This window comes from Scyliorhinus canicula, chromosome 2 (assembly GCF_902713615.1).
Source record: "Scyliorhinus canicula chromosome 2, sScyCan1.1, whole genome shotgun sequence".
Classification (NCBI taxonomy): Eukaryota; Metazoa; Chordata; class Chondrichthyes; order Carcharhiniformes; family Scyliorhinidae; genus Scyliorhinus; species Scyliorhinus canicula.
The window spans coordinates 42,365,611-42,653,968 of record NC_052147.1 but is presented as its reverse complement, the minus strand read 5'-3'; the positions used below and the strand labels follow the sequence as shown (position 1 = coordinate 42,653,968).

At 44.0% G+C, this 288,358-nt stretch overlaps 3 protein-coding genes across 9 annotated transcripts in view; 2 read left to right on the top strand and 1 right to left on the bottom strand.

Annotated features, from left to right (window-relative positions):
- ppp2r5ca (protein phosphatase 2, regulatory subunit B', gamma a) overlaps nucleotides 1-78,859 on the top strand; it is a 263,516-nt gene extending 184,657 nt beyond the window's left edge. For 2 of the 5 annotated variants that reach the window (XM_038776753.1, XM_038776769.1), the window contains 9 exons: nucleotides 23,931-24,039; nucleotides 40,170-40,223; nucleotides 41,662-41,832; nucleotides 42,069-42,196; nucleotides 43,786-43,887; nucleotides 53,233-53,305; nucleotides 55,790-55,855; nucleotides 72,475-72,591; nucleotides 75,907-78,859. In XM_038776753.1, the coding sequence (XP_038632681.1) occupies nucleotides 23,931-24,039; nucleotides 40,170-40,223; nucleotides 41,662-41,832; nucleotides 42,069-42,196; nucleotides 43,786-43,887; nucleotides 53,233-53,305; nucleotides 55,790-55,855; nucleotides 72,475-72,591; nucleotides 75,907-76,041 (955 nt within the window). In that variant the 3' untranslated portion in view covers nucleotides 76,042-78,859. Of the gene's footprint in view, nucleotides 1-23,930; nucleotides 24,040-40,169; nucleotides 40,224-41,661; nucleotides 41,833-42,068; nucleotides 42,197-43,785; nucleotides 43,892-53,232; nucleotides 53,306-55,789; nucleotides 55,856-72,474; nucleotides 72,592-75,906 lie in introns of those variants that run through there. The other 3 variants (XM_038776761.1, XM_038776778.1, XM_038776788.1) reach the window with 2 other exon arrangements.
- Nucleotides 78,860-109,746: 30,887 nt separating this feature from the next.
- dync1h1 (dynein, cytoplasmic 1, heavy chain 1) lies at nucleotides 109,747-250,166 on the top strand. Of its 3 annotated transcripts, none has more exons than XM_038776735.1 (79): nucleotides 109,747-110,085; nucleotides 113,989-114,076; nucleotides 114,441-114,614; nucleotides 115,781-116,036; nucleotides 121,642-121,828; nucleotides 122,591-122,862; nucleotides 123,184-123,411; nucleotides 123,829-124,905; nucleotides 125,215-125,394; nucleotides 125,506-125,655; nucleotides 127,200-127,346; nucleotides 128,258-128,398; nucleotides 128,486-128,662; nucleotides 128,883-128,993; nucleotides 129,088-129,207; nucleotides 131,099-131,338; nucleotides 132,265-132,420; nucleotides 132,982-133,095; nucleotides 134,449-134,559; nucleotides 134,649-134,858; nucleotides 136,434-136,580; nucleotides 136,789-136,806; nucleotides 137,026-137,192; nucleotides 137,281-137,454; nucleotides 142,542-142,707; nucleotides 142,840-143,028; nucleotides 143,277-143,468; nucleotides 143,883-144,165; nucleotides 145,157-145,257; nucleotides 145,584-145,743; nucleotides 152,454-152,697; nucleotides 152,844-153,027; nucleotides 153,491-153,703; nucleotides 153,820-154,058; nucleotides 154,799-154,955; nucleotides 155,056-155,283; nucleotides 157,754-157,984; nucleotides 158,088-158,228; nucleotides 162,229-162,462; nucleotides 162,620-162,826; nucleotides 162,916-163,037; nucleotides 163,505-163,670; nucleotides 170,340-170,503; nucleotides 170,606-170,735; nucleotides 176,723-176,856; nucleotides 182,585-182,699; nucleotides 182,799-182,960; nucleotides 183,437-183,651; nucleotides 184,452-184,656; nucleotides 185,323-185,496; nucleotides 186,552-186,671; nucleotides 186,774-186,894; nucleotides 187,165-187,360; nucleotides 188,021-188,138; nucleotides 203,991-204,206; nucleotides 204,369-204,581; nucleotides 205,800-205,927; nucleotides 209,862-210,015; nucleotides 210,100-210,246; nucleotides 210,930-211,080; nucleotides 211,689-211,942; nucleotides 212,445-212,579; nucleotides 212,684-212,778; nucleotides 213,045-213,216; nucleotides 214,622-214,697; nucleotides 214,809-214,969; nucleotides 216,448-216,559; nucleotides 216,677-216,737; nucleotides 217,427-217,550; nucleotides 220,301-220,414; nucleotides 228,880-229,050; nucleotides 231,333-231,550; nucleotides 231,785-231,888; nucleotides 234,142-234,353; nucleotides 240,998-241,151; nucleotides 241,720-241,862; nucleotides 247,432-247,600; nucleotides 248,519-248,646; nucleotides 249,830-250,166. In XM_038776735.1, the coding sequence occupies exons 1-79, from the start codon at nucleotides 109,839-109,841 to the stop codon at nucleotides 249,956-249,958; spliced, it is 13,944 nt and encodes a 4,647-aa protein (XP_038632663.1). In that variant the 5' UTR covers nucleotides 109,747-109,838; the 3' UTR covers nucleotides 249,959-250,166. The 3 variants fall into 3 exon arrangements, with proteins under 3 accessions (XP_038632663.1, XP_038632654.1, XP_038632670.1); XM_038776726.1 differs by lacking the exon at nucleotides 187,165-187,360 and adding an exon at nucleotides 187,637-187,832 and having other exon boundaries at nucleotides 109,839-110,085; XM_038776742.1 differs by lacking the exons at nucleotides 136,789-136,806; nucleotides 187,165-187,360 and adding an exon at nucleotides 187,637-187,832 and having other exon boundaries at nucleotides 109,839-110,085.
- Nucleotides 250,167-251,968: 1,802 nt separating this feature from the next.
- On the bottom strand, nucleotides 251,969-288,096 carry LOC119952984. Its single transcript, XM_038776710.1, has 5 exons — nucleotides 285,992-288,096; nucleotides 270,036-270,094; nucleotides 269,864-269,920; nucleotides 269,730-269,786; nucleotides 251,969-254,899 (listed from the first exon to the last, which is right to left on the bottom strand). The coding sequence occupies exons 1-5, from the start codon at nucleotides 286,035-286,037 to the stop codon at nucleotides 254,288-254,290; spliced, it is 831 nt and encodes a 276-aa protein (XP_038632638.1). The 5' UTR covers nucleotides 286,038-288,096; the 3' UTR covers nucleotides 251,969-254,287.
- Nucleotides 288,097-288,358: the final 262 nt, after the last annotated feature.

Below are 288,358 nucleotides of genomic sequence, written 5' to 3'. Positions count from 1 at the left end.
AGGTGGCCAATTGGATACAAAATTGGCTTGACGACAGAAGAAGGTTGGAGAGGGTTGTTTTTCAAACCGGAAGCCTGTAACCAGCGGTGTACCTCGGGTATCCGTGCTGGGTTCACTGTTATTTGTTATTTATATTAATGATTTGGATGAGAATTTAGGAGGGATGGTTACTAAGTTTGCAGATGACATCAAGATTAGTGGCATAGTGGACAGTGAAGAAGGTCATCTAAGATTGCAACGGGATCTTGATCAATTGGGCCAGTGGGCCGATGAATGGCAGATGGAGTTTAATTTAGATAAATGTGAGGTGATACATTTTTGGTAGACAGACTCCATTAATGGTAGGATGTTGGTGAGAATTATAGAACAAAACAATCTGGCATACAGGCTCATAGTTCCTTGACATTAGAGTCACAGGTGGACAGGGTGGTAAAGAAGATATTTGGTATGCTTGATTTCATTGGTCAGAACATTGAATACAGGAGATGGGCTGTCTTGTTGCAGTTGTACAAGACATTAGTAAGGCCACACTTGGAATTCTGTGTACAGTTCTGGTCACCCTGTTATAGAAAGGATGATATTATAAAACAAGAAAGAGTACAAAGAACAATACAGCACAGGAACAGGCCCTTCGGCCCCCAAGCTTGTACTGGTCATGATACCATCCTTGACCAAAACCCTCAGCACTTCCTAGTGCCTTATCCCTCTTTATACCCATCCTATCCATGAATTTGTCGAGATGCCTTTTGAACGTTGTTAATGTATCTGCTTCCACAACTTGCCCTGGCAACGCGTTCCAGGCACACTCTGTATAAAAATCCTGCCTCGCACAGCTCCTCTAAATTTTGCCCCATGGACCTTAAACCCTAGTGACTGACCCTCCACCCTGAGAAAGAATGCCTGCCCATCCACTCTATCCCTGCCCCTCATAATCTTGTAGACCTCTATCAGGTTGCCCCTCAACCTCTGTCGTTCCACTGAAAACAGTCCGAATCTATTCAGCCTCTCCGCGTAGCTAACACCCTTCAGAACAGGCAACATTCTGGTAAACCTCCTCTGCACCCTCTCCAAAGCCTCTATATCCTTCTGGTAGTGTGCCAACCAGAATTGTGTGCAATATTCCAAGTGCGGCCTTACTAAGGTTCTATACTCTGTGCCCCGTCCAATGAAGGCAGGCATTCCATATGCTTTCTTGACTACCTTGCTCACTTAATATTTAAGAGGGGCTGTTTAGCACACTAGGCTAAATCGCTGACTTTGAAAGCAGACCAAGGCAGGCCAGCAGCACGGTTCGATTCCCATAGCAGCCTCCCCGAACAGGCGCCGGAATGTGGCGACTAGGGGCTTTTCACAGTAATTTCATTGAAGCCTACTCGTGACAATAAGCGATTTTCATTTCATTTTTATTTCACTTGTGTTGCCACTCTCAAAGATCTGTGGACCTGTATGCCCAGATCTCTCTGACTTTCTATATTTCCTAAGAATTTTGCCATTTACTGTATATTCCCCCTCTATGTTAGACCTACCAAAATGCATTGCCTCACGTTTGTCTGGATTAAACTCCATTTGCCATTTCTCTGCCCAAGTCTCCAACCTATCTATGTTCTGCTGTATCCTCTGACAATCCTCAACGTTATCTGCCAATCCACCAACCTTGGTGTCATCTGCGAACGTACGAATTAGACCAGCTACTTTTCCCTCCAAATCATTTATGTATACTACAAATAAGAGGACCCAGCACCGATCCCTGTGGAACACCACTAGTTACCACCTTCCAATCAGAAAAATGCCCTTCTACTGCTGCCATCTGTGAACAAGCCTGTTCTAAATCCACCTCGCCACCTTACCTCTGATCCCGTGTGACTTCACCCTTTTGTACGAGTCTGCCATGAGGCACTTTGTCAAAGGCTTTATTGAAGTCCATGTAAACAACATCCACTGCCCTCCCCTCCTCAATCACCTTTGTCACCTCCTCAAAAAAGCAACCAGGTTAGGCACAACCATCCCTTCATAAAACCATCGCTAAGAGTCCATTTGTTTCCAAATGGATATAAATCCTGTCCCTGAGAATTCTCTTCAATAATTGATCTACTACCGCCGTGAGGCTCACCAGCCTATAATTTCCTGGATTATCCCTGCTACCTAAACAGCGGTACCACATTAGCTATTGTCCAGTCCTCTGGAATCTCACCTGTAGCCAATGAGGATACAAAGATGTCAATCAAGGCCCCAGCAATTTCCTCCCTTGCTTCCCTCTGTATTCTGGGGTAAATCCCATCCAGCCCGGGAGACTTGTCTACTTTAATGTCTTTTAAAACCCCAACGCCACCTCCTTTTTGATGTCAACAGGACCCAGACTATCCACACACCTTAGCCAAGAATCATCTTCCACAAAGTTCTTTTCTTTGGTGAACACTGATGCAAAGTACTAATTTAGTACCTCGCCCATTTCCTCTGGCTGAACACACAGATTCCCCCACTGCCCTTAAGTACTCCAACCCTTTCCCTGGCCACCCTCTAGCTTTTTACATATGAATAAAATGCTTTAGGTTCACCTTAATCCTACTTGGAAAGTACTTTTCATGACCCCTCCTAGCCCTCCTAATTTCCTGTAAGTACCTTCCTACTTTCATTATACTACTCGAGGGTTTTGAATGTCCCCACCCTTCTCGATCTTTTTCTTTTTGACGAGGTTCACAATATCCCTTGTTATCCAAGGCTCCCTAAACATCCCATATTTATCCTTCATTCTCTCAGGAATGTGACTTTCCTGAATCCTAATCAATTGTCGCTTGAAAGACTCCCACATGTCCAATTTTGATTTACCCTTCAACAGCCGCACCTAATCAAATTCCTGTCTGATGTTATCGGAATTTGCCTTTCCCTGTTTAGCACCTTAACCTGAGGGTTACCCTCATCCCTAACGAAAAGTACTCTAATACTTACGGAATTGTGGTCACTACTCCCAAAATGTTCCCCTACTGAAACCTCAATCACCTGTCCAGGCTCATTTCCCAATACCAGGTTCAGTACTGCTCCTTTCCTAGTTGGACTATCTACATAATGCATCAAGACGTCTTCCTGGATACACCTTACAAACTCTGCCCCATCCAAGCCCCTAGCACAAAGTGAATCTCAGTAAATATAGGGGAGGTTAAAATCCCCTACCAGAACAACCCTGTTACTTTTGCACCTATCCAAAATCTCTCTACCTATCTGCTCCTCTATCTTTCGCTGGCAGTTAGTGGGTCTATAATAAACCCCCAACATTGTGATTTCCCCCTTGTTCCTGAGCTCTACCAGATTGCCTCATTGTATGAGCCCTCCGAAGTGTCCTCCCGCAGTACAACTACAATATTTTCCTTAACCAGTAATAGAACATAGAACAGTACAGCATAGAACAGGCCCTTTGACCCTCCATGTAGTGCCGAGCATTGTCCGAAACCAAGATCAAGCTATCCAACTCCCCGTCATTCTGGTGTGTTCCATATGCTTATCCAATAACCGCTTGAAAGTTCCTAAAGTGCCCGACTCCACTATCACAGCAGGCAGTCCATTCCACACCCTAACCACTCTCTGAGTAAAGAACCTACCTCGGACATCTCTCCTATATCTCCCACCCTGAATCTTGTAGTTATGCCCCCTTGTTAACAGCTATATCCATGCGAGGAAATAGTCTCTGATCGTCCACTCTATCTATCCCCCTCATCATCTTATAAACCTCCATTAAGTCGCCTCTCATCCTCCTCCGCTCCAAAGAGAAAAGCCCTAGCCCCCTCAACCTTTCCTCATATGACCTATCCTGCAAACCAGGCAGCATCCTGGTAAATCTCCTTTGCACCCTTTCCAATGCTTCCACATCCTTCCTATAATGAGGTGACCAGAACTGCACACAATACTCCAAATGTGGGCTCACCATGGTCATGTTTAGTTGCAGCATAACCCCGCGGCTCTTAAACTCAAGTCCCCTGTTAATAAACGCTAACACACTATAAGCATTCTTCACGGCTCTATCCACTTGAGTGGCAACCTTCAGAGATCTATGGACATGAACCCCAAGATCTCTCTGTTCCTCCACATTCCTCAGAACCCTGCCGTTGACCCTGTAATCGGCATTCATATTTTTTCTATCAAAATGAATCACCTCGCACTTATCAGGGTTAAACTCCATCTGCCATTTTTCAGCCCAGCTCTGCATCCTATTAATGTCTCTTTGCAGCCTACAACAGCCCTCCACCTCACCCACTACTTCACCCATCTTGGTGTCATCAGCAAATTTACTGACCCACCCTTCAGCCCCCCCTCCATGTCATTGATAAAAATCACAAATAGCAGAGGACTCAGCACTGATCCCTGTGGTACACCGCTGGTAACTGGTGTCCAGTCTGAAAATTTTCCATCCACCACCACCCTCTGTCTTCTATGTGATAGCCAGTTACTTATCCAATTGGCCAAATTTCCCTCTATCCCACACCTCCTTACTTTCTTCGTGAGCCGACAATGGGGAACCTTATCAAACGCCTTACTAAAATCCATGTATACGACATCAACTGCTCTACCTTCATCTACACACTTAGTTACCTCCTCAAAGAATTCAATCAAATTTGTGAGGCAAGACTTAGCCTTCACGAATCCGTGTTGACTATCCCGGATTAAGCTGCATCTTTCCAAATGGTCATAAAACCTATCCTTCAGGACCTTTTCCATTAACTTACCGACCACCGAAGTAAGACTAACTGGCCTATAATTACCAGGGTCATTCCTATTCCATTTCTTGAACAGAGGAACAACATTCGCCACTCTACAGTCCTCTGGCATTATCCCCGTGGACAGTCAGAACCCATGATCAAAGCCAAACGTTCTGCAGTCTCATCCCTTGCCTCCAAAAGAATCCTTGGATATATCCCATCTGGGCCAGGGGACTTGTCGACCCTCGGGTTCTTCAAAATTGCTAATACATCTTTCTTCAGAACATCTACCTCCTCCAGCCTACCCCCCTGTATTACACACTCATCCTCCAAAACATGGCCCCTCTCCTTGGTGAACACTGAAGAAAAATATTAATTCAATGCCTCTCCTATTTCTTCTGACTCCATGCACAAGTTCCCACTACTGTCCTTGACCGGCCCTACTCTCACCCTGGTCATTCTTTTATTTTTCAAATAAGAGTAAAAAGCCTTGGGGTTTTCCTTGATCCGACCCGTCAAGGACTTCTCGTGCTCCCTCCTAGCTCTCCTAAGCCCTTTTTTTAGCTCATTCCTTGCTACCTTGTAACCCTCAAGCGACCCAACTGAACCTTGTTTTCTCACCCTTACATACTCTTCCTTTTGACAAGTCATTCAACCTCTTTTGTGAACCATGGTTCTCTCACACGCCTATTTCCTCCCTGCGTGACAGGGACATACCTATCAAGGACACGCAGTATTTGTTCCTTGAACAAGCTCCACTTTTCATTTGTGCCTTTCCCTGACAGTTTCTGTTCCCATCTCATGCTCCCTAATTCTTGCCTAATCGCATCATAATCACCCGACCCCCAATTATAAACCTTGCCCTGCCGTATGGCCCTATACCTCTCCATTGCAACAGTGAAAGGCACCAAATTGTGGTCACTATCTCCAAAGTGCTCTCCCACAAACAAATCTAACACTTGCCAGTGAGGCTAGAAATAGGAGGATAGCAGTAATGCTACTCCCCATCCCTTTTACATCCCCCTCTATCTCTCCTGAAGCATCGATATCCTCCAACATTCAGCTGCCAATCCTGCCCTTTAACCACTTTTCTGTGACAGCCACAACATCATAGTTCCCAGTACCTAATCAGTGCTCCAAGTTCATCTGCCTTACCTGCTATACTTCTGGCGTTGAAATAAATACACTTCAAACCACTGCGTTTGAGCAGACAGAGTGATGTTGCTGTTCTTATTTTTGTTCTCTATTTCCCTTTAAGTAATTACATCTTCTAAGCTGACACTCTGGTTCCCATCCCCCTGCCATACTAGTTTAAATCTTCCCGAGTGACTTTAGCAAACTTCCCAGCCAGGATATTGGTGCCCCTCCAGTTTAGATGCAACCTGTTCTTCCTGTACAGGTCCCACCTATCCCGGAAGAGATCCCAATGGTCCAGAAATCTGAAACTCTCCCTCCTACGTCACCAGTTTAGCCATGTATTTAGCTGCATTATCCTCCTATTTCTAGCCTCACTGGCACGTGTCACATGGAGTAATCCTGAGATTACAACCCTCAAGGTCCTGCTTTTTATCTTACTGTCGAACTCCCTGAACTCCTTCTGCAGGACTTCATCGCTCTTCCTGCCTATGTCATTACTACCTATGTTTACTACGACCCCTGGCTGTTCACCCTCCCCCTTCAGGATGTTCTGTGTTCGCTCAGAGACATCCTTGACCCTGGCACCAGGGAGGCAACATACCATCCTGGAGTCTCTTTCACATCTACAGAATCACCTATCTGTGCCCCTTACTATAGAGTCCCCTATAACTATCGCTCTCCTGCACTTTGCCCCCCCCCCCCCCCCCGCTGAGCAACAAAGCCAGTTGTGGTGCCACTGTTCTGGCTGCTGTTGTTCGCTCCTGATAGGCTATCCCCCTCAACCATATCCAAAACAGTATACTTGTTCGAGAGGGGGCAGCCACAGGAGTGCAGAAAAGGTTTACTCGGATGCTACCGGGACTTGATGGTTTGAGTTATAAGGAGGCTAGATAGATACACTGGGACTTTGCTCATAGGAGGCTTGGGGGTGATCTTACAGAGGTCTATAAAATGAGTGGCATAGATAAGGTAGATAGCCAACATCTTTTGCCAAAGGTAGGGGGAGGGCATAGAGGGCACAGGTTTACGGTGAGAGGAGAAAGGTTCAAAAGGGTCAAGAGGGGCAATTGTTTCACATACAGGGTGGTGAATGTCTGGAATGAGCTGCCAAAGGCAGTAGTAGAGTGGGTACAATTTTGTCTTTTAAAAAGCATTTAGACAGTTATATGGGTATAGAGGGATCTGGGCCAAATGCAGGCAGTTGGGACTAGCTTAGTGGTTAAAAACTGGGCGGCATGGACAAGTTGGGCTGACGGGCCTGTTTCCATGCTGTAAACCTTTATGACTAAGAGCACTTGTGCTTACTTGAGAGAGAGGGGGGGGGGGGGCGCAAGAAGGCAAAAAGTTGAGATTTGCTATAATAACTCAAAAGAAAACAAACTCGGGGAAAATAATCCTGTAATTCTTAAAAATAGAATCTTGTGAAATAAATTTTGGTGTTGTATTTTGTGTAATTTTATATTTGGGTATAGAATTAAATACACTAGACAAATATTCTCAAAACATTTTATTCTGCGCATTCTTCAAAATTCTTCCTGCATTAAGGAAGCATAAAAATCTTGCTTTTTTTCTCCTTATTTTCGTTAATTCCTTGCAAGAAATCTGTTTCCTTGTTCTAGATTCTTTGGCTAAATTGAATGTGAATCAACATTCCTTCTAATATTTTCAAATTAGCTACCTAATCTAATTTCAGAGGAGGTGATCAGAAAAAGAAGTCATAATTTTAAATAGGAACAGAAAATGGGAAATGCTCGGGCCAGGTAGCATCTGTGAAGAGAGAATACAGTTAACTTTCAGGAGATTAATTGTCACACCCCTTGGATGGAATCTCTAACCACGAAAATCTGAACATGTGCAACTTTTGGACAGTTGCTATAATGAATAAAATAAATAAACAATGTCAAGTGAACAAATTGAGGTTATTAACAGAAGGCCAGAAGGGTTACAGTAACCTTTCATCAGAACTGGATTAACGGAACTGGAAGAAATTGTAACCGGTATTAAGCAAGTTCAGAAAGAGAAAGAAGGGAGGGAGGAAAAAAAGAACAAATGGCAATTTCCAATCAGGTGACAAGCAGGTGAGATTAAATGACAAAAGGGATGAGCCTGCAAGACCAAGGAGGGTGGTAAAAGGACAAGCAAAAGATTAATTTTGTTCCTTCCTCCCTCTCCCTGTCTCCATACTTGTTTAAAAAATACTTTCTCCGTAGCATTTTCCTGTTCTCATGAAAGTTTTATGATGCATTCATGCTCAGTACTTTATTTTCCAAAACTTTCTAGCCCAGTAGTGGTAAGATAACATTGTAAAGAAATAAGCGGTGTGTATTCTCACATACTGCTACTACATATCTGAAATCACCCGGTGGATCTAAAGTGAGCTCAAGGTCATTTCATGTAATTATTTCAAGCAATTGCTATGAATGGCAAGGGAAGTCATTCAGCTTTCACCTATGTAAAACATTTGCCTATCTGCCTTACTGGAAACCAAACAAATTGATAGTTGAGAAAATATGAATGAAATAATCAACATTTTCTGTTGTTCTTGCCACTGAGCATCAGCGATGGTTGGAGTGAATATGGATGGGGTGCCAATCAAGTACTCTCCTTCATTCTGGGTGATGTCAAGTTTCTTGCGTTGTTGGAACTGCATTCATGCAGACAAGTGGCGAGTATTCCATCGCACTCCTGCCTTGTAGATTGTGGACAGGCTTCAGGGAGTCAGGAAGTTAGTTATTTACCGCAGGATTCCTTGGCTTTGACCTGCTCTTGTAGCCACAGTATTTATATAGCTCGTCCAGTTCAGTTTCTGGTCAATAGTAACCTCTCAGGATATTGGTAGTGGGGAATTCAGCAATAGTAATTGTAATTGCACATCATGGGGAAATGGTTAGGTTCTCTTGTCATTGCTGGCACTTGTGTGGCATGAATGTGAGTTGCCACCTGTCAGCACAAGGAAGGCTCCCAAGGCAACTCCCTCCCGACAGTATACCATTGTGCTGCCCCCTCTGCTGGTTCTGTCCTGCCGATGGGACAGGACATATCGAGGAATGATGATGGTGCTTCTGGGACTTTATTTGTAAGGTATGATTTAGTGAGTATGACTGTTGTCAGGCTGTTGCTTGACTAGTCTGTGAGACAGCTCTCCCAATTTTCGCACATGCCCCAGATGTTAGGAGGACTTTACAGGGTTGACGTCGTTGAGTTTGCTGTTATCATTTCTGGTTCTTGGTCAATGCCCGATGGTCCATCCAGTAGTATTCCATATTGACTTATTTTTAATGGTTTTGTGTTTAATGGATTGATGTGACTAGGCCATTTCAGAGGGCAGTTAAGAGTCGACCACATCAATATAAAGACAATTAGTTAAAACATTAAATGTTAATTCATGCAGGAGACTTTAAAAATATATATAAATAAAAATGTAAACCTGCAGTTGGCTCATTATCAGCTTCTCGCTTAACTCTTAAGATTTATTAAAATTGAAGAACCCAGGTGTATTATTGTGGTTACTATTGTTATGGGCCAGGGTTTAGAGAACCCCAAAGTGTATCATGGAGTTCACCTGACCCACAACTTTTACTAGATTGTGGTATGGGGACCACACAGCACACTCTACAGGTGTGGTACAGCAGAAATCAAAGTATTTGCAAAACAATGTTTATTCTGTGAACTCAAAATTAACCTTTTTAAAACATACAGTGAACATCTTAGCAACATCAATTCAAATACAACCCCCAAAGAATACAACACTAAGTAATCCTTAAGCTTTCCTTTTAACATCCATAAGACATTAAAAAAACAACCTTTTAACAGAAGCACAACAGGTTTAAATTCACTACCGAGAACAGTTATCACTCTGAATTCACCAAATGACCAAGAGATGGTCTTCACATGACAGAGTGAATAACATTACACATTCTCTGGCTGGCTGCAGCTCCAACACTGAAACAAAACCAAAAAACACAGACACACCCAAACTTTTCTCAAAGTGAAACTAAAAGCTGACAGACAGCCCAGCTACACCAAGGAAAAAATAAATAAACCATCAACTTCAAGATGGTTTCATTTTTCACCTTTTCCTATCCTTTAAGAAATGCACACAGTAAATATACATTTCCGTTCAAAAAACAAACATACACAAACCCGTATAATAATATAGTCCATTTTGTTTTTGTTCTTCTTCCTCCAACTGGAATCCTTCTCGATTGGCAGTCTCTTTGGACAAGAAGGTCTCTGCACGATCCATCTATTTCTCTATGCCTCAGCATGTCTCTTTAAAGTCAGATACTTTTAGTTCAATCTGATCACAGAGTCCCTTGTAATTCTCCAACACAGGGGCATTGGTTATCACAGCTTTCAGGCCTTCAAATGCCTGTTGAAACTCCGCTATCCACTGACGCTTTCGACGTTTCTTCACCAAGTCCATCAGTGGAGCAACTATGCTACAAAAGTTTTCACAAATGTTCGATCAAATCCACTCATGCCAAGAAAGCGCGTTATTTCCCTTCGTCTTGAGGGTTTTGGAAACTCCTCAATAAGTGTTGGTTTCACATCCTGTGTGATCATTCGACCCTGTCCAATTGTATGGCCAAGGAAAGTGACTTGGGCTTATCCAAATTCACTTTTGGCTAGATTTATCATCAAACTCGCCTCCTGAAGTCAATTGAATAACTCCATCAGATGTCTTAAATATTCTTTCCATGTCTGGCTGAAAATTACCAGATCGTCTGTGTATACCGCACAATTGGGTAATCCTGAAACGACTTTGTTAGTTAACCGTTGAAATGTGGCTGGGGCGTTTTTCATGCCAAATGGCATAACTTCATAGCTTTGAATTGGTATTGACCATCTGGAGTCACAAAAGCTGATATCTCCTTCGCCCTTTCGGATAAAGGTACCTACCAGTAACCTTTAAGTAAATCCAGTTTGGAAATAAAAGCTGATTGCCCCACTTTCTCAATGCAATACTCCAAACGTGGGATAGGATAAGAGTTCCTTCTTGTAACTGCATTAACCTTTCTATAGTCCACACATAACCATTGAGTACCCTCTGGTTTTGGTACCATCACTATGGGTGAGCTCCATTGGCTGCAACCCACTTCAATAATGCCATTTTTAAGCATACTCTCAAACTCTTTGTTAACCTGTGCCAATTTTAAAGGGTGAAATCTATATGGATGTTGTTTGATTGGAAAAGCATTTCCCACATCTACATCATATATAGCCATTTTAGTATTTACCAATTTATCTCTACAAACTTGCCCATGTGATATCGGGTCAGTCCGTTTTTCCTCTGGAAGGTAACTCAACAATTTACCCCAATTTGTAAGAACATCCTCGTTTTCCAATTTAATTTGAGGTGAGTCAAATTCAAAGTCATCTGGATTTGGCCTGTCATTTTGAGTTAGAATCAATAAAACCTCCTCCTTTTTCTCTCCTTCCCTTTCAAAGTACCTTTTAAGCATATTCACATGACACACTTGGTGAGTGTTCATACGACATAATTCACCTCACTTAATTTCCTTTCAATCTGATAAGGTCCACAAAACCTTGCTTTTAAAGGTTCACCTACCACTGGTAACAATTCTCCACTGGCAAAACTACGAACTTTGGATTTCTTGTCCGCTACCCGTTTCATCACATGTTGTGCAATTTTTAAATGCTGTCTAGCCAATTCATCTGCTCTATTTAATCGTTCCATAAAATTTGACGCATAATCCAATAATGTAATTTCCGACTGCTCAGTCACCAATTTTTCCTTTTTCAGTTTAAGTGGTCCTCTTACCTCATGACCAAAAATTAGTTCAAAAGGACTGAATTTGGTTGACTCATTAGGTGCATCCCTAATTGCAAACAGTACGAATGGAATTCCTTTATCCTAATCTTCTGGATAATCGTGACTATAAACCCTTAATGTCTGATGCCACCTTTCTAATGCTCCCTACGATTCTGGATGGTACACAGTTGATTTAAATTGTTTTATTCCTAATCTATCCATAACTTCTTTGAATAACCTTGAGGTAAAATTCGATCCTTAATCCGATTGTATTTTTGTGGGTAGTCCATATCTAGTAAAGAATTTAAGTAACTTCCACAATCTTTTTAGCTGTAATATTACGTACTTGAATGGCCTCTGGAAACCTAGTAGACACCTCCATTATAATCAAAAGATATTGATTCCCATTTTTCATTTTAGGAAGCAGTCCTACGCAATCAATTAGGACCCTTGTAAAAGGTTCCTCAAATGCTGGAAATGGTATTAAGGGCGCTGGTTTTATCACTGCTTGAGGTTTCCCTATCACTTGACATGTGTGACATGATTGACAAAATTTAACTACATCTTTATGTAGTCCAGGCCAATAAAAATGTTTTTGTATTTTAGCTTCAGTTTTTCTTACTCCCAAATGACCTCCCACTGGTACCTCATGTGCAACTCGCAATGCCTCCTTTCTATACCCTACCGGCAATACTACTTGATGAATTTCTGCCCACTTTTCATCCGCCTGCATATGTAAAGGTCTCCATTTTCTCTTCAAGACATCACTTTTACAGTAATAACACTCTGGTATACACTCAAGATTCCTCTTCCGCATATGCTTTCTGATGCATCGGTTTTATTTCTACATCTTTCTGTTGTAACTCTGCCAATTTTCCTGAACTAAAAATATCTCACCTCCACCTGTTCTTGTTCTTTTTCAACCATCTGATCAAAACTCGTTTCTGATAATTGCACTTCAACTACATCTTCACTCTTTGATTTCTCCTCTTGTCTTAACCTGTGACTTTGCGAACTTGTTACTACACAATCCGGAAAAATCCCAGGATATTCGTCCTTCAACAACTTGGCTGTTTGATTTTCCACTGGCCTCTCAACCACAGTAGGCATCACTCCACCTGTGATCCAGCTATATCATCACCCAAGATAAACTGTATTCCTGGACAAGATAGTTTCTCTATTACTCCTACTACCACTTCACCGCTCTTCATTGGACTTTCCAATCTTACTTTATATAGTGGAACACTACTCTTCCCGCCCTGAATTCTACATATTACCACCTTTTCTGGCAGAATTCTTCCCAAACTACATAAGTTCTCATCTCTTACCATTAAAGATTGACTAGCTCCCATAATCTCAAAATTGTGACTTCATTACCTGTTCCTCCTGATACACATGAGTAAACTTTACCCACACAAGTAAATTCTTTAAAGACATCTGGCAACTTCTTATCAATCACCTCTTGATCAGGCTGTACAATCTTTTGCACCTCCTTCGCTTCACTTGGGCTTTCCTTTAACAAACAACACTGTCGTATCCTGTTTTACATATCAGCCTTCCCAGTGCTTTTCTTCGACCACCAACACTGTGACCACATGGCCTAGTTTATTTCAGTGAAAACATTTGAAACTTTTCATTTGTTTTCCACCCTCCTGGATTTCTTTTTTAATCTGAGGTACACTCTCCTTATTATCTCCCATTAGATCACCTTCACTTTTGCAACTTGAGTATTTCTCATGTCCTCAGTTTCTATCCCTCACAGGCTGAAACTGATGTCTGAAACCAAGCTTTGATTTATGAACTAATTCATAATCAGCTGCCATTTCTGCTGCTAATCTCGCAGTTTCAACCCTCTTCTTCCACATGAGTTCTCACTACATCAGGAATTGAATTTTTAAACTCCTCCAAAAGGATAATTTTTCTGAGAGCTTCATACGTTTGGTCTATTTTCAAAGTCCTTATCCACCTATCAAAATTACTGTTTACTCCTTTCAAACTCCATGTATGTTTGACCAAATTATTTCCTTAAATTTCTAAACTTTTGTCTGTAGGCTTCAGACACTAGTTCATATGCACTGAAGGTGGATTTTTTCATCTTGTACGCCTGATACCTTCTCTGATAGTGATGCAAACACTTCTCTCGCCCTACCTACCAACTTTGTTTGAATCAATAATACCCATATGTCCTGTGGCCATTTCATTTGTTTAGCCACCTTCTCAAATGAAAAAGGCTTAGAACATACGGTGCAGAAGGAGGCCATTTGGCCCATCGAGTCTGCACCGCCCTCACTCCCACCCTATCCCCGTGACCCCAATAACCTCTCCTAACCTTTTTGGTCACTAAGGGCAGTTCATCATGGCCAATCCACCTAAACTGCACGTCTTTGGACTGTGAAGGGAAACCGAAGCACCCAGAGAAAACCCACGCAGACACTGGGAGAACGTGCAGACTCTGTAGAGATAGTGACCCAGTGGGGAATTGAACCTGGGACCCTGGAGCTGTGAAGCCATAGTGCTATCCACTTGTGCTACCGTGCTGCCCTCCTTCTACCTCCTTCTCGTCAAACCTTGGCAACGCTTGGACATATTTAAATAGATCCCTACCAAGCTTTCAACTATGACGCTGTTTCTCACTATCCTCATCACTATCCTCAAACTGTATGTTTCCCTTTAAATCTGCCAATCTTAACTGACTGTCCACCTACACTCTGACACTACTGCAGTAACATGAGCAGACAAACATTTCTTAGTGACATTCTCACGACACTATTGCTATGATTACAGAATATTTATTCATTTGCTTTGTAAACCATGCATTGAAGACGGTAGAAATGTTTCAAAGAATTCTTACTTTTATCTGAAGATATCAGCCATGCGTCAGTCTGGCACATACATGCTTCAGACCTCACTCGAAAGAAGAGTGTTGTGTTTTAGTACTGTCGAGTAAAGCCTTTACAATACATAAATGATCCAGATTGCTGTTTGAATAAAAATCTAAATAGTCCAGCCTTCATTGCTTGTCAAATCAGATATCGAGATGCAGAGGGAAGAATGTATTTTATGGCCATCTAAATAATTAGAAGGGGGATGCACCTTAATATTGAGTCTGTATTTTCATTTAATTATAAGGAGAGAATGTAGTATTATCACCAGTCACTGAAATAAAGCACGCAGGTACGGCAAACAGTTTGGAAGGCCAATGATATGTTGACCGTCGTTTCAAGAGGACAATATCATCGAATTATAGAATTCCTACAGTGCAGAAGGCCATTTGGACCATTGAGTTCGCACCAGCCCTCTGAAAGAGCACCTTCCCTATGCCCGTTTCCCCCACCCTATTCCCATAACCCCACCTAACCTGCATATCCTTCTACACTTGAGGGGCAATTTACGACTTGAGAATAGGAGAAAGGATGCCCTACAGGGCTGCACAGGCCTTGGTGTTCTGGAGTACTGTTTACCGATTTAGTCTCCTTACCTAAGAAAGGATATACTTTCCATAGAAGTAGTGAAGTGAATGTTCACCAGACTGATTTCTAGGATGGCAGAATTGTCATATGAGGAGAGATTGAGTCAACTGGCCCTTATTCACTGGAATTTAAAAGATTGAGAGAGATATAATTGAAATGCATAAAAATTCTGACAGGGCTGGACAGAGTAGATACAGAGATAATGTTCTCCTGGCTGAGGGTTCTGGAATAAGTGGTCAAAGTTTCATGATATGCTGTAGGCCATTTAAGACTAAGATGAGAAGAGGTTTCTTCACTGAGGATAATGAATCTGTGGAATTCTAACACAGAAAATTGTGGAGACCAAGTTACTGAATATATTTAAGCAAGTAGTAAGTAAGTGGGCAGCACGGTAGCATAATGGTTAGCACAGTTGCTTCACAGCTCCAGGGTCCCACGTTCGACTCCTGGCTTAGGTCGCTGTCTGTGCGGAGTCTGCCCGTTCTCCCCGTGTGTCTGCGTGGGTTTCCTCCGGGTGCTCCGGTTTCCTCCCACAGTCCAAAGATGTGCAGGTTAGGTGGATTGGCCAAGTTAAATTGCCCTTGGTGTCCAAAAATGTTAGGTTGGGTTAGGGGACGGCTCTGGGTCACTGTCCGTGTGGAGTTTGCACATTCTCCCCGTGTCTGCGTGGGTTTCGCCCCCACAACCCAAAAATGTGCAGAGTAGGTGGATTGGCCACGCTAAATTGCCCCTTAATTAGAAAAAATAATTGGCTAATCTAAATTTATAAAAAAAAAAAAAAAAAGGTTGGGTTAGGGGATAGGGTGGAGACATGTGCTTAAGTAGGGTGCTCTTTCCAAGGGCCGGTGCAGACTCGATGAGCCGAATGGCCACCTTCTGCACTGTAACTTCTATGATAGACTCTAAAGATGTCCGTAGGGATGGGGAGAGCACATGAGTATGGTGATTTTGATATTGTAACATATTTAGTAAATTTGCTATTTGCATGGACTGATGAACTCAATCGAAATACGTTGTGGCAATATGTTTTTACTTTACACCACACTTATGGCAGATGTTTAGCAATGTAGATAAGTCTCCAGGCACTCCCAGCTTTGATCAGGCTTAATTCTGCCTGACGCATCAGGCCGAGTCTTCTGAGTATCCACAAACCAATTTTCAGCAACAAAGCCCATTCACCGAATCCTTGCTCCTTAAGTCTCAAAGTCTGGATTCTTCAAACTGAGAACTAGTTCTCATCAGCATCCTATTTAGCTGCCCATGTGAAAGCAGTCTCTTTCCTCTGCTCTTCACCACAGTCTCTGTCTCTTCATCTTTCCCTCTCTGTTTCGGATATGAAATCTGTCACTTCATTTTCAATCAGTTTAGGTTATAGTTCACATGGGCCTGATCACCATTCCCCCTCTCCAGGGCATCCTGTTTTCACCTTCGAGGAGACATTTTAAAACAATCGTCTTGTGAAGTCTTCATAACACCTGACATTTGCCTCCACTTCTTTGAAATAATGCTAATCTCTGCCAGCACTAACTGAACTAGCAATTTATGTTGTGTCTCCAGCCACCTACTCCTATTTGAATTGAAAGAATAAAATGAGAAAAATAGAAGCACAAAACCAAATAAATGACACAGAAGAGAGCAGAAAACAAATAATCAGTGGTGCAGGCAAAACAAAACACAGATAAATGGCAACAAAGATAACATGGATAAGTGAGATTTGTCTGGCCTGGCATGAGAAATCTGTTAGGTTCTGTGTCTAGCTGCATATTCTATTCATTATATACTTTTGTCATGTTTGTATCACTTATTTTACTTCCTGTTTTATTGGTTCGGCTCAAAGTAAAACAGCAACATTTCAGAATTGAAAGGGTAATAAAAGTTCCAATCAAAAATGAGGTAGATAAGTAGAAAACCGCCGATAACATGAAAATTACAAATCTGAAAATGTGTCAATAAATGAGCCAATTGAATTACTCAACTTACTGGAACTGCCATTTCTCTCTGAATATTTTGTGACAGATACTTCGCCACAAGAGTGATAACACTGACCATGTTATGTTAAAATAAACTTTAAACACAGAATCAATCACATTAGCAGCAAAATATAGCTTTACAGTTAACAGTAAGAACAGTTCTTAACTGTTATGGGCCAGGGTTTTAAAAACTCCAAAGTATATCATGGAGTTCACCTGACCTACAAATGTTTATTAATTTTGGTTGCGGGGAGCACAAGAGCCTACATTTCAGGTGTTATTCAACAGAGGCCGTAAGCACTTTTAATCAAAAACAAAGTTTATTTTACAAATTTAGTTAACATTTTTATAAACACACACAGTAAGCATTTTTATCAGCTACAAACATAAATACCCCACACAGCTACAGTACTCTATGTACCCTTAATAAATTCCCCCTTTAAGCTGTTCCAATTTAGTAACAAGATCCCATAAACCAGAAACCCCTTTTTAAAGGTGTGGCCCAGCCCACAGCACTAAGACCTGGTTTAGATGCTCTTGTGTCCTTTCGACTTTCCAAAACAGCAGGTTTGAATTTCTTCCAGAAAACAATTATTTATTTTCAAGTTATCAAGTAATCTGGAAACATCTTTTAAAATGCAGAGAGAGACGGGACAAGACGTCTCTGTCTGAATTCAGCAGCCAAATGTGAAAATGAAAGTAAAACTCAAGATCCACAAAGCAAGCCCAAATCAAAACGAAAGTAAAACTGAGAGCCAAAGCCCAGCTCCACCCACACAATGACATCACTGAAGCCATGTGATAAGACAAAACATTTCTTAAAAGGACACTCCCATGACATAACTAAAAGAAAAAACTTTAACTTACTCCCTACACCTGCAACTATATACATATACATGTTCCAATTAAGCAAACCAATATAGTTCAAAAGCCAGAAGTTAATAATCAGGTTTTCTTGCTTTTCTCTGCAAAGACCGTGAGAAAACTGTTCAGGACTCCGATGAAGACCTGTTTTGTCAGACTAACATCCTTTGGCAATCTACAGACAGACCTGGCTCTCCACCTCCCCCCCCCCCCCTCCTCCCACCGCCTCAATCCCATAAGGCATTCTTTGATCTTCCACTATGATGTCCCATGACCTATTCATCCAGGGCTAACCACCATCCCTCAAATTACCTACCCCCCCCCCCCCCCCCCCCCCCCCAGGAATCCTCCAAAATCAAAACAAAACAATCTATCTGTAAACAAATAAATGGTTAAAACAATGATTGATTACCTCACTTTCATGATTCCTTAATCACAATGTCCACAGGCATACTGCCTGTATGTATCTTAAACCAGGGTTTTTAATAACATTACTGCAACAAATGTTAAAATATATAACAATTTCCTACATTCATCACTAGTGCAAACATTTCTGCTCACCTCCCCTTAAATGATTTTAAATCTGACCTCTAATTATTGGCCTGCCTGCCAGAGGAAATAATGTTGCCTGCCAGAGAAAATAATCTTGTCTATCAAAAATTGTGTCAACTCCAAGTCACTACTGAACCCTCCGTGTTTCAAGGAGCACAGTCCTAACTTTTTCAACTTCTCATAATTTGTGTCTCATCCCTGCTAACATACTGATAAACCTATGTACTCTTTCTAAGATCCTTTAGATCTTTCCTGAAATGTGATGCCAAGAATTACCCACAGTACTCCAGTTTGAAGCCTAATCAGTGATTTTATAAAGCTGCAGTAGTATCTCTTTGCGCTTTTTGTATTTTATTTATAAACACAGATTCATTTGTAACCACATTATTGACTTATCGAGCCACCTTTTAAATATTTTTGTGTATTGACACCAAAGTCTCTCTGCTCAGTGACACTTTTCAGAATTGTTCCCTGTGTGGTATACTGTCTTCCCATATTAATCCTCAAACTTCTCCATATTAAGCTGCATCTACCATTTCACTATCCTTTGTCATCTTGAAGCTTATAACTATCCTCATCACTGTATTAGACTTAGACTTGAACAGTACAGCACAGAACAGGCCCTTCGGCCCTCGATGTTGTGCCGAGCAATGATCACCCTACTTAAACCCACGTAACCCGTAACCCAACAATCCCCCCATTAACCTTACACTACGGGCAATTTAGCATGGCCAATCCACCTAACCCGCACATCTTTGGACTGTGGGAGGAAACCGGAGCACCCGGAGGAAACCCACGCACACACCGGGAGGACGTGCAGACTCCACACAGACAGTGACCCAGCCGGGAATCAAACCTGGGACCCTGGAGCTGTGAAGCATTGATGCTAACCACCATGCTACCGTGAGGCCCTAAACCACTATTAACCACTGCGTTTTGTGGATTGAAGATTTATCTTCAATTGGCATGTTTGCTACGTACCATTAGCTTTAAAATGGTACAGATTATTTAAAAAAGGTAAATTGAGATGTTAAATTCACTCATTTCACAAATGTCATGGATTTTGATCGCCAAAGCTTTGATATAAAATCAAGATTATCATGTGACAAAAGCTGAATTTGGTTTCTGTATTGTGCTTTGACACAAATCACCAAAATTGCACATAAATAATTTTTATTGAAATTTTTACAAAATATAAACATCATAACTCTATTACCGTACACCCGCGGTAACACCCCGTAAACAATGCCCCCCAGCTGCAAGAGCAACTTCAAACAAAAGGAGAGAAAAAAAACGAGAAACCAAAAGACAGAGAAAAGAGGAAAAAAAAAAAAAAAAAGAAGGGAGAGAGATAGCACCCTCCACAAACCCATGTGTACAGTTACACCCCTCCCCCCCCGGGTTGCTGCTGCTGTCGGCCTATTTCCCTACCGTTCCGCCAGGAAGTCCAGAAAGGGCTGCCACCGCCTGAAAAACCCTTGTACTGATCCCCTCAGGGCAAATTTCACCCTCTCCAATTTAATGAACCCTGCCATATCCGAGATCCAGGCCTCCACGCTTGGGGGCCTCTCTTCCTTCCACTGGAGCAAGATCCTCCGCCGGGCTACTAGGGACGCAAAGGCCAGGACCCCGGCCTCTATCGCCTCCTGCACTCCCGGCTCCACTGCCACCCCAAAAATTGCGAGTCCCCAGCCTGGCTTGACCCTGGATCCTACCACCCTCGACACCGTGCTTGCTACCCCCTTCCAAAATTCCCCCAGCGCTGGGCATGCCCAGAACATATGGGCATGGTTCGCTGGGCTCCCCGAGCACCTAGCACACCTGTCCTCGCCCCCGAAAAACCTACTCATCCTTGTCCCAGTCATGTGGGCCCTATGCAGCACCTTGAACTGTATGAGGCTAAGCCTCGCACAGGAAGAGGAGGAATTCACTCTCTCCAGGACATCCGCCCATGTCCCCTCCTCAATCTCCTCACCCAGCTCCTCTTCCCATTTACCCTTCAGTTCCTCCACCGAGGCCTCTTCTACCTCCTGTATCACCCGGTATATGTCCGAGATCCTCCCTCCTCCGACCCACCCCCCCCGAGAGCACCCTATCCCGCACCCCCCGTGGAGGCAGCAAGGGGAACCCCTCCACCTGCTGCCTGGCAAACGCCCTCACCTGGATGTACCTAAACATGTTCCCCGGGGGAGCCCAAACTTCCCCTCTAACTCCCCCAAGCTCGCGGACCTCCCCTCCACAAACAGGTCCCTCAACCTCCTAACCCCTGCCCTGTGCCAGCCCCGGAATCCGCCATCAATGCTCCCTGGGACGAACCGATGGTTCCCCCGTATCGGGGCCTCCATCGAGCCCCCCATTTCTCCTCTGTGCCGTCTCCATTGCCCCCAAATTTTGAGGGTAGCCGCCACCACCGGGCTCGTGGTATACCTCGTTGGAGGGAGCGGCAACGGCGCCGTTACTAGCGCTTCCAGGCTCGTGCCCACACAAGACGCCGCCTCCATCCTCTTCCACGCTGCCCCCTCCTCGCCCACTACCCACTTACGCACCATCGCTGCGTTGGCCGCCCAGTAGTACCCACAGAGGTTGGGCAACGCCAGCCCCCCCCCCATCCCTGCCTCGTTCCAGGAACACTCTTCTCACCCTCGGCGTCCCATGCACCCACACAAATCCCGTGATACTGCTGTTGACCCTCCTGAAAAAGGCCTTTGGGATAAAGATGGGGAGGCACTGGAACAAGAACAAAAACCTCGGGAGCACCGTCATCTTGACGGACTGCACCCTCCCCGCCAGTGACAGCGGTAACATATCCCACCTCTTAAACTCCTCCTCCATCTGCTCCACCAACCTTGTGAGGTTGAGCTTGTGCAGGGGCCCCCAACTCCCAGCCACCTGGACTCCTAGGTACCTGAAGCTCTTCCCTGCCTGCTTCAGTGGGAGCCTACCAATCCCCTCCTCTTGATCCCCCGGATGCACCACAAACACCTCGCTCTTGCCCAGGTTCAGCTTATACCCCGAGAAACCCCCGAATTCCCCAAGGATCCTCATCACCTCCGGCATCCCTCCCACCGGGTCCGCCACATACAGCAGCAGGTCGTCCGCGTACAGTGACACTCGATGCTCCTCCCCCCCCCCATCCCCCCGCACCATGCCCCTCCAGTTCCCTGACTCCCTCAATGCCATGGCCAGGGGCTCAATTGCCAATGCGAAGAGCAAGGGGGACAGGGGGCACCCCTGTCTCGTCCCCCGATGCAGCCGAAAGTACTCCGACCTCCTCCTATTCGTGGCTACACTTGCCATCGGGGCCTCGTAGAGCAGCCTCACCCACCGAATAAACCCCTCCCCAAACCTCTCCAACACCTCCCACAAGTACTCCCACTCCACCCTATCGAAGGCCTTCTCTGCATCCAACGCCACCACTATCTCCGCCTCCCCTTCCACCGCCAGCATCATAATGACATTGAGGAGTCTTCGCACATTTGTGTTCAGCTGCCTTCCCTTCACAAACCCCGTCTGGTCCTCATGTATGACCCCCGGCACACACTCCTCTATTCTAGTGGCCAGGATCTTTGCCAGCAGCTTAGCATCGGCGTTCAGCAACGAAATCGGCCTATATGATCCACACTGCAGAGGGTCCTTGTCCCGCTTCAGGATCAAGGAAATCAGTGCCCGCGACATAGTTGGGGGCAAAGCCCCCCCTCCCATGCCTCGTTAAAGGTCCGGACCAACAGGGGGCCCAACAGGTCCAAATACTTTTTATAGAATTCCGCCGGAAACCCATCCGGCCCCGGCGCCTTCCCCGACTGCATGCTCCCTATCCCTTTGACAACCTCCTCCAACTCGATCGGCGCCCCTAGTCCCTCCACCCGCTCCTCTTCCACCCTCGGGAAACGCAACCTGTCCAGGAAGCGCCCCATTCCACCCTCCTCCACCGGGGGCTCAGACCGGTACAGTTCCCCATAAAAGTCCCTGAAGACCCCATTGACCTCTACCCCCCTCCGCACCACCTTCCCGGCGCTATCCCTCACTCCCCCACCTTCCCGGCGCTATCCCTCACTCCCCCACAAAATTGCACATAAGAACAAATTATAACCAAAGAGGATAATTGAAAGATTCTAACTGTCCATTGGTAATGAATAGTAGATGGCATGAGCCTAAGAGCGATGGTGGGGGATGTTTACAGTTCCGGGCACTGCTGCATGAGATTTTATGAAATTGAGTCTTTGCTTCTTGGGCTTGGCTCTCTCTTGCTCACAGGATGGTTACTAGTTGCCCATTTTCCCAGCAAATGAGTCAAAAGGAGGGAGGCTAAAAACATACCAAGAAGCAATGTTTAAGAGTATTAAAATGGTTGAACTGAAGCAGTTTGCAAATTGTATCAATAAGCCAGTAAAATTATTTCAAAACCGTAAACCTTCTGTTCACTACTAAGCTTAAGACTTGCTGCGAATCAGGTTTGTAGTATTTGTGACAATTGACAAAAATAATTAAACTTGTCAAGAACAGAGTTTTGTGTGCAAAATCTGGCTCCCATCAAAGATGTGACCTGATAAGTCAGAGTTTGCAGTTCATCATGACTCCCATCAGTTTTAGCTGAAGTTCTCCCCCAGCATGTGTTTTTACTTGATAGACGGGTCAATCACAAAACATTGTCAAGACTTGCTGTGTGACCCCTGCCCTTTTTCCTGTTCTGCCAATTTATAAAGGAAGTCTCAGAACTAAAATCCTAGGAAATTAATTTGGAACACTGAAAGTAAATCAAATTTTTGTATTATATCTAAACTTCAAATATGTATTTAAAAAAAGTGAAGTAATATTCACAAGAATCAATGTTACTATTTTAAAGTAGTTTTTTAAAAAAGTGTTTTTTATTTATTCACGTTGCGGTGGCAAATAAAATTTTGTGGTTGGTAATATTGACTTATTGTGTATTGGAAACACTTAGACTACCTGTACTTTTGTGTTTGAGAGATTTGCTAAAAGAATGACAACTTCCAGAAATACTATCCCTACTTCAGTTTGAAGAGGACTACTTCAATTACACAGTCTCAGGAATAACAAATGTTGCTAGTTAGTCATGTCCAACTTTTGTGATTAATTATACAGCACTATAGGAAGCTGCAGTAAAAGAACAGGAGATTTGTGAGTTTTTTATTTCGAGTAGTTGGAGTAAATCAGTTCCCATTTAAGATGGAGGTGAAGAGAATTTCTTTTGCGTGTTGATGGTCTGTGGAATTTGCTTTCTCGGGGAGCAGTGGAAACGAGATCAGTGACTTTTTAAGGCTGTTCTTGATTCTTGATTGACAAGGGAATCAAAAGGGTCTGGGGGGAATGCAGGAAGGTAGAGTTGAGGCCACAGTCAGATCAGCTATAATTTGGAGCAGGCTCGAGGGGCCCAAATAGCCTACTTCTGATCTGAATATTTCTGTTCGTTGTTTGAATACTTCATTGGCTAACATTTGTTTTCTTGCTGCAGCATAATTAATGGTTTTGCCTTGCCATTAAAAGAAGAGCACAAGGTTTTCCTTTTGAAAGTGTTGCTACCCCTCCACAAAGTAAAATCCCTCAGTGTCTACCATCCACAGGTAATATAAGATTGATATTTTGTCGAAACACCAATGTTTTAATACATGATGTAGGAATTTGCACTGAATCGTTACGGATTTACTTGGCCATGTGTGTGCGCCCTCCCTCCCACCCAGATTAGGTCACAATATGGTCATTAATAAACAGTTTGTCTATATCACTTTTATCAACATATTCTTCATTTTGCATTTCGAGAGTTATCACCAAGCACTGATATTTAAGCTTTACATAAATATTTTCACTAGTCTTCAAATGTTGTACCTTGTCATTAAACACTGTTAAGCTTTGTTTTGGCAAACATGTTCCTAGACACTAAGCTTTGTAGTAGAAGTAATTGCATAGGGTAGAATTCTCAAAAACTTGAAAATTTTAAATTGGATTGAGTAAACCGTGGGCGCAATCTAAACCTTGTGCGCAATCTAATGGCCGCCTGATGAGAATCCGTGCAAGCCGGTTAGATCATGGGAGAGGCTGAAATCGGGAAAGTGCTGGGTGCCGATCAGTTTCTGACCTAACTGGCCCACTCCCGCTGGCGAGATCCGGATCCTGTCACAGCGTGGCCAGAAACCAATAATCGCCATGAAGACCAATCTCCATCCTATTGGCAGGAAGTACCCCCTATCTAACAGCCTCCCATTAACTGGCTCCCCAGTGAAAGATCATGCTGCCGCCGTTTTGTACACCTATTTTTTTTAAAAGGTGAAGCAAACGCAATGGCTGCTGTGGGGATCAAAGGAGGTGAGTAGCCATCTTCCGATTATGGCGCAAGTGGTCCCGTGCCCGTGGGTCAAACATGCCACACAAACCTTATCGTGTACACCCATAACAGGACAGCTCCTCACTAATAGGGAATTGGCAAATCTAGTCATGTGAGCACTTTGCAGCTTCCAAGTGGATTCCCGTGGGTGGGCGTGCCATTTCTCAGGCCAGCGTTACTTCCTAGCACCCCAATCAGACTGAGAAGTCTGGACACGTTGCCTGATAACTGGAGGCTTCAACACCACACAGGCAGCAACCACCCAAGAGTTGGGCCGGAGCAACTGCGACCAAAGAGTTGTTGTCTGGAACTGGAAAGGAACCAGAGCCTGGTCCGGGTAACGTTACCAACAAGTGTCTGGGGTACAGGGTCTGGGGACTGATGCCCAGGGGCCTCTGCTGCTGCCAGGAGTGCATGTGCAGGGTGTGTTGAATGGTACCCTGGGGATGGCAGTGGATGTGAGGATGGGGGACATGGTGGACCTGCGAGTCACTGGTGGGAACCACAGCTAATTGTCTCACGCCCTCTCCAATTCCTTACGGACATCATATTATGGATAACCTCATGGACCCCTCAGAAGCTGCACTCACGTTGGCAGTGGCAGTCCAGGCGGCCGGACGCTGAAGAAGGCAGCAGTGTCGATAGAGGCTTGAGAGGCAGGCCATATGCAGTGGCCTGCCCCACACTAAGGACCCAGCCGACCATTAGGCCAGGGAGGGACTCAGAGGGGGAGGAAAGCAACACCCCATGGTTTACAGGCGTCACTGGTCTTCTGAAGAAATATCAGTCAGCATGTGCAACAGGAGGCTCTGTCTCAACCAGATGGTGCTGCACCTATGCCATGGATTGCAGTCTTGGCACCACGCCGCTTGCCTCCCCCTCTGGGTCCCTCTCTGGCCTAATGATTGGCTGGGTCCTTACAGTGTGGGGCAGGCCCCTGCACATGGCTTGCCACCCGAGCCCCTGTCGACCCTGCTGCCTTCTCTGGCCGCCTGGACTGCCAACGTGAGTGCAGCTTCTGAGGGGTCCATGAGATTATCCATAACATGTCCGTAAGGAATTGGAGAGGGTGTGAGACAATCAGCTCTGGTAGCTATCAAGGTCACTGCACCCCTGAACATTTACGCTTCAGGATCATTCCAGGGATCAAGCGGAGACTTGTGCTGCATATCACAATCTACAGTCCACAAGAGCATCCGTGAAGTCACGGATGACCTGTTTGCCTGGGCAGTTGACTATATAACCTTTGACCTGGACCAGGCTCATTGCGATGCCCAGGCAGCAGAATTCTCCGCCATTGCTGGGATGCCCCTAGTTCAGAGTTTATAGATGGCACGTATATTGCCTTGCGTGCACTGGGCAATCCGGGGGTGCCCTTTGTCCAATTTGAATGTGACCACCACCTGAAGATCATGCATGTATGCATGCTTCCCAGTGAGTGTGCACGACAGCTACATCCTGGGGCAGTCGGAGATCCCCAGTGTCTTCGAGAGTGGGGCGGACCCACAGGGGCAGCCAGAGGATGGAGGACTGGCAGCAAGTGTCTGACATACCCAGAGAACCAGGGAGACCCTCATCCTCATCCACTTCTCATTTGACATGGCTTTGTCTGTTTTACATTAGTCCAGGGTGATGGGTTTGTCTCTGCACTATCAGCAGGTCAACATAATAATAATAATCGCTTATTGTCACAAGCATTCAATGAAGTTTCTGTGAAACCCCCTAGTCGCCACATTCCGGCGCATGTTCGGGGAGGCCGGTACGGGAATTGAACCCGCGCTGCTGGCATTGTTCTGCATTACAAGCCAGGTGTTTAGCCGATTGTGCTAAACCAGCCCCGTACCAATCTCGGGACCAAGGTGGGGGAAGGAGGGGGTGTGGGTGCGGAATAACGTGGTGAAGGCTTCACATGTCACCAGTATAAGGTGCTTTAATGGTGTACATCGTGACACCAACTGTCCCTAGCCCCTGATGGCCCTTGGGGCACCTCTGGACAGAGGGAAGCCAGATTGAGCTCCAGAGGGTCCTGCATGGCCCTGCAGCCCCCCATTTTCTGCACTATGGTGTCGACGCTCTCAGCGATGACCCTTTGTGACCAGGCCATGCTCTGCAATGCTTTGCCAATGTTTACCTGCTTCTGGGACAGGCTCCTCACCGACTGTGACGTGCTCAGGAGCACCTTGGCAATGCCCACCTGAGATTGGGACATGCTCCGCAGCGCCCCGGCAAGGTTCACCTGAGACTGGCATGCTGCGCAGTGCCTCGGCAAGGTCCCCCAGAGAGTTCGGCCATGCTGTCGAGGCACTCAGCCTTGGCCCTCATTGACTGTGCAACACCACTACGTCGTGCTCCAGGCTTTCCACTGTAGCTGCCACCCTAGCAATGTTGGCCTTGGTGCCAGGCATTGCCGGCACCATCTCCTGCGCCCGTAGCCTTTGGGACTGCTCCAATGTCGCTGACATCACCCTCTGAATTTCACGGTTGCACTAGAGACTATATCAGTTCCCGGATAGCCTGGTCCAGAGGCTCGATGTGTGCTCTGAGATTTGCTCTGTGGGATCAGCGCATCAGCTGGAGGGACAGCCTTTTCCGGCGTAAGTGCCCTAAATAATGTTAGATGCCAGTGACTGCCTCACTGAGTCAGCTGTTGGGAAACCTCCAACTGCTCCCACTTGCTACAACACGTAGAAATGTTTCCGGGATTGTGCCCTTGTCTACGTATAACCAGTCTGCAGGTGTTCTGTATTTGATAATCATTTTAGCTGAGGATTGAAGATGTAATGCGCTATATTGTAAAATATCATTATGGAGTTTCAAGTTACACGTACCTTACAAATAAACTAGCCATTCTTGGTTTGTGATGTGTCTTCAAGAAAAATGTTGTATTTCTTTTGTGATAAGTATTTGGAAAAGAATTTCAACAGAAATTTATTTTTGCTTTTGAAATTGGTCAAAAATAGACCTTAGATGTCACAGCATTTCAAATTTAAATAGAGATAAGTTTAATCATTCATCAGCCTGTAATTCATTTTTCAAGACCCAAAAAATGACTGAAATTACATAATGGGACCACTATTTTCAAATTGCTTGATGTAGGGTAGCACAGTGGTTAGCACTGTTGCTTCACAGCACCAGGGATCCGGGTTTGATTTTCCCAGCTTGGGTCACTGTCTGTGCGGAGTCTGCACATTCTCCCTGTGTCTGCGTGGGTTTCCTCCGGGTGCTCTGGTTTCCTCCCACAAGACCCGAAAGACGTGGGCGCCGGAGTGTGGCGACTAGGGGTTTTCACGGTAACTTCATTGCAGTGTTAATGAAAGCTTTCTTGTGACACTTAATAAAGATTATTATTATGAACAAGAATTGCAATCCCCCTCTGTAGCCTTACAAGTGTACAGATAAAGAACGATGTGTGCTCTTTGTTTTAAGTTAGAGCCATTATGGCCAGGGTTTAGAGAACACCAAAGTATATCATGGAGTTCACCTGACCCACAACTTTTAGTAGATTTTGGTTATGGGGAGCATAAGGGTCCACTTTCCAGGTGTTATGCAACAAAGACCTTAAGTATATTTAAACAAAATAATTCTTCTTCTACGAATCCAGTTAACATTTTATAAACTCACAGTAAACAGTTTATCAACTACCAACACAAATAATCCCCACAGATACAATACTCTATGGATAACCCTTAATAACTTTCCTAACAATATCCATAAGTCAAATACCCTTTTTAACAAAGGCAGTAGGTTTGAATTCTCTGCAGAACGCAGTTATCACTTTTAAATCATCAAGTGATCTGAAGACATTCTTTGGCATGCAGAGAGAGAGAGATCAAAATGCACCTTCTAGTTTGAATGCAGCTCCCAACTGAAAATGAAACCAAAAACTCTGCGACAAAACAGCTTCCAGCTCAAAACGAAAGTTAAAACCAGAAACACAGCTCAGCTCCACCCACACAATGACATCACTGCAGCTATTTGATAAACACTTTCTTAAAGGGACCCTCACTTGACAGCAAAAAATATAATGTTGTAATCCCAGTGGTTCTCGGTTGCAGTGGAGCAAAAGAAAGGTATTTGTGCTCTAACTTGAGAATCCACTATTTTTTATCCAACCTACAGGATTCCCGCATAATGAGACATTTTGCTCTGGGTCAAGAAAGACATGTTGGATTCTTATGTATTTCTTGTCTTCATCGTGATATTGTACCACCTTTATTAAGCTAATTTGTACATAGAATGTACTGGGTTCTACCATGCTTCGTTGCCAGTATTTTCACATAAAATGCACAACCAAGGCTCTTGAGGGGGGATAAAGCAGCAATTGTTTGACTTGTGTATAATAATTGGATGGGTAAAGTTAAGTCGTTCATAATTCTTAAAGGTAGATAAATCATGAGGCTCAAATGAACCTAGGCTAAGAACAGCAAGAGAAGAAATAATGTAAGGAGGCTCCTGACCATCATTTTCCAACCCTCTCTGATGACAGACAGAGACATGTTAATGTTGCACCGTTCTGTCAAAGAAAGTCAGACTTTGATTATTTAGAGGCTAGTCAACCTAGCTACAGTGGTGGCAAAATCATTAGAAAAAATTTGAAGGTCTGTATAAATCAATATTTGGAAAATAATTGATTAATTCAAGATGGACAGCATGGAGTAATTAATGGAAGTAATTTCTGATCAATTTGATTGAATTTGTTTTAAGGAAGTGACGAGATGGTCCAAGAGGGTATTATTTTTGAAATAGTCTACATGGATTTTAGCAAGGTTTTTGACAAGGTAACATAAAGAAGACTGACTAGAAAAATCAAAAGCTTGTGAGATCCAGGATAAATTGGCAAGTTGGATCCAAAATTGATTTAGTTACAGGAAACAATGGGTAAAGACTGACGGGTGTTTTTGTGACCGGAAGGCTTTTTCCATTAGTATTCTATGGGGCTTTGTACTAGATCCTTCGTTCTCGACGCATATCAGTGATTTAAACATACATGTAGGGGCATAATTAAGAAGTTTGCCGTTGATCCAAAACTGATTGTGGTGAAACTGAGGAAGAAAGCTGAACACTGCAGGAATATATCAATGAACATGGCCAGTTGGACAGAAAACTGGGAAATGGAATTCAATCCAGAAAAGTGTGGTATAGGCAAGAGAGGATATAATAAATTTAGTGTATTTGAGAAGTGTGGAAGGACTTTGGAATGCTTGTCTATGCCTTCCTGAAGGTAGCAGGACAGGTAAATATGGTGGTTAAGGAGACATGTGGAAAACCTTTATTGGCCAAGGCACATTGTAAGAACAGGGAGGTTATTCTGGAGCTGTGCAGAATCCTAGTTAAACCGTAACTACGTTAAGGGGGCCCAGAGGGCAGAAGTGTCCACCTCTACAATTGTCTAACAGGTTTGAGGTTCTCGCAGCTTGTTTGGATGAGAGTGGGGCTGTAGCGTGGATGAGCTGACTGGCCACGGCACCGTGGGACAGGAAGCCATTCAAGTTGGGGAGCACATAAGAGTGTAGTGGTATGAAGAGACAGTAGAGTAAAGGGGATTGACACTGTTCTCTGCAGCAAAGAGCCACAGTCCAGGTGGCTGTGTTGCCTGCCTGGTGCCAGGGTTCGGGACATCTGCTCCCAGAGCAGAACTTACTGGGGAAAGTGGGAGTTGTACCGTTGGGATGGCTTGCATCTGAACCATGCTGGGACAAGTGCTCTTGCAAACCACATAACTAGGGAGGTAGAGAGCACTTTAAACAAATAGGGGTGGAGGTGGTTCTGTGAGGGGTGGAGGTGGTTCTGTGAGGGGATACAAGGCTTACAAAGCAAAAATAATATGACAGCATTGCAAGGCAGCTGCTGGTAGGTGATGATACAGAATGTGACAGAGACGGTGTACACGCATAAACAAACCGCAGCAAACCAGGTAAAAGGGGGACATAATTATTAAAAAGCAAACTAAATATTCAGGGATATGTTACTTTTCACAAAGGGAGACAGGAAGGAAAGGGTGGTGGGATAACTTTTAGTTCAAGATAGAATAATTGCAATACCAAGATATAATCTTGAATCAAAAGATGTTGAATGATTATGGATGGAGGTATGAAATAACAAGGGGAGGAAGACAGTGATGGGTGTTATCTATAGGCCCTAGTCTATAGGCTATAGACTACAATCTATTTATAGGATAGAAATAAATCAGGAGATAATGAGGGCATGTAAAAACGACAGTACATTAATCATGGGTGACTTTAATGTGGATTGGGTAAATCAAATTGGCAGAGATAGCCATCAGAAAGAACTCTGTGTATTTCGGACAGTTTCCTAGAACAATATGTTGTGGATCCAACAAGGGATCAGACTATTTTTTTTTTAATAAACAATTTTATTGAGGTCGTTTTTGGCTTTGTAAACAGTTACAGACATCAACGGAAAGAAAGCAAAAAAGGCAAAAATGTGCAAACATCCACGTACTTTCAATACTTCAATCGTAACATACTGCACAAGCCCGCTCCTCTCCCACCGATACTACCCGCCATTTTATCCCTCCTACTCTACTCTACTCTTACCCCCCCCCCCCCCCCCCCCTGCTGACGCTCACTCTCCCGCAAAGAAGTCAATAAATGGTTGCCACCTCCGGGCAAACCCCTGTACAGATCCCCTAAAGGGGAACTTAATTTTTTCCATACCCAGGAAACGCGACATGTCCGCAAGCCACAACTCAGTCTTCGGGGGCTTTGAGTCCCTCCACGCCAATAGTATTCGTCGCCGGGCTATCAGGGAAGCAAAGGCCAAAACATCGGCCTCTTTCTCACCCTGGACTCCCGGGTCTTCCGAAACCCCAAAAATTGCCACCCCTGGACCCATCGCCACCCTTGTTTTTAGCACCCGGGTAATGATGCCCGCAAATCCCTCCCAGTACCCCCTAAGCTTAGGGCATGCCCAAAGCATGTGAACGTGGTTCGCTGGTCCTCCCGCGCACCCAGCGCATTTGTCCTCTATCCCAAAGAATTTGCTCATCCGAGCCACCGTCATGTGGGCCCGGTGAACAACCTTAAATTGAATCAGCCCGAGCCTGGCACGTGTCGCGGTCGAATTTACCCTACTCAGGGCCTCTGCCCACAGCCCGTCCTCCATTTCCCCGCCTAGCTCCTCCTCCCATTTAAGTTTCAGTTCCTCCGTCTGGGACCCTTCCTCCCACATGAGCACCTTATAAATATCAGAGACTCTACCCTCCCCTTCTTCCCCCCTAGAGACTATTCTGTCTTGGATCCCCATTGGCGGGAGGCGTGGGAAAGATGGGACCTGTCTACGAACAAAGTCCCGCAACTGTAGGTACCTAAAATCATTTCCCCGTAGCAGCCCAAATTTCTCCTCCAAGCTCCTCAAACTCGCAAAGCTCCCTTCCAGGAACATATCGCCCACCCTTCCCACCCCCGCCCGCCGCCATACTCTAAACCCCCCCATCCATACTCCCGGGGGCAAACCGATGGTTGTTGCAGATTGGCACCCAAACCGACGTCCCCGTCTCCCCTACATGCCTCCTCCACTGGCCCCATATCTGCAGGGTCGCCACCACTACCGGGCTGGTGGAGTACCTGGCCGGCGGCAGCGGTAGAGGAGCCGTGACCAAGGCTGCCAAGCTGGAGCCCCTGCACGAAGCCGCCTCCACCCGCTCCCAGATAGACCCCGTACCCACCATCCACTTCCTTATCATAGCGATGTTGGCCGCCCAGTAATAATTAATCATACTCGGCAAAGCCAGCCCTCCCTCGCTGCGGTTCCTCTCCAGCATCGCCTTCTTCACCCGCGGGAATTTTCCCGCCCAGACAAAGCTCATGATCATCCTGCTAACTCTTTTGAAGAAGGACTGTGGGACAAAGATCGGGAGGCACTGAAAAACAAACAGAAATCTAGGGAGGATTGTCATCTTTACAGTCTGCACCCTCCCTGCAGTGACAGCGGGAGTGCATCCCATCTCCGAAACTCTCCCTTCATTTGCTCCACCACCCTGGCCAAATTTAACTTGTGCAGCCTGCCCCAGTCTCGTGCCACCTGGATTCCCAAATACCGGAAATTTTCCTCAACCAGCCTAAACGGTAGCCCTCTCAATCTGTTCTCCTGGCCCCTTGCCTGTACCACAAACATTTCACTCTTGTATCCTGAAAACTGGCAGAACTTCCTCAACATTCCCAGTATACTTCCCATCCCGGCCACTGAGTCCGACACGTACAGGAGCAGGTCATCTGCGGAAAGAGAGACCCTATGTTCTACCCCGCCCCTCACCATCCCCTTCCATCCCTCTGCGGCTCTCAGCGCAATCGCCAGCGGCTCTATGACCAGCGCAAACAGCAGCGGGGAGAGCGGGCAGCCCTGTCTGGTCCCTCGGTACAGCCTAAAGTACTCCGACACTTCTCTGTTAGTCCTGACGCTGGCCCTCTGGGCCTGATATAATAATTTGATCCAATCCACTAGTCCCTCCCCAAACCCAAACTGTCCGAGCACCTTCCATAGATAGTCCCACTCCACCCGGTCAAAGGCCTTCTCGGCGTCCATCGCCACCACTACCTCCACCTCCCTGCCCGCCAGGGGCATCATTATCACATTAAGTAATCTTCTCAGGTTGGCCGCCAGCTGCCTACCTTTCACGAACCCAGTTTGTTCCTCCCCAATCACCTCCGGTACGCAGTCCTCCATTCTAACAGCCAGTACCTTTGCCAGGAGCTTGGCGTCTACCTTAATCAGGGAGATTGGCCTGTAGGACCCGCACGCCTCCGGGTCTTTACCCCGCTTCAATATCAGTGATATAGTGGCTTGCGACATTGTCGGCGGCAGGGTCCCTCTGTCCCTTGCCTCATTGAAAACCCTCGCCAAGACCGGGCCCACCAGAAAACTTCCTATAGAACTCTACTGGGTATCCATCCGGCCCCGGGGCTTTCCCCGACTGCATGGCCTTTAGACCACCCAATACCTCCTCCACTCTAATCGGGGCCCCCAGCTCATCCACTTGCTCCCCACCTACTGTTGGGAATGTTAACCCGTCCAGAAACCTTTTCATCTCCTCCGGTTCTTCCGGCGGCTCCGAAGTATACAGCTTGTGATAGAAGTCCCGGAATACCTTATTCAATCCTGCCGGGTCCTCCACTTTGCGCCCCTCCCTATCCATCACTCTACCTATTTCCCTGGCCACCTCTCCCCTCCTGAATTGCTGCGCTAACAGTCTGCTAGCCTTTTCCCCATGCTTGTACACCACGCCCCTCGCCTTCCTAAGCTGTTCCACGGCCCTACTCGTGGATAGTGGCCCCAGTTCCGCCTGTAGTCTCTGCCTCTTCCTGAGTAAAACCTCCCCCGGGGACTCCTCGTGCTCTTCATCTATCCGACCCATTTCCCTGACCAATCTATCCATCTCTGCCCGGTCTGCCTTGGCTTTGTGGGCCCCAATTGAAATCAGCTCCCCCCGCACTACTGCCTTTAGCGTCTCCCACAGGGTCGCCGCTGAGACCTCCCCCGTGTCATTCACCTGCAGGTAATTTTGCATACACCTCCGAAGCCTCTCACAGATCCCCTCCTCCGACAGCAGTCCCACGTCTAGCCTCCATTGCGGGCGTTGATAGCTCGCCCCCCCTGATCTGCAGGTCTACCCAGTGCGGGGCATGGTCTGAGATAGTAATTGCCGAATATTCCGTGTTCTTTACCTCCCCTATACAATCCCTGCTTGGTACGAAGAAATCTATCCTAGAATATACTTTATGGACGTGCGAGTAAAACGAGTAGCCCCTTCCTATCGGCTGTCTGGCTCTCCAGGGGTCCACTGCTCCCATTTGCTCCATAAACCCTTTCAGCTCCCTTACCATTGCTGGGAGTCTACCCGTTCTGGGACACGACCGATCCAAAGCTGGGTCAAGAACCATGTTAAAGTCCCCCCCCCCAATTATTAGCCTGCGAGAGTCCAGGTCCGGGATCTTCCCCAGCACTCTTTTTAAATGAGGTCCACGTCATCCCAGTTCGGGGCATATATATTCACCAGCACCACTCTTCTCCCCTCCAGTCTGCCCCGTACCATCAGGTATCTGCCCCCCCTGTCTGCGGCTATGCCCTCCGCCTCAAATTGCACCCGCTTGTTGATCATGATTGCCACTCCCCTGGACGTTGAGTCCAAGTCCGAGTGGAAGACCTGGCTAATCCAGCCCTTCCTTAGCCTGGTCTGGTCAGACACTTTCAGATGTGTCTCCTGCAACATAATTACGTCCACCCTCTGAGCCCGCAAGTGCGCGAACACCCGCGCCCTCTTAACCGGCCCATTCAGTCCCCTGACGTTCCAAGTGATCAGCCTGGTCGGGGGGCACAACCCACCACCCCCACCTCGCTGATCAGCCATAGCCTTTCTCGGGCCGGCCCCCGGCACGTGCGTCGCACCATTCCTGGCCCGCCTGTTGGCTGCCTCCACCCTCGACCTCCTTTCCAGTGCCTATTTCAAGTCCCTCCCATATCAGCAGAACAACATCCCCCGATACCCCCACCCCTGCCATCCACTGGCTGTGATCTCCTTCCCCCCCCCCCCCCACCTGACTCCCTTGACTAGCCAATCTGCTAGCCCGGTGACTCAACACTCCGGCGTCTTCCTGTCTCATTCCCATTGTTTCCCCGTCCTCCTCCACACTCCCCGGCGCCCCATCCCCCTCTCCAACCCACTGGAGCAAACTCACTGGCACAGGAAGGCATGGACATCAACAAAACAAAAACAAAACCCCCCCAACCCACGTCCTTGGACCCCCTTGCTGACCGGCCTCCCTTCGTTACCGTGCCGGCTCCAGTGTCCTCCGCGAGCTGCACAAAAAGTACAAATCCGCCCAAAAAGGAAAAAACAAAAAATAGGAAAAAACAAAAACATAAGAGAAAAAACGAACAATAAAAAAAAACCCAAACCAATGTCCATGAACAAAGGAAAATATCCCAAATGTTCCACTTGGCCCCTTTGACCCAGCAAACCGTTGAACAGCAGTCCAGGCCCATTCGGCGTACTTTCGTACGGTAGTCCTCGGGCCCTAATTCGCGTCAGTGGGGCCTCTTTTCGGGACCAGCCCCTGATCCCTCGCAAAGTCCATCGCTTCTTCAGGCTCGGAGAAGTAGTGGTGTTGACCCTGGTACGTGACCGATAGGCGAGCCGGGAACAGCAGACCAAACTTCACATGCTTCTTGAACAGCACCTCCTTGACGTTCTTAAAGGCTGCTCGCCGCCGAACCACCTCCTGGCTTAGGTCCTGGTAAATGCGGAGGACACTGTTGTTCCACGTGCTGCTCCTGGCGCTCTTTGCCCACCGCAGCACCCGCTCCTTGTCCACGAACCTGTGGAACCTAATCACCATCGGGCGGGGGGGGTCAGCCCGGCCGCCCCTGCCTCGCCTGCACTCTGTATGCCGCCTCCAGCTCCGGCGGTCGCGGAAAGGCTTTGGCCCCCATCAGCTGCATCAATAGGTCTGCTACAAAAGCTGCGGCATCAGCTCCATCAGCCCCCTCCGGGAGGCCGACCATCCTCGGGTTATTCCTGCAGGCTCTATTCTCCAGCTCCTCCACTCTGTCCAGCAGTCTTCTCTGCCGCTCCTTCAGCCCGTCAACTTCTAGCGCCGCAACCGTCTATGCATCCGCCTGCTCCTCCACCGCCTCTCCCAGCTCCTTAACTTTAACATCTTGAGCATTCAACCTCTGGTTCAGCTGATCCACCGCTTTCTGGATTGGGTCCAAGCTGTCCCGCTTCAGCGCTTCAAAACTGGACTTCATTACCTGGAGCATGTTATCCAGCGCCTGCTGGATTGCTGAGTCCGGGGTCCGTGTCTCCGCCATCTTAGGTTCCAGGTAAGTTTCTTAGGTCCTTGTCTCTGTCCGTTTTTCTGTCTTTTCTTCTGCCTCCTGGACTCCCACTGTTCCATGTGCCGCAGCCCGCTCCTCAGCACTTTCGCTGCCGCCTTCCTTCAGCTCCGTGGTCCCGCTATCGCGGGGAATCAGCCCCTAAACGCCCGCCGGAGTAAGAGCCCGCCGAATGTGCGGCTCACTCGGACATCGCCGCCACCGGAAGTCTCGGATCAGACTATTTTTGACCTGCTAATATGTAATGAGACAGATTAATGAGGAAAAGATTCTGTATGAAACCGTGGTCATAACATGGTAGAATTTAACATTCAGTTTGAGAGTGAGATACTTGGAACAGAAACAACTGTGCTAAACTTAAATAAGCGTAATTACAAAAAAATGAGGGCAGTTACAAAGAAATTAGGGAGGAGTTAGCTGGAGAGGACTGGGAAAGGGAGTTTAGCAGAAAGATTGTTGATCAGCAATGGCAGATGTTTATGAAAATATTTCATGACTCACAACAAAAATATATCCCAGTGAGGAAGAAGGATTCTTGGAAGGCAATAAATCAACCACAGTTAACCAAGGAAGTTGAGGATAGCATTAAACTGAAATAAAAAAACATACAATGTGGCAAAGATTAGTGGTAAGCCAGAGGTTTGGAAAACTTTGAAAAACCAACAAAAGATGACCAAAAAAATAGAGGGAGATGAACAATAAGTGTAAAACAGACAGTAAGAGCTTCTTTAAATATACAAAAAAAGAGAGAGGCCAAAGTGAATGTAGGCAGTTTAGAGAATGGGACTGGAGAAATAATAATGGAGAACCAAGAAATGGCTGGGGAGTTAAATAAATACTTTGCACAGCTTTCATGGTGGAAAACACAAATAACATTCCAGAAATACTAAATAATCAAGGGGCAAAAGGGGGAGGCAGAAAATACAATAACTACCATCAGAGAAAATATACTAGGGAAACTAATGGGGCTAAAGGCTGATATGTCGCCAGGACCTGATGGGTTTCATCCTAGGATATTTAAGAAAGTAGTTACAGCAATGGTGGACCCACTGGTAGTAATCTTCCAAGAAGCCTTAAATTATGGAAAAGCCAAGAGGATTGGAAAACTACCAATTACTTATTCAAAAAGGGAGGGAGACAAAACAGGCAACTTTAGGCTATTTAGCTTAACATCTGTAATTGGGGAAAATGTTAGAGTCCATCATAAAGGATGAAATAGCAGAACATTCAGAAATCAAATAGCATGGCTTCATGAAGGCAAAATCATGCTGACAAATGTATTAGAATTCTCTGAGGTGGTCACATGCGGGAGAGCTAATGGGGAATCAGTAGATGTAATATACTTGGATTTCCAAAACGTATTCAATAAGGTACCACACAAAAGGCTACTTGATAAAGATGAGAGCTATTGTGTTGGGGGTAGGATATTTGCATGGATAGAGGATTGGCTAACTAATGGAAGACAGATTTGGGATAAGAAGGACATTTTCATTATGGCAACCTGTAACTAATGGAGCGCCACAGGGATTGGCGCTAGGGCACAAATATTTAAAGTATTAATAACTTGGACAAGGGAAGTGAATGTACTTGCCAAGTTTGTGGATGACAAATATAGGTGGGACAGTAAGTGGTGAGCATGACCATCTACAGAGGGATGTAGACAAACAAAGTGAATGTAAAAACTTGGCAGATAGAATATAACGTAGGAAAATGTGAAGTTATGTACTTTGATAGGAAGAATAAAATAAAAGAGCTGAATGTTAATTAATTGAAGAAAGACTGCAGAAAGCTGCAACACAGAAGAATTTGCAGGTCCTCATGCATAAATCACAAAAAAGCTAGCATGCAAGTTCAGCAGATAATTGAGAAGGCAAATGAATGTCAGCCTTTATTTCAAAGGGAATGGGGTATGAAAATAGGAAAGTCTTGCTAAAACTGCAAGGCACTAGTTAGACCACACTTGGGATATTGCGAACAGTTTTGGTCTTATCTGATTTTGGAGGCAATGCAAAGATTCACTAGGTTGATCCCAGGTATGGAGAGATTTTCCTGTTGAGAGATTGAGTAGATTGGACCTGTACTTATTGGAGTTTAGAAGAATGATAAGAGACTTTACTGAGACTCATAAGATTCTCTGGGTTAATGACTGGGTAGATGCTGAGAGATTGGTTTAGCTCACTGGGCTAAATCGCTGGCTTTTAAAGCAGGCCAGCAGCGCGGTTCGATTCCCGTACCAGCCTCCCCGGACAGGCGCCGGAATGTGGCGACTAGGGGCTTTTCACAGTAACTTCATTGAAGCCTACTCATGACGATAAAGCGATTTTCATTTTTGAGGGAGAGTCTAATCTCTGGGCATAATCTCTGAATAAGGGGCCGCCCATTTAAAACCGAGATTAGGAGAAATTTCTTCTGAGGGTAGTGTATCTGTGAAATACCACTGAGGGCTGCCTAGGCTGTGCCATTAAGGTTGAGATAGACAGACATTTAATCAAGGGTTATGGGAATAAGGTGAGAATTATTCTATCAGATAAATCATGATCTCCTTGAATGAGCAAATTCAATGAGCCGAATGGTCCACTTCTGCTCCTACATCTTATGATCATCTGACTGCACCTAGGGTACACCTAGTCACTGTATTACATGAAGGCTGTCGGTACAGAAATTTACAAGGATGCTCCAGGGATGGAGAATTTTAACCCTGAGAAAAGATTTGGGTCAGCTGGGGTGCTTATCTCGGGAACAGAAGAAGATGGAGAGATTTAATTGAGGTGTTAAATTCAATTGAGGTGCCTAGACAGAGTGGTTTGGAAGGACCTGTTTTCCTTGAGAGGTTAAAGGATTATATGGGAGTTCAGGAGTAATATATTAGCCATGAGTGATATATTAGCCATGTTGAGCAGTGTGATTCAGCTATGCCACATATAATGCTGTGATCGGATGGAACCTAATATTGGAGTGGTGGCAGATTCCGGTGTAACGGGTCATTTACTGAGTTGAAAATTACTCTGCACAAAGAGGGCCTGCTCTACGATATACCCTGATCCAAGTGAGCTCCATTTGCGCACTAATATAGTATAAAATGCTACTAAAGAAATTGAAGTAGAATCGATAACTATTACTGGATCTACCTGATTCCGATAGGTAGCCCAGAATATGCTGGGGTTTCTGTGGAGCTTCTATTGCCTAGACAAATTCTTTAAGTTGGCATTCTAACTTCAGAAATGTTGAATTCCATCGAGGGCATTTCCTTTCCACCATTTTTAACACTGAATCTGCATGCATTTATGCATCTATTAAAATTTATATCCTCCCATGTGATTTGTCACTTGCATCAAAATTATGAAAATTAGCATTGAGAACGATATTTGGCATTTGATCTACGCCATGCAGGATAGGTCTGCAATAGTGTTAAATACATTTTACTTGTTTGAAAGATATGCTGGAAATAACCTCACAGGTCAAGTATTTCAAAGATATCATATGCAATACTTTAACCTGTTGATTCTTTCCTTCATTTAGCTGGCCTACTGTGTGGTGCAGTTCCTAGAAAAAGACAGCACTCTTACCGAACCTGTGAGTTTGCCGTAATATTTAATAATATATGCTTGTATTTCTTTCTGAATGGGACATGATTTGTTGAAAATTTTGACGGCTGTATTTTTAGAGATGTATAATTTGTGTTTATAATGCATTCTAAATTTATTTATGAAATATTTAGCATCCTGAACTTTCACTTCTATTTATGTAAATATCAAAATTAAATGTTGGCTGTTCTGTTCTACTTCGGTTAACCTGTTTTAAAAATCCATTATGATGAATATCTGCAAAGTTTTCTGGCTCACTGCATTCACCACAAGGGAACCTGCCGTAGTGGGGCCAGAAAATCCCGCCCAGTGTATTTTTGGTTGCAGTTTTATTATCGTAAGCTGGTCATGATTTCTGCCTTGGGAATCTTTAGTTTCAGTTGCATTAAATACATTTTTCCCCATATTACCAATAAAAATGTGTTCTAGTTAATGGTGTATATTGGCTTAATTGAGTATATTGCCAAATGTTTTTTAAAATAAATTTAGAGTACCCAATTCTTTTTTTCAATTGAGGGGCAATTTGACATGGCCAATCCACCTACCCTTTGGGTTGTGAGGGTGAGACCCACGCAGAAACTGGGAGAGTGTGCAAACTCAACACTGATAGTGACCTGGGACCAGGATCGAACCCGGGTCCTCGGCGCCATGAGACAGCAGTGCTAACCACTGCAACACCTTTCTGCCTTCGATTGCCAAATATTTATTTGTTGGATTTTTTGTGAAATATCTCTTGTAGTGAAGTATTTCTTATTTAATGAACAACGGTTTCTAATTAATTGTGAAAAATATAAGGAGGATGAGAGGAGATCTGATTGAAACGTATGAAATTCTAACAGGCTGGACAGATTAAATGCAGGGAGGATATTTTCCCTGGTTGGGAAATCTAGAACCATGGAGCACAGTCTCATGATACAGGGTAGACCATTTGGAACTGAGATAAGGAAAACTTTCTTCACCCAAAATGGTAGTGAACCTGTGGAATTCTCTACCACAGAAGACTGTGGAGGCTGTCACTGAATGTGTTCAAGGAAGAGAATGTTTTAGATTTTAATGGCATTAAAAGGTATGGGGCAACGGTTGGAATATGGCATTGGGGTCAAGTATCAGCCACGATCATATTGAATAGCAGAGCAGGTTTGAAGGCCTACTCCTCATATTTTCTATGTTATTTGGCGTCAATGGACTATTGCATGATGCTGTTTGTACCAGCTGATAATCATTAAATAGTCTCAAAATGCTCGAAGGTTCCACAGTCTGGCTGTCAGCCGAAAACAATCAATGTTATTTAAAACAAGTAGTTTCACAGGTTATTTTAATAATTATGTTTTCATTCAAAATCTGGACTTTTTTCTTACATTAGCTGCTCTAAGTGTGCTTCAGAATTTTCAGATTATTCCGCTCCAACGCAGTTTTGACTTTTCTAGGTGGTTATGGCATTGCTCAAGTACTGGCCAAAAACCCACAGTCCAAAGGAAGTGATGTTTCTAAATGAATTGGAAGAGATATTGGATGTAATTGAGCCATCTGAATTTGTAAAAGTCATGGAGCCCCTATTTCGACAGTTGGCGAAATGTGTTTCCAGTCCACATTTTCAGGTGAGCAGTAAGTTGTATTTGAAGTAATTTGGATAATTATTATGCTTTCACATTAATGCAAATTATTTTAAAGCAAGAAGCATGACACCAACTAAACTATTAAAATCATCCATCAACTGTATCAAGTAATAACGGTTATGTTTGCAGTTTCTGTAGAAAATTTTTAAACTCTTTTTGGTTGCAAGCAATGTCAAATATGATTTTGTTCTAGTTTTGGTTTGTATTCTTTGATTCAGGTGGCAGAACGAGCCTTGTATTATTGGAATAATGAGTACATTATGAGTCTAATCAGTGACAATGCTGCCAAGATCTTGCCCATTATGTTCCCGTCCCTATACCGTAATTCAAAGACTCACTGGAACAAGTAAGTTCACCACTGTATTATGTTATATTTGGCCTTTCATAATTTAATTTTGCAAAATGTTGAGATTGCACAAATAAACCAAAAGCCCTTGTCTATGAATGTAGGACAGAATTAGACCATTCAGCCACTCGCCTGGGGCATATTCCTCCATTCAGTTAGATGATGTCTTATCTGTACCTCAACTCCATTCACCCGTCTTGCTCCGTATTGCTTGATACCCTGACCCAACAAAAATCTATTGACCTCGGTTTTGAAAGTTTCAATTGATCTAGCAGCTACAACCTTTTGAAAAGAAAATTCCAGATTTCTGTTCTGTGTGAAGTGCTTCCTGATTTCACTCCTGGTTGATCTGACCCATTTTCAAATTATGCTTACTGTTCTTGATTTACCCTTTCAGTGAAAAATTCCACAGCAAATCCTTTTAGCATTTTAAACACATCAAGTGGGTTGCCCTGGGATCATGCTGAGCCCTCTAAACTCAAACAGGTGCAATTTTTTTGTAACCTTCCTTCGTAACTGAACCCTTTAAACCCTGGTATAATTCTGTCGATTTAGTGCTAGCCTTCCTTCCAGTTTGTATTTGTCAATTTAAATAGATGAGAGTTCAGTATTCAACAGCACTGACTTAAATGCCACTTTAAAGTGTGGCTAATTCTATAATAGAAGGCAGCAGATCTGTCTGAACATTGCTATATAAATCTTCCAGACATTTTTTGCTGCTTGCAGGTGTTTTTTTAGGAGCTAGGAGCATACAGCATAAACCTTCTCTCCATATAGTTTAATTTTATGCTTGTAATTTTGGTTCTATTGCTGATTACCAATGAAATTTGCTTCGAAGTAGTAATACTCTGACGCTGATTAGATGCAATTTTCGTGGAGCAGTGCAAGTTGCTGGATTTTCTAGCCTTGCAATTATAAAACTCATTTGTAATTTTTTTTTTAGTTCCTGTGGGCTAAATGTTTCTGATGCATTAATTTTAAAAGTTTAAAATTGATATTTTAAAGTATAATTGTCCTTTACCAGTGTATAATCAAATTTGATAGACCAGTTTGAATGTATTTGTTAACAGTAAAGTGAGATTTTGGCATTAGATAACCTACAAAATGAACTTGCACATTATGAATGGGCTTTCTAAAATGTTGTTGGTTTAGAAGTATGAGCTTTTACATTTAATGTTACTAAAAATAGTATTTTAGATTATCAACTGAGAACTTTCGGGGTAATTTCCATTTAACCTGCCTATTTTACTTTACATTGACTTCAAGAGAAAGTAAAATTGGGCAGGATGTAAAACAACTGGCCGATCAGATTTTATCCGTTTCATACCCAGGAGGATTAGGTGAAAATTAGCCTCTAGGTTCTTACTAAAAGTATGTAATTTTGGCAATATTTCAGTACAGGTGTAGGCATTTCCTTTGGGCAGCAGAAAATTGATGTTTATTGTACATTTAGATTCCAGATAAGATATATGGATAATTTTCAGTTCCACAATATAGTTGGTTTTGTGATCATCTAATATAGACTTATGACAAGAATGAATGCACTGTAAAGCATACTTGAGATTTAATTAAATGTTTAATGTATATAGGACTATCCATGGATTAATTTACAATGCTCTGAAACTCTTTATGGAAATGAATCAGAAACTATTTGATGACTGCACCCAACAGTTCAAAGCAGAAAGGCAAAAGTAAGTTGAACTGTGTCTGGCCATCTATCTATGTGTACAGATCTTACTCTTGCATGAGATTGTCTACCATGCATTTGATGTCATACAGTTCTTGCGCAATTAGCCATATTTACATTCTTTAAACAACAATTGACAAAAGTAAGTGGAGAATGCACCATCGACAAACAGAACGTTGCATAGTTCCCTAAAGTTGATATTTATTTTACAAGAATGAACAATTACAGTAGATATCTTTGTATCAATTTAAATAAAATGGGCTAAACTATAGGGAAATAGGTACTGTGGAAATTGAGTAAATCTTAGCAAGTAAAATGCTAAGTAATTTCAGTTGTATTCTGATCCCCGCGATAATACACATTGTAAAATATAACCATATGGCTTGAAGGAGAGCTTCAAAGGGAGCGCAGCTGGACTGCAAAATAAATGATATGCTCAACTGTAAAAGTCTGGCCGAGGTATCTGGGATGTTGATTGCTCCTGCAGTCATCTGTCTCCCTCTATACTTGAAAGGAATATAACTTGTCACATGGGGCTGAGTTCCCATCACTGCTGGCGGAGTTCCCAATTCAGTGGAGAACCTAGCGTTACCCAAAAAACGGGATCAGCATCCAATGCTCTGGGGTCCCCCGCTGTGGTAGCAGCAGAGAGGTTCACACCCCGCGTCAGGGGGAGGATGCAAATAGTTCAAATTGATCAATTTACATCCTATTAACGAGCTGGATACTGGATTTTCCAAATCTACGTGAATCTCTGGTCTTCTGGGCTAGGATTTATGTGGCTGAGAATTGGTGAAGCTATTTTGCAGCATGGCACTGGCGTGGTGGAGCTCCGGTAGGCCAATAGGGTAACTCTCTTTTAGGGAGTTTCCCCCAAACGCCATCAGAGGGCCCCCCTCTTCCCCCACAATGCAAATCCTGCCCCCTCTCCTCCCCCCCCCCCCCCCCCCCCCAAGCAGGAGAGAGATCCCTTCCCCTGCAAGGGGGGGGGGGGGGAGGAAGGAGATCCCTTCCCCTGCAAAGAGGGGGGGGGGGGTGGAGAGATCCCTAGTCTTCTTTCCCCACCCTTTGCAGAAGAGTGATCCTTCCTACCATGAGAGAGACAGTGAAAACATCACTGCTTCAAAACTCTCCCATGGGCTCAGTAAAAGAAAGCAACACCTATAAATTCCTAAAAAGAGAAAAATCCCCTCAGAACTTTGATTTGCAAAGCTTTCATTCACATCAATGTGAAATTGAAATTAATAATACTAGGTTGCGATTGACGGCTTGCACACAGCCAGCTGCCTGGATTGTTTAATCTCATTTCCCTTCATGCCTGAGTGGATCCCGAGTAGCCTGCTGTGAAACTAACCATAATGTTTATAAACATGATTGACAGTTCTTGGACCACATCAAAAGGCTGTTAAGTGATTGGTGGGGATCTCTGGTGAGGGGGGAGTCGGTCATTCCTGTACTGTGGGGTGGGGGGGTGACCCAGAAATCCTATGGTCGGAGGTACAGGATTGCGTTGCAGGCGCAGCCACTGGACCTTGCTATTGTGCTGCCTGTTCAACATTGCGACGTGATAGTGTCGCAATCTCCACCAGGCATAGATTTGTATGGCAATGCATAGTGAAGTGCCACTGGATTCGCACTCCCAGCGTGAGCACAATTCAGAGGTGAATCATCTCCAACGAACATAGTCTCCCAAACGGAGAATTCAGCCCATGGTCTTTAGTTCCACTTAAGCTGCTGAGCCTTTGTGTGACCATCTATTATTTCAGGAAGCTCGGTTGGGACATACTTTTGGCACCATTTCAAAATCATGGCGTCCCCAATCCTTGACTTGCTTGTAAATTTGTCTAACGTGGTCTTGAATAAATTCAATGATCCAATCTCCACTGGGAAGATAATTCCAGACATTAACAACCTCTGGGGGAAATAAAAAATTCATCCGATTTCTTAAAAAGGGATATGAAGAACAGGTATAGAGGTGGATTTGAGACCAGGAAGAGATCAGCCATTATCTGATTGAATGGCAGAGCAGACTCAAAAGGCTAAATTGTCGACTTCTGCTCCTAATTCCTATGTTTTGAACTTCAATAAGCATAGGCCCAACCTGCTCAACCTTTCCTCATGAGACTAAGGGGGTTTGTTTTTGCAACGGTGGGCTTGTTATTTTCTTCTTTCTTGTATTGTTGTTTGTTATTATTTATTATTCTGTTTTTGGGGGGGGGGAAAGAGTTATTTTCTTGTTTTGGTGTAGAACCACACCTTGTCTACTTTAACTGTGGGGAGAAAATTTGTTGTTGAAAAACTTGAATAAAAAATTTTTTTTTTTAAACTTTTCCCCATGAGACAAACCCAGGAGTCAACATAGCAAATCTTCTCTGAACTGCACATATCTCCAGTGCAGGTATGTCCCTCAAGTAAGGTGACCAAAACTGTACACCGTACTTACACTCGGTGTGGTGTCACCAGTGCCCTGTACATTTGTAGCAAGACTTCCCTACTCCATCTTCCTTGCAATGGAGGCCAACATGCTGTTTTCTAATTACCTGCTGAACCTGCATGCTAACATTTTGTACAAGGACTCCTAGCACTACAGTCTCTCCAATTTAAAATATTATCAGATTTTCTGTTCTTCCTGCCAAATGAACATCCTCACATTTTCCCAATTTATATCACATCTGCCAATTTTTTATCCATCCAACCTGTCTATAATCACTCTTGGTCTTTGTATGCTGCTGACAACTTTCTTTCCTATCTATCTTTGTAACATTAGCAAATATGGATACGCGACAGTATGTCCCTTCATCAAACTAATTAATATCAATCAACATAGTTGAGGCCGCAGCATTGCTCCACTAGTTAGTTTGCCATCCTATAAATGACCTATTTATGTCGCCTATGTTTCCTTTGTCAAGAAAATGGACTACAGATTCACCAACTATCTGCAGGAATATTGAACATTTTAAGGAAAATTGTGGGGTTTTTTTAAATACACTAATGGTTGATTAAAAGTGACCACTTTCAGACTTCCGGTGGCAGCTATGAAGGAGTAAGTCGCACATTTGGTGGCTCCCGCTCGGGTCGGACTTTTGGACCTTTTCCCCCGATTTTTTTTTTTTACCGGACTTGATTTGAAAAATTGATGAGAGAGGTAATTGTTGACTGGATTCCCACATCGGTGCATGGAGAAGAGGACTAGAAGTGCTTGGAAAGGCAGAAACTGAAGGACCAAGAAGACTTGGGCTGAAGCAGCACCGGGAGGAAGCATGGCGGAGGACCGGAGCTCTGGCTTGTCGACCCAGCAGTCAACGGTTCAGTTGATGCAAGTTATCCAGGAGGGCTTCGCCAAGCAGAAGCAAGACTGCTTGGACCTGATTAAAGAGGCAATTTTGTGGCTGGAACTTCGATTGAATACCCAAGATCAGGCGATCGAGAAAGTAGAGAAGGTGCTGACTGACCAGGAGGAACATCAAACAGCGGTTGAGTTGGAGGTGGGGATGCTAAGAGACCAGCAGAAAAGGCTCCTGGAGAAGGTGGAGGACCTAGAGAACAGGTCCTGTCGGCAGAGCTTGAGGATCGTTGGGCTCCCAGACGGATCTGAAGGAGCGGACGCTGGAGCATACATCGTGGCAGACACACACACACACACACACACACACACACACACACACACACACACACACACCCTGAGGGCAATGGTGCTGAGATTCCATAGCTATCTGGATAAGGAGCGCGTTTTACAGTGGGCCAAGCAGACACTGAGCTGCAAATGGGACAACAGTATCCTGTGGATCTATCAAGACCTGAGTGCGGAGGTGACCAGGAGAGGAGCTGGGTTTAACCAGATCAGGTCGACCCTTTTCAAGAAAAAGGTGAAGTTTAGGCTGTTGTATCTGGCCCGCCTCTGGGTCACACACTAGAGCAGCATTTTAACTTCGAGCCGCCTGAGGAAGCGCTGGATTTCGCTAAAAGGAACGGATTGGTGTCAGACTGAGAACTTTGAATTTTGTTGTAGTGTTTATGTTTTCCAAAAAAGAGTTTCTTGTTCCTTGCTTTTTTGGACGTTATTTGTAATGCCTGCTGTATGGATCTGGGGCTAGCTGCAGAGCTGAGGTAAAATTTGCATTTGCACTGTTGTGGGATGGAGGTGTATTTGTTCAGATGCTGGATCTTTTGCTTGATTTTTTTTTTGTGTTCAACTTGGGGTTTTTTTCTCTGTTGGACAATTGTGTTGGGATTGTTTTTCATTTGAATATGTATGTATGAGCAGGAGGGGAGAGTGGGGAGGGAACAATAGGTGGGAGATTGCCTGGAGCCAGGGGCGAGGGCTACCAAGATTGCTGGGAGGGCTAGGAAGCGTAGTGGGGGGGGTGAGCAGATGTTAGGCTTATCAAAGGGGTTGATTTATTTTGTGCTGTTACTAGGGAGAGCAGGGGGGAAAATGTTCTGCTGACGAGGAAGGGACTTTTGCTGAGGGACAGTGAGGAGGTCGGGGGAAGAGGCTGCCTGGGGGAGGACCGGGGGAGGTGTGGGGCGCAGGTTGGCGACTGGCCCAAGAGAGGGGATGGCTGATCGGGGGGGGGAGAAGGGAGATGAGCCCCCCCCCCCCCCCCCCCCCCCCCCCCCCCCCCAACTAGACTGATCACCTGGAATGTAAGAGGGCTCAATGGGCCGGTGAAGAGGGCACGTGTGTGTGCATTTGAGAGGACTGAAGGCGGACATGGTAATGCTGCTGGAGGCGCACCTTAGAGTAGCTGACCAGATTAGGTTAGAAAAGGTTGGGTCGGACAGGTTTTTCACAGGGGTCCAGACGGGTCACGATCCTGATCAACAAGCGAGTGGTGTTTGAGGTGGGAAGAGTAGTTTTGGATGGGGGAGGCCGGTACATTATGGTCAGTGGGAAATTGGAGCGGGTGCAGGTGGTACTAGTAAATGTATATGCGCTAAACTGGAAAGATGTGGAGTTTATAAAGAGGATGTTGGGGAAGATACCAGACCTGGATTCGCATAAACTGGTCATGGGCGGCGACTTCAATACAGTTATAGACCTTGGTTTAGACCGGTCAAGCTCAAAAACGGGCAGGGTACCAGCAATGACTAAGGAGCTAAAAGGGTTCATGGAGCAGATGGGGGGGTGGACCCATGGTGATTTGGGCAGCCAAGAGTAAAGGAGTTCTCCTTCTACTCGCACGTGCATAAAGTGTACTCCCGGCTCGATTTCTTTATTCTGAGCAGGGCTCTACTGACGTGGGTGGTGGACACTGGGTACTCAGCAATCACAATCTCAGACCATGCCAAGCACTGGGTTGACCTACAGATTAGTAAAGACAGTAATCCGTGCCCGCACTGGAGATTAGACGTGGGGCTTTTAGCGGACGAGGTATGCGGGCGGTTGAGGAAATGTATTCAGAATTACCTGGAGGTCAATGACACGGGGGAGCGGTGGTATGGGAGGCATTGAAGGCAGTGGTTAGAAGGAAGCTGATCTCGATATGGGCCCACAAGGAGAAGGTAGACAGGACAGAGGCTAAGCGACTGGTAAAGGAGATACTACAGATCGACAGGAGGTATGCGGAGACCCCAGGGGCAGGGCTTAACGGAACGGCAGAGGCTACAGGCGGAGATCAGCTTGTTAACCACAGCAGAGGGGCTGAAGGCCCTGGGTAAAGCCCAGGGCCGGATGGGTACCCAACGGAGTTCTATAAACAATTCGCTGGGATATTGGGGCGCTGTTGATGAGAACATTCAATGAGGCAAGGGAGGGAGGGGTGCTTCCCCCGAAGATGTCACGGGCCAATCCACCCATCCTGCACACCTTTGTGTTGTGGGGACTTGCAACTCCCCTCCCAGCTCTTCCTCCCACTTTCTCTTCACCTCCCCAATTGGAACTGCTTCCCACTCCATCAGTTCCTTGTATATTTCCGAGACCTTCCCCTCCCTAACCCCTGTTTTAGACATCACCTTATCCTGCAGCCCCTTTAGTGGGAGGCGAGGGAAGCCCGGGACCTGCCTCTGTAGCTGCAGATACCGGAACCCATTCCCACATAGCAACTCAAACTCCTCCTCTAACTCCTCCAGGCTTGGAGAACCCTCCTCAATGAAGAGATCCCCAAATCTATAAAAGTCCTGAAACACATCATTCACCCCTGCCGGATCCAGAATTCTCTCACTTTCACAATCTCTCTCGTCGCCTCCTGTTTCCTCAGCATCCTGATGGCTTTTTCCCTGTATTCATACACCGCCCCCTTTATCCTCCTCCGCTGTCCCTCCACCTTACCTGTGGACAGGAGCATAAATTCCAGTCTCTGACGCTCCTTCAAAAGCCCGTTATCCTGAGACTCTGTGCACCTCCTGTCCACCTGTAAGATTTCGCATACCAATCTGTCCAACTCCGTCTGCTCAGCCTTCTTATGGGCCCAAATTGAGATGAATTCACCCCTAATAACTGCTTTCAATGCCTCCCAAACCACCCGCCGAAACCTCACCCGCTCACACGCCTCCTCCGCTAACAGTCCCACATCGAACCTCCACTGTGGCCGCTTTCCTTTGTTGACTTGTAAGTCCACCCAGTGCGGGGTGTGGTCTGACACCATTTCTGGATATTCAGCATCTCGGCCAGCAGCGGTTTATCCATAGCAAAAAAAGTCTATCCGTGAATACACCTTCTGCACATGGGAGTAGAACAAAAAAATCTTACTCCTCGGTCTCCCAAATCTCAATCAACACACCCCCCTCCCAATGCGCTCCATGAACCCCGAAGTTCCTTTGCCATAGCCGATACCATTCCAGACCTAGAACTCGACCAGTCCAGCCTTGGATCCAGGACCGTATTGAAATCTCCCCCCATAATCAGTCGATGTGAATCTAGGTCCGGGATCTGCCCCAGTACCCGTCTAACAAACTCGACGTCATCCCAGTTCGATGCATATATATTTATCAATACCACGGCCATTCCCTCCAGCTTCCCACTAATCATAACATATCTACCCACCTGGGTCCACTTCTATATTCCCCACTTTGGATGCCACCCGCTTATTAACCAAGATCCCTCCCCTCTTGTTTTAAAGTCTAACCCCGAATGGAACACTTGTCCAACCCATCCCTTCATTAACCTAATCTGATCCCCCACCTTCAGATGTGTATCCTGCAATGTAGCCACGTCCACCTTCAGTTGCCTCAAGTGCCCCTTTGACTGGCCCATTCAGTCCCCGAACATTCCAATTGACCAGCCTGGTCGGGGGGCACCCTGCTCCTCCCCTGCCGATCAACCATAACCTCTCCTCGGCCAGTCTGTGGCCCCTGGCCCGTCTTCGGGCAACTACCCTCATCAATCTTCTTCCACTTTAAAAGTTCCCTCCCCGTCAACAGTATAATCTCTTCTCTTTCCCCCCCCCCCCCCAAAATCGATCTTCAGCTCGCTTATTAACCAAGATCCCACTTTGCTTCCATGTACTAGCCCGCCCAGCTAGCCCCCATTACCCCCCACTGATTCCCCTCCCCCGCACTTAGTGCAAACAGTCAAAATAAAGGCAAGGAGTAAAAACAAACAAACAATCCCTCTCAAGGTCCAAACACAGAGACCTATCCCTCATCCCTTAACAAAGCACTGTAAACCGGCCTAACCCCAAACAGAACCGAAAAACAAAAGAATCCCAAACAACAAAACCCAAATTTTTTCACAGCATAGTTCAGTTCTCCTCAATCAATTCATGGTCCTCCTTTCCCTGCCAGTACATTCTCCTTCATGAAGTCCGCTGCCTCCTCTGCCGAGCCAAAGTACAGCTCCTGGCCCCCATAGGTCACCCATAGGCAAGCCGGATACAATGAACCAAACTTAACACCCTTCTTGTCCAGGGCTAACTTGACCTTATTAAAGCTCGCCCTCCTCTTCGCGAGCTCCGCTCCCAGGTCTTGGTACACCAGAATCTCAATGCCTTCTCGGGTGTATCACCTCGTCTGCCTGGCCCACCTCATGATGCGTTCCTTGTCCAGGAATCGATGCAATCGTACCACCATCGCCCTCGGCAGCTCACCCCCCTGGGGTATGCGCATCAGTGCCCTGTGGGCCCGATCCACCTCCAATGGCCAGTCAAACGCACCTTCTTCAACCAGCTTCTCCATCATCTTCCCAACATACGCACCCGCATCCGATCCTTCCGATTCCCTCCGGCAGACCCACAGTCCAGACGTTTGCCACCGAGAACGGTTCTCCAGGTCCTCTTTCTCCAGCAGTCGCTTTTGCTTGTCACGCATCAGCCAATCTCTGCTGCCATCGAGGTGGACTGTTCCTCAAGCTTCCCAGTCAGCTCCTCCAACCTCTGGATTACCTGTCCCTGGACTGCCAGTCTCGTCTCCACGCAGTCAACCACCGCCCTGATCGAGTCCACTGCCCGGGCCAGGAACTCCGAACTTTCCTTCCGCTGTTGGGTGAACTTCTCATTCTGGAAGCTCACCAACTGATCCATTGACCACTGAGCTGGCAGGGCCATACCCTCCCCGTCCGTGTGCATTGACCACTCCTCACTCCCCTCAACCAACTGATTCACTTTTTCTGGGCACTTCTGGACCACAGCTCCATAAACTAAGGGTTTCCGCTCTCACTTCTGCACATTTTTGCTACAATATTCCAGCGACAAACCGACCTGAAGGCCACAAAAAGACCATCTTGAGTGGTAGCTGCCAAATATGCGATCACTCACTCCATGGCCGCCACCAGAAGTCCTCATTGTAAGGATTTTATGATGATGTACAAGAGTAAAGAGATAATAAATGTGTGTAAAACAATGGTTAGTCAATATTATGTGCAGGTTTGGGTGCCACAGTATTTAAAGGACATTAAAACCATTAGGGTGCTTGCAGTGTACATTCATCACAGCAATGTCTAGAAACTATAGTTACGTAGAGAATCTTAAGATATGTGATTTTTTTTTAAAAGATTGAGCAGAGGAGGCAAAAGGGAGACTTAATAAAAGCTTTTGTAATTGTAAAAGATCTCAACAGTGATTAGAAAAAGACCGTTTCTTCTGGTTGGGGAGGCAGTCATGAATAGGTCATTGTTTAAAATTGAATAACTAGCACAGAAAGGTAAGAGCCAGTTTTGGGTTGCTCTAACAAAGAGCCAGCATAAACAGTGAACCACATGATGCCCACCTGTGCTGTAAACTTCTTTGATTCGATTGTTTTCACATCCACTAGTACCAGTTGGGTTCACTTCACAGCGAGGAAGCAATACCTCTAAAATTGCCAGTGCTATTTTAACACTCTCCAATCTTGCTTTATCTGAGATTTTTATTTCAAACTATTGAACTGGTTTCTTTAGCTTTAAAACTTTCATTTTTGTGTTTGTAATGGTTAGGGAGAAAGCAAAGTTGAAAGAACGTGAAGAGGCATGGCTCAAAATAGAGAATCTAGCCAAAGCAAATCCACAGGTATGTTTATATTATCAGTAAACAACCTACATAGATATTTCTTTTCAGCACAGGTGGGATTTGGATTATGTTCAGCTGATTATTTACTCCTTTTATCTATACGAACTAAATAGTGTATGTTTCCAATCAAATTCAGAAATAGAATTAACATTGGATTGATCTGCTTTGTAAATGTTAGAAATTGAAGTCTGCTTTGTAAACTTGTACTGATATCTGATTATAGATTTTGATCTTGTTTTAACAGAAGTATTTGAAACCATTTTTAAAATAATAATCATATAATCCATTTTGCCACAAGTAGGCTTACGTTAAGATTGCAATGAAGTTACTGTGAAAAGCCTCTGGTACATTGTAATATCTACTGTTTTCAATTCCAACTGTCTATCCTGATATTTCCGAATTGGACAAGTTGTTTTAAGTCCAGTGTTCAACTATGAAACCTATGTACCAAAAATATGAGTATGAACTTGAGATGTTTTTTTTTAATGTATTTTATTACAAACCTGTATCAAAACAGGTTACAGTGAACAAACACCCCGGCAACATGCTTCCCTACAATCAACTATACAGTCTGTACAGGTTTTTCCTCTTTTTCACCTCCCCTTCTCCCGCAACAAATAGCCCCTCAAACACAGTCACAAACATCCCCCCTGAAGAGCCCCTTAACTCATACTTTTATCTTCGCTAATCACAGGAAGTCGTAAAGTCCAACCAAGCCGCTATCCCCAGTAGCGATGCCGACCGCCACTCCAGCAAAATTCACCGCCGAGCAATCAGGCGAAGGCCAAGACATCGGTCTTCCTCCTCTCCATGAGCTCCGGCTTCTCTGAGACTCCAAATATCACCACTAAAGGGTCCAGATCTACCTCCTCCTCCGCTTTCCTGGCTAAGATTGCGAGCACTACCGCCCAGAATCTTCCCAATTTTTCGCAACCCCAAAACATGTGCGTGTGATTCGCTAGCCCCTACCCGCACCTCTCTCACTCATCTGTTACCCTCTGAAGGAACACTTGTTCTCGCCCTAGTCATATGCACCCTGTGCACCACCTTAAACTGTATCAGACTAATCCTTGCACATGGAGGGAGATCCTGTTTACCCTATGCAGTGCCTCACTCCATGCTCCCCAATAGATCTCCCCTCCCAACTCCACTTCCCATTCTCTTTGATCTTCACGAACTTGAGAAGTTTTATCCCATTCTTAATCTGCCCCTCCACCGTCCGACCAGCATTGTCGCTATGGCCGGGATTAATGTTGTCAGCTTTCCCTATTCATTTTACTTTAAATTGTTGGTAGATCACAGCATTTCATTTAGAAATGCATTGAAAACTCCCATATCACCTAATTTCTATGGGAATATATATTTAAAAATATGTAGTTGTGTGCCTTTTGTACTGTAAATGGTATTGTGGACATCATTACCCTGTTGCAACTCATGAATTGTTCAAGTTGCTCTGTGTGTATGCACTAGGTGGCTCTGCAACATATTTACTAAAATTACCAAAGTGACAAAGCATCCGAACTGTTTAAAACATTTCATCTAAGAGCCCACAAATAGACAATTTAAGTTAATTTAATGTACTTTTTATTTTTCCCCACACACCTGTGTTCCCTGAATGTTAACTTTAATGATGCGCTGAGGCTTGCAGTTCTTTCTGCTGGCGCCTTTGCATGTTCAGTATCAATCTCTTTCTAATCCTAAAATGGAAATTATGGGAAATATGCAGCAAGCCTCCGGGATTACAATTTTCCACAACCGTGAAATAAACAGTGACCCACAAGCTGTGAATTTCAATGAATGCACGCCCATCTTTCTTCTACACCACATCCATCCCTGTCCCTCACGTCACCTCATTGTTAGATTATTTAACAAGGGTGCCACTCATAAATTGCTAACAATATTTCCTTTCTGCAAGTTTTCAGCCTTTCCTTCCCCATAATCTGGCAGGTTTCTGGCTTCCTAAATCCTTCTCCACCTGACTTCCCTTCCTTGTCCCCTTCCGTGCCATAGTCCACTTATTCCGCCGCCCCCCCCCCCCCCCCCCCCCCCCCCCCCCCCCCAACTTGCTTTGAATGGTGGAATTGATTTTGCATATTACTTGAGGTCGATTTAAGTAATTAAGTGGCACAGTAGTTTCTTTCTTGTCTTTGAGTAATACAGTCAAGACTAATTGAGTGACTGACTTGTTACAATTTCCACCTAGCAGGCATAGGTCCACAGAAGTAAACCAATAATTTGATGCAAAGTTTCAGTTTACCCTCTGGACGATAGAATACTGTCATTAGTTTAGGAGGGTCATTTGAAGGGGAGGTTTAATTCCATTCAATCAAATGAATATCATTGTTGGGAAATGTCGAAGATTTATTGTGCTTTTTTTCCTGCACTTTGCCTGACCTGAGGTTATTTGTCCATAAATACTGACATATCTCCAAATCAAAAATGCTTTATTTTAACCAAACTTCATAAGTGACTTCCTTTCATCAGACACTGGGTTCCTTTCAAAACTGGCCATCCTGGGAACTGTCCATGTGCCCTGTCTCCAAAAAACAGGTAGGCACTTGTATGAAAATGCACCAAAGCTTCAACTTTTTTTAAAAAATGTTTTGTGATGATCAATAGTAGCCCACTGAGCAAATAAAATGTTGAATGATCTGGAACAAAAATCTGCTTAGATGCAGATTTTAACTCTCTTGCTAATGGCACATACAGTGCTAGAAGTAAGGTCCAAAAAGTTGAATGGAAAGAATCAGTACAATTTTTTGCATTATTTTTATATTTATTTTTGTTGCAGTATAATAAACCTTTCCATTTAGAATATGTAGTAATTGCCAGATTTCATGATCCTTCATGAAATGGAAGATTTTTAATTTAGTGATAATTGCATGTCCTTGTATACTTAATTTTTGAACAGCTTCCTAACTATTTATCACTTGCTATGCATTACTGAATTAAAGATTGAAAGTACATCTTGCAGTTTCATCCCCTGATGTGCAATTCTCTGTGACTGGAGTGTGTAAGTGGCAAACCTATCCTTTGAAATAATGTTTGCACCCGTTGGTTCAAAGTTGCCTAATTTAGTTACCTGATAAATATATTTAAATGCATTTTTAGCACATATGATTTCAAAACAGGAATGGGCTGTACACCATTTATTAGTAAATGGGAGTAATCTTGGCCTAATGACAAGTTGCCTACTCCCCAGTTCCAGTTTGAGGGTATTTGCAGGCAATTATTGTATTAAATGTGTAAAAGAATTCACTGGGACAAGCAAGTTTAAACATTAATGCTTTGCAGGGGAGGATTATTGAACATTAAACAAGAATTTGGCATTTTTGTGGGTGGATCTATTTAAATATGCCTATAATGGAACATTTGCAAAAGGGAAAGTTTGTATTTTAATGTAAAAGTACAGATGAATTAGTGAGTTCTATTAGATCAGAACCACACATTTTACTTGAACTACTTTATGACATGGTTATCATTTAAAGTAGAGTTAAACAATTGTGCAATCTATTTAGCTACAATTCTGTTAAAAGGAAAAACAAATCTAGGTTAGATTTAGATTATAACTGATTAATGTCTTGGCATGCTTTTGCTGGCTGTGTAAAACTACCCCATTGGTTTTTAGCCTAATGTAGTCATTGTGTAGGAATGCTAAAGATCCATCCTGGAGTTAAAGTAAAAGGCTTGATTATTGCAAAAATTGGAATTTGATCAACAATACCCAATTTTAGGATGCAGTTCTACAATTTTTTACCATAGCAATTAGAAACTAATGTACATGCATATTCTTCAAGGTGCATGTGGTAAAACTTTGGTATTTAGATTGGCTTTTAAGAGTTCAAGAACTCTTAATTAGCCAGTTAGGGTGTTAATGCATTCTTGCAACTTTATCACCTAAAGATTGTAGAATTAGTCTTGGTTCGTTTTCTCATGCATGTGAGGCTGCAGTGCAAAATCACTAATTTAAGGCATTAAGTGGAAATCCCATATAGACCTGGGCAGCACACTTGTCCACAGGCGTGCTTTTTGTTTTGCACTGGAACTTTCGATGATTAGAAAGCTACATCTGCTACAGCACACCTGGAACCTGTGTGAAGTAGGCAAATGTGTATCTCCTTACTAATCAGATTCAAGATTTCTTAATGAGCTGTGAAAAGTCTGAACCAGAAAGTACGTTTTGACCAGTTCATTTAATAGTAAATCATGTACAAAAAGTGAAATGAGGAAACTAAAGGTCTTATTGAGCACAGAAAAGAGAGAGAGAGACAATGAAAAAGCTAACAAAAGTTCTTGAAATTAATTTTATTTTAAATCTCCAATACAAATGAAAAGTTGGAGGCATGTGACCCCTCCCATCTAAAAGTTAATTTTCATTGGCAGAGATGTTTAGTGTTCATTTAGACTTGTACTTACACTGGAATAGACAAATCCTGACTATTGAGTTTACTGCGTATTTATCACCAGTGTCAACTTCATACAGTTTCATGTGTTTCAAAAGCGAGTCTTGTGATGAATATCACGTTCGCCGCAGAATTCAGTTTAAAATAAGGCATTAATACAAACAGCATTTTAAATCAATGTGGAATAAAACCACTTCAGCTAAAGGTCAGGTAGAGGTTACTGCCTGATGGGAGAAACCCAAAGCTGGTTTCAAAGGTTTATTAATACAAACAAATTCAAAGGCAGTTCTATGACAGACCATAAATTCTTTGGGATTACTCCCTGCACCTATAAGCATTCAAAACATAAGGACAGGAAATTCTCCAGTTAAATAGATACACAACTCTTTCCCTAACTATACCTCTTGACACTTAGAATAACACCCTCATAAAAAGTGTCTATTTTGGTATCTGAAGAACATGACAACACTGATAGAAAGCAGGTCTCTATACGAGTTCCCTTGCCTATATATCTTAGGATACCTGACATTTACACAGACCCTACAACCATTAAAAGATGTATTAATGATGATACATCCAATTAGCCATTTGGCAATAGGTAATTATCCAACGATAAGTGACAAGATAACAGATGCTGTCCTTGACCGATAAGGGAATTTTCATGTATATAAAAAGGAGGCATTTTAGCAGAGAGTTATCCCCTTCTGACTCCCCTTCGGGAGTATGAGTCAGTTCTGTTCTTAAAAGCTTGCCTCGTCAGACAAAACCTCAGGTTTTGTAAGTGTGTTTTTGTTTAACTTCTTAGAAATGTATTAAGAAATTGATAGGAGATACTTTAGGATTTTCCATGTTTCAGATATCTCATTCTTTTGAGAGAACTTAGTGTGTTAGCAGAGAAAAAGGACTGTTAACTATTTTATATTATTAACAGATAATTAAAGACTGTTAATCAATTTATATTTTTAACTCTGCAATTCTCTATGTATCTATTGGGAGTATATTTACAATAAAAATACTTTGATTAAAATTATACTGTGTAGACTTATTCTCAAAGTTTAAAAACCTAGACACTCATTTAGGAAGTCTTAAATGACTTGGACCCATGACGATAGCGGTAACGATTTAGTTATGAGTGACGTATCTGAACTTTTCCTATAAAAAGTAACTGAGATCCTGTTTAACTGTCTGAGACCTGGAAAAGCATTCTCCCTTCATGAGATCTATTCTGAGTCTCCGCAGGGAAACAGATTTCCCTCTTTTGGTGGGTTAACCTAGAGCATAGGTTATTAATAAAGTATTATCAGGTCCGGAGTAACCTAAATCCTTCACAGTCTCTCGGTGAGATTGCTGCAGAGTGCTGCTTCTCAAGGAGCATTCAGACAGCAACTTTCTGCATTTAACTACATGCGTGTAGTCGTTAGATTTTCATATTAATTACAATCAAGGATTGCCTCGCCATTATTTTTTAATGCTACGTAGAATTGCTCATTTGAAAAAGGGAGAGAACAAACTACTGCAGTTGGAGTTGGTTTACTGTGATTGAGGCTCAGAAACATGATTGAGCAGAGTAGAAGTAGAAGCCTTCAGTGCTACTCCTTGTCTGATCTGTCTGCCCTGGGAATGTTAGATTGTCACACTGGATGACCAAGGAGAAACCGGTTCTGTTCACTTAATTTCCTCGCCATAAACCAAGGGCACACATTAATTTGTAAAGATTTTACTTTACGAATATGTGAAAATAGATTTCTGATGCAGTGGGAAGGAAAGGAAAGAGAAGTTGAAGTGGAAAAATTCCAGTTCTGGGTACATTGTTAATAAAAACATAAAGGATGAGGTCCCAGGTTCGATCCCGGCTCTGGGTCACTGTCTGTGTGGAGTTTGCACATTCTCCCCGTGTCTGCGTGGGTTTCGCCCCCACAACCCAAAAATGTGCAGAGTAGGTGGATTGGCTACGCTAAATTGCCCCTTAATAGAAAAAATAATTGGGTAATCTAAAATTTAAAAAAAAAAAAAAAAAACATAAAGGAGGGCGGCACGGTGGCACAGTGGTTAGCACGCCGCTGAGGACCTGGGTTCGATCCCAGCCTTGGGTCACTGTCTATGTGGAGTTTGCACATTCTCCCCATGTCTGCATGGGACTCACCCCCACAACTCAAACATACAGGGTACGTGAATTGGCCATGCTAAATCGCCCCTTAATTGGGAAAAAAATAATTGGGTACTCTGAATTTAAATAAATAAAAACATAAAGGTACTCTGGTTGCGAGTGAGTGCAAAGCATCGAACCATAACCCAAATCTAAAATAGACTGAAGATGCTCTGGGCATTGAATCATCAATGTTCAGTGCATGTGCATGCATACAACAGAAAAAAACATGAGAATCAGTTTTATTCAGTGAAAGAATTAACCAGAGTTGATAACTTGCTGTACACCAAAAAGGAACCATAATTAATCCTCAGTGCAAAATTATTTTATTTGAATATTAATTTGTAATCTGGTAACACATGTCTCTTCAGTTTTCCCTCCTGAAAGGCAGCACATGTTGCACTATTGGTGTACGTATGTTGCAGAAAACAAAGTTGTTCAGGCATCTAAAGTACTTGGTTCATATGCTGCAAGATGAATAACTTAGAATTTGTTTTATAGAGGATGACAAAAGTTTGTTTGAGATAGTATGGCAGCTTTTGGAGCTTTCTCTGTTGCATTCCTTGCCACCCAATTCACAAAGCCTTTTTCCTCCCCTCCAAATTTCTCCTGCTGCTCCTCCCCCGGGTATGGTTACTGACATTGTTATAAAGTTCTTTGGGCACTTGCAAGCTTCAAATACCTTGCTTAAGTGGTCATTCCTTGCTAATGTGGCCAGTGTTATTTTTTTCAAAGGCAACCAATATGCCCCTACCTGCACCCAATATCAACATAAACACGTTTTTCGGTAAGGGTCACTGTTAGCAATCAGGGCGGACCATAGTCATTTTCCTGAACTCAATATTCCAGTGATGCTGAGATCATTTTGCTACAATCCCAACTGAAATTGGTTAATTCAGCACCCATCAAGTTACTGGTCCAGATGAGGCAATCACTTCCCTTGAGTTAAACAGAACTAGAGTTTGTCAGGGACAGGAAAATGTAACCGGGTCAGGCAGATAAGAGGAACCAGCATGTAGTGATGGAGGAACTTCAGCCCCTGACTTTGCCTAAAGAGGTGCAAGGTGATTGCTACTTGTCTGGTTGAGACAAAGAACTGCAAAGTGGGTGAACGGACTGACCATGACAACATGGTGAAGGATGCCATTCAAGTGGGGAAGGGGGAGCAAAGAAGAATGTCATAGTGATTCAGACCCATATTGTCAGGGGGATAGATATTGTTCTCTGCAGTCTAGAGTACGAGTCAAGATGGTTGTGTTGCTTGCTGTCTGGGATATCTGCTCAGGACGGGAGACAAAATTCCTCTGGGGGAGGGAGGATCCAGTGGTCGTTGTCCATGTCGTTACCAACGACATGGGTAAGACTAGGAAAGAGGTTTGCATAGAATCATAGAATTTGCAGTGCTGAAGCTCATCGGCTCATCGAGTCTGCACCGACCCTCTGAAAAGAGCTGCCTACCTATGCCAACTCCCCAACCCTGTGCCTGTAACCTCCCCTAACCTGCACATATTTGGACACAGAAGGGGCAATTTTAGCATGGCCAATCCACCCAACCGGCACATAGATGTCATAGAATTTACAGTGCAGAAGGAGGCCATTTGGCCCATCAAGTCTGCACCGGCCCTTGGAAAGAGCACCCTACCTAAGCCTTCACCTCCACCCTATCCCGATAACCCCACCTAACTCTTTTTTGGACACTAAGGCAATTTAGCATAGCCAATCCACCTAACCTGCACATCTTTGGACTGTGGGAGGAAACCGGAGCACCCGGAGGAAACCCACACAGACACGGGAAGAACGTGCAGACTCTGCACAGACAGTGACCCAAGCCAGGAATCAAACCTGGGACCCAGAGCTGTAAAGCAACAATGCAAACCACTGCGCTACCGTGCCAGCTAATGTCCAGGGATGTGCAGGTTATGGGGATAGGGCAGTGTGAATACTCTTAAATGGACAGAGTGCTCATTTGAAGGGTCAGTGCGGACTTGATGGGCTGAATGGGCTCCTGCATTGTAGGGATTCTACGAACCCTGCTGAATGCCATCTATTCTATAAGAGTGAGAGAAAGCTAGCTAGAAATATACAACTCTAAGTTGAATAACTAACCACAATAAATTAATAATTTCATTTGAGAACATGTGTAATAAGGTGTTACATTCTTAAACTGTTTGTTAATTCTGCTCCACCAATATGATATTGGGAAACGTTGCATTGCAACAGTACTAAAGACTTGCGCTCCATAACCAGCTGCATCCTTAGCCACGCTGTTCCACTACAGCTACCTCCGCTCGTTGGAGTTATAGGAAGATGATTGTGGTTGTTGGAGGTCATCTCAGTTCCAGGATATCACTTCAGGTGTTCCTCAGGGTAGTGTCCTAGGCTCGATCACCTTCAGCTGCTTCATCAATGATCATTTTTACATCATAAGGTCAGAAGTGGCAATGTGCAATCATCAACAAATAATGTTCAGCCCCATTCTTGACTCCTCCGATATTGAAGGAGTCCATGCCAAAATATAGCAAGACCTGGACAATATCCAGGCTGTGCTGACAAATGGCAGTTACATCCATACCACAATGTGCCAGGCAAATGATTTCCGATGATCATGAGACTCCACAAGTTTGTGAAGAAAGAGAAGATCTTGCAGTGGGCAAGGGAGAAGCAGAATTGTGAATAGGAGGGGATCACGGTCCAACTATCCAGGACATCGGAGCTGAACTGGCAAAATGGTGTGCAGGGTTCAACAGCGGTGCTGTATCAATGGCAGATCAGATTTGGGGTGCTCTAACCGGCGAAGCTATGGATGACATATGAAGGCTGGGAATAGTATTTTGAGACCCCAGAAATAGCCAAAGACTTTATCAAGGAGCATAAATTTGGGGAGAAGTGAATAATTTTGGGTGACAGAGGTGCTGGCACTTTGGAGTAATGGGGAATACGGGTAGAGTGGGGGTTGGAGGGCGGGAGGTTATTTTCCTCTGAAGTGATGGGGTATTCTTTTTTCTGTTGGGTCGACAAAGGGTAGCACGGATGCAAAGTTTCTACGGGGACGGCTGGTCCCCGTAGGGCGGTCATGGTGTGAGTGGTCGCACACTGAGCAGCTCCTGCTTGAAGGCATGGAAAAGATCTCTTTTTACCCGAAATTGGGTGCAACTTTGACAGAAAAGTGCAGCTGAAGGTCGGAGAGGAAGTTCCCCCTGGGAGTGTTATGTCTGCTGGTTACCAAATCCGGCAGAAGAAGGTGAAAGACCTGGCCAAGGAGTTGGCAGCAACAGCTAGTGGGTCGCAGAGGGGGAAGGGCTAATGCAAGCTGGAAAGCCCCAAATGGAATAATTGATGGCCTTCATCAAGGGAGAGTTCTGCCAGCAGAGAAAGGAGATGCAGGAGGATCGCTCGAAGGCCATCAAAGGGGCTGTGGCACCCCTGAAGGGCTTGATGGAGAGGGTGGAGAAATGTTTGGAGGTGCAGGGGTTGCTGATCCGAGATATTGCGAGGGTGATGTCGGACCACATCGATCGGGTGGTGGAGGTGGGGCTCTTTGGAGACCTTTGTAAGACATAAGAACATAAGAACTAGGAGCAGGAGTAGGCCACCTGGCCCCTTGAGCCTGCTCTTCCATTCAATGAGATCATGGCTGATCTTTTGTGGACTCAGCTCCACTTTCCAGCCCGAACACCATAACCCTTAATCCCTTTTTACTTCAAAAAACTATCTATCTTTACCTTAAAAACATTTAATGAAGGAGCCTCAACTGCTTCACAGGGCAAGGAATTCCATAGATTCACAACCCTTTGGGTGAAGAAGTTCCTCCTAAACTCAGTCCTAAATCTACTTCCCCTTATTTTGAGGCTATGCCCCCTAGTTCTGCTTTCACCCGCCAGTGGAAACAACCTGCCCGGATCTATCCTATCTATTCCCTTCATAATTTTAAATGTTTCGATAAGATCCCCCCTCATCCTTCTAAATTCCAACGAGTACAGTCCCAGTCTACTCAAACCTCTCCTCGTAATCCAACCCCTTCAGCTCTGGGATTAACCTTGTGAATCTCCTCTGCACACCCTCCAGTGCCAGTACGTCCTTTCTCAAGTAAGGAGACCAAAACTGAACACACTACTCCAGGTGTGGCCTCACTAACACCTTATACAATTGCAGCATAACCTCCCTAGTCTTAAACTCCATCCCTCTAGCAATGAAGGACAAAATTCCATTTGCCTTCTTAATCACCTGTTGCACCTGTAAACAATTAAGGGAGGGGGGTTCTTTTCCTCTGAAGTGGAGGGGTTTTCTTTTTTTCTGTTTGGTCGACAAAAGGTTTAGCAGGGCTGCAAAGTTTCTACGGAGACGGCTTGTCCCCATAGGGCGGAGAGATGAGCTAGGTACAGAGTGTAACGGGGGTAGAGCCAAAAGGGGGAGGATAGGGGAATGGAGGCAGAAGCCCCCGCTAAGGCTGATAACATGGATCATGCGTGGGCTCAATGGACCGGTGAAAAGATCTCTGGTGTTTGCACACCTCAGGAGTTTAAAAGTGGAGGTGGTCTTTCTGCAGGAGATGCACCTCTGCCACGTTGGGCTAAGAAAGGAATGGATGGTCAGGTTTTCCGCTCGGGGTTTAATTCAAAGTCGCGGGGGGTAGCTATTTGGATGAGCAAGAAAACTGGATTTGTGAGCGCGAAGGAAGTAAGGGATCCAGGTGGGAGATGTGTGATGGTGAGTGGGATATTAGAGGAGATGCTAATGGTACTGGTGAATGTGTATGCACCGAATTGGGATGATGTCAGTTTTATGAGGAGGTTGCTGACATGTAGCATGTTCGGCAACAATGTCCAGACATGGAACTGCACTAGTTGATTATGGGAGGAAACTTCAATTGTGTCCAAGAACCGAAGGTAGATAGCTCAAGCGCCAGCTCAATGGGTACAATACGAGTGGCAAAGGTAGCTGGGTGGGTTTGTGGAAAAGATCCGTATGGTGGACCCGTGGCGCTTGAAGAACCATGGGGAAGGGAATATTCCTTTTTCTCACATGCGTATAGGGTGTATTCAAGAATCAACTTTTTTGTGGTGTGCCAGGAGGTTTTGGTTTGGGTGGAGGGGGCAGAGTACACGGGGATAGTAATCTCGGACCATGTGCCCCACTGACTGAAGATTCGGCTTCGATCGGGACGGGATCAGAGGGGTGGGGGCTCGGTTCGGGGTTGTTGGAGGATAGACGGTTTTGCGATAAAGTGCAGGCTATGATTAAAGATTATGTAGAATTGAACCAAAACGGCAGCCAGTGAATGAGTTGGATCAGGGAGCAATCTAGGGGGATGCCATTCAAGGTGGCCAGAGACCGATTTGGATACCTGGGGATTCAAATAGCGATGCGGAATTTAACAAAACTGGCGGAGGAGGCTAGGGAAGATCTCGAGAGGAGGGACATGCTGCACTTGACTTTGGCAGGGAGGGTCCAAGTAGTGAAGATGAACATTCTGCCGAGGTTCCTGCTCATATTCCAGACACTCACGACCTTTTATACTGAAAGCCTTCTTTCGGAAACTGGACACAATTATTTCAGACTTTGTATGGGCAGAGAAGGAGGACCCCGTTACAGAGGCAGCTGGGATGGGTTGGCATTGCCGAACATGCTACATTACTATTGGGTGGAGAAGGTGAGGTGATGGTGGGAAGGAGAGGGGGTAGGATGGAGGAGGAATCCTGTAGGGGGTCCAGCTTAAGGGCTATGGTGACGGCAGTGTTGCCAATGGTGCTGAGCAGATACTCTAAGTCCGATGGTGCTGTGTACGGTGAAGATCTGAAACCAGCTGAGGAGGCACTTTAGGAGGGGATGTTTGTGTTAACGCCGTTGTGCGAAAACCACGGTTTCGTGCCGGGGCGGGGGAGGCTAGATGGCGCAGAGGCTGCTTTAGCACAGGGCTAAAGAGCTGGCTTTGAAAGCAGACCAAGGCAGGCCAGCAACACGGTTCAATTCCCGTACCAGCCTCCCCGAACAGGCGCCAGAATGTGGTGACTCGGGGCTTTTCACAGTAACTTCATTGAAACCTACTTGTGACAATAGCAATTTTCATTTTCATTTTTTCACGTATAGGAAGTGAATTTGGGCTGGTGAAGGTGACGGATTTGTATCTGGAAGAAGGGTTTGCCAGTATAGATGAATTGAAGGAGAGGGTAGAGCTCCCGAGAGGAAGTGAGTTTAGGTACTGGCAGGTAAGGGACTTCGCGCGGAAGGTTTGGAAAGTGTTCCCCAGGTTGCCGAGATACATTCTGCTGGAGCGACTGTTGCTTCTGGATGTGGAAGGGGAGGGCATCATTGGAGACATAAACAGGTGGCCAGGAGAACAGGGAGGTGAGTGGGTGGTGAAGTTGAAGAAGTGGGAAGGGAAGCTGGGAGGGGAGATAACTGGGGAGTATGGAGTGAGGCGCTACGAAGGGTAAATGCAAGGACGTACACAGGGTATATGTGACTCGGGCAAGAATGAGTGGGTTCTTTCAAGGGGTAGCTGACGAGTGAGAAGTGTGGGCGGGGACCAGCGAATCACGTACATATGTTCTGGGGCTGCAAGAATTTGGAGAGATTCTGGAAAGGAGTGTCCACGGCGCTACGAAGGATAATGGGGGAAGCGGTTGAGCCAGACCCTTTGGTGGCGATGTTTAGGACATTGGCGAAGTCGGAGCTGATGGAGAGGAGGGACGCTGGCGTTGTGGCCTTCGCCTCTCTGATTGCCCAGAGTCAAATTTTATTGGAGTGGCAGCCAGCAATGCCACCCGGGATAGCGGCCTGGCTGGGTGATTTATGACTTTCTTCAGCTAGAAAGATCAAATACGAGTTATTACCTTGCGGTGGGTTTCGGGGCGGGGGGGGGGGGGGTTCTGCGGAGGGTTTCGAGGCGGGGGGGGGGGGCAGGGGGTCGAAAAAGGTTTTTAAAAATCTGTACAAGCTGTATAGTTGTGTTGGGAAGTTTGTTTCCAGAATTGTTTATATGTTGTAGCTTTTCATATATGTTTGGAATAAAATAAATTTTTTACGTGCCAGGGAGTACCCCAGAAAGAGATTTTAACCATCAACCCTCCCATCACAATCAATGGCATTACCATCACTAAATCCCACACTATCAACATCCTGGGAGATACCATTGACCAGAAACTGAAATAGACTAGCCATATAAATATTATGGCTACAATTCTGCAGCATGTAACTCACCACCTGACTCCACAAAGCCTGTCCACCATTTACAAGGGACAATTCAGGAGTGTGATGGCATACTTCACTTGCCAGGATTGACTGCAGCTCCAACAACACTCGAAAACCTCAACACCATCCAGGACAAAGCATCCTGCTTCATTTGTACCCTTACACATACATTCACTCGCTCCATCACCGACGCACAGTAGCAACAATGTGTACAATCTACAAGATGCACTGAAAAACTCACCAAGACTCCTTGGGCAGCATCGTCCGAATCCATTACCGCTACCATCTGGAAGGACAAGAGCAGCAGTTACATGGGAAGAACACCACCTGGAGGTTCCTCTCCCAAGCCACTCGTCATCCTGACTTGTAAATAGAACATAGAACATAGAACAGTACAGCACAGAACAGGCCCTTCGGCCCTCGATGTTGTGCCGAGCAATGATCACCCCACTTAAACCCACGTAACCCGTAACCCAACAATCCCCCCCATTAACCTTACACTACGGGCAATTTAGCATGGCCAATCCACCTAACCCGCACATCTTTGGACTGTGGGAGGAAACCGGAGCACCCGGAGGAAACCCACGCACACACGGGGAGGACGTGCAGACTCCACACAGACAGTGACCCAGCCGGGAATCGAACCTGGGACCCTGGAGCTGTGAAGCATTGATGCTAACCACCATGCTACCGTGAGGCCCCTAATATATTACCGTTCTTTCATGTTCGCTGGGAGATTCCTCCCTTGTAGCACTGTGGGTGTACCTACATCTCAGGGACTGTTAACGGTTCAAGAAGGCAGTTCACTGCCACCATCTCAAGGGCAACTCGCGATGGGCAGTAAGTGCTGGCATAGCCATTGATGCCCACATCCTGCAAATCAATTTTTTAAAAGTATGCAGTGCCAGAGAACGCCCTATTGGATACTGATGCCTACTTCCAACAACTGAGGAACAGCCATTAGCTCCTCTTTTTCTCGAATCACTTCTAATTATTCTTCTAATTCTGTAACAAGTTAAGAGCATTGAAAACTCCTGGAGAAGAGTACGGGATAAAGATTTACTGTCCACCCTTTTGTCAACCAAACAAAATAATATCTAGGGCTTCCTCTGGTATCCCATCACTTTTTTCCATCTATTTGTCAGATCTTGGTATTTTGTCCTTCAGTAGTTAACTTTTATCTATCATAAAAATCCAATTAATTATTTTAATCAGCTCATGATTTATCTAATCCCCCCCCCCTTCTTGAGGTGCCATTTTGAACATTTTACACGGCCACTGACCGCCCTTTGCACCCAGCTTGTTTGTATTAAATTTGGATGGGGAGACTTCTGCAGATGCAAGTGGAAAATTTGGGATAGCAAACTGATCAGATACTCAGCCCAAGACTGCCCTCTGCTGTTAATAAGGGACAATGTCACCATGGGGGTGAGCATGGATTAGCCCTGATTTTCTCAAAACAGCTTTAATTCATTCAAAAATACAGACACTTATGCCATGAATCTTGTCCTGCATGTGAGTCATTGATGTGTATAATATTTATGTGGCCAGATAATGCTTGAGGAAGAATTGGATCAAAACCCTTTTATTTGCATATCTGTCATTATATTGCTACAAGGATCTCCAATACTCCAGGGGCATTGGGTGTCATTTTGCTATTTAGAGAAGCCTACTACCTGAAAGCTCTGAATACTGACCAGTTTCTTTTCAATAGAGTGGCGAAGATGCTACCTATGCAAACACTTGCTTCATGCAGGTTTGAACTGAAGAGTGCCTTAAATAGCACTGGTCTTCTCACTGAGAATCCAGTGGTATAAAAAATGTAACTGCTCTTCTGTAGGAAAAGCCATGATTGTTCCAGTTGTTTGCAGATCATCCAACAGCAAACAGTACTAATGTGTGACAGGCAGCCTTGTAAAACAGAAGACCGATCTGTTCTGACTTGTGCAGGTAATAATAATCCAACACTGCAATGAACGTTACTGTGAAAATCCCCTCGTCCCCACACTTCGGCGCCTGTTCGGGTACATGAGGGACAATTCAGAATTTGCAACTCGCCTATCAAGCATGTCTTTCGGGACTTGTGGGAGGAAACCATAGCACCCGGAAGAAACCCACGCAGACACTGGGAGAACGTGCAGACAGTGGCCCAAACCGGGTATCAAACCCGGGTTCCTGGTGCTTTTAAAGTAACAGTGCTAACCACTGTGCTATTGTTCCGCTCCTACATATAGCGGGGTGTCCAAATAGTGGCTTGTTCAGCCAGAGTTAGATCAGTGGTCCATTGTGAACTTTACTTCATCTAAAGCATCGAGCATGTTCAGACCCCTGAAGGGAGGTCTATGCATGATTGACACATCATACAGCCAGTTCAACACTCTTAAATCAAAAACCACTAAAGGAAAGCAGTGGCAGCAAAAACAAGTCATTGAGCAAAATGCAGCAACATTTAACAGAAACCTCAAACAAAAAGAAAAATCTCCAATGAACATGGCGTTGATATTAGTTTTGACTGCAACTTTTGGAAATTATGATTGGACTAAATTTGCATAAATGGTCCATTTTAAATTAGACTCCAGAATGGTAGTAGCATTGTCTCTCTTTGTACTGAAAACCACCAGTCAGAAATCCAGGCATACACAACTTCTGGCAATAATTGCTGCCTTCATGCTTCAACAACACTAATCCATCTTTGGAAATTCAGGGCTGCAGGCTCAAAGGATGAAAGATGATTTGCCTTTTGATGTGGTCTTTGAGCATTATATATATTTATATATAATATATAGTGTATCCTTAACACCTTGCTATTAGATGTTGCATGGTAGGCTTATCCAGATGAGTTTGAATGAATGTAATTTATATAGGACTAAATTCAAAATAAGGTGCACTGATCTTGTAGAATTTCATTGTTAATTTCATCACCCTAAATGGAAAGAGGACAAAGCTTGTTACCAAATATGTTACATTAACTAATCAGAATTATAAAACATACGAACGTCTGAATTAGGTGCAGGAGTAGATCACTCAGTACCTTGAGCCTACTCTTCCATCCAAGAAGATAATGGCTGATCGGCTTGTAACCTCAACCCCACATTTCTGCCTACCCCTGATACCCCAATCTGTTAATCAAGAATCTATCCAACGAAGCCTTAAAAACATTCAAAGACTCTGCTTCCACCACCATTTTGAGAAAGTGAATTCCAAAGAAACTCAACTCTCAGAGAGAAAAAAATCTTCTCATCTGTCTTAAATGAGTGACCCCTTATTTACAAACAGTGATCGATAGTTCTATATTCTCTGACAAACTGAAACATCCTCTTCACATCCACCCTGTCAATACCCTTCAGGATTTTTAAGGTTTTGATTAAGTCATCTCTTACCCTTCTAAACTCTAGTAGATACAAACCTAACCTTTACAATCTTTCCTAAAACCAAACACAACAGAGAGTAAATGTAATTTTGATCCATATTTTTATCAGATTTCCAACATTTACTTTTTTGTATTTTTAAAGATGATTGTTTCTTGTAGAGATATGCAAGTTACTTTGTACGAGATTTTAATTGCTCATTGCAATATATATGACCCAAAGGTCTGTGAATGTAAAATTAAAGTGAGCATAATAAAGGAAAATATCTCTTGGAACTTGTATATATTGTTTCATGCAATTTTACGCAGTAGGCATATGAACCCTACTTAATGTAATTCATTTGTTAGAGAAGTTTGAAATGTAGTATATGTATTGTGCAGCAAAAGCAATGGAACATTATCTTGATTGTCACGGAATTGAGTTTATGCTTGGCCTGTCAGTGCATTAAAGGAAAAGTAATAGCTGGATAGGTGCTATTAGTGCCTTCCAGTGCTACGGGACAGAATAATGAAAATTTAATTGACATACTAAAAGGGATATTTTATTCCTTTTTGGTCACCTAGTGGGCAACATTATATATACCATTAGGAGTTCTGAATTATAACATTTTACACACCTAGTGTATTGTTATTTAAGGAGATAAGCACCTTTTCGTCACTTTAGGAAAGACTTTAAACTACGTGTTTAAGCTTCATTTCTATTTTGAGCTGAAATACTTTCTTCATTGACTTGTATTTGTACTAAATTTTTGATGTATGAATCATTTGTGTTATGAACATCTGTGTCTGAGGGTAAGTCGTCTACTTCCAAATCTCCCCTCCCCCAGTCCCCCTGAGTTTTACGTTTCCTTTCTGTACTGGGTACTTGTTGGGGTGTGACTACAATAATTAAATCCCTGCCCTCCAAAATACGATCTAAATGGCAAATATTCAGAAATGAGCATCAACAATGAATGGTGGAGGATATTTGACAGGACATCACAGTTGAGCTTGGTCCGATCCTTACCATATAGCAATATAAATAAAGTCAATGAAGAATACTGCTCAGAGATTACAAGTGGGAATCCTGATAAATTGTGTCACTATTTCTGCTGTGGCTGAGATTGGCAAACCCAGGATGACCAGGTTTCTGAACAGCTAACCCGTTTCACTGCTGCTCTCAAACCAGCCATCTGTCGACCCAGGTTCAGCTCGCTTTGGTTTGTTTAGCACTCTCCTTCCACCACATCAGCAGTGCTACAGCAATGTTCCTTGGTGCCATGAGCAACCAGAGCAGACCCATCAGGCACGATCTTCTCAAAGTTCCCAAGCGAGCGCATTTAGCCGTGTTTCCTGGCACTCGCAGTGTCGAGAAACACATGGCTATTCAACGCTACTCGCTTTGAATAAGGGGCCTAAACGGGAAATGCATGGCCTAGTCCGCACATAGCCCCTTATTTTTTTACACTCTCCAGAACTCCTCATTGTAGCAAAACCCACAAAAAAATCCCTGACCTGGCAGCGTAGCCTGGCACCCTGGTAGTGCCCCCAGGCACCTTGGCAGTGCCAGCATACCCAGGTGGCACCAGCAATGCTATGGCATCAACCTGCCCAAAGGGCATGCAGCTGGGGCCACTGACCCCCTTGGAGACACCCATGAGTGCCTTTCTGTCTGGTCTCTGTTTGTGGGGACCAGTACCAAACAGCGCTCACCTGAGGTCTCTGAAGCGAAGGGATTGAAACCAAAAGCCTCCGGTACCTTGGGAATCTGCACATCAGAGTGAGGCTTACTGCCTTATTCTAATATGCAGATTTGCCAAAACCTGATGGGCAGGGTTCCCCTTGCATCGTCTCACGAGATTGTGTTGAAGTTCGCGAGGCGTTGCTAGCCAGGTAGATCCCGGGACCAATATCTCCCGACTTTCACTTGCCACGACACGTCGAGGTGTGCTGCTTTCCCAGTGCAGCGTGACCAGAAGATCACGCCAGTCATCTTTTTAGTTTTTAATTTTATAAGAGCCAATTTTATTTTTAAATTTTACTTCAGATTATTTGTACATCAAGCGTAAATTCTGTCTTTCAGTATCAATTTATCATTGATCCCAGTGGCATGAATAGTCCAGTTGCTATGGAAACTGATGGTCCTTTATTAGAAGATATCCAGATGATCAGAAAGACCGTAGAAGATCAAGCAACTCAGGTATAAAATGGCATTATTTCATTGTTTTTTGAAATAAAGTCATGAAAGAACTTAATAACATTGTACAATTCATACATACGAGTGTAAATTAGTACCTGTCTGATTAGCTTTAAATGTAATTTCCGATACAATTTAATCTTGTGGCTCCGTTGGTGTTCATTTAATAATTGCTCTTCCTACGCTGGTATAATTGAACTTGAGAAGGTGTATGCATTCATTATAATTTCAGAGATTGGAAGAGCCCAGGATTGCTTTTTCTTGAATCCATTGGGCCCCACAAAAGATCTTGTCCCAAGTGGATACAAATATAATTGGCTTTGTGTGAACAATTCCACAGTTTAAATTGAAATAGAGTTCATGCAAGAGGCAATGGGAGACTACAGCAGGAAATGGATGTATGTAACAGTACAACTCCTTGGAATTACTGTGTTTTAAGCTGGTGTAAGAGACTCACTGATATGACTTCAAAATAATCTTAATATGATTGCTTCCAAATTTATTTATTTATCTGTTCAAGCTATTCATTCAGCTGTAACAGACATTCGCTGTTTATTTTACAAAACTTGATCAAAAATACTGTCACAGCTGCAGTCTTACACATTTCCCTTTGAAATGATTTCACTGTAGATGCAAATTCATTGCTCTGCTTGCATAATTCGACAAACCTCTCTTGCATTAGCATAAATTGAATCACTGTGATCAGTCTGCTAGAATATATTAAAAACGATAAACCTACCTGAACTTCCTTTTTCACACTTCCAGTATTGTTTAATTATATGCACATTTTTTTATTGATATAAACAGTTTAAGTAATGTTTGTAGTGTTAAAGGAACACCTTTAAATATGACCACTAGGATAGCACATTTTGGGCTACATATTGACACCTTCCAATCCTTGTAAAATGTTTAGCCTGAACTTTCCATGGGTAATGCCATAGGAGATTAACAAGTATATAAAAATATGCATCAGTGCATTTTTTATCTGTTCGATTCACATCACTCCTCATTTTTGTTTGTTTATTTAAAACTTATTTTGGAATTACATGGTCCCTCTCTAGTTGAAAGTGATTTAGTTGCCACCCAAACCCTGTATATACTTGAGAACTGCACTTCCACAAAAGTGACAGTAAGGCTTCTGTCCTCAACAGCCGGAAAAGAGCAATTAAGTTCTACCTTCGCTTACTGTATATTTTAACATAAGAACTAGGAGCAGGAGTAGGCCATCTGGCCCCTCGAGCCTGCTCCGCCATTCAATGAGATCACGGCTCATCTTTTGTGGACTCAGCTCCACTTTCCGGCCCGAACACCATAACCCTTAATCCCTTTATTCTTCAAGAAACTATCTTTATCTTAAAAACATTTAATGAAGGAGTCTCTATGCTTCACTGGACAAGGAACCCCATAGATTTGCAACTATTTGGGTGAAGGAGTTCCTCCTAAACTCAGTCCTAAATCTACTTCCCCATTATTTTGAGGTTATGCCCCCTAGTTCTGCTTTCACCCACCAGTGGAAACAACCTGCCCGCATCTATCCTATCTATTCCCTTCATAATCTTATATGTTTCTATAAGATCCCCCCTCATCCTTCTAAATTCCAATGAGTACAGTCCCAGCCTACTCAACCCCTCCTCGTAATCCAAACCCTTCAGCTCTGGGATTAACCTAGTGAATCTCCTCTGCACACCCTCCAGTGCCAGTACGTCCTTTCTCGAGTAAGGAGACCAAAACTGAACACAATACTCCAGGTGTGGCCTCACTAACACCTTATACAATTGCAGCATAACCTCTCTAGTCTTAAACTCCATCCCTCTAGCAATGAAGGACAAAATCCATTTGCCTTCTTAATCACCTGTAAACCAACCTTTTGCGACTCTTGCGCTAGCACACCCAGGTCTCTCTGCACAGCAGCCTGTTTTAATATTTTATCATTTAAATAATAATCCCGTTTGCTGTTATTCCTACCAAAATGGATAACCTCACATTTGTCAACATTGTATTCCATCTGCCAGACCCTAGCCCATTCACTTAACCTATCCAAATCCCTCTGCAGACTTCCAGTATCCTCTGCACTTTTCGCTTTACCACTCATCTTAGTGTCATCTGCAAACTTGGACACATTGCCCTTGGTCCCCAACTCCAAATCATCTATGTAAATTGTGAACAATTGTGGGCCCAACACTGATCCCTGAGGGACACCACTAGCTACTGATTGCCAACCAGAGAAACACCCATTAATCCCCACTCTTTGTTTTCTATTAATTAACCAATCCTCTATCCATGCTACTACTTTACCCTTCATGCCATGCATCTTTATCTTATGCAGCAACCTATTGTGTGGCACCTTGTCAAAGGCTTTCTGGAAATCTAGATATACCACATCCATTGGCTCCCCGTTATCTGCTGCACTGGTAATGTCCTCAAAAAATTCCACTAAATTAATTGGGCACGACCTGCCCTTTATGAACCCATGCTGTGTCTGCCCAATGGGACAATTTCTATCCAGGTGCCTCGCTATTTCTTCCTTGATGATATATAAATGATTTTAAAACAATTCTGCTTCCTTCTCTGAAAGAAACACAGGTTTGCCTCAGCAGCCGATTCATTTAATATGCATTATATGGCATCATGTTGCTGTCTTTATAAAACCATTCATCTTCCAACTTAACGACAAACAACAAGAGAAATTAATAACATACATTATGGTATTATTTTTGGCAAGCTTATTTTCCAGTAACCAATTTCAGACACCACATATAAATGAACTGTTTGGTGATTAATAGTACATGCATGATGTATGCACCTTTTACCAAAAAAAAACCCCTTGTTTTCAGCGTAATGGGTATTAATGTAATGGGTATTAAATCATTTCAGATCTCGGGTTGCATTCACTACATAATTTTCAATATTCAATATCGTGCAGTGGCATTTTATTAATTATTGCTGTAACAGGGCCTTTCCTTATCCTGTGGGAAGTCTTTATTAAGAAGACATGTCTTTGATTACTGATCCCTTGAAGGAAAGGCAGAGCTTTATATATTAATACTTACTGCCTTGGTAAAAGTGATTTCAAATGAAATTATTAACTGAACAAAAAAAAAACTTTGAAGAAAATTCTGGAAATGCGCAGCAGGCTGAACAGCATCCGTGAAGACTGAGCCAAAGTTGACGTTTCAGGTCAATGGCCTATCACCTTAGATGTTTCTTGATGCAATTTATTTTCTGTGGCCAAATCTTATTGTAGTAAAAACCAGTAATGTAGTTATTTTAGTTACAAGTATTATTTGCATTGCTTGACATTGACTTACTTTTCTGTAGGCACAGAAAGATCTTCGAAAAGATCGTCCACTTGTGCGCCGCAAATCTGAGCTGCCTCAGGATATCTACACCGTGAAGGCCTTGGAATCCCATCGCCGGGCTGAAGAGATAATATCTGCTCACGATGGGCATTAGGCTATTTCAACAGAAGAATATTGTAAAAAGCTGTTCTCTGAACTTGGTCTATTGTAGAAGCTACTATGCTTTGTGCCATACCAATCAGCTATACATTGAGTCAACGCTTTCTTGAATCCAGTTTGTAGGCAATAACTTACCATATATGAAGTCGATCTTTGGTAGTTCAAACAATGGTAAATAGAGTATTGTGCTTTCTACAATCTATTTCAAAAGATGGAGTTAAATGTGTGAGTTGTCATATCCACAGAACTATAGAGTTATAAAATCTGTTTAGCATTTATATTTATCCTTTTATTTACACTTGTGTTTGAAAATAAATGGGATTTTGAGTCTAAAATTATTCCTGAGAAGTCGCAGACTGAGTTTTTAGTACTAAAACCACCATTTTGCATTATGACTATATTCAATCCAGTATACTTATCACTGCATCCCAAAATTTATTGATATAAATGTAAATGTCTGAATTTCTGAACTCATTAAACATCTTGCACTAATTCTGATTCTTTTAAATAAGGAACCATCCTATTTTTAAAGTCAATTTTATTAATGCACTGCATGAAAAGTATCTTTGGGGGATTTTAAAAGCATTGGTCATTTTTTTCCCGTATGATAGTACCGCATCTTTTCGAGCACATAGGATTTCATATTTTAAGTAAATTGTTCACTTGAAATTTTAAATCTGATTTTAGTTCCCTATTAATGTATAAAAGAACTACAATTAATTCCTGCTGGATTGGTTTAGATCTAATCTTTTTATTCAGGTGCTTTGACATCTCATTTTATAGTTTATAAAGTTAGTCAAAGTTCTTTACATGTTGTCTGTCTTCATGTATGTTATGCAAGACTAGTTAGGAGTTCTGATGGAACTCTGATTGTACTAAATCGGCTGTGGCAAAAATTCTCAGGGTTCGCTATTACCTTAATCCATTCCTTCAACCTATTAACGTTCTCAATCCTGGTGTTTTTATAATCTGTCTTGTCAGTTTGCTCGTCTACTTTATGAAATTGTTGTGTCTCGAAGCAAAGGGGAAATTTTGAGATCTCTTGTGGAGAATGGATTTGGAAAAATGTCACTTCTAATTTGATGTGCACTAGATTTTGGATATGAAAAATGTCACATGCTGTTTTAACTTCAATGTGCACTACATTTTGCAACTGTTAGAAGGAGGATATGATGGCCTCGGCATGTGAAACACCAAGGTATGTATTATCTGTTGTAAGTTATATGAAATTACTGATTATGATTAATAATCAGAAGCTGATCAGAGGAAAACCAAAAATAAATGTGCATATTCTCGAAGTTCATGTTCGGTCAGTTTGATGTAACTTTGGCACCAAATTTGAGTGATTACAATCCCCAGCTGATTATCAGGTTTGTGATGCAAATAGTGCATGGTAAGAATATCTGCAAACACCATTAAGTTAAAATATCTTTGTGTTCCCATCTCTGTTTACATTACTTTAAGATTTTTTCTGTGTCTACATGCTAAAGAAAGTTTAAAAGTTGTTGGGGTATTCAGGGCTGTAAAGAAAATTAACAAAATTAGAAGTTTTCCCAGCTTTATTGCACAAGAAAAATCTTCAAATTTCTAGAAAGCACTTCCTGTTTAACTTGAAAAGTGAATGCTTAAAAAAAAGTAATGTCCTACACAAGCATGTTGCAAAATCTATTTTGACTTTCATGTACTTAAGTTCTTCTCAGCAGTTGTCATAGAAATTTGTCTTTAACACCTTTTCTTTTAGGACAGTCGGATACTTTTACCATGTGGTACCTTAACAAGCTTTGGCTGTGCTGTTTTTTTTATTTGCATACCATTGTTTGAACTTCCGTCTGACATTGACTAGTAGTTTATCTCACATTATTTGGTTTTGGGTGTTCAACAATACGTTTGTGTGAGGTCTTCAAGAAAGATTGTAATTTTATTTTGGCCACTAGAAAGTGTATATTGTTTGTATACAGTTCAGAATATGATCCTGTCTTCAGCAGTTTTCCTTTATTTTAACTTGCCTATTACTAAAGATTGACACTCACCAAATTACAAGTCAACTTTGAATTACCTTTTTTCTGCTAGTATGATTGGGGTATTTTCACATTATTGGCAAATAAAGTTATGTTAAAAAGAGTGTCCTTGTTTTCTGGTTTGCAATGGATGACACACAAGTAGTTGTGGTAGGTTTCACCTGCTTGAGCTGTTCGTAAAGTAGTGCTAGCAATTACTGTGCAAAACACAATTTGTTTCTATTCATAAAATGCAGAATATATTTTTACACGATTCAAAACTAAATGACAATTTGGTAAAAGGATGTAGACTCTGGAAGACTGGGGTAATTTAAAGTCATCTGCAAAGTGACTTTTTATCATTCTTCAGCTTAACCAGCACAAAACTAATGCCCCATAGCCAGCACACAAGCAGTTTATGATTGGTTATAGAAATTCTTAAATTCTGAATAAATGTAATTCCAAAGCTTGTTCTGGTGACTGTTTTTCTTTCCAAGCAGCTTCATGATTGACACTTTTTAGTTTATTCGTATTTGTTTTTTTTAAAAAGCCCTGTACAAGAGGAATGTCCAGTAACATGACAAGTGACCTTTAGTGTGATACCTATATAAACGGCTTCATTTTAATATTGTACATATGTTGTACTTTGTTTTAAGTAGTGTAATATCTAATAAAGTAGATTTCATATTTTGTACAAAATGGTCCTATGTACAGAATAAAAACTTCCTAGCAACTAAGTTGATGAATGGCAAAGATGTTATTATTTTAGAAAATATTTGCCATAAGCTGGCATTAAAGATTTTGAAACATCAAAAATGTAAGTTTATTCAAGCTCTTATTTTTTTTGTTTTTATGCACTGTTAAGTTTGGAATTACTGACTATCTCTACAACTTTGTACCGTTTTAATCACAACAGTTTTAGCCTGTGATACCTGTGTCACAAGTAGGCTTACATTAACACTGCAATGAAGTTACTGTGAAAATCCCTAGTCGCCGCACTACAGCGCCTGTTCACGTACACTGCGGGAGAATTCAGAATGTCGAATTCCCCTAACATGCATGTCTTTTGGGACTTGTGGGAGGAAACCGGAGCACCCGGATGAAGCCCATGCAGACACGGGGAGAACATGCAGACTCCACACAGACAAGCCAGGAATTGAACCCTAGCGCTGTGAAGCAGCAATGCTAGTTTATGTCCACTGTTTCATTTAAACAATACCATGATGCATTCAACATTCCAGAAACATTTTGTAATACGGTTTCTTCAATCTTTTGAAAACATGCTGTGCTTCTCTTGATGTCACAGTCTTTTGTCTTTGATTTACTTTATACATTGTGTTCCTTTTTTATTATTTTGGACAAAGAATTTTTAAAATTTAATTTTTAGTTGAAAGAACTGTTATGGGCCAGGGTTTAGAGAACCCTAAACCGTATCATGGAATTCACCTGACCCACAACTTTTAATAGATTGTGGTATGTGGAGCACACGGCCCACTCTACAGGTGTGGTACAGCAGAAATGGAAAAGTATTTTTTAAAGCAAAATAATGTTTATTCTATGAACTCAAGTTAACATTTTTAAAACATACAGTGAACATCTTAGCAACCATTAATTCAAATACAACTCTCAAAGAATACAACACTAATCCTTAATAACTTCCCAAACAACATCCAGAAGACAAAAGAAACGCCTTTTAACAGAAGCACATCGGGTTTACATTCACTACTGAAAACATTTATAATTCTGAATTCACGAAATGATCAGGAGATAGTCTTTTCATAGCAGAGAGAACAGCAGTGCACCTGCTTTGTCTGGCTTCAGCTCCAACACTGAAAAAACAAAAAAACAGACACACCCAAGCTTTTCTCAAAGTGAAACTGAAAAGCAGAGCCAGAGCTCAGCTCCACCCACATTCTGACATCACTGCAGCCAGAGCTCAGCTCCACCCACACTCTGACATCACTGCAGCCAGAGCTCAGCTCCACCCACACTCTGACATCACCGCAGCCAGAGCTCAGCTCCACCCACACTCTGACATCACCGCAGCCAGAGCTCAGCTCCATCCACACTCTGGCATCACCGCAGCCAGAGCTCAGCTCCACCCACACTCTGGCATCACCGCAGCCAGAGCTCAGTTCCACCCACACTCTGACATCTCTGCAGTAACATCAGCAGACAGACATTGCTTAAAGTGACATTCTCATGACAAAACAAAACATAGTTGGACGAGCCTTTCCTATCATTCAGCTTCCTCATCCCAAATATCATCCTGGTAAATCTGCCCTATATATTCTATTAATGTGAAGCCCAAAATTGCACTTGGTATTCTCACATTTGCTAACCATGACCTCCACTTTTCTATTTAATCTCTTGAATTTTCATGTTACAAATACAAACTTTGTAAGTTTATGGTTTGGGACTGTTGGTTTAGTTTAATGTAAAATGATAATATTAATCGCTTATTGTCACAAGTAGGCTTCAATGAAATTACTGGGGAAAGCCCCTAGTCGCCACATTCCGGCGCCTGTTCGGGGAGGCCGGCACAGGAATTTAACCTGCGCTGCTGGTCTTGTTCTGCATTTCAAGCCAGCTGTTTAGCCCACTGTGCTAAATCAGCCCCAGGTTGGTTTAAAGTGAGAAAAATGGAGAATAGTGAAGGGAGGGAGGGTCATGTAACCTGCTCTGAATCTTGTGGCTTGACTGCTTTGGAGACGGTGAGACCCAGATTAATTTATTAGGAAGGGACAATGGCAAAGGGCAATTTGTGATGATTTTGGTAGACAGTTAATCTCCCAAGCCTCTCAGAGAGGTGTTGGAAGGTCAGGTTTTAATTACAAGATAGATTGAGTTAGGGGATCTAAAGGACAACTAATTAGCATTCTACTTGGATATGAGCATGCGACTTGGATGCAAGGCCCATGTGATTCACATTGCTATAGAGGTGGGCTTTGAGAACGGAAGCATCCATAAAAAGCCATTCTAGCTTTGGGTTATTGGGTTTTTCGTAAGCTATTCTTGAACAACACATACTGATGGTCTGCAAGAATCGGAGGGGGGAGGAAGAGGCAACCAGTCTCTGTTATTCACCACATAAAACATGGATGGAAGCTCTCACTTGGGCTGAAATGGCCATGTTCATAAGAATTTAATGAGGCTGCAATATTTTTCTAGCTTTGGTTAGAAAGTGGGATCTCCTGTGTAACCCTCACCTTGAACGTCAGTTCAGGGATATACGTCACCGAGCTAGTAAAGGATAAGGGAAGCAAACCCTTGGAAGCTGAAAATAGCTTTGAACTGGTTCCTGGAAAATGAAGTGTCCATTTAAGGGACAGATTAAAATATGTGGAGGTGGGTGATTGTTTGTATTCCATCTGTGATGAAAGAAAGAGAAAAGAAACGCATAGGGATGATGAAACTGAAAATAAAATAAAGAAATGATGTTAGCAGGTAAACGGCAATGGTTTAATGTGATGAGGTGAATAATGTCTCAAAACGAGAACTACCAGAAGATGAAATCTTTGTTAGCCCAGTGTTGAGCTGGCTCTCACGTGGAGGTCCCCCCCTTAATTATAGCTCATATCTAACACACAGACTCGGAGACAGCAACTCTGGTAAAGACGTTCTTTATTTGCCAAAGTACAATGGGTGAGCAATCTGGGGCAGATTGACTCTACCTTGCATTGCTTTAGATTCAACAATTATGCAATTTCCAAAAATCAGCAGCCCTGCCTCAGCTGGACTTGATCCAATCATTGTGACTGCAGATTACACCAATTGACCAATAAAATTGTTTTTTGGCAACCTGGGACTGCTCATTCATCTGCAGGGCCTTACCATTGGTGTTCTGATGCTTCCCAGTCTCTTTTCCACTGTCCTTGATGCTTTCTATAAACAGTCCTCTTTATCTGTCTCTAAATGGAACTAGAAGTGTGTTTGTTTACTACTGATATTATTGGTCTTGTTTATTGAGCAATCCAAGTATAAAGGTGTATGCTGGGTTATGTACCACTTGTGTCTTACTTTTCTACCCCCTTTTGACATCGGAAGAAAAGGATAACAACAAATAGTGGATGCATAAGAGACAGGTAAAATATAGAACAAAGAACAGTACAGCATAGGAACAGGCCCTTCAGCCTGCCAAGCCTGCACCGATCACGTGTCCTATCTAGACCAAACTCCTTTATCCTTCTATACCCCATCTATTCATGTGTCTATCCAGATAAGTCTTAACAGTCGCTAACGTATCTACCTCAACCACCACACTTGGCAGTGTATTCCAGGCCACCACCACCACCCTCTGTATAAAACAACTTCCCCCATACATCTCCACTGAACCTATCCCCCCTCACTTTGAACTAGTGCCCCCTTGTAATTGTCATTTGCGCCCTGGGTAAAAGCTTCCAACTGTTCACCCTATTTATACACCTCATATCAGGTTGCCCTCAGCCTCCGTCTCTCGAGGGAGAACAGTCCCAGTTTATTCAATCTCTCCTCGTAGCTAATGCCCTCCATAGCAGGCAACATCCTGGTAAACCTTTTCTGTATTCTCCAAAGCCTCCACGTCATGGTAATGTGGTGACCAAAATTGGACACAGTATTCCAAATGTGGCCTATCCAACATTCTGTCTAACTAACATAATTTGCTATCTTTTATAATAGATACACCGTCTGATGAAGGCAAGCATGCCAAATGCTTTCTTTACCACCATTTCCACCTGTGCTGCCACTTTTAAGGATCTGTGGAGCTGCTCGCCCAGATCTGTGTGTCTATGCTCCTGATGGTTCAGCCATTTATTTTATAGCTCCCATCTGAATTGGAGGATCTACCAAAATGCATCACCTTGCATTTGTCCAGGTTAAATTTCATTAGCCATTTTTCTGCCAATTTTGCAGCCTATCTATATCCTGCTGTATTTGTTGACAATCTTCATCATTGTCCGCAACTCCTGCAACCTTAGTATCATCCGCAAACTTGCTAATCAGACCAGCTACATTACAAACCACCATTCGGAAAAAACACCCTTCTACTGCTACCCTCTGACTTCTATGGCCAAACCAGTTCTGAATCACCCGTGACCCCGTGTGATTTGATATTTTGCACCAGCCTGCCATGAGGGACCTTGTCAAATGCTTTACTAAAGTATATGTAGACAACATCCACAGCCCTTCCCTTGTCAATCATTTTTGTCACCTCGTCAAAAAACTTGTTCAAAACCATGCTGTCTGTTGCTAAAACCATGCTGTCTGTCGCTAATAAGATCTTCACTTCCAAATATGCATAGATCTTTGAGAATCTTTTCCAACAATTTCACTATCACTGATGTCACGCTCACTAGTCTATAAACACCTGTGTCATCCTTGCTCCTCTTCTTAAATAATGGGACAACATTGGCTATCCTCCAATCCTCTGGGATCTCACCTGTGGCCATCAAGGAAACAAAAAATTCTGTTAGAGGCCCAGCGATTTCATCTCCCGTCTCCCTCAATAATCTGGGATAGATGTAATCTGGCCCTGGGGATTTGTCTACCTTAATGGTTTTTAACATACCTAACACTTCCTCCCTTGTAATAACAACCTGTTCTAAAGTGTTTGCATGGCAAAATCTGGTTCCAACTCCATCTACAAGTTTGCTGGCGATATGACCATAGTGGGCTGGATCTCACAACAAGTCAGAATACAGGAGGGAGATAGAGAACCTGGTGGAGTGGTGCAGCGACAACAATCTCCCTCAATGCCAGCAAAACTAGAGTTGGTCATTGACTTCAGGAAGCAAAGTACTGTGCAGAACCCTGTCTGCATAAATGGGGCCAAGGTGGAGATGGTTAGCAGTTTCAAATTCCTAGGGGTGCACATCTCCAAAAATCTGTCTTGGTGCACCCACGTCGATGCTACCACCAAGAAAGTACAACAACGCCTATATTTCCTCAGTTGGAAATTTGGCATGTCCACATTAACCCTTCCCAACTTTTACAGATGCACCAGAGAAAGCATCCTATCTGGCTGTATCACAGCCTGGTATGGCAACTGCTCGGCCCAGGACCGCAAGAAACCTCAGAGAGTTGTGAACCGCCCTCTCCATCACACACATCTGCCTCCCATCCATTGACTCCATCTACAACTCCAGCTGCCTGGGGAAAATGGGCAGTATAATCAAAGACCCCTCCCACCCGGCTTACTCACTCTTCCAACTTCTTCCATCGGGCAGGAGATACACGCACGAACAGACTCAAAAACAGCTTCTTCTCCGCTATTACCAGACTTCTAAATGACCCTCTTATGGACTGACCTCATTTACACTACACCCTGTATGCTTCATCCGATGCCGATGCTTATTTAGTTACATTGTATACCTTGTGTTGCCCTATTCTGTATTTTCTTTTATTCCCTTTTCTTCCCATGTACTTAATGATCTGTTGAGCTGCCCGCAGAAAAATACTTTTCACTGTACCTCTGTACACGTGACCATAAATAAATCCAATCCAAGTGTTTACATATCCCACTGAGACATCACCAATAAACGTGTTCCTTTCCTTTGTGAGTACCGGTGCAAAATGCTCGTAAGGATCTCACCTATGTTGCTCGTTCTGGGTGAGTGTGCTTTGTAGCCACCTGGGGTGGCCACTGCCCAACACAAAATGGAAGATTGCAAGGAATGCAGGGAAAATAGACATGTTGTAAAGCAAGCAGCTTGCAAAGCGCTTGTATATTTGGACTGCTGGAGAAACCAGTTTTGACTGCTGCAGAAACCAGACAGCACTGTGAAAAGAAACCAGTTAACATACTAATGAGGCGATCCCCAGATACAATGGAAACAAGTTAAACACAGGTCAATACATTGAATGGAAGGCCAGACCTTTCGGCGCCAGAAAAGCCCAAAACAATAAGTCCCAAGAACCGCCCCAGTGACTGAGGAACTGCCCATTATTGGGGGATTCAAACATAATCGATTGGGAAGAGACGCAATCGATTCCAAGCAGGTAAGGGAGTCCGCCCAAAGGGGTGCGGATCCCCTGGGACCTATAAAAGACAGGTCCCACACATGGTTCAGTCTTCTGATCCAGCCCTTCTCTCTCTTTGACCAACACTCCTCCGTGGACCAGCTTTTGCCAAGAAGATCTTGAACAAGAGAGAGGAGAGGGTTCGGACAGCAGCCGCCAACAAGTAAGTGCCTCACAATGATCGCTACCAGGGATAGGCACTCCTGAACCCTTTTAACTTATACCAACCTGAAGTCTGCAGAGCAGAGCAAGAGGCCTTGTTCCCTGACCCAGCAGTTCCTTCGAGATAAGAATTAGTTTATTTAGCGGTAGGAATAAGTTTAATCCTTTTAGCGTGTGCATGGGTAGTTATTATAATTGTATTATAATAAACTCAGTTGTTTGGACTTACTAATTGGTGTATGGTTTTATTGTTTTGAACTTCACCTTGAAGCTTGTGGCAGTATCTTAATGACACCTGGCGACTCCAGAGCTAAGTACAGAAACAGAGCCAAATTGAGTGTTAAGCACCCTCACCCAAGAACGACCAACAGCTTAACACTCAATTTGCTGGCGGCTGCTGTCCCCAACCCTCTCTCTCCTTCAAGGTCTTCTTGGCAAAAGCTGGTCGAGGTGCTGGTCCACAGGGGAGGGCTGGCCAAGGAGAGAGGAAGGCCGGACAAGAAGAATGAACCATGTGTGGGATCTGTCTTTTATAGGTCCCAGGGATCCGCGCCCCTTTGGGCGGACTCCCTTACCTGCTCGGAATCGATTGGGTCTCTTCCCAATCGATATGTTTGAATCCCCCCAAATCTGAAGCTGTTCCTTAGCTACTGGGCGGGCTTTCAGGTTCTTTGTTTCCGAACCCTGCTGGTGCCTGGGTGTCTGGTATCCTCTACAATGTTGCAGTTACTTCCCCATTTGTGTCCATTGTCTCTGGAATCATTCCATTAACATGCTAACTATCTCGGAGATTGCCTTATTAGTATGCGGAATGTTCGTTTCTGTGCTGTCTGCTTTCTTAGCAGACAGAATCCACACCTGCCTAGTGCAGCCTGCTGGTGCTGCAAACATTGTCCATTTTATCCTGTATGCTTTGCATTCCTCCATTTTGTATTCAGGGAATGGCCAACTTCGGTGGCTACACTCCCTCCTTGTGATCCTCATGAGAAATCATGAAGGATCACCTAACTACGTTGTCTTTGGGTCCCCTGACCTCAGCGAGTTCCATGGCTTCTATTCTTTCCTCAACTATGGCAAAAAAAAAATTTAACTAACAATTTCTGATTGGCGCTATGTCAAAGGGGACATGCATTATCAATTCGAATCGGGAACCTCTAACTATCTCTTTTTTTTATTTTTTTTTTATTTAGATTACCCAATTATTTTTTCCAATTAAGGGGCAATTTAGCATGGCCAATCCACCTACTCTGAACATCTTTGGGTTGTGGGGGCGAAACCCACGCAGACACGGGAAGAATGTGCAAACTCCACACGGACAGTGACCCAGAGCCGGAATCGAACCTGGGACCTCAGCGCCGTGAGGCGGTTGTGCTAACCACTAGGCCACCGTGCTGCCCTACCTCTAACTATCTCAATAAACTACTCTCATCTCACATTTAAAACATTCTATAACATTCTAAACCCTTACTCATTCATACAACAGCATCTTTACATTTCGTTTTCTGACTCGGCAGTCGAGCGCAGAACATTATAATACATCCGCAATAATCTTTATTTACAGATCGTATCAAAATTAAATCCTTTATTATACATCAAGGGGTTGGGGGGATTGGTGGAATCCGAAAATGGGGGATTGTATTCTGTACACTGTTGAGGCCCGCGAGCGGTGGGCTCTCCTTCTCCATTTCCTCATCCTGAGGGTCTGGACTATGATACATAGGACTGCAATCACCAAAAGTGACTCTATTACATATGACAAGGAGTACCATGTCTGAAATTTGGTACACCAGGTCGGGGTACTGTTACCATTGACTGGGCTGGGAGTGGTCTGGGTTTGGGAGAAGTTAGCAAACGTTGTACTGTGGGAAAGGGGGTCCGCATCCGCACGCAACCACACAGATGCACAATAGCTAAAAACATAGCAATTCGAGTGCTCTTCCTCTTCTCTTTTTTCTCTTCTCTTCTGGGATCTTGCTGTGTTGTTGCTTCGGTTCCTTTCCTGAACGTCCGAAAGCTAAGGGGATCAAGCATATTATCTGTTAGTGTTCAGCTTAATATCTTGACCTTAAGTATATCTGTCCTCTTGTTCCAATTTTCCCTTTATGATGGTCGCCTCCATGTGACTCCCTTATTTCTTTTTTCAAAAAGCGGATTTAGGACCAGACATATACTTATCTATTAAACTAGTGCGAGCCGCCTCGCAGAGTGTCGCAATTTACCATCCCAAAATGTACCTGGATGTAAATAGCATATGGAGTGGCGGCCGAAGGGCTACCTTAAACAAAATGAAACCAAGCTTTAGAAATAAGAAAGGTCGAATGAGTTACGTATGGGCCGCGACGGGTGAGAGTTGTATGGGATCCCCGGGTAGGGCGTGCTGTGCTGTACCCGAGCTTAGCTGACCAGAGGGGTGGTCCTCAGACAGGGCGGGTTCTCAGTGCCGTTTCTCCACTGCCTGAGCAACCTGAAACGAATGGGCAAGAAGGTAGTCATAGTGGAATTGCAGCCTCTATTCCCAGAATAGAGGGGCACCTAAAAAAAAAAAAAGAGGAGGAGCCAAGATGCTCCTAGTGAAACGTTAAGATGGGCTCCAGACATTTCAGATGAGTCAAGTTCTCAGAAATATCTGTGGACAAACTAACGTGCATGTAAGGTGGTCACAAGCTTTTCAGCTGAAAAGTAAGTGGCCAATCTCCAAATCAAACATTTAACGTACAAACAAATAAACATACATGCAGGTTCCATCAGAAAGGACAGCGCTTCTCTCAAGCAGTTCCTCTTTTTACATCATCTGGACACCTCACTTCTCCTCATTCTCTGCGAACAGGGTCACAAAGGGGTTGCCGTGTCGGGAGTCAGACATCAAGTCATCCTCTTCTCCCGGATCCCATACCCTTGTATGGATCAGGCATGCAATCTGTGCATTGTGTGACCGGGGGTCACTCTCGTCCTTGCGGACAAGTCTCCATGAATTGTCCCTGTGCCAAATCATGGGGTCTAGAATTGAAGGAGCATTGTCGGGGTCGTCAGTGTTGGGTGGTGGGTGTGGGTCCGGATTTTTAATGTAGGTGATCTCCATGGGGTCACTGGAGTCGGGGTCGAAGTCGCTGAAGTGGGGGCTGTAGGATGGAGTGCCGTGGCTGTCCTCAGTCTCACAATCACTGTCACTGTCTGCTGTGGCAGCTTGTGGGCGTTCCGGGGCGTGTCCTAAAGTCAGTGGGCGGAGTCGAGGTCGAGTGCAATGAGGAACTGGTCTGTGAGGGGGAGGGTGGAAATGTGTCTCTTGTGGGTGGAGCGAGTTGTTCTGCATCTAGCAGGACATGGTGCGAGTGCTTTGACTGTGTTCCATAAGCCTTTAGCTGGTAATATGAAACCACGCAGTCTTACCGTTTGGGTATTTTATTCTGTCTACTGAGGGGCTGATTTTGTCCGAAATTGAGCACAGGCCGGAAAATTTTGGAGCCAAAAACGTGCTGGGGTTATAAGCAGATAGCATAACCTGTTGCCCAACCTGAAATTCTGTGGGGTGTACATTCTTGTTGAAACGGGCCCTGCTCTGTTTCCGTCTTTTTCCCAATGTTACTGCGGCTGCTAACTGTGCAGACCTTACAGTCTCAACTAATTGTTTAACTGCTTTCTCGTGTGTGAGGGCCGTCACTTCTGGGCTGGTCATGTCGAGTCCTAAAAGGAATTCTGATCCTTTAATAGGGTGTCCGGTCATGAGTGTGTGTGGGGTGAAACCTGTAGATGATGAAACCGTATTCCTTATGAACAGTAGAGCGAATGGGAGCACTGAATGCCAAGTCGAATTGTTCTCCTGTACCATCTTTCTAAAGGTCGATTTTAGAGTCCGATTCATGCGTTCTACTATCCCGCTTGACTGGGGGTGATACGCAATGTGAAAATTCTGTTTTATTCCGAATATGGTCAGGACGTTCTTCATGACCCGTCCTGTAAAATGAGATCCCTGATCTGACTCTATACTTCTGGGGAGACCCCATCTCGTAAAGATATGGTGGGTCAGGATCTTTGCAGCTGTCTTTGCTGTGTTGGTGCGTGAAGGGAATGCCTCTACCCATTTGGTAAAGGTATCTATGACCACCAGAACATATTTATAGCCATTCCTGCAAGGGGGCAATGGACCTATAAAATCGATCTGGAGGTTTGTCCAGGGGCCATTAACGGGGTGAGTGTGGCTGAGTTGTGCCTTCTTTGAATACCTCTCCGGGTTATTCTGTGCACAAATTAAACAATTCTCGATATAGTGGGTAACATTTTGTCTTAAGTTGGGCCACCGACAGAATTGTCTAAGGTGTGTTGTGGTAGGGTCGATCCCTTGGTGTCCATGACGATCATGGAATAAGGCAATCATTTGATTCCTGTCCTGATCAGGAACCACGTACAGTTTATCTTTTATGATCACACCCTCATGTGTGGTCAAAGCGTGTTTGAATCTATCGTACTGGGCCACAAAGTTTCCTTTAAAAATTTCCCGGAGATTTTCGTCCTGCTTTTGTGCCTGTACCAAATCTTCTATCTCTGTCTGTGAGACCTGAACTGCACTCACAGGGGCGCTAGCTGGGGGTGTCCAAAAGTGACCTCGCCTGGAACCTGCTTTTGCCAATGCGTCGGCTTTTACATTTCCAGGGGGGGATGACCTATGGTGACTTCTAACTTTAATGATGCCATATGTCCTATCCTTTGCCTTCTCTAGGATATGGCGGAGTAATGGGGCTGATGGAAGGGGCTTCCTGTCTGCGGAGACAAAACCTCTTGTCCTCCACAGGGGTAGAAAGTCTGTTAAACTGTTACAGACACACAAACTGTCCGAATATATGTCTGCTGGGCTGGGGAACGAATCTGGGTGGTCCACTATATATGCAATGGCGGCGAGCTCTGCTGCCTGCGCGCCTAAGTGACCTGGCAATTTTAATGCAATCTTTTCTAGTGCGCGACCCTGCGCATCTTCAACATAAATCCCGCATCCAGTGATGCGTTCTCCATCTAAAACCGTCCACATATATTTTCAATGGGGCACACGTGTCTGTGTGCTGGGGGCTCTGGCTTGAATTCCCTATCTTCCTGGGGGGCGTTTTGGCAATGAAGGGTCCTGTGTTGTGTAGGGGTGCTACAATCTCGCATTCATGGGGTTGTTCTGGATACTGTAGGTTGTCCGCTAAAAATGTGTGTGTTTTGGTCCGTTTAACTGTTATGTCCCGTCCTTGTAACAGTAGTGTCTACCTAGCTGCTCTTATCTGGCTCACTGAACCGTCCTTCAGTCGACCGTCTAAAAGTAACTGTGTGGAGGTGTGCTCGGTCAAAATGGTGATGGGATTGAGTCCGGTAATGTACGAGAAGTACTGAGCTGCCCAAAAAACTGCTAGTAGATGCCTCTCGCAGGCTGAAAAACCCTCTTCTACGGGGTCTAAAAGTCTGGAGGCATAAGCCACTGGTCGTAGCTGCTCGTGCCGTTCCTGAAGGAGCACAGCCAAGAGGGTCAGGTGCTAGCTACCTCTATTGCATAGGGGGAGAGCTGGTCTGGAACTTGTAGCGCGGGTGCTGCGCTAAGGGCTTTCTTTAACTCTTCCACAGCCTCTGTATGCTGCGGAAGCCATTCCCAAGGGGCTCTTTTCTTAAGGAGGTCTGAGAGTGGGGCTGCCTTTGTCGCAAAACCATCGATATGGTTCCGACAGTACCCAACCAGTCCTAAAAATGACCGGAGGGCTGAAACTGAAAATTCTGGGGAAAGGGCAATTTGACGATTGAGTCAATTCTTTTGAACTCAATCTCGCGTTTGCCGTGCGTGATGACTGTACCCAAATACATCACTTGATTTTCCAATATCTGGGCCTTTCTGGGATTAACTTTACATCCAATCTCTTGTAAAATTTCCACGAGTTCGGCCAGAAGCGTGATGTGCTCTGCCTTGGTGTCTGTCTGCAGTAATAGGTCGTCCACATACTGTACCAGACATTCGGGTCGGGAAAATTTGGCTAATCCATTTGCCAGCTGTCGGTGGAAAATGGAGGGTGAATTGTGGAATCCTTGTGGGAGGCATGTCCATGTATACTGCTGTCCTTTAAATGTGAAGGCAAATTTGTACTGGCACGCTTTTGCCAATGGGATTGACCAGAAGCCGTTGCTAATGTCCAATACCGTGAAATATTTGGAGTGGAGTCCCTGCTTGAGCATGGTCTCGGGACTTCTTGCTACCGTGAGGTCTACTGCTGGGGTTACTTTGTTGAGTTCCTGATAATCAATGGTCAGACACCATGATCCGTCGGGCTTCCTCACTGGCCAAATAGGTGCATTATTAGTTGAGGCTGTCCTAAGTACACCCTGCTCTAATAAGCTCTCTATAACTTTTCCAATTTCTCCCTCTGCTTCTAGGGGAAATCGGTACTGTCGCTGTGGTCTCGGGTCAGGTTCAGTAACTTGAACTTGTCCAGTCATTCTGCCGCAGTCGTGCCGGTGACTGGCAAATGATGTCCTGTGTCTGTTCAAAACTGTCCTAACCTGTTTGTCCGTGCTAAGCGTGGTCGGGTCGAAACAATAGTCGCCTACTGCACTAATCCTGTTTGCATACTCTCCTACTGTGAGAGTTGCGGGTGCTCTGTCCGATTTTGCCATTCTCCAGACACACTGATTGACTGGATCGAACGACAGGCTGTGGGCATTCATCAAGTCAATGCCCAGTATGTGTTCTGCTGTGTGGGGCAGATTAACTAAAACAACGGGGTTTCTGGTGGAGATGTTCACTAGCTGAATTGATACAGGGGCTGTAATGTGTCCCTGCTGTGAGTGACCTGTAAATCCGCTGAGTGTAATTGTGGATGTGGTGGGCCACATGTCTGCCTGTGCTGTAGTGGAGGAATCAATGGTAGTGCGGGACCCTCCTGTGTCCCAAAGTAATTCTATGGGCTTCCCTCTAATCTTTGCTGTGACCACCGGCCTTCCGGATCGGTCCCAGAGGGTGTCACAGACCCAAGTGGGGGAGCCCGAACACCATCAGTCCGTTCCGTCCACATTGGTCTGTCCTGACTGCGTCTCTATACTGTGGATTGGCTTTGCTTTGTTCCTGGTCAGAGTGCCTGTCTTCTGGCCTCTCTGAGATCTCTGTGGGCCTTTGCATTCCCTAGCAAAATGCCCTAACTGTCCGCAGTTGTAATATTCCTGCGACTTCTGTGGGGGGCTGTTCTTTCCTTCGTTTACCCATGCGGGGTTTTGGTGCGCTCTTACTGCCTGTATATCTGCTGCAGCCTGAGCTTCTTCTGGGGTCTTTACTTTAATCTTGCCTTGGATGGATTGTTCCCAAGCGCGGGACAATCTTTTCAAAACCCATTTTTCATTATGGGCCTCTTCGGAGGGGTCATAACTGCTGCAGACATTCTGTCCTGCATCTGTGGCGTGGGAGATTATGGTGCGGGTCCATTTAACCATGTTATCGCAGGTTAAATGTGCTCGGTCTAAATCGCCAAAAACGGCAGTGAAATGGATCCACAGCCTTCCTGCGAATGCTGTGGGATGCTCTGTCCTCTTCTGCCCACACTTATTTAGGCCTTCGACTGGGTCTCCTCTATTGTACCCTATCGCATCTAAAATGGATGTATGCATCTCCTCTAGTGTGCGTCCTCCAACGTTCTGTGGGTCGGGGAGGGCTGCTACTACTGATGAGTCTAAACTCAACACTGTGAGCTTCACTTGCTCTCGCTCATCCAGGCCGTACATGGTAGCCTGTTGTTTAACTCTTGCAAAAAATTGGTGGGGGTTTGCAGCGGGGAGGAACGGGGTGATTTTCTCACATGCGTCCCTGAGTTGTGTTACGGTTAAGGGGGTGGTGTAGGTGATGTCGGGCGCGCCTTCTGTGGTTGCCTTTCTTTGGGTAGTGACTGGGTTCATAGGTGCGGGTGCTATCTGATCTGTGGGGAGTTGGGGCGCTTTCCTTTTCTGTTGCGCTGCTGGCGCACATGTTCCCTGAACATAGCGCTGCGCGGTTTAGCTTAATTCCTGCCAATCTGGGGCAGTTTCCTCATCTAACTGGGTTCCAAATGTCTCTTGGAACCCATTCTGCACAGAAAGCAGAGATTGCAGCTGCGCAATCTGCTTCCTACATTTAGCGTGATCCACTGTGCTTTGCCTTTGCTCAGTGGTGGCAGCATGGAGTGCTCTTAAAGCTGCCTTTAGGTCAGAGCATTGCCTTTGCAGTGCCTCGACCTGCTTCTCTGAATTTTCCCTTATCAGAACTGCTCGCTGCACATCCTGATAGGCTTTCTCATACTGGGTTTGGGAACTGCTCAGATGGGCTAAACAACACTGATGTGCCCTCTTGGCATCATCCACCTCTCTATCCTTCTCTGCCAGTCGTTGTCTCAAACCTAGGTTTTCCTTTTCGATGTCCCTGACATCCACTTTACTCATCCTATTCCTCTCTTCTAATTCTGCTCGGAGCGTCCGAATGACCTCCTCTGTGCCTCGCAATTGTGCCAAGCAGGACACAATTGTCATCAGCTTGTGTGCTTTTCCTAAACTCTTCTTGTGAATTTGAGAAAGGTTCTGCCACCAAGTATGTCCTATACTCCCGGGACCTGTCTCCTCATTCACACAAAACACATTCCAAAAGGGCCACCCTTTCCCTTTGAGGTACTTCCTGAGTTCCAGCTCCCATACGGGACACTGGTCTACTCTGCTACTGTTGGTCGCTGCGACCACGAACTGCTCTGGGTTCATGAGGCATTCCATTGCCTGCATGGCCATTTTCTCTTTCTCTATGCTCTCTTAATTTAGAACAAGGGATGATAAGGTATTGCTTTTAAATACGGGTACGGCTTTCGCTATGTTCCGATTATAAAACTCCCGACAGTTTGACGCAACAAAAATCTCTCGGTTTAACCTTACAACCCTGTTATTTACGCATGCAAAACACACTTCCGAATTATGACTATTGATTTGAACTCCTTGAACACTTGTGGTTTTTCCTTTTCCCAATTGGATTTCCAATTCAAATTTCTGGGTTCTCTCGGAGTGGGGGGGACCATTCTAATCGAGTCCCGTCTGGATGTCGCCACTAAATGTTGCTCGTTCTGGGTGAGTGTGCTTAACACTCAATTTGGCTCTGTTTCTTTACTTAGCTCTGGAGTCGCCATGTATCGTTAAGATACCGCCACAAGTTCAAGGTGAAGTTCAAGGCAATAAAACCATACACCAATTAGTAAGTTCAAACAACTGAGTTTATTATAATACAATTATAATAACTACCCATGCACACGCTAAAAGGATTAAACTATTCCTACCGCTAGTTAAACGAATACTTATCTCGAAGGAACTGCCGGGTCAGGGAACAAGGCCTCTTGCTCTGCTCTGGTCTGCAGACTTCAGGTTGGTATAAGTTAAAAGGGGTCAGGAGTGTCTATCTCTGGTAGCGATCGTTGTGAGACACTTACTTGCTGGTGGTTGCTGTCCCCAAACCTCACTCTCTCTCTCTCTCCTTCAAGGTCTTCTTGGCAAAAGCTGGTCGAGGTGCTGATCCACAGGGGAGGGCTGGCCAAGGAGAGAGGAGGGCTGGGCAAGAAGAATGAACCATGTGTGGGACCTGTCTTTTATAGGTCCCAGGGATCCGCGCCCCTTTGGGCGGACTCCCTTACCTGCTCGGAATCGATTGGGTCTCTTCCCAATCGATATGTTTGAATCCCCCCAATACTGAGGCTGTTCCTTAGCTACGGGGCGGACTTTCAGGCTCTTTGTTTTCGAACCCTGCTGGTGCCTGGGTGTCTGGTATCCTCTACAATGTTGCAGTTACTTCCCCATTTGTGTCCATTGTCTCTGGAATCGTTCGGAATGTTCATTTCGGTGCTGTCTGCTTTCTTAGCAGACAGAATCCACATCTGCTAGGTGCAGCCTGCTGGTGCTGCAGACATTGTCCATTTTATCCTGTATGCTTTGCGTTCCTCCATTTTGTATTCGGGGAATGGCCAACTTCAGTGGCTACACCTACTTCCTTTGGTTCTGCACATAATTTCCCTCCTTTGCCCATGAGTGGACAACTCTTTCTCTAGCTACTCTCTTGTTCCTCATATACTTATAGAATGTCTTGGGATTCTCCTTAATCCTGTCTGCTAAGTAAGAAGTCTTACATCACCAGGTTAAAGTCCAACAGGTTTGTTTCAAACACTAGCTTTCGGAGCACTGCTCCTTCCTCGGGTGAATGCTTCCTTGAGGAAGGAGCAGTGCTCCGAAAGCTAGTGTTTGAAACAAACCTGTTGGACTTTAACCTGGTGTTGTAAGACTTCTTACTGTGCTCAGCCCAGTCCAACGCCGGCATCTCCACATCCTGTCTGCCAAGGTCATTTTGTGACCCCTTTTGGTCCTCCTAACTCCCTGCTTGAGCTCTTTTCTACTTTCCTTGTATTCTTCAAGCGCTTCGTCTGTTTTTAGTTGCCTAGACCTCACGTATGCATTGTTTTTCTTTTTGACTGGACTCACAATTTCTCTGGTCATCCATGGTTCCTGAATCCTGTCTTTCCTTTTCATTGGCATATGCCTGTCCTGCACTCCCATCAACTGCTCCTTAAAGACTCCCATGCCATATGTGGATTTGCCCTCAAACAGCCTCTCCAAACAACAGTCTCCAAATCCTTCCTAATCAGGTTGTAGTTGGCCTTCCCCCAATTTAGCACCTTAACCCTAGGACAACACTCGTCCTATAGTTTGAAAGGGATGGAGTAGCAAAAAGATGGCAGAATATATGTGAATCGTATGATGACCCAATTCATCCAAGAGGCAAACAATGCACCACACATGATATCAGCAGTAAAGAATGTTTCAAATTGAAAAGCTCCAGGTTCCAAGTAAAGCAGAATATCTAAAAGCACTTTGAGAAACATAATTAAAAATGATAACAGAAATTTGATCAAAAATTTACCAATGGATACATCCAAGTTGAGACATTCATTATCTGTTGTTATCTGAGAAGCAAAAAGTTATCTGAGAAGCAAAAAGTAACAACGTGCAATTATTTTCAAACTATAAGTTTCATGGGTCTTCTCATTAAAATAATCTTGAAAACCTTAATAGAGAAATAATGATGTGAAACACGTTCTGGATTTACACTTGGCTTTAGGAACAAAAGGGACAATATTTAACCTACAATCTTCAGTAAATATCCATAAATAAATGGGAACATTATGTGCTTCATAGACTATGAAGAAATGTTTGATCATGTTTAATCATCAACGGTTAAATACTATGCTGAAATGTGACAGACCGTAAGATGTGAGATTGAGCCAAAGCCTATATTGAGACTAAATCGTAAGCATCAGGCTAGAAGAGGAACAACCAGATGGCATGGAGTATGACAATGTTGTGTACTGTTACCAACATTAGAGGCAAGAAAATAATAAATCTGAGTTACACTGTCGGCACAGTGCTACTCACAGTACCAGAAGAGGCCCAACTACATGTAGATCAAGAAAGATCTAGAAGTTTAGAATATGGAGATCTCGAAGTTTAGAATATGGATTGAGTATGAGCCCAAGTTGCAGTGATTTGTATATCTGCAGGTATGTAAGGGGTTAACATCTGTAAGTAAGTAAGACAACCACTGAGTGTAGTTTATAAAAAAAAATCTGGTGCTGCCATCTAGAGGAGGTTCCCGCCTCTTCGTATCAGGAGTGACCAGTGAACAGTGTTAGAAATATAGCTTAGTGAGCAGGTGTAGTTAAACAATATATATACTTAATCTATAAATACTTAATCTTATTTATCTAATCTTCAGTTATAGTTGTAGAAGACTGAACAAACTCATTATTTATAATCGTTACTCAATAAAACAGTATTTGCTTAATTTAAGACTTCGAGTGTTACTGAACATCAATCTTCTGAACGTTCTGTAAGTAAGCAAATGAGTAACAAGATATTACTATATGTAATATAACACGGTACCAGGTCTTGGCTTTGAAAAAACTAACTAGATAAATTAGTAAGAGCTATTCAACTGTAGAAGCTTCGCAGCATTGGATCCTTTGCAGAAAACCACCTCGATGGACCACGCACAAGCTCCACGTCAACTCAAGACGACTGGTAATCTCAATTCTAATTGGAAATTGTTCAAGCAACAATTTCAAATTTACCTAGAAGTTACTGATTCAACCACCGCTGCTGATGATAGGAAGATTGCATTGCTTTTATCAATGGCAGGACAGCAGGCAATTGAAATATGTAATTCATTTCTATACTCTGAAGGTCAGGGCAAAAGCAAATTCGACGTGATACTAAGTAAATTTTAATTTAATGACCACTGCAAAATTCAAACAAATGACATTTTTGAAAGATTCAGATTCAACAAAAGATTACAGAAAACTGAGGAATCGTTTACAAGCTTTGTCACTGATTTAAAGTTACTAGCACAATCTTGTAACTATGCAGCATTGCATGACTCGCTAATCCGTGATCACATTGTGTATGGCATAAATTATGAAAATTTAAGAGGGAGATTATTAAAGCATCAAGATCTTAACGTTACAGCTAGCCATAGAAAAATGCTTAGCACATGAACAAAATAAAAACCAGTACAATGAATGAATACTATAACTGTGGGAAAAGGTGCGAAAATCCACCACGAGGTTGAGTGTGTAAAAATGATGTCGACATCGAAGAAACACATTTGACGGTAGTCATCTTGCACCTGTACACACTCGAACCCTGCACATGTGCACTTCATCAGAAAATGCAAGATGGACGAAAACTGGTCTGCACATGTGCGGAAGTGTCTCGTATCAAAAAGACGACATCATGATGTATCACCCATGTGGAACCGGCCATTTAAAAAGGAAATTTCCAGCTCAAGGCAAACAATGTAGAAAACTGAATCATTATGTATCACAATGTAGATCCTAATTCAAATTTCAAACTCCTAAACAAAAATACAGGAACATCAATGTTCGGAGTGTGGATTCAGCAGAGAAAAAAAAGAGAATTATTTGTCAGAAAAAGACAATTTCTCACTCAAATACATTTCTCGTGGGAATTATAGAAAGATGTGAGGAACCTAAAGCAACGACCAGCAATCCTCATCAAATCAACACTAGCAATGAATGGAACTCTAGTTCAAGTTGACAATTATCCCATAATGTTTAAACTTGACACAGGAGCTTCTGCAAATCTACTGACTACAAATCTACTGTCTACAAATCTACTGTCAAGATTGGATCTCAGTAAGATTCCAGGAGAACCTGAGATGCTTCCAGCTACATGTAGACTGAAGGACTACAATGGTAATCAGATCGCTTCAATAGGATCATGGTGTCTGAAAGTCACCAACAAACAAATTAAGACACTACGATTTGAGATTGTTCCGAATGAAAAATCCTCATTATTAGGCACACAAGCATTGAAAAAAGACTTGCAGCTTGTACAAAGAATATACACAACAACTCAGGATACACCAAGTATGAATGAAGAAATCCAGCAAATCTTACAACAGTACCGTGATGTATTCCGAGGCAGAGGCACATAAATGAATAATAAATAACCTTTTATTGTCACAAGTAGGCTTACATTAACACTGCAATGAAGTTACTGTGAAGAGCCCCTAGTTGCCACATTCTGGCGCCAGTTTGGGTACACAGAGGGTGAATTCAGAATTCTCAGCTGGTACGGGAATTGAACCCGTGCTGCTGACCTTCCTCTGCATCACAAACCAGCTGTCTAGCCCACTGTGTTACTGTTCCAGTATAAAATTTTACTCGGGAAGGATGCCAAGCCAGTTATTCATCAGCCTAGAAGAAATCCTGCTCCTTTGCGAGAGAGGTTAAAACTAGAACTTGACCGACTTCAATAACATATATCTCGAGTCACACAACCGACTGACCAGGTCAGCTCATTGGTTTGCATAAAGAAAACTTCTGGAGACCGTCACATCTGCATTGATCATAAAGACCTCAATAAGAATATACAAAGGGAACACTATCCTATACCAAAGCGCGAAGAAATCACAAGTGAGATGGCGAATGCTCGCATCTTCACAAAGCTCGACGCTTCACAGGGATTTTGGCAAATGCAACTTGAGGACTCGAGCAGATTATTATGTACTTTCAACACTCCCTTTGGATGATTTTGCATCAACCATATGCCGTTTGGAATAATATCAGCATCTGAGATATTCCATAGGATCATGGAACAAATAACAAGGAATTGAAGGTGTGAGGGTGCACATTGACAACATCATGTTGCTATCTTTATTTACAAACCACAAGCAGCGAGTATGTTTCTTGTATTGACCAAATGACCACACAACCAGTATGTTAGTTCAAAAGACAGATTATTAAACACAAGACTTATCTCTATGTGCAATGATATATGCGGCTTTCCATTAAACTACACCGATCAACTAAGATGACCTTTACTTAACTTCTGGGTGACCGCCTCTGTACAGGTAGATAAGACCTTTATCTGAGTCCCCACATGTGTCGGCTGGAAATCGTCAGCTTCATCTCGGCTGTGGCTCGTCTCTCTCCGGTAGCGATTGCAGGTCTTGAACTTGGCTGGTCGTTTTGCTGCAATTATGTGGGCACAGGCCAGTCCCAAAGGAGACAGAAATCATGGGGGCTGTATTGTCTTTTAACTGGCTTGAGTTTTCCCCACCCCTTTTGTGGGCAGTTTCTGGGTCACTGTCAATCAATTCCTCAGGACTCCACCCTCTGATTGGTCACATCCAATCAGGGGCTGCCACATCACTTTTGGGGTGGCCAATCCTGGGAGGGCTCCGAGCAGGAGATCGGTGTCGCCTCATCTGGAAGATGATGCGATGGACCTGATGGTCCCATTGTTACTTTAATCGCCTTGAATGGCCCATTTGCAGGTGTGAATTCCTGCGTAGTTCTGGGCTGCCGTTTGCAAAGATACAAGCTGCAGCTTGTCAGTGACCCAAACCTGACCACAATTCCCATCATTCTTTGCGGGCGGCCATTTTAGATGGCCACAATCCTCATTTGGTCCACAACCAAGGAAGAACACATCAAACACTAAAGAAAAGTATTTGAATGAATCAACGATCCAGCAAAGCGCACATTTGCGCAATCCTCATTGAAATTCTTGGGAGATACCATTTCTTGTCGAGGTTTCAAACCTGATGATACAAAGATAGCAGCAATTCAAAACATGAAAACTCCAGAAGACAAGAAAGCTGTTCTGAGGTTTCTGGGTTTTGTCAATTTTCTGGACAAGTTTATATCAAACCTGTCATCAAGAGCAACTGCATTGATTGAATTGATTTATTGTCACGTACCAAAGTACAGTGAAAGGTATTTTTCTGCGGCCGAGGGAACATTCACATTACGTTCATAGTAGACAAAAGAATAATCAACAGAGAACATTGACAAATGATACATCGACAAACAGTGATTGGTTACAGTGAAGAACAAGGGGCCAAACAAAGCAAATACATGAGCAAGAGCAGCATAGGGCATCGTAAATAGTGTTCTTACAGGGAACAGATCAGTCCAAGAGGGAGTCACTGAGGAGTCTTGTAGTTGTCGGGAAGAAGCTGTTCCTATGTCAGGATGTGCGGGTCTTCAGACTTCTCTACCTTCTGCCTGATGGAAGGGTCTGGAAGAAAGCAATACCTGGGTGGGAGGGGTCTCTGAGAATGCTGCCTGCCTTCCTGAGGCAGTGGGAGGTATATACAGAATCAATGTGGGGGTGGCAAGCTTGTGTGATGCGTTGGACTGAGTTCACCACACTGCAGTTTCTTGCGATCTTGAGAAATTTAGAATTTTAATCAGAAAATCAACTACTTTTGAATGGACGCAGAGTCATCCGAAGGAGTGGGCAGATCTAAAACAACTGAAAAGAGCAACTAAAATATCCACTGATGCAAGTCAGGATGGAATAGGCGCGGTTCTTTTACAACAAGATGAACATTCTGATTGGATTCCTATAGCATATGCTTCAAGAGCTATGACAGCAACTGAATGCAGATACGCACAAATTGAGAAGGAATGTCTAGGATTATTGACAGGAATACTCAAATTCCATGACTATGTCTATGGACTTCCAACCTTCATTGTGGAGAAGGATCACAGGCCGAAAGGTCCACATCATACCACAAAGTTTTTGATCCAAAATTTTACAGAAAATTCACGACGGACACCTCTGTATCGAAGAAGAGCAAGACGGGCAGTCTTCTGGCCAGGAATAAACAGGGATATCACTTTTTGAGAAACTGTATGGAAATTTAATCTTTGAAATCTTTGCATCGCTTTAGAAAGTGAACTTTTTTGTTTTGCTTGGGCACATAAATCGATATCTCTGGAAAGGGAATTAATAAGACCTTTAATATTTTTATTTTCAGCTAGCTCACAAATGGGAGATGGATGCACAAGAGCCCAGATTTGTAGAAATGCAGAGTTCTTGGGAGGGCTGGGTGAGAGTACAGGGATAGAATTAATTTCAACACTGGATGGGAATTTTTAAAATTGAGATATTGAATTGGGAACCAATGTAGGTCAGCAAATACAAAGATGACCAGTGATAGGGATTGGGTGTGGGTTAGGATACATACAGAGTATTGGGTGAGCTCAGGTTTATGGGGGTAGAAGATAGAGAACAGGCCTGGAGAACATTGATATCGTCCTAGAAGTGAAATAATCAGCTCAGTCCTGTGGCTCTCGTATAAGTTATAACAATGCTCCATCGTTGGATATTTTTAGGCTGTTTTGTTGGTCCCTCTAGGAATCCAGAGCTAAGGGGAGTAGGCAGGAAATGGAGTTGAAGCCACACACCAGCGATGATCATATAGAATGGCAAAGCAAACACATCAGGCCGTATAGTCTACTCTTGCTCCTATGTTCTTCAGTCATTATCATTTGTGATATTGTTTTAATTCCATGAAGTTGCTGCCAATATCCTCCTGAATGGTGGATATACTAGGAAAGCAGCATTGATGAGTTGCTACAGTACAAGTTAGAGTTAGGACATAATGAAACCACGGTAGGCAAGAAGTGGAGGATGGATATTCAGGGTAGTAGGCGATGATCAAAAACATCTTGTATTTGCATACTGCCTTTCATGACCGCAAGTTCCAAATTACTTGACAGCCAATGAAACAATTTTGAAGTGCGGTCTCACTAACAATGTGATAATGACCAGATCATCTGTTTTTGAGATGTGAAGTGACTGATAAATACTGAAGTGAGGGATAAACATTGGTCCAGAAATTGGGAGTAACTCTTCTGACCTTCCTCTAAATAGCACATGGGATTTCTTTCTGTCTACCTGAGAGGATGGGGTAGGCAGAACTTTTGTTTAATACCTCATCTAAAAGATGACACCTCTGACAATGCATCAGGTTCTCTTCCTAACTGCAGACAAGCGCCACCAACTGAGCCACGGCTGGCATATCCAGACAAACCTCTTTGTGTTGGTATTGAGTTTCATTTCCAAATATCAGAGTCACCGAGGATGATACTCGAGAGCAGAGAAAGTTACGACTCCAGTCTAAAGCAAGGGAACACATCTAAAGTAGGGAATTCATCAGCATCATCGTTTTGGTTCACTGATATCATAAGTCACCAGCACTTGAGAGGAGAGGAGGCTGGTATTTGCTTAAGTGACCAATTCAGGCACATCAACAAATATGGCCCTGAGAATAGAGTGGGCCGCCTCCTTGGACTGCAGTGATGACGAGTGGCTTACCAGGCCATTACAGAGGGCATGCAAGAACCAATCTTAAGAACTTCCTGCAATAGTTTCTCTAATCAATTGTTCTCCATTACAACTGGAAATCCCCAGTTGACCTACCCCTCCTAATTCTCATTAAATATTGCCCTTTAAACACAGTGCCATGTTTTACATGTATGGTCACCACTTCCAGCTCAACCTCACCACCACTTTCAGGAAAATTGATTGGGACTCTCAGCAGCATTATTGAGCGAGTAGAATGGACATCTACCCAGTACTCATGTTGTCAAACTGCTTATCTAGATCATAGAATTTACAGTGCAGAATAGGCTATTTAGCCCATTGAGTCTGTACTGGCCCTTGAAAAGAGCACCCCACCCAGACCCACACCTCCACCCTATCCCCACCTATCCTTTTATGGACACTAAGGGTAATTTAGCACAGTCAATCCACCTAACCTGCACAACTTAGGACTGTGGGAGGAAACCGAAGCACTGAGAGGAAACCAAAGCACCCGGAGGAACCCACGCTGACACGAAGAGAACGTACAAACTCTGCACAGACAGTGGTCCAAGCAGGGAATCAAACCTGGGACCCTGGAGCAGTGAAGCAACTGCACTAGCCACTGTGTCACCGTGCAGTTTCCTCCAATTAAATATCGGGAAGACCTAAGCTCTTGGCTTTGACCCCTGCTATAAATGTAGCTCAATTGACACCAATTCCATTCACTGCTACTTAGCCACCAACTGAAACTGAACTAGACTGTACCCTACTTTGATATTTTAATTGACCGTGGCCCTACAGCCTCTCCATTATAAGGGCTACCTACTTCCATTATTAAACATCGTCTTTGATTCAGCTTCTCTATGCTTTTTCACATCTCATGACTATTTCTGCGGTATCCATAACACGGAATCCCAATGGAAATTGCTCGCTGAGCCCCAAATGGACCTCAAAAAGGGCCATAGAGGTAGCTCATGGGAATGTGCGGAACAGGGCATGCAAGTGTTGCAGGGAATGAAGGTCCTCAGTCTGACCATGCACCCTCTCGGAGAGTTTCACCCTCCAACCAGGTGATCCCAGGCCCAGAACGGCTACCCGCTGAGATTTGGACCATCCACCCCAGGCCCAGGGGCTGAATGGGACCCTGCCCCCAATCCAGATGAGACAGACCCCAAACTCACAGGGTGAAATTCTCCCATCGGGAGACTAAGTGCCGACGCTGGAGTGAAAACCGGAGTGTTTCACTCCGGCATTGGAGGCCGCTCCTCTCCCCCTATTCTTCCACCCCCAGGGGGCTAGGAGCGGCGCCGCGTCTATTACGTGTGCCGGGCCTTGGCGCCGCATGAAAGCGGCACCGTGTAAATTATGCGGCTGGCGTCGCGTAACCGACATCACCCGCGCATGCGCAGGTTGGCCGGCCTTCCCGCGGGCGCCCTGCAAGACATGGAGGATTGATCTTGTGGGGCGGCGGAAGAAAAGAGTGCGTCCTTTAGAGACGCCGGCCCGCCGATCGGTGAGCACCGATCACGGGCCAGACCCCTACTGAGCTCGATCTGGTGCTCGATCCTCCCTCCCCCCCGCACCCAACAGGCCGCACACGCAGCGTTCGCGTGCTGTTCACGCCGGCAGCGACCAGGTGTGGTTGGCGCCAGCGTGAACCCGTCGGATTGGGCAGGCCACTCGGCCCATCCGGGCCGGAGAATTGCCGCTCGTCTGCTACAAACGGCGAGCCGCGATTCTCCGAGCGGCCTGCCGTGAAACGCGGCACGCCATTTTGGGGGGGGTGGGAGAATCGCATGCGGGTGCCAGGGCGGCGTTCCAGGAATCGCCCGGCGCTCCCGCGATTCTCCCACCCGGCGTGGGGGTCGGAGAATTGCGTCCACAATGTAAATACATGTGCATAGATATTGGGTGAAGCATACGGAGTATACTGCGACATCAGTAGACAATATGGATAGAGAGATCAGTTCAGTACATAAGGCGGTCATTCAGGAGTCATGTACAGCGGGGATGAAGCTGTTTTTGAACCTGTTAGTGCATGTTCTCAGACTTCTGTATCTCCTGTCCGATGGAAGAGAGAATAACCCGGGTGCGGGAGGTCTTTGATTATGCTGCCCACTTTACCAAGGAAGCGGGAGCTGGAGACAGAGCCAATGAATGGGAGGCGGGTTTGCGTGATGGACTGTGCTGTGTTCACGGCTCTTGTAGTTTCTTCTGGTCTTTTTGCGCAACTGTGATGCAGCCACATAGAATGCTTTCTATGGTGCATCTGTAAAAATTGGTAAGAGTCAATGTGGATATGCTGCATTTCCTTAGTTTCCTGAGGTAAAGGAGCTGTTGTGCTTTCTTGGTCGCAGCATCGACTTGGGTAGACCAGGACAGATTGTTACTGATGTGTACACCTAGGAATTTGAAACTGTCAACCATCTCTATCTCGGTCCCACTGATGCAGACAGGGGGTGCATACGACACTTCACTTTCTGAAGTCGTAAACCAGCTCCTTCATTTGCTGACATTGAGGGAGAGATTGTTGTTGTTACCCATGCCACTAGTTCTTCCTCTCCCTCCTGTGCTGTGTCTCCTCATTGTTTGAGATCCGACCCACTACGGTCATGTTCAGCAAACCTTATGTCCCCTTTATCCTATTCATGTCTGTTAATCAATCCTATGCTAATATATTACCCTTAAATCCAAGAACCTGTCTTTTGTGTTTATCTTTTCTGTAGCACCTTACTGAATGCCTTTTGGAATCCAAGAAGACTACATCAACTGGTTACCCTTTATCTATTATTTACTTCCTGAAAAAAATCATGACAATTTCATTAAACACCATTTCCCTTATGTAATATAATGCTGACTTTGTCTGATCATACTCTGGTTTTTCTTTTTTTGTTAAATAAAATTTGAGTACCCAATTTTCTTTTTCAATTAAGGGGCAATTTAGAGTCCCAATTCACTTACCCTGCACAGCTTTGGGTTGTGGGGGTGAGACCCACGCAGACACGGGGAGAAAGTGCAAACTCCACACGGACAGTGACTTGGGGCCGAGATCGAATCCGGGTCCTCAGCGCCATGATGCAGTAGTGCTAGCCACCGTGTCACCCCTGGTTTTCCAAGTGCATTGATACGACTCCTTTAATATGTGCCAGAACTTTGCTGACAACTGATGTCATGCAAATTAACTAGCAGTTTCCTGTTTTCTCTCTCCTTCCTTTCTTGAATAAAAGTCTCACGTTCTCACTAATACATAATCTGCTGGAACTGTTCTAGAATTTAAGAAATTTTAGAAAATCCAAGCCAGCGTATCCATTATCTCTGCAGCTCCCTCTTTTAGAATCCTGGACTATAGGCCACCGGTTCCTGGTGATTTGTTGGATTTCAGTCCCTTAAGTTTCTCCAGTACTTTATTTCTCTAGTACTTTAATTTCCTCAATCTTTCGCCAAGACATATTACCCTTTATTTCTAGTATATAACATGTGCCTTCTACTGTGAAGACAGACTCAAAATATTTGATCACTGTCTCTGCCATTTCCTCATTCTCCATTATACTTTTCCTGACTCTGCTCCTTGGGAAGCAATGTTTGTTTTTTCATTTTCATAATGGAATTCATTAAATAGGAATCACTGAGAAACCCCTCCACTGTTTGGAAACATACCTAGCACAAGGGATGGTGGTTATGGTAAAAACTCTTGCAATATTTTTCTATTCCTGGCTATTTTTCTCTCAATCTATTCTTTTCCCAATCAACTTTTAATGAGCCATTGGTTTCTAAAACGTCCTGATAGAGTTTTGATTTATTGATTTATTCCTAGTTTTAAGTGCTAATTGAATGATTGTAACAGAGAGGTAAAAATTATTAGCACTGTCTTGACTGTGAAAATCCAGTCATTGTTTCACATAATGAATTAGACTGTGGGAATCCAAACATTGTTTCAGTCAATGTTTCACATGATGGAATTCCAGTGTATTCAGCAATAAGAATGTATCAACTAATCAGTTACAGCAAGGTCTCTGGGCCAGACTGTGATGTGAGAAACATATCCGGTAATTTTCCTAAGACTGTGCATGCAGATGCTGAGCTAGTTTTGATAGGCACCAGTCAATCTTAAGTAATGTCCAATATTTGATTAATAAATCATCCTGTAAATAACTGACATCCATTTGAGCAAACCAGGAGGTCTCAGCTGGAATTAGAAACTAGTGAGAGTTAATGAGTTCCCTTAAAAGTGGTACCTCGTGGTCAAGGTCTTCTCCCGGAATTCTTGAATAATCTATCTGTTTGTTTGTGTTTAAAGTGATTTCTTTATGTGTTAATGTTTTAGACTTTTTTGCCATGAATTTGACCCTTTTATGTAACGTTTTATATTTCATTTCTAAAGTTTTGATTCAGTTCTTACTTAACCAAGTGTATTCAAGTGAGAGATGGGATACACTGCACTTGACGTTGGCGGGGAGGATCCAAGTGGTGAAAATGAATATTCTGCCGAGGCTCTTGTTTATTTTTCAGGCTCTCCCAATGTTTACAGCAAAGGCCTTTCTTTGGAAATTGGACACTATCATTTTGAGGGTCAGGAGGACCTGCCACAGAGGCAGCAGGAGTTTTTCCCTTGATCAACCACCCCCCCCCCCCCCCCCCCCCCCCCCCAACCACCCCCGGTTACAAACAGGTCTTATGTGTGACCATTATCTTTATGGAGGCAAAGTGTATATCTTTATAGAGGCAAAGTGTAGCAGGGTATATGTGCAACCAACATTAGCCAGAAATAAGGGGAACTTGACTGAAATCTACATAAGTACATGGAATATTTTTTTACAAAGTAGATTAAACAGAGATTCTCATTTATGTAGATTATGGGGCTGGTTTAGCACAGGGCTAAATCGCTGGCTTTGAAAGCAGACCAAGGCAGGCCAGCAGCACGGTTCAATTCCTGTATCAGCCTCCCCGAACAGGCACTGGAATGTGGCGACTAGGGGCTTTTCACAGTAACTTCATTTGAAGCCTACTTGTGACAATACGCGATTTTCATTTCATTTTCATGATTAAATAGGAATCACTGAGAAAACCCTCTGCTGTTTGGAAACATGCCTAGCACAATCGATGGTGGTTATGGTTGTTAGAGGTCAACCATCTCAGTCCTAGGACATCACTACAGGAGTTCCTCAGGGTAATGTCCTAGACCCAATCATCTTCAGCTGCTTCATTAATGACTTTCCCTCCATCATAAAGTCAGAAGTGGATGTTCGCTGCTGATTGCAGTGTTCAGCACCATTCACAACTCCTCGGATACTAAAACAGTTTGTGGCCATATGCAGCAAGAACTAGACAACATTCAGACTTGGCCTGATAAGTGGCAAGTAACATTCATGACACAAGTGTCAGGCGATGATCATCTCAATAAGAGAAAATCCAAACATCCCACCTTGACATTCAATAACATTACCATCACTGAATTCCCCGCTATCCTAGGGGTTACCATTGACCAGAAACTAAATTGGATCAGCCATGTAAATACTGTGGCTATAGGAGCATGTCAGAGGCTGAAGATTCTGCAAAGAATAACTCACCTCCTGAATACCCAAAACCTATCCCCACCCATCTACAAGGCACAAGTCAGGAGTGCAATGGAATACTCTCTGTCTGCCTAGATGAGTGCAACTCCAACAATATTCGAGAAGCTCAACACGATCCAGGACAAAGCAGCCCAATTGATTGCACCCTATCCACCATCTTCAACATCTACTCTCTCCACCACTCATGCACAGTGGCAGCAGTGTCTGCCATCTACAAGATGCATTGCAGCAATTCACTGAGGCTCCTTCATAAGCACCTTCCAAATCCATTTGCAAGGTCCCCTCCAAGCTACACATCATTCTGACTTGGATCCATATCACCATTCCTTCATTGCGACTGGGTCAAAATCCTGGAACTCACTCCCTAACAGCAGTGTGTGTGTACCTACATGGACCATAGTGGCTCACGAAGGTGGCTCAAGAAGGTGACTCACTATCACCTTCTCAAGGGCAAGTAGGATTGGGCAAGAAATGTTACCCTAGCCAGCAATGCGCACATCCTATGAAATAATTTTTTTCTTTTTTTTCACGCCCAGGGTCATGTTAATTTCTAAATGTCAAAATTGGATCACATTGTAATATAGTTGGGGAAGTGCTGTGCTAGACTGTGCCAATTTCTCATAACAAAGAATCTAAGAGAGGATTTGCAATCTATATAGTTAGACATTCTGAATTCCCCCTCTGGGTACCCGAACAGGCGCCGTAATGGGGCGACTAGGGAATTTTCACAGTAACTTTGTTGCAATGTAAACCTACTTGTGACAATAAAGATTATAATAAAATAAAATCTTTGGGTAATCGTGCATAATACTGCATTTGTGCAAAGCAAGCAGTACTCATTGCACAACTGTTCAAGCAAGAAGATTCCCACTTTCGAATTCAATCAGATGCAGGCTTTCGAAATTCTCTTAATTTCCAGCAGCTTTTGTACCACCAATGTATAGTGAAAATAATGTAAGTGAGAGGAGCAAACTGGAAAGTGGGAGAATTCTCCTTGGCTAGCTGGATCGCAGAGACCGGCAGCCGTAATATCCCGGAAACCATTCTATTCAATTTCTAGTTAATGCGGGGCGGGGAGGGAGCCGGTGGGAATACAAGACTGAGCAAAACCGCCCAGCTTGGTGAGAGACTGCGGATTGGGCGGTGCACTCTGGAAGATGTAGTTCATTCCGCGGCGGGGGCGGCGGCAAGGCATTGTTGTGGGCGGGAGGCGGGGACTACCACTCCCAGCGGGCACCGCGCCTCCCGCATTACCTCACCCGCCGCAGTGTCACGTGACGCGGCAGGCTGGCCAGCTTCAGTCGGGTGGTGGCGGTGCTGTGCTCGGTCGGCGCGGAGAAGCAGCTGCACCCGGGTGGGCTGTGGCGCATTGGCAATCGCTCACCATGTCCGAAGGAGGCGGTGGGGAGGACAGCACGACCGGCCTGGAGGTGACCGTTCAAAATGTGGCCGATGTGTCGCTCCTGCAGAAGCACATCCGCAAGCTGGTGCCGCTGCTGCTGGAAGATGGCGGCGAGGCGCCGGCCGCCCTGGAGACGGCCTTCGAGGAGAAGAGCGCGGTGGAGCAGATGAAGAAATTCCTCTCCGACCCTCAGATGCACACGGTGCTGGTGGAGAGGACCACCCTGAAAGGTTAGTCGGCGTCGCGCCCCGCTGTGCATCGCTGTGTGTGTGTGCGCTTTGTCTCCGGGAAAGCCGGCCACACCCAGTCGGCTGCTGAAGAAAAAGCCCCTCCGCCAAGGGAAGGGGGAACCTGGTTGGGTCCATCGAAGACTCAGTGAGAAATGACAGGGAGAATCTAAAAGAAGAAGGGGCGTGGGTGGGGATGTGCTTCTGCAGGAGGGACTAAAGTTTGTCGATACAAGGGGCCCTGGACAGCTCCCGAGCGCAGCTGCAAGATTTCTCCTTGGGGCGGATCCCTCATTCCTGAATCCTGCAACACAACACATACAAAATAGATCGGATACTGGACACCTGAAATTAAACACAGAATAAACTAGAAGCACTCAGCAGGTCTGGCAGCCACCGTGGGACAATAAAACTCCAGAAATTTGACGTTTCAGGCCCCTCATTCCCCAAATTGCAAGTCATGTATTTTAATTTGGACAACGTCTGATCCTCCACGTCCCCATATTTTTGAATGATAATTTTAGGGACATTAGGTTGAATTTGCGTTTAGAAGTAGTAATTAATGCTGTTATGATATTGCGGATGAGTAACGTTATTGCGATTTGATGAATGTGATTCCCCTAATGAATTACATCTGCTAATTTAGTATATCGATGGATATTTGTTTTTCCACCACAACTACTCAGGTGGATCAGCGCATACCATTTTCTGCATTTCCAGCAGGCGCATTGATGTTAGCTTTATATTAATCAGAGTTAACTTTTAAAACAGGAATTGTAACCTCTCCTCCATTGTGTACAGGTCTGTTAAGTATATACATGACCCTAATTAATCATAAATATATTTGCAAATTTTAAAATATCAGAGCAAGAACACTGGACTGAAGTGGAAGGTAGATGTGAAGTTGGGGCAGTGCATTTGGTCAAAATGATAAATTGTTAGCATCGTTCAGAAGGAACTGTTGAATTAGTTTTGTGTAAATGTGTTATCGTTGTGTAAATGTGTTATGGTGTGTATCAGAATTAAATTATATCTTTATTAAGGATTTATGTATTAAATGCTCCCTTGTAATTTGTCAAATTATCAGCAACGTTTGGGTCATGATTCATCTGTGTTGCAGTGTTCATGAACTGGATCTATGCTTAGTCCTCAACTGTCATTTAAAATATGAAGCCCCAATCATAAATGGGCAGTATAATATTTTCAGTGATTTCACTGAAAATTATTGCCTTAATTTCTTTTTCTACATATATTTTATCTAGACTTGCATGGGAAGGGACTTAAACTTATGTAGATTTTAGTTTTTTTGAGGGGGACGAGTAGCAACACCATTTCTTTAAATTTTTTGGATGTCTGTGGAAAGCAACACTGTTAGTCAAATGTTTTTTTTATATTTATTTATTCTCCTTTTTCGCATTTTCTCAAATTTACACTCAAACAATAATCAGTAATAAACAATCAGTTGTACTCACTCTTGTCTAGATTCAGATTGTACCCCGAGAAAAACCAAAACATTGGAAACAGCTCCAGTATTCCCCCTATCGACACACTCTGTTCCGACACATATAACAGCAAGTCATCGGCATATAAGGGCGCTCTATCTCTTCTCTCTCTCTCTCTCTCTCTCTCTCCCCCCCCCCCCCCCCCCGCCCCGCACTATTCCTTTCCATACCCCCGAACTTCTTAATGTGATGGCCAACAGCTCAATCGCGAGTGCAAACAGCAGGGGGGGACATAGGACATCTCTGCCTAGTCCCACGGTGGAGAGAAAAGTATCTCGAGCTGATGTTGTTTTTGCGGACACTCACCCTCAGCTCCTTGTACAGTAGCTTTACCCAATTCACAAATCTTGGTCCAATTCCAAACCGCTCCAGCACTGCCGTCAAGTACCCCATTCCACCCGGCCGAACGCCTTCTCAGCGTCCAATGCCACAACCACCTCAGTTTCCTTCCCCTCTGCCGATGCCAAAACGACGTCCGATACCCTTCCAATGTTTGAAAAGAGTTGCCTCCCTTTCACAAACCCTGTCTGATATTGACCTATCACCTTCGGGAGGCACTCCTCCCCGCCAGTACCTTCGCCAATATGGCCTGTACGACCCACACTCCGACGGATCCTTATCTTTTTTTTAGCAACAGGGAAATCGATGCCTGCCCCAAGGTTTCTGGCAATGCCCCCTTCTCTCTATAGCCTCTTCAAACATCCCCATCATAGGGGTGCCAGCTTATCCTTGAATTTTTTATAATATTCCACTGGAAACCCATCTGGCCCTGCCACCTTCCCCGACTGCATCCTCCCAATCGCATCCTTTATCTCCTGCTCCACTATCGCTCCTTCTAATGTAGCCCTGTCCCCCTACCCTAACCTCGGGTACTCCAAACCATCTAGAAATTCCTGCATCTCATGGTCTCCCCCAGGTGGCTCCGACCTGTACAACCTCTCATAAAATGCCTCAAAAACCTTGTTAATCAGATCCGGCGCCACCACCAACTTCCCTGCCCTATCCCTCACCTGCACAATTTCCCTTGCCGCTGCTTCCCTCCGGTGCTGACCTGCCCCCCTTGCTCGTCTCAGTTGGCGCACCGCCTTCCTGGTTGATAGTCGGTCAAAGCTCGCCTGTAATTCCTTCCTCTTTTCCAACATTGCTGAGTCCCCATCATCTGCATAACTCCTATCTACCCCCAACATCTCATCTATTACCCTCTGCCACTCTAACCTCTCCTCTTTGTCCACCCTGGCCTTAAACAAGATTACTCCCCCCCCCCCCCCCCCCCCCCCCAACCCCCACCACTGCCTTTAGAGCCTCCCAGATGACCACCTTCGACACCACACCCGTACAGTTGAAACCTACATATTCCTTAATTACCTTTTCAATTTTGTCACAGAAGTTAATCAAATGTTGATCAAACTTCTTATTGTGCAGATACAATATAGGCGGTTTTAAAATATTCTCCAGGATCCTAAATGTCTTGGAATTTTATTTTGTCTGTCTTTTTCCATTTGTTAGTTCTCTTTCTGGTCGAAGAGGCAGCCTTTCTATTGGGGCGTTGTCAGTGCAGATCTTTAACTGGCTATCGGATAAGATATGAAAGCTGCTGTGGGCAGCCTTTTGTCTACAAAAGCATTAATTCTGTCCTTCAAATTGTATATGACGTGGCTCAGTATGAAATATGTGCTTTTGTACCATTTGGAAAAAACATCTGAGACAATTAACGAACTCTGAAATTTTACCATAGAAATTTTTTCACAAAATCATAGAATCCCGAGAGTGCAAAGGGAGGCCATTCAGCCCATCAAGTCTGCACTGACTTTCCGAAAGAGCACCCCACCCACGTCCACTTCCCTACCCAGGTCCACTTCCCTGCTCTATCACCGTAACTGCCAAACCTGCACATCTTGGACTGGGAGGAACTGGAGAACCTGGAGGAAGCCCCCACAGGCATGGGAGAACAGTCACCCGGGACCAGAATAAAACCTGGGATCCTGGTGCTGTGAGGCAGCAGTACTGTGTTCATAGATGCATAGAATTTACAGTGCAGAAGGTGGCCATTTGGCCCATCGAGTCTGCATCGGCCCTTGGAAAGAGCACCCTACCTAAGCCCATTCCTCCCCACCCTATCTCTGAAACCCCACCTAACCATTTGTGGACACTTGGGGACAATTTAGCATGGCCAATCCACCTGATCTGCACATCTTTGGACTGTGGGAGGATACCCACGCAAACACGGGAAGGATGTGCAGACACCGCACAGACATTGACCGAAACCGGGAATCAAACCTGGGACTCTGGGGCTGTGAAGCAACTGTGCTGCCCGTGTTGCCGATTAGTGTTTTTAAGCAAATTACCTGATTGTTTAATCTTTAGATGCCATCAGATTTTATTTTAACAATTGTTTACTTTACAGAGGATGTTGGAGATGAAGGGGAAGAAGAGAAAGAGCACATTGCTTACAACATTAACACTGATATTCATTATGGACTTAAATCTAACAGGTACTGAGTTTTGGAATTATAATCATTAGCACAGATTAGTCTTGGCCAAATTTACAGTGCCTTTTGGATCTATTCATTTGCATAAGTATTTAATGCATTCACTGTCACAAACCTATTTGCTTTGAATAACATGTAATACATTTATGTGTATTTGAAAAGATTTACTGTTTTGATATGGAATATACTGTTCTGGTGTGTTGCAATTAATTATGAAGTTGTGTTTGTGCCCTACTTGCATACTAATTTGACAATAAGATTAATCTGTTTTTTTGAAAACTAATCTCTTGCGTATGTTTCTTTGAGCTTGAATTTTTTTGTGCATAATTTAGTTATGTTTCAATTTCAAAAATATTTCTGTTTCTAGTTTGGCGTTCATAAAACGTACTCCAGTTATTGATGCAGATAAACCAATTTCATCTCAGCTGCGTGTTATCACACTAAGTGAAGACTCTCCATATGAAACATTGCATTCAATCATTAGCAATGCTGTGGCTCCATTCTTCAAGTCGTACATTAGAGAGTCTGGCAAGGCGGACAGGTACTTTTTTTTAACGTGCCAATATATTCTACGTTTATATGCCACATCTCGGGTCTCTCAAATATATTTTATTCCCTAACTTTTAGAATGTCATGGGTATATGTTAACTCTAAACTACAAATTAACTGCAGACTATCACTAACTAATCTTCCAGCTTGAAAGTTATTGTGTGATGACTATAAAGAGCATCAAAATGTACGCTATCAAATGCTGCTAGCAAAACTGCCACCACCATCACAACAATAAAATGTCTTGATCAACCAAGAGTAATCAAATAGGGGGTAATGATGACCTTTGAGTCTAGCTCTTGATTTAATTTCTTCTATTTCCCTTTACCTGCCAGAGTACCTTCTCCTTAATTTAAATTGGGCCTTGCTTATCCTATCATCTTGCCCATCACCCCTACTCTGAGGTATCTGCAGGATTGCTCTCAGTGAAAGGTTTTAAGAGAGTCCTTAGCAGATTTTGGGGTGGTTGCAATGGGTTCCATAAGTGAATTCTTGAGATCAGTGATGCCATTTGCCCCTGTAAGTGATTTAAATTCCTTTTTTAGCAGGAATTGACTGCCAATGCCCTATATCTAACTAGCTGATAATGAAACCTAGGGCTGTAAGTCATTTGTTGACTCTTGCACAAAACCTCAGTCTCAATATTTGGTGCAGTGAAGCTTAATATGAAGCAAAAAGCTGTTTTATTTCACAATAATCTGTGCATATAAACCCACAATTATGAGCAAACCTGATTAGATCAATACAGCCAATCGTTGTATGCTAATATGGCCCTTTGAGTAATACAAGTTGAGCAAAGTCTGTCCAATTTTAGTTTCTTAAAGTCTGACAAGCTGTCAAGGGGCATCTTCAGGTAGTCTGTATCCTCTGTTTTGTTGCAACTGGATCTCGAAAGGAGCATGGGGCTGGTTTAGCACATTGGGCTAAACAGCTGCCTTGTAATGCAGAACCAGGCCAGCAGCACTGGTTCAATTCCTGTACTGGCCTCCCCGAACAGGCGCCGGAATGTGGCGACTAGGGGCTCTTCACAGTAACTTCATTGAACCCTACTTGTGACAATAGGCGATTATTATTATCATGTATTCTTACATGAAGTATATATTTTCTGTTTTCAATGCTTTTGTTTCCATCAAATGATTATTTACTCTGCTTTATCAGGGATGGTGACAAAATGGCACCATCTGTTGAAAAGAAGATTGCAGAGCTAGAAATGGGGCTTCTACATCTGCAGCAGAATATTGAGATCCCAGAGATCAGCCTCCCAATCCATCCCGTCATAACCAACTTAGCCAAGCAGTGCTATGAACGTGGAGAGAAACCTAAAGTCACAGACTTTGGTGATAAAGTAGAGGATCCAACCTTCCTCAACCAACTGCAGTCTGGTGTAAACCGTTGGATTAGAGAAATCCAGAAGGTGAGAGTTGATTAACATTTGCTATGCACGATGCTTTACAGATACGAGACCATTAAAACTATACATTAAATGTGTGAATATTTGTCAGTATTTGCTTAAGGTAATGATGGATATGGAAGTTAAGGGTGCAGACTTCATGGGCTGAATGGCCTCCTTCTGCACGGTAGGAATTCTAAGTTCAAAGCAAAATTTGAATAATTGTCCAGAATTTAATAATCTTCAGTTTGAAGTAACTTTTACTGCAGCCATTTTGGAGTTTAATATGTAGACTAGGCTGCTTAAGCAAAACGCCATAGGTGGTGATCCAGATTTAGTACCAATTTAACATGTTAAAGGAATATTTGGTGAAGCCCTATAAAGTAATAGAAATCTGTTCATAATCGTATTTATATTTATAATACTGAGGAAATTTACATTTTGGTTTATTTAGCAGTGGGAAAATGGTGACGCAGTGATTAGCACTGCTGCCTTGCGATGCCAAGGACCTGGGTTTGATCCCAGCCGTGACACTGTCCGTGTGGAGATTGTACAGTCTGTGTGGGTCTCACCCCCACAACCCAAAGATGTGCAGTGTAGTGGATTGGCCATGCTAAATTGACCCTAATTGGGGAAAAAAGAATTGGGTACTCAACACTCAGCCTGGTATTTTTTAAAAAACCTATCCGTGGTCCCTTTATATTTTGAAATTAAAATTACACGTTGGCTTGGAAATTGTTAGTGCTGGGGTTTGGAGCGCTATATTTTCCCCACTTGGTGCACGGATTGACTGATCCCATGTTGAGATTCCATGCAATTAGATGGAAATAAAACTTTCTTTACCTATCTCTTAAAAAGGGCACTTATATTAGACTGTTGTAAATTTTCTCCAGTTTCCAATAGCAGCATGTTTGTGCCCCCACACATATGCAAGATTGTATGTTTTATGGATAGTAACGTGGATCTGCACCTATCAACCATTTAATTAAAACTCCCCAAATTAATTTTGCAGCAAACTCCATAGTTAGCAGAGAAGACTTTGATTTAGGCAGCTTAAGTTTGATTTGATTCTAGGCCAAGGTAGTAACAAGGCAGTGCATGATGAATTTACTGCCATCTAGTGCTCTAATTTCAATAACGGCCATTTTCTCTAACCTCTTGTGCTAAACCATTGAGATACAAGCCATTGCTTTCTTGCCTCAAATCCTTTCTTTTTTGGAAAATATATTTTATTCCAAACGTAAACAATAACTACAAACCCACATTCCAACAAAATAGAGTTAACAGTTTGTACATTTTCCCCCTTTTAATTGCTACCCACCCCCCTCCAAGACACAAATAGCTCCTCAAATATCCACCGCACCTTGAAACCCTCTTCTGATCCCCTTAAGGAAAACTGAATATTTTCCAAGCGGTGAAACATGGACAGGTCTCCCAGCCAGGCCGCAACCCTCGGTGCCATATCTAACTTCCAACTCAAAAGAATCCGTCACTGGATAATCAGAGCGGCGAAACCCCAAAGATCGCCTTCGTGGGGTCCGTCTTCACTTTGGCCCCCACTATCCTTGATAAGGTCCCAAACCCCGCCTCCCAGAAGCTCTCCAACCTCTCTCAACTTTAAACTGAATCTAGCTCATTCTAGGACAGGAGGAGGTTGAGTTCACTTGCCCCTCACACCAGAGACCCTATTCTATCTCCCTACAACTCCCACAATCCCTACCCCCCTTCTCCACATTCTCTGCCCAACAGTAATACATCAGTTCTGGAAGCACCAACTCTCCTCTCTGCCTTTGTAACAGAGCAGTTCTCTCTCTCTCTCTCTCTCGCTCTCTCCCCACCACCCCCCCCCCCCCCACACACACACACACACACACACACACACACACAACTGCTCCTTTGTCAACTTCAATGGTACCGCCACCAGGTCTCTCTTCCCCTGGCCCCGCTGCATTCACTGGGAACACCTCACTCATTTCCTACGTTCAACGTATAACTCTAAAAAGCCCAAAATCGCTCCCAAAAAGCCCATAATTCTGCCCATACTTTCCAACGGATCAAACACAAACAACAACAGATCGTCAGCGCAGTGTAATACCCGGTGCTCCCGATTCCCCTCGCCACTCATCCGACACCCAAAGGGCCATCATCAAGGGCTCGACTGCCAACGCAAATAACAACTGCGATAATGGGCACCTCTGCCTTGTCCCCCTATGCAACTCAAAATACCCCAAACTCCTCTTGTTCGTTCGAACACAAGCCATGGAGGATGCATACAACAATCAAACCCATGGCACAAATTTTGGTCCAAATCTTCCCCGAATTTTTTTTTTAATTTAGAGGAACCAATTATTTTTTTCCAACTGGAGCAATTTAGCGTGGCCAATCCACCGAACCTGCACGTCTTTGGATTGCGGGTGTGAAACCCACGCAGACACGAGCAGAATGTGCAAGCTCCACACAGACTGTGACTCGAAGCTGGGATCGAATCCATATCCTCAGCACCATAAGACCTTCCCAGAACTTCAAACAGGTACCTCCACACCACCCGGTCAAATGCCTTCTCCGCGTCCATGGATCACCTGTGATCCTGTGGCTCCCGGCCCCCTGAGGGAGTGATAATTACATTCAGCAACCTTCTAATATTACTCGAGAGCTACCTCCCCTTCATGATTGGTCCTCAGAAACCACCTCCAGGATGCACCCCTCCAACCTACAAGCCAACACCTTCGCCAGGACTTTCATTTTCGTGCTTAGCAATGAAATGGGCCTGTAGGACCCACACTCCAGTGTGTCCTTCCCCTTTTTCCGGATCAACAAAATAGATGCCTGTGCTAATGTAGCTGGCAACTCCCCCTTTTCCACCTCTTCAACATACCCATCTGGGGAGGGCACACAACTCTGTCTCAAACCTCTTATAAACCACACCGGAAAGCCATCTGGCCCCGGGCCCTTAACCGACTGCATCCAACTAACACACTTCATCCCCTCCATTAGCCCCAACAATTGACAAATACATGTCCCTCCCCTCCAATTCTGGGAACTCCAACCCATCCAGAAACCACCCCATATCCTCCGCCTCCTCCACCAGCTCAGCCTATTCAACCCCTCATAGAATGTCTGAAACAGCTCATTCATCCTTTCAGCTCTGACACCTCCTCCCCCTTATCCACCCTCACCTGCAACCTACCTTCTCCCCATACTCGTACTGCAACCCCTCGCTCTCCGCAGCTGCCCCACTGCCTTTTTCTTCTCTGCCAACAGCTTCTTTGTGGGGGTCACTGAGTATCCCCTGTCCACCTCAACTATCTCGGCAAATAACTGCCAGTTTTCCTCCTTCCTCATCATATCTCTAATGGGCCTTGAACAAAATAAATTCCCCTCAGACCGCTGCCTTCAAGACCTCCCAAAATGTAGCTGCTGACAACTCGCCATTCTGGTTGAGCTCCACATAGTTCTTAATCGCCACTCTTACCTTCCCACAAAACTCATGAGCCAAATGTCCTGAGTCCAACCTCCACCCTGGCCTCTACACCTGTCCTGAACAAAGCCTCACATCTAACCAGTGTGGCACATGGTCTGAGATCGCATTTCCTGGATTTTTCTGCCCCTACCATCCCCATCAGCACTGGCTGGCTCACCACAAAAAAAAATCAATCCTGGAATACACCCTATACACATGGGAGAAGAAGGAATACACTCATCCTCACGGATCCACCATCCCCATCCTTTCCATGAACCCGCCCAACTTTTTTGCCATTCTTGACCTTCCCATTGACTTAGAGCAGTCCAGGTCTGGAATAGCTCCCTGTAACCTCTTTGGAAAAACACCATGTTCCCAATTATGCGCATACTCGTTTACCAACATCACTGGCGTCCCCTCCAGCACCCCACTCACATATCCGTGGGTCCCGCACCTCCCTGGCCCCCGTAAATTATGTTTTCTTGCTCAACAAAATGACCAGCCCCCCTCGACTATGAATCAAACCCCGAGTGAAACACTTGCCAAACTTACCCCTTCCTCAGGCTCATCTGATCTTTCACCCGGAGATGCGTCTCCTGCAAGAACATCACTTCCGCTGTCGAGCTCTTCAGGTGTGCTAACACCCTGAACTTCTTGACTGGCTCATTCAGCCTGCGGAAATTCCATGTCACAATTTTCTCACTGGAAATGTCCTGATAAATCCGGATTTAGTTTCCCTCCCATTCACAGACCCGTTTCGCCCTGGCCCACCTCAGGATCTTTTCTTTGACCAGAAACGTGTTCAGCCGCACAATCATTGCCCGCGGTGGCTCCCCCGCTGTCGGCTTCTGCCTCAACTGCCCGTGGGCCCAGTCCGCCTCTGGAGCCTTGTCCAACACCACCACCCACACCAACCTGGCCAGCATCCTTCTGACGTAGGTCTTGGCACTTGTTAGAACATAGAACAGTACAGCATAGAACAGGCCCTTCGCCCCTCGATGTTGTGCCGAGCAATGATCACCCTACTTAAACCCACGTAACCTGTATACCCGTAACCCAACAATCCCCCCCATTAACCTTACACTACGGGCAATTTAGCATGGCCAATCCACCTAACCTGCACATCCTGGGACTGTGGGAGGAAACCGGAGCACCCGGAGGAAACCCAAGCACACACAGGGAGGACGTGCAGACTCCACACAGACAGTGACCCAGCCGGGAATCGAACCTGGGACCCTGGAGCTGTGAAGCATTGATGCTAACCACCATGCTACCGTGAGGCCCCAAAGTTGTTCTCTCTCCAACAGACCAATATCTTACGTTTTTGTCACCTGGACCTATTCTCCTTGTCCTCTACCTTTGATTGCACGGATCCCCAGGATCGCCACCTCTGCCTCCCAAGAAACAATACGGTCACTCTGGTCAGGCACCAGCTTCTCCACCTCCTGTGTTTTGAGGCACTTTTCCAGGAACTCACAATGAGGTGCCACTGCTCCCTCAATTGCCTTCGACCAGTCGCTCTGCATTTCCTTCCTTCGCTGCCGAAACTCCGCTTTAATGAAGCCCATCAATTACTCCTCTGCAGCTTTCCTGTCGATGATGACCCTTCCTCTCTGTCATTTTTGTAATTGGTGCTGCGACACGAGTCTCCTCCAACTCTTTGCACCAGGTATTTGCCTGTCTTCAAATGGGTATAACGTTCTAACAAGATGATAAACTCTTGCGGTTGGAGGAAGGCGCCGTTAAAAAAAAAAAGTTGAACAATTATGTGCACTTTTTTTTTCCTTCATTCTTTTGAGACTCAGTCACGTTCCTGTCAACCAGCCTTTAATGCAATGAGCATTTTTGTAATCGATTCAGTTTTTAGCTGTTGGTCATGTATGTCTGAATTTTCAACCAGGTTGAGCCAAGAAGAGCAGTATTGCAGGTGTAGAAATACAGATCGTTGGCATATTAGAAAATTGTATGCATAAGCATCCATTCTAGTATCTTGGGTAAAGACAGTATATACATGTGTCCGGTTTTTGGTCCGATCCCGTTTGGGGTCAATAATGAGGCCTTCCTGATTTTCAATTGTTCAATTCCACACACATTAAAGGAATTTTGCTCATATCTAAAAATAAAGTGAACTCGGTATGATATATTGTTCTGTCAAAATTTTATATGTAGGTAACCAAGCTTGACCGTGATCCTGCGTCAGGGACTGCCCTGCAAGAAATCAGTTTCTGGCTGAATCTGGAGCGAGCCCTATATCGCATTCAAGAGAAACGAGAAAGTGGAGAAGTGCTCCTGACTTTAGAAATTCTCAAACATGGCAAGCGTTTTCATGCCACTGTGAGCTTCGATACAGATACTGGTATGTAATTGTATGCACTTCTATGTAATTATATACATGTGTGTAATTATATGCATCTTAATGGGCTAGTGGTGTATGAGCATTTATCAAATAACAATCAATACCGGTTTTGATGTGTTTGAAAAGAAGAAAAATTAAGCAACTAAGATTTTAGATTTAGACAAATTTGACTTCAATGGGATGAGACAGATGATCTGCAATAAATTGGGAAAATTCATTAATTGATAAAACCACAGTGGATCAGTGAGAGGTGTTTGAAAAATAATTTAATATAAACCAGTTTATTCCCACAAAGGGGAAAGGATTTTATTTACCAAAAAACAGCACTCTGGCAACAAAAGCAGTAAGATACAACACTAAATTTAAAAATGGCGAATGGAAAATATGCAAATCATTTTCAGCATATAAAGGGATAGAACAGTGTACTTGCTAATTGGAGAGCTAGAAACAACGGAGGTCCAAAGTGACTTGAGGTTCCACGTACATAGATTGTTAAAATGTCTTGAACAGGCATAGAAAATAATCTCTGCGGTTAATAGAAGGCTGGCCTCTATAGTTAGATGAATAGAATGCTTCAGCTGTACCGACGCCTGGTTGGATCACATCAAGAGTACGGAGAGCTTGTCAATAACAAATCATTGAGAAGGTTGGGTCACAAGTCATAAAAGTGTCATACTTTGTCTTGGAGAATGTTTGCGTATCAATTTAATTTAAGGCATTTGCTTTTTTTTTAACTACAAGATATTTTTTCTAAAATAATAGGACTTAAACAGGCATTGGAAACAGTAAATGACTATAATCCCCTGATGAAGGATTTTCCGCTTAATGATTTACTGTCTGCAACTGAATTGGATAAAATAAGACAGGCACTAGTTGCAATCTTCACTCACTTGCGAAAAATCAGAAACACAAAATATCCTATTCAGAGAGCCTTAAGACTGGTGGAAGCAATTTCAAGAGACCTGAGCTCCCAGTTGCTTAAAGTCTTGGGGACACGAAAATTGATGCATGTTGCATATGAAGAATTTGAAAAGGTGAGTTGAGATTTATAGTTTTTATCTTTTTTTCTGTATTTGACCTACTTTTATGGCAGATTCTCCAAGCTCCATGTACATAACCTTAGTGAAAATGATTTATTATATTGATATTGAACTTTATATGGAAACATATTGCGGAGCTGGTTTAGCACAGTGGGCTAAACAGCTGGCTTTTAATACAGAACAAGTCCAACAGCGCGGGTTCAATTCCTGTACCGGCCTCCCCGAACAGACGCCAGAATGTGGTGACTAGGGGCTTTTCACAGTAACTTCATTGAAGCTGACTTGTGACAATAAGTGATTATTATTATTTTTCAGGTGATGGTGGCATGTTTTGAAGTGTTCCAGACATGGGATGATGAGTACGAGAAGCTTCAAGTTTTGCTCAGAGATATTGTTAAACGAAAGCGGGAAGAAAATCTAAAGATGGTATGGCGTATCAATCCTGCTCATCGTAGGCTACAGGCTCGTCTTGACCAAATGAGAAAATTTAGGCGACAGCATGAACAACTGAGAGCTGTTATTGTGCGAGTTCTTCGACCCCAGGTAATTTTCGATGTACAGGAGGTTTATCCAGATGAAGCTCATAGTTGTATTATACAGTGTATTAACTAGAATAACTTCTCAATGCAGTGAGCATAAAGTGTAATTCACATTTTAATAATTATAAGTAACTTCAGGTCACGGCCAGAGAAAATGGTACTCCAGTTTAACATGCAAATCCGAAGAAGTTTATCTTGGGTTTCCTACCTGTATTGGGAGTTAATGATATTAGTACTGTCATGCATAATTTTAAAGCACCAAAGGAAATGTTTTGCTTTAGTCGGTTTTTGAAGCACATTTATCCTATATATGTAACGCAGGTCTTCAACTTCTTGATATTTGAGACAACAAAAAAATTGCTTTTAACATTACTTTACCTCACTTTAGGAGTTGTTTATGTTTCTTTTTCAAATTTTATAGGTGACTGCAGTTGCCCAGCAATCTCAGGGGGAAGGCCCTGAACCCCAGGACATGAAAGTAGCAGAAGTTCTCTTTGATGCAGCTGATGCCAATGCCATTGAAGAAGTGAACCTTGCTTATGAAAACGTCAAGGAGGTTGATGGATTGGATGTTTCCAAAGAAGGAACTGAAGCTTGGGAAGCAGCACTGAAGCGTTACGATGAGCGAATTGATAGAGTTGAAACACGTATTACAGCCCGTCTTAGAGATCAGCTTGGCACTGCAAAAAATGCCAATGAAATGTTTAGAATATTTTCCAGATTTAATGCACTTTTTGTTCGTCCTCACATTCGAGGTGCTATTCGCGAATACCAAACACAGCTAATCCAACGTGTGAAGGATGATATTGAAGCCTTGCATGATAAGTTCAAAGTACAGTATCCACAAAGCCAGGCTTGCAAAATGAGCCATGTCCGTGACTTGCCTCCTGTTTCTGGGTCTATAATTTGGGCAAAACAGATTGACCGACAGCTCACAGCCTACATGAAACGTGTAGAAGATGTTCTCGGTAAGGGTTGGGAGAATCATGTAGAAGGACAGAAACTCAAACAAGATGGTGACAGTTTTCGTATGAAGCTTAACACACAAGAGATTTTTGATGACTGGGCAAGAAAGGTCCAACAGCGTAACCTTGGAGTGTCTGGTCGTATCTTCACTATAGAAAGCACACGTGCTCGTGGTCGGAGCGGAAATGTTCTGAAGTTGAAAGTGAATTTTCTGCCTGAGATTATTACACTTTCCAAAGAAGTTCGCAATCTTAAATGGCTTGGGTTCCGTGTTCCACTTGCAATTGTCAATAAAGCTCACCAAGCCAATCAACTCTATCCATTTGCTATCTCACTGATTGAAAGTGTTCGCACCTATGAAAGAACATGTGAGAAGGTAGAGGAGCGAATTTCAATTTCTCTGTTAGTCGCTGGCCTGAAGAGAGAAGTTCAGGGATTGATAGCTGAAGGAATTGCCTTGGTCTGGGAATCCTACAAATTAGACCCTTATGTACAACGTTTGGCAGAGAGCGTTTTCAGCTTCCAAGAAAAGGTTTGTATTTTTAAATTTTGGTTGCGCTTTGTACATGACTGGAATTGAGTTGTTTGTGAACAAGGAAGGATAGTTCTAAGTATTGTTGAGTACAGTTAATCGTTTTTGAAAAAAATATTTCCTATTTTAAATGTTTATTTCTGCAAATATCTGTGTGGAATTTGTAACTTGAGGACCTGATGAGGTCTGTTCAAAACTTGGAATCAATGGATATATAATATTATCTAAAACGTGAGAAAGCTACTTCAGAAAAGCAATTACATTAAATCAATGAAGTAACATAGGTTGTTAACTGCTTAAATCTTTCAGGTGGATGATCTTCTAATTATTGAAGAAAAAATAGACCTTGAAGTTCGTTCATTGGAAACCTGCATATATGACCAGAAAATATTTTCTGAAATCCTAAACCGTGTTCAGAAAGCAGTTGACGATTTGAACCTCCATTCATATTCCAATTTGCCAATCTGGGTCAATAAGCTGGATATTGAGGTAAGATGCGCCATAATCAGAAATGGTATTAGAAGATATACAGAAACCTTTTGTAAAGGGAGAAATAGATTATTTAGATTGAAGAATTCACTAACTGAACTGTTCTTGTAGATTGAAAGGATCTTGGGAGTCCGTTTACAGGCTGGGTTGAAAGCATGGACCCAGGTTTTGTTTGGACAGGCTGATGACAAGGCTGATGTTGATATGGATACAGATACTCCACAAACCAGCCATAAACCAGGAGGCGATCCGAAGATCAGAGTAAGATTTTCTACTTTTGTCAAGGCATGCATTTGCGCTGGTTTAAATGAGAATAAAAATACTTTCACTTCTGTCACCTTCCTGCTGGCAATTTGGACTAAATTACCAGTAGCATTAGTTTCAAAGTTTATTTTTTAAAAATAGTAGTCAGATCAGGATTGGACATTATAGGAAATGGAAGTATTCTGGCAATCTCTACTCCTATCACAACCTCAATAAGCGGGGTGAAGTGCAAATAGATGAGCAAGTGACATAAATAGAACCCAAAAGATATGTTTACACATACAAATAGTAATAGGATAATCGTAGAAAGGATGGACTGATTGCAGAAGATGTTATGGAAGTAGTGGCCTTGACTGAGGTACTAAATGAGTACTTTGCATCTTTTACTGAAGGTGATGATTCTGCCACATTCTGAGTAAAGGTAGGTGGATTTGGAGAAATTGGATAGGGTAAAATAGTGGGGGTGCAAGAGTGATTGACAGCTTAAAAATATAAAACTCAAGTACAGTAGTTTGAATGGGATGCATCCTAGGTTGTTGAGGGAAGTAAGAAAATTGTGGAAACTGGCCACAAACTTACCATCCTCAAATATGGGGTTGGTGTCAGGATTTCGGATGGTATGTTGCTGTGCACAAAAAGGGAAAAGGATAAACTCAGCAGTTGTAGGCCAGCAAGTCTGACATAAGTAGTAGGGCAACCTTTGGTGACATTAATCTGGGAAAATATTAATTGCCACACCAATATGGATTTTTAAAGGCCACTTGTGGTTGATTATCTTTAACTTCTTTAAGTAATTGAGGGGTTAGTTGAGGGTTGTGCAGTTTGACTGAGCTTTCAAAAGGTGTTTGATCAAGTACCACATTGAATTGTGAGCAAAATTGAAATCTAAGAGATCAAATGGAAAGTGTGGGTTTGAAATAGGCTAAGGGACAGAAAGCAAAGAGTAATGGTGAGCTGTTATCTCTGACTGGAGAAAAGCATGTAATGGTATCCCCATGGTTGCCGCTGGGACCCAGAGCTCTTATTGATATATACTAATAACCTCGGGCATAATTGTGACATTTGCAGATAACAAACTTGGAAATGTGTAACAGTGCAGAGGCAATTAAGGACAATGTGGACAGACTGCTGAAATGGCAGGCAGATGGTAAGTGAGGTTTAATACAGAGAAGTGTGAACTGGTTTACTTTGGTAGGAAGACCGAAGGAAGGTAGCATCAACAAAATGTTAGTTTCAAAGGGGTTGCTGGAATGCAGAGACCTGGGCATGAACAAGCAGCAGGACCACTCAAGAAGACTGTTTAAAAAGGCATATGGGGTCTTTAGCTTTAAAAGTAGAGAGAGAGAGTGCAAACAAGCAAGTTATGTGAAACTTTTATAACTCTTCAGGCCTCTTTCCTTTTTTGGTATACTAAATGGGTTTCCTGACATTTCTTCTTCTCTGCTGTCCAACCTGTTTCTATGGAATTGGATAGATTGTATAAAAATATAAATTTTCTCCAAGACTATTTGAAAACTCCTTTCTCTCCCCTTCACTTATAGAATATCATACATGAGCTTCACATCACAAATCAGGTTATTTACTTACACCCACCAATTGAAGACTGCAGATACAAGTTATACCAAGAGCTGTTTAGCTGGAAGATGATAATCCTAACACTTCCTAGAATACAGAGTCAACGATATCAGGTGAGCAAAAACAGCAACGGCAATAGTTTCTTACTATTTTGTGGTTTATGTAAGTAAGTGATCATACAATATTCCGCACTGTAAAATCTACGAAATTAATTGGATAACGTGAGACCATGGTTGGCATAATTTATGCTGCTGCTCAACTTGATCAGGAAAGTGTTTATTAGTTTCAGTGGAATGGTTTTTCATACAATGTTTATTTCATATACAACTTTAGATTTAGATTTTTTTTTTAAGGTCATGACTAAAGCTGTGTTCGTTTCTGCATGGGGAATCTTGAAGTAAGTGGGCAGCATGGTAGCACAGTGACTAGCACAGTTGCTTCACAGCTCCAGGGTCTCGGGTTTGATTCTCTGCTTGGGTCACTGTCTGTGCGGAGTCTGCACGTTCTCCCTGTGTCTGCATGGGTTTCCACCGGGTACTCTGGTTTCCTCCCACAGTCCAAAGATGTCCAGGTTAGGTGGATTAGCCATGATAAATTGCCCTTAATGTACAAAAAAGGTTAGTTGGGAATAGGGTGGAGGCGTGGGCTTAAGTCCTCTTTCCAAGGGCCGGTGCAGACTCGATGGGCCAATTGGCCTCCTTCTGCACTGTAAATTCTATGAAAATGATTGAAGAAATTGAGCTGAACAAAATCGTGTACAGCATTTAGATAAAATTTGAAAATACCAGTTAATGACCTCTTGTAAAAGAAGCAAGAAAATTAGACGGTTATATTACAATTGGAGGAATTACAATGTTATAAAGTTTTCCTGTTCACTATTACTGGATTTGGAATATGGAAAACGTTTAATTTTGGCTCCATTTAACTTATTGGAAACAGTTGTAGCTATTAACAACTATGACTTTAAATTCTACGAGCTACTTTGATCTAGAGTATTTTGATTTTCTTCCCATGCCCCTTTTAGGTTGGTTTTCAGTATGAACTGTCTGAAGAGGAGAAATTTTACCGAAATGCACTAACAAGAATGCCAGATGGGCCAACTGCTTTGGAAGAAGCTCATGAAGCTGTTATGGGAATTGTCAGAGAAGTTGAAAAATATGTCAAGGTAAGCATTTTGAGGATTGCTTTTATTGAGCTTTGAGTCTTGTTCTGTTCAACAAATCTTTCTATGCATGCTATATTTTTCTTGCAGGTTTGGCTTCAGTACCAGTGTTTGTGGGATATGCAACCTGAAAATATCTATAACCGTTTAGAAGATGATCTTAACAAATGGCAAGCCCTGCTTGTCCAAATCAGAAAAGCTAGAGGCACTTTTGACAACGCGGAAACTAGAAAAGAATTTGGGCCTGTTGTCATTGATTATGGAAAGGTAAAAGAGCACTGAATGGTTTGGAAATTATTCTCTTTTTAGGTTTAAACATAGCTTTAATTTGCCTGTTTATTGGACTGACTTCTCAGTAGGGTGTAAGTAATCAGACCTGAAATGCTTTTATGAAACTACTGCCTGTTTCCGTGCTGCGTCAGTACTTAAGACCTTTGACTTCTAGTATATCTAGAACTGTATTGTCAACTTGTTTGTTTTCTTCAAGGTACAATCAAAGGTGAATCTAAAGTATGATTCTTGGCACAAGGAGGTTCTCAGCAAATTTGGGCAGATGCTTGGTCAGAATATGCAGGAATTCCATTCGCAGATTTCCAAGGTAAAGTGTAGGCTTTGGAATAATGTGCACAGCAGTTATATGACTGGATTCTGTGATCTCTTGTCTCTAAATGTTGTTTTATTTTTAAATCCAGTCTCGTCAAGAGTTGGAGCAACACTCAGTGGATACAGCAAGTACTTCAGATGCGGTGACCTTCATAACATACGTGCAGTCATTGAAACGCAAGATCAAGCAGTTTGAGAAACAAGTAGATGTAAGTGTTGAGTTGGCATTCTTTTCCTCAAACATTTTTCGTCATTGCAAATGATGCCCTATAGATTTAAATGCATGTCTCTTTGCTAGTTATATTTTGTCCCCTTTCTTTTTGATTAATTTATTTCCTTCCAGCATTGTTTTCTTTCATTTGGGCAATTGATGTGGCCGATTCACAATATAGTGCTAGAAAATGGTGGTTTCGGAGAGCATTGTGAATTTGGATTGAGGCAAACAGGACAGTTGCTGGGGTGTTTTAGGTACCCTTCACATTCCATTGCCACCAATTCCATCCCCATCTTGCAACCATCTTGAGACTAAACTAGACTGTTTGCAACTGTACTATTGCATTTGCTGCCGAGATGGGCTTCTGCAAATATATCCGCTCCATCACCAAGTCTACTTTTACCTCCTAACATCATCACTTGATTCTTTTCTTATGCCGTCTCATCTGCAGCTGAAACCCTCATCCTGCCTCCACTGCTCTCATAACCAGCCTCCTGTCCTGCACCCTTCATAAAATTGAACTGGACCAAAACGTTGCCTGTTCCCCAACTTAAACCAAGTCCCATTAACTCATCATTCATATGCTCAATGACCCTATATGCTCACTGGCCAACATTGGCTCACAGTCCAGGTAAATCTCAAGTCTAAAAATTGCATTCTTGTGTTCCCTCCAATCTCTCTAACTTCCTCCAAACCTTTGATCTCTGTGTCATTCCATTTCCAGCCTCTTGTGCACCTCCTTGATTTTAACTGTTCTGCCATAAATTGTGCCATCAATTACTAAAGTCCTAAACTGTGACAATCCTTGTCTGCCTGTCTGTCTCTCTCTTTCTCTCCATGAAGCTCCTTAAGACCGATCTCTTTGTCCAAGTTTGCTCATTTGCCTTAATGTCTCCTTAAGTGACTCGGGATCCAATTTTTCTAATTTGCCTGTGAAGAGCCTTGCAGAATTTTACCCACGTCAAAGGCATTACATAATGAAAATTGTGGCAAGTGGTATCGATTGAACATAGAGCTGGGACTTTAAGTGGGAGCAGGCAGATTACATTGAAGGTTGATGTTAAAGGGTGTGAGCGTGATGGGGGAGCAAATCTCGTTAACAAGGAGGATTAGCTGATAAATTGAGAGCAGCAGAGATAATGAAGCATTTTAAAATTCACCGGGTCTTTTTATTTTAAAAAAAATTACCGTTCATCTTTAAGGATCTGGAAATAATGAGGAAGTGTTGTTTCTTTATACAGGGTCTTGGTCAGAGCCTGTCTGGAGTGGTGTGTTCAGTTCTGGGCATTAAACCTCAGGAAAGATAGATTGGCCTTGGAAGGGGGGGAACGGTGCATATTTGACAACAGGGTTTGGAAGTGGGGGGGGGGGGGGAACAGAAGAAACGGTGCATATTCGACAACATTCAGTCGCGGCGTGTTTTTAATTAATGGAAACAATAAAATGAAAATAAAAATCGCTTATTGTCACAAGTGGGCTTCAAACAAAGTTACTGTGAAAAGCCCCTGGTCGCCACATTCCGCCGCCTGTTCAGGGAGGCTGATAGGGGAATTGAACCCGTGTTGCTGGCCTTGTTCTGCTTTACAAGCCAGCTGTTTAGCCCGCTGTGCTAAACCAGCCCCTATGGGATAGATGCAGAATAACTATTTCCTCTAGTTGGTTGAATCTAGAAGAAGAACCTTTAAATTAGAGCATTTGAGACATTCAGCCGTGTCATTTTACTTTTGAACCCTAACCTTGTTTTAATAAGGTAGCAATTAGAAGGAAAAACCCCAATTTGGTTTTCCTCCTCACTACTAACCTTTCCAGATTTCACTTCAGAGACTATTCAATGTAACTTTAAAATAAGTTTGTTCAAAGTTCATTGACCATTCCTCCACCTGTAGCTTTATCGCAATGGCCAGCGTTTATTGGAAAAACAGCGATTCCAATTTCCTCCGTCTTGGCTTTACATCGATAACATTGAGGGAGAGTGGGGTGCTTTCAATGACATCATGCGCAGAAAGGACAGTGCTATCCAGCAACAGGTGGCTAACCTACAAATGAAGATTGTCCAGGAGGATCGTGCTGTGGAAAGCCGTACTACTGATCTCCTGGGTGAATGGGAGAAAACAAAACCTGTGGCCGTAAGTAATTGTTCTTATTTCAAACCTTTCAGAAACTTGTTGTTTCCTACCATATGTTACATGTTTAACGTTTGCACTAAATGTCTATTACAGTTTATTTCTGGCTCTCGCACTGTTCTTTTGGGTACCTGGGCTCCGGTCGGCGGGCTCCCCGCGTTGATTCTCCGGCCCGCAATGGACCGAAGTCCCGCCGCTGACAGGCCTCTCCCGCCGGCGTGGATTAAACCACCTACCTGACCGATGGGATTGGCGGGCGGGCGCCGGGGTCCTGTGGGGGGGGGGGGGGGGGGGGGGGGGGGGGGGGGGGGGGGGGGGGGGGCACCGATCGGCGGGCAGGCCTGTGCCGTGGGGGGCATTCTTTTTCTTCCCCCTTCGCCATGGTTTTCACCATGGTGGAGGCGGAAGAGACCCCTGCGCATGCGCCGGTATGACGTCAGCAGCCGCTGACGCTCCGGCGCATGCGCAGACTTACGCCGGCCGGCGAAGTCCTTTCAGCCCCGGCTGGCGTGGCGCCAAAGGCCGTTCACGGCAGCTGGTGGAGTGGGCCTAGCCCCTCAATGTGAGGGCTTGGCCCCTAAAGGTGCTCCGCACCTTTGGGGCGGCCCAATGCCGGAGTGGTTCACGCCACTCCCAACACGCCGGGACCCCCCGCCCCGCCGGGTAGGGGAGAATCCCGGCCCTGATTCCCATAAACTTTAACTGGAGTAAAGATTTTGTCCATTGTAGTTTATAAAATCATGAATTGATGCAAGTTTAATTGGTCAGTAAACAAAATTATTTGTATCTAAAATGCTTTGAGCTCGAGAAAATAGTGTCATTGCACAAGTCTGTTTAAAATGTAATTTTTCATGTGAAGTACTTGGTGCTGTTACAAAGTGGGAGGTACTTTAAATATGTATATTATAAAAGTGAAACTTTTTTTTTAGGGGAACCTTCGACCTGAGGACGCTCTGCAAGCTCTCACTATCTATGAAGGAAAATTTGGTCGTCTAAAAGATGATCGTGAAAAATGTGCAAAAGCCAAAGAGGCTTTGGAGCTGACAGATACAGGATTGCTCAGTGGAAGTGAAGAACGAGTACAGGTATGTATTCTAACAACGTTGAAGACTAGGTTTGATGCTGCTGTGCAACTATTTCTAGCAGTTAGTAGCTGAAAATGTTAATGATTTTATCCTACTGGAACTCGCTGCTGTCTAGATCTGGATGAGGTGGAGGGAAGGGAATCTGAACTAGAAAGAGCTTAGCTCTAATTAGTGTTTCAATTTCCTAGGTTTGGATGTCATTCTCAAAATGTACCTGATATGAATGAGATGGGCAGAGAGTCACCTGTGTCAACATTGACTAATTTAAAGGACTAACCTTGAAGGCTTGGTTAAACAGCGCCCTTCTGTTTTAGTCTCCGGAATCTGCCAGTGGCCACTTAAACATAAGCTATTACCTTACTGGAATATCTGCTCTATTTTGTGTAAAGTCAAATAGAACGTACGTGTACATTCTGGAAATGTGCTAAGCAAGCTAGTCTGTCGATAGAAAATATTATTGCCCACTTCTGCTTCTGTACACTTGTGGTATGTATCCTGAATATCATTCTTTGCTGATGATTCCTCTTAACTACAGCTCTCATTTATGTCCCTTTTCATCAGATTGCATTGGAAGAACTGCAGGACCTCAAAGGAGTCTGGTCTGAGCTATCCAAGGTCTGGGAGCAAATTGACCAATTGAAAGAACAACCATGGGTTTCAGTTCAGCCACGCAAAGTATGAAAATACATTTGCTAATGTTTGTTTGAGGTTAATTTTTTTTTCCGACTGCCTAAATTTGAGAAGTTATTTGTGCAGACAGCTTCCGGTTTTCATCACCTGTCTTTTGTTGCTTGATTGGGAAAACGTGAATATTCTGCTTGGCATTCAGTAAGAGACAGGGACATGAGCGGAGCTGGAGGGGAAGAAAGAGGAGGAGTTAGATATGCGTGCACTTGTTTTGTAGAGATTTTCTAAACATACAGGTGTGTATGGAAAATGCAAACTTGCTATAGATTGCTCAGCCTCTCATCTCTGACAGAGTTTTGGATCCAAATACAAACCCTTCTTACAAATATTGTGAAGAGAGAGAAGGGGAAGAAATAATATTTACCCATGGAAGAAATTACCATTGTTCCTATAAAGAGAGATTTAGACTCGTTGGTACTGTAGCACTGCACCTAAAGGCTGTTGGAGTAGTGTACAGGGTTCCCAGCAACAGTAAGAAAGTACCATATGACAGATAAACAGACAAAAATGCCACCAAATTCAAAGTGCTTTGACCTGAAGATACAGTCTTGGACTTTAGAAACCCATTCTTACTCTAATTGCTGCCTGTCTGATGCTCTTTCTCGGTTCACTGGTTGACCACAGGAACCTACTGGTGAGTTGTAGTTTAGTTATGCCAGGCCACAGGGCCCGCACCCACTTTTACCATCTGCAGCAGTATCAGTAAAGCCCAGATTAATTCCTAGTACAGGCACTTAGCACACTTCATGAATATCTATAATTAGCAGTTAAGCCTCTAACAATAGATATGTTGGTTTGGCTTTCACTTAAAAAATGGATAAAAGCCAGACAGATGTTAAAAATAAACCTTCTTTCCACAGAATGATGTATAATTGCAGAACTCTCCTTGTAAAACTAGTAAAAAATCCCAAAAATGGCATTTAATAAAAAGATTGGATAGGTCAGACACCAGAAATCAGTAATCCTTCTATCCTGTGGTCTGATCACTGTCTTTGATATAAAATAGCATATTTCTGATTATCACTAGATGCATGGAAAGTAAGTTATCAATCGCATTGGGAATTCAATATCCTTGTTATTTACAGGTGCTGATTTGGAAATTGTTCCTCTTTCACCCTGACTTGGTACCAGGTGTTCCGCATATTCCCTCTAAGGCATTCTAGATAATTTCTCTTTGTACCAACATAATGTTAAAATACAGATTGAGCTCCGAATGTTATCTTCTGTTTCTGTGAAACTCTTCTGTTGGTGGTTAAAATCCCTAGACTAGATATTACTAATAATGTGTTTTATAGATAATTGCCACCTCACCGTAAACTTATTTTGCTTCACAAAAAACAGCTTCGTCAAAACTTGGATGGATTACTTAACCAACTAAAAAATTTCCCAGCTCGCCTGCGCCAGTACGCTTCATACGAGTTTGTACAGAGACTTCTGAAGGGTTACATGAAGGTATGTCCTAGAAATTTTATATAATGGGAAACATTTTGTTCATTTGTATGACCAAATGATAAATGTTAATTTAAAACTTTTTCTTGTAGATTAACATGTTGGTGATTGAGCTAAAGTCTGAGGCTTTGAAGGACCGTCACTGGAAGCAGCTGATGAAACGACTCCATGTTAACTGGGTGGTGTCTGAATTAACCCTGGGTCAGATATGGGATGTTGACTTGCAAAAAAATGAAGCTGTTGTTAAGGATGTGCTACTTGTGGCCCAGGGAGAAATGGCTTTGGAAGAATTCTTGAAACAGGTTTGTTCCAGACAGGATTGGGCGAGAACTTTAAAACTCTTGTACCCTTTCTCTTACTTCCCATAATCAGTATGCTTTCTTTGGAAAGGTAGATGTGTGTGGTCAGTTTAAATAACAGCGGCAAGCATTCATGGGTTTAAATAAAATCATTTATGAATTCCCCCCTAAATTCTACATCACTTATGCCGACACATACAAAGATGCAGCTAAAGAGAATACTGTACTTCACATTGTAACTAAAAGAATAATTTCATGGTCCGGCTCATTATAGGAGAGCGGTCATTGAGGGCCCAGTAAAGAAAGGACTTTTCCACCCTTGAATTGTAGTTTTGATGAGTTCAAATAGTTGATATTGAATATCTGGATAATTGCAGGGTTCCCTCGAAGAAATGAATGTTCAGCATGTCATGAAGTTACACATTTGTGATTTTTGTACCGGTGGCCCAATTTCTTAACAGGTGGACTTGGATTTAGGAATTGGGCTATGAGACATTTTAGATTTTGCAGCCTCCTGTTGTTAAAGGTAAAAAATGAATGACACTGCCTATCTACACTGCTGTGGCTTGCAGTGTTCTTTGCCCAGGTCTTTCTGGGTGTTCAGATGATTAAACTGGTCTCAAGCTAATTTTGGTCGCATGACCAACTGTCCACCTTGATGGGCTTAAAGCTGACAGCCAATGCTACACAATGGGGTTAACAGATGAGCTCTTCACACTTGCATTGAATTGGATTCTGCCCAGCTCTCATAATTAAGGTTCCAACACTGAGGCAAATATAAATCCTGCAGATGGTATTCATGTTGATTTGTTCAGTCCAGAGGGGGAAATCACCAAGCATGCTTAAATGAGGGACTCTCTGAAAACTTCAGGTAGCCTGTGTTGAAGTTGCAAAATCCAGCTGATCTGTGGCAACCATCTTAGCCACTGAGTGTCCGTTTTTTAAAATAAAGATGCTTCTATATGAACGAGCTCAGTATTTGAATTTATGAATAGGACTGAGGGAGATGGTGGTTTTGTGGTCACGTTACTGGACTGGTAACCCAGAGATCCGGGGTCATGCGCTCGAGACATGGGTTCCACCATGGTAGCTGATGGAATTTAAATTTAATTAATAAACCTGAAATATTAGAGTACAGAAGCAGGGATGTACAGGGCCTTGGTAAGGCCACACCTGGAATATTGTGTGCAGCTTTGTTCTCCTTATCTAGGGAAGCTTGCTCTAGAGGGAGTGCAGCGAAGGTTGACCAGACTGATTCCTGGGATGGCAGGACTGACTTATGAGGAGAGATTGAGTCGCTTAGGATTGTATTCGGTGGAGTTCAGAAGAATGAGGGGGTGTCTCCAAGAAAAAGTCTAGCAGAACTAGACAGTGTAGATGCAGGAAAGATGCTCCCGATGATGGGTGTTTCCAGAATCGGGGGGGGGTGCGGGCGGCACAGTCTGAGGATATGGGGTAGGCCATTTAGGACAGATGAAGAATTATCTCCTAACCGTATTCTGTTCTGCAACCTGAATTAATCATTGGGCTAAATTCTATAATTCTGCTTAACTGATCTTAGTCTAAAATTTGTTACAGATTCGAGAAATGTGGAACTCCTATGAGTTGGACTTAGTGAATTATCAAAACAAGTGTAGGTTGATTCGTGGCTGGGATGATCTATTCAACAGGGTGAAAGAGCACATCAACAGTGTGTCTGCAATGAAATTGTCCCCGTACTACAAAGTAAGTATTTATGGGAGTGTTTTTTTTAACCCTCTGTTGCTTTATGCTTTGCCCTTTTTCCTACTGAGATGAAATCCTTTCTGAATTGTAGTTAATCATCCTTCCACCATATATTTTACAATTGTTACATTTCCAGCTTTGTGTTCATACTTTTATAATTTTGCATTTTAATTTCTATTCCTTCATGCTTTCGCTCACCTTGCATTAGGCATTACCAAATTACAAGGTATCTGCTGCGTGTCTTTGTAGTCATTTTTAATGCAGTGAAATTTCAGTTATTTTTTGTTTTTAAGACATTTAAGAATTTCTGCTCTGTCAAAATATTTGTAGAGTTCAGAAATTATGGTTTTCCCAAGTGAAATTGTTCAACTGATTAAGCAGATTATCTGTTTTGGTAAAAGCTTAATCGGTATAATTTTCTGTGCTAATTGTGGCATTTCTGTAGGTCTTTGAAGAGGATGCCTTGAGCTGGGAAGATAAGCTAAATCGTATAATGGCACTCTTTGATGTATGGATTGATGTCCAGCGTCGCTGGGTCTATCTTGAAGGCATCTTTACAGGAAGTGCTGACATTAAGCATTTGCTACCTGTGGAAACTCAAAGATTCCAGAGGTACTTGAGTGCATTAACATTTAAATTTAAACAGTTATTCAGAAGTTCTTAAATTGAAGTGTGGTCTGATTGTATTGTCATTAAACAGCATCAGCACAGAGTTCCTAGCACTAATGAAGAAAGTGACCAAGTCTCCCCTCGTCATGGATGTTTTGAATATCCCAGGAGTGCAGCGGTCATTGGAACGGTTGGCAGATCTATTGGGCAAGATACAGAAGGCTTTAGGAGAATATCTGGAGCGAGAACGATCATCCTTCCCTCGGTAGAGAATTGATTATTTTTATTATTAAAAAATGACTCCATTGGGTGCTGGAAAGCAGAGAAAGAAATTATACAAGGGAGAAAGCTAACTTCCTGGAGGAGGAAGTCATATATTAGAAATGAACAGACTAAGAAGGACTACATGCAGTACAAAGAGAATTTTATAATGCATATATGTAAATGAACAAAGTGGGATGAATGAGGTTAATGGGCTACAAGCAAAAGTAGTTGTGTGGGAATATGATGTAGTGGCAGTAATGGAAATTTGGAGTAACAATGCTGAAGAACAAGAACTTTGTATCCTTGAATATTAAGTATTCAGAAAATATGGGGAAGGATAAAAGGTTGGGGTAGCAATACTCATTAAGGGAGAATTGTAGTGTTGGAAAGAGGATGTCTTTGATGGAGAAATATAGCCAGTTTGGTTGGAGTTGAGACATACGGGGAATGGTCTCTATTGTTGGCCTCCACATAGTGAAAGACGTAATTCGGAGTTAATAGGGTGGAATTTGGAACAATGAACATCAATAGGAAAACAATACTCAGCTAACTATTGGGATTGAAGGCAGACAAGTCTCTAGAAGGAATTGGTAGTGGATCCATTCATTACAATATTCCAAAATTCCCTGGACACAGGAAAGGTTCCAGTGGATTGGAAAAATGCTAATGTAACGCCCTTATTCAAAAAGGGAGGGAGGCAGAATGGGAAATTACAGATCAGTTAGTTTAACATCTTGTTGGGAAATTGTTAGAATCCATTATTAATATCAGGACATTTGGAAAGTCAAAACGCAATCCATCTGAATGAGCATGGTTTTATGGGGGGTAAATCATGTTTGACAAATTAGCTACAGTTCTTGGAAGATGTAACAAGTCAAGTGGATAGTGGGAATCCTAGATGTAGTATATCTGAGCTTCTGTAAGGCAGTCGATAAGGTGCCAGACAGATGGTTAATACACAGTTTAGATCACATGGGTCAGGGGTAATTTATTCACTGGATAGAAGACTGGCTGACAGACCAGACAGAGTTGGGTCTTTTTCTTGATGTCAGGATGTAACTAGTGGGGTGCACAGTGTTCAGTCTTTGCGCCTCAACTATTTACAATCTACATTAATGACTTGGATACAGGAATAAAAGGTTCCATAGATAAATTTGTGGATGACACAAAAATAGGTGGGACGGTAAGTTGCAATGGGGAAATTATCTTACAAATCAATATAGATAGGTTAGATGAGTAGGGCAAAATGTGGCAGATGGATTTTGACTTGGATAAGTAAGGTCATCCATTTTGGTCAGAAACATGGAAATTATCTAAATGGGAAAGAGACTTTGGGGCACTCCGGTGCAAAGGGATCTGAGTATCCTCATGCATGAGCCTCAGAAAACTAGCTAGCAGGTAATAAAGAAAGTAAATGGAATGTCAGCATTTATAGCTAGAGGAATAGGTAAGAAAGTGTTGTTGCAACTGTTCAAGGCATTGGTGAGACTTGACATGGAGTATTGTGCACAGTTTGGTCCCCTTATTTGAGGAAAGATGTAGTGGCATTGGAGGTAGTTCAGGGGAGGTTCACTAGATTGATTCCAGAGGTGGAGAGATTGAGCACTTTAGGCCTACACTCGAGTTTAGAAGAATGAGGGGAGATCAATTGAGGTATATAAGATGAGAAAGGGTATGGATAAAGTAGATGTGGAGCGGATGCTTCTTGTGGGGCATACTAGAATGAGAGGTCATAGTTTCAGGATAACAGGTAGCATATTTAAAACCGAGATGAGGAGAGGCTTCTCCCAAAGGGTTGTGAATCTGGAATTCACTACCCCAGAGTGCGGTAGATGCTGGGACAGTGAATAAATTTAAGGGGTAATTAGACCGATTTTTAGTTAGTGATGGGTTGAAGGGTTATGCAGGACTGTTGAGTTGAGGCCATGATGAGATCGGCCATGATCGCATTGAACGATGGATCAGGTTTGAAAGGCTAAATTGCCTACTCCTGCTCCCAGTTCTTATATTTTCAGAAATAACTATTCTGTTTAATTCCACCTTCCAGCTCTTGCTCTGTAGCCCTGCAGGTAACAGCACTTCAAGCACAAGTCTGGTGTTCTTGATTAATATTGGGATTTCTTGATTAATTTAGGGTTATGGGGAGAAGGCAGGAGAATGGGGATGAGGACCACATCAGCCATTTTCTAAAATATAAATTTAGAATACCCAATTAATTCTTTTTCCAATTAAGGGGCAATTTAGTGCGGCCAATTCACCCACCCTGTACATTTTTGGGTTGTGGGGGTGAAACCCACGCAAATACGGGGAGAATGTGCAAACCACACTGACAGTGATCCAAAGCAGGGATCGAACCTGGGCCCTCGGTGCTGTGATGCAGCAATTCTAACCACTACGCCATCATGCTGCCCTGGACCATATCAGCCATGATCGAATGGCAGAGCAGACACGATGGTCCAAATGGCCTGATTTTGCTCCTTTGTCTTACGGAGAGGCCGAAAAGCAAATCTTCTGAGAAATCAGACTGCAAGAACTATAAAGTATTGATAGTGATTAACCTTAATGACCCAAATATTGAGATGATCTAAAGGCAAAGGAGTGGGAGATATTTTGTTGTGTTCAGGAGCACTTCCCTGACCCATATGTTCTTAGTCCAACTTGGAAGGAGGCAATGTTGGATTTGGTGCTGATGAATGTAATAATACAATAAACTTTATTATTGTCACAAGTAAGCTTCCATTCGCACTGCAATGCATTTACTGTGAAAATCCCCTAGTCGCCACACTCCAGCGCCTGTTTGGGTGCACAAAGGAAGAATTCAGAATGTCCAATTCACCTAACAGCACGTCTTTTGGGACTTGTGGGAGGAAACCGGAGCGCGCGGAGGAAACCCACGTAGACATGGCACAGGCAGTGACCCAAGTGAGAATCGAACCCAGGATCCTGGTACTGTGAAGCAACAGTGCTAACCACTGTGCTACCATGCTGCCCGTAGACTAAGTGGACCAAATATCTGTGGGAGACCAGCATGATATCAAGGTTTGGATTAGTAATGGAGAGGAGCAAGGAACAACTGAAAGAACTACTTCAATGGGATGAAAAGAGATTAATCTTGGTAAAATGAGATGGACAGGAAAAACTAACAAAGCTATGGGTGATCTTTGAGGAAGAGATGTTTCAGAAACAATTTCAACGAGGATTACTGATAAGTGAACCAAAACCAGGGTTCCTTGGATGATAAAGGAGATAGAGAATATGATTAAACAAAAGACACTGAGACATACCGAGTGAATTATTTGTGCAAGAAGCCAGCCAAATGCAATAAGTTGAAAGGGAAGATGAAGAAAATCTGACTGACAGAGAGAGGATATAAGAATAGAATGGTAGTTGAAATGAAAGGAAACCCGGAAATCCTCTACTAACGTGTAAATAGTAAGAGGACAGTTGGGCCCTATTGGGCCAAAGTGGGTGATGTATACTTAAGAGGTACAAAGCAAGGCTTGTAATGTGTAGGAAGTGGATCTAAAGGACATTGGATGGGTGGGAAGTAAAATTTCAGGGCTAGTAGGGTGGAATAGAACTGACTAGATTGCTATATAGAGTGAGCATGGGCATGTTGAACTAGATGGCTACCCCTCTGCCTTATCACACTGATTTAGAGATCAGTCTCGTTTATAAAAATGCAGAAAGTTTGAGGCTGTACTTTGTCTAGTATATAAATTTAGATTATGTAAATCAGCCGTGTGCAATTTATTTCCAATTCATTGTGACAGTGTTATATTACAAAATGATAGCACATCATCTGTGTCCTTTTTGGTTTGACAAATCCACTTTGATGTAACTAGCGGGGCAGATGAGGGAGAGCCAGCGGATGGTAATAGATTTGGATTTAAAGATGTCATCTGATGGTACAAAAGATTGGATAATATATTAACATGGATTAAGGATTGGTTAAAGGACAGAGAAAAGAGTTATATTTGGATTGGTGTGTAACTTGTGTGGAGCGCTGCAAGGTTCCATGTTTGTGTTTCAGAAATTTACATTCTAGTGGTTTACATGAGGGGATAAAATGTAATATATCTAGGTTTGCTGACAATACAAAGCCAGGTCAGAAAATAAGCTGCAAGGAAGGTGCAAAGAGCCTGGAAAGAGATGTAGACAGGTTAACTGGGTAAACAGCTGGCAGGTGGAATATGCAGTAGGGAAATGTGAAATAATCCACTTGGAGAAAAAAATAGCATGTTTTTAAAAGGTGAGACACCAGTAAACGTTGGTATTAAGAATTTGAGTGTTCTTCACACCTTGGGATTTGGGTATGGCTGGCAAGACTAGCATTTATTGCCCGTCCCTAATTGCTTTAAAGCAGTGGTGAAACACCACCTTGAATAAGTGCAGTCTACACAGAACTGTCAGAGTTCAGGATTTTGCCTAGCGACAGTAGAAGATGGGCGATATAGTTGAAAGTCAGGATGGTGAGGGACCTGAAAGAGAGCTTGCAAATGGTGATGGATCCTCTGTTTTTCTCCTTCTAGCTGGTGGAGGTACAGCAAGCCATTGGGAGGGCAAATGTTATGTTAACCTTTATTACAAGAGAGTGGGGTGATAAGACTAAGGAAATCCTGCCTGGTGTAAGGCTTTGGTTTGACCATGCCCTGCATACTGTATAGAGTCACACCCCTCTCTTTTTCTAAGGAAGTATCTTAGAGTTAAGAAGAACGGCAGATAATCTCTCCAAGGCATCAAATTCTGATGACCTGACATGCTGAGACCCTTTCTCCTTTGCCAGGTGTCTAGACTAGGGGTCATAGTCTCAGGCCAGAGATTGGCCATTTAGTTCAGATCAGAGATTTCTTCACTCAGGGTTGTGAACTTCAGAATTGTCGGTCACTGAGTATATTAAGACTGAGTTAATAGATGATTGGGCAGGAAAGGAATAAAGGGATTTGGAGACTGCAGGAAAGTGATGTTGAACGGTATACAACCATGATCTTACAGAATGGCAGAGTACTCTCATGCTGAATGGTATACTGTTTCTTATGGCCTTATTCTCTTCACTAATGAACACTATATACTTGTACTGATTTTCAGGTTCTATTTTGTTGGTGATGAGGACTTGTTGGAGATTATTGGCAACAGTAAGAATGTGGCTAAGTTGCAGAAGCACTTTAAGAAGATGTTTGCAGGTGTTTCTGGTATCATTCTTAACGAAGATGCTACAGTTGTCTTGGGAATTGCATCGCGTGAGGGAGAAGAGGTTTGTTTGTGCATTTCTTTCCTTTAGCAACTGAAGTTCATGAGTACATTGGTTTAAATATGGTATAAGCAATACTAATCAATTTAAAATGCATCTAATTATCTTTCAAATTAACATTTTTCTGACTGACAGGTGCTTTTCAAGACTCCTGTTTCAATCACTGAGCACCCAAAGATTAATGAGTGGTTAACCTTGGTGGAGAAAGAAATGAGGGTCACCTTGGCTAAATTGTTGGCCGAGTCAGTCACTGAAGTTGGGATCTTTGGCCAAGGCACTTCAATCGATTCTGCAGACTACATTTGCTGGATTGATAAATACCAGGTATGTATGCAGAAGTAAAGAATGGCTAATATGTAGTGAAGTAGCAGTATATAATTTCTAATAACTTTTTCAATAGTATGATGCTCAATTTATTTTCTTCATGATGCACTTTCACTGTCCAAACATGAAAATCTTGGTAAACACTTCTAAAACTAGAACATTGAAGACTTTGCTTTATCCTTGCTGTAATCCGCTGAAAAGATTACACTAACGTCTAACTAATTTGCTTAATTTATCTTTAAATGTAGGCCCAGCTTGTTGTCCTTTCAGCTCAGATATCATGGTCTGAAAATGTGGAAAACGCCCTAAATAATGGTACTAGTGGTGGTCAGTCCCCACTTGCCCCAGTCCTGGTTAATGTGGAAGCTACTTTGACTGTGTTAGCGGATTCTGTATTGATGGAGCAACCAGCACTTCGCAGGAGGAAACTTGAGCACCTGGTGAGTGAACATCCTGTATCCCTGTAGGGAAAATTTAGTAGTGATGTGAACAGTTCTATTAAATTGGAGATGTACATGAAGCATACATTCTCAATATGTCCTTAATATTTTTCTCAATTTGGTGTGGTTTTTCAAAATCAAATGAACATTTGGATATTTAATGTTTAATTTGCAAATAGTTGACTCAAATATCCTGTAGAAGATGATATGTGCATATGTTGAATGGATTTTCGAAGTAGACCTTTGGTTTTAATATGTCGAGAGATTAATGAAAGACTTTCTCTGGAATGAATTCCTCCTAAAAAGCATTTAGAGAGATATGTGTGTATATAATTGACTACACAAAATGTACTGGATAAAATTTTAGCTTTCTAGCACTTTTAGCTTTTAATCACTTCATATCTTTTGTTACAGATCACTGAATTAGTGCATCAGAGAGATGTAACCAGAATGCTGATCAAGAATAAAGTAGATCAGCCTAAATCGTTTGACTGGCTCAGTCAAATGCGATTCTACTTTGATCCCAAGCAAACTGATGTGTTACAGCAGCTATCAATACAAATGGCTAATGCAAAGTTCAATTATGGCTTTGAGTACCTTGGTGTTCAAGATAAACTCGTACAGACACCTCTCACAGACCGTTGTTATTTGACTATGACACAAGCTCTGGAAGCTCGTCTTGGCGGGTCTCCATTTGGTAGGTGGTGGAAACGTAGTCAACAGCTTCGCTACACTAAAGAAAATTAAATTACCTTTCCATTGATTTCCAAAAGCTGTCTAAAGGTCATTATGTAAGATATGATGCACGTATCTTGAAACATAATACTGAGGGAATTAGCAGGGTAAATACCAGGAGGATATTTCTACTTATGGGAGAGATTAGAATTAGGGGACAGAGCTTAAGAATTAGGTCTTCCTTTTAAGCCTTGATGAGGAATTGTTTTCTAAGGTACATTAGTATGTGGAATTCTCTTCCTCAATAGTGGACGCTGGGTCTTTTGAGTTTATTCAAAGCAGAGTTAGACAAATTTTTGATAGACATTGGAGGTTATGGGGCACAGATAAGAAAGTGGATTTGAGACCATAGCAGTGTTTTTATTGAATGGCGGCGCATGTTTGTTGGGCCAAATGGCCTGCCCCTAAGTCGTCTGTCCCTATCATGAAACAGACTGAAGATTCCTAGTTTGCCTCCTGGAGCATGAGTTTGCTTAAATGTGGTGGAGGGAAGTGACAGGGTGGGGAGAAGAAAATAATACTTCGCATAACTGTCTGATAACCCATCCTGCCAAACTGCACCCATGTTCGCCTGATGGAGCCTGAATCATGTTTAATTTTATTGCTCTCCACTGTTAAATAGGCTGACACATGAAAGACCACTTCTGCTCGCTGCTTCTGTTTTTTCATAAAAATCTATCTTAGCAAGGATCAATATCAGGAGAGAAGGAAGGTGTAGAATTGACTAAGAAAAACACTTGGCAGCATCAACATTTTGGTTTGTTCCAACTGAATTGCTCTCGCATGGATGGTTCAAATGATAAGAAAAAGCACATTCCAAAGCATTTAGCTTTTAACCAGTTATTTGAAAAGCAGCATCTGTTTGTGGTGACATTTCATTTTCTTGCAAAAGTTACTTTTGTGGTATGTGTATCACGTTTAATTATTTTGTTCCAATCTTTGTTCTGCATTAGGTCCCGCTGGTACTGGAAAAACAGAATCTGTCAAAGCACTTGGACACCAGCTTGGACGCTTTGTTCTGGTCTTTAACTGTGATGAGACCTTTGATTTCCAGGTGCTGATTTTAGTACTGTGGTGCCAAATTATCGAATGGAATTTATTAAACTTTCAGAAAACTATTTTCAAGAATACTTTTGTAGTTTAAAACAAAGTTCATGAAAGAAGGATGTGAGGTGGGGAAGTTTATATCAATGTAACCCCTCAAATTACTGAGCGAAATGGTAAAATCCGTTAAAACCTGGTGCCTTATTACTAATCTTGCTTGCCTTTAAATTTGTTGAAACTTTATATAAGGCCCCCCCCCCCCCCCCCCCCCCCCCCCCCCCCCCCACCCCCAACAAGAAGATGTTTTCTTGCCTAATTAACTTTTCCTTAATTTAGGCCATGGGTCGTATTTTTGTGGGTCTCTGTCAAGTGGGAGCCTGGGGTTGTTTTGACGAATTCAATCGCCTTGAAGAACGTATGCTGTCGGCTGTATCCCAGCAAATACAGTGCATCCAGGAAGCACTCCGTGAGCACTCTAATCCCAGCCGTGATAGAAGTGAGTAACATTGTTCAGTATTGATTTGTGCTGATCTGCTATTCTTTCTCTATATTGGTAGTTTATAACTTTTCTACAGTCCAATAACCTTTTACTGTTACTTTTACATTTTGCAGCAGGCATGCTTTGCTCATAGCCGAAATATTCCGCATTGAAGTACATTATCTTCAATTGAATCTGCATCTATTGACTTTTATTTTAAAAAAACACGAATAGTGCAAACCTACAGCAGCTACTTGAGTTTATGTATAAAAAGCATCCTAGGATTTACAGAGAATGAGGGGATAAAACAAAATCAAGACTTGTGCCAAGCCCTGGTGATAGAGTTGAGTAAGATAACTGAAAGTTGGATTGAATAGATGATTTTAGTGGCAACCAAGGTACGGCTGAGTAAGGGGAGGGAATTCTAAAGAATGAGACTGGGGCAAATGCAGGCTCTGCTATCAATAATTGCAGAAGAGATAAAAATGTTTGAGTCCATTGTTATGGTGTTGTGGGGTAAAGGAGAAAATCTATGGTGGTAGGCGCTTGAAGGAACAACCTGATGTGTTGCAGTCACAGTTCATACCTTTTTACCATTTTATCCAAGACTGCCATGAGCTGCACAAAGCTATATTATAGAGATTTGGACAGGTTAGAGTTGGGGATGGTACATTGTGGACTTTGGGCGAGGAACAGTGATTAAAGTTGAGGGGATATTTGGTTGAATGGAGGGCTAATGTATCGATAGATAATGTAATTTTGTAATTGATGGCTTTTTTCTTAATAAACGCCTGGTAGTTTGTGTAAATTGTGTACATGGGAGCTGCTGGCAGCTACATTGTAAGACGGTTTGTCATGTGATGGTCAGTTCTGTCGAGCATTGCTTGTGGCTCAAGCCCCACGAGAAGGTGCACAATTCACTGACCTCTCTTCAGCCTACTGAGCCTTTGTCGGTGTCAATGTCCACGATCTTTATATTGCGCTTGCAGATACCCTTATAACAGAGGGTTGGATGCTCAAGAGGCCATGACCTCATGGCCAGTTCACCATACAGAAGGTCTTTGGCATACAGCTACCATCCATCCGATGAATGTGGCTGAGCCAGCCGTGGTGCAAGTAACTTGCATTTCTTACAGGTACTATCGTATAGAAACCACCATTCCCACTTCTAGACAGTTAATATCATGGTTCCCTCAAAAATAAAACTTTGATAGTGGAATCAAAGCTTGAACCAACCTTGCAGAAACTCTCACATTGACCTCTACAGCTGCTCTCCTGGTTCTCATTGTGTCTAACCTAAACCCCTTCAATTTACTGCTATCCATGTGCCTCGCCAAGAGTTGCTTAAATGTCCCTAATGATTCTGACTCCACCATCTCTGCTGGCCGTGCATTCCACGCACCCACCACTCTGTGTAAAGAACCTACCTCTGACATCTCCCCTATACCTTCCTCCAATCACCTTAAAATTATGTCCACTCGTGACAGCCATTTCCGCCCTGGGGAAAAGTCTCCAGCTATACGCTCTATCCATACCTCTCATCACCTTGTACACCTCTATCATGTCACCTCTCTTCCTTCTTCACTCCAGTGAGAAAAGGCCTAGCTCCCTCAATCTTTCTTCATAAGACAGTCCAAGCAGCATCCTGGTAAATCTCTGCACCCTCTCCAATGCATCCACATCCTTCCTATAATGAGGTGACCAGAACTGGACACAATATTCCAAGTGTGGTTTATAAAGCTGCAGCAAAACCTCACGGCCCTTAAACTCAATCCCCCTGTTAATAAAAGCCAACACACCATACGCCTTCTTAACAACCCTATCAACCTGGGTGGCAACTTTGAGGGATCTATGTACGTGGACCCCAAGATCTCTCTGTTCGTTCACACTTCCAAGAATCCTACTTTTAATCCTGTATTCAGCAATCAAATTTGACCTTCCAAAATGAATCACTTCACATTTATCTAGGTTGAACTCCATCTGCCACTTCTCAGCCCAGCTCTGCATCTGTCAATGTCCTGTTGTAACCTGCAACAGTCCTCCACACTATCTACAACTCCACCAACCTTCATGTCATTGGCAAACTTACTAACCCACCCTTCCACTTCCTCACCCAAGTCATTTATAAAAACCACAAAGAGCAGAGGTCCCAGAACAGATCCCTATGGGACACAACTGGTCACCGACCTCCAGGCGGGATTCTTTCCATCCACTCCCACTCACTATCTTCTTTCGGCCAGCCAATTCTGTATCCAGACAGGCAAATTTCCCTGTATGCCATACCCCCTAACTTTCTGAATGAGCCTACCATGAGGAACCTTATCAAATGCTATAGAGATTCTATTAACCAAAGAGGCATTGCCAGGCGTCCAGAAACCAGATTACAGGAAGGGAGGCAGGTGTCAGTAAAGCTGGTGGAGACAAGCGGAAGATGACCTCTCGAGCTGCCAGTTGTCATTCTCCCTCCCTGCATCAATACATTTCCTCTCCATCTTAGCCACTTTCTTACCAATACGGCATACCGGCTTACTTTCACTTCTTTTGGAGCCAGCGCAGATATCTTTGACTTAGTTTATGCTGATGGAACTAGCACACTCCAGGACCTCTTGTGTTAGTAACCTTGCCGTACCAAGAGAGGATACATTTAAGCAGTAAAGGTGGACACTGTTTAGCCTTTTCTCCTGTCTATCTTTTGTTGTCTCGGTTAAGTCGCATGACTAGAGGAATGTGTTGAGATCCGAGGCTTTTGTTACTCTCAGTTTGGAGTTCTCAGTCAGATTATTGCCATTCCACACTCCCCTTACTCAACTTTGACACAATCACTGCAACTTTTAGGCTGCATGTGTTGATTTTAGCATTAAGTGACGGATTGCTGCTGTTTGTGGAGTCTAGATATGCAAAACTATCAACTACCTCCAGCATCACATTGTCAATCCTGATAATGGCAGCATCCTGGACTATGTAATTTATCTTCCTGCTGCTCATGTTCAAACCGAATTTGTTTGAGGCAAGAGAGAGTCTGCCTAATGGACAAGTGCTCGTCAGTATGGATAATGTGGCATCATCAACCACCTAGGTGATCACTTGCCCCACCTTCATCTTAGATGTCAGGCGAGCACTTCTCAGCTCTGCATCTGTCAATGTCCTGTTGTAACCTGCAACAGCCCTGGACACTATCTTCAACTCCACCAATCTTCATGTCATCGACAAACTTACTAACCCACCCTTCCACTTCCTCATCCAAGTCATTTATAAAAACCATAAAGAGCAGAGGTCCCAGAACAGATCCCTATGGGACAGGAGGCTGCACAGCTTTTCATCAGTTCTGGCGTGTAAGTAAACAGTTATTGTTGATGACCTGAAGGCATATGACTACAGCAAAGAGATGAATATGTCAATGGGTGTTGATGTCAATGCAATCCTATTGGATAGCTGGTTCTGATGTTGCACACTGTGAAGAGGAAATCATATTGAGCAGCTCAGGCTGGCAGTTAATTTTCTCCAGTTTAAATGGTAGTCACGTGGTCTAATGTATTGGCAAGATTGATGGAGGCAATATATAGTTGTCGTCTTGGTTCATGAGGCTTCTCTTGTGGCTGTCAGACTGAAAATTTTCAATTGTAGATCTTCCAGTCATAAAACCACACTAGGATGCGAGGGGTTGATGCGTTCAGCCAAGATGTGCAGCCTGACCAGTGCAATATGGATAAATAACGCCCCACAATGTTCAATGCCTTGATATTGCAGTCACTGCGGTTTCCCTTGTTCTTGTACAGGGTCACGGTCTTTCTATCATGTATATCATGGGGCAGCATGGTAGCATGGTGGTTAGCATAAATGCTTCACAGCGCCAGGGTCCCAGGTTCGGTTCCCGGCTGGGTCACTGTCTGTGCGGCGTCTGCACGTCTTCCCCGTGTATGCATGGGTTTCCTCCGGGTGCTCCGGTTTCCTTACACAGTCCAAAGATGTGCGGGTTAGGTGGATTGGCTATGCTAAATTGCCCGTAGTGTCCTAAAAAGTAAGGTTAAGGGGGGGGGTTGTTGGGTTACGGGTATAGGGTGGATACGTGGGTTTGAGTAGGGTAATCATTGCTCGGCACAACATCGAGGGCCGAAGGGCCTGTTCTGTGCTGTACTGTTCTATGTTCTGTCTCATCGCACTGCCCCCTTCCTCCAAGGATATCTGAATATAACCAATAGTCATTGATGCACCACTGAGCAGCCCATTGGCTTTTATTTCACATTTCTCGGTGCAATCACAGTTTTCTCACGCTGATTTGTCTTGTAATTAAAGTAGACCACATGGCTTCAATGACCGATTGCATAACAATGATGTTGGCCTTGAACCAATCACCATTTGAGATGGAGTTAGGATCATATTCTCTGGAGTTCAGAAGTATGAGGGGGGACTCTAAGAGGACCTTTAAAATTGTATCGGGACTAGACAGGATAGATGCAGGAATGATGTTCCTGAAGTTGAGGGAGTCCAAAAACGGGATCACAGTCCACGAATACAGGTTATACCATTTAGTGCTTAAATTTTTTAAATATATAAATTTAGAATACCCAATTATTATTTTTTTTTCCGATTGAAGGGGCAATTTAGCATGGCCAATCCACCTAACCTGCACATCTTTTGGGCTGTGGGGGTGAAGCCCACGTGACACGGAGAGAATGTGCAAACTCCTCATGGACAGTGACTCAGGGCCGGGATTCGAACTCGGCGCTGCAGTCCCAGGGCTAACCACTGTGCCACGTGCTGCCCCCTTAGGACTAAGATAAGGAGGAATTTCTTCACCCAGTGAGTGGTGAGCCTGTGGAATTCTCTACCACAGGAAGCTGTTAAGGCCAAAACAGTTTGTTTTCAAGCTTTTGGGGCTAAAGGGATCAAATAATATATGGGGGTGGAGGGAGTGAGGACAGGTTACTGAGTTGGATAATCAGCCATGATAATGGAGCGGGGTCCAAGGACCAAATGGCCTACTCCTAAATTCTACATTTTGTTCAGAATGGTGCTCATATCCAGGGCTAACCCCGTGCCCTAATCTGGATGTTTCCAGGGCACTTTGTGGCATGGTATGTTTTGAAAGGAGGTATTAGTAACACTAAGCTCATGGCAGCAGCAAAACTCAAGTTGTCTCTTTGTTCTCATTTATCTTTCCCAGGAAGTGAAATCTGAACAGGAAGACCAGGTCTCATGGGCTGTGTTCACCCCTGTTCAAATCCCCCAGTAGACAGTTCTGACTTAGAAACTCTGCTGATGCTGGTGTCAAGCACGTCAAAACTGATCTTTCACCTCTAGTGAACACAGCATTGGAACATGACTACTGATGAGGTTAACTGGCCTTGTCGGAGTTGAGGTTGATGGAAAGAACACGTTCTAAGAAATTGTTAGAAGGATCTGTCATAGAGAATAGAGAGTTCCTCACGGCGAAGCCCACACCTTATTCGGACATTGCTTCTACATGTTTCCCCTGCCAGATGACCATGTAATGTTTATCTTAGTGATATGCTCAGTGAGCCAGGTGTTGAGTGCTATGTTGATGTTCAGCCTATGAAGTTCCACGTCGATCACAATGGTCTTGCGTACTTTATTGACCAGCTGCAAGTTCTAGAATCATAGAATCCCTCCAGTGCACAAGGAGGCCATTCATCCCACCGAGTCTGCACTGACCCTTCAAAAGACCACCCCACCTAGGTCCAATTCCCCCCATCCTATTCCCACAACCCCACCCAAAGGGGCAATTTAGCATGACCAAAGCACCTAACCGGCATATCTTCGGCCTGTGAGAGGAAACCCACGAAGACATGGGGAGAATATGCAAGCTCCACACAGTCACCCGATGTCGTAATTGAACCCAGGTCCCTGGTGCTGTGAGTCAGCAGTGCTAACCACCGTGCCACCTCAAAGTCATGTTATTCTTTATGGGTGGTCCTGATGTTGCAGCCTGCCATCTCTTTTTTATTTGTTTACCTGGTGGATTCCAACCACTAATTGAGCAAAACTAAGCTCCAAACATTTATGAAAGCAGATGGACCATGGTGAATCAACACTTCACTATCTGGGGTTGCTTGAGTTGAAATTATCACTTATAACTTCTGTGCCCTCTGGTGTGTTTACGTTCCGCAGTGAAACTGGGGTTTCGTCTCCAGGATGCAAGCCTGGGCAAAAGTTATGGAGACCCTTGACTTCCCTTCTCAACCGCAGTGGTTAAGTCCAAAGGAATGCAAAGCATTTTATTTGGCACCAGCTTTGTTGCATCAGTTATCAGAAAGATGATATATTTGGACATTGGGATGTTTATGGATGACTGCATTGAAGGATGTATATGAAATGAAAATGAAATGAAAATCGCTTATTGTCACGAGTAGGCTTCAATGAAGTTACTGTGAAAAGCCCCCAGTTGCCACATTCCGGCGCCTGTCCGGGGAGGCTGGTGCGGGAATCGAACCGTGCTGCTGGCCTGCTTCATCTGCTTTAAAAGCCAGCGATTTAGCTCTGTGAGCTAAACCAGCCATTGACTGCACGCTAGTTGTGTAATTGTGTAATGACTGCATTGAGGGATGTATGTATATATATATATATGAAAGATGAGTAAGGGAATTGTGGAACAGTTCAGACATGATCTAATGGGATGACAAAACAGGTTTGAGATGCTGACCAACATATTCCTAATTTTAGATGATCCACTTGAATTTACTATTTCAGATCTGCTCATTTTCTTTCAGGTTCTCCTACTATCACATGTGAGCTGCTGAACAAACAAGTAAAAGTCAGAGCAGATATGGCTATTTTCATTACTATGAATCCAGGATATGCTGGTCGCTCCAACCTACCAGATAACTTGAAGAAGCTCTTCCGTAGTCTGGCAATGACAAAACCAGATCGCCAACTCATTGCGCAGGTTATGTTGTATTCACAAGGGTTCCGCACAGCTGAAACCCTTGCAAACAAGATTGTTCCATTCTTCAAGTAAGCATCTTAACTTAAACTTGACTGTGCTTCACTTTAAAAAAAAAAAAAAAAGTTTTTTGATGCATTGAGAAATTGTAAACTTTTTGTGATTTGTTAAATGTTCGAATTACACAACTAGCATACATTGAAATTGTTCTTTAAAGGCTTTGTGATGAGCAGCTGTCATCTCAGAGCCACTACGATTTTGGTCTGCGAGCCCTGAAGAGTGTGTTAATAAGTGCTGGTAATGTGAAGAGGGAGAGGATTCAGAGGATAAAGAAAGAAAAAGGAGAACGTGGTGAAGTTGTCGATGAGGCAGAAATTGCAGAGAACTTGCCTGAGCAAGAGGTTAGTTCAACACAACGTGCCTGGAAAGGTTGCAATTCCATTTCACTTCCTTTTACATACGCAGTTCAATGCCAAGTTGAAAAGAAAAATGCATGTAGCGTAAGACTAAAATGTATTTCATTGTTATTCTATCCTGATCATTGCTGTTGTAGTATTTTTCAATCTTGCCATTTGTTTTTTTTATTTTTAAGCCCATGTCACTAACAAAATATTGAGAAATAAGTATACAATGTTTAAGAGGCTAAAATAGGTTAAATTAGCTTGATATGTATCTTGAGTACCTTTTTGGTTATTGTACTCATGTACTCATTCATTCTCCATTTAGAAGGTGTAGCTCGAGCGCATCTTAAAATAAACATATCTGACCTGTGCATCAACTAAACCGTCATTTTATATTTTGTTAATACTCGTAGAACCAATTTTATGTTGAATAATTCTAGTCATTAATTGACATTCTCTACAGATTCTAATCCAAAGTGTCTGCGAGACGATGGTTCCCAAACTTGTTGCAGAAGATATCCCACTGCTCTTTAGTCTTTTGTCTGATGTATTTCCTGGAGTACAGTATCATCGAGGGGCAATGACTAATTTGCGTGAGGAATTAAAGAAAGTTTGTCAAGAAATGTACCTTACCTATGGTGATGGTGAAGATGTTGGTGGAATGTGGGTTGAAAAGGTGAGTTCTGAATTTCCATTGCTTTGTAGATTTTATGCCTTCTCCAGCATTTAGGTTTTTGTATATTCTTTGGCTGTGTAACTGTGAAGTAACGTTCATTGAATGTTCCACATTAGGTGCTTCAGCTATATCAGATCTCTCAGATAAACCATGGTTTAATGATGGTGGGACCATCAGGCAGTGGAAAAAGTATGGCCTGGCGTGTTTTATTAAAGGCTCTTGAGCGGCTTGAGGGAATAGAAGGAGTTGCTCACATTATTGATCCAAAAGCTATCAGCAAGGACCATTTATATGGAACATTAGACCCAAACACTAGAGAATGGACTGATGGATTGTTCACACATGTTCTTCGAAAGTAAGTTGAATGGAAATTTTGTTTTCTCATCAGTTTTTCTCCTTTTCTTCCTGAAGATGTTGAATCCCCAGTATAATTCCACGGTGCTGGCTGCCCTCTGCTTTACCCAAGTAGCCATTTTATACATCTGAGATATAACATTGAATGCCAGTCGGCTATTCAATAGCAGTAACATCATCATAATCTTTATTGTCACAAGTAGGCTTACATTGAAATGAAGTTATTGTGAAAAGTCCCTAGTCGCCACATTCCAGCGTCTGTTCGGGAACACGGGGAGAATTCAGAATGTCCAAATTACCTAACAGCACATCTTTGGACTGTGGGAGGAAACCGATGCAGACACTGGGAGAATGCGCAGACTCGACACACAGTGATCCAAGCTGGGAATCGAACCTGGAACCCTGGAGATGTGAAGCAACAGTGCTACCCACTGTGCTACAATGTTCTGTGCTGCCCATAGTAACATAGTAGCCAAACTCAATCGTAGCCAAATGTTCACACTTCCAGCAAGGATTAGCCCAGGTTTTCTGTTGGTTTCCTTCCTGACTTGTGGTTAATGAGCTGCAAGTGTCTGACTGGTGGGAAGCAGACCTGGTCAACATGACTCTGCTACAGTCTGGGTAAACATTCACCTATCTGGAATTTTTAATTTTTAAAAAAAATCAGTATTAAATGTGCTTATAGTGTAAAATATATAGAATGTCAAGCATTGTTAACTATGTAAATGCAATGATTTTTAGGATTATTGACAACGTACGCGGTGAGCTGCAGAAACGGCAGTGGATTATCTTTGATGGTGATGTGGATCCTGAATGGGTAGAAAATTTGAATTCTGTTCTAGATGATAACAAGCTGCTTACTCTGCCCAATGGAGAACGACTCAGCCTTCCACCAAATGTAAGAATTTTTGCAAAAGTATGGATACAGAATTTATGCTCCTCCAAAATAAAAGTGACAAGTCCTAAAAATATATACCTTAAAATTTTATTTTCAATAGGTACGAATTATGTTTGAGGTCCAAGACTTGAAATATGCTACACTAGCCACTGTATCCAGATGTGGAATGGTATGGTTCAGTGAAGATGTTCTCAGTACTGATATGATATTCAATAACTTCTTGGCTAGACTACGTAGCATTCCTCTGGATGAGGGAGAGGATGAGGCCCAGCGTAGACGCAAGGGCAAAGAAGATGAGGAACAAGAAGCTGCTTCCCCAATGCTTCAGGTACCCAACCTAGTTTATTGGTGAATTTTCAGTGTAAAAATTATGTAACTTTGCTCCCAGAGCAGACTGGACACTTTTATATTTGCACCTGAATTGGTTTAGCAGAAGCTGAATCTTACAAATATGAGCCAGACAGTTTGGATGACTAGAGAAGCTACATTGCTGTTGTAAGCGGAGATGTATTGAAATAAAAGGTAAACGGTGCTGTAACTTCCCAATTGAATAATACAAAATTCGAACTGTATTTTCCCACCAGTAGATTTCTTGCAAACATGTTTTGCACTTTTTATACATGAATTACTTAGAATGTTCTTCGAAGAGATATTCAATGTCAGGGTGTCCAACCTATTTGTGAGGGGCAACGTCAGTTTTCCTCATGGGTCTGGATTTTGGCCAACGAACCATTTGTTGAACAACCCTGCTTTAATTGCTTGATTTAAATGACTTTTCAAGCTGTCTCAAGCTTAATGGTCATGAATTTTAATTTTGAAGGAATATTAACTGTTACATGGCAGTTAATATTAATGTCCTCAAATAGCACCATAGTGACTTTTTTTGTACTTGTAAATGGCTCAAATAGTCTTTTAAGTCTCCCAAGTAACCGAGATCAGAGGTGCTTTGTTCACTTCTGGAAGTGTTGGAATCTTTTTCACTAGGGTAGCTGACAAGAAGGAAATGACAGTGTAGAAATGAGGGAACAGCCTAGGTGTGAGCTGCAGTACTACTGATGTAACTCATTTCCTGTCGGTGACTAACGATCAATTGTTGTTGCTAATGTGCCCTCAATCACTTCACGCACAGATAGACTTGGAATACCAGTACTGCTGTGTACTGTGGGGGGCGGTTTAGTTCAGTTGGCTAGGCAGCTGGTTTGTGATGTAGAACAAGGCCAGCAGCGTGGGTTCAATTTCCGTTCCAGCTGAGGTTATTCATGAAGGTCCCACCTTCTAAACCTTGCTCCTCATGGTAATACAGTAGGTATTCACAGCTTCACAATGCCAGGGCCCCAGGTCCGATTCCCGGCTTGGGTCACTGTCTCTGTGGAGTCTGCACATTCTCCCTGTGACTATGTGGCTTTCCTCCGGCTTCCTCAAACAAGTCCCAAAGACAAACTGTTAGGTGATTTGGACATTTCTGAATTCTTCCTCTATGTACCCGAACAGGCCAGAATGTGGCAACTGAGGGCTTTTCATAGTAATTTAATTGCAGTGTGACAATGATTATTATTATTACCTGAGGTGTGGTCATTAAAGAACAAAGAAAAGTACAGGAACAGGCCCTTCGGACCTCCAAGCCTGCGCAGACCAGGTTACCTGTCGAACCTAAAACCTGGGGTCCGTATCCCTCTATTCCCATCTTATTCATGTATTTGTCAAGATGCCCCCTAAACGTAACTATCATACCTGCTTCCACCACCTCCGGTGGTGAGGACAACTATGTTTAAGTCAACTTTTGTTGCCCACTCCTCAACAATAAGGGGTAAACAGATTGATCCAAAAGAGCATGCCTATTGTGGCTTTACAGGCACCTCAACCTCGTCCGAGAGCCCCAGATCATGACGATAAGTTGATCCTCAGGTTAAATCACCACCAGTCAGCTTCTTCTCTCTTCTCCCCCCCCCGCCCTCTCTCTCTCTCCCCCCCCCCCCCCCTCCCTCTCTCTCTCTCTCTCTCTCTCTCTCTCTCTCTCTCTCTCTCTCTCTCTCTCTCTCTCTTTTCCCCCCACCCCGCCCCGCCCAAGCAGCCTATGGTCATCTGGGACTAAGGCGACTTTACCTTGCTTTACTGTAATACACGCTCTCATATAAGAAATAAGAGGAGTAAACCATTAAGTCCATCGAGCCTGTTCGCCATTCAACAAGATCATGGCTATTCTGATTGGTGGGCCTTAATTCCACTTTGCTGCCTGCCTCCCATAACCCTTAGACTACTTTGTCAATCAACAATCTGTATAACTCAGCCTTGAATATATTCAAAACCTATCATCCACTGCTTTCTGGACTAGAGAATTCCAAAGACTAACCATTTTACATCCCAAAAACCCTGTTTTTGTACACACTTGGTGAAGCTGTTGAATTTGTTTCAACTATGGCATGCTTTGTTCACTTAGTGATTGACCTCAAATTTTCTCCCCACAAATGCATGTTTTACTAACTAGTACCTCTATAAAAGAGCGTAAAGGATCAAGCAGGCCATACGGGCTGTGTTGCAAAGTTGTTTGGGAGTTTAAGCCACGCCCAATTTTTGCATCAGAAGCAGATGACATGAAAATGTTGACCGTCCACCTCCACACCAGTGTTTTACTTAAGTCTGCGTGCAGATCAACTGCTGATTTTTGAAGGGATTATTTGAGGTCTCAAAGATCAACTTGTGCACTGACATCTACAGTAATTGCTTTAAAATGTTGTAATAAACTTACTTGCAAAAGTTACTCTATAAAGTTACGTTACACTGTAAACATTTTATTACAGATACAGAGAGATGCAGCAACTGTTTTGCAGCCATACTTCACTTCAACTGGCCTGATTATCAAAGCAGTAGAACACGCAGCTAAAATGGAACATATTATGGATTTTACCCGATTGCGATGTCTTGGTTCTCTCTTCTCCATGATGCACCAAGGTTGCCGAAATATTGCATTATATAATGCTAACCATCCTGACTTCCCAATGCAGAGTGACCAATTGGAAAGCTATATCCAGGTATGGTTTTCTGCAAATCTTGAGATTCATTTCCATGATCGAAATTAACTAATGTAACAAGTCATCTAACCTCTTAAAATGTTTGTGTTTTTTTTTTGGTTAGAAATACCTAATTTATGCCATTCTGTGGTCACTTTCGGGTGATGCAAGATTGAAGATGAGAGCAGAACTTGGTGAATACATCAGAAGAATTACCACCATTCCACTGCCAAGCACACCTAACATGCCTATCATTGACTTTGAGGTAGGAAGTGTATAATTTGAAGATCTAATCCCTTTTGTCGTCCATTTGGAACATTTTATATTCTCTTCTGAACTTCTAGTGCTCCTTGATCTTAGTGATACTTCTAAGCAAGGGACGTATACTTAAATATCACCTAGAAATGCTTGATTCAGTAGATTTTCATTTATGGAATTAATTTATGATTGGTGGTAAGAGCAGCATTTATTGCCAATCCCTAATTACACTCGAAGATGGTGGTGAGCTGCTGTCTTGAAATTCTGCAGTTATCTGGTACGTGTGCACCCATTATGCGGTTGGGATGGACAGAATATTTAATGTACATGATACTGAGTAAATAGCACTGATCAGCAGGGAACACCATTTAATTAAGTTGCCATGGATCAAATTATTGAATAATAGGTCATTCAGTTCATCATGTCTGCCAATTTGTTGGCACAGCCGCCACCTCCTCCCATTACCATGTAATTTTATTCTTTTTAAGTATTTATCTAGTTCCCTTTTGAGCATTATTGAGCCTGCTTCCATTAATCCAGATCACAACTATTTACTGCATTTAAAATAAATTACTCCTTTACTCTATCAGAACCCTTCACAATTACTCTTTATAATTTTGAACGCCTCTATCAAAACTCCTCCAGACCTTCCCAGCTTTAGGGAGAACACCCAGTTTCTCCATAAAACTGAAGTTTCTTATCCTCAGTATCAATTCTAGTAAATCTCTCGCATCGACTAAGGTCTTGACATCTTTCCTAAAGTACATTGTCCAGAATTTAACAGACTAGTCTAATTGAGGCCCAGCCAGCGTTTTATAATAGCTTTGTATAACTTTCCTGCTTGTGTATTTATGCTTCTGTAAAAAAGCCAAAGACCCCACATACTAAGGGCAGCATGTGGCGCAGTGGGTAACACTGGGACTATGGCGCTGAGGACCCGGGTTCGAATCCCGGCCCTGGATCACTTCCCGTGTGGAGTTTGCACATTCTCCCCATGTCTGCATGGGTTTCACCCCCACAACCCAAAGATGTGCAAGTTAGGTGGGTTGGCCTCGCTAAATTGTCCCTTAATTGGAAAAAAAAGGTACCGTATACTTTAACCTGAAGAGCCTATTCAACTTGTCTACCGACCTTAAAATCTTGAGTACATGTACTCCCAGCTGTTCCTTTAAAATTGTACCATTTGCTTTGTATTGCCATTCATTATTCCTACCAAAATGAATCACTTCCTGTGCTGAACATCATCTACCCATTTCACCCATTCTTTGTGTCCTAAGATTCTCCTTTGTTTACTACAGTTCGAGATTTGAAACAACTGCAAACTTTGAAATTTTGCCATCCTGTGCCGAAGTCCAGATCTTTACTGACTTCAGAGAAAATCATTTTATACTTTCCTCTGGTCCAGCAAAACAACTGTCCTCCACTACTTTATGCTTTTTGTCCCTTTGCTTATTGTGTTTATGCTGTCACTGTCACTTTGATCCCATGGGCTTTAATTTTGCAACAAGTTCTATGGCACTTTGTCATGTCCCTTTTGAAAGTCATATAATTTATATATATATGTCAACAGTGCTTTCCTTATAATAATAATCTTTATTGTCACAAGTAGGCTTATGCACTGTAGCACTGCAATGAAGTTACTGTGAAAAGCCCCTAGTCGCCACATTCCGAAGCCTCTTCAGGTACACGGAGAATTCAGAATGTCCAATTCACCTATCGGCACGTTTTTCAGGACTTGTGGGAAACCGGATGAAACCCACGGAGACACGGAGAATGTGCAGACTCTGCTTAGACAGTGACCCAAGCCGGGTATCGAACCTGGGACCCTGGCACTGTGAAGCAACAGTGTTAACCACTGTGCTGCCCTCTCTGTATTCCCTCTTCCCTACATCTCATTCCATGGTTATGTGGTCCACTTAATTCCTTTACTTTTAAATAAATTTAGAGTACCCAATTATTTTTTTTCCAAATTAAGGGGAAATTTAGTGTGACCAATCCACCTACCTGCACATCTTTTTTGGGTTGTGGGGGTGAGACCCACGCAGACACAGGGAGAATGTGCAAATTCTAGTGGTCCACTGAATTTCAGTTGTTTTCTTGCTATAAACAGTGACTAAGCAAATATCTCCCCACATGCTCAGGACATAGATGAATAACCTTCCTTCAACAAGAACTTTGCACAAATCACCATTCACAACGACTCTGGCACGTGCAAATGCAGCAAGACCTGGACAATTTCCAGGCTTGGCCTGACAAGTGGCAAGTAACATTTACGCCACTCAAGTGCCAGGCAATGACCATCTCCAATGTGAGAGAATCCAACCACCAATGGCATTCAATGGCACTACCATCACTGAGGCCCCCTCTATCAACATCCTTGGGGGTTACCATTGACCAGAAACTGAACTGGACTAGCCATATTAATACAGTGTCAGCAGGTCAGAGGCTAGGAATCCTGCAGTGAGTAACCCACCACCTGATTCCCAAAGCCTTTCCACCACCTATAAAACATAAGTTAGGAGTGTGATGGAATACTCCCTACTTGCCTGGATGAGTGCAACGCCAACAACACTCAAGAAGCTCCACACCGGGGCAGTGCGGTGGCGCAGTGGGTTAGCCCTGCTGCCTCACGGCGCTGAGGTCCCAGGTTCAATCCCGGCTCTGGGTCACTGTGGAGTTTGCACATTCTCCCCGTGTTTGCGTGAGTTTCGCCCCCACAGCCCAAAGATGTGCAGGCTAGGTGGATTGGCCACGCTAAATTGGCCCTCAATTGGAAAAAATGAATTTCTACTCTAAATTTAGCAGCCTGCTTGATTGGTACCCCTTCCACAAACATTCACACCCTCTGCCACAAATGGACAGTAGCAGCTGCGTGTACCATCTACAAGATGCACTGCAGGAACTCACCTAGGCTCCTTAAGACAGCACCTTCCAAACCCATGGCCACTGCCATCTAGAAGGACAAGGGCAGTAGATAAATGGGGACACCACCACCGCGAAGTTCCCCTCCAAGTCACCATCCTGACATGGAAATAGATTGCTGCTCCTTCACTGTCACTGGGTCAAAATCCTGGAAGAGTGGGTGTACCTACACCACAAGGACTGCATTTACCACCACCTTCTCAAGTGCAATTAGGGCTGGCCTGCCCAGCAAAGCAACCATCCCATAAAATGAAAAAAAAGTCTGCTTCATAGAGCAGAACTGAAAGGTGTTTTCACTTGTATGCTAATCCTAGAAACAGAGGTCCATGGCTCGTATGAACCAACATTCCAACAATCTCTCCCCATTGGACAAGAAGACCAACAACCTATTTCCAGGCACGTTCTAATGCTTTTCTGAAACTGGACTGGGAATTGTGATTCTTCCCCTCCTTTGCTCTCCCTCTTATGGAAAGAAAAGTGTTCTCTAGTTACATCTACTTGTGATAACATAGCTAAGATTTAATTACTTGGAAAATCAAGTGGAAACCATGTCCTGTCCAAGCAGTTCACTCTGCAGTATGTTTGATATAATCTTTATTAGTGTCACAAGTAGGCTTACATTAACACTGCAATGAAGTACTGTGAAAATCCCCTAGTCGCCACACGACAGCACCTGTTTGGGTATACTGAGGGAGAATTCAGAATGTTCAATTCACCTAACAAGCTTATCTTTTCGGACTTGTGGGAGGAAACCATAGCATGCGGAGGAAACCCACGCAGACACATGGAGAACACGCAGACTCCGCACAGACAGTGACCCAAGCCGAAAATTGACCTGGGACCCTGGCACTGTAAAGCAACAGTGCTAACCACTGTGCTACTATGATTACTGTTACAAATGTAACGTTATATGTTTGTATACTACTAGCAAATCGTCAGGATTATCTTGTTTTGATAGAGAAAACTGTAGATTTTACTCCACTAAAATGATCTCTTTGCAAAAAGTTATTTGATCACAAACTAAACTGAGCAGATTCAAATTGAAAATAATTAACTTGGTTTTGTGACATCCCCCCAATGTTTAGGTATCCATTACTGGAGAGTGGGTTCCTTGGCAGTCAAAGGTACCGCAGATTGAAGTTGAGACTCACAAAGTTGCCGCCCCAGATATTGTTGTACCAACTTTGGATACAGTCCGTCATGAAGCCCTTCTGTACACGTGGTTGGCTGAGCATAAACCATTGGTTTTATGTGGCCCGCCTGGTTCTGGGAAGACTATGACCCTATTCAGTGCCCTAAGAGCTCTACCAGACATGGAAGTAAGAATTATCATCTTTTACTTGAATTTGTACTTTGCCATTGAAACAGCATGTGTAACAGTTGCTCCTGGAATATCCATTCTCTTTTCTAGATTTCGTTAATATAATTAATGCAAGTTTAAAGCTTTTCTAGCAATGTTTGTTTCCATTTCATTAGGTCGTGGGTCTGAACTTCTCCAGTGCAACTACACCCGAGTTAGTTCTGAAAACATTTGATCACTACTGCGAATACCGTCGGACACCAAATGGAGTTGTCTTAGCACCTGTGCAGCTTGGCAAATGGCTTGTTCTCTTTTGTGATGAAATCAATCTTCCAGACATGGACAAATATGGCACTCAACGAGTTATATCCTTTATTAGACAGGTTAGTGAAAGGAGACATGGCAGACAGTTTGAGTTAAAGCAAAGATGCATTCATTGAAGCGTAATCATTCCTGGCCAACTTTGTTTCAGATGGTAGAACATGGAGGTTTCTTCCGTACTTCAGACCAGACATGGGTTAAATTGGAAAGAATTCAATTTGTAGGAGCTTGTAACCCATCAACCGATCCAGGAAGAAAGCCACTTTCCCACAGGTAATAATTCTGCTGTTTCACATTTTAACTACCAATCTTTAATGCGTACAGAAGGTTAAGGTTTTGAAATCATTCCGCTTGTAGAGTGGCGTGTATAAAGTTGGGGAAAAATTTAAGAATAAATATTAAAAAGGACAAAAAGAATTTTAATTGCTAGTTTTCAGTCGCAGAATATATTTAAAGTAATTCACAGAAGATAAATATGTTGGCTGAAATTTTACATAAAGTACTCCGTTTTTGTCAATTTCTTTTTTACTAATATCAGAAATTTGGACCTTTTCCTAATGCATAGTAAAAATGCTTTAGCCATAAATTTTCTAAGTTTCTTTTTTCTCATTGGGATCTAGCAGGATAACTTTGGTTTGGTCAGCCTTGGATCAACTGTATTCAAAGCTCCTAAATTTGTGCTGTTTAGCCTGTAAGTTATAGTTGGGAACCTATAAAGTCCTTTTCACCTGTCTTCATAGGTTCCTGCGCCATGTGCCTGTTGTGTATGTGGACTATCCGGGACCAGCTTCTCTCACTCAGATCTATGGAACTTTCAACCGTGCTATGCTTAGACTCATTCCATCTTTACGGACGTATGCAGATCCCCTTACTGCAGCTATGGTGGAATTCTACATTATGTCACAGGTAGACCTGGAGCATTGAAGCCTGAGATAAAGATGTTTCCAGTGTTCAAATTAATAGAAAATGTAGATGCATGAGAAATGTCATCATCTTGGTTATGATGATGTGGTTAAAGTGCAGAAGAACCAAAACAATTGAGAATGGTGAGGAGAAGCGGAGATTGTGTTTTGTGCTGTAGAATAGTGAAACAAACTCCCAGAGATAGTTGGTTCAGTTGGCTCCATTTTCTTTTAGCAAACAAAAGGCTGGATCAGCATCTGTTGAGTGGGATAGACTAACACTGATATTTTTCAGAGGAGTTTGGGAACTGAAGTTGCACGTTTCTTAAATTGGGGAATCAAAGATGCCATGAGAAGGATATTTTTGATAGAATAATATTACCCAGATTTTGCATGGCATTGACTTGATGGGTTAATAGCCCTTTACACTCTAGAGTTTTTTAAAGTCTTGAATTTGATGCAGCATCATGTATTTTTAATTGTTAAATACCCTTAATTTTGAATATAAAAATTATTCTCTTTTTAAAAAAAATACTTTTATTCATGAATTTTCATTTATTTTTTTAAAAATAATTTTTATTGAAAAATTTTGAATTTATACAACATCAAACCATACTCAATTACCAACAATAACAATAATGACAACAGTCATGAACTTTCGCCCCTCCTCAATGAACAACCCAACATATTAACAACACCGTAAATTAACATAACCGTAGCGGGGAAAAAAAAAATAGAAACTATAATAAGGAACACCTCCTTATTATCTCAGAGCAAATTTGACCCTTTCCAACTTTATAAATCCCGCCATGTCATTGACCCAGGTCTCCACACTTGGGGGCCTCGCATCCTTCCACTGCAGCAAGATCCTCCGCCGGGCTACTAGGGACGCAAAGGCCAGGACACCGGCCTCTTTCGCCTCCTGCACTCTCGGCTCCACCGCAACTCCGAAAATCGCGAGTCCCCACCCTGGTTTGACCCTGGATCCAACCACCCTCGACACCGTCCCCGCCACCCCCTTCCAGAATTCTTCCAGTGCTGGGCATGCCCAGAACATATGGGCATGATTCGCTGGACTCCCCGAACATCTGGTGCACCTGTCCTCACCCCCAAAGAACCTGCTCATCCTAGTCCCGGACATGTGGGCCCGGTGCAGCACCTTAAATTGGATGAGACTAAGCCTCGCGCATTAAGAGGAAGAGTTGACTCTCTCCAAGGCATCCGCCCAAGTCCCGTCCTCTATCTGCTCCCCAAGTTCCCCCTCCCATTTAGCCTTCAGCTCCTCCACTGACGACTCCTCCACCCCCTGCATTTCCTTATAGATGTCAGACACCTTCCCCTCTCCGACCCACACCCCCGAAAGCACTCTGTCCATTGTCCCCCGCGAGGACAGCAAAGGGAATCCCTCTACCTGTCGCCTAGCAAACGCCTTTACCTGCAAGTATCTGAACATGTTCCCTTGGGGAAGCCCAAATTTATCTTCCAGTTCCCCCAGGCCCGCAAGCCTCCCGCCAATAAACAGGTCCCTCAATTTACTGATGCCCACCCTTTGCCACCCCCTAAATCCCCCATCCTTGTTCCCCGGGATGAATCGATGATTGCCACCCAATGGAGCCTCCATCGAGCCCCCTGTTTCCCCCCTATGCCGTCTCCACTGTCCCCAGATTCTTAGGGTCGCCGCCACCACCGGGCTCGTGGTATATCTCTTAGGGGAGAGCGGGAACGGTGCCGTTACCATGGCACCCAGGCTCGTACCTCTACATGACGCCATCTCTATTCTTTTCCACGCCGCCCCTCCCCCCTCCATCACCCATTTACGCACCATTGACACATTGGCCGCCCAATAGTACCCCAAAAGGTTGGGCAGCGCCAGCCCGCCTCTATCCCTCCCTCGCTCCAGGAAAACCCTCTTCACTCTCGGAGTCCCATGTGCCCACACAAAGCTCAAGATACTGCTAGTTACTCTCCTAAAGAAGGCCCTGGGGATGAAGATGGGCAGGCACTGAAAGAGGAACAAGAACCTCGGAAGCACCGTCATTTTGACGGACTGCACCCTCCCCGCCAACGACAATGGCAGCATGTCCCACCTCTTGAGCTCCTCCTCCATCTGATCCACAAGCCTGGTGAAATTATGCTTGTGAAGAGTCCCCCAGTCCCTGGCCACCTGCACCCTCAGGTACCTAAAACTCTCCCCTGCCCGCCTAAGCGGGAGCCTACCAATTCCTTCCTCCTGGTCTCCAGGGTGCACCACAAACACCTCACTCTTGCCTAAATTTAGTTTATAACCTGAAAAGGTCCCAAACTCAGCTAGCAGCTCCATCACCCCCGGCATCCCTCCCACCGGGTCCGCCACATACAGTAACAGGTCATCGGCATACAACGACACCCTATGTTCCTTCCCACCTCGTACCAAACCCCTCCACCTCTCTGAATCCCTCAACGTCATCGCCAGCGGCTCGATTGCCAATGCAAACAACAAGGGGGACAGGGGGCAACCCTGCTTGGTCCCTCGGTAAAGCTGGAAGTACTCCGACCTCCTCCCATTCGTGGCCATGCACCTCATCGGGGCCTCACCCATCTAATAAACCCTTCACCAAATCCAAACCTCCCCAACACCTCCCATAAGTACCCCCACTCCACTCTATCGAAGGCCTTCTCCGCATCCAGCGCCACCACTATCTCTGCCTCCCTCTCAATCGCCGGCATCATGATGACATTCAACAATCTCCGCACATTCGTGTTCAGCTGCCTTCCCTTCACAAACCCTGTCTGGTCCTCGTGTACAACCCCTGGCACACAGTCCTCTATCCTGGTGGCCAGGATTTTTGCCAGCACCTTGGCATCTACGTTGAGGAGAGATATGGGCCTGTATGAATCACACTGTTGGGGGTCCTTGTCCCTCTTTAAGATTAACGAGATCAGCGCCCGCGACATCGTCGGGGGCAAAGTCCCCCCTTCCCACGCTTCATTAAGTGTCCGCACCAGCAAGGGGCCCACTAGGTCCACAAACGTTTTATAAAATTCCACCGGGAACTCATCCGGCCCCGGTGCCTTCCCTGACTGCATCTGCCCGATCCTCTTAACTAGCTCCTCCAGCTCAATCGGCGCACCCAACCCCTCCATCTGCTCCTCCTGCACCTTCGGGAAAGAAAGCCCGTCGAGGAACATCTCCATTCCCCTCCTCTCCCCCGTTGGCTCCGACCGGTACAGTTCCCCGTAAAAGTCCTTGAAGACCTCATTCACCTCTACCCCCTTCCGCACCACATTCCCACTCTTGTCTCTCACTCCAGCAATTTCCTTAGCTGCATCCCACTTGCGGAGCTGATGAGCCAGCATCCTACTCGCCTTTTCACCATGTTCGTACACTGCCCCTTGTGCCTTCCTCCACTGTGCCCCCGCCTTTCTAGTGGTCAGCAAATTTAAATTTAGCCTGCAGGCTGCGCCTCTCCCCCAACAGTCCCCCCTCTGGTGCCTCTGCGTACCTCCAGTCTACCTCCAGCATCTTTCCCACCAGTCTATCCCTCTCGCTCCTCTCCCTGTGTGCCCGGATGGATATCAGCGCCCCACGAATCACTGCCTTCAGGGCTTCCCAGACCACCCCCACCTGAACCTCCCCCGTATCATTCACCTCGAGGTATCCCTCAATACTTGCCCGGACCCTCCTACACACCTCCTCCTCCGCCAACAACCCCACATCCAACCGCCACAACGGGCGCTGGTCCCGCACCTCCCCCATCTCCAACTCTATCCAATGCGGAGCGTGGTTGGAGATTGCAGTGGCCGAATACTCGGCCTCCTCCACTCTCGGAATCAGTCCCCTACTCACCACGCAGAAGTCTATCCGAGAGTAGACCCTATGTACATGGGAGAAGAAAGAGTACTCCCGTGCCCTCAGCCTCACAAACCTCCATGGATCCACCCCACCCATCTGGTCCATAAACCCTCTCAGTACCTTGGCCGCCGCCGGCCTCCTACCCGTCCTAGAGCTGGACCGATCCAGTGAAGGATCCAACACCTCCTCCCACCGGGAGACGTCAAAGATTTCCCGTTTTGGGCTCTAAAAAGAGCCAAAAAGTCCGTTTGAAACGGGAGCTCCCAAATGTGCGGTTTCCTACGTCATCGCCGCCACCAGAAGTCATGAATTTTCATTTATAACAGACAAATGATTTGAACTATTCAAACAAACTCTTTATTATTACAAAAAAAATAACCCTGATCTCCTCTCCCCCCCCCCCCCCAAACCACCACTGCCCCACACACATAAAACCCTACTTGACTGGTCAACCCTTGCTCCCGAACAGCTGACGGTAACCAGCTCCTAGAAAAGGGTAATGAACGGCTGCAACCTTGAGTAAAACCCATCCACCAGCCCTCTCATGACATATTTGATCTTGTCCAGGTGCAGAAATTTCTCCAGGTTCTCTAACAAAGCCAGGGACCTTTACCTGAGCATGACTTGCCTCTGGGCTATTAGAGTTGCAAAGGCTAAAACATGCCGCCTTACCCTCCTGCAGCACCGGCAAGTCCAACACTCTTAAAAATGGCCACCATCAGGCACAACTCCACCATAACATCCTTTCAAAAAGGAGACCAAAAATCAACACGCTTGGGGGAGGACCAAAACATGTGGTTCGCCGGTCCCCTAGTACCTCACATCTATCCTCCACCCCTGAGAAGAACCCACTCATACGTGCCCTGGTCAAGTGTGCCCTATGCACCATCTTGAACTGTGTCAAATTCAACCTTGTGCAAGAGGAGGTGAAGTTGACCCTATGCAGAGCCTCCCCCCCCCCCCCCCCCCCCCCCCCCCCCAAAGACCCCAACTTGTCCTCCCACTCCTTCGTTACTTGTCCAATGAAGCTCGCTCTGTCGCCAATATCTGCCCATAAATGTCTGAGGTCCTTCCTTCCCCATGCTCAGCCAAGGACAGAACCCTATTCATAAGCGAAGGCGTTGACACCAGGGGAAATTAAGGAAGCTCCTTCTGCACAAAATTATACCTGCGAGTATATAAATATGTTCCCTCTTGGGTGCTGGAACTTCTCTAAAATCTCTTCTAGCTCAGCAAACCCAAAACTACCATCCAAAAACATACTCCCCAACCTCTTTCCCCCTCCCATGCCCTAAAGGTTGAATCTAGGTCAGACAGCACAAACCAATGTTTCCTGCAAATTGGTTGCCTAAGTTGGTTCCAAGTTCACCCGAGGATCTTGCCTGACCTAACAAATGTGAAAATAAATGTATTGACCCTCCCAAAAAAAGCCTTGGAAAGAAAGACTGGGAGACACTGGAATAGAACAGAAACCTTGGGAGAATTTTCATCTTTGCCATCTGGACTCTACCTGTCTAAGGAAGGGCATCGCACCTCTTCAAATCAGTCTTCATCCCATCAGCCAGACTGACCAAGTTAAGTGAGCTCCAGTCATGAGCCACCCGAATTCCTAGATACTGGGAATTATTTCTGGCCAGATGAAAAAGTAGCCTCCACCGATCAGTTTCTCTCCCTGGAAAAAAAATCCTTCTTGCCCAGGTTTAGCTTAAACCCTGAAAAGGAACAAACTTCCTGAGTACCTCCATTATCTCACCCACTTGGGTCACTGTCTGTGCGGAGTCTGCACATTTTCCCTGTGTCTGTGTTTCTCCTCCGGTTGCTTCAGTTTCCTCCCACAAGTCCTGAAAAGCGTGCTGTTGGGTAAATTCTGAATTCTCCCTTAGTGTACCCAAACAGGCACTGGGGTGTGGCGATTAGGGGATTTTCACAGTAACTTCATTGTAGTGTTAATGTAAAGATTATTATTACATTGGAGAGAGGGTCTGAAATGTATAACGACAAACATCTGCATTTAGGGACACCCAATGCTCCCTCCCTCCCCGCTCTATCCCCTCCACTTAGAAGACGATCTCAGCGCAATAACCAGCAGCTCAATTGCTCAGACAAACAACATTAGGGATAGTGAACACCCCTGCCTGGTACCCCTGTTCAGTTGAAAGTACCTTGAGCTCAGGGTATTAGTACAGACACTCGCGGTGGGGCCCTATACAAAAATCGAACCCAAGATATGAATTTTGCCCCCAAACCAAATCGCCCCATAATCTCAAAGGTACCTCCACTCAACCCAATCAAACGTCTCTTCTGTGTCCATCGAGAAAATTACCTTTGGCTCTGCCACTGAGAAGGGCGACAGCATCACATTCAATTGTCTCCTAATGTTGGCCGACAACTGCCATTCCTTAACAAACCCAGTCGGCTGCTCTGAAATCGCCCCCGGCAGGCAGGCCTCCAAACGAGTTGCCAACACTTTAGCCGACAGCTTAACGTCAGCTTTTAACAGAGAAATAGGTTGGTACGACCCACACTCTGTTGGATCCTTGATCTTTTTCAAGATCAAGGCAATCGATGCCTGTGCCAGTGTGGCTGGCAGCAACCTCGGGACAGAGAATCATTGAACATATCCGACAGAAGTGGGACTCGCAAACCTGACAGAGAATCCATCCGGACCAGGTGCTTTACCTGTCTGCATTAATTGCACAAGTTATTTGTGCATTTCTTGCACAAGTTAAAGGTCTTCAGGCAGTTTATGATAACCTTCTCAATTAAATGCAGTTTTAAATTTTATTGAAATTATTTAAAAGCTAAGCATTGTTCAATAGCACATCCTGAATTATTTCACAGGAGCGTTTCACCCAAGACATCCAGCCACACTACATTTACTCCCCCCGTGAAATGACACGTTGGGTGAGAGGAATCTTTGAAGCTTTGAGACCATTGGAAACACTAGCTGTCGAAGGTTTGATTAGAATCTGGGCTCATGAGGCTCTGCGTTTGTTCCAAGACAGGTTTGTATTCTAGATGTTATCAAAACTGCGATTTCCATTTACATTGAACTAAGTTGAAATGCATGGCTGCAAAATCCATGTTCTACTGTTTCCATTTTTAAGACTTGTAGACGATGAGGAAAGACAGTGGACAGATGAGAACATTGATGTGGTGGCTCTCAAGCATTTCCCTAATATTGACAAAGAAAAAGCTTTGACCAGACCCATTTTGTATAGCAACTGGCTATCCAAGGTAAGATATTGGCTGGTGAGACACCTTCCTAAAATGCAATTGTCCAAACTTGGTAGCCTTGTGTTCAATTTATTAATTTTCTGTTCAATCTTTTACACTGTGTACTAAAGATTATTTGTGAATGGTTTATAATCCATGCCTCTTAAAACTTAAACCGTTGTAAACTGCTTATGCTTTGATAAATGTGTAATTAGTATACGGTTTTTTTGATGAGTATATTAGAAATGTTTTTATCCTTCTGGCCCACCCTTCCAACACATCAATCTGATTCCTTCCTCTGATTCTGGAATGAGGGGTCCTGTATCTATTTAAATTTCTTCAATAAGACCTCCTGGTTTTGAAGCTCACTGCAGTTTGATTTTGTTCACTGCCCCTACTGACAATCTATTTCACGTTTCTACACCCTGTTACTGAAAACCTGTTGCAAAAATTCCTTATTTCATTCGGCTCTTCCCTTTCCCCTCCACCACCTTAATTTGCTTTCTAGGTATGGAATCCAATGCTTGCCAGAAGAACTTTCCTGGATTCTAATTTCTTAATAGTCCTGTCAACCCCATGTTCTCCCTTGTTTCCTCCCACAAGTCCTCAAAAACGTGCTGTCAGGTAATTTGGACATTCTGAATTTGCCCTCCGTGTACCCAAACAGACACCGCAGTGTGGGGACTAGGTTTTTTTTTACAGTAACTTCATTGTAGTGTTAATGTAAGCCAACTTATGACAATTTTAAAAAAAAATGGAGCTCTATCAATTTCACACTGCCTTCTCCCTTGTGGGAAAAGTGGTCAGGGTTTTGAAAAGGTTTAGTGGTAAATTTCAGTAAATTCCCGCACAAGTGCAAATTATCCCAACTGTAAATCATTTTAGTCTTTCAGCTCCTTTACAACAGAGGCTTTAACCCCCTAAAACAGTGCATCCGCCTATATTTTCATTTGCAGAGGCCTGTCAGTGACTTTAACTTATTGCTAATTTCCAAAACAATCTATAAAGACTTGTCAAATCGCAATTATTTGAAGAACATGTAAATTTTCCGTAACCTTAAGATACCACTTCCTTTGCAAGTATAGTATACTTGACTTCATTTTTCACTCCTTGTCCTCATTTAGTTGGGTAAAAATAGATTGTGTGATATCTACTTGTTTCCAAGACAAAAATTCTATTTCACTGCTTTGGGTTTTCTATTTTTGCATATTTGATTACTTGTGGTCTTCCTCCTGTATCATCTCAGTAGTGGATCCATAGTGTTCTCCCCTTTTCATTTATGGGTTTAAGTTTTTCTGATTATTAATCAGCCAATATGAATTTGCCTCCCCATTTAAATAAAAAGACTATGCTGACATTGACTTCCGGCGCAACACATAAGACGGAGGCCACTCTTCTGGGAGCTCCGATCGTAACCCTTTTTTCCCTGAATTTTCGCCCATTTTATTTCTGGTGATACTCACCAGAAAATGTCTGAGACCGACAGAATAGGCATCCTCCGGGTGGCACGGTGGTGCAGTGGTTAGCACTGTTACTTCACGGCGCTGAGGACCCGGGTTCAATTCTCCTCATGTCTGCATGGGTCTCACCTCCACAATCCAAAGATGTGTGTGGTAGGTGAATTGCCACGCCAAATTGTCCCTTGATTTTGGGGGGGGGGGGGTGTTTTTTTAAAAAAAAAAGCTCCTCCCTGTGCCATGCCCAAATGAAAAGGAAAATAAACCAGGAAGCCCAAATTTGATAGGCTCTCAATGGACTTGGGATCCTTGCGGAACGCCTCGACACCTAAGATGGCGACGGCACAACTGCAAGCTGAAGCCATGGATCTGGTTCCAGTTTGGAAATGTAGGGTGGGGGGTAATAAAGGATGAGGGGTTTGATGGCTATTCTCGAACATTCTTTGTGTTTTTCTGGAGGTGGGATTGACTGTCATCTTGGGAGGTCCTTTGGTCGATAACTCCTAAAGGTTTATTTGCATATCAATGGTGGAAATGGCCGAATCCGGAACAAGGTGGGGCTAGGAAACCCCCAATATGACTTTTTTTTTAAATAAAATTTTAAAGTATCCAATTCTTTTTCCAATTAATGGGCAATTTAGAGTGGCCAGTCAACCTACCCTGCATATCTTTGGGTTGATGGGGGTGAGACCCGTGCAGATACGCGGAGAATATGTACGTGGACAGTGGACCGGGATCGAACCCGGGTCCCCGGCGGTGCAAAGCAGCAGTGCTAACCACTGCAGCATCGTGCTGGCCAACCCCCAATTTGACTGGTCACTGTAATGAAAGAGGACTGGGTGGCCCAGTGAAGAGGCTTTTTCCATCTAAAGAACCTAAATGCTGATGTGGTGTTTTTGCAGGAGATACATTTTGTGGGTGAGGGATCAGACCAAACTCAGAAAGAGGGTGGATAGGGCACGTGCACCACTTGGGCTTTGATGTAGAGCCCGAGGCGCAGCAATTTTGATTAATAAGCGAATGCCTTTTTCGACCATCTTGTTGTGACTGACCCTAATGCAATAGATATGCAATAGTGAATGGGTCCTTGGGAAGATACTCTGTTAGTTATGGTAAATGTATATGCTCTTGACTGGGACGATTAGCATTTATCAAAGGTTTGCTCGCCTCCATCCCTGTTTGGAAGACCTTGAACTGGGGACAGATCCCATCCAGTGGGCTCCATGGAGATTAGATTTGGCTGAGAGGGGGTCTGCGATCATGTGGCTGTTGAGCGCGTTAGGTTTAATAGCAATGGCTTGGTCTCTCTCTCCACACAATGGGAGGCATTTCAGGTCATTGTTCGTGTGGAGTTTGCACATTCTCCCGGTGTCTCTGTGGGTCTTACCCCCAGAACCCAAAAATGTGCAGGGTAGGTGGATTGACCTTAATTGGAAAAAAAAAATGATTAGGTACTCTAAATTTTTTTTTTTTTTAAAAACAATTGGAGGCATTTAAGCGAGTGATAAGACAAGAGGTGATCTCATATGAAGCACACTTAGGGCAGTGAGGGAGGGACATCAGCGTTTGGTAGGAGAGATCCTGGAAAGAGACAGACACTACTCGGAGGTTCCTACCCCACAGCAGTTTGCAACCAGGAAGCAGCTCCAGCTGCGGTTTGACTGGGTATCCACTGGAAAGACGGTGAAAAAACTATGACGCTTGAGGGACATAGTATATATGCATGGGGAAAAGGCAGATCGTCTGCTGACACACCAACTGAGGCGGCCTCTGAGGTTATGTAGGGTAGGAACTTGAGGGGTGGTTTAATGACAAAGCAAAGGAACATCAATGCGGCTTTTGAAGCTTTCTACAAGGATCTCTAGGTTGGAGCTGCCGCAGGGGGTGTCAGATATAGTGGAGTTTCTAGACCGGTTGTCCCGAGAATAGAAGAGAGTAGGGAGGAGTTGGAGGCCCCGCTCCGCTTAGATGAGGCGCTGAGGGTGATTGGGTTGATGAAGGAGAACGAAGCTTCAGGCTGTGATGGGTATGCTGTTGAATTTTACAAAACATTTTCAGACCAGCTAGTACCATTAATGGTAGGTATGTTCAACGATGCTTTAGCTCAAGATTACCTGCTTGATACACTTGCACAGGCCTCCATCTCCCTTACTTTAAAGAAAGATAAGCACCCCATGGGGTGTTTTTCTTGCAGGCCATTTTGCTGCTAAATGTGGACGCCAATGTACTGGCTAAGGTGTTGGCTTTGTGGTTAGACCATGTGTCCCAGATATAGTGGCAGGAGACCAGACAAGATTTGTGACGTGTAGGCAGTTGTCCTCTAATATGCATAAGAGGTCTGAACTTTGCCCTCTCGCTGCCTTCGGCCCCGGAGCCAGAGGTGATTATATTTATGTATTGCAGAGAAAGCATTGAACAGAGTGGAGTGGAAATACCTCTGAGGTACTTGGGAGGTTTGGGTTCGGGCTGAAATTTATTTCATGGGGACGGCTGCTGTACAAGAACCCCATGGCTGGCGTTCACACCAATGTAAAAAGCTTGGACTGCTTCCCTCTGGACAGGGGTGCCCATTGTTTATGCTCCTTATCGATCCGGCAATAGAACCTCTGGCGATAGCACTGAGGGGTTCTGGGGATGATGGGGAAGGTGGGGGGAGGAACATGGGATGCCGCTTTATGCTGATGGCCTCTATATGTCACGTCCAGTCTCCTTTAGAGACCAAATAACGAGACTGTTGAGGGGCTTTGGCTCCTTCCCTGGCTATAAATTAAACCTGTGGGAATTTAGTACTTTCTGGTTAATCCCCCAGGGAGAGGTGCCAATTTGGGGGTATTACCCTTCCACCGCAGTGGCCAGAGATAGCTTCCGGTATCTGGGTATCCAAGTGACCTATGATTGGCATAGGTTTCATAACTTAAACTTTATAAGTTTGTTGGATAAGGTGAGACTTGATTTGCAGAGACCATTATCCCTGGTGGGCAGAATTCAAACCATCAAGATGAATATTCTGCCGAGGTTTCTATTCCTATGCCAATGACTTCCTATTTTTCTGGCAAAATCGTTCTTTGCTAGGGTGAACAAGGTAATGAGAGAGATTACCCTAAAACCTCCTTCCAGTAATCCTCCAGCTTTGGACAGGACCAAAACATGAACTTGGTTTGCGGGAGCCCTCCGCAACGTTCACGCACATCTTCTACCCCCTCAGAGAGCCCGCTCATCCTCGCCCTTGTACGGTGTGCTCTATTTACCACCTTAGTGTATCAGCCTCAACCTCGCACACAAGGTGGAGGCGTTCATCCTCCGGAGCACCTCACACCAGAACCCCCCCCTCTATCCCTCTCCCAACTCTTCCTCCCTTCTAGTGAAGCCTTTTCCTCCTCCAAAATAGCCCTGTAAACCGCCGATTTTAGCCCCTTCTCCAATCCCCTTGTCGTCAGCACCTCCTCCAGCAATGTGGAAGCCGGTTCTACTGGAACGCTCTGTATCTCCTTTCTGGCCAGGGAAGGAGCCAAAGCCCCTCAACAGTCTCGTTATCTGGTCTCTAAAGGAGACTGGACGTGACATATAGAGGCCATCAGCATAAAGCGGCATCCCATGTTCCTCCCCCCACCTCCCCCATCATCCCCAGAACCCCTCAGTGCTATCGCCAGAGGTTCTATTGCCGGATCGATAAGGAGCATGAACCTGCATGTATCTAAATATTTCCCACTGCACCAGCCATACCTTGCTCCCAGCTCCTTCAATCCCGCAAACTGACCCCCAAGAAACAAATCTTTTGGTGTCCTAATTTCTTTCTCCTCCCATCTCCAAAAATTTCCATCCCATTTCCCTGGCTCAAATCTATGGTTCCCCCGAATCGGCAGGGTGGAGGGTGGTCTTGTGGGACCGCTAGCCATAAGCACATGTTCTGGTTTTGTCTAATGATCTGCTTTTGGGTCTCCTCCTTTAACACCATGTCAGTGGTTCTTAACATTGATCTGGAGCCTTGTTCATTGGTGGCCATTTTCAGGGTGTTGGACCCACCAGGGCTGCGGATGGGGTGAAGGCTAATGCTCTTGCTGAAGGCGAGTTCTGCTGGGATGGAGACTGTACGCTCTGCCTAGTGCCTTGTCCTAGTTGGGGGACTTTTTATACCTGGAAAATGTCAAGTTAGGGAATCGGTTATGGGATTCTACCATTTATCGCCTACTTCAAAGAGTTAATTACCATCAGCTGTTTGGGGGGAGGTAGGATTTATTTGTGGGTTAAGGGAGCAGGAGATACCTTTGTTGTGTTTTTTGTATATCTCTGATTCCTTGTGTTAAAGCGATAATTGCACCATGTTTGAAAAATTTTCATGGTTGTATTATAGTTTAGATCATGTTTGTTAATTATGAAATCTTTAATAAAATTTTTTTTTTTTAAAAGGCTATGCTGACATTATAGCTTTTCCATTCCCCCACAAGTAATTTGTGAGCAACAATTGGAACCACTCTTTTCCACATTCTGCGCACTGAATTATATATTGAACAGTCTGGTCTACCTTTAAAGTCTTGTGTATATTTTTTTTAGGATTATATACCAGTAGATCAAGAAGAACTAAGAGACTATGTCAAAGCCAGACTCAAAGTATTCTATGAGGAGGAGCTGGATGTCCCCTTGGTGCTATTTAATGAAGTATTGGATCATGTGCTGAGAATTGACAGGTAACAATTATGCACAAAAGTCCATGTAATCTTTAACTTTCAGGGAACCCATGGATTAATTAAAGCTGATATGACACTGATTTGTACCTATATTTGAATTTATTGGAAGCTTCATTGTACTCCCTAGTACTTAGTGGGTTTCCTCCGGGAGCTCAAATTTCATCCCATAAGTCCCCAAAGACGTGCTGTTAGGTGAATTGGACATTCTGAATTCTCCCTCGGTGCACCTGAGCAGGCATCATTGGTCTCTGCCCTGCTAGAGCTCATTTTCTATCTCTCAACAGTTGGATGATAGTTTGACTCCAGGCTCAGTGACTGCAATTTCTCCAGGCCGGTGCCTCCATTCTACATCCTCCATTAACTTGAGCTCATGCACAACTCTGCACATAATCTATCTGGCATCAACAATGGCTCCCACTCTACCAACTGCTCAGTTTTAAAATTCTCATCCTTGTCTTTGAATCCCTTCATAGCCTTGCCTCTCCTCCTCTCTGTGACCTCATTCAATCCTACAATTGTTCCACAAATTCTACGTTTCATCCAATTCCGATCTCTTGTGCTTCTCCGATTTCCTTCGCCCTGCTTATAGCTGCCTAAGCCCGAAACTGAAATGTTTTCCTTAGACAGCTAACCTCATTTTGAGCTACTCCATGAAACATATCTCTTTGACCATGCTTTTTGGTTACCTGTATTAAAATCTCCATGCATGGTTTGGAGCCAATTTAAATAAAAAAATTTAGGGTATCCAATTGTTTTTCCAATTGAGGGGCAATTTAGCATGGCCAATCCACCTAGCCTTCACATCTTTGGGTTGTGGGGGTGAAACCCACGCAAACACGGGGAGAATGTGCAAACTCCACACAGAGTAGGAGAAGAGGTTTTGGATTGGGACTGAAATCCATGTTTGAAATTGGTCAAGGAGTTACGGACTGATAGGAGCAGCAACTGAATTGGTAGTCTGAAAGCTTATAATTGTGACATTGGTGTACCAGAGTTTTCTGCTAGGAAAACAGAATGACCAAATTTGGTGGCTGGTTGGATGAAAAGGTGAGATTAATTTACAAGACTAATGCTAGAACATTGATGCTTAAAACCTCTGAAAGGAATGTGACCCTTATTGTTTGGGATTTTGTGGCCTGTTGCATAGAACATAGAACATTACAGAGCAGTACAGGCCCTTCGGCCCTTGATGTTGCGCCGACCTGTGAAACCACTCTAAAGCCCATCTACACTATTCCCTTATCATCCATATGTTTATCCAATGACCATTTAAATGCCCTTAATGTCGGCGAGTCCACTACTGTTGCAGGCAGGGCATTCCACGCCCCTTACTATTCTGAGTAAAGAACCTACCTCTGACATCAGTTCTATATCTATTTCCCCTCAATTTAAAGCTATGCCCCCTCGTGCTAGCCATCACCATCCGAGGAAAAAGGCTCTCACTGTCCACCCTATCTAATCCTCTGATCATTTTGTACGCCTCAATTAAGTCACCTCTTAACCTTCTTCTCACTAACGAAAACAGCCTCAAGTCCCTCAGCCTTTCCTCATAAGATCTTTCCTACATACCAGGCAACATCCTGGTAAATCTCCTCTGCATCCATTCCAATGCTTCCACATCCTTCCTATAATGTGGCGACCAGAACTGCACGCAATACTCCAAATGCGGCCACACCAGAGTTTTGTACAGCTGCAACATGACCTCATGGCTCTGAAACTGAATCCCTCTACCAATAAAAGCTAACACACCGTATGCCTTCTTAACAACCCTATCAACCTGGGTGGCAACTTTCAGGGATCTATGTACGTGAACACCGAGATCTCTCTGCTCATCAACACTACCAAGAATCTTACCATTAGCCCAATATTCTGTCTTCCTGTTACTCCTTCCAAAATGAATCACCTCTCGCTTTTCTGAATTAAACTCCATTTGCCACTTCTCAGCCCAGCTTTGCAGCTTATCTATGTCCCTCTAACCTGCAACATCCTTCCGCACTGTCCACAACTCCACCGACTTTAGTGTCATCTGCAAATTTACTCACCCATCCTTCTACGCCCTCCTCCAGGTCATTTATAAAAATGGCAAACAGCAGTGGCCCCAAAACAGATCCTTGTGGTACACCACTAGTAACTGAACTCCAGGCTGAACATTTCCCATCAACCACCACCCTCTGTCTTTTTACAGCGAGCCAATTTCTGATCCAAACTGCTAAATTATCCTGAATCCCATGCCTCCGTATTTTCTGCAATAGCCTACCATGGGGAACCTTATCAAACGCTTTACTGAAATCCATATACACCACATCAATTGCTTTACCCTCGTCCACCTGTTTGGTCACCTTCTCAAAGAACTCAATAAGGTTTGTGAGGCACGACCTACCCTTCACAAAACCGTGTTGACTATCCCTAATCAAATTATTCCTTTCCAGATTATTATAAATCCTATCTCTTATAAACCTTTCCAAGACTTTGCCCACAACAGAAGTAAGACTCACTGGTCTATAGTTACCGGGGTTGTCTCTACTCCCATTCTTGAACAAGGGGACAACATTTGCTATCCTCCAGTCTTCTGGCACTATTCCTGTAGACAAAGATGATTTAAAGATCAAAGCTAAAGGCTCAGCAATCTCCTCCCTAGCTTCCCAGAGAATCCTAGGATAAATCCCATCCGGCCCAGGGGACTTATCTATTTTCACACTTTCCAGAATTGCTAACACCACCTCCTTATGAACCTCAAGCCCTTCTAGTCTAGTAGCCTGTAACTCCGTATTCTCCACGACCACATTGTCTTTTTACTGCGTGAATACTGACGAAAAATATTGATTTAGCACCTCTCCTTTCTCCTCCGACTCCACGCACAACTTCCCACTACTGTCCTTGACTGGCCCTACTCTTACCCTAGTCATTCTTTTATTCCTGACATACCTATAGAAAGCTTTAGGGTTATCCTTGATCCTACCTGCCAAAGACTTCTCATGTTCCCTCCTGGCTCTTACCTCTCTCATTAGGTCCTTCCTCGCTAAATTGTAACTCTCGAGCGCCCTAACTGAACCTTCACGTCTCATCTTTACATGAGCCTCCTTCCTCTTGACAAGTGATTCAACTACTTTAGTAAACCACGGTTCCCTCGCTCGACCACTTCCTCCCTGCCTGACAGGTACATACTTATCAAGGACACGCAGTAGCTGTTCCTTGAACAAGCTCCACGTTTCAATTGTGCCCATCCCCTGCAATTTCCTTCCCCAACCTGTGCATTCTACGTCTTGCCTCATCGCATCATAATTGCCTTTCACCCAGCTATAACTCTTCCCCTGCGGTATATACCTATCCCTTTCCATCGCTAAAGCAAACATAACTGAATTGTGGTCACTATCACCAAAGTGCTCACCTACCTCCAAATCTAGCACCTGTCCTGGTTCATTACCCAGTACCAAACCCAATGTGGCCTCGCCTCTTGCTGGCCTATCAACATACTGTGTCAGGAAACCCTCCTGCACACATTGGACAAAAAGGGACCCATCTAAAGTACTCGATCTATAGCGTTTCCAGTCAATATTTGGAAAGTTAAAGTCCCCCATAACAACTACCCTGTTACTTTCGCTCCTATCCAGAATCATCTTTGCAATCCTTTCCTCTACATCTCTGGAACTTTTCGGAGGCCTATAGAAAACTCCCAATAGGATGACCTCTCCTTTCCTGTTTCTAACCTCAGCCCATACTATCTCAGTAGACGAGTCCTCATCAAACGTCCTTTCTGCCACCGTAATACTGCCCTTGACTAACTGCCACCCCTCCCCCTCTTTTACCACCTTCCCTGAGCTTACTGAAATATCTAAACCCCGGAACCTGCAACAACCATTCCTGTCCCTACTCTAGCCATGTCTCCGAAATGGCCACAACATCGAAGTCCCAGGTACCAACCCATGCTGCAAGTTCACCCACCTTATTCCAGATGCTCCTGGAGTTGAAGTAGACACACTTTAAATCACCTTCCTGCCTGCCGGTACACTCCTGCAACCTTGAACCCTTCCTCATGACCTCACTACTGTCAACTGCCTGTATATTGGAGCTACAATTCAGGTTCCCAACCCCCTGCTGAATTAGTTTAAACCCTCCTGAAGAGCATTAGCAAATAACCCCCCCCCCCCCCCCAAGGATATTGGTACCCCTCTGGTCCAGGTGTAGACCATCCCGTAGAGGTTCCACCTACCCCAGAATGAGCCCCAATTATCCAGGTATCTGAAACCCTCCTGCACCATCCCTGTAGCCACGTGTTCAACTGCTCTCTCTCCCTATTCCTCATCTCGCTAGCACGTGGCAGGGGTAACAACCCAGAGATAATAACTGTTTGTTCTCGCTCTATGTTTCCACCCTAGCTCCCTGAATTCCTGCCTGACATCCCTATCCCTTTTTCTACCTATGTCGTTGATGCCTATGTGGACCACGACTTGGGGGCTGCTCCCCCACCCCCTTAAGGATCCCGAAAACACGATCCGAGACATCACGGACCCTGGCACCTGGGAGGCAACACACCAACCGCGAGTCTCTCGTGTTCCAACAGAATCTCCTATCTCTCCCCTAACTATGGAGTCTCCAATGACTAATGCTCTACTCCTCTCCCCCCTTCCCTTCTGAACAACAGGGACAGACTCTGTGCCAGAGACCTGTATCCCATGGCTTACCCCTGGTAAGTCGTCTCCTCCCCCCCCCACCACCAGTATCCAAAGCGGTATACTTGTTACTAAGGGGAACGACCTCGGGGGATCCCTGTACTGACTGCTTCCTCCCAGCCCCTTGCACCGTCACCCATCTATTTTCATTCTTCGGAGTACCTACATCCCTGAAGTTTCTATCTATGACCACCTCTGCCTCCCGAATGATCCGAAGTTCATCCAACTCCAGCTACAGTTTCCTAACACGGTTTCTGAGGAGCTGGAGGTGGGTGCACTTCCCACAGGTGAAATCAGTAGGGACACTGACGGCGTCCCTCACCTCAAACATTCTGCAGGAGGAACATTGCACTGCCTTCCCTGCCATCCCCTCTAGATGAAACAAGAAAAAGAAAGGAAGAGTTTACCTGATATTCACTCAACCCCTTAGGTTAGAGGAGGTGGAAGGGTGGGGGACACTACAAGTGTAGTGTGTCGGGTTTAGCAACCGCCCAACTTATATACAGGTACTATACACCTTCCCAGAAATCCCCACGGCCATCTTCCGGTTTCCTGCTGCTCTAAAACAAAACAAAAAAAAACCAACTCCTAAAAAAAAAGTTAGTTAAAAAACAAAGGCCGCTTCTCCTATAAGGTAAGTTTTTAAAGCGGGAGACTTACCTTCCCGACACCCCCCTGGTTACTGCTCTCACTGCTACCGCTGAACAACTGAAGTTGTGTTGTGTTCAAAAGTGAATTGTAACTTTTTAAAAATAAATTTAGAGTACCCAATTCTTTTTTTAATTCAAATTAAGGGGCAATTTAGCGTGGCCAATCCACCTGATCTGCACATTTTTGGGTTGTGAGGTTGAGACCGACACGGAGAGTGTGCAAACTCCACACAGACAGTGACCCGGGCCGGGATCGAACTCGGGACCTCAGCACTGTGAGGCAGCAGTGTTAACCACTGCGCCCAGCAAATTGTAACTTGAGTGGTTTTGTTTACACTTGAGTAGTACTTAAACATTCTAATGTCAATTATAATTATTTAATTTTAATCTCTCGTAACTTTTTTAAAGGATATTCCGACAACCACAAGGCCATTTGCTGCTTATTGGAGTTAGTGGAGCAGGAAAAACTACACTCTCTCGTTTTGTTGCCTGGATGAATGGCCTTAGTGTTTATCAGATAAAGGTTAGTCCTAATTTTGCATGTTCTAGCAAATTAAAAACTGAGGTAGCTTTTTTTTTAAAAACAGTTCAGTTTCTACAAGTGAAATGTTGGTGTCTGCAGGTTCATAGGAAGTACACTGGTGAGGATTTTGATGAAGATCTGAGGACAGTATTGAGGCGCTCTGGATGCAAAAATGAAAAGATTGCTTTCATTATGGATGAGTCCAATGTATTGGATTCCAGTTTCTTGGAACGCATGAATACATTGTTGGCCAATGGAGAGGTAAATGTTTAAAATGATTAATTCCAAATATGAACTATTCTTTCAAACAAATGAACTATCATAGTTTTAAAAATATATAAACATTTTCCATTTAAAAGCAATTTTAACACCGAAATTTGCAAAATGTTGATTTTCTTGCCATTGGAAGAAGAATTTTAAGTGATGATTCAAATGATTCTTGTACATTGGGTAGCTCTTAAATTTCGTCCACCTGAGTTTGGACTTGACTAGGCAGAAATGTCGATACCGACACACCAAAGAGTAAAACAAAAAAATGTCTTGGATGTCATATGCAGGTTTGCCTGTATATGTGGAGGGCGAAAGTTAATGTTTCAGATTGGTCATCTTTTATCAGATAAAATGAGGCAAACTGCGAAAAGCTTCAAATTTACTAAGCTTACACTTAGAACATAAAATGAAATACTTAAAACTCGGCCAAAATCAAGTACATTAATCTGTGACTTGCTACTGAACAGGTGCCTGGGCTATTTGAAGGGGATGAGTATGCTACCTTAATGACCCAATGCAAAGAAGGTGCTCAGAAGGAAGGTTTAATGCTTGACACTCATGAAGAACTGTACAAGTGGTTCACAGGCCAGGTTATTCGCAACTTGCATGTTGTATTCACCATGAATCCATCATCTGAAGGTTTGAAAGATAGAGCTGCAACTTCTCCAGCTCTCTTTAACAGGTAAATTGTTTTATGTACGGCCTTTTCAATTCTAGTTACATTGTTCAAAGAACAGTATATGCCTGATTTTTTTTTGTTGAGGAAATACATTTGAGGGCGATCAGTTGATGGTGTCCTCTTCTGGATTTTAGTTCTGAAATAACTACAATTGCTCCTGAGCATTTTAATTGATTTTTGAACTCCTGGACGGAGGATCAATACTTGTAAAACAGAAGCCATCTGCTGGCCAAATTGTGGTATATACTGAACACTTTTCAGTTAACAGTTTCTTTCCATCTTCCCCTGGCCTTGGCAAACCCCTTTAGTTAGCAAGTTTATCTGCATGTGTGGTATCTTTCAATTATAACATCTGTTTGTTGTACAGGTGTTTGAATGTTTGTGTACATGTGTGTGATTTTAATTCTTGAAAGTTCCTGGGACCAGAGAACTATGGTCAAAATCCACCAACCTGAATACAGCTGTTACCAGATTGTTGGCTCATTAATATTAAAGGGCTGAAGTTTAGGATTCTGCCCTTTGGGAGAGCTTGAGGGAGAACACCAATGTGGAGATGTCATGGGTTGAGGTTCTCCCTTCATTTTCCCTTTCTTGGATTTTAAAATGTATTCTAAACTAAAGTCACCTGAAAGGTGATAGATTTTCATATGAAGCTGTATTTTAGATAACACAATTAATATGAAGCTGTGCTATCTTTATTTGATTCAGACATTATGTCCAGCTTTGTGCAGAATGAGTTGAAAGGTTAAACCCATCTTAAATATAATTATTTTGCCATTCAACTTTTTTCCTTTTTGTTTTAGGTGTGTCTTGAACTGGTTTGGGGACTGGTCCACTGAAGCCTTGTATCAAGTCGGCAAAGAGTTCACCAGCAAAATGGACCTTGAAAAACCCAATTATGTTGTGCCAGATTACATGCCAATTGCATATGATAAACTCCCTCAACCACCATCCCACAGAGAAGCTATTGTGAACAGTTGTGTGTTTGTTCATCTAACATTGCACCAGGTAAGAATACTTCACCCAAAAAATATCCAGAGCAATATTGATTTATTTTGTTCTAAATGTGAACAGAGTACCATTGTAAGTGAAATTATGTTTGGAAATAATTAAAGAAAGTACTGCAGATGCTACAAATCTGAAATAAAAACAAAATATACTGGAAAAACTCAGTGGGTCACGCAGCATTTGTGGAGAAAGAGCTGACATTTCAAGTGCAGTGACCTTGTATCAAATGTTTGGGAAAAAATAGTTAGTGTAATCTCTCTGGATGAGGATTTTTAGAGTAAACGGGCTTTACATATTTTGGATGTTAAGTCAACAGAACTGTGATCCCACTTGCAATCTGAAACCATTCTGGTGTTTTTTGATTAGATAAAAGTTTGCTGCTTTTACTGCAAATTCAGGTGGTACTCTTCAAGAATCAGTTTTTATAAATCAACTTCAAGCAGTTTTGTAGATTAAAAAATTTAGCTAAATCTCCAGGGTAGTATGAAGTCATTTATTTTTTTCCTCATTGTTTTTCATAATGTCTGATTTAGTTGTTGATTTTCAAGTACTTAGCAGCAGCTATAGTACTGTTTAGATAGTACTTGTTTCTGGGCATAAATTTCAAAATGCTCATCTGATAATATCTGAAATCAGCTGAAGTGGAAATAATTGTTTTCTTATTAGGCAAATACTCGGCTAGCCAAGCGTGGAGGCAGAATAATGGCAATCACTCCTCGCCATTATCTGGACTTCATTAACCATTATGCCAACATGTTCAATGAAAAGCGTAGTGAATTGGAGGAGCAACAGATGCATTTAAACGTTGGTCTGAGAAAGATAAAGGAAACAGTAGATCAGGTACAGTGAACAAGTTGTAAAATCGTATTGCATAATTTGAGTAATTTTGAAAATCATGGTGCTGAACCTTTATTGTGTGCTTTCTGGCTGAAGGAATTTTTCACTAAGTGTTAAGGTTCTATCTAAGCTGTTGGAGTGATGGCCTTGGTTCTAAGTTTTGTTTGGCTAAAAAAACTTGGGTAAATTTGTTTCCAAGCAAGTTACAGATAGTGATTATGTTAAATGCTATTACTATATTGTTATAAACTACCAGCAAAGATCCTAGCTTGTTGTGTTGTGCTCATGAGAATGCATAATATTATGGATTTCTCTTTTTCATAAAGGTGTTTTTGCATCTTGTAAAGCCAACAAGGCTTATTTTTTTACTTTTCCCTGTTCCACCACCCTTTCAGATTTCATACAACTTCCCAAGTGTAAATAATTTTATATGTTAATATTACTTATAAAGTAATATTAAAGTAATTTCTTATAAAGCCACTGCTTTTTTCTGAATTTAGTCCATTGAGAGTTTCCAATTGGACTTGCATAGTGTAATGGCTTGGGACGTTACTATATGTACAAGATTGAATGGGATTTAGTTACCTTTTGGTGTGGTAGTTCTGTTTAATTTTACGCTCATTCTATCAGCTGGAACTGATTGTATTTGTCTTGCATCTGAGGTCTCCTTAATGATACTGGAATCTTAAAAGGGCTAATGCCCCAAGTAGTCCTTCCTTTCTCCATCTGCGCCACTAACCCGCATGAGATTAAACAAAGAATTGGAAGAAAATGTTACTAAACATCATCTTTGCTCTTTTGATTTTCATAAATCCAATTTGGATTTGTTCTCTTTCTCATCATCCCTCCTTTTTATGAATATCATATAAACATTTTTCTAGTGTTCGTTTCTTAATGTGTAAAATCATTTTTCTAATAACAGTAAACCAAAGAATGCCAACTGTTTTTTGTCTGGGTAAATGTGTGCCTGGATACCAATACACGGTGACTGACTGACAGTGGAAACATCATAATAAATACTTGCTACTTTATTTTAAAAATTATTTCACTCATTCCAGGTTGAGGAATTACGACGTGATCTGAGAATTAAAAGTCAAGAATTGGAAGTTAAAAATGCAGCAGCCAATGATAAGTTGAAGAAAATGGTGAAGGATCAGCAAGAAGCTGAAAAGAAAAAGGTAATCACATCTAGCTTACAGAATCTTTATCTGGAATGAATATCATGGGCTTGGAGAGTAGAGTCTGATTAAGTAAGTCACCTTTCACTGTATTTTTGATAGGTAATGAGCCAAGAAATTCAGGAGCAGCTTCACAAGCAGCAAGAAATTATTGCTGACAAACAGATGAAAGTAAAGGAAGATCTGGACATGGTAGAGCCTGCAGTTATTGAGGCTCAGAATGGTTAGATGTATTTTGAATTGAGCTTTTTATAACATACATATCTTTTTAATGAAATCTATCTAGTATGCTGAATTGCTATGTATGGTAACATTTAATTTAATTTAATTTATATTTTTTTGGAACTATAGTCCTATTAATTTTCTACTTTTCTTAAACAACTGAATAACGATCTTTTCTGTGTGGTGTTTATCTCTCAATTATCTTCTGCCCTAATCTTCACTTTCTCTTACTGTTTGTTTGCACTGTGGCCTACGGTGCTGGTCTGATTAGCTGTAAAATCGATCAAGAAGCAGCACTTGGTAGAGGTTCGTTCAATGGCTAATCCGCCAGGTGCAGTGAAGCTAGCACTCGAGTCAATCTGTCTTCTCCTGGGCGAAAGTACAACTGACTGGAAACAAATCCGATCGATCATTATGAGGGAAAACTTCATTCCGACCATAGTAAATTTTTCAGCTGACGAAATCAGGTGAATAATGGGGTGCATGCAGTTGCTGTGGTAGAAGGAAATTGCTCAGAAGACCAGCCAAAGCTCAAAGGGAAACTACCAAAGGCATTGATCATTGAATAGAATTTGAATATTTGGGCATAGATAGCATTTATTAACCAAACAAATTTGCTGTTTTGATCACGGTGTGCTGCTGGTCTTCAAATTCAAAATTTCCTTTCACATCCCAGTGATTGTATACACCCTTATCCTTTTGCATGTCCATTTAAAGCCCCTTTCTTTTCACCCCTCTATTAGCTGTGAGCTCTATAAAGAAGCAGCATCTTGTTGAAGTGAGAGCCATGGCCAATCCACCTGCTGCAGTAAAACTCGCGTTAGAATCAATCTGTCTCCTGCTGGGTGAGGAGACAAATGACTGGAAAAAGATCAGACAAGTTATTATCAGAGATAATTTCATCACCAGCATAGTCAACTTTAATACTGAAGAATTAAGGTATTCATTATTTTTTTTAAAAAATCACCTTTATCTTACATTTTGACTGTGTTGCAGCTCTTCATTGCTATGCACCACCTAGTTTGTAACTAGCACCTTTTTTGTAGCGCTCTTCTCAAACTGAAGTAATTTCCGTCCCTAAAATGTCAAGAGGGCATCTGTTAACATTTTTCATTTTTATTCATCAGTGACGTTATTAGAGAGAAGATGAAGAAAAACTACATGTCCAATCCAAGCTACAACTATGAAATAGTCAACAGAGCATCTTTGGCTTGTGGTCCAATGGTGAAGTGGGCTATTGCACAGGTGAGTAACTTCAGAACATCAATAGTTACAGGGGTAGATAAAATGATCCCTTGAACCTGCACTGCCATTCAGTACAATAATGGCTGATCTTCCTCACTTGCCTGCCTGCTCTCCATATCTCTTGATTCTTTGAGAGACCAAATATCTGCTTTAAGTATTAAACAATGGAGCATCCACAACCCCCTCGGGTAGACAGTTCCAAAGATTCACAACCCTCCAAGTGAAGTGACAACCTCAAGCACCTACCCTGTCAAGTCCTTTTGGAATCTTGCACGGTTCAATGAGACCACCTCTCTTTCTTCTAAACTGTATAGACCCAATTTACTGAGCCCTTCATCATAGCCAGTCGTTCCTTGTTTGAGACCTTCACAGTTCTCAATGCTAGTATATCCTTTCTTACATGGAAACCAAAACTGTAGACCGTACTCCTGATGTGATCCCACCAATTGTTGCAACACATCTTTATACTTGTACTCCAGTCCCCTTGTAATGTATGCCATTTGCCTTCCTAGCTATTTACTGTATTTGCATAATAACTTTGTGTTCCCTTTGCGAGTACACACAAGCGCACTCAACATTATATAATTAAGACTTCCGGTTGCGGCTATGCGGAGCTAAGCCGCACGTTCGGCAGCTCCCGCCAGGAACGGACTTTCGGGCTCTTTTTAGGGCCCCCAGCGGTACTTGTTCGACGGTTCTCGACATGGGAAGGAGTCAGCAGCATTTCCCCATCAGTATATGGCCTGGACCAGGAGTGGGGCGAGCAGGATAGCGGTGGCAGCGCCAAAGCAAAAGCGAGGGAAGAAGCACAAGATGACGGCTTGCGGAGACCTAGAGGCATGGAGGCTGTGGGCACAGGAGCAGCAGGAGACTCTCCAGCGCTGCTTTCGGGAGTTCAAAGCGGAGCTGCTAGAACCGTTGAAGGCTTCCATTGACAAGCTGCTGGAGACTCAGACAGCCCAGGGGTGGCAATCTGGGAGATGCGACAGCAGGCCTCTGAAAGAGAGGATGAGGCCTCAGCCCTCACGGTAAAGGTGGAGATGCATGAGGCGCTTCATAAAAAGTGGCAGGAGCAGTTCGAGGAGATGGAGAACCGATCGAGGCGGAAAAACTTGCGGATCCTGGGCCTTCTGGAGGGGTCAGACCTGGGGGCCTACGTGGTCGTCCTGCTGAATTCGCTGATGGGAGCTGGGTCCTTCCAGGGGCCCCTGGAGCTGGAGGGGGCCCTCAGAATACTGGCAATGAGGCCCAAGCCGAATGAGCCGCCGCGGGCGGTGCTGGTGCGGTTCCACCGGTTTGCTGACCGGGAGTGTGTGCTCGGGTGGGCCAAGAAGGAGCGGAGTAGCAGGTGGGAGAACGCGGTGGTACGGATCTACCAGGACTGAAGTGCGGAGGTGGCTAAGCGGAGGGCCGGGTACAACCAGACGAAGGCGGTGCTACACAGAAAAGCAGTGAAGTTTGGCATGTTGCAGCCGGCGCGTTTGTGGGTCACCTACAAGGACCGACACTTTTACTGTGAGTCCCCGGAGGAGGCGTGGGCCTTTGTGCAGGCTGAGAAGTTGGACTCAAATTGAGGGTTGGGTGCGGGGGTCTGTATGTAACCTTGTTATTTTCTGAGGGGGGGGGGGTTTCTGTTTAATGCTGGTAATGTGTCGTTTTCAGGGCGGGTGGGGCACTTTTTTCTTGCGTGGGTTCGGTGGATGGGCTCGAGGCGGGGGGTAGACTCGCAATGTGGGGAGCTGATGGTGGGCAGGGGGCTGGGGCACCGCGAGGGATTGGGCCGACAATGGGAGCTGCTTTAGAGGAGGCGGGGTCGGGCAGGTGGAAGGGTTGATGGGGGCGGGGTCGGAACTGAGAAGCGCCGGAACTGAGAAGCGCCGGCTTTTTTTTCCCCGCGTGAGAGGGGGAGGAGGAGAGCCTGCTGGTGGGCACTGGGGAGGAGGGGTAGCCCCAAGGTGGGAGGGGTCGGAGGAGTGGCGGGAGTTGCCGGGGTCAGCTGGCTTACGGGAGTACTATGGAGGGAGTAACGTGGCTGGGGGGGTGGGAGTACCAGGTTGCTGCTGGAATGGCCAGGAAGGAGCTGGAGTATGCAGGGGGGGGGCGGGATGGGGGTTTGCCGCCGTGGGGAACGGTCCGAGCGGGGGGCGCGGGCAAGTGGCGGGCAGAGGAAGAAGGTGTGTTGTTTCTCGTGTCTTAATAAAGCTCGTAGTCTCAAATGTGGAGAAGATGCTTTATTGTAAGTTCGTTCACTCTTCAGAGCTGTTTCCTAAGGTTACCTTCAGTGTTCCCAGCTGGTGTGGGTGTATCTGTATTGCTCCCAGTTCTGCCCTGTGTGAAGTGTGTCCTCACTTCCTGTCCCCGTCTATTTATATGGCTCTCCCGTGCCCCCTCTAGTGTTTGCTCAGTTGTATTGCATCTAGTTAACTTGTGATCACCACATCCCCCTTTTTCTCTTTACATATTTTCTGTACATCGTTAAAGAAAATTGTACATCCTGTCCCGGTGTATTTATAGCTCTCCCTCTGGTGTTTGCTATTTATAGCTCTCCCTCTGGTGTTTGCTCAGTTGTTTTTGTATCTAGTAAATCTACGATTACCACATCCCCCTTTTTCTCTTTACATATTTGCTGTACATCGTTAAAGAAAATTATAGAAAACAGTTACTTATGATATGCGTATCTATGCAGGTGATGGTGCTATTGCATATTGTACAAAGCCAATGTAGTTATATGTCCAATCTTAATAAAAACATTTATGAGTCCAAACTTGATGAATTTGTTCAGAGCTTTTTTTTTTCTTTTTGTTGTTGATGACGTGGTGATATTGATATTACAAGTCCGCTGTGAATGTTGTTGGTGTTCCTTGTTATTTTAAGTACCCACTGCATCATCCCGAGGTGTTTGCATGGTCCCCTCACTGATGTTGACTGGCATGGACTTTTTTTTTCTGTGCTTGTGGTGTTGATTTATTGTCTCATCCGCCTTGGATGCTGGTGTGCTTGCTCGTTCTGGAGCAGACGTGAGTTTGTGCGATTCGTTGTCATCCCATGACATGTTTGTAGTCTTGTCATCGTTTTGCAGTGAGCTGTGTCATTGTCCTTCATGTGCCGAGTAGTACCATTGTGTACAAGTCGTTGGTTCATTGCTGTTGTTTCTGTCGTTCCTGTTTTTGTTGTTTTCGTTGCCGTACTTGTTGCTGTTTTTGTCGTTTCTGTCTTTGGTGTTGGCACTGTCGTTGTTCCTGACTTTGTTGTTTTCGTTGCCGTTCGTGTTGCTGTTTTTGTCGTTTCTGTCTTTGGTGTTGTCGCTATCTTTGTTCCTGACTTTGTTGTTTTCGTTGCCGTTCTTGTTGTCTCTGTCGTTGTCGCTATCTTTGTGCCTGACTTTGTTGTTGGTCTTGTCGCGCTTCATGTTGCTTTTGTTCTTGCTGCTGTTTGTCCCGTTTCTGCTGTGCTTCTTTTGACTGTTGTTTTTCTTGTTATACTCTATTCGTGTCCCGAGTGGATAATTTGAGTCATTGAGCATTTCGTCTCGAGAGTGGTGCGAATGATCTGATGTTGCATCGGTGCAGGTGACATCAATCATTTGTGGAGAATTGGATTCCTCATCTTTGCTTTCTTGGTGCTCCTCTTGCGGAGTCAAATTCTTCTCGATTCCATTTGACGCGGTGTCTCTGGATTCTTGGCGCTCCTCTTCTGGAGTCAAAACCTCCATGATTACAATTGACGTGGTGTCTGTGGACCTCTGGCGCTCCTCTTCTGGAGTCCAAATCTGCATGATTTCAGTTGACGTGGTGTCTCCGGACTCTTGGTGCTCCGCTTCTGGAGTTGAAATCTTCATGATTTCCGTTGATGTTGTCTCACTGGACTCCAGGTGCTCCTCTTCTGGAGTCAAAATCTGCATGGTTTCTTCTGGCTTGGTCTCTCTGGACTCCAGGTGCTCCTCTTCTGGAGTCAGAATCTGCATGGTTTCTTTCGGCGTTGTCTCTCTGGACTCCAGGTGCTCCTCTTCTGGAGTCAAAATCTGCATGTTTTCTTTCGGCTTGGTCTCTCTGGACTCCAGGTGCTCCTCTTCTGGAGTCAGAATCTGCATGGTTTCTTTCGGCGTTGTCTCTCTGGACTCCAGGTGCTCCTCTTCTGGAGTCAAAATCTGCATGTTTTCTTTCGGCATCGTCTCTCTGGACTGTTGGGTGGCCCGACTCTGTGCTTCTGTACAGACAAGCTGAGAACTGTCAGTCTAGCTGTGATCCTGTACGTCGAGTGCGATCACCTTGTTACTGTTTTCGCTCTGTGCTTCGGTACAGACAAGCTGAGAACTGTCAGTCTCGCTGTGATCCTGTACGTCGAGTGTGATCACCTTGTCACTGTCTTCGCATGCAGTGGGTAGAGGTGCATTGTCGTCTTCTTGTTCATGTGAGCTTGTTAGACTTTCATTGTCTGCTTGCGGTTGCTCAGATACAGCGGGTTTACCTTCATGGTCTTGTTCATGCATGGTGTTCGCCAGGGAGTGTTTGCTTGCATCCCTTTTGGAGTCTTTCATCACTCGCACTGTGGAGCCTGTCATCGCTCGCTCCGTGGAGTCTTCCTGTGCTCTCTGTGTGGCGTCGTCTTCGTCTAGGGTATTGCTGTCATCCAATGTATCGACGAGCTGCCATGGCATCATGGTGTTGGATTCATCTACCATGAGTAGAGTCGTGTTGAGCTTTGCAACGGTGTCGCTGATGCTGTGATCAGCATGTCCAAATAACTCCTCCATGTCTGAGTAGTATTCTTTGATACCCATTTCATCTTCATTGGCTTCTTCTACCACGAGTTGATTCGTGTTGAACTTTGCGACCATGTCGCTGATGCTGTGATAAGCATATCCAACTGACTCAGCTGTGTCTGAGTAGTATTCTTCGAAAACCAAATCATCCTGGTTGGATTCTTCTACCACGAGTTGATTCGTGTTGAACTTTGCGACCGTGTCGCTGATGCTGTGATAAGCATATCCGACTGACTCAGCCATGTCTGAGTAGTGTTCTTTGAAAACCAAATCATCTTGGTTGGATTCATCTACCACGAGTTGGTTCGTGTTGTGCTTTGCGACCGTGTCGCTGATGCTGTGATAAGCATATCCGACTGACTCAGCCATGTCTGAGAGGTAATCTTTGAAAAACAAATCATCTTTTGTTGTTTCGGAATTCTTTTTGTTCTCTTCACTTTGGGTGGTGCAGGCTGCTTTTTTTAGGGTGTTGTGCAAGTTGGTTTTAACTGTTGGTTTAAGTTCAGGCGTTTTTCTGTGTTCTGAGGCAAGAAAATTTGTGTTTACCACTTTAAGTGTCTTGTTTGCAATTTTCAGGCATTTCCCTTTTAAGTGGGCGTGGTGGGGATGCTCAGACGTCATGACGTCACGCGCAGGAATGCATTGCGCATGCGCAAATCGGCCTTCCTCCTTTACTGTGCGGTTTTGTTTCCATTGCGCATGTGCGGCGTGCGCATGCGCATTACGATCCGCGACCAAAACTTTTTTGACTGCGCATGCGCACGATCGGCACCCGCGATATTTTTTAAACTGCGCATGCGCGGCTTCCGGTTCCGGCGCATGCGCAGACGCAATTTGTAGTTCTTTGCTTACCGGAGACTGCAAAATGTGCTCCGACGCCATTTTTTCGCGGATTTCAGCGATTTTTCTGTCCCATCTGGACTGGATTTCTAAAAGTTGTAAGTTACCTTCTCTTCCCGATTTGGACTGGGTTTCAGCATTTTGGCTTTGTGAGAAATTCTTGTTATTTCTTCTTTTTGATCTGTACTTTTCATTCGCGATTTCTTGTTCTTTTCGTGATTTTTTAAGTTTTGCATCACTCAGTCTCTGTGCAGTTTGGACTCTGAGCATGTCTTGCTGTTCAAATTTCTCACAGTACTCTTCAAATTTGTTTAGTAACGTTTGTAAGCTGTTTCTGTCTTCATCTTTTGAGTATTTAAATCCATTATACACTTTCCTATTTACAGGCCCTGCGGTGAGAATTGCTATTTTAATGTTGTCGGAGGCGTCTTGTACCTCATTAGCTACGAGATCCAAATCAAACATTTGTTTAAACCTTTTCCAGACACCTCTTACATTGCCAGTCAGGTCTAGCTGCTCTGGGTGTCCAAGCCACATCCTCGAATTAGCGATGTCTTCCCAAGTCAAATGTCCAGTAGGAGATTTCCATGCCATTTTGAGCTTTCTGTATCTGCCACTGAGTTGTCCTGTAGTAAGCGTCTGAAGCCACTCCTGGGTACCATGTGTTGTTACTCGTGTCTTAATAAAGCTCGTAGTCTCAAATGTGGAGAAGATGCTTTATTGTAAGTTCGTTCACTCTTCAGAGCTGTTTCCTAAGGTTACCTTCAGTGTTCCCAGCTGGTGTGGGTGTATCTGTATTGCTCCCAGTTCTGCCCTGTGTGAAGTGTGTCCTCACTTCCTGTCCCCGTCTATTTATATGGCTCTCCCGTGCCCCCTCTAGTGTTTGCTCAGTTGTATTGCATCTAGTTAACTTGTGATCACCACAGAAGGGTTATAGCTAGTCGGCGGGGGAGGGGAGCAGGGAGCCTCCTGATCTGGCTGATAACCTGGAATATGAGGGGACTGAATGGGCCGGTCAAACCGGCTCGTCTGTTTACGCACCTGAAGGGCCTGAAGGCGGACATGGCCATGCTTCAGGAGACGCACCTGAAGGTGGCGGACCAGGTTAGACTAAGTAAGGGATGGGTAGGCCAAGTGTTTCATTCAGGGCTGGATGCAAAAAATCAGGGGGTGGCGATCCTGGTGGGGAAGAGGGTGTCGTTTGAGGCGTCAAATGTGGTGGCAGACAGCGGCGGGAGGTATGTGATGGTGAGTGGCAAGCTGCTGGGGGAGCGGGTGGTGCTGGTTAACGTATACGCCCCGAACTGTGACGATGCGGGTTTTATGCGTCGCATGTTGGGTAGGCATTCCAGATCTGGAGATGGGGGGCCTGACAATACAGTGCTGGATCCGCCATTGGATCGATCCAGGTCCAGGACGGGTAGGAGGCCAGCGGCGGCTAAGGTGTTGAGGGGGTTCATGGACCAGATGGGAGGGGTGGATCCTTGGAGGTTTGCGAGGCCGAGAGCCAGGGAGTTTTCATTCTTCTCCCATGTGCATAAGGCCTATTCCAGGATCGATTTTTTTACTATTAGCAAGGGGCTGATTTCGAGGGTGGAGGATGCCGAATATTCGGCGATAGTCATTTTGGATCATGCCCCGCACTGGATGGACCTCGAGCTGGGGGATGAGAGAGACTAGCGCCCGCTCTGGCGCTTGGAGATGGCGCTGCTGGCAGATGAGGAGGTGGGCAGGCGGGTTCGAGGATGTATCAAGAGGTATCTGGAGGCCAATGATAATGGGGAGGTCCGAGTGGGGACGGTCTGGGAGGTATTGAAGGCGGTGATTAGAGGGGAGTTGATCTCCATCCGAGCCCATAGGGAGAGGAGAGAGCAGAGGGAGAGGCTGGTTGGGGAGTTGGTGAGGGTGGATAGGAGATACGCGAAGGCTCCGGAGGAGGGTTTGCTGGGGGAGCGGCGTAGTCTCCAGGCCAAGTTTGACTTACTGACCACCAGAAAGGCGGAAGCTCAGTGGAGGAAGGCACAGGGAGCAGTGTATGAATATGGGGAGAAGGCGAGTAGGATGCTGGCGCATCAGCTCCGTAAGCGGGATGCGGCCAGGGAGATTGGTGGAGTTAAGGATAGGGGAGGGAATGTGGTGCGAAGGGGGGTAGGCATCAAATGGGTCTTCAGGGACTTTTATGAAGAATTGTATCGGTCTGAACCCCCAGCGGAGGGGGAAGGAATGGGGCGCTTCTTGGACCGGCTGAGATTCCCGAAGGTGGAGGAGGGGCAGGTGGAGGGACTGGGGGCGCCAATTGAGCTGGAGGAGCTGGTCAAAGGGATAGGGAACATGCAGTCGGGGAAGGCGCCGGTACCGGATGGGTTCCCGGTCGAATTCAATAAAATGTATGCAGACCTGCTGGGTGCCCTGTTGGTTAGGACCTTCAACAAGGCAAGGGAGGGGGGGGGGGGGGGGGGGGGGGGGGCTTTGCCCCCAACTATGTCCCGGGCGCTGATTTCCTTGATCCTTAAGCGGGACAAGGACCCCCTGCAGTGTGGATCATACAGGCCGATCTCGCTGTTAAATGTAGACGCCAAGCTGTTGGCGAAGATCTTGGCCACAAGGCTAGAGGTCTGTGTGCCGTGGGTCATCCACGAGGATCAGACGGGGTTCGTGAAGGGAAGGCAGCTGAACACCAACATACGGAGGCTCTTGAATGTTATAATGATGCTGGGGGAAGCGGAGATAGTGGTGGCGCTAGACGCGGAGAAGGCCTTTTATAGGGTTGAGTGGGGGTACTTGTGGGAGGTGCTGGAAAGGTTTGTGGAGGGGCTTGTCAGATGGGTGAGGTTGTTATATGAGGCCCCGATGGCGAGCGTGGCCACGAATAGGAGGAGATCGGAGTACTTTTGGTTATACCGAGGGACGAGACAGGGGTGTCCCTTGTCCCCCTTGCTCTTTGCGTTGGCAATCGAACCCCTGGCCACGGCGTTGAGGGAGTCGAGGAACTGGAGGGGACTGGTGCGGGGTTGGGAGGAGCACCGTGTGTCGCTTTATGCAGATGACTTATTGCTATATGTGGCGGACCCAGTGGGGGGAATGCCGGAGGTGAGGAAGATTCTCAGGGAATTTGGGGACTTCTCAGGGTACAAGCTCAACCTGGGGACGAGTGAGCTGTTCGACACGCACCCGGGGGATCAGGAGATGGGGATTGGTAGGCTCCCACTAAAAAGGGCGGAGAGGAGCTTTAGGTACCTGGGAGTCCAGGTGGCCAGGAGCTGGGGGGGCCCTACACAAACTTAACCTTACAAGGCTGGTGGAGCAAATGGAGGAGGAGTTTAAAGGATGGGACATATGGCCGCTGTCGCTGGTGGGCAGGGTGCAGTCAGTCAAGATGACGGTGCTCCTGAGGTTTTTGTTCCTGTTCCAGTGCCTCCCCATCCTTATCCCGAAGGCCTTTTTTAGGAGGGTCAACAGGTCAACAGTGTTACGGGGTATGGGCGCACGGGACCCCGAGGGTGAGAAGGGTGTTTTTGGAGCGGGGGGGGCTGGCGCTGCCCAACCTCTGTGGGTACTATTGGGCTGCCAACGCAGTGATGGTGCGTAAGTGGGTAATGGACGGGGAAGGGGCAGCATGGAAGAGGATGGAGATGGCATCCTGTGTGGGCACGAGCCTGGAGGCGCTGGTAACGGCGCCGTTGCCGCTCCCTACAACGAGGTATACCACGAGCCCGGTGGTGGCGGCTACCCTCAGAATTTGGGGGCAATGGAGACGGCACAGGGGGAGGTAGGGGTCTCGATTGGGGTCCCCGATACGGGGGAACCACCGGTTTGTTCCAGGGAGAATCGATGGGGGGTTCCTGAGTTGGCACAGGGCAGGTGTTAGGAGGTTGAGGGACCTGTTTGTAGATGGGAAGTTTGCGAGCCTGGGTGAGTTAGAGGAGAAGTTTGGGCTCCCCCCGGGGAACATTTTTAGGTACATGCAGGCAAGGGTATTTGCCAGGCGGCAGGTGGTGGGGTTCCCTCTGTTGCCCCCGCGTGGAGTCCAGGACAGGGTGCTCTCGGGGGTGTGGGTTGGGGGGGGGAGGATTTCAGACATATACCAAGTGATGCAGGAGGTGGACGAGGCCTCGGTGGAGGAGCTGAAGGGTAAATGGGAAGAGGAGCTGGGTGAGGAGATTGAGGAGGGGACATGGGCGGATGCTCTGGAAAGAGTGAACTCCTCCACTTCTTGTGCGAAGCTTAGCCTCATACAGTTCAAGGTGCTACATGGGGCTCATATGACCGGGATGAGGATGAAACGGTTCTTTGGGGGCTAGGACAGGTGTACTAGGTGTTCGGGGAGCCCAGCGAACCATGCCCATATGTTCTGGGCATGACCAGCGCTGGGGGAATTTTGGAAGGGGGTAGCAAGCACGGTGTCGAGGGTGGTAGGATCCAGGGTCAAGCCAGGCTGGGGACTCGCAATATTTGGGGTTGCAGTGGAGCCGGGAGTGCAGGAGGTGAAAGAGGCCGGTGTTCTGGCCTTTGCGTCCCTAGTAGCCCGGCGGAGGATTCTTCTTCACTGGAAGGATGCGAGGCCCCCAAGCGTGGAGGCCTGGATAAATGATATGGCGGGGTTTATGAAATTGGAGAAGGTGAAATTTGCCCTGAGGGGATCAGTACAGGGGTTTTTCAGGCGGTGGCAGCCTTTCCTAGATTTCCTGGCAGAACGGTAGGGGGATAAAGGCCAGCAGCAGCAGCCGGGGGGGGGGGGGGCGCGTTTCTGTGGGTTGGGTTGAAGGGACGTGTACATGTGTTCTTTGTTTATGACTGGTGTTAATCTATTTCTTCTTTTTTGTATTTACGGGGGGGGGGGGGTTTGCTCTTTTGTGTTTTCTTAGTTGTTGTTAATATTTTTTGTTAATATTTTCTGTTATTGATATTTTGTGAAAATTTGAATTAAAATTATTTTTTTAAAAAACATATCATTTTTAAAAACTGGAAAAACTCAGTTGTCTGGCAACACTTGGATATATTCCATTCAGTTCCTTCATCTAAATCAGTGGTTCTCAACCGGGGTCCACATAGACCCTGAGGTTCCATGTAACATTACTGGGGGTCTACACAAAAAAAATACTGAATCGGGGGTCCACGGTGATATTTTAGTGGTCCATAGAGCAATTCTACTTCAGAACAATTGTTATTACTGAGAATTAAATTTTTACAGTAATCTACGCCATATTAAAATACTAAAAGTAGAAATATTCATGTAGCTATGAATTTTTTATGGCAATCAAGTAGAAGAAAAAAACTTTACATTTGACAGTGTCGTAAATGTAAAGTTACCTCGAACAAACGGAGGTGAAAATCACCCATCTTTTCTCGGGTAGCAGTCAGCGACGTTAGATGTTTGTTTTCATGATGAATATTCACCTTTCTCTCTCTCTCTCTCTCTCTCTCTTGCACTGACAAAGGTCAAAGAGAGATTATAATCTATCTAATTTACCTTGCGGGCTGAAGGGGCTCAGAACCAAAAAGGTGCATTTGCTGTGGCCCTAATTGTCCCACTAATCTCCCTTGGATTAGTTTACCACGCTAATGAAGGAAGGATTAAGCAAACTCGGTTTAGTCACCTACTCATGATGGATATACCAACTTGGATGGCAATTCCTTTTGAAGTTAATGCTGCCGATGTAGACATTTCTTTACAGGAGACCCTCATTGAATTACAAAGTGATGAAATATTGCACGCAAAATTCAAAGATGGGAAGCATAATATATGGAAAACAAATGACACTGCTAAAAAGTACCCACTACTCTGGGATAAAGCACAGCTCTACGTTATAGCTTTTCCATCATCTTACCTTGTTGAATCAGGATTTAGTCGTGTTTTTCACTTATTATCAAAAGCTCGTAATAGACTCGACATTGTGAAAAAGGGTGATCTTCGACTATCATTGACCTCGATGGAGCCGAATATTAAAAAACTCGCTGAGCAGCATCAACCACAGGGATTTCATTGAATAAATCTGCATTTTTTTTCTTAATTACTCACTTAGGCCTATCTTAAAATGGTTTATTATGAATTATTTACTAGTGTACATAATGCTCTAGAATTTAATTGTTAAATATGTTTATTTGCAATAAATTAGTTTTCCTTCAAAATAAAGCATAATCATTTACTATTTCTTTAATATTTGATACAATTCCTTTACTTTTTTGTTAGTGAAAAATATAAGAAGCTTTTTTTTCTGTGTAATGGCTATGGGGGTCCACAAAAAAAATTAAGAGGAAAAGGGGTCCATGGGTTAAAAAAGGTTGAGAACCACTGATCTAAGTCATTAATTGTGATCAGAGGGCAGCACGGTGGTGCAGTGGTTAGCACTGCTGCTTCACGGCACCGAGGTCCCTGTTTTGATCCCGGCTCTGGGTCACTGTCTGTGTGGAGTTAGCACATTCTCCCATACCTGCGTGGGTTTCGCCCCACAACTCAAAACATATGCAGAGTAGGTGGACTGGCCATGTTAAATTGCCTGTTAATTGGAAAAAAATTAATTGGGTACTCTAAATTTATAAAACAAAATAATGATATTGTGATCAATGTAGGAATTTCAGATATATATTGTGTTATATATATTTGGTGTAGTAAGGACTAAAAGCCTGGATTATTGTGTATCTGAATGTTGCAGTTTTGTTTAAGTCCTGGTTTAAAAGACAGACACTTTGGCTACAAAGAAGTAATTAAAGCATCTACAACGCAGCAATTAAAGCATCATAAAAGTAAGATCATTTCAGCCATGGATATTGTTCATCTGACATTGGGGTAGTGCAATTTTGCTGTATATAAAGAAGGCTCCCTGGTGAGTAGATAATTGGAGACATTGTGTTTGGCCGTTGTAAGATGATGTAGTTGATGGGAAGGGCTAGGGGTTGAAGCAGTCAGTTTTGAGTTCAATTTTGATCTGTGAACAGATTAGTGGTTTCTCAAAGCAGCTTAGTTAAAACGATTTTGCCTGTGAACAGAGCAGCAGTTTCTGAAGAGGCTGGCAGGTTAAACAGTGGTTTGACACAGGCCAGAATCTGCATGTTGGCCCCTGAAGGATCTATCCCTCTGTCCAAGACATCTCTTTACAACAGGTATTCCTGGGTCTGCTAACTATATTTTAAAGTGGATTTTTACCTGAGATGGGTTTGCTTGAGTGGAGATAAAACATGGCAGTTAGAATTTGTTTCATTTCATTGGTAAACATTGCTTAATGGGTATTTGTAAGTTGTAGCTAGTAATACTGTATTAATTTTGATTTAATGTACCATATCCCTATTTGTGCGTGGAATCCGCAAAATATTCTTTCCCCTCAGTCTCACAAATTAAATAAAATATTGGTGTTTCTGTCTGGCATCCTAGCAACTGTTTGGGTCTGGCCTGGGATCGTAATAAAATAGATTGGAAGTAGATGAGACCCAACACTGATTCTTGGGACACGACAACTTACACCCTGCCAACTTGAAAATGCCCCATTTAACTAACCCTCTATCCATGTTAATTATATTGCCCCTAACTCCATGAGTCCTTAATTTGCATATTATAAACTTTTGACTGACACCTTATCTAAACTCTGCTGGTTGGAGTCATACCGGGCACAAAGGAAGATGGTTGTGTGGTTCGAGGTCAATCATCTCAACTCCAGGACATCGCTGCGGGAGTTCCTCTGGGTAGTGTCCTAGACCCAACCATTTTCAGCTCTTCATCAATGACCTCCTTTCCATCATAAGGTCAGAAGTGGGGATATTTGCCAATACTGCACAATATTCACCATTCATGACTTCTCAGATAATGAAGCAGTCCATGTCCAAACGCAGCAAGATCTGGACAATATCCAGGTTTGGGCTGACAAGTGGCAAGTTACATTCATGCCATACAAGTGCCAGGCCATCCCCTACAAGAGATGATCTAACCACCACCCCGTGGCATTCAATGGCATTGCCATCACTGAATTCCCCACAATCAACATCCTGGGGGTTACCATTGATCAGAAACTGAACTAGCCACATTACTACTGTGGCTACCAGGGGTAACTCTCTCCCCCCCCCCCCCCCCCCCCCCCCCCCGGGTCCACCATCTACAAGGCACAAGTCAGGAATGTAATGGAATACTCTCCACTTGCATGGCTGAGTGCAGCTCCATCAGCACTAAAGAAGGTCAACACCATCCAGGGCAAAGCATCCCACTTGATTGCTCCCCCTTCCACAAACATTCAAATCCTCCACCACTGACCAACAGTGGCAGCCATGTGTACGATCTACAAGATGCACTGCAGTAACTCACCAAGTTTCTTTAGACAACAGCTTCCAAACCCACGACCATTCCTATCTGGAAGGACAAGAGCAGCAGATACTTGGGAACCCCACCACCCTGGAGGTTCCCCTCCAAGCCACTCACTACCCTGATTTGGAAATATATCGTCGCTCCTTCACTGTCGCTGGGGCAACATCCTAGAAGTCCCTCTCTAGCTGCATAATGGGTGTACCTGCACCTCAAGGATTGCAGCAGTTCAAAAAGGCAACTCAGCACCACCTTCTGAAGGGCAACTAGGGATGGGCAATAAATGCTGGCCTAACCAGCGACGCCTACATCACATCAATGATTAATTCCTTTGGAACCCAAGTATGCTACTAGTTCCCCTTTGTCTACCTTCCAAAAACATTCTCAAAAATCCTCTAATAAATTCTTTAAATTTGCCAAACAAGATTTCCCTTTCATAAAACAATGTTGCCGTTGTCTGATTATACCATAATTTTCAACGTCCATTGTTAAGATTTCCTTCATAATAGATTCCACCATTTTCCTGACCACTGATATCAGATTAGAAGATGAAAATTGATTGATGCTTTTCTTGGTAACAGTGGTCCACGTTTCGCACCATACGGTAAGGTGCTGAGAACCACTGGCTTTATAAATCAGCTTGGTCCTAAGGGTCAGCTTGATATTCCATGTGGCTTTTGAGAGTTGACCAACAGTGGCAACTGCTTTCCCCATTGCTTATATTGGCTTCTACATCAAGGGACAGGTCGTCTGTCACCATGAACCTGCAGTAGCAGAATTTGAAAACAGCTTTCAGCAGCATGTTATTTACTGTGATTGGGCAGAGGTTCAACACCTTATCCCATGTCCATGGGTTTTCTTAATAGTCAAAGTTACAGACATGCGAGTATATCCAGGCAGGACAAAATTACAAAAGTGTCAGAGCTCCCAAGTTTATTAGCATTCATCAAGCAGAGGAGGCTCCGTTGACTTGGGCACGTTCGCAGGTCATGTACCCAAGGATTTGCTGTATGGCAAGGTAGCCAGAGCCAGGCGATAAGTAGGATGCCCAAAGCTCTGCTTGAAGGATGCTTGCAAGCATGATCTATGGGCCCTGGACTTTGATTACTGCACCTGGTAATACCTAGCTGACAAAAGAGGAAAATAGTGACCTCCTTTGGTTTTGTGTGCACCACCATGATGACCAATGTCCAAAGCAGCTTAGCAATAAATGCCAATGTGAAAAAAAAACACAAAGACATAGGTATCTTCAGATGCGGCACTAATGGTTTAACCTGCTTCTCAAGGATTGGCCTCTTCAGCCATCACCAAAAATGCACCACATAAAGACACCCCATCCAAAATGTATTTTGTTGCTAAGCGTCCAACTTTTATTAATGTGGGATCCTGGGAATGTCAGATTAACAGGCCCATATTAACTGCCTTATCCCACCCTCTCTTGAATAGCAGTGTAAATTTTGCTAACTTCCAACCTGCTGGAACTGTTCTAAAATTTGGAGAATTAAGAATAATCCTAAACGATGAATCCACTGCTGCCTCTTGTAGATCATAGAATTTACAGTGCAGAAGAAGCCATTCGGTCCGTCGAGTCTGCACCGGCCCTTGGAAAGAACACTCCCCGAGCCAACACCTCCCTCTTAGTAAAGTTTTTTTCAATATATTTTCTCTAGTGATATTAATTAGCTTAAGTTTCTTACCCTTAACCCCTTGATTATCCTCGTGGTATGTAACAAATTTTAATTTTTAAAAGAAAATTGTTTTATCACTTGTTTTGATTGAAACACTTTAGATATAAATTGTGAACTAGTGTTTTGCTGTTAGTCTGAATTTGCACTTTCTGTTCTATATAATCTTTTTAAAAGGCAGGTTCACTGGAGTGGGGTGGGGGGGTTCCAGTCCCCACCCCGGCTATTTGCAGTCTTGCACAGGCACTTTAATTTCATACCATTGTTTTGTTCCGTAGCTCAATTATGCTGATATGTTAAAGCGAGTAGAACCTTTGCGCAATGAACTACAGAAACTGGAAGATGATGCAAAAGAGAACCAACAAAAGGCTGATGAAGTAGAGCAAATGATTCGTGATCTGGAAACCAGCATTGCTCGTTACAAAGAAGAGTATGCTATTCTGATATCTGAAGCCCAAGCCATTAAAGCAGATCTTGCAGCTGTGGAAGCGAAGGTGGGTGTCATTAATAAAGGCTTTCCAATTGCGTTATGGAAATCCTTCTAAAGAGTGCAGGGATGGGACAGCAACTGGGGCCTGGATAATTTATCTGTCGGGTTCAAAAAAATTTGGTCAGAAAAATGTGTTATTGGCCATAAAAATCCTTTTTTTTTTCAGGTTAACCGAAGTACAGCACTATTGAAGAGTTTGTCTGCCGAACGAGACCGCTGGGAAAAGACCAGTGAAACATTTAAGAATCAGATGGCCACTATTGCTGGAGACTGCTTATTATCAGCTGCTTTCATCGCTTATGCTGGATACTTTGATCAGCAAATGCGCCAAAATCTGTTTACAACTTGGGCGCACCACCTACAGCAAGCAAGCATTCTGGTAATTTACAAATTTTAAACAGTAAAAACAGAAATCCTGGAACTATTCAATGTCAGGCAGCCTCTGGAGAGAGAGAGAGAGATCTTGTTTCCGCCCAATAACTTCAACAGAACTGATGTTCAGAACTAAAGTTCATTGGCATGAAGCATTAATTCTGTTTCTCTCTCCACACATACTGCTTCACCTGAGTATTTCCAGCATTTTTCTGTTTTTATTTCTGATTTTCAGCATCTGCAGTATTTTGCTTTGTGTTCTCATGTATTCAAAAAGCCCAGTGGTGATCCAGTAAGGTGTTTAAAATAATAGTGTTATTAGATTGCATGTTGGAGCACTTCACACAAGTCGCCTCCCCCTCTACTTCATCTAATCCGATCTGAATATTTTCCTATTCCTACCTTTCTCCCTCAACTTTACCTAGTTTCCTTTGATATGTATGTAGACCATTTTCCTCAACTTCTTGTGATGTGTTCCACATTCTCTTTACTCTTGGTAAAGATATTTCTCCTGAGTTCCATATTGGATTAAAAGCTCTAGTCTTGCATACCCTAGAAGAGGAATCATGTTTACCATCCAAACTCTGTCTAGCCCATTCATTATCTTAAAATACCTCTATTAAGTCACCCCTCAGCCTTCTCTTTCCCAGAGAAAAGAGCACTAACCTGTTCAGCCTTTAGTAATAAGAGTACTCTATCCATTCTGGTTATCAACCCGTTTTTGCACCTCCCTGACAATGCAGGTTATTTGACTTAGTGAAGGCTAACTGTAAAGCATAGCAGGCAGCATTGGATTTTGTTGAGCCTGCCCTTGGGAATCTCCATAAAACTTAACTCTCTAAATCCGAAGCAACAGAAACTATTTTTTTTGTTGAAGGTTTGATCTCAAAATTAGAGCTCAGAGTGAAGTACGTGTCACGTAACACGTGGCCGTGGAAATCTTGTCTCCCAAAAGGCTGGAAATGCTGGCTCCATTTAAATTTCCAAGAACAAGTATGATAGGTACGTGTTAATTAAGAGGAGCGAGGGATATGGTTTGAAGGCCAGTAAATCAGAGGTACAAATCGGTCCTAATTTGATTGAATGCAGGATGAAGTCATGGGGACTGATGACTTACTCCTGTCTTTGTTTCCAAAGAAACTATTCTACATACCAATAATTCTTAATTTGACCATACATGGGCAAAATTAGTTTTCTACAAGTTATTCATTGCCGTTAATTTCAGTTCCGTACAGACATAGCAAGAACGGAGTATCTGTCTAATGCTGATGAACGTCTACGTTGGCAAGCAAACTCTCTACCTGCAGATGACTTGTGCACGGAAAATGCAATCATGCTGAAACGTTTCAATAGGTATGTATTATAAAGAAAATACTTTTTGTGTAAAGTTTTGATTTGGAACAATAGTATGAGGATGTATTAAATCAGTCAAGGAACTTTTTCTGGATATTGCTGAAAAATATGTTGTCAAAACTTTTCATCTTGCACTTGTACAATTTGCAGGAATACCAAGTTATATTGCATGAGATGCTGATTGGTAGAAGCATTGCTGTGGAGATTGTGGAGTTAACTGATTGCTTAGCAGTTAACTGTCAATTGTGTTTAAATTCGAACTAGCCATTGTCCTATTGCCTTGGGAAATTAACTTGAGAATGGTGCAAAGTATCTGAAAATTTGCATTAATATACATGGATCTTAACAATTATACCAGAAACCCATTATCTGTCAATTAACTGGTGCACTGTACCAATCGGATTCCACTTGCCAACCAATTGGCACTCATGCAATATAATTTTTTTTTCTGACCATTCATAGGGTGTGCGCATCACTGAATAGGCCCTAATTTTTTTTTTTTTTTATAAATTTAGATTACCCAATTATTTTTTCTATTAAGGGGCAATTTAGCGTGGCCAATCCACCTACTCTGCACATTTTTGGGTTGTGGGGGCGAAACCCACGCAGACACGGGGAGAATGTGCAAACTCCACACGGACAGTGACCCAGAGCCGGGATCGAACCTGGGACCTCAGCGCCGTGAGGCGGTTGTGCTAACCACTAGGCCACCGTGCTGCCCGAATAGGCCCTAATTGACCTCAAACTGAGCAATGTACCTTGCAAGCCACTGGATCTGGAGTCGCATGTCGGCCAGACCAGGAAAGGATGGTAGATTTCCTTCCTGAAAGGGGATTTGTGAACCAATAGGGTTTTTACGACAATAGACAACAGTGCCATGGTTGTCATTTGAATTTTTATTACAGACTTTTATTTAATTCAGATTATCCCGTTTGCCATTGAATTCAAACCTGGATCCATGGAGCAATACCCAGAGTCTCTGGATAAGTAGTCCTGTGACAATACCACTACACCACTGTCTCCCTTGATCGTCGTTCCCTTTACATTTGTCTTCCTTGAGAATTGCCCTGATGAGGAAGCTTTGATAGCGTGCCCTTTTCAGCAATACACAAGCAATACACAAATACACTGGTTACTTCTGCAGTTTAAGGCAGTAGTTGGAGCTTCAGGTAGCTTAATCATGCAACATTAATGTTTGGACTAATGGTTGAAACGGTTTTAACCACTCACTGTCTTTAACATGTACGTGCATGGTGTAAAAATGGAAACTTGCCTTTATGTTTTTGATCTGACAAAAGAAACTTGGCTTAAATGTACAGAAAATATTTTGTACGTTTAACTGTCTCTAGCTAAATGCAACAGGGTTACTTCATTTTCTCGTTCATTGGCACTTAAAACCAAAACATGCTTTTTTTTTAATATAATTTTTATTGGAATTTTTTACAGAAAATATAAAACATAACGACAAACAATGAAATGCAACAAAATAACCCATAATAACCGTACCCAAACCAAAACATGCTTAAAGTAACAGCACTCTATATAACTAAATCTTTTTAAAACTCCAAAAATGTGAAATAATGTAATTGTTGGCAAAAATACTCCTGATGTTGTTTCTCAGGTATAACACCTGACCTCTGCACAATTTTTAATTTGGTGAATGAATTGACACAAATGAAAGGAGAAACCATGTGAAGGCAAAATGCAAGAATTACGGTTGAGAAACATTTGAGCAACTTCGATTCTGGGGGGAATTTTAAGGTGGTTTGGGTCAGATGGAGGAGTGAAATCTGTTTCTCAGCCCAAACCTATCTACCCCACTCATTTCCAGCTTTGGTTGAGACTGTAAGCTGTGTGGATAACAAAGTGATTCTAATTAGGCAGGTTGGAATGTACAGCACAGTTATTGGCACTGTTGCTTCACAGCTCCAGGGTCCCAGGTTTGATTCCCGGCTTCGGTCACTTTGTGGAGTCTGCACGTTCTCCGCGTGTCTATGTGGGTATCCTCCGGGTGCTCCGGTTTCCCCTCTCAAGTCCTGAAAGACGTGCTGTTAGATCATTTGGACACTCTGAATTCTCCCTCTGTGTACCTGAACAGGTGCCGGAATGTGGTGACTAGGGGCTTTTCACAGTAACTTCATTGCAGTGTTAATGTAAACCTACTTGTGACAAGTATTATTATTATAACTTTAAATATGATAATGAGGCTGTACGGTTTGTTTTTTTTACTTTTGGAATTAAGCTGCTGTTAGCTGGATTTCATGAGTCGAAGGAAACCCGGCAGCTTCACCAAGGCGAAGACTTTGTGAATTCAGGGGGTGTCTAGACACCACCACCTGGATCCAGGGGCCTGCCTAAGAAGCTTTTGTGACTCGAGAAAACTACCAAACCCCTCCCCGAGACCACTGATCTCCCCCGCTGCACCTCCCTTGCTCTTTATACTCCTTGCAGGTCAGGTTAATGAAATATTCCCTTTAGCTTTTTAGAGGAGCAACTTATAGGAACATTGAGTTTTGAGTTTTCTGTTACTTTGGTTTTACCATTCAGTTGTTTTGTAAGTGATACTTCAATTTCAGTGTACAGTTGTTTCCTAAGTTATTTTGTCATTTGTTACTTGCTCAGCATGATAGCACTGTGCCTTCACAGCGCCAGGGTCCCAGGTTCAATTCCCCGCTGGGTCACTGTCTGTGCAGAGTCTGCACATTCTCCCTGTGTCTGCGTGCGGTTCCTGCGGGTGCTCCGGTTTCCTCCCACAGTCCAAAGATGTGCAGGTTAGGTGGATTGGCCATGATAAATTACCCTTAGTGATCAAAAAAGGTTAGGAGGGATTATTGGTTACGGGGATAGGGTGGAAGTGAGGGCTTAAGTGGGTTGGTGCAGAGTTGATGTGCCGAATGGCCTCCTGCACTCTTATGTTCTATGTAAAACTACTTAATGGTTGTGTAGGGCATTCGCTGCTGAATCTATAGATCTTCATTCAAAATCTTGCAGGTAACAATGAGGTTTTCCCCTTTACTGTTAAGTCACACCAATGTTCAAGTTTTAATTTTCACTTGAAATAGTTTCTCGTGCACCTTATCTGTGGAACAGTTTTTTTTCATAAAAAATGTCTGACATGAATAGGAACAGAAAATTAAAGCAGTAGTTAGAAATAGAGGTGAAGTAGAGTAATGTGGTAAAAATGAAGAGGGTGCAAATGAATTTCTTCACCTGTGGCCCAAACATAGTGTGATAATGTGCCAAGTATGAGTACAGATGCTTAACTAAGAAAATCAGTTAATCTTGTTGTGACTGAGAATCCATGCACCCATTTTAAGTTACGGGATGCACACTCTGTTGTTCCCTGACAGCCTTGGTTCAGCTACTTCCTATTCCTGTTAGTGACCCATATGCCCTCCATGTTTTAGTTGCTCTTCCTGCATTTAATGCAGTTGTTCCAAATTCACATGTTCACTTATAAATGCACTGCAATGTCAACCAACATATTCTTGGGTCAGGCAGTGTTGCTGGTGAAATCCAATGCCAAGTTTTCCTTTTAAAATTTCCTTTTCTCATGCAAGATATTTTGTGTTCGACAATGGTTTTTATTCATTCATTGAATGAGGGTTTTGATGTCAAGGTCCGAATTTGCTGTACAAACCAAGGCCAGAATATTTCCTATGCCTGATAATATAATTTAATATGCACTGGAGCCACATCTTTGAGCCTAATCTGTATGGCTTGGTGCTTACAAAATACCTTTTGTCCATTGAGGGTCCAAATGCTCAATTCTTTATTCTACCGTTTGGAGCTCAGGTTTGCACGTTGGCTTGTTTATATTGGCTCTTTAATATAAAAAAGTTTCAGATGTTCTTTTATGTTTTATTTAAAGAATTGGATCTAGTTCATGTGTTTATTACATTGTAATTCCCTCAAACATACTATTTTTGAAAAGGTACCCATTAATTATTGACCCATCTGGTCAGGCCACTGAGTTCATCATGAATGAGTACAAAGAACGCAAGATTACTAGAACCAGCTTCTTGGATGATGCATTTAGAAAGAACCTAGAAAGTGCATTGAGATTCGGGAACCCATTACTGGTACAGGTATGTTGTAAAGTTACATTGCAAAGCATCTTTTTTTATTCTTGCTAGCTTCTGTATAATTACTGTCTATCCCTTTAATTCTAGGATGTTGAAAGTTATGATCCAATCTTGAACCCAGTGCTAAATCGTGAAGTTCGCAGAACTGGAGGTCGAGTGCTCATTACTCTTGGTGATCAAGATATTGACCTCTCACCATCATTTGTTATTTTCCTCTCTACACGAGACCCAACTGTAAGTCACTGAAATTACTGTGGTCAAAATGGTCTAATTTTAAAGACTAATAATACATTTTCATAGAGCTGCAGGTTCTCTCCTCTTCCGCCGCCCCCCGCCCCCCCCAGTTGCTAGATAAATGTTAATCACTGTTTTAAAGGTTTCTAGAAATCCGTACTTTGATTCAAAGCATATTCACTGTACTTGGCAACACCGTAGTCTTTCTTTACAGCCATCTTGAATTAAGTTGAAAATTTCAGAATTCACAATTTTAGAAATTCCATATTCAAACTTCAAATTGATTTTTAGAAATATTCTATCTGTGCTGAAATAGTTCATCCAGGACTACGTTATTATTTTGTAATAAAAGCACCTCTGGTGCAGGAAATCTGTTAATCTAGTTGTGACATGTGCTGAAATATGGGAGTGGTGACATTGGGCAGAAGATACTAGGTCGAATTAAGCCAAAATGCCCCTGACAGTAAACAAAAAAAACTTTTGCAGTCATTATCAAATTTCAATGCATTCCACAGGCCACCCTTGGGACCATATTTCAGCGACTCCAGCCTTTGAGATTGAATGGACAATTTAGTAGAGAGGGGGAATAAAGATGATTTTTGGAGTCTTGAGATAACTTAATTGGTTATTGATATGAAGTGAGTTTAAATAGAAATAGTTATTATTCATATGTTCTCTTATAGGTTGAATTCCCACCAGACCTTTGCTCTCGTGTTACATTTGTTAACTTCACAGTGACTCGTAGCAGCTTACAAAGCCAATGTCTAAATGAGGTGCTGAAGGCGGAGAGACCAGATGTAGATGAGAAACGTTCAGACCTGTTGAAATTGCAAGGTTGGTTTTCAATAAGCACTGATCCACCGGTGACTTTTTAAAAAAAAATTAAGCCTTGATGAATAGACTGGGGTTCACAAAACTTATAAATAACATGTAAAATTAAATTTGCGTGGGCGAAACGGTGGCGCAGTGGTTAGCACTGCTGCCTCACGGCACAGAGGACCTGGGTTAAATCCCGGCCCCGGTTCACTGTCCATGTGGAGTTTACAGATTCTCTACGTGGATCTCACCCCCAAAACCCAAAGATGTGCAGGGTAGGTGAATTGGCCACACTAAATTGACTGTTAATTTGGGGGGGGGGAAATGGGTACTCTAAATTTATTTTTTAAAAAGTAAAACTAAATTTGCTTTCCACTTGTTTGAATTACAGCGTTAAATTGTTAATGCCTTGCTGGGCAGAGAAGATAGCTTGGTAGTGCACAAATTGGACAGCTAGATTCTTCAATCTCCCCTCTATGTAGATATTTATAATTTAAGTATTTGATCGTTTTATTCTCCTTTTAATTTGTTGACGAAAAATGGGGACTGTTGTATTTTGCCGTTTTGGCATAATTCTGATTATGGTTAAACGAGAGCTAGAATTTTGCTTATTTTGTTTTTGATAGGTGAATTCCAGCTTCGTTTGCGTCAACTGGAGAAGTCTTTACTACAAGCTTTGAATGAAGTTAAAGGTCGTATCTTGGATGATGACACCATCATCACTACACTGGAGAACCTAAAGAAAGAGGCAGCAGAGGTCACCAGGAAGGTTGAAGAAACAGATATTGTTATGGCAGAGGTGGATGCTGTCTCCCAACAGTACTTGCCACTTTCTACAGCATGTAGCAGCATTTATTTCACTATGGAATCACTAAACCAGGTAGAATAAAATCTCTTTTATCACATGAATCAAAGCAAATATAGAAGTTGATTTACATGCAACTTGACTTTCTATGATATGTTTTTAATTAAAAATAATCTGGAAGGTAATATTTTTGAAATGGGTATGACATGAAAGAAAGTAGTAAATCCTTCATTTATGTTTTGTGTGAATGCATTAGCTCTTGTTACAAACTGACCAGTTGTGTTTCAAGACTTGACTAGGTTTGTTTTGGAATAATCTGTTAAATCCGAATAAAACCATTAGAGGTGAAATAGTTTGTTACACATTGTGCAATACGTAGTATGGCTATTCAATCATATAAGTCATGCCATGCCTAATAATGATGTATTGGATTCATTTTTTATGCATTGCGAATGATCAAATGTACTTTGATACTTCTGGCTCCCAAGATCTGAGGATTCAGAAAATAATGAAAAAGATATGATAGTACTTTCTGGATAATCTGATCAGGTTGCTTGTGTTGTTCATTCATCAATAGATTCACTTCCTATATCAGTATTCGCTTCAGTTCTTCCTGGATATTTATCACACCGTTCTATACGAGAATCCAAATCTGAAAGGGGTTACTGATCATACACAACGCCTCTCTTTTATTACTAAGGACCTTTTCCAGGTATGTATCAACAGACAATAAAGAAGCTTTGCTATAAATGTTATACAAAAAGGGCTATATTTTTGCAAGCATACAGATAAATGCATTATTTTCTAATGTCACAGGGAACATTTAACAGAGTGGCACGCGGTATGGTGCACAGTGATCATATCACCATTGCAATGCTGTTGGCTAAGATTCGCCTCAAGGGCCTAACTAGGTAAATGTTTTTTGTTTGCCATCCATGAATCAATTTTAACATTTTGTTTTGTGTGATAACTTTTGTTTTAAGAAGCAATTAGCTAATTTTTAACATTTGGTCCATCCTGTCTGATTTTCTGCATTCCAAGGATGGTTGATAGGCATTCATTTTTTTTTGTCCTTTTGGGAATTTCATAGTTTATCTGTAAAAGTTTAGTTTTGTTTAACAAATAGGCTATAAACATTTTTTTTCTAAATATAAATCCTCTAATTTGTTCTTTCCAGTGAACCATCGTATGACACGGAGTTTCACCACTTCCTTCGTGGTCGGGAGATTGTGCTGAATGGTTCTTTGTGCAAGATAGATTATCTCACTACAGAACAAATTGAAGGCATGGAGAGACTAAGTCGTTTACCTGTCTTTCTTGATCTAATTTCCAAAGTTCAGGTGGATGGTGTAAGTTGCATTTTAAAGAAATTGATATCTGCAGTTTTACTTAAATATATTGTCTGAAGCTTACTGCTTTGCAGACAATTTTGGGTTGTCTTAACTTTTTCTTGGACTGGGGAAAGAGGTTGTAAACACAAATCAATGGTCCAAAATAATCTCATTCATCCACAAACTTGTTCACATATGCAAATAAGGATATCTCTTCTGGACTGGTCAGCATGGTGCACTGATGTCCAGCATATATTTATTCAACTTGTTGCAATTCGTATTGTTCCAAATAAATTATAAATTTGCTTGAGTTTTAATAAAAACAGTAGCAACAAATTGGAATAATTTCATTCTAAATGTGGATCAGCTCTGGAAATCTGTGTACACAGCACGTGTTCTTCAACATTCAACATTAACTTGTACCTTCAAAGTATGTCAAGAAATACTTCCAGGGCAGCACGGTAGCATGGTGGTTAGCATAAATGCTTCACAGCTCCAGGGTCCCAGGTTCAGATCCCGGCTAGGTCACTGTCTGTGCAGAGTCTGCACATCCTCCCCGTGTGTGCGTGGGTTTCCTCCGGGTGCTCCGGTTTCCTCCCACAGTCCAAAGATGTGCGGGTTAGGTGGATTGGCCATGCTAAATTGCCCGTAGTGTCCTAAAAAGTAAGGTTAAGGGGGGTGGGGTTGTTGGGTTACGGGTATAGGGTGGATACGTGGGTTTGAGTAGGGTGATCATTGCTCGGCACAACATCGAGGGCCGAAGGGCCTGTTCTGTGCTGTACTGTTCTATGTTCTAAATACTCCTCCCCTCACATTCGAGAAAAAGTGAAACAAATAATTCCCAAGAAACAGAGCAAGCTTGAAATAGCTGATCTAGTTGTGTTGAAAGACTTCATGGCACTAATTCAAATGCTTTACTCTGACATTGCAGCATTTTGCACATTGCTCAAAATCCATCATGGAGGGCAGCACGGTGACGCAGTGGGTTAGCCCTGCAGCCTCACGGCGCCGAGGTCCCAGGTTCAATCCTGACTCTGGGGCACTGTCCATGTGGAGTTTGCACATTCTCCCCGAGTTTGCGTGGGTTTCACCCCCACAACCCAAAGATGTGCAGGCTAGGTGGATTGACCACGCTAAATTGCCCCTTAATTGGAAAAAAATTACACTAAATTTTTTTTTAAATCCACCATGGAACACTCATGGTGCATTGTTATATAGTGAAAAGTATACCATACGAAACGTGCATGTAACACTGATATGACTCAATATTATTGTTGCAATTGAAATATATAGCTGTTTCTAATTTAAGTATTTTTAGCTCCAGTCCTACAAAACAATTGCATCTAACAACTGTCTTTATTTAAAAACAAAACACTATTCAAGTATTTTGATCAATAATTTTACAAGTATTCTTTTACTGCAGCAATTTAACATCTGGCTGGAGAGTAGTTCACCTGAACAAACTGTGCCTTATCTGTGGACTAGTGAGAAACCTTTCAGTAAGCAGCAAGTCTTTAATTTCAAAACTTTATTGAATATTTGTGGTAGAGTTTATTCATTTTAATTTTCAAAGCTCCATGCAAGGTTACAAATTATTTTCTATTGTCCAGCTCCTATTGGGCAGGCTATGCACCGACTGCTGCTGATCCAGGCTTTCCGACCAGACCGCCTCTTGGCAATAGCCCACACCTTTGTGGCTACAGTTTTGGGAGACAGTTTCATGTCATCAATCGAGCAGCCATTAGACCTATCATCAATCGTAGATACAGAGGTATGTAGATGAAACAATTTGTACAACATTTGAAGAGCCATTGTTTTAACATTTTTAAATGAGTTCCTAGGTGCTTAAGGAATAAAATTCCATTTTTCCCTGCAAAATCAGTAAAAGTTGCTGGTAGTTCACAGAAGAGTATAAAATTCAATTTTTTTTCTACTGACCTATACTTCTCCGAGGATTTGGTGTTTCTATCCATTTATTTTCCAATTATTTTGATATGTCTGAATGGACAGCTACTATTGGCCATAATATTGATCATATATGTATTGTCCTGCTTCAAATTAATTTAAACTTTTTCTATGTACTCTCCACACAGTTCTAGCCAGTAGCTAAAAATGTGTGGGTTAGGTGGATTGGCCATGCTAAGTTGCCCCCTTAGTGTCCACAGATCTGCAGGTTAGGTGAATGGGGCTCGATCAATGTTACGGGAATAGGGAAGGGGAGTGGGCCTAGGTAGAGTGATCATTTGGAGGGGTTGGTGCAGACTCAATGGGCTGGTGGCCTCCTTCTGCACTGTATGGATTCTATGAACTGTTATAACCACTCTGAGGGTATGTGTATGTAATTTGTTGAAGGTTATTTCTGCAATATCTGTTGAGATTGGCTTGCTTACTGTTAGGGGGGAAAATATTCACACAAAGCCCTGAGTATAAGTTTTATTTTAAAAAGCAGTTTATTATGTCAGAATTCTGGGAGAGGAGGTCTCAGACTCCGCAGCCTTTGACAGCACCTCTCACTTGAGCTAAAGCTCACACTGGTTAATATACAGATTCAAGGGGCAGAATTAGTTGTTTTCTCATTTACATACAATCAATCAACTATATTCGCGTCACACTTATTACATGCAGTCAATCATCACATATATGATTAAAGTGGGTGTTGCCTTACCCGCCCCTAACTTCATACAGAAGTCATTCAAACTAACAATAATTTGTCCTGTCTACAGCTGTAAACCTTGAGCTCATCAAGGATACATTTTTGCATGTCTTGTTCTGTGAAGCTGTTATCAGCGGCTGTTGGGTCTCTATACATACCCACGCTTGGGTCTCATGAGACAGTTTACAGGGAATGTGGCCTGTTCAGCCGTTTTATATCACAAAATAGCTAACAGCCATTTTGTGTCCTTTCTGATACTAACAGCATTATGTATACACAATCTGTCTACAAATTGCCTCTTCCAAACAGGTATCTAAGCCAATGAGTACCTTTTGTTTCATCAGAACTATTCGAAAGTTGTGTTGTTCATGGAGGTGGGGCGAATGTATATGATTGTTAATATTATTGTTATTTTCGGTATTTTACTAAGGTGTGTCAATGTTGTATAAAATCAAAATTTTTCAATAAAAATTATTTTTTTTAAAAAGAACTATTTGAAAGTAATATAGGAGCACAAATGTAGTTATAGGGCCACCTATAATTTATATCCTAGTCCAGTATCACAAAATGTCCTCCAACACTTACTATCTTTTTAGGTAAAACCAAACACTCCTGTGCTTATGTGCTCTGTACCTGGCTATGATGCTAGTGGACGTGGAGAGGATCTTGCAGCTGAGCAAAACACACAGATTACATCTATTGCCATTGGTAAGAATGCTGCTGTTGCAGTAAATATCATTTTATCACTGAAATGCTAGTTTTTTAATCATTGAGATCTTAAATTGAGCTTTCCATTGACTATTTATTTTAACAAATACAATATAGGTTCTGCAGAAGGCTTCAGCCAGGCAGAAAAGGCTATTAATACAGCTGTCAAATCTGGCAGGTAAATGAGATTACTCTACATATTTCACAGTTTCTTGTTTATAGTTAAATGTTTGTACTATTAGAAATATTTGGTATTTTAAAAATCTAGTTAAATGTTTGTACTATGAGAAATATTTGGTATTTTAAAAACCTACAATGTCTGTGGTCGTGCATTGCGTACTATGCACAAAAATCTATCTTGATTTTCTCGGAACGTTTTAGAATTTGAAGTTACGCACTGCTGGAGTGGCTAAAGTCTGTGCTTGTATGAACAAAAAATACTAGTTTTGCCAATTTAGAAATCAGTATCTTGATAAATTCATATATCATGCACTTCTACCCTGCAGTCCGTAAATGGATATGACAATTAAAGTGCATTGGATTTAGGGGTGGCGCACAGTGGCGTTGCCTTACAGCGCTGAGGACCCGTGTTTGATTCCCATCCCGGGTCACTGTCCGTGTGGTGTTTGCACATTCTCCCCGTGTTTGCGTGGGTCTCACCCCAAGATGCAGCCCAAAGATGTGCAGGCTAGGTGAATTGGCCACACTAAATTGTCCCTTAATTGGGAAAAAAAGGATTGGGTACTCTTTTTTTAAAAATAACTTTAAGTGCATTGGATTTATTACCTGACCAAGAATTAAGGACAGGTTATGTGCCTTTGATGTTATGCTAATGACACTTTGTAACCAGCTTAATGGTCTTAATAGGTGGGTGATGTTGAAGAATGTACATTTAGCTCCTGGTTGGCTCATGCAACTCGAGAAGAAGCTGCATTCCTTGCAACCTCATGCTAATTTCCGTCTCTTCCTTACCATGGAGATCAATCCCAAGGTAATGTGTTGCACTTAAAATCGAAATATTGGAATTTCAATAAATTGGTAGTGCTGCTTGTATATTTTGGATTCTACCGAAGATTATAACTCCACTAGTATTTATGGCCAGCTTTCTTTGGCCAAACTATTTTTTAAAACTAGATTAATTCCTATTCAGAAGTCAAATGAATTAAATTTTCCCTGAACATATTGGTCAATCTTTACCAGACTTTAAATTCAAATACCAATAAATTAAAAAGAAAGAACTAGGGATCACGAAGGGGCAACAAACATTAGTGGGGAGTTGTGTATATAGACCCCAAACTGTAGTGTTGATGTTGGGAATGGCATTAAATAAGAAATTAGAGATGCATGTGATAAAGGAACACCAGTAACTCTGAACTGCATATAGATTGGACATCCATCGAGGAGGAATTCCTAGAGTGTATACAAATTGGTTTTCCGAACCAATACGTTGAAGAACCAACTGGAGAACAAGGCATCTTAGACTGGGTATTGTGTAATGAGAAAGGAACAATTGGCAGTCTAGTGGTGTGACATTCCCTTGGGGGTGAGCGGCCATAATATGGCAGAATTTATCATCAAGGTGGAGAGTGACGTGGTTGATTTTGAAACTAGGGTCCTGAACCTTCGTAAAGGAAACTATGATGATATGAGGCGCGAGTTGGCTGTGATGCATTAGAAACGTTACTTGAAGGGATTCCAGTAGATAGGAAATGCCAAACTTCAGAGAGCCCATAGGTGCACTGCAACAATTGTTTATTCCTGTCTGGCGCAAAAGTAAAATTGAATAAATGGTCAAATCATGGCTTACAGGGGAAATTAGAGATAATATTAGATCCAAGGAAGGGGCATGCAGATTGGCCGGGAACAACAACTGAGCACTAGGAGCAGCTTAGAATTCAGCAAATGAGGACCATGGGATCAATTAAGAAGGGGAAAATAGAATACGAGAGAAAGCTTGAGGGAAACGTAAAAACTGACTGTAAAGGCTTCTACAGGTATGTGAAGAGAAAAAGATTGGTGAAGACGAATGTAGATCCCTTGCAGTCAGAAGCAGGGAAATTTATCATGGGGAACAAACAAATAGCTGGGCAACTAAATAAATACTTTGGTTTGGTCTTTACAAAGGAAGACAATTAATGTACCAGAAGTGTTGGGACTGGGAGGAACTGAAGGAATTCAGTATTAGTAGAGAAATGGTGTTGGGGAAATTGAAGGCCAATACACCCCAGATCTGATAATCTAACATCCCAGAATACTTAAGGAAGTAACCCTAGAGAATTACTGGAGCATTGGTGGTCATCTTCCGAGATTCTATAGACTCTGGAACAGTTCCTACAGATTGGAGGGTGGCTAATGTAACCCCACTATTTAAAAAGGGGGGTAAGGAGAAAACAGGGAATGATAGACCAGTGTATTGAGATGGATAGAAAACAAATTGGCTGACAGGAGAGAGTAGGAGTAAACGGGTCTTTTTCCGAATGGCAGTAACTAGTGGAGCACAACAGGGATTGGTGCTAGAACTCCAGCTATTAATGATTTTGATGAGGGAACAAAATGTAATATTTCCAAATTTGCAGATAATACAAATCTAGGTGGGAGGATGGATAAATGTGAGGTTATCCACTTTGGTAGCAAAAACATAATTGCTTATCTGAATGGCTATGAATTGAGATGGGAATGTGCAACGAGACCTGGGTATTCTCATAGACCAGTCACTGAAGGTAAGCATGCAGGTGCAGCAGGCGGCAAGGGAGGCAAATGGTAGGTTGAACTTCATAGCAAGAGGATTTAGAGTACAGGAGCAGTGGTGTCTTGCTGCAATTGGGCCTTGGGTGAGAGCACACCTGGAATATTGTATGCAGTCTTGTCTCCTTAACTGAAGAAGGATGTTGCTGCAGGGGAAATGTAGCAAAGGTTTATCAGACTGAGAGCTGGATAACGGGACTGACGTACGAGGAGAGATTGATTTGGTTAGGATTATATTTGATGGTGTTTCGCTGGAGTTCAGAAGAATGAGGTGGGGATCTCATGGAAACCTATAAAATTCTAACCGGACTAGACTGGGTAGATGCATAGGTATCAAAGGGGTGTTGGGGGAAAGCGGGAACAGGTTACGGAGTTGGATGGTCAGCCGTGATGTTGAATGGTGGAACAGGTTCGATGGGCCGAGTGGCCTACTCCTATTTTCTATGTTTCTATCTCAGCATTAAGAAATAGGAACTAGAGTAGACCATTTGGCCCTTTGAGCCTCTGCACATTCCGTAAGATCAAAAATGTCAATATTATTGATTTATTATTTTGATATATAAAACACTGCTATTTAATGGTAGTATTTCCACGTTCCTATTTACAAAAGAAAGTTGCCTTCTATATCACTGCACACTATTGATTTAACATAGTCTAACCATAGTATGTTATAGCCATCTACCAAGAGATATGAAGTCAGCCCAATTATGATCTCCTCTAGCAACCTAATCAAATGTTTCATTCCTATCAGGGACATGTATGTATTGTATTGTCTTTTGTGAAAGAAACACAAGTCAAATATTTTGAAACCGATTTAATTGAAAACAACTTTGTAGGCTAGAGAGAGAATGAGTTGTTAGTAATTAAAATCTTAGTGCCCAGCTGCTTTAAAAGAATACAATTAAGTTTTTAAATTCCTGTTATCTGTGGGTATACCTGTACTTTATAGAACAAAAGAATGCCAAGTTTCACACTAATCCTTTAACTTATTTGCAGGTTCCTGTGAATTTATTGCGAGCTGGGCGTATATTTGTATTTGAACCACCACCTGGTGTGAAAGCCAACATGCTCAGGACCTTCAGTAGTATCCCGGTTTCCAGGATGTGCAAAGTAAGAAAAGATTTTACCCCGCTGTATTCTTGGAGAAAATGTATTTTGTATTGACAAACATCAAATTTCCCATGTTAGGTGGGCAAAGGCTGAGGCTACTAGCAAGTCTGGTGGTCAGAGTACAGAGAAGCATATTTTTAAATCTTATATGGATACAGAAACCAGGACATTTATCATGTGTGGTATGCTCAGCAGCACAGTATAAAATTTAATGTTTCGCCATCATCTTCCAAACTACAAAATGGGTGCACACGGATGTAGTCTGTTGCAATCATTCAAATTTCAGAGTTTCTGCAGCAGATGCTTGTTTTGCAAGACAATTGGGAGAGGGACCAAACATTTGTTACAAGCATGCATTCTGCTCCCACTCACTAGAGAATTTCATGTCCAGGACAATGATTTTATAGGTGCTTGACAGAATAAAAAAATCTGCCTTGCCTATAATTGTAGATATTTACAAACACATAATCTGCTTTTGGATTTCCCTACCCTAAATTAATCTTGCTGGTGTAAGAACTATATTCTGGAGGATCAACATTAGGGGCCCAATACACCCTAAGCACTTACCAAATATTTGCATAAGGAACAAAAACTAAGATTTTTTTATGGAAGATTGAATCATGGAAGGGTTATAGCATATTCTGCCATTCCACCCAATGTGTCCACGCCAGGGCTCCGCAAAAGCAACTCATCTAGTCCCACTCTCCTGCAGTTTATTTTCTGCGCAGATAATCCAATTCCCTTTTAAAAGCCAAACTGCCGCCATATCCACCACACTTCGGCCAGTTGACCCCAAATACTAACCACTCCCTCAATAATGTTTTCCTATCGTATTGCTGTTGGTTCTTTTGCCAGTCAACTTAAATTGATGTTCGGGGCAGCACGGTGGCGCAGTGTTTAGCCCTGCTGCCTCATGTTGCCAAAGTCCCAGGTTCGATCTGGCTCTGGGTCACTGTCCATGTGGAGTTTGCACATTTTCCCCATGTTTACATGGGTTTCGCCCCCACAACTCAAAAGATGTGCAGGGTAGGTGGATTGGCCACACTAATTGCCCCTTAATTGGAAAAGTTGAATTGGGTACTCTAAATTTATTTTTTTTTAACTTAAATTGGTTCTTAGACCAATGGGAACAGTTACTCCCAATTTACTCCTTCCAGACCACTCATGATTTTAAATAACACTGTCAAATCTCCACTTAATCTTCCCCACCACAGCTCCAGCTTCTCCAATCTATCCATGTGACCTCATCCTTGGAACCATTCACATGAATCTTTTATGTATTCTCTCCATTGCTTCACATTCTTCTGAAAGAATTGGCTATTTGCCCTAGGGCCCTCTGCTTCTGCACCCCATTTAGAATGGCAGCCTTTATTTTATATTGCCTCAGTTCTTCCTACTAAAATGAATCATTCATTCTTCTCTGCATTAAATTTATTCTGCCAATTACGCCAGCCTTGTCCATCCTTTAGGTTTAACACCATCCTCTTCACAGTTCGCCATACTTCCGAGTTTTATATCATCTGCCAATTTTCAAATGGTGTCCAGGTGTCCAGGGGCAGCACGGTAGCAGGGGCAGCACGGTAGCATGGTGGTTAGCATAAATGCTTCACAGCTCCAGGGTCCCAGGTTCAATTCCCGGCTGGGTCACTGTCTGTGTGGAGTCTGCACGTCCTCCCCGTGTGTGCGTGGGTTTCCTCCGGGTGCTCCGGTTTCCTCCCACAGTCCAAAGATGTGCGGGTTAGGTGGATTGGCCATGCTAAATTGCCTGTAGTGTCCTAATAGTAAGGTTAAGGGGGGGAGTTGTTGGGTTACGGGTATAGGGTCGATACGTGGGTTTGAGTAGGGTGATCATTGCTCGGCACAACATCGAGGGCCGAAGGGCCTGTTCTGTGCTGTACTGTTCTATGTTCTATGTGTTTATCGTCAAAAAACAAAATTTTTGCATAACTGTACACAACAAAATAAATGTTAGCTGTATATACAAAGAAAAGAACAATACAGTGTAACAATATACCCCCTCCCCCCCCCCAGGGATGCTGCTGACCTTTACTCTGCTCTCCTAGAAAGTCGAGGAACGGCTACCACCTCTGAGAGAACCCCGCCATGGACCCTCTCAAGGCAAACTTTATTTTCTTGAGACTGAGAAACCCAGCCATGTCATGAACCCAGGTCTCTACACTCAGGGCTTCGAGTCCCTCCACATTAAAAGGATCCATCTCCGGAGGCTACCAGGGAGGCAAAGGTCAACACGTCGGCCTCTTTCGCTTCCTGAACTCCCGGATCACCTGACACACCAAAGATCGCTATCTCTGGACTCGGCACCACCCGGGTCTCTAAGATCTTGGACATTGCCTGAGCAAAACCCCACCAGAATCCCTTAAGAGCCGGGCATGCCCAGAACATATGGACATGATCTGCAGTGCTTCCCGCACACCTCGCACGTTTACCCTCAGCCCCAAAGAGCTTGCTCATCCTGGTTGCCGTCATGTGCGCCTGGTGGACCACCTTAAACTAGATTAAGCTAAGCCTGGCACATGATGAAGAGGAATTGACCTTATTTAGGGCGTCCGCTCACAGGCCCGCACCCAGCTCCCCACCTAGCTCCTCCCATTTGCCCGTAAGCTCCTCTACTGGGGCTTCCTCCACCTCCTGAAGTTCCCGGTAGATGTCCAAAACCTTCCCCTCTCCTACCCAGGTGCCGGAGACCACCCTATCCTGTATCCTGCATGCTTGTAGCAGCGGGAATGATACCACCTGTTTTTTCAGAAAGGTGCGTACCTGAAGGTATCTGAAAGCGTTTCCGGGGGCAAACTGAATTTCTCCTCCAGCGCTTTCAGGCTGGGCAAGGTCCCCTCTATGAACAGGTCCCCCATCCTTTTAATGCCTGCCCTATGCCAGCTTTGAAACCCTCCGTCTATCTTGCCCGGGACAAACCTGTGATTATTACATATCGAGGTCCAGACTGAGGCTCCCTCCACCCCCCTGTGCTTTCTCCACTGACCCCAGATCTTTAATGCCGCCACCACCACCGGACTAGAGGAGTAGCGGGACAGCGAGAACGGCAAAGGTGCCGTTACAAGTGCCCCTCGGCTGGTACCTTTACATGTGGCCGCCTCTAGCCGCTCCCACGTCGACCCCTCCCCCAATACCCATTTCCTAATCATGGCTATGTTAGCCGCCCAATAGTAGCTGCAAAAGTTCGGCAGCGCCAGCCCCCCGACTGCGCTCTAGGTACAGTCTCTTTACTCACGGCGTCTTATTTGCCCATACGAATCCAGAGATGATCTTGTTCACCCGCTTAAAGGTGGACTTGGGGATGAAGATGGGAAGGCACTGGAAGACGAACGGAAATCTGGGGAGGATCGTCATCTTAACGGTCTGCACCCTCCCCACTAGAGATAGTGGGAGCATGTTCCACCTTTTGAAGTCTCCCTCCATCTGCTCTACCAGCTGAGATGGATTAAAGCTTGTGGAGGGCATCCCACTATTGAGCCACCTGTATCCCTAGGTATCGAAAGCTCTTCTCGACCAACTTCAGCAGAAGCTCTCCCAGTCCCTTTTTCCTGCCCCTTAGCTTGGACCACAAACATCTCGCTTTTCTTCCCGGTTAGTTTGTACCCCGAAAAATTGCCAAAGTCCCTCATGACCTCCCCCATCCCCTCTTATGCTCTATCACTTGCATCATCCATCCAAATCATCCAAGGAACCCTGAATTTGTTTGCCCTAGCTTTACCTTGATTGTACCTGAACTGTCTCCTCTTTAAAGGTAGCCTGTTATTCTGTTGCAGTTCTGCCTGCCAGTCTTTGATTCCAATTTCCTTGGACCACATTCTGCCAAATAATTATTTCTACTCTGGATTGCTTCTTGTTTTTCTAAATCTTATGATGCAATCATCACAGTCCCCTGAGTGTTCTACTGGCACTTGATCCACATCATTTCCCAGAATTAGATCCAGTAATGCCTCATTGAACTGAGTAAGAAGTGTTACAACATGAGGTTAAAGTCCCAACAGGTTTGTTTTGAACCACGCTTTCAGAGCACAGCTCCTTCCTCAGGTGATTCACCTGAGGAAGGAGCTGCGCTCCAAAAGCTAGTGATTCAAAACAAACCTGTTGGGACTTTAACCTGGTGCTGTAAGACTTCTTACTGTGCCCACACCAGTCCAACACCGGATTCTCCACATCATTGAACTGAAACATATTGATGTAGAAAATTCCCCGGAAGGCACTCTTAAGCACTCTTGTCCCTCTCTGCCCTTCGCACTATTACTGTTCAATCTATTTTGGGATAGTTCTTGCACCGCTCTCTAATTGTTTTGCAAATGTATTCCTCTGCATCTTTCCCACTAACTGGTGGCCTATAGAATGCACTCGGCAATGTAAATGGTATCTCTATTGTTTCTCAGCTGTAAACAAATAGATTGTGCCCTTGACCTCACTTGGATGTCCTCTCTCCCCAACATTGCAATGTTTTCCTTGATCAATATTACTATTGGGGCAGCACGGTAGTACAAGTAGATAGCACTGTGGCTTCACAGCGCCAGAGTCCCAGGTTTGATTCCCCGCTGGGTCACTGTCTGTGCAGAGTTTGCATGTTCTCCCGTGTCTGCATGGGTTTCCTCCGGGTGCTCAGGTTTCCTCCCACAGTCCAAAGACATGCAGGTTAGGTGGGTTGGCCATAATAAATTGCCCTTAGTGACCATAAAAGGTCAAGAGGGGTTATTGGGTTACGGGGGTAGTGCGGAAGTGAGGGCTTAAGTGGGTCGGTGCAGACTCGATTGGCTGAATGGCCTCCTTCTGTACTGTATTCTATATTCTATTCATATTTCTATTCCCTTTCTTTCATGAATACCTTTTACTCAGGAATATTTAGTACTCAATCTTGCCCTTTGAGCCAGGTCTCCATTAGGGTCACAACAAACTCCAGTGTGGCTATATGTGCCTTCAGCTCACCAACCTCATTTATGAAACTCTACATTCACATACTTACACAATAACCCTAATTTAGACCGTATTACATTCCCTTTTTACTCTGACCTCACATAATACCTTATGTTTCCTACTTTGGTGCTATTTGTCTCTGAATTCTCTGTGCACCTTGGTTTTTCTCTCTAAAATTACTTAATGGTTTTTCTCTCTAAAATTACTTCATGCTTCCTGCATCCCTGCCATCCTAAACCCTTCCTAATGATGAGAGCAAATCTCCCACAAGGACATTGGCCGTGGCTATGCTCAGGTGCAAACCTGCCCCACTTGTACAAATCCTATCTTCCCCAGGACCAGTCCCAAGTATCCAGAACCTACCCTCCCTGCATCTTCTCTGCAGCTACACAATCATCTGCTCTGACTTGCGTGTGGTGCTGAGACCACTGTTGTTTGTGATATACATAAATGATCTGGAGGAAGGTATAGGTGGTCTGATTAGCAAGTTTGCAGATGACACTAAGATTGGTGGAGTAGTAGATAGTGAAGGGGACTGTCAGAGAATACAGCAGAATATAGATAGGTTGGAGAGTTGGGCAGAGAAATGGCAGATGGAGTTCAGTCCGGGCAAATGCGAGGTGATGCATTTTGGAAGATCCAATTCAAGAGCAAACTATATGGTAAATGAAAAAGCCCTGGGGAAAATTGATGTACAGAGAGATCTGGGTGTTCAGGTCCATTGTACCCTGAAGGTGGCAACGCAGGTCGATAAAGTGGTCAAGAAGGAATATGGCATGCTTTTCTTCATCGGAAGGGGTATTGAGTACAAGAGTTGGCAGGTCATGTTACAGTTGTATAAGACTTTCGTTCGGCCACATTTGGAATGCTGCATACAGTTCTGGTCGCCACATTACCAAAAGGATGTGAATGTTTTGGAGAAGGTGCAGAGGAGGTTCACCAGGATGTTGCCTGGTATGGAGGGCGCTAGCTATGGAGAGAGGTTGAGTCGATCAGGATTATTTTCATAAGAAAGACGGAGGTTGAGGGGGGAATTCATTGAGGTCTACAAAATAATGAGAGGTATAGACAGGGTGGATAGTAAGAAGCTTTTTCCCAGAGTAGGGGACTTAATTACTAGGGGTCACGAGTTCAAGGTGAGAGGGGAAAAGTTTAAGGGAGATATGCGTGGAAAGTTCTTTACACAGTGGGTGGTGGGTGCCTGGAACGCATTGCCGGCGGAGGTGGTAGAGGCGGGCACGATAGCGTAATTTAAGATGTATCTAGACAGATACATGAATGGGCAGGGAGCAGAGGGATACAGATCCTTAGAAAATAGGCGACAGTTTTAGATGGAGGATCTGGATCGGTGAGGGTTGGCGGGCCGAAGGGCCTACTCTGCTGGCCCTGCTGCTAGTTAAGTTTCCTTCCTAGTTCCTCAACTCTGCCTGTAGAATCGCATGTCTCTTCCTGCCTGTATTATTGGTTCAGGTATGGACTACAAGCACACTCGTGCTCTATTTCTCTCCCTCTATATCCATTTCTCTCTTTCCCCATCCGTGACTCTCAGATCAGCATGGCCACATATTACCCTGGATTCACATCTGTTCCCCTAACTATCAAATCTCCAATCAACATTTTCTAATTCTTAATTCCCGCTGTTGAGGCAGCTGTAGTGCGATGCACTCCCCAGAGAAAACATCAGTTTCACCAGTTTTTAGAACCAAATACTAGTAAGAGTATGAAATGCACTCCAGGTGCTCCTGCACTACCTGGTCCTCCTTCACTGCCTGACAGTCGCCCATTCCGCCACTCTGTCTGCATACTCTTAGTAGCCAGGTGACCACATCTATAAATATGCCAACCATGAAACACTTAATCTCGCAGGCACACTACAGTAATGCAGCTACTGCTGGAGGTCTGAAGCCAGGAGGTTGAGCTGCTATGTCTGACAACACTTCCTGCACAAATGGTTATGGAATTCCCACAAGAAACATGATGTGTGCTCTTAAGGATCCGAACTGCCCTGCTATGCTTTTATTTATTCGACTATTGAACCTACTCCTGAAATAATTAAATAATGACTCAGCAGCTACTCTCCAATCAGCTGCTTCACTGATGCCATTTTCATAATCTCAGGATTTGGGATAATATTTAATGGAAAACGTGTTACTACATTAATGTTACTATCTCACATATCATTTTAACATTATCCCCTAAATCTGGTGGATTAATTGAGCATTGATTTTATTTGTATGATAAATCATCAAATTGGTTTTAGTTCTTAAAACTAACGAATAAATTGAAAGCTTATCCTACTTTGTTGCTCTGCGCTCTATTGATTTCACATACTTCTAACATTGCTATCTGTCAGAACAACAGGGTTTTAACATTAGTATGTTTTGCTTGTATTTTAGCATTCATTTTGACAATTTTAATTGATTTACACTCCGACTGAATTCTTTTTTAAAAAATAATTTTTGTTCAAAATTTTCATGAAATATCAACAACAAAAAGTAAATTATTTTTTTACAAAGAACAAAAAAAGAAAAAACAGTACCACTCCCCCCCCCCCCCCGCGTATATACAGAGGAAGAGGTAAATTAACACCCGCCATTTGCACAAAACACACGCCCGCCCCTTCGACAAACCCCCCCCCCCCGCCCCGTGTATACGTAGAGAAAGAAATAAATCAATGCCCGCCATTAGCATAGAATAACTATGCCCATCCCTCCGGTCCAAAACAACGAAACAAACCCCCCCTCCCTTCCCCCACCCCCAGGCTGCTACTGCTGCTGACCTTTTCCTATCGTTCTGCCAGGAAATCCAGAAATGGCTGCCACCTCCTGAAAAACCCCTGCACTGATCCCCTTAGGGCAAATTTCATCTTCTCTAATTTAAGAAACCCTGCCACATCGTTGACCCAGGCCTCCACGCTTGGGGGCCTCGCATTAGGGGCAGCACGGTAGCATTGTGGATAGCACAATTGCTTCACAGCTCCAGGGTCCCAGGTTCGATTCTGGCTTGGGTCACTGTCTGTGCGGAGTCTGCACATCCTCCCCGTGTGTGCGTGGGTTTCCTCCGGGTGCTCCGGTTTCCTCCCACAGTCCAAAGATGTGCAGGGTAGGTGGATTGGCCATGATAAATTGCCCTGAGTGTCCAAAATTGCCCTTAGTGTTGGGTGGGGTTACTGGGTTATGGGGATAGGGTGGAGGTGTTGACCTTGGGTAGGGTGCTCTTTCCAAGAGCCGGTGCAGACTCGATGGGCCGAACGGCCTCCTTCTGCACTGTAAATTCTATGATAATCTATGAATCCTTCCACTGAAGAAGAATCCTCCGCCGGGCTACTAGGGACGCAAAGGCCAGAACACCGGCCTCTTTCGCCTCCTGCACTCCCGGCTCCACTGCAACCCCAAAAATTGCAAGCCCCCAGCCCGGCCAACTGAATTCTTTAATGTACAAGTTAGAAACCATTATAATTTGAAATATTGTACAGGTTTAGAAATCCCCAAGATTTATAACTATTTATTTAAATGTTATTTCAGGCCCCAAATGAGCGTGCTCGTCTGTACTTCCTTCTGGGCTGGTTCCATGCTATTATACAAGAACGTCTGCGATATGCTCCTCTGGGTTGGTCCAAGAAGTACGAGTTTGGTGAATCCGATTTGAGATCTGCTTGTGATACTGTGGATACCTGGTTGGATGATACAGCAAAGGTAAATTTTTATTTGAAACATGATGCCAGAATGAAATGATACGGAAATAACCATGCCATTATTGTGTTAGAATTCTTGCTGCTAAATAAATTGCCATAACTAAAGAGGATGTTTAAATGTATTTAGTTTTGGGGTGAGGTAGGAATAAAAGTGCCATTTGCATTGGGATGGGGTAATTTGTTTGTTCCTGGTTTAGCACAGGGCTAAATCGCTGGCTTTGAAAGCAGACCGAGGCAGGCCAGCAGCAGTTCAATTCCCGAACCAGCCTTCCCGAACAGGCACCAGAATGTGGCGACTAGGGGCTTTTCACAGTAATTTCATTTGAAGCCTATTTGTGACAAGTGATTTTCATTTCATTGTTGTGTGAGATAAAAAGAATAGTCCTAGGAGCTGAAAACGAAGTGGGAGGGGGAACTGGGGGAACAGATCGAAGACGGGACATGGGCTGATGCCCTGGAGAGGGTAAATTCTTCCTCCTTGTGTGCGCGGCTTAGCCTCATCCAATTCAAGGTGCTGCATAGGGCCCACGTGACTGGGACGAGGATGAGTAGGTTCTTTGGGGGTGAAGATAGGTGTGTCAGGTGCTCGGGGAGTCCAGCGAAACATGCCCATATGTTCTGGGCATGCCCGGCATTGGAGGAGTTCTGGAAGGGGGTGGCGAGGACGGTGTCAAGGGTGGTGGGATCCAGGGTCAAGCCAGGATGGGGACTCGCGATCTTTGGGGTTGGGGTAGAGCCGGGAGTGCAGGAGGCGAAAGAGTCCGGTGTGCTGGCCTTTGCGTCCCTAGTAGTCCAGCGAAGGATTTTGCTACAGTGGAAGGACGCGAGGTCCCCAAGCGGGAGACCTGGATCAATGACATGGCGGGCTTCATTAAGCTTGAGAAGGTTAAATTCGCCCTGAGAGGATCAGTGCAAGGGTTCTTTAAACGGTGGCAACCTTTCCTCGACTTTCTGGCTCAACGATAGGGTACTGGGACAGTAGCAGCAGCAACCGGGGGGGGGGACGTTGATTATGTTTGCTTATTTTATTTAAATTTGATTTATTTAATTTTAATTTATGGTTAAGTTCTCTTGGGGGGTGGGGGGAGTGTGATACATGTGATGTTACGGTATGGGGGGAATTGTGGGTGTTATGGGGCTGTTAGTTGCATATTACTGCTTGTTGCTATACTTGTTATATTTTTATATTTTCTGTAAAAAATTCCAATAAAAATTATTTTAAAAAAAAAAAGAATAGTCCTTCAAAATATAACTTAAGTAAAACATTACATGGACAAACTTCTGATTTAAACTCTGCGTGCAGTATTTATAGATACTTGGGTTGATGTCATTTCACATTACTGGAAACTCGGGTATTAGAATTTTGTCATTTTGGATCTTATTGGGAATTGTTGCAAATTCTACAAACCATGGGTGTTTCCATGCAGGATTTTACTAATACTTACTTGCTTAAAGCTTCTCTCAGAACCAAGTCCCAAATGTCCAGTATATGGAAAGCTAATATTTTAGTTCATGCAGACCACATTTTGTTGCTTCATCAATGAAAAATGTTTCAAAGTATTTCTACTTGCCTGCATTGAAATCATTTTTTTCAAGATAATTGTACCTTTGCTGCTTCGTGTGAAACGATCTGGTTTTAACTGAAATTTAAATAGGTTTTGGAATTCTGAGCACTTCAATGTAACGATGAACAAAATTTTCCCCTTAAAGATGCTCTTTAGTGATTGTAATTTAGCTACCTGATGTATCACAAAAGACTATAAATCTAGTACTGTTTTAACAGACAGTTTAACACATTTTGATGAAATTGTTCTTGTATTCATAGAATTTACAGTGCAAAAGGAGGCCATTCACCCCATCGAGTCTGCACCGGCCCTTAGAAAAGTGATCCCTTATTCTAGATTCCCCAGTCAGGGGAAACAATGTTTTGGTAACTATTGTCAAGCCCCTTAAGAATTTTCAATGTTCCAATGAGATCACCCCTCTTTATTCTGAACTGCAGAGTAAAGCCAATTTACTTAGCCTCTCATTCATTGGACAGCCCCCTTATCCCAGGAACTAATCTAGCTAACTTTTGCTGAACATTTCTTAATTTGCACACATTACACAAATGATTAGAAACTTTTGTAATGCCTACATGTTGTAAAATCATTGTCATTATACTAATCTTTAGTGTTAGTAATTTATTTATAGCGCAAGCATTAAGAGTATCATGAAGTGAACTACCAAATCAAAACACACCCAACTTCAGTGACTCAAAATTAAATGTCTTGTTTTCTTCAGGGCCGCCAGAACATTTCACCTGATAAAATTCCTTGGGCAGCTTTGAAAACCCTGATGGCACAGTCCATTTATGGTGGGCGTATTGATAATGAATTCGATCAGCGGTTGTTGAACTCCTTTTTGGAGCGTCTATTTACAACTGCTAGCTTTGACAGCGAATTTAAATTGGCATGTAAGGTCGATGGACACAAAGACATTCTAATGCCAGATGGCATCAGGTAAAAATTTAAAGTCAATTAACAATTGTGTCAAATAAAAATTGCATTTCATGTTTAAAGAAAATGCCGACTTCAGAGATAATGAAAAATTGCTGCAAGATTCTCCTTTACTTTTGTTCTTTAAAATGTGCTTACTTTATGGAATCCTTGTTAGACAAAGTTGTTATCTCAACTTAACTTGAAGAAGTTTCTCTCTTTTAGTTTTAATTAACAAATGATGATTTTTTTATGCAGACGAGAGGAGTTCATCCAGTGGGTTGAGCTGCTTCCTGACACTCAGACACCATCCTGGCTGGGTTTACCAAACAATGCTGAAAAAGTGCTTCTAACTACACAGGGTAACTAAGATTTCCAAGTACTAGAACTTTGCTAACTATTCTAACTAATTAAATTGATATTGTTGTGATTTGAAAAGATAATACAATAGATGTTGGAAATATATCAGCATTATTACATTACAACTTTGCAATTTCATGTGATGGACTCTGTCAAAAATATATGTAGCTCATTTGGTGTTGTCACTTCATTTATTGTGTTTTTCACACTTTTTGCTAATTCAATTGCATTTGTCTGCACTCTTCTCTCAAAGTTAGTTATTTTGGATGGCTCGTGCTTTCACTTCTTTCACTTGCACTCAATTTCCACCAAAGGAGGAAAATCTGGATTGAAAGCAACCTCTGTACCTTTTATGTTCTCACTTGCTTCCCATTAATCTCCTTTCCCTCTTCCACCCCCACCCACAAATACCTTAACGTCTTGGCAATCCATGTATCTAATATTCAAATTCCAAGTTTTCATTGTATAGCTAATCGGGTTTGTTCACTATCTATTTACGATACATCAGGAGCAATGTGTAGATGTATATTTATATATGAAGGAATTTAATTTTCTAGTTATTTCTATTTATAACTCAGATGTCCAGAGATTTAAAGTGTTGCAGAATATTTGAACAAGATAGTTAATTATAAACCATGTCGTAATTCTGAGGTCTAGTAAGCTTCATATTGTTGACTAAGCAGTGATGGTACATTTCATGCATGCCTTTTCTTGAATTTCAAATTGTTTAAATTTTGTGCACAACTGCACAAATTCATCAGTTAAATAAGTTTAAAGTATTAAGTTTAAGGGCAGCACGGTGGCACAGTTGTTAGCATTGCCGCATACAGCGCTGAGCATCCAGGTTCGAATCCCGGCCTCGGGTCACTGTCCGTGTGGAGTTTACATATTCTCCCCTTGTCTGTGTGGGTTTCACCCCCACAACCCAAAGATGCGCAGGATAGGTGGATTGGCCATGCTAAATTGCCCCTTAATTGGAAAAAATAATTGGGAACTCTAAAAAAAATTTTAAGTATTAAATTTAACTTCTAATTACTAAGCAAGCTGCCAGGGAAATTCCTCTTACTGTATCATAATGTTATTTGTTATTTTGTACTTCTTTGAAATATACTGGTCCATATTTTGTGGTAGTAATGTCTGTGAAACTGTCAGGGTTTATGCCATTACTCCTCTGGATCTGACAGCAACTTCTGGAGTCCACGCATGCAGTTAAATGCCAAAAGTTTGTCAGTAATTCTATGTTTCCCCATTGGGTGTGTGTAAGCGCAACCGTAGAAATGACCGACCTGACGAGAACTTGTTCAATTATTCTATTAGTCTCTCTGCAAAACCCCTGAAAAGGCTGCACGTTGTTGAATGCTATACAACTTTTTTAATGGTGTACGGAGTTCGTAATTACTGCTGAACATTCTCCTTTGCCCTGAAAGCTAATTTTATATTTGTGGAATGTCAAGTTTTGTCATTATTATAAAGTTTCCCATCTTTTCTAAAGTTTGATATTTCTACCGTAACCCCATGTGTATGCCAAATCATTTATTTAACACTCAAATTCAAAGTGAAGGATAATTTGGCATCCTTCTTTCTGGTTTGCTGTCAGTGAGAGTACTTTAATATGATTGATGCTTGGCCTACTTGATGACATCACTATTGCTGGACGTGTGGAGATCCTTTTGACTAGGTGCCAGATTCAAATTAACGTTGAGAAATGGAATAGCCAGGCCATAGAAGTTGTTAGATCTTAGTGGGCAGCTTTCTCCACAGTTAGCAACAGATGCTGTCACTTCACTGCTGATCATGAAATCAACCATCAAAGCATCAGCTGCTAAGGATGTGCTGTTTCAAAATCTTTTATTTTAAGCTGCAATTTGTCTATATTTACAGAAATTCATACTTTTCTATTTGTCCTCCTACTACTTCTGTGTCTGGCATGTTTTTCTGTGTCTTGTGTAGCAACAGTCACTAACACTAGTCTGATCTCGTTCTTCAGCAGACATGCACTTGTCTGATTATCAGCAGTCTGAGTTTACACAACTTTTTATTTTAATGAATATATCTCTAGATACTAGGGAAAACTAGTTGAACTATTTTCCCGAGTGTATCTTTGGCAGAATATCATATTTTCAGTTGCCTGTTTTTACTCTTGTAGTATATGATTTAAATTGATTAATTTTACCACCATTCTCCAGTATTAGCTGATTGGCAGCACGTTCATTTTGATAGACTATTTTTGATCCCTTGACTCTTATCTGGTTCAGGCACTGACATGCTCAGCAAAATGCTGAAAATGCAGATGTTGGAGGATGAGGACGATCTAGCTTATGCTGAGACAGAAAAGAAGCAGCGGACAGGTTCAACTTCAGATGGACGCCCAATTTGGATGCGAACGCTTCATACCACTGCCTGTAACTGGCTCCAACTTATTCCGCAGTCACTCAACCATCTTAAACGGACTGTTGACAATATTAAGGTGAGAAGTGTGAAGCATTGTTTAATATCTGTGAACAATGGGGATGGCACGGTGGCGCAGTGGTCAGCACTGTTGCATCACGATGCCGAGGACCCAAGTTTGATCCCGGTCCGTGTGGAGTTTGCACATTCTCCCCGTGTCTGCATGGGTCTTACCCCACAACCCAAAGATGTGCAGGGGAGGTGAATTGGCCACTCTAAATTGCCATTTAATTGGCGAAACAAATTGGGTACTCTGAATTTATATTTTTAAATATCTGTACAATGAAGGAGCAGTGATGTGTGTACAAAAGCTAATTTATAATTATTTTAGTAGAATCCAACTGTTTGAGATTCACAACGAGTAATGTTTAAATTTAAGAATTCTGTATTTTGTAAACGTGGGTCAGTATGTAAAGGATTATGTTATGTATGTATGTATGGAGTACACTGACTACATGCGTAAATTTGGCCTAAACCTTCAACTAACATTCGCTTATCAAAAATAAGCGGGTGGCACAGTGGCTAGTAATGCTTCCTCACAGTGCCGAGGCTAGCATTGCTGCGTACGCCGCTGAGGACCCGGGTTCGAATCACGGCCCTGGGTCACTTTCCGTGTGGAGTTTGCATATTCTCCCTGTGTCTGCGTGGGTCTCAACCCCACAACTCAAAAGGTGTGCAGGCTAAGTGGATTGGTCATGCTAAATTGCCCCTTAATTGGGAAAAAAAGGTACGTAAATTGAATAATCTTTATTATTGTCACAAGTAGGCTTACATTAACACCGCAATGAAGTTACTGCGAAAATCCCCTAGTCGCCAGACTCTGGCGTCTGTTCGGGTACACAGAGGGAGAATTCAGAATGTCCAATTCACTTATCCGCACGTCTTTCGGGACTTGTGGGAGGAAACCGGAGCACCCAGAGGAAACCCACGCAGACGTAGGGAGACCATGCAGATTCCGCACAGACAGTGACCCAAGCAGGAATCGAAACCAGGACCCTGGTGCTGTGAAGCAACACTGCTAACCACTGCTTCTGAATTTAAAAAACAATTATCTGAAATAAAATCAAAGCCATTGCCAAACTGGGAAAAGGCTGAAATTGCTTATCTGTGTTCGGAAACATAATGTTTTAACCTTGATTTTAGATCCCTGATGCAGAAATTGTTTCCTTTTTTTTTAAATGTTATTTTATTCCGAAATTGTTTCCTTGTAATGAGGCAAGCCCCTTTTCAGGAAATATTTGTAGTTAGGTTATGCATTAGAATCAAATTCCTAAAATTCTGGAATACATGTGCAAAACACATTTTTAAAATTGTAGTGGGACTGCAGGTATTTGTCAGACATCAAGGAGGAAATAATGTGTAAGTGCGATTTAGTGCTCGAAAACATCGAAATAACAGGAGTAGACTGTGTTCCAATGAAGTTGGGTAGGTGCCAATGTTATAACTGGGCTAGAACAACTTATGAGGTGTAGTTAGTTGTGGAGCTCCGGTCTAGCCAGAATGTTTTTGAAATCTATAGCCACAACTGTTTCTTTTATTACATAGTTAATCAAATGAACTGCAAATTAGCATCTATAATTTTGGGGAACTCAGGAGGAGGCCAGGACAGTTTGTGCTAAGATATTGGGGGTAAGAAATTGGGGTTGAAGATATTTGCAAACATTTCTGGATTTGTCTGCTGAACTCCAGTTTGATGTAATCCATTGATAAAGGGATAATTTAACCCCGCTGAAGTGTGCAACTCCTGTTGTTCAGTATGCATGTTACCCTATGTTGGAATGTCATTTTCAGATATACTCGGTGCTGTTTCCAGTGTCAGCCTTGTGCAGCAGTAGCACACTCTATTTTGAGTCAAGTTGTGGGTTCTATCCACTCTCCAGAAACTAAACTTGTAACGAATGCTCATGCTTGGGTGGCATATTGAAGTTCTGCACTGTTGGAGGTGCTGTCTTTCAGATGAGCCATTAAACCAAATTCCCTTTTTGCTTTCTCGGGTGGATGTAAAAGATCACCATTGCACTATTCAAAGAAAAGCCTGGTACTTCTATTGATGTAAAAGCAAAGTACTGCAGATGCTAGCGATCTGACATAAAAGCAGAAAGTGCTGGTGAAACTCAGTAGGGCTGGCAGTATCTGTGGAGAGGGAAACAGAGTTAATGTTTAGCCCAATTTGACTCTCCAGAACCCATTTTCTGTTTTTATTTCTATTATTGACCTTTTGAGCCCTTGTTCGCATTTAAAAACCCAACATTGTCCCAACCTAATTATTTCCTCTGGCATGGCCTCCATGTTTGCTTTCCCATGTCCCAAGAAGCACAAACTTCCAGTATCTCTGTCTAAAATGCATTTAGCTAGACCACAAGCGTTATTAAACTTTGCTTTCCAGGATCATCCTGGTATGGCTTTGGAAACAAAGAGCAAAGATAACTCTTGACTTAATTCCGCTACTTGTCATCTCATTGCATCACTTTGCTGTCACCTCCAACTCCAAATAAGCTCACAGATGACTCACTAAGATTGACACAATCTAATCAACTGTCTCTGCCATATCCACAACCTGTCTTCGTCCTGACTGTAACTCTATTTTCTCTCTTTTTAAAATTTACCACGCCTCTGGAAAACCCACTCTGATCCTTTCAAATTACTGCTCCACCTCCAAATTCTCATCACGTCTTTGGTGTTGTCATTTCCCAATCCACATCTGCATTTTACAATGCCATTTTGAATCTCGCCAGTCAGTTCACTACCCAGAAATGGCCCTGATCAAAGTAATAAAATGACACACAATGGTGCACTAAAGTTCCTCGTCCTTCTTTTTTTTTTTTTTTTTATAAATGTTTTTATTCAGTTTTCATATTTTATATTGAACAAATTACAAATTGTTAGGAGAGAAAAAGAACAAAAAAAAAAAAAAAACAACAAACAAACACGCAAAAAATAACATACATATTTACAGGTAAGCATCTTCGTAGTAGTAACTGCGCCCGCCCCCCCCCCCCCCCCCCCCCCCCAACATGTTTATTTAGTTTGGTTTTGGGCCTTAGCTAGCCATCGAACCCCCGTACCGAACCTGTAGCCCCTCCCGCTACCTTCCCCCGACTATTCTTCCTCTTGTACATTGGCCACAAATAGGTCCCGGAACAGTTGCATGAATGGCTCCCACGTTCTGTGGAAGCCGTCGTCCGACCCTCGGATGGCAAATTTGATTTTCTCCATTTGGAGAGATTCCGAGAGGTCGGACAGCCAGTCCGCAGCTCTGGGCGGTGCTGCTGACCGCCAGCCAAACAGGATTCTACGGCGGGCGATCAGGGAGGCAAAGGCAAGGGCGTCCGCCCTCCTCCCCAGGAATAGATCTGGCTGTTCTGAAACCCCGAAGACCGCCACTATCGGGCATGGCTCCACCCTCACTCCCACCACTTTGGACATAACCTCGAAGAAGGCTGTCCAGTACTCCACGAGTCTGGGGCAAGACCAGAACATGTGGGCGTGGTTGGCCGGGCCTCTTTGGCACCGTTCACATCTGTCTTCCACCTCCGGGAAGAACCTACTCATACGGGTTCTTGTTAAGTGGGCTCTATGTACCACTTTTAGTTGCGTCAGGCTGAGCCTTGCGCACGTGGAGGTGGAGTTGACCCTATGCAGTGCTTCGCTCCAGAGTCCCCACCCTATCTCCATCCCCAGGTCGTCCTCCCATTTCCTTCTTGTTGCGTCCAGTACGGTGTCGTCCCTATCTACCAGTCGGTCATACATGTCACTACAGTTCCCTTTCTCTAGGATACTTGCGTCCAGTAGGTCTTCCAGTAGTGTCTGTCGTGGCGGTTGTGGGTACGTCCTTGTCTCCTTTCGTAGGAAGTTTTTGAGCTGCAGGTACCGTAGCTCGTTCCCCCCAGCTAGCTGAAACTTCTCTGTCAGTTCGTCCAGTGTTGCTCCTCGTCCTTCTTGCCGACTTTTATCAAATATAAGTACATGAGTAGTAAGAGCAGGATTAGGTCATTTGGTCCCTCAAGCTTGTTCTGTCAATAAATAAAATAATTGCTGATCTGATTCTAGCTTTAACTCCACTTTCCTGCTATCCCCTCACCATAACCCCTTGACCCCGAGAGATCAAAAATCTATCTAACTTCAGCCTTGAATATATTCAACGACCCAGCCTGCACTGCTTGCTAGGGTAGATAATTCCAACAGTTAACTACCTTCTGAGAAGAAATTCCTCATTTCTGTCTCAAGTGGGATATGACTTGTTTAAAACTGTCCCCAGTTCTAGATTCCTCATGAGGGGGAAACATCCTCTCAGCATCTACCCTGCCATGCCCATGAAGAATCTTACATATTCTATTAAGATCACCTCACTACAACCTGCTCAACCTTTCCTCACAAGACAACTCCTGGATCAGTTCAGTGAACTTTCTCTGAGCTGCCTACATTGCAAGTATGTTCCTTAAATAAGGAGACCAAGACTTCTCTACTTTAATGCTCCATTCTCTTTGCAATAAAGACAAGCATTCCTTCTGTCTTTATAATTACCTGTTGTACCTGTACCTGTTGTATGAAGACACCCAGATCCCTCTGTATTGCAGCCTTCCCCCATTTAAATAATGTGACTTTCCATTCTTTCCTCCAAATTGGACAACGTCACATTTTCCCCACACTAAGTTGTTTTTTTTTAGGGAGCCCCAACCACCTCCAGTATAACTCTTCCATTGTATATATTGGTGAGGCTGATCTTGAGCTATTCCATGAGTGGAGCCATTATCAATATAACCACAATGGTTTATCTTGCCTCTAGTCCCCAGTGTGTTTAGTTCATCCAGTTCACAATCTTAATGTCCAGTTTGATCAGGCCAAGTCCCTCATCCCATATTTTTTCCAACACAAAGTTGCATCTTCGTAGCATTATCTATCTTTGCCCAACCTACACTCATTTGTGAGCAAAGCCTTTATCCATGCCTTGATCACCACCTAAACCTGACTGTTCCAGTACTTTCCTGGTCTCTCAGCTTATCCAAAATTCTGCAATTTTTTTTTTCTAAACTGCAGCATCACCCACGCATTAATCTCCCCTGGGCATTGGCACCAGGTTCCCAATGCTCTTGATTTAAAATTTGATCTCCTGCCCCTCCCTCCCCATCATTGTAACCATCTTCTGATCTACCTTCCTCCCAAGAACATTCCTCAAGCTCTGACCGCTTGTACATCTACCTTCCCCTCCCCCCCAATATTGGCAGTTGTGTCGTAAGCTGTCTAAACATGAAGCTCTAGTATTTTTTCTTCATACACCCATCCACCACCATTCCACCCTCCAAGTAACCCCAGCCCCTTTGAGACTTATCTTAATACACATCCCTTTTGTCACTTCTAATATTTCTTCCTTTGGCTCTGTGCAAACTTTTGAATACAGTTCTGTAAAGCTGCACTTACTATGTCTTAGGTGCTATATTAATGTATACAATTATCATCGCCATGGTTGCCAATGTATCCCTCAACCAACATCTGACTGATTATCTGGTAATTTAGTTCATTACTGTTTGTTGGACCGTATAATTTTACAGACAAGTTTTCTGCTTTGCAACGGTTTTTACATTTCAAAACTATACTGGTTATGAAGTGCTTCAGAACATTATGAAAGGTGTCATATAAATTCCAAGTTTTCCTTTCTTGCCTTAATTTTTGTTTCTTCTGTTTATTCAGAATCCCAGATCTATTTGAATTTAACATTTGCCCCTTATCTCTCTCTGTTAAATTCTATGTATGGGGCAGATGAGCTCTTCAGGAATTCAGAAGGAGGCAGTCTGCCGGGAATTTTCAGTGATCAGTAGTGTTCCCTCTGAACTGTGCAGCACCTCAAAAATTCCTTTTGTGGTAATGCCCAAGTTGACTCTTTTAAAATACTATGCCTGCGCAGCCATGCTCTTGAACAAATTGCCAGTGCACTACACAAACAAAATAGAGGAAGTGTTGGTGTATCGCATTTTTCCATGTCAGCCTCTCATCTGGCAGCACAGAAGAATAGCCTTTTATTTCCTTTTTACTTCAAAATGCTCTTGTGATTTTCAATAAAAGAAAAGGACTGTGGATTCTGGGCATCTGAAATAGAAACAAAAAATGCTGGAAACACTTCATCATTATCAGTGAAGAGAGAAGACTGATGGTCCCTCGTCATGTACTGGTGTTGACCTGAAAGGTTACCTCTCTTTCTGTTCCTGCAAATTCCTTGCCATAGAAAGCATCCAAAAGAGATTTGCCTCTGTATGTGTTTGCACTTGGGAGATTTGTTTTTTTGGAAAGGCTGGGCAATGGCCTTGAATGCATTAGGATACAAAGTTTATGTTTCATGTGTTAGTATGTCTCTGTTGTAATTTTAATCTATTCAACCTCTGCACTTTCAGCAACCTTGGTCATTTAATAAAAATTACAGCCAAGTTTTGTATTTTTGAAGCTGTGGATGATTTAATCAAATTGTCAAGCTTTGAACCCTGGCATGAACTCAAGATAATAGTGAGCACAATGCATTTCTGTAAGAAGTGTAGAATAGCCCTTGTAATGTTATATTTATTTCCATTTTCCCCAACTGTAGGTCTAATTGTCCCTTAATGAAATAAAAATGTCTATTGCAAGTACAGCATTTCAAATCAAAGATAATTGTACAAATGTTTGTCCTTCTAGGATCCACTGTTTAGATTCTTTGAAAGAGAGGTTAAGAGTGGTGCAAAGTTATTGCAAGATATTCGCCAAGATCTAGCTGATGTAGTGCAAGTTTGTGAAGGGAAAAAGAAACAGACCAATTACCTGCGTACACTGATCAGCGAGATGGTGAAAGGTAAGGATATTAGTTTGTGGTCTTTATGATTTGAACTGCACTTGAAATTGTCAAACCATATTTTTGCAAATGTATTCAAACTGTTGATAATGAATTTCCTGTGGAGTTGCTGAAATGATTCATTATAATAATTGTCCAGTGGTACACTGAATAATAATAACCTCATGTATCTGGTCTAATCCAATTATATGCAAGGACTTTAGTCTCCGATGCCAGTGCAGGAGTGCTGAACTGTTTTAAACTGCCTTCTGGATAAAATATTAAACAAAAGCCCCATCTGCTCTCCAGTAGATGTAAAAGCAATTAGAGGGAGAACATAAGAATCATCCCAAGTGCCCTGGTCAAGATTTAACCCTCAAATAACATCACTAAAATAGATGATCTAGTCATTATGGAAGCCTGCAGTGTGCAAAAGTGGTTGCTGCATTGACTACACTACATAACGTACTTCGAAGTGCTTTGGAATGTTCTACAGAAGGTGCTCTATAAATGCATGTCTTTGACTGTCTTGTAAAAATTACAATGCAATTATTTTTTGCTTATCCTTGCACTCTTCCTTCAAAAAAAGGTATTCTGCCTCGCAGCTGGGTCCGCTATACAATTCCTGCAGATGTGACCGTTATTCAGTGGGTATCTGACTTCAGCGAACGTATAAAGCAACTGCAACAGATATCTCAGGCAGCATCCATTGGTGGAGCTAAAGAACTAAAGGTGTATATCTATATATTGCACTTGAAATCTTAGCGCTGCTAGCCCAGCTGACCGTCTTTTTGCTAAGTTGGAAGTGTACAAGTTTGGGATTTGCCAGCCTCAATGTGAATTCATGTGATCAACTACATGATTAGGTCTTTTTGATATAAAACCTGAAATGCATTTATTTTTTTAAAAAATAATTTTTATTAAAATTTTCACAAAACAGAAAACACCAACAGACCCCCCCCCCCCGCCGTAAATACAAAAGTGAAACAATAAATTAACGCCCTTCATTGTCAAAAAACAGATATTCAACCCAAAACAAAAACAAAGAGACAACCCCCCCCCCCCCCCCCCCCCCCCCCCCCCGGGTTGCTGCTGCTGCTGACCTTCTGTTTTTACCGTTCTGCCAGGAGATCTAGGAAAGGTTGCCATCTCCTGAAAAACCCCTGCACTGACCCCCTTAGGGCAAATTTCACCCTCTCCAATTTAATAAACCCCGCCATATCGTTGACCCAGGCCTCCACGCTTGGGGGCCTCGCATCCTTCCACTGGAGAAGACTCCTCCGCCAGGCTACTAGGGACGCAAAGGCCAGAACACCGGCCTCTTTCGCCTCGCCTCCTGCACTCCCGGCTCCACTGCAACCCCAAATATTGCGAGTCCCCAGCCTGGATTGACCCTGGATCCTACCACCCTCGATACCGTCCTTGCTACACCCTTCCAAAAGTCCCCCCAGCGCTGGGCATGCCCAGAACATGTGGACATGGTTTGCTGGGCTTCCTGAGCACCTAATACACCTGTTCTCGGTCCCAGAAAACCGGCTCATCCTTGTCCCAGTCATATGAGCCCTATGCAGTACCTTAAACTGTATGAGGCTAAGCCTCGCACGTGAAGAGGAGGAGTTCACCCTTTCTAGGGCATCCGCCGACGTCCCCCCCCTCAATCTCCTCACCCAGCTTCTCCTCCCATTTATCTTTCAGCTCCTCCACCGAGGCCTCGTCTACCTCCTGCATCACCTGGTACACTTCCGAGATCCTCCCCTCTCCAACCCATACCCCCTAGAGCACCCTGTCCTGGACCCCACACGGCGGCAGCAGGGGGAACCCCGCCACCTGCCGCCTGACAAACGCCCTTACTTGCATGTACCTAAAGGTGTTCCCCAGGGGGAGCCTGATCTTCCCTTCCAGCTCACCCAGGCTCGCAAACGTACCATCTATGTACAGGTCCCCCAGCCTCCTGACACCTGCCCTGTGCCAACTCAGGAACCCACCATCAATTCTCCCCGGAACAAACCAGTGGTTCCCCTGTATCGGGGACCCCATCGAGGCCCCCACCTCCCCCTTGTGCCGCCTCCATTGCCCCCCAAATCTTGAGAGTAGCTGCCACCACCGGGCTCGTGGTATACCTCGTCGGAGGGAGCGGCAGCGGCGCCGTTGCAAGCGTTCCAGGCTCGTACCCGCACAGGATGCCATCTCCAGCCTCTTCCATGCCGCCCCTACCCCGTCCATTACCCACTTGCACACCATAGCTGCGTTGGCTGCCCAGTAATACCCACAGAGGTTGGTCAATGCCAGCCCCCTCTCCTCCTCCTCCCCCCCCCCCCCCCCCCATCCCTGCACCGCTCCAAGAATGCCCGTCTCACCCTTGGAGTCCCGTGTGCCCACACAAACCCCGTAATGCTCCTGTTAACCCGCCTGAAAAAGGCCTTCGGGATAAGGATGGGGAGGCACTGGAACAGGAACAGAAACCTCGGGAGCACCGTCATCTTGACTGACTGCACCCTACCCGCCAAAGACAGCGGCAGCATGTCCCACCTCTTCAACTCCTCCTCCATTTGCTCCACTAGCCTTGAGGTTCAGCTTATGCAAGGCCCCCCAGCTCCTGGCCACCTGAACCCCCAAGTACCTGAAGCTCCTCTCCGCCCTTTTCAGTGGGAGCCTCCCAATCCCCCCTCTTGGTCCCCCGGGTGTACCACAAACAGCTCGCTTTTCCCAAAGTTAAGCTTATACCCTGAGAAATTCCCGGAGAATCCCCATCACCACCGGCATTCCCCCCACCGGGTCTGCCACATACAACAATAGGTCATCCGCGTAGAGCAACACTTGGTGCTCCTCCCCACCCCGGACCAGCCCCCTCCAATCACCCGACTCCCTCAGCGCCATAGCCAGGGGTTCAATTGCCAGCGCAAAAAGTAGGGGGGACAGGGGACACCCCTGCCTCGTCCCTCGGTATAGTCGAAAATACTCCGACCTCCTCTTATTCGTGGCCACACTCGCCATCGGGGCCTCATACAATAGCCTCACCCAACTGACAAACCCCTCCCCAAACCCGAACCTTTCCAGCACCTCCCACAAGTACCCCCACTCGACCCTATCAAAGGCCTTCTCTGCATCTAACGCCACCACTATCTCCGCCTCCCCTTCCACCGCCAGAATCATAATAACGTTCAAGAGCCTCCGTATATTAGTGTTCAGCTGCCTCCCTTTCACAAACCCCGTTTGATCCTCGTGGATAATCTGCGGCACACAATCTTCTATCCTCGTGGCTAAGATCTTTGCCAACAACTTGGCGTCCACATTCAGGAGTGAGATCGGCCTGTATGACCCACACTGCAGGGGATCATTGTCTCGCTTAAGGATCAAGGAGATCAGCGCCCGAGACATCGTCAGGGGCAAAGCCCCCCCTCGCCTCGTTGAAGGTCCTAACCAACAGGGGGCCCAGCAAGTCTGCATACGCCTTGTAAAATTCTACCAGGAACCCATCCGGCCCCGGCGCCTGACCCAAGACAGTGAAAAATAACAACCTGTTCAAGTTGAACTCCATTAATTAGAATTTTACAAATCTTTCCACTCATCCCCATCACCTTTGTTTCGTCAACATTGATCGAGTGATTGTATTTTCCTGTTAACTTAATCAAAATGATCCACCAACCCCTGTGGTATGTTCTGAAATGCATTTCAATGTGATGGCTGTGCTTTAAAATGTGAACAAAACAATTTGCAGTACAGAAGCCAAAAATTTTAATTGGACAATAGGTTGCTACTTTTTAATTTTGTGATGTTTGTAGCAAGACGTTGAGGGTTGGCCCACTATGAACAATTTTTATTCTCTGCTATCCTCGCTGCCTGTCCTATCAAGAGGCCAGTCCATGTTGCATCACCTCTTTTCCAGACACACTCCTCCTGTTGGCAACACGTGTCCAAAATATGAGAGTTTCCTTGATATCACTGGCTCAAACAATTTGTTCTTAACACCAGTAACACCAGCTTTCTCAAGCACTCATTTATCCACTTGGCCATCCATGAAACACAAGATCAGAGAACTTTCATTTCAAATGCTCTTATTTGAGCCAAGTGATTTTTGATGGTCTAGCTTTCGTTGTCACCAACTTTCAGAAGACAATGTTTTGTATTATAATTGAGATGCTGCCCTATGATCCTTGTTATGTCTAGCCTGAAGACTGCACCTGAGTGACCCAAGACAGTGAAAAATAACAACCTGTTCAAGTTGAACTCCATTAATTAGAATTTTACAAATCTTTCCACTCATCCCCATCACCTTTGTTTCGTCAACATTGATCGAGTGATTGTATTTCCTGTTAACTTGATCAAAATGATCCACCAACCCCTGTGGCAGTTAGCAAGTTAGCTCAGTTAATAAGAAAAATAATGTCATCAGCATATTGAAGATTAAAAACTTGCTGCCTACCAATAAATATTCCACCTTTGTATCCATTCCTCATAATAATTTCTGCTAGACTGTTGAGTAAATATGGTGAGAGGACACACTCCTGACTAACACCTTTGCCTCTGAACCATTCGGAATGGCACAGTAAAAAGTCTCAACACCAGATTAAAGTCCAACTTCTTACTGTGCCTACCCCAGTCCAGCGCCAGCATCTCCACATTATTCTGAGAGGCGGTCTGCAGCTCCTACCCTGGTTTATTGCTCACGATAAAGATTGGCTAGCAAGTCAATTAAATGTGGTTGGTGTCCCAGGTCTAACTTTATCAACCAGAGATTCTCATGTGAGATTGAATCGAATGACTGACTTGATCTCTGGCTGCTCTTCCCCGTTGGAATCCAACTTGGTCATCGTCAATCTCTTGTCTTTTTCCGGAATAGCTCCAGGATGATGCTGAGCAGGATTTTATTAGCGTGGTAGATCAAAGCAATTATAATTTATAATTTGTCCAGTTTCAGGTCATCTTCCTTCAAAAGAGGGATAATATTAGGCCACTAATTTGGAATTTAGAAGGAAGCGGGGAGATCTTATAGAAACATGTAAAATTATGAAGGGAGTAGATAGGATAGATGCGGGCAGGTTGTTTCCACTGATGGGGTGAAAGCAGAACTAAGGGGCAGTAGATTTAGGACTGAGCTTAGGCGGAACTTCTTCACCCAAAGGGTTGTGAATCTATGGAATTCCTTGCCCAGTGAAGCATTTGAGGCTCCTTCATTAAATGTTTTTAAGATAGTTTTTTTGAAGAATAAAGGGATTAAGGGTTATGGTGTTGGAAAGTGGAGCTGAGTCCACAAAAGATCAGCCATGATCTCATTGAATGGCGGAGCAGGCTTGAGGGGCCAGATGGCCTACTCCTGCTCCTAGTTCTTATGTTATGTTCACTCCAATCCTCCAGTCAATTGCTCGTCCCCCAGAATATATTCTTTACACCCTAGCTAATACCGATTCTCCTCCATCTTAAGTAAGTCTGCTGGTATATTGTCTGGGCCCGTGGCCTTACAGCTGGCTGTCTTGAGTACTTGCTGTACCTCAGCAAGTGGGGAAGCACAGCAAACCATTCCGAGCTGTTAACTATGTATGGCTTTTTCTTAAATCTGCATCGGTAGTAAATTTAGACAACTTAACTTAACGTGTATTTGCATTCCAGCAATGAAACCATACATAAAAGTAGAAAGAATAATTTTAGGCTGTAAATCAGTTGTCTTGACAGCTTATTAAAAGTTTAAAAAATCACTTGCGCTCTCTATTCCTCCTCAAGAATCACTCACTTGATGTTGGCAAGTCCCATAGACTTTTGTCAGCATAAAATAGTATTGGTATTTCTGGCGGAGGGTGGTCAATCTCAGCAACAACCTTGGGGGGGGGGGGGTTAGGGGTCTGTTAAGGGGGTTTGTTTCTGCGACGGTGTGTTTGCTATTTTCTTCCTTTTTGTATTATTAAATTATTGCGTTGTATTGGGGGGGTCCTTCTTTCTGTTCATTTCTACACCTTGTTTACTTTATTGTTGAGAGAAAATCGGTTGTTGAAAAATTTGAATAAAATTTTTTTTATTTTTTTTTAAATAGTATTGGTATTGCAAATCACTTTTCTTTTTGCGCAGCATACCATCTGGCAACAATGGTGTACCGACCAATTAGTTCAAAAGGATGTAAAATTTTGTTAACATTTTTTCTTGATCAGAAGGACGTTTTGTGAATTAAGAACTTTGTTCATTCCAGTAGGGTCGTAATCATCTTTCCCTATAAACCATAGAGCCAGTGACTGAAGAATATCAACTGGTTGTCTTTTATATTACTAGAGTAGAATGTTTTCCCATGTTTTACACATGTTTTCTGCTGTAGAATATCCATGTTTGCCTGGGTGGCTTGTATGTGCCAGAAGCTTACATCACAGCAACACGGCAGTATGTGGCTCAGGCAAATAGTTGGTCATTGGAAGAGCTGCGACTGGAAGTCACTGTTACAAATAATCAGAACGCTGTACTGGATGCTTGCAGTTTTGGGATAACAGGTTGGTGCTGGTCATTTTCATCTCCGTTGATGGATATTACAAGTTGCATCTAGTTGCGATAACAAGTAACATGATCTCGAGGTGTACATCATTGAGTTGGAAATGAGTTCTGTTTATTAGAACTTGTATGACAAAGTTCAATTTAGAAAGTTTTATGGGATTTATTTCAACTCTTTCTTTCTAGTGCAGTCCTGAATCTAGTGTTGAAGACTAATAGCAGTTTAGGATCATGGTTTTATTAATACAGATGGCTTTGCTCCATTAGCAAGTTTAGTCACTTCTCAGTACCATCAGGGCTGCATGGTGGAGCAGTGGCTAGCACTGCTGTCTCATGACACCAACAACCCAGATTCGATTCCGGGTCACTATGTGTAGAGTTTGCACATTCTCCCCATGTCTCCGTGGGTCTCACTCCCACAACCCAAAAATGTGCAGGATAGATGGATTGGCTATGCTGAAATGCCCCTTAATTGGAAAAGAAAATTTGGGGTTCTAAATTTTTTTTTTTTTAATTTTCAGTATCATCTGTAATATTTTCTCCAACTGATATTTGTACTAGAATATCTTCAATTTATTCCCATTGGAGAAAAAAGCAGGACAAAATTGTTACATTGAAGGTCTTTAGTATTTTTTTCCACAAGTTATGCAATCTACAAAAGCCATAAATATATTGCTGGTGGATAATATGACAAATGATGTCTGGCTGGTTTACCACGTGGACATTAAGTTGTGTGGGGTTAGATAATAAAATTTTGCTTGTTACCACATTCAGGAGTTGTATGATAAGCTGATTACTTCTCCCATGTAGATGCATGTGTAAAGTCAGGTTACATTGACACAAAAATGGTAATGTAACGACAGCCTTTTTTAAAAATCTTGATTTTAAATATAAGATGACATACCTTTTCCTTTGTACAGGTCTGACACTTCAGGGTGCCACTTGTAATAACAACAAGCTGTCTTTGTCCACTTCGATATCCACTGAACTGATTCTTACACAGCTTCGATGGGTTAAGGAGACAAATGCTGAAAGGAAAGCTAATGTGGTGAGAATTGAAGTTTACTTCGTATTACATGACGGATAAGATTACTGAGTGAAGTAAAGATATTGGCCCCAAATTTTCTGCCAGTGAGATTAGGGGTGTTTGCAGTTTACGTACAAATAGCACAGTAGATGTTTGATTAATTACACAATTTTAAAAGTTGCTGTTTGAATATGTGCCACCTTGCCATTACGTTTGCAAAAATGACGTCTGGCTGCCTGCCTTCCTGATGAAATGCATCAAGTCTAGTCTAAGAATCCTTTTAAAGGATGTGATGACTGTAATTATTGCCAATCAATTCCTCTGGTGCTTAAAAGATTGGGACATGTAATCGGTTTTTATTTTTGGTTTTAATTGTTGCCGATTTTTGAAGTAAAATATTTTAAACTTTCCTTTGTCTGTGTCTATATATCTTACACTCTCTTTCTGCCTTTGTACCTGATTTAACATGAAATTCAATTCAACAGTCTGGCACTCCCTCCCTAACATCACATAGGTGTACCCACACCATGTGAGCTGCTGCAGTTCAAGGTGGCCCACCACCACTTTCTCAGAGGCAATGAAAGCTAGCCTTGCTGATGAGACCATGTTCAACGAACAAATAAAAATTCTAATTGTCACTTCTCTATCCTTCTGCACAATACCTGACTGGTTAAGGAGGCAGATACAGTTGCTGTCGTGTTCTCTCTAATCCCAGATATCCAGTAAAAGGTCACTGCGTTTCCAACTTGCACGTCCAGTAACTTTCAGCAAAATAAACAAGTTAGTTTCTCTGCCATAGCAGATTGTGTATTGCAAGCTACTTGATCTTTCAAGGAATTCCATCTTGATATTCAGATTGAAGAAGTGGTTCCTCCTTGAATGCAGGAATGGTGTTCGGTTTTCACATTGAGTGCTCAAAAATGAGTCAATTATACTTTAGTTCCCTGAATGCTTAATGTAGATAGTATGATACTGCAATGAAACAAATGTAGAAACTCTGAAATTGTAGATTGTGCAGCATCTGTATAGAGAATAGGCAAGTGGGTTTGGACCCTTAGTCAAATTTCAGTGTCAGCTTCTCCTGGCCACACCTGTCTGCCATTTTAATTTCCAGAATCTATGCTGTTTGTTCACTTTTCCAATGAATACTACTGTGTCCTTTTTGTTTATTTTACCCTTCTAACTCTTGTGTTCCATTTCACAGGTGACACTTCCTGTGTACCTAAACTTCACTCGTGCTGACCTGATCTTCACTGTTGATTTTGAAATTGCAACCAAGGAAGACTCTCGCAGCTTTTATGAACGTGGTGTTGCATTGCTATGCACGGAATAAATGGAAATTATTGCTTTGAAACTTGACATATTACATAATGCATGTGCTATTAGAACTGAATAGTAACTTTTTCGAAGTAATTAGTGATTTATTTGGGTTACGAGATGGCATTATGGGTTCTGAGATTCAGAAAAGTTGATAAATGTTGTTTGTAATTGATTTAATGTTCTCCAAGTGATTTTACAGTTAATAAAATTATACATCATGATCAAAGTCTTTTCTGGTGAAATTTCAGAAACATTGGACTTCAATGGTACTCAAAATATTGGAATGTCTATAGTCTTCCAAATTGCATGTTAGATAGCTGCTTTGAATTTGCAACTTAGCAGTTCTTACATTATACTTTCATATTGCTGAAAAAGAGACAAGCTTTGTCTTGCAGTCATCAGGAAGAATGCCAAATTTCAAAGGAAGCAAGTCAACTGCTTAAACTGCACAAATTCATATACCCTAATACTCATTTCTATGGTGGACAGATGGTATTTTTGACTCGATGGCAGCATACTGTTTGTGGAAAATGCCGCAATGGTATCTCAAAGTTTGAAAAACATAGCTCTCTATTTCAAACTGCTACTATGCAGCAGTAACATGTTACACAGGAACCTTCTTTTAGTGTGAAGAAAAATTTGTGCTTCAATTGTATGGTGCACTGAAACTACATCCAAATCTGTTCAGAGGCTCAAGGCTGCATTACTTTGACTGGAGGAGAAAATGGGGAGGCTCAAATTCAAAAGTAAAAACAAATTTTAGAACTGATATTAGGAAGTAATTCTTCAGTTTCCCACCTTGTGGCTGTATCATCGCCCAACACAATTTGGTGAGTCCAAGTCTTTTGAGCAAACTGATGTGGCTTAACTAAGCCTGTTCAGTTTCATTAACCCAACTGTCCCTGGCAGTCTTTGATTTTCAGTGACTAGTTTCTTTGAATATGTCTTATGGCTCACTGTGGGGGGGGGGGGGGGGACTCGGGTTATGGAAAAAACATGAGGTTGCTGTGCACAAAATGACCAGTACATCAAAATTAATTTCCATGAATGATCAGACAACTGTTACCCTTTCTGGCACAGATCTTCATTGATAATTACATACTCTCCTTGCAGAAGATAGTTTAGGTTACTTTTTTTTAGATCTTGGGCATTGTTGCAAGATATCCAAAGATCAAGCATTTGGAGTTAGTCCCCCTATCAAACTGGCTACTTTGCAGTTATTTGCTGAGCATTGTGTCCAGAAGTTGTCTGAAGCTGCCATCCAACCTTGTGAAACCAGAAATATGCATAGTTATAAATTTCAAATGCCAGCAGAACTATTTTCCTACTCATCACTGTCGATGCTTGTAACTGCTTACCCAACCAATTTCTCAGTATTAGGATCACTAAGTTAATAACCTAGACTTGGTTGTATTGGAAATAGTGGAAGCTTGGAATGGGTGGATAGGTAGTTGATGAAATTGAAATTTAAAGTGTGGAAGTAATACTTTAGGATGAGTAGCAATGTAAAATAAAAACAATGCAGGTGCACAACTTGGGGTCTACGTGAATCACTAGCAGGGCAGTTAGTGAAAGTGGTTAAAAATGCATTGGGATCTTGGACTCCACTTCTACAATACAAAAAAGCAAAGTCACAATGTAGAAAGGCCATTAGAGGGGTGCAGGAAAGATTTCAGAATGGTTCTAGGGAAGTAGCTTTCAAGAGAGAATTGGAAACTTAGGACGGGAAATAATTACAGGACTACGGTACCTAAGGCAGGGGAACTAGCCAAGTTGCACTTGCAAAGAATGTGGACATGACAGGCTCAATGGTTTCCTGTACTTATTCAGTTAGCTTTGAATGATATATTGCCATTTTGCTTTTAATGGGGTAGGAATGTTTGGGGGGGGGGGGCGCAAGTACTTATAATTCAAAGGCTTTGCAGCAATTGTTTATTTCATGCTCTGATTCAAATTTGATAAATGACTCAGTCCATTTCCAGGCAAACAGTGCTTTTTGTTTTCAAACTTCTTAATCTTTAATTGTTTACAATCATAGTCTTGTCTTCTCAAATGGTTCACTCGATCCTCTTTGCCCTACATATTAAGTCATATGTAACATTTAGGATAACAAAACAGGCCATTCAGCCTTTATGCGTTAGGAACCACCTCCCACCTTTCCTCATCTAACAGCATGTTTTTCAACTGAATTTACACTTTCAGATCAGACGATGGAGGAGAATAATCTAATTCTTCCCAACTTCCATTCTCATAGGCACTGGGATGGAACTACTTGGGACACCCAGCATAAACTGGCCTGTTCCAGTAAGAGTAGGAATCATTCACTAATGGACTTTCCCTTGCCAGATATTAGTGAAAAGCTATCTAAAAATAAAAGCCTTCAAGTCCAATGGAATTGTTCTGTCACAACATTTCTCATGCTCCTTAACTCAATATTTCCAGCACATTACTGTATGCCTGTACCAACATTCAGGAGTACGAAGAGTTTCTGGTACATTGGCACATCAAGCAAGCTATAATTTTAAATTTGTGGTTTCTTTCTACTTGATGCCGTTCAAGGCTATCAAGCCCCCCCATATCCCATCAAATTTAAAGATCATGGGCAGCACGGTGGCACAGTGGTTAGCATTGCTGCCTATGGGACTGAGGACCCGGGTTCAAATCCCAGCCCTGGGTCACTGTCCGTGTGGCGTTAACACATTCTCCCTGTGTTTGCGTGGGTTTTGCCCCCACAACCCAAAAGATGTGCAGAGTAGGTGGATTGGCCACATTAAATTGCCCCTCAATTGGAAAAAATAATTGGGTACTCTAAATTTATTTTTTAAAAATTAAGATCATATTTCCCATCAAATACAATTTTCAGATGGCGAAAGGCCTTGCCCTCTAAGCAAAAATGTTCTCCTGGGTACAAAGGATGTGTTTTGGTGACACCAGAACACGGGGGCTCAGTATTAGAAAATAATTAACAGGTTTGAGTTCTTCCTCCCCAACACTAAAGATTCCTCTTAAATCCTAAAGGGGGAGAAAAGACATCTAGATATGTAGATTCTACATAATGACATATTACAAGAATGACCTTTCACTGAATACCAATTCAAAATGGTAGGAATCACTGGACTCTTTTAAACATCTACAGGACAAACATTTAAAAATATACACACAGCAAGAGCCCAGTGACAGCATCAATTTCTATGCTTGGTTTAAATGAGGCTCATTAAGGACCAGCAAAGAAAAAAAAAATAGCTCAGCATTTATTTAATGCCGTTCAGGGAAGGAAACTTGCATTTTTCTCTGGTCCAGGCACCTTATTGTTTCCTCTCAACACCCCCTGAAGTGGCCTAGGAATGATGCAGTCACTAGAAGGAGATCATTATCTTCTCAGCAGTAGATGAGCCCAGAATTGCTAGGGTCCTGCAAAGAAATAAACATCTATACGCTATCCCCTTTATCTCAAATATTTTCTATGCTATGCCAAAAAAAATAGGAGTTCAACAGACTCAATAAAAACCGAGTTGCACAGATCCTATAAAGAGCAGCTTTCATCCAGTTGAAATCTCTTCAATTTCACAAGATATTAACCTCATACCACAAATATGTTTAATAAACTCTGCCAGAGCTTCCACAATGCCTTGATAAATGATTAGTAAAGTTTGGTATTAAATCATATAGAACAGGGCAGCACAGTGGTGCAGTGGTGAGCACGGCGCCGAGGTCCCAGGTTCCCGGCTCTGGGTCACTGTCCGTGTGGAGTTTACACATTCTGTGTTTGCATGGGTTTCGCCCCCACAACCCAAAGATGTGCAGGGTAGTGGATTGGCCACGCTAAATTGCCCCTTAAATTAGAAAAAAATGAATTTGGCACTCTAAATTTCTTAAAAGTCATATAAAACAAAGTTAGAACAAAGCTTACACCTCAGTGGTCTGTATCGAGGTATCCAATACTGCCACATGCTATAGAGAATGACTGGGCTTGCAGCGATCCTGCCAAAATTCACTGGCATTCAAAATATTGAAGATTGTTAGCACTACAGAACGTTACCACAGCAAAATAATATGTCAATTGAATCAGGAAAGTAAAAGATAAAAAACAATATATAAAACATTTTTTACTTGGACTGAGGCAGTCTTAGTTTGGTAGAGCAATGGGAGCCTTCCCAGGCTGTACCCTTAACTGAGAGTTATTAATACTAACACTCTGCATGATATGAGAAAGATACAATATTTTAAGAATGCATCAATTCAAAATAAATGTTAATTAATATACACTTTGGGTAATGCTACAGTTTAAAGAAACATTTGTCAAACATAGGAAACATTTCACTAAATAATGGTTTACCTGTTTTTAAATTACATGGCTTTTCTTTTTACTTGTCTGGTCATTGCCTATATCAGTCAAAGAGTTTCCAAGTTTTCTCTTTGGTGTGAACTTGCCTTCAATAGATCTTTCATGAGAAATCTTTCGTCCTGAGCATAGGTTGACATTCTGCTGTCTGGGGTAATATTTCCCAGGGCTTTGCAGAGCTAGCATGCTCACAAGTCCAATTTTTCCTCCAATGTCTGTGGCGTTTATAGCAGGAGAGTCAGTCAGCATCCCCAAATCTAATGATCCAAGCTGCTTCTGTTTGGTATTTAAGACAAGTCTATTTGTTGGAAATGGCAGATCAGGTACGCTGATAGAAAGTACTTCTGATTCACTAGAAGATTGTAGAAGCACATCAGCAGTGGGCACAGGTTCCATTTGTGTGGGGATTAACTCTTTATAACTACAGACAGGCTCAAAAGTTGTCTGAAATGATTTTTTTAATGGTTTTATTGGTAACTTCTTTCCATCAATTGCTCCAAGACTATGGGGCTGATCATGTATCTTCTCAGTGTAAGCATCTACCAGAAATCCTCCATTACTCTCCGATTCACTTGATGTACTTTCCAAGTCTCCATCATATGGATCCAAATACTAAATTTTGGGAAAGCCATTATTAGAAATAATTACTTTGAATACGAGTCTCAACAATAATCGTCTTTCTCTAGATTCAAGTTTTGCTCTAGATTCAAGTTTTGCTCCATTACCAATTCCACAGAACTCTCTTGAAGGATACAACTATTACAAATTAAGCTTCTAAAATCCATTAAAATAAGCAAAATCTATCCATTAAAATAAGCAAAATCAGTATAATTCACTAGCCATGTTCTAGCAGCCAGGTTCATGGCACCGTGGCTGGCTCTGCTCCACAGCAGGGCAGGAAGAAAAATGGCAGGGCTATAGTGATAGGGGACTCGATCGTAAGGGGAATAGACAGGCGGTTCTGTGGACGCAATCGAGACTCCAGGATGGTATGTTGCCTCCCTGGTGCAAGGGTCAAGGATGTCTCGGAGCGGCTGCAGGACATTCTGGGGGGGGGGGGGGTGAACAGCCAGCTGTCGTGGTGCACATAGGCACCAACGATATAGGTAAAAAACGGGATGAGGTCCTACAAGCGGAATTCAGGGAGTTAGGAGTTAAACTAAAAGTAGGACCTCAAAGGTAGTAATCTCAGGATTGCTACCAGTGCCACGAGCTAGTCAGAGTAGGAATGTCAGGATAGATAGGATGACTGCGTGGCTCGAGAGATGGTGCAAGAGGGAGGGATTCAAATTCCTGGGGCATTGGGACCGGTTCTGGGGGAGGTGGGACCAGTACAAACCGGACGGTCTGCACTTGGGCAGGACTGGAACCGATGTCCTAGGGGGGGTGTTTTCTAGAGCTGTTGGGGAGGGTTTAAACTAATGTGGCAGGGGGATGGGAACCAATGCAGGAAGTTGGAAGGTAGTAAAACAGGGACAGAAACAAAAGGAAGTAAGGGGAAAAGTGCAAGGCAGAGAAGACATATTCAGAAATCCATAAGGGCGACAGTACAAGGTACAGTGACTGAGGGGAGCACAGTGAATAGGCCCAGTAATAACAAAAGGAATAAAACTGGAGATGTTAAGATTCAAAACAGAGGTAAAAAAACCAACATAAGTGTACTTTACCTGAATGCTCGTAGTATTCGGAATAAAGTAAATGAGTTGGTGGCACAAATCATCGTGAATGACTATGATTTAGTGGCCATTACTGAAACATGGTTAAAGGATGGTCACGACTGGGAGTTAAATTTCCGAGGGTATCAAACTATTCGGAAGGACAGAGTGGATGGTAAGGGAGGTGGTGTTGCTCTGTTATTTAAGGATGACATCCGGGCAATAGTAAGGGATGACATCGGTGCTATGGAGGATAAGGTTGAATCCATTTGGGTGGAAATCAGGAATAGTAAGGCGAAAAAGTCACTGATAGGAGTAGTCTATCGGCCACCAAATAGTAACGAGATGGTGGGGCAGGCAATAAACAAAGAAATAACTGATGCATGTAGAAATGGTACAGCAGTTATCATGGGGGATTTTAATCTACCATGTCGATTGGTTTAACCAGGTCGGTCAAGGCAACCGTGAGGAGGAGTTTATAGAATGTATCCGCGATAGTTTCCTAGAACAGTATGTAATGGAACCTACGAGGGAACAAGCGGTCCTAGATCTTGTCCTGTGTAATGAGACAGGATTGATTCATGATCTCATAGTTAGGGATCCTCTCGGAAGGAGCGATCACAATATGGTGGAATTTAAAATACAGATGGAGGGTGAGAAAGTAAAATCAAATACTAGTGTTTTGTGTTTAAACAAAGGAGATTACAAGGGGATGAGAGAAGAACTAGCTAAGGTAGACTGGGAGCTAAGACTTTATGGTGGAACAGTTGAGGAACAGTGGAGAACCTTCCAAGCGATTTTTCACAGTACTCAGCAAAGGTTTATACCAACAAAAGGAAGGACGGAAGAAAGAGGGAAAATCGACCGTGGATATCTAAGGAAATAAGGGAGAGCATCAAATTGAAGGAAAAAGCATATAAAGTGGCAAAGATTGCTGGGAGATTAGAGGACTGGGAAATCTTTAGGGGGCAACAGAAAGCTACTAAAAAAGCTATAAAGAAGAGTAAGATAGAGTATGAGAGTAAACTTGCTCAGAATATAAAAACAGACAGTAAAAGTTTTTACAAATATATAAGACAAAAGAGTGGCTAAGGTAAATATTGGTCCTTTAGAGGATGAGAAGGGAGTTTTAATAATGGGAAATGAGGAAATGGCTGAGGAACTGAACAGGTTTTTTGGGTCGGTCTTCACAGTGGAAGACACAAATAACATGCCAGCGACTGATAGAAATGAGGCTATGACAGGTGAGGACCTTGAGAGGATTGTTATCACTAAGGAGGGAGTGATGGGCAAGCTAATGGGGCTAAAGGTAGGCAAGTCTCCTGGCCCTGATGGAATGCATCCCAGAGTGCTAAAAGAGATGGCTAGGGAAATTGCAGATGCACTAGTGATAATTTACCGAAATTCACTAGACTCTGGGGTTGGTCCCGGTGGATTGGAAATTAGCAAACGTGACGCCACTGTTTAAAAAAAGGAGGTAGGCAGAAAGCAGGAAATTATAGGCCAGTGAGCTTAACTTCGGTAATAGGAAGATGCTGGAATCTATCATCAAGGAAGAAATAGCGAGGCATCTGGATAGAAATTGTCCCATTGGGCAGACGCAGCATGGGTTCATAAAGGGCAGGTCATGCCTAACTAATTTAGTGGAATTTTTTGAGGACATTACCAGTGCAGTAGATAACGGGGAGCCGATGGATGTGGTATATCTGGATTTCCAGAAAGCCTTTGACAAGGTGCCACACAAAAGGTTGCTGCATAAGATAAAGATGCATGGCATTAAGGGTAAAGTAGTAGCATGGATAGAGGATTGGTTAATTAATAGAAAGCAAAGAGTTGGGATTAATGGGTGTTTCTCTGGTTGGCAATCAGTAGCTAGTGGTGTCCCTCAGGGATCCGTGTTGGGCCCACAATTGTTCACAATTTACATAGATGATTTGGAGTTGGGGACCACGGGCAATGTGTCCAAGTTTGCAGATGACACTAAGATGAGTGGTAAAGCGAAAAGTGCAGAGGATACTGGAAGCCTGCAGAGGGATTTGGATAGGTTAAGTGAATGGGCTCGGGTTTGGCAGATGGAATACAATGTTGACAAATGTGAGGTTATCCATTTTGGTAGGAATAACAGCAAACGGGATTAGTATTTAAACAATAAAATATTAAAGCATGCCGCTGTTCAGAGAGACTTGGGTGTGCATGAGTCACAGAAGGTTGGTTTACAAGTGCAACAGGTGATTAAGAAGGCAAATGGAATTTTGTCCTTCATTGCTAGAGGGATGGAGTTTAAGACTAGGGAGGTTATATTGCAATTGTATAAGGTGTTAGTGCGGCCACACCTGGAGTATTGTGTTCAGTTTTGGTCTCCTTACTTGAGAAAGGACGTACTGGCGCTGGAGGGTGTGCAGAGGAGATTCACTAGGTTAATCCCAGAGCTGAAGGGATTGGATTATGAGGAGAGGTTGAGTAGACTGGGACTGTACTCGTTGGAATTTAGAAGGATGAGGGGGGATCTATAGAAACATTTAAAATTATGAAGGGAATAGATAGGATAGATGCGGGCAGGTTGTTTCCACTGGCGGGTGACAGCAGAACTAGGGGACATAGCCTCAAAATAAGGGGAAGTAGATTTAGGACTGAGTTTAGGAGGAACTTCTTCACCCAAAGGGTTGTGAATCTATGGAATTCCTGCCCAGTGAAGCAGTTGAGGCTCCTTCATTACATGTTTTTAAGGTAAAGATAGATAGTTTTTTGAAGAATAAAGGGATTAAGGGTTATGGTGTTCGGGCCAGAAAGTGGAGCTGAGTCCACAAAAGATCAGCCATGATCTAATTGAATGGCGGAGCAGGCTCGAGGGGCCAGATGGCCTACTCCTGCTCCTAGTTCTTATGTTCTTATGTAATTCAAAACTTCAGGATATTAAACAAACAAAATTCAGCATTCTGTGAAAGGCTTAACACAAAGTATTTAATTATTTACATCAACCCTTACAGATTCAATCCATTAATCATACATGAGTTTGAATATTCATTTCATTTAGCCACATGTTTCAATGTGGACGGAGATTTTTTCTAATCTTCAGTCTCATTGGAGGCTGAACAATCCAGCAAATACTGGCAAATGCCCTGTAACATTGCTCAGTAACTGAGGCTGTACCATTGTATAACAGAAAGAATGTTTATACCATGCAGGGAACATCAGGCACTGGATAACAAAGTAAAATTCATTTTTCCTTGTATAATTTCTTGGTAACTGGTGTTGTTTTGGGTTTGTATTTCTCAGATCTATACATTATTATAAGTGGGTAAGGATCTTTTGATTTGGTTATACCGTTGAAGATTGAACTTGGAATGACAACATTAGTGGTGGGAATTGGCTCATTTTGGATTCCTGGGATTTTAAAGTACTTTTGAAATTATATCTGCAAGCATTCAATTTGACAGTTTTGGGACTGGTTCCTGGAAGTTTCTCCAATAATCTGAATCTAACCATTTTCTGATTAATCAACATTGAACAATGAACTAGGTGTTTGTGTGCTTCCAAAATTCCACTGTTTTTAAATTCAAGGAAAGACAGTCTTGGTGATTTAGAGATCAGTAATTTAGAGATCTGTAATACATCAAACACCAGTTAAAGCTGCAATGTGCATTAAATCGCAGCACGGTAGCATTGTGGATAGCACAATTGCTTCACAGCTCCAGGATCCCAGGTTCGATTCCGGCTTGGGTCACTGTCTGTGCAGAGTCTGCACATCCTCCCTGTGTGTGAGTGGGTTTCCTCCGGGTGCTCCGGTTTCCTCCCACAGTCCAAAGATGTGCAGGTTAGATGGATTGGCCATGATAAATTGCCCTTAGTGTCCAAAATTTCACTTAATGTTGGGTGGGGTTACTGGGTTATGGGGATAGGGTGGAGGTGTTGACCTTGGGTAGGGTGCTCTTTCCAGGAGCAGGAGCAGACTCGATGGGCCGAATGGCCTCCTTCTGCACTGTAAATTCTATGAAATCAGTCGTCATGTTCAACAACACAAATTAAAAATACACCAAGCAAGGGCAGTACGGTGGGGCAGTGGTTAGTGCTGCTGCCTTACGGCACTGAGGTCCCAGGTTCGATACCAGCTCTGGGTCACTGTCCGTGTGGAGTTTGCACATTCTCCCCGTGATTGCGTGGGTTTCACCCCCACAACCCAAAGATGTGCAAGCTCGGTGGATTGGCCACGCTAAATTGCCCCTTAATTGGAAAAAATTAATTGGGTACTCTAAATTTATTTTATAAAAATACACCAAGTATAAATTTCACCCGAATAAAGTTACTGCAATTTGTCCTCTCACTTTTCTTCAAATAACTTTAACAACCAAACGTTGGAGACCAAAAGATTATCATTTGACCATCTTAAGTATTGCTGGCACAACCTGGGAAATTATGTATACATTGCAGGACATGCCCATGGCTAAGCCTTTGGCAGATGCCAGATGCTGAGGTTTTCAAATTAAGAGAACCAACAGCTGTTTAATAGATAAATGTAAAAAGACACCTCTATTTATATTAAATTTAAAACTTTTTAGAACATTGGAAATTTCAGTATCAGGAGGAAATAGATGATTTTGTCTCCCAAAAAATTTCTACCAATTGTTGGTTCATTATACCATGTCAATAATTGGCTGCATAGTGAAATTTCTTACAAAATGTTTAAAAGGCAATTTCAATGTTAAAAGTTTATCATTTTTGGCACCATGGGAACACAACTATATTAATTATTCTAACTGTAGGAAGGAATTTCTGAGTTATTTTTTTAAGCACATACAGAAGATGAATAAGTCACAGGATCCTCATGGCAACTATTCTCAAGTTGTCAAAAAATATCAAATAAAAGAGATGCTCTGACCACTCAATCCTCATGCCATTAAGGGAGATGGTGGTGTAGTGGCAATATCACCGGCCTAGTCAAATGCTCTGGGACACGAGCTGAATCCCACCAATGGCAGCTGGTGGAATTGGAGTTCAATCAATAAAACCTGGAATTGAATGGAAATCTAATCGTAGTAATGGTGACCATATGAAACTATCTTTGATTGTCGTAAAAGCCCATTTGGTTCACAAATGCCTTTTAGGGAAGGAAATCTGCAATCGGGTCCGTCTCCATTGCTCGCCACAGTAATGTGATTGACTCTTAATTTCCGTCTGGCCATTTCACTCAGTTCAAGAGTGATTAGAATTGGGCAAGAAGGGGCAGCACGGTGGCGCAGTGGTCCCAGGTTCGATCCCGGCTCTGGGTCACTGTCCATGTAGAGTTTGCACATTATCCCCATATTTCCGGGGTTTCGCCCCCACAACCCAAAGATGTGCCAGGTAGGTGGATTGGCCACGCTAAATTGCCCGTTAATTGGAAAAAATGAATTGGGTACTCTAAATTTTTTTTTAAAGAATTGGGCAAGAAATGCTGGCCTCAGTGAAAGAATAAATTGGGGGGGGGGGGGGGGGGGGGGGGGGAGTTGATATGCTCACTTAATCAAAAGGAAAAGAAGAATAAAATGGGTTGTTTACAGACCAGTTAGCCAGATAATGGACATATCCTTAGAATCCATAACTTCAGGATATAATTAGTAATCATTTGGAGATGTTTGAGGCAGTCAAGAAATGTCAACACCGCTTCATAAAAAGGTAGCTGGAAATACTCAGGTCTCGTGGATGAAAGAAAGCGTAAAGAAAGGTTGTGGCCTTTCATCAGTTTATTTCAGATTTTCAGCATCTGCAGTATTTTAGAGACAGGTTATATTGACAAATTAATTAGAATTTTAGTAACTTATTGGATAGATAAAAGAAATGCAATACATTTTGTGAAATAGTGGAGATCCAAAAGACTTGAGATTGTATTCCCTGGAATTTAGATCACCATGGGTTAAGTTGATACTTGATCAGGTTTTGAAGATAATAAAAGTTAACAGGTAAGGTAGATAGAGTGGAATTACTTCCACTGGTTAGGGAGTCTATCTCAGGGACAAAGTTTAAAAATTAGAGTTGAATCTTTCAGGTTGGAAATTAGGAAGCACTTTTACACAAAGCCAGGTAAAAATTTGGAGCTTTCTTCCACAAGTGGCATTTAATATTAGATTCTAAAACAGAGTTGATAAATCGTTAGCTAAGAGGAAATAAGGGATAAATGAGGCAATGGCAGTTAGATACTGATTAGCCACAATCTCATTGAATGGTAACAGCACACGCTCAAGAACTACTCCCGTTTCTATATGGATTTTTTTTTAAATTCAGTAAAAAGGTGTCTCAAATGGAAAAAATACAAACACTCATGGTTCAGTATGAAATATGGTACAAGAGGTGTACTTTTGCTCAATGCGGAACAAACAAAGGTTAGGGCAGATCGATGTTTCCTGGATTCAAGAAGGGTGGGAGGGGGTGTACCCCAGGGAGTTAGTTTTGATGTCCTCCTCGGTATATGAACAATGAGCATATAAAAAAAACTAGAAAGGAAAACGGGGGAAGGATTCCAAGATGGCGGCCGGCGGAGCACCAGAGGAGCAGCAAGCTGCTCTCCTGCGCTGTTTTGCAGATTTTAAGGCTGAGGCGCTGAGCTCTCTGCAGGAAACGAATAAAAAGCTCTCGGAGATTCAGACGACCCAGGGTGCTGCCATCCAGGCATTGCAGGCGCAGGCCACTGAATGAGAGGAGGAGGCCGTGGTCCTCGTGAGTAAGGAGGAGGGGCACAAGGCACTCCACAAGAACATAGAACATAGACAGTACAGCACAGAACAGGCCCTCGGCCCTCGATGTTGTGCCGAACAATGATCACCCTACTTAACCCACGCAACCCGTATACCCATAACCCAACAATCCCCCCATTAACCTTACACTACGGGCAATTTAGCATGGCCAATCCACCTAACCCGCACATCTTTGGACTGTGGGAGGAAACCGGAGCACCCGGAGGAAACCCACGCACACACGGGGAGGACGTGCAGACTCCACACAGACAGTGACCCAGCCGGGAATCGAACCTGGGGACCCTGGAGCTGTGAAGCATTGATGCGAACCACCATGCTACTGTGAGGCCGAAGTGGCAAGACCGCTTCGAGGAGCTTGATCACCGCATGAGGCGGAAGAATCTGAGGATCTTGGGCCTTGCGGAGGGGCTGGAGGGGTCGGATCTGACAGCCTACGTGGCCACGATGCTGAACTCGCTAGTAGGGGCAGGATCTTTCCATCTGCCCCTGGAGCTGGAGGGAGCCCACAGAGTACTGGCCAGGAGGCCTAAGGAGAACGAACCCCCGCGTGCGGTGCTGGTGAAGTTCCACCGGTTCAGTGATCGGGTGTGTGTGCTGCGCTGGGCCAAGAAGGTGAAGAGCAGCAATTGGGAGAATGGGGTAGTACGGATCTACCAGGATTGGAGTGCGGAGGTGGCTAAGCGGCGGTCTGGGTTTAATCGGACGAAGGAGGTGCTCTATAAGAAGAAGATAAAGTTTGGAATGTTGCAGCCTACGCGCCTGTGGGTAACTTATTTGGATCGGCATTATTATTTTGATTCCCCAGAGGAGGCGTGATATGGTTATTTATTGGGGTGTTATTCTGTTTTTTGTTGGGGGGCATTGTTTGAGTTTTGTATCTTGCGGGGGGGGGGTTGGGGGGGGTTTGTTGGATTCTGTTTCGGGTTGGGGGTATGGAGTGGGGCTGGTATTTGGGAGCTGCGTCAGAAGGGTGTGGTGGGGCAGTGCGAAAGCGCGGGCTTTCCTCTGGTTTCCCGTGTTGCAGGGATGGGGGGTGGAGATGATGACGGGGAGGGGCGGGCCTTAACTGGTTCCTCCCCGCGCTGGAGCGGTGCCTGGAGGAGGGACAGGATGGGGGATGATCCCACTATGGGAGGGGTCGGGTTTTTGGCGGGAGTTTCCGGGGTCAGCAGAAGTTAGCTGACCCACGGAAGTACAATGGAAGACGGTTCGCGGCTAGGAGGGTTCCTAGCCTGGGGGGGGGGGGGGGGGGGGGGGGGGGGGGGAGGAAAAGGGGAATACCGGGTTGCTGCTGGCAGGGTCAGGAAGGAGCTGGTGTGGTGAGATGTTGTCGCTGTGGGGACTGGGTCGGGCGGGGGGGGTGCTGGCCTGGGGCGGGACGCCCTCTGATCCGGTTGGTCACCTGGAATGTGAGAGGATTGAATGGGCCGGTGAAGCGGTCTAGGGTACTTGCTCACCTGAGGGGGCTAAAGGCAGATGTGGCAATGCTTCAGGAGACCCACCTGAAGGTGGCGGACCAGGTCCGTCTGAGGAAGGGGTGGGTAGGGCAGGTTTTCCACTCTGGGTTGGATGTGAAGAACCGGGGAGTGGCGATTCTGGGGGGGAAAATGTGTCGTTTGAGGCATCGGAGGTGGTGGCGGATAAGGGGGGTAGGTATGTTATGGTTAGGGGCAGACTACAGGGAGAGAAGGTGGTACTTGCTAGTGTGTATGCCCCAAATTGGGATGATGCGGGCTTTATGAGGCGTATGCTTGGACGGGTCCCGGATCTAGAGGCGGTAGGTCTGATTATTGGGGGGGGGGGACTTCAATACGGTGTTGGATCCTTCACTGGATCGGTCCAGTTCAAGGACGGGTAAGGAGGCCGGCGGCGGCCAAGGTACTGAGAGGGTTTATGGACCAGATGGGAGGGGTGGACCCATGGAGGTTTGTGAGGCCGAGGGCACGGGAGTACTCTTTCTTCGCCCATGTACATAGGGTTTATTCTCGGATAAACTTCTTCGTGGTGAGTAGGGGACTGATTCCGAGAGTGGAGGAGGCCGAATATTCGGCCATCGCAATCTCCGACCACGCTCCGCATTGGATGGAGTTGGAGATGGGGGATGTGCGGGACCAGCGTCCGGTGTGGCGGTTGGATGTGGGGTTGTTGGCCGAGGAGGAGGTGTGTAGGAGGGTCCGGGCAAGTATTGAGGGATACCTCGAGGTGAATGATACGGGTGAGGTCCAGGTGGGGGTGGTCTGGGAAGCCTTGAAGGCAGTGATTCATGGGGAGCTGATATCCATCCGGGCACACAGGGAGAGGAGCAAGAGGAGTGAGAGGGATAGACTGGTGGGGAAGATGCTGGAGGTAGATAGGAGGTACGCGGAGACACCAGAGGAGGGATTGTTGGGGGAGAGGTGCAGCCTACAGGCTAAATTTGATTTGCTGACCACTAGAAAGGCGGAGGCACAGTGGAGTAAGGCACAAGGGGCAGTGTATGAACATGGTGAAAAAGCGAGTGGGATGCTGGCTCATCAGCTCCGCAAGCGGGAGGCGGCTAGGGAAATTGCTGGAGTGAGAGACAAGAGTGGGAATGTGGTGCGGAAGGGGGTAGAGGTGAATGAGGTCTTCAAGGACTTTTACGGGGAACTGTACCGGTCGGAGCCAAAGGTGGAGAGGAGTGGAATGGAGAGGTTTCTCGACGGGCTATCTTTCCCGAAGGTGCAGGAGGAGGGGTTGGGGGCGCCGATTGAGCTGGAGGAGCTGGTTAAGGGGATCTGGCAGATGCAGTCAGGGAAGGCGCCGGGGCCGGATGGGTTCCCGGTGGAGTTTTATAAAAGTTTGTGGACCTAGTGGGGCCCCTTGCTGGTGCGGACACTTAATGAGGCATGGGAGGGGGGGGACTTTGCCCCCGACGATGTCTCGGGCGCTGATTTCTTTAATCTTAAAGAGGGACAAGGACCCCCAGCAGCGTGGTTCATACAGGCCCATATCTCTCCTTAATGTGGATGCCAAGGTGCTGGCAAAAATCCTGGCCACCAGGATAGAGGACTGTGTGCCAGGGGTTGTACACGAGGACGAGACAGGTTTTGTTAAGGGAAGGCAGCTGAACACGAATGTGCGGAGGTTGTTGAATGTCATCATGATGCCGGCGATTGAGGGGGAGGCTGAGATAGTGGTGGCGCTGGATGCGGAGAAGGCCTTCGATAGAGTGGAGTGGGGGTACTTATGGGAGGTGTTGGAGAGGTTTGGATTTGGTGAAGGGTTTATTAGATGGGTGAGGCTGCTATATGAGGCCCCGATGGCGTGTGTGGCCACGAATGGGAGGAGGTCGGAGTACTTCCGGCTTTACCGAGGGACCAGGCAGGGTTGCCCCCTGTCCCCCTTGTTGTTTGCATTGGCAATCGAGCCGTTGGCGATGGCGTTGAGGGATTCAGGGAGGTGGAGGGGTTTGGTGCAGGGTGGGGAGGAACATACGGTGTCGCTGTATGCCGATGACCTGCTACTGTATGTGGCAGACCCGGTGACAGGGATGCCGGGGGTGATGGAGCTGCTAGCTGAGTTTGGGACCTTTTCAGGCTATAAACTAAATCTAGGCAAGAGTGAGGTGTTTGCGGTGCACCCTGGGGACCAGGAGGCTCCCGCTTAGGAGGGCAGGGGAGAGTTTTAGGTACCCGGCGGTGCAGGTGGCCAGGGACTGGGGGACTCTTCACAAGCATAATTTCACCAGGCTTGTGGATCAGATGGAGGAGGAGTTCAAGAGGTGGGACATGCTGCCATTGTCGTTGGCGGGGAGGGTGCAGTCCGTCAAAATGACGGTGCTTCCGAGGTTTTTGTTCCTCTTTCAGTACCTGCCCATCTTCATCCCCAGGGCCTTCTTTAGGCGGGTGACTAGCAGTATTTTGAGCTTTGTGTGGGCACATGGGACTCCGAGAGTGAAGAGGGTTTTCCTGGAGCGAGGGAGGGATAGAGGCGGGCTGGCGCTGCCCAACCTTCTGGGGTACTATTGGGCGGCCAATATGTCAATGGTGCGTAAATGGGTGATTGGGGAGAGGGGGGGGGGGGGGGGGGGGGGTGGCGGCGTAGAAAAGAATGGAGATGGCGTCTTGTAGAGGTATGAGCCTGGGTGCCTTGGTAACGGCGCCGTTGCCGCTTTCTCCTAAGAGGTATACCACGAGCCCGGTGGTGGCGGCGACCCTAAGAATCTGGGGACAGTGGAGACGGCATAGGGGGAAACAGGGGGCTCGATGGAGGCTCCATTAGGTGGAAATCATCGGTTCATCCCGGGGAACACTGATGGGGGATTTAGGGGGTGGCATAGGGTGGGCATCAGTAAACTGAGGGACCTGTTTATTAGCGGGAGGTTTGCGGGCCTGGGGGAACTGGAAGATAAATTTGGGCGCCCCTAAGGGAATATGTTCAGATACTTGCAGGTAAAGGCGTTTGCTAGGCGACAGGTAGAGGAGTTCCCTTTGCTGCCCTCGCGGGGGGCGATGGACAGAGTGCTTTCGGGGGTCTGGGTCAGAGAGGGGAAGGTGTCTGACATTTATAAGGTAATGCAGGAGGTGGAGGAGTCGTCAGTGGAGGAGCTGAAGGCTAAATGGGAGGGGGAAGTTGGGGAGCAGATAGAGGACGGGACTTGGGCGGATGCCTTGGAGAGAGTCAACTCTTCCTCTTCATGTGCGAGGCTTAGTCTCATCCAATTCAAGGTGCTGCACTGGGCCCACATGTCAGGGACTAGGATGAGTAGGTTCTTTGGGGGCGAGGACAGGTGCACCAGGCGTTCGGGGAGTCCAGCGAATCATGCCCATATGTTCTGGGCATGCCCGGCACTGGAAGAATTCTGGAAGGGGGTGGCGAGGACGGTGTCGAGGGTGGTTGGATCCAGGGTTAAACCAGGGTGGGGACTCGTGATTTTTGGAGTTGCGGCGGAGCCAGGAGTGCAGGAGGCGAAAGAGGACGGTGTCCTGGCCTTTGCGTCCCTAGTAGCCCGGCGGAGGATCTTGATGCAGTGGAAAGATGCGAGGCCCCCAAGTGTGGAGACCTGGATCAGTGACATGGCGGGATTTATAAAATTGGAGAGGGTCAAATTTGCCCTGAGAGGATCAGTACAAGGGTTCTATAAACGGTGGCAGCCTTTTCTGGACTTCCTGGCTCAAAGATAGGTATCTTGGTCAATAGCAGCAGCAACCCGCGGGGGAAGGGGGGGGGGGGGGGGGGGGGGGGGGGTGTTGTTCTTTATTATTGTTTCTATTTTTTCTATGGTTATGTAACTTAACATTGTGTTAATTTAAGTTGTTGTTAATATGTTTTGTTGTTCATTGAGGATGGGCATATGTTTATGATTGCTATCATTATTGTTATTGTTGGTATTTTATTGCGGTTCGTTGTTATATAAATACAAAATTTTTCAATAAAATTTTTTTTTTTTTTAAACTAGAAAGGGGCAAAATCTTGAAATTTGCTGTCAATACAATAAGGAGGACGGGAAAAGGCTTGAAAGACAGATGCATTCGTGGAATTGGCAGATTAAATGTAATGTGGAGAAGTGTGAGATAACACATTTTTCAGAGAAAAAAAAAAAGATCACAAGACAATAACACTCAATAGAAAGTCAACTAAGGTTGTAGATGAGACGAGACACCAGATTTAAATACATAATCCCCTCAAGCAAGCAAGATATAAATGGGGCCAATAAAAATGTTGGCTTCTATAAATGGACCATGGATTACAAGACTAAAGCAATAATGATTTTCTTCAACAAAATATTGGTTAAGCTCCAGTAAAAATAGTGTATCCAGTCTCAGGTATCTTATTAGATAAAGATTAGTAATCCAGAGGGCACATATATTCACAATAAAATGTCAAGGGTGGAAAACTAGTGTCGAGAGAAACTTTAGATACTGGAACAATTGCTACTGGACCAGAGAACACCAAGGGGAAACTTAAGAGATTTTGAAAATTATGAATGATTTTTGTAGAATGAGAATAGACTATTTCATCTGCTTAGAAATGAAATGAGGGTGTACTAACAATGTTCATCTTACTGCACTACTAAACCAGAAGTCTAGACTAATGATCCAGAGACATGAGTCAAATCCCACCGTAGCAGTTAAGAAATTTAAAATATTTTTAAAATATATTTAGTGTACCCAATTCATTTTTTCCAATTAAGAGACAATTTGAAATGAAATGAAATGAAAATCGCTCATTGTCACAAGTAGGCTTCAATTAAGTTACTGTGAAAAGCCCCTAGTCACCACATTCCGGCGCCTGTTCGGGGAGGCTGGTACGGGAATTGAACCGTGCTGCTGGCCTGCCTTGGTCTGCTTTAAATGCCAGTGATTTAGCCCAGTGTGCTAAACCAGACCCTAAATTTAGCGTGGCCAATCCACCTACCCTGAATATCTTTGGGTTGTGGGGGCGAAACCCATGCAAACAGGGAAAGAATGTGCAAACTCCACACAGACAGTGACCCAGAGCCAGGATCGAACTTGAGACCTCAGCGCCGTGAGGCTGCAGGGCTAACCCACTGCGCCACCATGCTGCCCTCTCCCTCAGTGCTTTTAAATGCTGAACATCATTTGGAAGAAGTACGGAGGGTACAGAAAAGTACGCTGGAAATCAACTTCAGTGTCCAAGTGCTGATACTACTGAGCCACTAACTGAGCCCAGAGACATATCTGCCAGACTGGTCTTGCAGAAGTGAGAACCCCCAACACAAGAAACTAGACCCCACCCGTACCAATCTACTTGATGCTTCTGTCCAAGAAATTATTTTCAGGAGTGACCACCACACAACCGCTGGGCAGGTGAAGTCCTGTTTTCACACAACGACATTCTCCATTGTGTTGCATAGATCCACAACCATGAAAATTGGGATAGATTCAGAACAGAGCTAGCACCCCAAAACTGGGCAGAAGTAAGACATTGTAGGTCATCAGCAGTAGAAGAATTGTATTCAACTGCAAACTCGGCAATTACAATGAAGCCAAGGGACCTGCCTTGGTTCATTCAGGAGTGTAGAGGAGCAACGCTGGACACACATGAAAATGACACACCAGCATTATAGATACTTACTTGCTTCACAGCTTCATGATTCTTGAGAGAATCAGCTAAATTTGCATTCATCGGTGCCTATAGGGGATAAACAAAGCAATATTGAAAATAAATATGTGTAACCTTTTAGCCTCATACATGAAAGGGAAAATTACCTCAGTAGTACAGGCATCAGATTCAGATTCTGTACTTGATTCTACTTTACATTTTTCCTTGAAGAGGCAGGGCAGGGTGGGGGGGCAGAAAGAAGAGACACGTTACTTATCTGTTCATCCTATTTTTTCATAAGACTATTCTAAAAGAAGTGTTTAATATTTTTTACATTACATTGTATTGAGTTGCCAAGACTTCCATGCAGTCTGGAGTTTTGTGTACATTTGCAAATTCTGAAAGAAAAGAAACACAAGTTAAAATAAATTATTGTAATTTGCCAAATAGAATTTCAGAATATCTCTCATACAAGGAACAACCAAACATAGTTGGTCAACAAAGTTAAGACCTTTAAATTAAGACCTTTAAATAAAAAAGTTTTAATTGTCATGCATGCCATTTCCTTTCCTCTATCATTAGCAATCCTGCCTTCAGCTGTCTAGGCTTTGCACTATGGATTTCTCGAAACTTCAACCTTTCTCTCCTCCTTTAAGATAAGCCATTTTCACCACGCTCTTGGGCACTTGTCCCCGTATCTCCTGAGGTTTGGTGTTAAATCTAGTCTGATAACCATCCTGTGAAGTGCCTTGGGGCACTATAGTGCATTTATAGATTTACAGAAAGTTCACACCACAGAAAGAAGCCACTTGGCCCATCGTGTCTGTGCTGGCCGAAACACAAGCCACCCAACCTAATTTCACTTTCCAGCATTTGGTCCAAAGCTCTGCAGGTCACAGCACTTCAGGTGCATGGCATCTTTTAAATGAGTTTAGGGTTTCTGCCTCTACTGCCCTTTCAGGCAACAAGATCCAGACGCTTCCACCCATTGGGTGATAACAATGTTCTTCATTTCCCCTCTAATCTTTCCACCAATCAGTTCTAAACCCCTTAGTCACTGACTCCCTGCTGAAACAAATAGGCCCTTCTCATCCACTCTGTCCAGGGCCCTCGCAATTTTGTACACATTAATCAAATCTCCCCTCAGCCTCTTCTGTTCCAAGAACAACCCCAGCCTATCCAATGGTTGTCCAAAGCTGCAATTTTCCAGTTCTGCAATCCTCGTAAAACTCTTGTACCCCATCTGACACCCTTTCTGTAATGAGGTGACCAGAACTGTACACACTACTCAAGTCTGCTCTGCATGTAGCATAAAAAGTTTAGAGGGAGTGGAATTCTTAAAATGCATCCGGGAGAACACTTTAAGCCAGTACGTAGAACAACCTACAAGGGGAAGGGCGGTTCTGGACTTATCAGTGACAAAGCTGGGCAAGTGCAGACAGTGATCATAACTCCGTCTCAAGATTGTTATGGAAAAGGACAAGGATGGGTCTGAGAGTGGACTGGGAGCAGAAAGGTAAATCTGTGATAGAACAAGGGGATGCATTAAAGAAGGAAATAGGGAGTGTACGGAGCCAACATGTTCCAATCAAGAAAAGGGGGGGAACCAACAAATCCAGTGAACCCTGGATATATCGAGGGATATGCAGAATTCGATATAGAGAAAAAGGGAGGCTTATGGCAGATTATCAACAGCAGAAGTCCTAGAGCTGTATAGAATGTACAAGAGGAAAGAATGTGGAAGCGGAAACTATAAATTAGGAGAGCAAAAAGGAGACATGGAAAGGATACTGGCAGGTAAAATAAAGGTAAATCCCAAGTTGTTTTACAAGTACATCGGGTAAAATGGTAACTAGGGAAAGAGTAGGGCCCATTAAGGACCACAGTGGTAATTTGTGTGTGGAGCTGGAGGATGTAGGTTGGGTTCCAAATGAATACTTTGTGTCGTGTTGACGCGAGAGAGGTGTATAGAAATGGGTATAGAAATCAGGGAGAAGGACTGTAATAAAATTAAGAGATTTACATAGACAAGACAGAGAGGGGAGTTTCAAGTGGTGTGGCAGGCTTAAAAGTAGGCAAATCTCCAGGGCCAGATGAAATGTATCCCAGGCTGTTGAGTAAGGCAGAGGAAATAGCAGGGGCACTGGCAATAATTTTCAATTCCTCCCTGGCTACAGGAGGGGTGCTGGAGGACAGTCATGTGGTACCATTATTCAAGAAAGGAGGAAAGGATAAACCAGGAAACTACAGGCCAAATCAGTCTAACCTCAGTGATGAGGAAACTATTGGAAGCAATTCGGAGACTCCGAATTAATCTGCATTTAGAAAGGCAGGAATCAATCAAGAATAGTTAGCATAGTTTTTAAAAAATATTTTATTGGAGGCATTTTCAAATATCTACATTAACCGCCACAACCTCCTTACACACCCCACAAAAATCTCCCTGCCACCCCGGCATCTGTCCCCTCCCCCTTAAAAATTTTTTTTTTTTTAATTCATCTTTTATCCCAGACCCAACCATTAATAAACCACACACACCCTCTGCTGACAACTCAATACTCCTTAAAGAAGTTGATGAACAGCTTTCACCTACAGGAGAATCCCTCCTCTACACCTCTTGATGATGAACTTGATTTTCTCAGGATCTCTGCCAAATCACTCACCCACACCCTACACTTGGCAGCTCAGAGTCCTGCCCGCACAACAAAATCCATTTCTGAGCTATCAGAGAGGCAAAGGCCAACGCATTGGCCTCTCTCCTCACCTGCACTCCAGATCCTCCAACACTAATCTGCAATTCCTGTCCAACCCACCCCCCACCACACCCCTGGATACGCCCAAAACATGTGAACATGATTTGCCAGCCTCCCCGCACACCACCCACCCCTATCCTCCACCCCTGGAAAGAATCGACTCATCCTGGACACCGTCATGTGTACCACTTTGAACTGGATGAAACTTTGTCTTGCGCATGGCGAGGACCCATTAACCCTCTGCAAAGCCTCACTACATACTCCAACCTCCAGTGCCCACCCAAGTGTGCATCCCACTTACGCCAGCCTTCTCCACCAGGGCACTCACTCTCTCTTCAACACCTATCCTATTTCCTCCTCGGACAGAAGTTTGTCCTGCAGCACTTGCAGTGGAAGTGCCAGAAACTAAGCCACTTCCTTCCGCAAACTTGCAGATACCTGAACCCATTCTTCTTCGGCAACTTCTATGCCCATTCCAGCTCTTCGAAGTCTGCAAACTTCCCTCCAACAAACAAATCCCCAAATATTCTATCCTCACCTGTCGCCACCCCTGGAACTTTGCATCCAACCCTGCCGGAGTAAACCTAGAATTGTCGCAAATCAGCACTGAAAATGCTGCAAGAACTGGTTCTACACCATCGATGCTGATACCGCCACTGGGCTCGGGGAGCATCTGACCAGCGAGAATGGAAAGGGGTCCAACAACAGTGCCCTCAAACTGGTCTCTTTACACGAGGCTGCCTCCATCCGGCCCACACTGACCATTCCTCCACAGCCCATTTCCAAATCATTAAAATGTTTGCTGCCCAATTATAGTTTTGCAAGTTCGACATTGAACACACCCCCCCCCTCCCATTCCACCGATCCCTCTCCGAGAACACCCTCCCCACCCACAGAGCCTTACCCACCCACGTGAACTTCATCCCATTAAACTTCCGAAAAAAGAATTTGGGCACAAAGATTGGGAAATTCTGAAACAAAGAAAAACTTCTAAAACACCAGCTTTACCGTCTGGACCCAACCAGCCAATGGCAGCATGGTTTTGTTAGGGGGAGGTCATGCCTGACCAGGAAGGAGGGAAATGCATTTGACATAGTCGACTTGGGACTTCAGCAAGGCTTTTGGATAAGGTCCCACGTGGGAAACTGAGAGCGAATATAAGAGCCCATGGGGTCCCATGAAATTTGGCAAATTGGATCCAAAATTGGCCGGGTGGCAGGAGCAGAAGGTGATGGTCGAGTGGGTGCTCAGTGGGACCTGAGCCAACCCCCCCAGCTCCACCAGTCCCAGCAGCAAGGACCTACTAAGATCAATCCTGGAATAGGCCTGGGACAAAAAAAATCCTTCTACGCCGGGTGTAGAAATCTCCAAGGATCAGTTCCCCCCCCCCCCCCCATCTGTTCCATGAAGGTCAAGACAGTCTTTGCCACTCCAAAAGGTCCGAACACCTCAAGCCTCAATTTATCCAGTCGGGGGTCCCAAACACAAATAAAGTCCCCACTCATGATCAGCTGGTGCAAATCCAAATCCAGGATCAATGGCTGCAACCGATTAATAAAAGTTGCGCCGCCCAAATTTGGGATGTATACATTGATCAGCACCACCGGTATGCCCGTTGATAGTCCACTGTCTATGACATACCATTCGGGTCCATCAAGTTCCTTCCCACGAGAAGGCTGCCCGCCGTTTGATCAGGATCGCAGTCCCATGGGCCCTGCTGTTGAACCCTGAATGAAACACTTGCCCCACCCAGCCCTTCCGTACCGTATCTGGTCAGTAACTCGCAAACAGGTCTCCTGCAACAGCACATTACCCACCTTTAATGTCCTAAGGTGCGTGAAAACCCTAGATTTCTTAACTGGGCTACATAATCCCCTCACATTCCATGTCACCAGCCGAAATTGGTGGGAGTGGGGGGGCCTCCACCCCTCTTTTACTGGAGTTGGTCATTCTCGCTCTGTGAGCAACCCTCCAAGGAGGGTCGACACTGGGCCTGACACCGGGCCCACCCAAGATGGCCACCAGATCCCTCATCACAATCCGACAAAGTCCCCAGTCACCATTAGAAAAGCCCCCGCGACTCACATCACACCCTAACTCACATCACACCCTCACAGCCAATATAGACAAAACCCCAAACACCCGGCCTCTCCCTTAACATACCTCAACTATTCCATTAACATAGCCCCCAAAGCTCAAACTAAATGAACGTCCTCTCATATCAGCCACAGATAACTTCTATTCAAACCCCCTCATCTCCTTATTTCATTAACTAATTAAGAGATAGCGGAGTAGCCCCCGCACACAGAACATCTGACTTATCCACAGCACCAAACCAGCCTTTCTTGCCAAAAAACAATTTAGAAATTCCAAGTAAGAACAGCAATAACATTAAAGTTTCTTCACTTCTCCCTTTTCCAAACAAGTTTCCTGCAACTCAAATAAAATACAATTATTTCAACCCCAGCCCGTTCCTTTGAATGAACCCCTCAGCTTTCTCTGGAGTCTCAATTACTCACCCACGTGCAGGGTAAATCATGCCAAACCAATTGCAACACAGTTCCACGTTGCGTCCACCGCTATTTTATTTACCCTCGATGCACTGGAGGTTTCTGATTTCAAAGTTATTTGTGTGATGATAGGTAGACTCTCATCTGTACATGAAATGAGTAGTTCATCATCGTTTGCATGGTATGTTTTATTGTTGTAGTTCTAGCATCCGACCAGCAGGTGGGGCGAGTGCACAGTCCCAGGACCAGGATGCACAATGTGTTCCAGGCAGAAAGGTTTTGTATAGCAGTCGCATATTAGAGTCGCTCCGTGTTATCTTAGTGTAAGTTAGTGTTAGGCATTTATTTCCAACTATATTCTTCTTAGACATTTTAGTTATTTGTTTAGTGTAGTGTTAGTAATATAAAGCAAAGTCAAAAATGTTCCCAACATTGAGATTCCACATCAGTGCAATCAAAAAACATCATCATTTGTTCCAACTTTTTGTGTCTGGTTTGACATCTATTCCACATCCCCTTGCTGTGGGGGGGCTTAAACTAATGAATTGGAGCTTGGCGCGCAAGTTCCAAGATAAAAAAGATTGCGATCCCTGGTGGGAGCTCCTCCATGTGCAGCCACTTAGTTACATGACGCACCGGAGGTCCTTCTATGTTCACTGTTCCCACCAAACCACCAGTCCTGTGTCAATCAGAGGAATATCTCTCCTGTCTATTACTTGGAAAGATTTGTGTCAGAATTTTTCTAAACCGGCTCAAATTTCATCTTGAGCAGGGTTTACTTCTGGAGAGCCAGTGTGGTTTCAGAAAATATCGGGGAACCATCAACCTGGTGTTGCTGCTCACCAACTGCAGGAGAAATGCCGATAACAAAACGCTAATCTATACACCACCTTTGTTGACTTAACCAAAACCTTTGACATAGTTAGCCGTGAAGGGCAAGTTCGGGTGCCCAGACAAATGAATGGTTCAACAGTTCCATGATGGTCCGCGTCCTTGATGATAATGAGACTTTGCCCCTCTTCCCCGTCAGCAATGGAGTTTATTGGGCTGTATATTGGCACCAGCCCTCTTGGACATCATGTTCTCAGTTATGCTCACTGATGCTTTTCAGAAGAAGGACCCAGGCATTGCCATTAACTACTGAATAGATGGCAAACTTTTCAACCTGCGATGCCTCCGTGTCAAGACCAAGGTCCTTATTGAGGGACTGCGATTTTCTATTTGTTGATCACTGCAGCACATTATGCACCTGTGATAACTTCGCTCTCACCATTAGCACAAAGACAGAAGTCATGTTCCAACCTGCCTCAGGAAAACGCTATCAAGAGCAGAGGGTGAGAGTAAAGAACCGAAGCTAACCGCCATGGACAGGTTCACCTACCTAGACAGCATTCTCTCACCTGTGTTCATATTGATGAGCTCAATGCCATAATTGTCAACGCCAGTGTGTCCCTCGGAGGACTTTGCCATTGTGGTAGTATGGCTAGAGAGATCATGGGCAAGATTCTCCGCAAATGCGGAGAATCGTAAAGGCTGCCGTGGGACAGGCCGTGACCGACGGCAGCCTTCACGCCCACTTCCGGGACCGATTCTCCCCCCCGGGCGGGGCTAGGAGCGCGGCCCCGTGCGTCACGGCGGCGCGGCCTTGACGACGGTTGTCAAGGCCGCACGCCAAGTGTCACGCTGGTAACGCGGCCGATGACGTCAGCCGGGCATGCGCAGGTTGGACAACGCCAACCCGCGCATGCGCAGTTGCCGTCTTTTCCCTCAGCCACCCCGCAAGACGTGGCGGCTTGATCTTGCGGGACGGCGGAGGGAAAAGAGTGCGTCCGTTACAGACGCACGGCCCGCGATATGCCCCCCTTGGCACGGCCGTGGTACTGCCGTGCCAATCGGGCCCCCAGATGCCCCAAACGGGCATCTGGCGCCTGTTTCACGACGGCAGCAAGCAGGTGTGTTGCTGCCGTGTTGAAACAGGCGTGAAGGCCCGGCCGCTTGGCCCATCGGCCTCGGAGAATCGTCGCTCGCCGTAAAAAACGGCGAGCGGCGATTCGTGGCGTTGGGGGGGGGGGACAATAGCGGGAGGGCATGAAAAATGTCAGGAGGCCCTCCCGCTATTCTCCCACTCAGAGTGGGGGGGCGGAGAATATCGCCCGATATTACCGGAGAACCAGGCTGCCATTGGTACAGCAGCCTCGCTGCCCATTGGCCCAGGCACGTCATGTGCCTCTCTGTCAATTGGGTGTGGCTGGTCACATGACTGCCCACCAATTGACTGAGGTTGGTAGCTCCGCCTACAAGGTGGGGTATAAGAGCTCGTGTTGGCTGGCAGTTGGCCTTTCTCTGTACGACCACTGCCTGGCTCACATCTAGTGTATTAAAGCCTGTTGTTTGGAACTTCACTACGACTCGAATCCAATTGATGGCGCATCAATTTAATACGCTAGACTTTGAAAATGGAACTACGGATTAAGCCAGAATGCCTCCGGATCAGCCCGCAGCACCATTTAAACATTGGCTGGTGTGCTTCAACAGCTACCTCTCTACTACAGAAAATCAACCGACAAAGGAGCAGAAACTCCACATCCTCCACTCGTGTGAGGGCACCGCCGTTTACTCGATGATAGAGGACGAACTTATGGATCTCCTAAAAGGACACTTCATCAGGCCAGTAAACCAAGTCTACGCGCGGCACCTCCTGGCAACAAGGCGACAATTCCCCGGTGAGTCCCTCGATGAATTCTATCGGGCCCTCATTGTCCTGGGGAGAAACTGCGCCTGCCCGCAGGTCACTGCTGCGGAGCACACCGAACTCTTGATCAGGGATGCCTTTGTGGCGGGCATGCAGTCACCCCAAATACGGCAGAGACTGTTAGAGAAGGACGCTCTCAGCCTCACTGAGGCACGGACCCTTGCATCCTCTTTGGAGGTCGCTGACCGCAACGCGCACGCGTATGCCCCCGGCCCCTTGGGAAGCGTGGCACAGCCCCCTCACCGACTCGGACCCCCAGACCTGCGCTGTAGGACACCCAGACAAGCCCTCGCTGCTATTTCTGCGGGCAGGCCAAGCACCCCCGCCCGCACCGCAGTCTACAAGAACTGCGGCAAAAAGGGCCATTTTGCGGCCGTCTGCCTCTCTAAGTCAGTCGCTACCGTTCCAGACAGCGACCGCGGGGCACCCCCCTGCACTCCTCTGGAGCCCTGTGCGGCCCGCTGACCTCGCTGCCTCCACCCCCCACCGCCACGAGTGATCCGCGGACCGCCACCATTTTGGGCCCCCGACGCCACGTGTGGGCGCCGCCATTTTGTGCCCCGGACTCCACGTGTGACCCCAGGGCACCGCCATCTTGTTCATCAACCACCACGTGCAGCCGACTGGCGCCTCCATCTTGGATCGGCACGGAGGACCCCGCAAGCGATTACTCCGTCCTGGATGACGACTCCGCATTCCTGCCACGACTCGCCTCGGTGACACTGGACCAGTCGCGGCCCCGCACGCTTTCCACGGCGACCACACAGATCCACCTCAACGGTCGCGAAACAAGCTGCCTACTGGACTCCGGGAGCACAGAGAGTTTCGTCCACCCCGACACGGTAAGACGCTGCGCGCTCCCCGTTCACCCTGTAAAGCACAAAATAGCTCTGGCATCTGGTTCGCACTCCGCCCAAATCACCGGGTGCTGCGTAGCGGACCTCACAATCCAGGGGAGGGTTTTTAAAAATTATAAATTCCTAGTCCTCATCCGCCTCTGCGCACCGGCACTTCTTGGACTGGATTTTCAGTGCAACCTGCAGAGCCTAACTTTTAAATTCGGCGGCCCTATTCCCCCCCCTTACTGTTTGCAGCCTCGCATCCCTCAAGGTCGACCCCCCTTCGTTGTTTGCGAACCTCACCCGGATTGCAAACCCGTCGCCACCAGGAGCAGACGGTACAGTGCCCAGGACAGGACCTTCATCAGGTCCGAGGTCCAAAGGCTCCTGAAGGAAGGGGTCATAGCGGCTAGCAACAGTCCCTGGTGAGCACAAGTGCTGGTGGTTAAGACTGGGGACAAAAACCGTATGGTCATCGATTACAGTCAGACCATCAACAGGTTTACGCAGTTGGACGCGTATCCTCTCCCCCGTATCTCCGACCTGGTTAACAGGTTCGCACAGTAAAAGTCTTTTCCACGGTGGACCTCAAGTCCGCCTACCACCAGCTGCCCCTCCGCACGAGTGACCGAAAGTACACTGCTTTCAAAGCGGATGGGCGACTATCACTTTTTAAGGGTTCGCTTTGGTGTCATGAATGGGGCCTTGGTCTTCCAAAGGGAGATGGACCGAATGGTTGACCAATACGGTTTACGGGCAACCTTCCCGTTTCTCGACAATGTCACCATCTGCGGCCATGACCAGCAGGACCACGACACCAACCTCCGTAAATTCCTCCGAATCGCAAAACTCCTTAACCTCATGTATAAGAAGGATAAGTGCATGTTTAGCACCAACCGTCTAGCCATCCTCGGCTACGTAGTGCGTAACGGAGTGATAGGTCCAGACCCCGAACACATGCGCCCCCTTATGGAACTCCCCCTTCCCAACTACCTCAAAGCCCTCAAACGCTGTCTGGGCTTCTTTTCTTATTATGCCCAGTGGGTCCCTAACTACACCGACAAAGCCTCATCCAATCCACCACGTTCCCCCTGTCGATGGAGGCCCGCCAGGCCTTTAATCGCATAAAAACTGACATTGCGAAGGCCACGATGCACGCTGTCGACGAGTCCCTCCCATTCCAGGTCGAGAGCGACGCGTCTGATGTAGCTCTGGCTGCCACCCTCAACCAAGCGGGATGACCCGTGGCCTTTTTCTTCCGGACCCTCCACGCTTCTGAAATCCGCCATTCCTTGGTGGAAAAGGAGGCACAGGCCATAGTAGAAGCTGTGCGACATTGGAGGCACTATCTGGCCGGCAGGAGGTTTACCCTCCTCACAGACCAACGGTCAGTGGCCTTTATGTTTGATAATGCACAGAGGGGCAAGATCAAGAATGACAAGATCTTGCGGTGGCAGATCGAGTTGTCCACGTACAACTACGATATCTTGTATCGTCCTGGGAAGCTCAACGAGCCTTCTGATGCCCTGTCCCACGGTACCTGCGCCAGCGCGCAGATAGACCGTCTCCGCACCCTCCACACGGACCTCTGCCAGGGGTAATCCGCTTCTTTAATTTCATTTAAGACCCGCACCCTGCCCTACTCCATCGAGAAGGTCAGGACAGTGACCAGGGATTGCCACATTTGTACAGAGTGCAAACCGCACGTTTACCGCCCCGAGCAGGCGCATTTGGTAAAGGCTTCCCGCCCCTTTGAACATCTCAGCATGGACTTCAAGGGTCCCCTCCCCTCCAACAACAGCAACATATACTTTTTAAATGTGATTGACGAGTACTCCCGCTTCCCTTTTGCCATCCCCTTCCCCGACATGACCACTTCAACGGTCATCAAGCCCTCCATTCCATTTTCTCCCTGTTCGGTTACCCCGCGTACATCCACAGCGACCGGGGGTCCTCTCGACCTGACCTTTACCCCGGGGGTTATAACTGGTCGTCCTGCTAGAGGCGATGCCCCTGCTGAGCAGGAATTGACGCAGTTCATCACTCATAAAGGAGGACCCCGGTCCAGCTGTCTACCAGTCTCCCACTGGCAAGAGGTTCTCCCAGATGCCCTCCACTCTATTCGGTCCCTCCTTTGTACTGCCACGAATCAAACACCTCATGAACGTCTTCTTGTTTTCCCCAGGAAGTCTTCCTCTGGGACCCCACTGCCGACCTGGCTGGCCACCCCCGGGCCCATCCTGCCCCGGAAGCATGTGCGGGTGCACAAGTCCGACCCGTTGGTTGACAGGATCCAGTTACTCCATGCGAACCCGCAGTACGCGTACGTGGAGTATCCCGACGGATTACAGGACACGATCTCCCTTCGGGACCTGGCACGCACCAGTGTGCGGCCACACACCCCAACACCAACACCCTCCCCCCAACACCAACACCCTCCCCCCAACACCAACACCCTCCCCCCAACACCAACACCCTCCCCCCAACACCAACACCCTCCCCCCAGTTCCGACTGCCCCCGGCGTCCCCAGCACCCCCGCAACCCAGCGCACAGGAACCCCTTCCCCCGGCCACCACCAACTCCGACCAGGGGTACGGATACAGGACCACGACCCCTGCTCCCGGAGTCATGGACGACCACCGATCCAACGTCACCGGTGCCGCTGCGCAGGTCCGGCAGGACACCGAAAGCACCCATCGGGTTGATCGAGTCAATTTGATGGACCTTATGGACTTTCATGTTCTGCACATGTTCCTTGCCGTTGTTTTTTTATTATTATTACTATGGTTATTGTTGTTTTTTTCTCTCTTGTACACTGTGTATAGCATGGTTTTCTTGCACGTTCATCACGGGCCAGTGGTCAGCCATAGTTACCTCGGTACTGCCCGAGAAGGTCTGTAGTCATACTACCAGTTTTTTGGGCCTTGCACCCCCCATCTCTCCCGCCACTCCTTCCACGCCCCCCCCCGCCCGCTTCTTTCTCCACAAGGGGTGAATGTGGTAGTATGGCTAGAGAGATCATATTACCGGAGAACCAGGCTGCCATTGGTACAGCAGCCTCGCTGCCCATTGGCCCTGGCAAGTCATGTGTTTCTCTGCCAATTGGTTGTGGCTGGTCATGTGACTCCCCGCCGATTGGCTGCGGTTAGTAGCTCCGCCTACAAGGTGGGGTAAGAGCTCGTGTTGGCTGGCAGTTGGCCTCTCTCTGTACGACCACTGCCTGGCTCACATCTAGCGTATTAAAGCCTGTTGTTTGGAACTTCATTACGACTCGAGTCCAATTGATGGTGCATCAGCCATTCAGTATGGGAACGTACAGGGTGGAGCCGAAAAACCAAGCTCAAGGTCTATGGAGCAGTCATTCTCTCTCTCTCTTCCCCCCCCCTCCCCCACAGCATGTTTTGCACTCCTGGCCACTGGGGAACCCATGGGATGGAGGCCGGGGCAAAAAGAAAATCACCAACAGGCACCTCTGGAAAATCTCACTGCTTGTTTTACTTTCAAGTAGCCGTTTCCAGTCATCTTTTCCTCTCCCCTCAGCCTTGCCCCAATTCAGAACTTTATTCTTCTTCTCCTCAAGTTCTCTGCCCAAGGCAGGACCAATCTACAGCGTCTCAACCTCGATAATGGATAGGGCATGGTTGCAGGTGCCAAATCCACCCCATCTGGAAGGGGGAAACTCAACTCCCCGTGCTGTTAGCAGCTATCTGATCCACGATTGTCATTGAGCCAACTGCAACCCTTCCTCCCCCATGAAGTCTCAGCTGCTGTACTGTCGTACACACAGACTGGAGCTATGGATAGTATTGGTAGAGGCTCCAAATTTGTTCCATCACATGGTTGACCAGGAATGTCTGCCATTCACGCAATGTTGGAAGAATTTACAAGTAGATGCTCATTTATATAACATCTTTTAATATAAGCTGTGTTGTACCCAAAATATTCCTGAAGCTATTGTCTTGAATTGCCATACATTTGATATATTTACCCTTCTCTTTAACTTTTAATAACAACATGCCTAAACTTTCTAGTCACATTGATGTGATCAAGGCCAAATAACCACTTGTTCGTCATTCCCAAATTAACTTGAAACACTGAGATATTCCATTAAAATTCATCAGGAAGCTTAATCATTTTATTTCCAAAGTAGATGCAAAAGTTAAATTTAAAAAAAAGACATTCACAGTTTGTTCCACTAAAAAGAAACAACTAGAAATGAAATGCAAGTGTAATCATGAGACAAAGATCTAAAGTGTTTGGCCTGTTTATGCTTAGAATACTGATAATCATTTGAAAACTTTTGGACAAGACGATTAATATTTATCACAAAAATCGCTGCCACTAACAGACTAAGAACCCAAAATGTAGCGGTCGAGTTGCATCTAATCATCCTTCCTAGGAAGTAATAATACATTCCTCCTTGATAAACACATAATTCCCATCAGAGCTTGGAAAAAATGGCATCAAAATGCTGACTTCGCGAAATGAGGATTCTGACATACTTGAGAATAAATTCCATTTCTTCATAAATGGCAAGATCCAAGCCTTGTTATCAGCATATGAATTATCAGCAAATGGATCTCCTTAACATGGTACACATGTCCAAGCCCTTGATATTACACACCCAAAATGGAATGAAAGATTGTATTTGTCTTGATATGTCAGAAAGCACTTACTCGTCAACCATGGTTCAGTGACCCCGAGTCAGATGTTAGACTCACTTCAGTCACTGAGCACAAAAAACCTAGACTGGCATTCCGGTGTAGTACGGAGGGAATTCTGTACCGACAGAGGTGCCATCTTTTGGTTGAGACACTAAACCAAGATTCAGTTTGCTCTTTCAGCTGGTAATAAAAACAGCCCATTGCAATATTTCAGAGAGGTGCATGAGACTTTATCCTGATTAATATTTATCCATCATTCAATGTCATAAAAACATTATCCAGTCATCAACATTTTCATTCTTTCCTGGCCGACAAGGCTTTCTGCCAAAAAATATCGCAGGCCATAGGCGATTACGTTAGTAACAACCAAAACGTGGAGGTCTCACCCTCCACGTTCTGGGAGGTGCTGAAGGTCGAGATCAGAGGAGAGATGATAGTCTACAAGGCAAGTAGAGATAGGGAAGAGAGCCAGGCAACAGCTAGTGGACTCCATTCTAGAAGTCGACAGAAAATACTTTGAGGCACCGACCGTGGAGCTGCTGGCGGAGAGGAAAAGAGGGGGCTGGAAAAAGAGGGGGCTGGAAGCACCAATAGACCTGGGAGAAATCATGGAGAGCATCAGCTCCATGCAGGCGGGGAAGGCACTGGGACCCAACGGGTCCCCGGCGGACTTCTACAAAACATTCGCACCAGTCCTGGCCCCACACCTAAGGGACATGTTCGCGGACACACTGGTAGGGGTCACCCTGCCTCCAAAGCTAGTGCAGGCCACAATCTCACTAATACCCAAAGAAGATAAAGACCTGACAGAATGTGGATCATACAGACCCATTTAACTGGTGAACGTGGATGCGAAAATACTCGCAAAAGGTCCTGGCCAGAAGGGCTGCGTACCAGAGGTGGCCGCAGAACGGGCTTTATCAAGGGTAGGCAGCTCACAGCGAACATCAGGCGGCTGCTGAATGTGATAATGACCCCCCCCCCCCCCCGGGGAGAGAACACCAGAGGTGATCGTCTCCCTGGACGCAGAAAAGGCCTTTGACAGAGTCGAATGGAGCTACCTCCTCGAGGTTTGGGCTAGGAGCAGGATTCACCGCCTGGGTGAGGCTCCTGTACAACGCTCCCAAAGCGAGTGTCTGAACTAACAGCACCAGCTCTGAATACTTCCAGCTACAGAGAGGAACAAGACAGGCCTGCCCCCTGTCCCCACTCTTGTTCACGCTAGCGATCAAACCCCTGGCGATAGCCCTGCGGGACGCAAAAAGCTGGAAGGGAATCTGGAGAGGAGACAGAGAGTACAGAGTCTCACTCAATGCAGATTACCTGCTCCTTATGTCTCGAAGCCACAGGAGGGACTGAAGGCAATACTGCAAATACTGACAGAGTTTGGAACCTTCTCGGGCTACGAACATAACCTGGGCAAAAGCGAGACATTCCCAGGGAACCCAAAAGGGGGAGGGACAGAGCTGAAGGGACTCCCGTTCAAAACGGCCCAGAACAGATTCTGTTACCCAGGGATCCAAATAGCCAGAGACTGGACACAGATCCACAAGTGGAACCTGACCAGCCTGGTAGATGAAGTAAGAAAAGACCTTCAACGGTGGGGCTCACTCCAATTCTCCCGGGCGGGAAGAGTGCAGATGATCAAGATGAACATACTGCCAAGGTTCCTCTTCCAGTTTAGATCCATCCCGATCTTGAACCCCAAGGCCCTTTTCCACAACAGGCTAACTGACACTGCAAACAGGGAAAGTCAGAGGGTGCCTGGCTCTACCAAACCTACAATACTACCACTGGGCAGCAACAGCAGAAAAAGTGAGGGGATGGGTACAAGAACCCGACACAGATTGGGTACAAATGGAGGAGGCATCCTGTAAAGGAACAACTCTCTGGGCCCTGGCCACAGCAGCACTCCCATCCTCCTCAACAAAGTACACAACGAGCCCAGTGGTAGCGGCCATGCTGAGAACGTGGACCCAATTGAGACAGCACTTCGGTATAACCAAAATGTCCCCTATGGCCCCCATCTGCGGCAATCACAGATTCCCCCCCCAGCCATGCTAGATACCACCTTCAAAAGAGGGAGGTGGGATGGGGCACACTGACGGGGACATCTACGTAGGGCGCAGACTGGGGACACTGGAAGAACTGACGAGGAAGTCGAATTGAACCAGAGCCGGGATCGAACCTGGGGCCCTCAGCTCCTTGAGGCTGCAGTACTAACCCACTATGCCACCGTGCTGCCCTCATTTAACATCTCATCTTAAAGAAAACATACTCCAGCAATGTAGAAGTATCATAAATACTGTATTGAAGTGTCACCCCAGATAAGATATGCACAAGTGAGTGGGGATTGAAACACAGGAGGATGGCCCTGTATGTAGCATGTCAGTCATCTGTGCAAGATTTACAGAGATTTGGTTGACCAGCAAGTTCAGTAAGACCCCAATGTGACTCGTTGGAAGGTAGCCACTATTGACACATATTAACCTGCAAATTTGTGAAACTAAAATGGTGATTTTCGGGTTTTCTAATATTCCATAACGGGCATATCAAAATAATGGCCATACGTCAACTGCAAGAATAAAGCAAACAAGAAACACAGCAAGACGCACCAATTAAGACTTTGAACTCCATTTTTGTGATGTCAGTTTGTAGCAGCCCAGTTAGGTATATTATCTAAATCAAGTTGACACAATAGAAATAGAAAGGGGGAAAAAAAAACTTAACAATCGGTCCCTTAGAGAACCCCAGGCAGATCACAATCCCACCCCACCTGGAGCACAACAGCGAAGTCGCCTCTTTCGCCTCCTGCCTGACATGGTTGGTCGCCTTCCCCCTCCTTAAAGCAGCAAACTACCAAGCCAAAGGCGTCCAATTTTGTTTTAACTTTTATAATAGGCTTGATTCATCTCAATGTCATCGCGGCGTCGTTCATCCCGGGCAGGCCTAGGATCGCCCCATTCTGGGGGGGGGGGGGGGATCTGATTGGAGGGGGAGATCAGAGCAGCGACTACTTCTGCCATTTAATCAGAAACAGCTGCGAACTGACAGAAACTCCCACTCCCAGAGATAAATAAACAACGGAGAGCCACTGCCAGCTGTTAAACATCAACAGGTGCAGAACTTCTGGCCATTTTCATTGTGAGCTGTGATGTCCACCAGTTCTCGCTTCCCTAATCATTTCCATTTTTATTCAATTATGTTCATAAAACGTGGGACCCCCGACAAGAGACTTTAAAATTGCTTACTTCTTACATTTCTGTTGAGGATGGTTTATGCGGTTGTGCTATATACCTGGTCACGTAGTAAAGTAGCTACACAGGGTCTGCAACATTTTAATAATTTTTAGGTTGTAGTCTCAGACTAGTTTCTGCATTCTGTTCTGTGTAATCTGCAGCCTGGCATGAGAATCGACACGAAAATTGAGTAGAGTGGTCATCTTCTGGTTCCACTTGCAAATAAAGTTGTAAGGTTATGTGGGATATTAAAATAAATAGAGTAGGTATGGCGGAGAGCAGATTTAGAAAATAAAGAATGACATGCAAAAAAGATAGAGTTAGATATTGTATTAATTACAAAGCTGAAGTTTGGGAGATGACGGTTCAAATGCAAACCCCACAACGTGCGCATAAAGTAGAAATACGGCAGATAAGTGGAAGAGTTATGAGGTAATTAAAACTAACTACGGGCTCTTGGTGTTTATAGGTCAGGAGAAAGATTAGACCAATTTCTTTGTGATCAAAACAAGAAAATAAATCGCTGTCATGGATAAATTAATTTACCTGGAGCAGCCTAGGAACTATCAGGAATAGAATTGAAAACATGAAACTGGACACGATACTGGATTATTAGGTGGAACAATGGTGGAGGGGCGCACGTGGACAAGGGCACTAATGGGTTGAATATTAAGTAATCATTCAAGCGAGTGTAAGGCAGGTCAGTCAGAGAATACTTTGACAGCAGTGCAAGATTTTGATCTGGGACAATGATTACTCCAAACAAAGAGTTGAGAAGTCGCGAGCGGTTCAGTTTAAGAATGGGTTACTGAGAAGTCACCATTCAAATACAACACATAATCTGAACAGATATGGGAGACAAACTACTTGTGACGGGAGAAAGTTTACCCATCTCAGAACGGATGGGCAGAGTGGCCGTTTTTTTCGACCCGCTGTAACAATCTGTTTTAGTCTTTAGGTGATAAGGTGTTAAACCAAACGTTGCAATCATAAAGAGCCTTTTCCCCTCATTTGCCCACGTTGTTTCCTTCTATCCTGCCCATTCATATACTTTAATTGTAGAGATTTGTAGATCCATTGCAATAACAAATTCGATTACATCTTTCTATCTAATTATCATTTACCAAGGACAGTTACCCAGTATACCTCTCTCACTCTGGTCCCTGAAGTAATCCCCTCTGCTTATCTCCTGGAAGGACATCTAGTTAACTTCACCCACACAGTTTAGTTCAGACCAGTTTCGATATTGTGCAAATGGTCAGCTAACAGGTCGTGTGATGAAAACGTTAATCTACCCCATTCCTAATCTGTGTCAGCTCTGCTAGACCGAAGATATTTTTCTGAATAATGGAAATTGAGCTTTTCTAGAATAAACAATTAATTTAAGATTTCATTAGACACCACTGACCACAGAGTTGAACCTTGCGATCGAAAAATAAAATTAATGTTTAAGAAAATTAACTGGGCAGCTGTGTAACAGGGAGGCGGAAGAGCACGAGTGAAGTATTTTACACATGGTACACGTGTAAAAATAGATGCATACTACAAAAGTAACAGGGAAAAGATGGCGGTGGTCAGTAATACGAATAAAGGTAGAGGAAAAAAGGCAAAAGTAAATGGTCCTAAGCATAAAGCTACAGTGATGATGGATGAATATAAAAAACAAGGTACAGCAAGTAAAATGGAAAACAGTCAGGCCATTAAATGTACCAAAGGTGATATGATATATTATCTAGGAACAGTATAAATTTAACATTATTCATAGATCATAGAATCTACAGTGCAGAAGGAGGCCAATCGGCCCATCGAGTCTGCACCGGCTCTTGGAAAGAGCACCCTACCCAAGGTCAGCACCTCCACCCTATCCCCATAACCCAGCAACCCCACCCAACACAAAGTGCAAT

What these genes read in the sequence shown, in the direction of transcription:
- dync1h1 (XM_038776735.1), top strand. Translation starts at nt 109,839, where the DNA reads ATGTCCGAAGGAGGCGGTGGGGAGGACAGCACGACCGGCCTGGAGGTG. An exon ending in AATTCTACATTATGTCACAG is followed by an intron (nt 163,671 to 170,339) that starts GTAGACCTGGAG and finishes ATTATTTCACAG; the next exon opens with GAGCGTTTCACCCAAGACAT. An exon ending in ATAGCAACTGGCTATCCAAG is followed by an intron (nt 170,736 to 176,722) that starts GTAAGATATTGG and finishes TATTTTTTTTAG; the next exon opens with GATTATATACCAGTAGATCA.
- LOC119952984 (XM_038776710.1), bottom strand. Translation starts at nt 286,037, where the DNA reads ATGTCAGGCAGGAGGCGAAAGAGGCGACTTCGCTGTTGTGCTCCAG. An exon ending in ACTTCGCTGTTGTGCTCCAG is followed by an intron (nt 270,095 to 285,991) that starts GTGGGGTGGGAT and finishes CTTTTCTTTCAG; the next exon opens with AATTTGCAAATGTACACAAA. An exon ending in CTGATGCCTGTACTACTGAG is followed by an intron (nt 269,787 to 269,863) that starts GTAATTTTCCCT and finishes TATCCCCTATAG; the next exon opens with GCACCGATGAATGCAAATTT.